At 35.9% G+C, this 288,358-nt stretch overlaps 2 protein-coding genes across 2 annotated transcripts; one reads left to right on the plus strand and one right to left on the minus strand.

Moving 5' to 3' along the window:
* Positions 1–31,258: 31,258 nt before the first annotated feature.
* CHODL (chondrolectin) lies at positions 31,259–53,129 on the plus strand. The gene is made up of 6 exons (XM_058523381.1): positions 31,259–31,740; positions 42,041–42,350; positions 42,489–42,646; positions 46,327–46,413; positions 48,625–48,727; positions 51,700–53,129. Exons 1-6 carry the CDS (start codon positions 31,662–31,664, stop codon positions 51,782–51,784), a joined length of 822 nt encoding a protein of 273 aa, XP_058379364.1. The 5' UTR covers positions 31,259–31,661; the 3' UTR covers positions 51,785–53,129.
* Positions 53,130–55,778: 2,649 nt separating this feature from the next.
* On the minus strand, positions 55,779–196,837 carry TMPRSS15 (transmembrane serine protease 15). Its single transcript, XM_058522952.1, has 25 exons — positions 196,693–196,837; positions 192,273–192,403; positions 191,925–191,992; positions 182,724–182,875; positions 178,472–178,507; positions 171,612–171,743; positions 165,224–165,332; positions 156,285–156,391; positions 150,224–150,364; positions 148,807–148,956; positions 139,184–139,289; positions 138,544–138,691; positions 136,416–136,551; positions 125,745–125,834; positions 122,818–122,943; positions 120,038–120,178; positions 103,654–103,764; positions 102,187–102,319; positions 89,391–89,486; positions 85,058–85,107; positions 84,720–84,894; positions 66,711–66,892; positions 65,336–65,431; positions 61,427–61,566; positions 55,779–56,058 (listed from the first exon to the last, which is right to left on the minus strand). Exons 1-25 carry the CDS (start codon positions 196,835–196,837, stop codon positions 55,903–55,905), a joined length of 3,057 nt encoding a protein of 1,018 aa, XP_058378935.1. The 3' UTR covers positions 55,779–55,902.
* Between the last annotated feature and the right edge of the window lie 91,521 nt (positions 196,838–288,358).

A 288,358-nucleotide genomic window follows, 5' to 3' on the forward strand; every position in this document is an offset into this window, starting at 1 on the left:
GAGTCACCTGGTATGTGGTAATTTGTTATGGCAGCACTAGTAAGCAAATACAGAGCATTTTTAATATCTGATTAATATCTGGTTAATATCTCATTCTCAGTAACACAATGATATAAAGAACCGGCTATCAGTTTAATGAAGCTGGGTTTAGACCTTAACTATAAATGATCTCTTTGTTATTGGCAATCATTCCTTATTTCACTGCTGTAAGCATGTTAATGCCTAAAGATTGCAACGCTTAGATTTAATAAATCGGGAATTGCTAAAACATTCATATAAATTTTTATTTCAATAAACTCATGATACAAAACCATTTACTTGATTTGGAAAAGGTAATAAAAATTTAGCCTTATTACGTTTGAACCCAGTTCCCAGAAGGGTAATTTGCTTATTAATTTGCTGCTAATTTAATAACAGAAATTAGTTGGAAGGCCAGAAGATAAACTGACTTAGTGCACTTCCTCAGCTAAGGAAATGAACAACCAAGCATTTCATAGACACTTATTTTAAAAAGTGTTTTCTTTCCTTGATGCATTAAACTAGGACAGGAACCATTTCTAATACAACAGTGAACAACTGACATAATAAATTGACTTAACTCATATTCTAAAAGCTCTGTCCTTTAAATGCAGAGAATCATTTGGATTTTAGAGATTGTGTCCTGAAAGAGTTTGAATTGTATGTTGTGACTCCTTTCTATATATCAGAGAAAGGTATTTTGATGAAGTTTATATTTCGTAAACAATTTTTATTAAAGTTCATAAAACTGCTATAACAGGTCTTTTAATTGTTAAAAACTTTTTTTTATTCTTCCAGTTTTTTTTTTATTGAGGTAACATTGGTTTATAACATTATATAAATTTCAGGTGGACATCATTATATTTCGATTTCTGTGTGAACTACATCAGGTTCACCACCCAAAGACTAATTAACATCCATCATTGCACACATGTGCCCTGTAACCCCTTTCACCTTGCTCCCTGCCCCCTTCCCCTCTGGTAACCACAAATCTAATTTCTGTAAAAAAAAAGTTACTTTTTTATGCCAATAATTTCTGAGAAAATGGAAAGTTAGATTCCGAATTAGTTTATTTAATACACCTTAGGTTAAAATGATTTACTGATAATGTAGCTGAAAAAATGGAAAGTATGCAACCACATAATTAGTCCTTAATTAAATGCTTCATGTTTCTTAGTAATTTTATATAAATCTTAACACTTTTAACAGAATGGGCTGATGCTAATAGAAAAGTCACTTGGTTTTCAATAAAGTGAGATCAGATTTTCATCTTTGTCTATCTTAGTCCTGGAAGGTATAATATCCCGTGCAATTCAACATGGGGAGTAAATATTCTGCATGCATCTACGTCTACCAAACTTAGCTTGTCATTCAATGCCAGTGATTAACTTGAATTATTTAAAAGGAAAGTTCATCTTGAAAAATCATTGTTAGAGAATGTCATCCAATATAAATCAAAAATCATATTTCAGATGGTAAAGATTAATCCAATCATTAAATGAAACTCTGAGCTTTAAATTCAGTGCATTTCAAATCTGCAAATCAAGTTTCAAAACTATTAAAATTATTTACTTATATTATTATTTAGTGATCTTGGGTTCACAAGAATTTTGTTTTACTTAAATCTGAGAGGATCCTGGCTCAGATATAATTTTTGTGATAATGAGGGAACGAGCTGAGATAGAGGCAAAGATCTTTAAGAGCCATTTGTGTATCTAGTGGCTTTGGAGGGAAATGTCAGCTGAGAGGGCTGATATATCTTTTTTTTTTTTCCAATCAAATTTTGAACAAAGTTCCACAATATTCTTAAGTGATTATCAAAAAATTTACAAGTAAAAATGTACCCATATATAAAAAGTAAGCATACAGTTTGCTTTAAAATTTCAAACACTCTTCCTTCTAAGTTGCATTTAAATTGCCATGGAAAACATCACTATGGATTTAAAATTTCAAGTTTTGTTTTTAGCTACACATTCCATTTTCTTGTTATAAGTGAAATTACAAAGAATTTCATTATATTAATTTGGGGTCTTTAATTATGGCTCCTTAAAACTCTGCCATTCCCCAGTTTAAGCATCTTTTTAAAAATGACTTTCTCTCATCTACCACATATTTAAAAAGGTTTTGATCGCCAAATAAATAGTATTTAGAAAATAATACATAACTAATTTTATATTAATCAGAGGCATGCATTACTGTGCTCTGCTCAGCATTCAATTTAGCCACTAAGTTGATATAATTTCAGTTAAAAGGAAGGCAGTCTAGTATTTAAGACAACCTGGGAAGTTTGATTCACAGCAAAGGTATGACTGATTGATCTTTATGAAATATTAATTTGTGGACCCCATTCTTATCTTTGTAGATTCCCTCATGGAAAGATACTATCTTGAAGACAACCGACACGATTCTTAAAATATATGCCAAAGTAACCTGTCATAATGTCCCGTTATTCAACATCACATTTTTACTCAAAAGCTGCTACGGTATTTGGGAAATGGACTCAAGAAAAAATAATTAGAAGGAAAAGATTAAAGTTTACTATTACACATTTTTAATACTGTTAAAAGTGATAAGTAGGAGAGAAGTCAGTGACTGAAAAAAATCTTTAAAAAATATATCAGCTCACTAAAAAAATTAAAAAACACTTTTTTTGTTTTCTATTAAATTAATTTTTAAAACTTTAGGATAAAAATCTCAAGGCATCTCTGCAGTTTACCAGTTAAGATTCTGTATGCTTAAAAAAGCTATTGTAACTATTGAATGGTAAAGAACTCATAGAAACTGGCATCTTACCAGAAACTCTGAAGACATCATTATGGATGCTTGACTCTAAATCATACCATAGTCCTACAAGATTGTTTTAAAATGATTACTACAGTTATCTGGGGAATAGGTAAATAAATGATAGTAATAGTACTAATAATTCCACAAACATATTGCAACTACATTAAATGTGAGAGTCTGCCATTTTATGATATTTAGTGTATTTTTAATATAAAACATAGGGCAGTTTTCCCATTGCAGTATCTTATTTCCATCTGAGACAATGTACCTGCGAAAACACTCAACACTCCTGAGTGAATTTCAAAATACGAAACACTAGAGTTTGCTCTGCTTTATGTAATTACACAGGTAGCATTTCCTTTTTACAGAATATATACAACTATTAAAATATTTTCCTTCCCCCCTTCACTGATGGGTACAAACAAGCAACTCTTGGAAATTATTTTTCTATAGTCATAATGAGACTGTGACTTCTAGAAAGAAAAAAACCTGGTCACCCATGTTTATACCTTCGCAAAAGATCCTAGAGTAAGATCTCCATTGAGAAAATCGCATTGCTTAATTCCAGGGAGACTTAAATTTTCTAGAAAGGATTTAGTTTACTTAATGTACTTGGGTTTTCTTCATATACTTCCAAAAGAATAATTTCTTCAGGTTACTGGTGATAGGACCAAATAGTAGAAGTAGAGTCCATTAGTATTATTCTGAACTTTCCAGAAGCTCAATAAGCACAAGGGGAGAGGAATAGAATGAAGGATAAGGAAGAAGTTTGCTTCCTCTCTAAGAGTTTCTTAATTGTCCCACATATCTCAGGTGGCGATAATAGTGATACTCTCAGTTTTTGGAATTGTAAGAGTGTATATCTTAGGAGAATAGATTTTCAAAATTACTGAAAGTTAAAAGATTTCATTAATAAAATGTTTATATGCAAACCTCTATATTGGAACATTTTCAAAAATGTAATTCAGATTTTTCTGTTTAATGAACAGATATTTTGAACATTATGCAATGTTTTTCTTCTTTGAAGAATTCAGGGTCATCATCGTCCTTACCTGTTGTATCGTGATGATGTCAGATGCCCATAAGCAACATTAGTTTCTCTTTTTCCCCCACCCTTAGGATTCACGGCTTTTCTAGGAAATGCCTTTCACCTCACCTTCATCACGGACGCTGCCGCACCTCTGCACCCATTTGTAGCCCTCTCTGTTCCTGGTGTCTTCCCTAGTATCGGTGGGTTTCATGAGGAGTTTAGATGTTGATGATTCCCAAATTTATATCTGTACTGCCAACCTTTTTTTGAACTCTAGAATTTTTAAAATCAATGACTACACACACATGTCTAAGAAACATCTCAAATCAAACAGATTCAAAATTTAGCTCCTGATTTCCCTCCCCAAATCACTATTTTCCTGTTGCCTCCATCTCAGTAAAGACCACTCTATTTGTTCAGTTGTTCAGGTTAAAAATATTCACTCCTCTTTCTCACATCTACAGTAGATCCGCTCAGTCCATCCAGTCCCTTAGCTGTACCTTAAAACCACATCTAGAAATTGATCACTTCTCACTGCCTCCATAGCTACCACCTTGGTTCAGCTACCATCATATCTTACCTGGGCTATTGTAAAGGCTCCTAATCCTGAGCTCCTAAACTGAATCTCTGCTTTTGCCCTTGACCCCTTGCAGGCTCATCTCAACACAGTAGTCAGAGTGGCAGAGTTACTCTATCAAAGGTTTACTCCTCCAAGGTTTTCCCATGTCATTCAGAGTAAAAGTTTAAGTCTTTGAAATAGACTTCAAAGTGTACACTATCTGGCCCTTATTACCTCTCTGAACCACCCCCACTAATCTTCTATTGCATTCTGTTCTGATTACACAGTTCTCTTGCTTTGCCTCAAAGACTTTCATCTCCCACCCTTTTTCTTAGCCCTGCCTGATATATTCTTTTTCCAAATATTCACATGGCTTGCTCCCTTGCATCCTAAACACACGCACACCTGCACGCGCATACACACACACACTCCCTAGCCCTATTCTTGCTTTATGTTGTTCCAGAGCACTGGTTCAGTAGCATATGATGTGTTTTAATTATGTCGTTTTCTCATTTTCTGTATCTCTCTACTCTAAGCACTAGGAGGCAGAGATATTGGTCTGCTCTGTTCGGATCGGTACCCCAGTACCTAGGACACTGAATAGCATGTAGGTGATACTCAATAACTATTTATTGAAAGAATAATTTGCTTAAGCTACAGGACAGTAAGTCAAATTAAAAGCAATCAAAGGCAAGCAATGACTCCAAAGGGAAAACGTTAGCATCAGAGTCTAAACAGGTCAGGGGGCGGTTTGGTGGCGTGGCACATGGTCTTGGTGTGCTGCGAGGTAGCCTATTACATTGTGGAAATGCGTGCCTGAGTCCTCCAGGTTTCAAGATAAATAAACACTGATAATACTCACTGCTTTTTAGTAGCCAACTCTGCTGGCCATCACTCTCTGTTGCATTTAATTTTCTTTTTTTGAGGGGGGTCACATCTCTCTACTTTAGTTGACTTTTGCTCTGAGGTTCAGTAACTAATTTTTACTTCTACTTCAGTTGATTTTTGCTCTGTGGCTCAGTAATTAATGATGACAGCAAAAGGCATCACTTATGGGGTCTTTAGATGTGTTCGTTGAATGTCTTCTCACTCTTCATTTAGCAATTTGGTGTTTTTTGGTTTTTATCAACAAAAAATTGACTATGACATGTGTCTCATAGCTATAGGGAAAACTTTAGTTGAATTCCCACCTAATACTTCTGATTTACTGACAACATTTAAGAAATAAAATTATCTACACTTTTGAAAGATTGCCAAAGTTTATTCCTTAAAGAATCTCTAGCAATGTATTGTTCAATACAGTAACCATAACTAGATATCTCTTTATATTTCAATTTAACTTCTTTAAAACTAAATAAAATTAAAAATTCAGTGGCAGCAGCCACATACCAAGTGTGTAATAGTCACTTAAGGTTAGTGGTTCCTATAGTGGACAGCACTGATCTAGAACATTTCAATCGTCACACAAAGTTTTATTGAACATGACTCTCTAGGCTTGTTTTTGCTGGTTGAAATTTATTTGTCTATCATAAGTTCATTCATTTAAAAATATTTATTCCATGATGAATATTTGATAACCTGTTAAGTGTGCCACAGAAGTTTAGAGAACTTAGAATTTGTGTGCAAAAATAAGCCATAATATTATGCAATGAGTTCCATTAGAGGCATATACAGAGTGCTATATGGACATAAAGCAGTAGTTAGTTTTGCTTCAGATGTGGAGCTCATCATGCAGCACACGTTTGGAATCTTTGTGCTGTGCCATAACTGTCAGAAAAGAAACAGTTGAACTCTGGTGTCTTGTAAGTTTATATTTATTGTTGAAAAGCCAATCAATATCAGTCTGAACGTTAACTAATAGCATGGCTTTGCCACTGCCCAAACAATATCGTAGTTAATAGCAATTTTAATGTCTGAAACCACCATAATTGCCCTCAGAAATCAATAGATCAATAAGAGACTCTTTTTCGTTTTAGATACAAGTATTGAACCATACATCACAGTTTGAAAAGGTTGCTTTTGATCATGACAACCCAGACAAATTTAAAATTAGTTTGAAAACTGTGTAGAAATAAGATGATTCTTAGTTTTAACATCTGTAAATTTAGACTTAAAGCAGTGCAAACATGCATTTACAGTTTTGTTATTGAGCCTTTGAATGTTTTCATTGGAAATACAAATGTATTAAACTAAAAGAATTCATAAATAAAGCCACAGCTAAATATCAGTGTTCTAAATAAATTTAAAAGTTATGTAAACTATAGTTAAAATAGTAAATTATCAAAATGTACCGAGATGAATATTTTGGACTTTAATAAAAAATTTGATCAAGAAACAAATTTATAGAAAATTTTCTGCATGTATTCTCTTGAAATGAGAATAGTTTTCATTCATCCCTTTCTTTTATTCTTTATTTATGCATAAGTTATGTGTTAAGATTCTCCTATGACAATAACACACTAAAATATCTGCCTCCAAAGGAAATTGCTAATGATCCTGCAGTGAGATGGGTAAATACCATGCTTATCTTAGCTAGACATACAAACTAAGATAGAAGCAAAAAGCCCAAGAGCATCACGTTATTTGGAGGAAATGATGGCATTATCATTTAAAGAGCAATCACTTATATCGATTGCATTCAGCATTCAGGAAACACTAACAGCGATGCAATGGTTTATTTGTTTTCTAAGTTGTTAGGCCATGTCAAGCAAATTATCTGGATCCAATTTCTGATACATGAAAAATTCTTCTTTTGGCATGTGTTACTGGAATTGTGAGTAATGTTCTGATTGAGGGTACATCTTTTGAGACACTCTTATAATTTAGCCAGCCTCGCTGCTTTAGATTGCTATTTGGACATTTTCAACCTTTAATCTCTGTGTGGCTTGTACCAGTACAGACAACTTATTGTTTCTGAAATGGTTATTGGCATGACTAAAATGCCTATAATTTCTAAAGAGGGAGAAAACAATCTTTTCTGATCCAGAATCCAAACAAAATGTCCCAACGGGACTGATCATTTTGTCCTATTTAGTACATACCAACAAAAACAACAGAATGCTATTATTGTCCAATTCTCCTTTTTGTCTCTGTTAAGACGAATAGGAACACTTCTCTGTAATTGCAACCAACAAGGCTTGGGTATCTTAGTATGGTACCAGTCATTTGGTCGGCTGAACTTAGAAGTAGAGGAAGTTAGTAGGAAGATAGAAGAAATGAAAATGGTGGTGTAGGTTTGGGTGTGAAGGAAGCCCAGCAGGGATTAAGTATAAATTTGAACAAGGGTAGGGTAAACAAGATCAGATGCTAAGAACCCAGAGACATCTGATCTAATATGGATATGCATCTTAAAACCACCTGGCATAGGCCATGGAGATTTCAATTAACACTCTGCCAATATAGGGGTTTTTATCTATAAAATCAAGGTACTGGAATAAGAACTGAGCCCAGCCAATGGGAAATGGGTCTGGTCAAAATAAGTTTATTCATCAATTGTCAGGGTTTAGGCAGAGCAGTGAACTGGATTGAGAAAGTTGGGAGGAGAGAGAAACCCTTGGTAACTGAGTCAGCTAGTCATTCCTTCTCCACTGGGAAGGGTTCAAACCAGAAATTCTAAAATATATGAGGAGCTATGACAAGTCTCTCCTCAAAAATGTCAATGAGTCTACAGTCACTGAAATTAATGTTTTTTCTGTCCATGGAATCTAATAAATTTGCAATGCCAACTTTATCGTCCTCTATTTTCTCCCCATATCCAATTTCCTTAGACTTTCGCTGGCTTGAATTATGACTTGTATTATTACATTAGCCCAACATTCTCCTTTCTTTGCCTCTGAAAGTCTTATTTATCCATTTAGGGAATGTTAAAAGTCACCTCATTTTTAAAGGTCTTTACCAGGTCTGTTCATCATGATCAACCACACTTTCCTCTGAACTTCCTGTACTACCTCTAAGTTGTACTTATTTCATGCTATCGTTCAGTTTGTTTCTATATTTTTCCAATTAGATTGTATGCTTAGGATGGAGAGGAGTAATGTCTTAATTATCTTTCTATCTTCCTAGCACCTAGCAAAGTGGTTTGAATATAGTAAGCATCAATAAATGTCTACTCAATCAAGTTATATGATATTTACGCAAATTCTAAGCCTGACCCAGTGAATCACTTCTTGGTCTCAGATAGGTTACTTGGCCTATCTTTCTCCTAGTTCTTCATTTATAAACTAGGAGGGCAATCTGCTCTCACTGAATTTGTAGGTTAATTTTATAGTTAAGGAATTCATATAAGGAAGAAACAGGAAGGACAGTCATTGACTCCACCCATATTTATTGAACATCTAAGGTTTGCCAAGCACTCTCCTAAATATCTTTAGTTGCTAGAGAAATCTCTGCAGGGCCAGCTCAGGGCAGACTGCATTTGAACTTTGGCCAGTATCACACATGAGACAGCCACCTAATAGCGCCAACTGACAGGATAGACCAACTTCACATCTGCCCCTGCTTTAACTGCATTGTTGGACTGACAGTTTTAAAAAGTAGTATGGAGGGGCTGGCCCCGTGGCGCAAGTGGTTAAGTGCGTGCGCTCCGCTGTGGCGGCCTGGGGTTCTCCGGTTCGGATCCCGGGCATGCACCGATGCACTGCTTGGCAAGCCATGCTATGGCAGCATCCCATATAAAGTGGAGGAAGATGGGCACGGATGTTAGCCCAGGGCCAGTCTTCCTCAGGAAAAAAAAAAAAAAGGAGGATTGGTAGATGTTAGCACAGGGCTGATCTCACACACAAAAAAAAATTAAAAAAAAAAAAGTAGTATGGAAATAGCAAGAATGTAAAATTAGCAACATATGTACAGTAAAAAGTAAAAAGTAGAATCCAAAAGGATAAATGTATTGATATGGATATATTATTAATATTAAATATTAAAGGTATTAATATATTAAACAGGAAAATATAAGCAAAGATCGTCATGATAAAACAACCATGATAAGCCTAAGAAAAATTTAAACATAATTTTGGCAACAAAGGTGCTGTGTTCTGAGGTTGCTGTCTATGATCAGGAGGCATCTTGCTTCATTATTCTCTCCAGGCTTGGGCTCACTCTAGGTAACTCTTGTAGGGAAGAGAGAGCTCAGGCTTATAACCTTTAATTTCCACTAATGCGGGGAAAAAAATTTGTTTTCTCAGAGTCACCTCCATTGAGAATCTCCTTTTCTATTATTCCATAATAATCTTGCTCAGTCTGGGTGGGGCTGACCCTCCTATCTACCACCCCTGCTTTAGGAGATGGGGTAATTGATCTTCACCAGCAGCATGGCAGCGGCAATCAGGATTGCAAGCATTTGTTGTATGTGGAAAGAAATGTCTAAGAATGAGGCCAAGCAGGGCAGAGAGACATACAGAGTGGTATGGTCTTTGTATCTTTTGAATCCCTTCATCTAGCCATGCTCAAATTTAGTTCAATTTCTTGACTTCTCTGTTATGTTGGGCTACTATAGTCTCTTTTGCGTTAAGCTAGTTTGAGATGATATATATATATATGCATGTGTGTATATATGTAATGTATAAAAGTATATGTATGTTTTAGTTATATCTGAAAGAATCCAGGTTAATATGTTCTTTTGAGTCTAATATTTAGCATATTCAGTTTGGCCCCAAGTCATCTGTGATTCAGAAACCAATTTAATTCTTGAATTTGCCATCTGGTTTAGGTTTACTCCTAAAGGTTATACCCATAGATTTAATTGGTTCTGGAATCTTGGAGCTTTTACTATTATCAAACTTTTGTTTATCAGAATCCTCTAGATCAAGACTGAAACAGAACTCAATGAGGCACCCTAGGGACTATCTGAAAGAGAAAAATCCTGAAGAAGCATACATCTGAAAAACCATTTCTAGTCTACATGTATTACCCTTAAGCATCTCTTAAAATCTCAACTAAATTGGTTTCTCTGCATGGCGAAGATGGAGTAGAATTTTCATCTGGGTGAAATTATTGTTAAACTCCATTTAAGCAATTAACAAAGAGATATTTTTAATATTATTCAGCTTGGAAATGGAGTCAAATAATGAATTTTGAATACAATTAGGCAAGATAAAACTTCTAAGAACACCATAAATACAGGGATGTGAAATTCTGTATTAACAATATAAAACTGTTATAATATTTCACTTGAAGAGGAATTAAATAGAAAAAATATTAAAAAGTAAAAACAGCCAATGATTAGAAGGTATGTAACCACTTAAGAGGGAGAAAGTGATCAGAAATTGCAGAGTGCTAATCAGTAAAAGTCATGGAAATTTAGAACCAAAGCTGTTGGTCAGGAAAGCTCAACCTGTATATTTTCTAGACTGTTCTATCTCCAACATCTATAAAATGCTGTCACTGGCACCAGGAGAAAATCCAAGGAATTTTTTAATTCTTCCATCACAAAATTAAGTTAATTCAAATTACATTAAAACACGTTTTTTTTTTAAAGAGGGTCATGTCCACACTGGGATATCACAGCGTTCCCCACCAGAAATACAATTTGTATAAGGGCTTGGGGGCCCTCCAGGAGAAATGGCCAATAAAATTTGAGACTCGCAATTAAACAACCAGAATGCCAAGGTTAATATTCTAGAACAAGGAAAGGTGACAGGAATGTCTCTAACTTCTGAAGAGTAAGCTGCATGTGGTAGGCAGATAGGGTTCACCAGATACTCATGTGTGCCACTAAATTTCTCAGCTTCCTCTGCAGTTGGGACTTACGGGCTGAGGCGGCTCTCAGTAGCTGTGCCTCTTCCATTTCTCTATCAGTTTTCCATGGTGACCACCAATGCCGGATGAAATAACTAGACGACAGATAAAGTCTACTTTACCCGCATCAGATTCTATGGTTATAAAATAAACTTTTGTTGTCTAAAGACACTGAAATACAATATATGTATTATATATATTATTATTATTATAAATATAATTATAGAAATACAGGAAGGCAGAGAATTCTCTTCTCAGATAAGAAAGAATACATCTGTGAGCCTTGTTGGAATAATACCTCAGCAGCAAGGACGATGGAGCTAAAAGAAGCCTATTATTACCAATAGGTTAGTGATAGAGATAGTGTTAGAGAGAAGGCCAATTGCTGGAGGAAAATGGCCTCAATTTTGGGGACCCTCTACACTACCAGCAATGCTGTGTTAGAGGGGATCACAGTGGTATAGCCAAGGAGGAGCCCAACATTGACCATGCTAAATCTCCTCGGAGCTCTGAAATACTGAGTTGGACTCCAGTTCCCTGAGCTCTTGTGCCTGGAGCCCTGTTATATACTGCCTCCTAATTGACTGAGGTGTCTCATATGCTCTGCTACTATTTTGCCAAACTGATTCTAGATTCCTCTGACTTCTTTCAGAGACTCATTCTGAGCTAGTGCTGTACTGGAATCAGACTGACTGGCTTTGAATCCTGCTTCCAACACTTCAAGCCGGATGAACCATCCTAAATTGTTTTTATCACACAGGCCCATTCTACCTTCTTTGCTCATAGAGTTGCCATATGCCACTTACCTCATAGAGTTGCCATAAGGATTAAATAAGATAATCATGTAAAGTGCCAAGAACAGTTGATATCACAGCAAAACACTCAGTAATGCTTAGCTCTCCTCCTTGTTATTATTGCTGGGATGTTCAAAAGACACTGAAAGCTGGTAAGCACTGGAAGCCCTGACGCTAGCCTTGGGCGTCCATTTTGGATCTAATCTCTGGGATTTAAAACCTGAACACAAATCTGTACAGAGTTTATTATTTTCTCTTGGGATTGGGAAGTCGGACTTATGTGCCCTTCTTGAATCTGCCCTACTCTTCAAACCTGCATCTTCCTGTGATTTCAAACATGAACTGTTTTTATAGCACTTGGTGTGAAAGCTAAGAGGGTGGGAGGGTATAGACAGAGAGTGGTGTATTGGAGTTAATATTTTCAGAAGTTTAATAGGTTTTTTACCTTCAGCTTCTTGTAGAGATATTCATTCTCCTGTTGTCAGTCAATAAAATATCTCTGCCTCTTCTTTTCATGAGGGTGGCTTCAAGGGTGCTGGTAAATATTCCATGTCTTTATTAGGATGCTGGTTATTCAGGTGTGTTCGCTTTGTGAAAATGCATCAACTAGACATTTATGATTTGTGCATTTTTCTGTAGTAATACTTCATAAATTTTGTATTTACAAAGGCTTGGATAGAAGCGCATTCCAGCATTCTTTACATCATAAGGCTGAATTTTCTGCTGGATTGGAAAATTTTTACATGCTCACACACATGCTCATTTTATGATTTGTGGTATTGCATAAAATAGTTGTTGTTATTCAAGTAATAATCCTAAGTATGCAATTATTAAGAAGTGGTGTATTTCATTTGAGTTAAACACACATATGTTCACTTAAAATGTAATCATTCTTAAAAAAGTAGCTAAGTTTTTTCTTTACTCCTGCGTGTGTATCTAATATGTTTGGTCTTGTACTTAAGGGCAATTGCTTATCACTTGTAGATGTCACCTTATAGACTCAAATTTGCCCACCAGTGGGAAAAAGTCTGATAAACTGATTATGCAACTTGGTTATGTATTATTATTCTATGTAACATTTAAACTACTTTTCGAGACATACAGACCTGTTTATATTAATATAAGTAAAACATATTTTAGCCATTTAAAAGAAGAATCTCTTATGTAGTTGAATGCAAAATCTTCAAAATGTATTGTGAATCTTTTTAAAAAGATAACATAAAAAACGTTGTAGGGTCCGGCCCGTGGCATAGCGGTTAATTGCGCAGGCTCCACTTTGCTTCAGCGGCAGGGGGTTTGCGGATTTGGATCCCGGGCGCGCACCAACGCAGAGCTTGCCAAGCCATGCTGTGGCGGCATCCCCTATAAAGTGGAGGAAGATGGGCACAGATGTTAGCCCAGGGCCAATCTCCCTTAGCAAAAAGAGGAGGACTGGCATTGGATGTTAGCTCAGGGCTAATCTTCCTCACAAAAAAACAAAACAAACGAACAGAAAAAACATCGTATATGTTATTCTATTATTTGAGAAGAAAATAGTGAGGAAGAAGAGAGACTGAATATTTATTTTTCTTATACGTTTAAAATACACTTGAAAGAACACAAGAGACTAATAAAAATGACTTTTTTTTTTGGTGGGACGGGTGGCGACCAGGAAAATTGGGAACAAAATTGAAACAAGAAGACACTTCATGGTAAATATCTTTATGATTTCAAATTAACGAAAAATATAAATAGGTTGACTACCCAAAATTAAATAAATGGCATACAAGCATACAATAACTCTCCTAAGATATTAATTCTTTAGGTTTTAGGGGCATTTATCCTCAAGACTCATATAAAACACACAGACACACACAGACAATATACTCTACCTGGAGGGATGATACTGTTACCAAAGGCATCCAGCACATTTGGGAGAAAAGACAAGAAGAGAGGGTAAGTAGAAGGAATCTAAAAGAGATGTGAGACAGAAGCCAAGGGTCAACTTTGCTGCCTTGTAAGATATGGCTTTTTAATGACTGTGAGGACTGCCAACTTTGGGGCAAAACTGAGGTACATCATTTTCACAAAGATTCTTCCCCTTCATGCTTGGGAAGATGAATTGCTTATTTCTCCCAGAGTGCCAAAAGATGGATTCATTATTCTAAGTTATAGATGAAATGAGTTGTGATTGAAAGGAAATGTTTTGTATTTTTCATAGTAAATAGAAGATACTCTTCCTGTCTCCTAGCAATACTCATTGAAGTGTTGCTATAATGTCTTTTATTTTTCATATAAATCAAATTTTTTATTATAGTCCTTTGAAATTTCTCATGTTTCCTGTCGTTTATAATAAAACAAATACATGGATTCATATATTTAAAGTAGTTGTTTAAAGTCTATTTTAAAGCAGTAAAACTTTTTTTATTTTTCGGGAGAGAGAAAGAGAAATTATTGTACCATCCCAGGGAAAAAGTTAAACCCTTTTATACTTAAAGCTTCTAAAAAATTCTTAGGTTAACTGGTTTTACTTACCTGCATCTTCCTGCCAAACAGATTTTAAGAAAAATAATTGACCCAATTAATATAAAATTTTCTAATTGTGATGTGTCAAAATAAATAAATTTGCTGTGAAATAAAAATCCTTAACATGAAAATTGTTTATATTTCCTGTCTCTGATATTTACATTTAAAAATATTATTTAAAATTGTTTAAAATTTTACAGCATATTTGTTGTATAGAGTGGTTATTTAACTTTTGTCCTGTCAATGTAATATCATATGAAGAGGGAAAACATGATAATTTAACAAATAAACATAATCACCTCTTCACTTAGTGGAAAGTCGATTTGATTTGGATTTCGAAAATCTAGATTTAAGACTAGACTCTTCCAATTACCAGCTATGTGGGGAATGGGAGGGCAGGGACCTGTTTGTCTCCATGTCTCAGGTGTCTCATGGTTAAATGCAGATGGTGGTGTCTAACACACTGGATGGTTAATCTAATCAAATATGAGATCGTATAAAAACATTTTCTAAATTTTAATGATCTATAAAATGTTATTATTCACATGCTTATAGTAGAGATTAACTGGAAAGTTTGAAAGTCACCACAATGCTTTGCTGGGTAGATATATCTGCAAAACAAAAGATAGTGGAGGACAACATCTAAATAAAAATACTGCTTCTTGATAAAAGCGGATAATATTTTTCCAAAGTTCTAACTTTCTAGAACACCAAGACTTCTGTGTTGAAGTCACTATTATGAGTATTGCTATTATATAACCACTCAAAATAATAAGTTGGCTAGAGTTGGACCATATTAATTTTTCAGTTTTATATCTTTTCATTCGATAGGAACAAACATAGCTCTTCTGTATGGTAGTGCCATTTGTTCAAGATTTTTAAAAACTGTTAGTATTAATCTGATTGACTTTCCTCACGGCTTCTCATATCCCACATCAACATTTCATATTAATAAATAATTTGACGACTGACTCACTGCTGCCAATAGTTTAATTTTTCAAGCTGCTGGGGTCACAAACATAATATGTGGATGGTGCAACATAAGGCTGCACTGTGATAGACAGTTTCATATTTATGGATGTGTACAGTCATTAGGGCACGTCTACATACCAAAAACCTCCCCATGCAAATTGCTTTCCATGCCATGTTTTTTCCTTAATGTACATCTCTAGTGACAAAATGGTGGATGAATAAGCCAACAGATGGTTTTATCTCAATGGCTGCATCAAGGGATGCATCGTTAGTTTCATGTCTGTGCTACACAAGGAATGCTGGCTTTATTGTGGGCATCTGGCTGGCAGCTCCTCGAGGGGTTGTCACACACAATAATCCAAGAATCCCAGCTGTGTTTTCAGTTCCCTAGTGTCTACTCTGACATGAAAAGGTGCTCACAAGCCAACCTAATCCTCTTGTTAATTCTGTGAGCAGCTAGAAGAGGACTCTTAAATCCTAAAACCCTAATATTTACCCTGAATTCCTTCTTTCATTTAAGTTGCTTGATTTGTCAGATTTTTTTCTCTTTAGCTTTGATCAATGAGATTTAGGATTATTGCAAAACAGAAGATGCTTCATTTGAACTAAAAACATTTATATAATGAGATAAAACATTTATGGAGTAATTAAATAATAGGCCCCTACTAGATGCAATCACCAAGGTTTTGTTGTTTTATCTTTTAGCTCACCATATAAAAGTAGTGGCTAATGCACAGTTTTTAGTAATACCTTCCTAATTTACCGGAAAAAGACAAATCTTCTCAGATTAAATGTTTATAAAGTAGGGGGCCGGCCCGGTGGCGCAAGCGGTTGGGTGCGCGCACTCCGCTGCGGCGGCCCGGGGTTCGCTGGTTCGGATCCCGGGCGCACACCGACGCACTGCTTGGCAAGCCATGCTGTGGCGGCGTCCCATATAAAGTGGAGGAAGATGGGCACAGATGTTAGCCCAGGGCCGTCTTCCTCAGCAAAAAAACAGGAGGATTGGCGGATGTTAGCACAGGGCTGATCTCCTCACAAAAAAAAAAAAAAAAAAAAAAAAATGTTTATAAAGTATATTTGGGGAAATAGCAAGGTTGACCTCATGAGCTCGCAATTTATCTATGCATCTCCTGAAGCCCCTCGGATGTCCTGGGGAAGTGGTTGAAACAACAGACACCAACAAAAATATGTCTTTATAACATGATGGAGAAGAACCACAAATAAAACTATATAAATTACACACATAAAATATATGGAAATGGGAGAAAGTAGGGAGAAGGCAAGATCAGGTGAAATATCACTTTTGCTTTCTCATGAGTATAAATTGTTGATTTAACACACATTATTTTGGGATTGTAAATTACAGAGCTTTTTCTGTGATAATGTGACATAACAAACAACCCCAGTACTTCAATGGCTGACATAAGAAAGCATTTATTCCTTACTCACAGGTCTGCAAGATGGCTGAGGCATCTCTTCTCCAGGCTCTGGGTGCCTTTAGGTGTGTTCGCTATACCTGTCATTCTGAGATTCAGGCTGAATGAGCATTAGCTAACTAAGGCATATTCTTCTCATGGCAGAGAGGAATAGATAGGAAGCCAGACCAACACACATAAGCACATTTAAAGCCTCTGTCTGAATAGACTGTATGTCATATTCCATCATATTTCTTTGGTCAAGGCAAACCATATAATCAGGCCAAACATCAATAGGGTGGAAATGTATACTTCTCCAGTGTTGGGATGGGAAAAATGGATATTTGTGGCATAATTGTACAATTTACCCATAATTTGGTCTCTGGATAGCAACTATCAACTTTCCTTTCTTCCACTCAGAAAATATATTCACCCCATGCCAGTGAAGACTCCTTCTTCCTCTCAAAGTTTTATGCCTTTATGGCATCAAACTTGAAGTTCAAAATCTTGTGATAATCATATCTGCCTTTTCCCCGCAACCAACATTCAATGGTGGAATAGGACAAGACATTCTTCATAAGTGTGTAGTTTCCTGGCCACCCACATCTAGCCCCAAAGCCAATGTCATCAATTTTACCTTTACCTGCAGACAACTACCTACTCCTGGTATCAATTTCTGTATTAGTTTGCTTTCATTGTACAAATGGTAGGTTACTATGGATGGAAGCATTCCAGTAACTTACAACAAAACACAATTAATTCCCACAAATGGTCCTCTGGATTGGCTGTGGGGGCACTGCTCTAGACTGTTGCTGAGGATTGGGTTGATGTAATATGTCTGTTATCCTGAGACCCAGGCTATAGGAGCAGTTGCCGCCTGGGAGAGATCTTTCTTTGTGGAGAGATCAAGAGGTCAAGAAAACAAGATAAGGCATCCATGAGCATTTTAAGTTTTTGCTTGGATGTGGCTTATGTCACATCCTCTCACATTCTGTTGGCCAAAGTAAGTCATGTGGCCAAAATCAAAATCAATGTAGTGGGAAATTTTACTCCTCTCATAGAAGGTGTGAGGGGAGAGTAAATATTTGTGAAAGTAGCACAATCTCACTCAAATGGTTTAAGTGGGTTGTAGCTAGATAAAATGCAGTTGTGGACTTGAGGGGTGGGGGGAGGAGTTTCTGAATTTACCCTAGAAAGAAACTATTACCTTCAAAATGTCCTCCTTTGTTTCCTTGGATACCTTTCTCAGTGCCATTCAGGGTCCTCACAGTTCTAGTTCCACACAAAATTTGTCTTGCTAGAAAATTCCTTGTAGAGAAAAGAGTTAGGAAGAAGTAGAACCATACAATATAAATCACTCAAACTGTAGGCCACAGATAGTTATTCTTTTATTACATTGAAAAGGTTATTTTCAATGAGGCAATCATGCATTGTAGAATTACAAAATTAACATTATTATTTCCTTGTTGTGAAATTGCGACCTTTTAAATTAAATAGCTTTACATGTCTGTGATTACTAGAAAAGGAAAAGGGAAATAAAAACTAAACAGAATTTCAAGTATTTAGGCTTTTGATTAGTTGGATTTCAGTAACCATAGAGCTCATTGATGCCATATAATATGGCTTTATAATTTATTATAAAATATTAAAAGACAAAGTAGGGGAAATACTCATAAATGCAAAGAAATTAACATAACAGAAAGTTTCTGTCTAGAATCATTTTATAAATAAAAAGCTTAGTTAAGGAGGGTTGTCTGGACTTAAAAGGTGGGTTAAAATGCCTCTTAATAGCAGCATTATGCATTAAAATACCAATCAAGAATGTAAATTATATGACTCTGAGTCATTGAGTAAGCAGAGTTATAACAATTTTGGCATAATTTTTGCCATTGACCAAAATTATTTTTATGATAATGACTTTTTCAAAAGATGGCTATAAAAGAAGCTGCTAGAAATACAAATGCTTTTTTATTTTATAATTTTTCTTTCACTTACACTTAGAGGATCTTCATTTATTCCTGCACAGGTGTTTCAACCTTTATAATGAGTTTGATTCAATTCAACAAACGTTTATACAGCCCCAACCATGGGCAAGACACCATGCGGATGTGAAGACAAAAATGGCCCTTCAGTTGGTGATATTTCATGCGGGACAATATGTCTGTTGTAGGTTGTCTTTGAAGAGACAACTTTACTCAGTTTTTAAATTTAAAAAAGTACAAATCACTGTTACAATAAAGTAACAGTACTTCTAACAAGGATTTTGACAAAGTAACTGTCAGCTCCCCTCCCTGTCAGACCACTAAAGTGCTCAATATTTTTGGTTCCAACATCATGAAATGACACTGCTTGGAGACTTCCCTGCAGTAGCCTATTTGTTTTATAACCAATTCAGCAGAAATTGTTTCCATGGCAGCCAGCCATTGGGCGTGTGCTAAATCTACGACTTGGCACAGCAGTGCTTCCCTCCATTTGACTTAATTTAAGCACCTTCTCCAGCTCTACCTTCCAGTGAATGCCCAAGGCTTTCCGAAAAGGGTGCTAGAGAGGGCATTGAACCAGCCATTTGAATACCCACGTTGTAGCTCTGGGTGCATGACCATTTGGCTCTGTCTTATGTTATTATTTTTAATCTCTTAAAAAGAGATTTTGAAATATAACTTCTCAAAGTCTCTTTTAGCTTCATTTTGTCCTTTATATATTGCTTCTTTTCTTCAATCTCTACTGGAATGTATGGTAGAAGTCCTCCAGCTTCAGAATGAAAGAAGCCTGGGTGCACGCCCTGCTCGCTGTGGTTTCCCCACCTATAAAACAGGGACAATGATGCCTTCATCTCAGTTATTCAGAAGAGTAAACAAGCTAAAGCCAGTACAGAGCTTAAGGCACTGCTTAGCAGGGAGCAGGTGCCTTCTCTTTTTGGTTCCTGAAGTATCACAATTCCCTGTTCTTTTCCATCTGCACTCACATTTACCCTGTTTGCTTCTTGGGCCTTTACTAAAGGGACTTAACTAGGTTCTGAGGATGGGAGAGACATGAGCCCCACTGGGCTCTACATGGGCTTCTGGTTGGAAAGGCCACAGCTGAGTAATGGGTACGACTGCCTTGGTGACCCTGCATTGTTGTGACAGGAAAAAGCTTATAGTTTTACACAAGAAAATGGTGTGGAAGTCTAGCCACACTATGACACAGCATAATTCTGGCCCACTTTTGCTGAGACACTCGAGAGCTGGTGTATCTGGAAATTTAGCTCTGAGAAAAGCACGGCTGAGGTCAACGTTTAGCAAACTTCCATCAGTCACATGCCGTCTTCAAAAGTTCTGCCCTATTTGTTTACCACCAGTCCTATTATTTACTTAATATTTTTTTCTTTTAAATGACCTAAATTATTCACCATTTTATACAGTCTGGTGCAAGCAGTAATATCTGTAAGATCATGTTTTTTATGTTCTAATTTTGTTGATTTCTTAATACACATAAAAGTAAATATATAACCATTAAAATTTTAAAAGTCTGTATTTCACCTAAAATCATCTCGGCCACCTTTGGGAAGCATTGGCTTAGTTTTGGTTAGAGTTGGTGAATGGGTGTGTGATGGGTTAAGGATTAGGTATGGAGGGTGGGAAAAAAATCTGTGCTGGGAAACAGTGGTTAGTGGAGGCTTCAGACTTTCTGCTTCTGTTGCACAAGAGGGCGTATTCTTGAGAGGTGGTTTGATGTGTGTCAAGAGCACAGATTCTAGAGCTGACTGTCTGAGTTCAAATCCCAGCTGTCATCCTTTAGCCTTGTGTGACCTTGGGCACGTTACTTAGCATCCTTGTGCCTCAGTTTCCTTATCTTTAAAAATGGGGATGACAAGAGTGTCTTAAGACTTTTGTGAGGAAGAAATGAGTTCACATATGTAAACTTTTCAGAACAGTTTCTGGCATGTACTTACTATTAACTGGTTATTATTATTATTCTCCTAAGAAACACAGGACCAAATTAATCTCAGAATCTCCGATAACATTGTCCAATGTGAAGACCTGAGTTTAGCTTTAACAGCCCAGCTAATATTTTACTAAAACACCAAACCAAATATTTTGGATTTTCTTTTCTTTCTTTTTTACTAAGATAATTTGGCCTTAGTTCATAATGGTTAGGCTGCTTCCGGTAAGACTTTATGAATTCCTTTCTGCTTCTCTAAAGTGCCAATGAAAAGATTTCATATTCAAAATTGTATTATTTATTACTTCACACTGTGACTTAAAACAATAAATCTACCAAAGTTTAAAAGTTTAAGTCAATAAAATACTGTCTATATTCCAACCACAACTTTCAAAAAACATAATGCAGAATGCACGCTATTTTAATTCTTTGGTGATATACTGAAGAATGATAGTCCAAATTATATTATTCACACAATGAATCAATAGAAGTTAATTTTTTAAATTCTGGAATAACAAAAGAAATTTACCATGCCCAAGGCTCTTGGTTAATTGCGCAACATTAACATAAGTGCAAATCACACCTTATTTATTTTAAACTTTGAAGACAATAAATAACTACTTTGTGTGAAAATCAACGTGTCCTCCTTCAAATGCCCTACTTTCACCTTGTGATTGTTGTCAGAAGTGGCCTGAGAGTGGAAAGTGGGTATTTGCCAGATTAATGTAGACTATTCTCCATTGAGGGTTGCTTGTTCGGGTAATCACATTCCTAGAAGGATCTCAGGTGACTTCCTTAGGTGTGTAGGAAAAGGAATCAAGAGGGTAGAATATTTTCTTTTCCTTGTTTGGTCATGAGGCCTCAAGACAGCATGGCTGATGGCTAAACAGGGAAGAAACACCTATTTCTGGTGTTACTTCCCGGCTTTTCAACTCCTCCTCACAGCTTTCCTTAAGTACATTTTGAGTGTATGCTAAGGTCTCCACTGGTGGGTAACTCATGACGTAAGTGGTTGTTTGTAACATTTATGCGATATCTGGGATAAGAGAAGGTAATACAACTAAAAGAAGAGGCAGGGAACAACACATCCCTTCATCTTTCATCCCCTCAAGTGTTCCAATACGTCTGACGGTGTATGGGTGCAAAGCGAGTTATCAATGTCTGTCACTGGAAGGCAGGAAGGGTCTGGAACATGACTTCCACTCTGAAGGCTCTTTTATTAAATCAAATAGACAACATTGGTGTTGGGTCGAAAAAAGACATACCAGACGTGGTTCTGTTGCTGGAGGAACTTATGGTCCAGTTGAGCAAGTAGAATATATGCGTGTAAGCAGCTAAGTAATTTGTGAAAATTGATAGTATGAAACGTTCTCCAAGGTAGATTTTATTCAAGGACTAAATGAGTAAGTTTTATTCATTTAAGTAGGGAGAGTGGTCTGAGATGGCTTTTTTTGAGGAAAGAAGAGCCAGTGTTTATGATAAGTATAGTGAAAGAGACAGGTATGAAAAAGAGAGGAAAATTGTAGAAATGTGCAGGAGATGAGAAAACATGAAGACTGTCAGTCACCTTGTTGGTTGTGCTGGCTGATTTATGAAAGCAGGAAGTGGAAATGAATCTAGAAAGATAAACAGGGTCAAATTTTGGAGGGCTTTGAATTATTCTATCAGCCAGAGTGTAATTGAAAGCTTTGAGCAGAAGAATATGTAAAAACCTGTGTATTTTTTTTAATAGGAGCTTTTGGTGGTGGCATTATGCATAAATTTTCCTTCTCATTTTTGTATTAAATTTTTTGAAAGTATATTTATATTAACAGTGGAAGCAAATTAAGAAATTAAAATAATGATTATATGAGAAATCTATATTGCAGACAAAACGACGTGTTGGTGATGTAGAGGATAATTGGATGTACTGGGGTTGGAGGAAGCTAAAACCTAAATCCAGTTAACTCTTTGTATTGACTATAGGCATGTCTGCACTGAAGTTATTCTTGTTATTTTATTGTCTATAAACTTTAAGAGTTATTTTATGTTATAAAAGGGTTAAGAATTAGTAGTCATCAGGAATAATATGATCAAATAATTTTTTTAAAGAACTAGAAAAATCTGTCACACATGCAACCAGCTGAATGTATTCCGCTTATAATAAATTAGGTGTTCTAAACAGGTTTTCCATCAAAACTTATTGAAAATAGCATTTTGTTGCCATGACAACCTAGAACAGCAATTGGAAACTAGTACATTCAAGGTGAGACAGAAAAGACAAATAGTTCATATTTAGCTAGATGGTATTCCTTTTTAATTTTTCCAAATCCAGGGAGGAATTTGAAATTCTCATCGCGTTCAAAAATGAATAGTTTTTTCTCTTAAAATCATGTAGACTTAGAACGTCCAGTTATATTTGCATCATCTGTTGGTGATTAAATAAAATGCGTCAACTCTCCTCCATTTTTTTCTGAATCTCAAAAGCCTTTTTCATCCATTTGAGCTTTGATTGCTTTTGGTGGATTCTGAGTATTTTGACCCTTAGCTCAGGATATTACAGCTATTTATTGATTGAAATTCTGATTTTAAAAGTGTGGTTATGAATCCAAAGGATTCCATAAAATATCTCTAAGCTTTCTTTGGAAGGAAGTATGGTCATTATGGCCACTTGATTTAGGTGTTTTCTATTGCGTTTAGGTTTCACCTCAACATCATACCACACCAAAAATTGCAATTTTGGAACTCACCAAAAAAGCAGGTTGTTTCATAATTCTAAAAGTTTGGAGCAATTTGATAAAAAATTATAAAAATATTTAAAATCCTCATAAATTTTGACATAAATTTCAGATAACCATTTGAACAACAAATGGCATATTTTCTATTTATATATATAAGATACCCTCAATGAAAGTGTGGTTATATTAACATTCAGATACCTAGAATTTTATTCTGTAATTGTTTTTGTTGGTTTTTAAAGACTTTTTCATGAAGTCAACATATACTGAATTCCCAGTGTTAGGCACTGGGGTACAGGATGTTTTATAATGTGGTATCTGCCCTAAAGGAAACCCATGTGTTTACATAAAGAGACATAATGTACCCAACTAACTACCGGGGAAGAAATATAGTGTAATATTAAAAAAAAAAAGTCAAAACAGAAAAATAATTTTTGATGGCAATTAAAAAATAAGCTTCACGTAGTAGGTGGTAGTCAACCACACAGCAAATATCAAGGTGTGTACGGGCACTATCTAAGCAAATAGGGATGTGCGGTCACCGTATTCACGGAAGATGTTCTGAGGGGAGTATATAGCTGTTTGGAGGTAGAAAAACAAAATTTAGAATCTCTCACATCATCATTTAGGAATGCACATCTGAATTTTGGATTCATGTTCACTCTCTCTCACATAAAATACCTACAGCTAAAGTAAGAGTGACTCACGGTTTCTGCATAATAAGAAGGGGATGTTTAAACAATTCATGAATGCAAGGGACGTGAATTACACTTGAAAACCTCCCACTGTGCAGGCCTGACATTCCTCTGCATCAGTAAAGGAAAGGAAGGTTTGGAGGGTTCTTTGCAATTACAGCAGCCTTCTTTCATCTCTGTCACGGGAATAAGTAAGTATGGAGGACAGAAGTCTTTCCCTCATGGGCTGAATGCAGTTAGCAGTGGTCCCTCCCACCCTCACCACACTTATTCATGTGAGCAGAAAAGGAAAAGGGAGAAGTTCCAAAACCTGGCTTCAAGTGAAGGTAAAAAAACTTAATTCAGAGATTCATTCCTTCTTTTATTTACTTGATAAATATTTGTCTGGCACCTACTGGTGGAGAATAAACCAGTTTAGAATTTATAATTTAGTGAGAAGAGACAAACAGTAAACAAGTACAAGTACACCCTCAATTTTAACAAAATAAGTGTAATATGTGCTCACTAAATGTTTGTTGAATGAATGACAGCTACAGTCATAGAAATAAACTGAGAGAGGGATAAGCAGGGGTGGACTTGGATTATGTGATCAGGGAAGGTCTTTCTGCAGATCTAGGCAGAGACAGAAGGACAGTGTCTTCACTTCCTTTGTGATCATCATAAAGAGCTTCTTAGTACCTTGAACTATTCACTTGGGTTAGGGAAAACAATGTCGAGATTGGGAGAAGATCCCAGGGTCCCAGTGACCAATAACATGTTAGAATAAACCATATGGAGTAATGTGTTTAGGGAGGGGTTGATGTAGATGGGTGCAGGGGCTTATAAGGGGGTTAAGATATTGAAGCCTACCTCTGTCCTCTATTTTATTCCCAGTAAGTACTTTTTCAAAAGTCATCAGTTACATGATAATGAACCCCAGTGGAGATGAACTTGAATCCACAATGATTATTCCAGCCCTGTATTAAGAACTTTGTATCTTTTTGTAACTGTTGTATTATTTTACTTCATAAATACTTAAAAATCTAAACCGTTATTCTTGACTTTTTAGTTTTAGATTAAATGACTCCTACCTGTTGGAGAAGACAGGAGGTACTTGACTAATATATTCATGATGATTTCTTGCCTCTCTGACGTTCTTGAAAGCTCTTGAAAATTATGGCTGCCGTATAAAGCTTTGTGTCCATTCTTTGGAGAGAAATAGAGCATCAATTCCTTATGTAACATGGTCAATTTATTTTTTCTGGTATAAGGGATTTTACTATAGAAATGTACTTACTTTTATTATTTTTTCCCCTTTCCATTCAGGTTTTTTTAAGGGAGTTTCTTTGGAATGCAGAATATTTAGACTTTATTGCAGATAAATGATAACTTTTACATATAAAAAAGCATAGTCTAGAGAATAAAGAGACTTTTATGGATACTGATATCTACAAGTTACGTGATGGTGTGTTCCTTACTATTCCCAAAATTTGTATTTTGCTGTGCTGTAGGATACATATATATTTGGCACATGAGCTATTTACCCTTAGAAACAGTGTCTGAGCAAATAGTGAAGTGACAGATGTACCTCCAGAAAGATATTTAAATTGACTTTTGTCCTAATACTTTCTTTTTTCTCCAAATTCCCTCTAACTTTATATGTCATTCCACATAACCCATTTTATTGCTATTATGGCTGTTTTGGCACCATTGTTTTCTAGTCACTTGATACATTTGGAGAAACACTGAATATTTGTGAATACAGTAGAGGCAAGTTTTATGTTCTCTAGGTCTTTAGCTATTTATTTTCTTGACACGTTTTTCTTTTTAGGAAAATGGAGCACTTTTATAGAAAAAAATCTTCGTTCATGTATAGTTTTATGGTCTCTTAGTTGCATTTTCTTTCACTCAACTTGGCACTCAGTTTTATTTTGCTTTGTTTGGATTTTCCATTTATGTGGCATCTGCAATATGTCAATCTGTTACTTAAAGGAATAGAAATTTTTGCAGGTCTCCTATTTTCTGATTAATTTGTAAATCAAATAATAGAGTGATAAATGTGACGTTCATTATAAATCAACATAGTCTTTTTTATAGAAAGAAAGAAAGAAAGAAAGAAAGAAAGAAAGAGAGAAAGGAAAAAAGAGAGGAAGGGAGCAATAGAGGAAGAAAGGAAGGAAAGAAGGAAGAAAAGAGTTAGTTAGACTTTCTTAACTTTAGAAAAATAGAATTGTAGAGCTGAAAACAACTTTAGAAATAATCTAGCTTAGACATTCCAAACTTCTTTGGGTATGAAGCCCTATTTTTAACATACATATTTTTCTAGGACCCCACATAATAACAACTGTTCTTTCAGTAACTATTGATCAAAAATATGTGGAAAAAAGTTTTATGAATTTAGTGACATTTTAAGATTAAACTTGCGTCTATACATATTTGGAAAATTAGTATATGTATGCAGATAACATATGACTCATTCTGGCTGGGGATAATTCTTAGTGCACATAAAAATTAAGATTTGAGAAATTTGTGAAATAACTGAACATTTCTGGGGAAGGATGTTATCCAGTCTGGAAGCAGAGAATTTTTCCAACTCATTCTTTTTATTTGTTAAAAGTGAAAACCAAAAAAGTGAAGAAACCTGCCCAAGATAATATTAACTGAAAATTTAGATTTACATTTCTGCATGCCAAGTAATTTTTCCATATCAAAATACTCGATGAGGAGTTCATCAGTTACATACCTACATAGTTCAGGCTAGACACTTGAAGTTAGGATGACTTTAGCTTATGCCTTTTTCGGTTTAATTATCTCAATTTTGTTTGGATGTACTTATGTGCATTAAAACCAAGCTTAGTAATTAAGCCAAGATTAGAATAAAAAATATTGGTTCATGCTAGATTTATAACAATAGTACCTGATGGCATTGCTTTAAATTAATATGGAAGCACTAAAAGGAAATTTTAATTTACTAAGTTGATATTCAGTTAGACATTCACATAAATTCATGTGATTCTTCAGATCTGATAAGATGTGTTCCCAGTAATTGAGTTCCATAAATATTTTTAACTCATTACCTGAATGGTCAGAGCATGTAACGGACTCAATAGCTCCTAAATTTAAACATTAAATGATAGAAAAGCCTGTTTTTGTAGGATATATAATACTTCATTAAATTTCTAACAGCATTATGAACAATAAAGCTCCCTTGGAGAGCCTTGTGAAGACTCAGACTTCTCCTGGGATGAAGAGGAAGAGTAGACCTGACTCTTGAATGAGGTGGGTCGTGTATTCTACAGCACAGACATGTTTTGAAAACAACGAGTAAATCTCGGGGGAATTTGTTCGACTGCTCGTCCTTGCATTTTGAGCCAGTTACATGCCCACACAGATGCCAAGGTGTCACCTCTGAAGAATTGGGAGGAAATGCCTTGGATTCAATGCTCTCTTCCTGGAAGTGACAACTAATCATTATTCAGAAAAAAGAAACCTACTGTGAATTGGTTATATAGTAACATTTTTATTTTACACTTTTGAATATTTATTTTATGTCCTGACAATATTGTTGATAGTGCTCAGGAGAATCATTAACCATCATTAAATAAAGTGTAATACAATGAATGAATTAGTTAGTATTGGATTCCAATAACATTTAAAATATATTAATATAAAGTTTTAATAACTTAAACACTGTAACAAAACCCCTTTGTAGACCATTGCAATGGACTGAATGTTTGTATCCCCCCAAAATTCATACGTTGAAATCCTAACCCCGAAAGTGATGGCATTGGGGGTGGGGCCGTTGGGAAGTGGTTAAGTCATGAGCGTGGAGCCCTCATGAATGGGACTAGGTTCCTTTATAAGAGGGACCTCAGAGAGCTCTTAATTCTCTTTCCATCATTTGAGGATATAACTGGAAGTCAGCAGTGTGTAACACAGAAGAGGGCCCTCACTGGAACCCAATTATGCTGGTACCCTGATCTCGGACTTCCAGCCTCCAGAACTGTGAGAAATAAATTCCTGTTGTGTATAAGCCACTCAGTCTATGGTACTTTGTCAGAGTATCCCAAACTAAGACAACCATATTCGTCACTTTTTGCTCTGGAACACGTATGAATGAACTCTGTTGTGAGTGAGGCTGAAGCCACTGTATAGAGTTACCCAAATGAGAAGCCACTGAAGACAAATTAGAGCCTGGAATTCAGACTGTCTGTCCTTGAGGCTTATTAATGGACGTAAGAAACAGATGCTCACTGGGAATTGCAGACATTTGATGGTGATGGGTAGAGTGAAGGAGTAAGTTGTATATTTGGGACACACAGATTCCAATAGTGTACTGTTAAGGGCCCTGATGTCACTTTCGAAACTTTGGATTCCAAATATTGTTGCTCAGTTGATGTTTCAGAGCCTATGGAGACTTAGCGATTGACTCATGTCTGAGATTTCTCTGGGATCATTCTTATGGAGATCACCTTTCTATTTTGGGGCTTGAATCAATGTTGAATGAATCAATGTTGTTGCACACTGTTGTTGAATCAATGTTGAACTCCTTAGCCCAATCGGTTTGAAGTTCTCATTTGAATTTTTTTTTTTTTTAAATTGGGCAGAGAGGGCCGGCCCTGTGGCTTAGTGGTTAAGTGCGCATGCTCTGCTGCTGGCGTCCTGGGTTCGGAACCCCTGGCGCCCACCGACGCACCGCTTCTCCGGCCATGCTGAGGCCGCGTCCCACATACAGCAACTAGAAGGATGTGCAGCTATGACATACAACTATGTACTGGGGCTTTGGGGGAAAAAATAAATAAGTAAAAAATAAATAAATAAATAAATTGGGCAGAGAATCTTAACTTGCGATGGACCTCTCTCCTGACTGCCAGTCCCCAGTCACATGGTCTTGTCACATCCTTGGTTTCAGGGAATCTGGAGGCCCAGCTCCACGCATGTGCAAACGTTCCTCCCATAACCGTAGGGTCTCTCGGTTGGCCTTGAGGGAGAACCTATCTCCTGACTGATCCAAAAGCAATTCTTAAACTTCTCATTTTGTTCCATTAATGTGGAACTAGAATATATTTGCTATGAGAAAGTCGTCTCCTATGATACCTTATGCATATCCACAGGGAAAACAAGAAAGTCATTTGTTAAAAAAATTAATGAATGTTGTTTTCTCCTAACTTCCAATAACTTTATAATACTTTTTAAAAATGCAATTTTGTTTAAAATTTTTAATTTATATCTTCTACTATGCTATATGAAAAAGTTATTTAAGAGAGAGATCCCCTGTGCTCTCCAAAGGAAATATCTAGTACCACTCATATTTCACATTTAAGGCTACCCAAAACATGCTCTCTGACTTTAGTGATGATCCATCCAGATGTTTTCTAGCGATGGAGAAACAAAGAAAAAATCTGGCTTTGTCATCCTGTCCCCTTAAAAACATCATATCTAAAGAGAGTCGTTAATAATTTATTGTCCTGATAAGTCAAACAGCTACCATAACAACTGCTGAACAGCCCTGGTTAACCGGTACAGCCACCCTAAACTGATGCAATTCTAGCCTAAAGATAAGAAACTATATTTTAGGAAGTCTGTGCAACCATATTGAGGATACAGTTCTTACTATAGTTTAGTTTTTCTGAAGTACTAAAACCATTTGACTCCCTTTTGCCAATAATAGCTGCAAGACCTTGCTGGCTTTTTAGGCAGCAGAGACATTTGGGACATTTGGGGGTCTATTGATATGTAGAGAGTGATTCCAGTGCTTATGTTGTAATCCACTGGTATTCCTTTCCCAAAGAAGGACGTTTTCATGATAACTCTGGGCCACATGAATATCTGCGAGTAAGATGGCATGAAAGGAGAAAGATGATGAAACTCACAAAATCCATACCCTCTACAAGATTTATTAATTGCCCATGGCCCTGCAATAAATTAGTACTTTTAATGGTTATACAAGGAAAAATTAAGCGATAGACATCATTATAATTATTTTAAAATTCTACTTTCTTGAGTAGGGTGTATTTAAGAATCTATAAGTTCTTTCCAAGTACTAAAATTCCTTATTCTGCAAGACTTGTCCTTACTGTAGCAGGACTGACTTTCTTTTTTCAAGAAAACAGTCCAACATATGTTTAGAATGTACTTGTGGCTTATGAAAACCAAAGACAGGGATGTGTTGTAGGAAAGTGTACTACTGATTAAAACCAAAAGATTTTATTTAACAAATCCTGGTGCATTTAGGGCACCATAATGGCAAAATACCAATTCTACTGAAGCTCATTATGAGAGCATCCCCAGGGTGTCTATCTTAGACTAGATTTAGGTGAAACTCTTACGAACTTCTTTCCAGTACTCCAGGAGACTCTAGCATCCTTACCGTACACTATTTTAATAAAGCCCAGGTAAAGTTATGGAAAAGTGCCTTTGCAGGTTTTAAAATGTTTTACTTCTAATGTAAACCATAGGTCACCAATAGATGATTGCAAAGAAATACATGCATTTATATCCAGAAAATTCCCAAGTATTCAAAATATTTATTTTGTGTTGATGGTTTTTATTTCTGGAGCTGCAAATACTGAGATTGAAATCATTGGAGAAACGGTGCCTCAAATATCCTCTTCAGTTTGCTCCTGTGGCAGTTTAGCTAAACAACCTGCTTGGAAGTAATCTACTTGGAGAACTTAGGTGGGGAAAAACCTGCCACATTGTATAATTCACTGAGCAGGCTTTGGCTCTCACTCCGCCAATCCGTCTTAAATAGTGGCTAGTGCCCTGCATCTAGCAATACATATGATCAAGCAATTTAGTGCAGAAAGAGAAAGGCCCCGCAACTTGGCATCCCCGTGGACATTAATCTTTGAGAAAACCAAATGGATCCAACTTTTGCCCGAGTTTAATAGCAAAGCTGTGACATTTTACACAAATGAGTATCGAGTCTGTTAGCGAATGGAAAGAGGAGACTGGGAGGAGCGCAAAGGAGGAGGTGGGGCTGCTGACTGGACTGTTTTCAAAGTGGCTCCAGCTTTTAGGGGAGGGGCTGGGATGCTCCGCACGGCAGGAGAGACGAAGTAGTTAAAAATTATTACGAGCAAGGGGCCGGAACCTCGCGGTGTGGGCATATAAGAGGCGCCTCCAGCGCAGAACTGCTGCTGCTGCTGCTGTGGGAGCGCGCCTGGGGCGCACGGGCTCAGTCCCTCACTAGCCAGAGGCCGGGGAGAGGAGCAAGGGGGACCAGAGGGGTCCAAACCAGGGCTCCTGCTTCACCTCTGCCACAGACACGGGATCCCCTAACTTCTGTTCCTTCTCCCTAAACGTGCACCCAGCCGCCCCCCGGGTCGTGCGCTCTAGCCCCCATCACCCGCGCGCGGCACGAGCGCGCCCGGCGCCAGATCCAGCCAAAGGGGATGCGTGCAGGGGACCCGGCGGCTGGGCTCGGGCGGCGGGAGTAGGGCCGGCGGGGAGGCTGCGGGGTTAGACCCCGGCTGCGCGGCGGGCAGAGGCCGCCTTCGCTCCACGTAACACCTGCTGCTGCCGCCGCGCCGCGATGAGCCGCGTGGTCTCGCTGCTGCTGGGCGCCGCGCTGCTCTGCGGCCACGGAGCCTTCTGCCGCCGGGTGGTCAGCGGTGAGTCAGGGGGCCACGCGCCGGGCGGACCCGCTCGGGGAGAGGACCGTGGGGCGCGCGGGCGAGGGCGATGCGGGGCAGCCTGTCCCGGGGTGGAGGCTCTCGGGAGAGGTGCAACCCCGTGCCGAGTAGGGGGCCGGGAGGAGGAGGAGGGGGGCGGTGGCGGAATAGATTGTATTCTGCTTTCTCCCCGCCCCCCAAAACACGCACAGAGAAGTTTACATTTTTTGGAAGTGCCTGGTTGAGGAGCTGCAAAGCAAGCGGTACATGATGACCGCTACAGCTTTTTCCAGGAGTAATGCCACTTTCTTTGTAAGAGAGTTGGCCACAGGGCAGGGCTTGGCACCTGCAAAAGGGGTGGAGTACCGCGGAGGGAGAGGGAACCCGGAGACAGAGGTCCGCTGCAGAAATGCCACCCCCTGTTGGCCCGGCTCGACTTCTGTCCCCGCACCGTGTTCACTCGGATGATTTCTGAGAGCAGACCTGTTCGCTGTGGGTCGCTCACTGACCCCTGGGCACGCAGCCTTTGTTCTCGGGAGCGCTGACAAAGAACAGGGACTGGCCGTTGTGCGTAAACCCTTTTCCTTTGCACGCCTCATTCCAAGTTGGGAATTTCTCAGAAAATGAAGTAGATTGTGGTTGAGTTGAGGTGTATGGGGTAATGACTGCAGGTTCGTGCACACAGTAGGTGCAGAATTAGGTCTGTTAAGTGCAAAGGAAATGGATCAGAATTGGCGATCTTCCCAGAGTTCTCTCTGATATTTCTTTTTCTTCGACTTTCACTGTCCTATTGTTCAGCAATTTATATTGCCTTCACCCTCCCTTACTTTTCGGGAAGGTCTGTTCAAAAACATGAACGTTCTCAAAAGCCTAGGTTGAATGAATAGGCCATGAAAATCGAACATAGCTACCCTTATTGAAATCTCTTGCGATGCTCATTCAAGTGATGAAATAAATATTTTTTCGAATGTATGTGGGCACGTGTTTTAAGTGTGAGGAGTTTTTTTAATGTAAAAAGCACGAATTCCTTTTCACATTTTGTGTATCTGTATAACAGGTGTCACTAGAGGTGGAGATAGATGACATGCCAGCAACTTAATCAGTTGTGAAGCCAGACCTTTAGAAACTGGCATGTTAAGCGTAATTGTTACTGATCTTCCCCTCGGCAGTATGTGATGGTCTATATCTTCAGGATATAATTCTTAAATGTCTAATTATCAATCAGTCTCCACTAACTTTTTGGCTCTCTGGAGACACTGGAATTAAATATATTGTGAAATGTCATTTGGAAATGCATATTGCTTACATTTTGGGGGGAGGAAGAAAATCAGGCTGTTTATAAAATGAAAACTTTACAGTATCAAATAAGGATGTTACAGAAGCCAAGACAGATCCCTTTCCTCCCTAACTTGGCTTCAAAGAAAAAATTCACTATGTAGACCCATCGGAATGTGTGAATTGCATATCTGACTACCTTTGTGTTTATCAGAATTATTCTTGCAGGTGAATGAACAGTAGAGACCATGCTTTGAAAATAACGTGGTTTTTAAACAGTAAAAACACTTCATTAACTTAGTGTCTTTCTGGTATATTCTTGTTTATACACCTTAAACTTTGCAAGGGAGAAAAAGGATATCCAAGTTAAAAACATAACAAAAAATTGTTGACGAAAAGTTTATTTTGTGTTCTATTATTGTGCAAATTGCTCCAAACCCTTCTCTGTATTTTCCTATTAAGTATTTATAAGCATCTTGTAGGTGACATCTGGAAAATTTCTAAATAACTGAACATGATCTATTTAATTTAGCATAAATGATGATGTTTACTTGATATTAAAACAAAACTTCGTTATGTTTTTCTTATGAATAATTTAATTGTCTTTGGCCATAAAAATTCACACTGAAATTTAACTGTTATAAACTGATCTGTGATTTTTATCCTTTGAAGGCTAATTTTTTTAAAGATATATTTCAACCACAATGGCATGAGTACACAGCAGTTTAAAGCCTGACATCTTGGAAGCAGTAGGTCTAATGTCTGCCTGGTGGATATTAAGTTTTGAGTCATGCATCAACTTTTCCATACCACTGGGGACTATTTACCAAAATTCTGTACTCAAGTGTCTGTCAACTGAAACAAGCTCTTTGGGGGCCATTATTAGGAACATACTTATGACATATGGAATGCATTTTCTATTTATTAAATATCAATACAACTATTTATAATTTCTATGTATTATATCAAAATAACCACTTAACCCCCCAACAAGACAAGAACTCATAAAATAATTTATAGAAATTCTTTTCATTTTAGTGCATTAAAATATTCAATAAGATACTTTCCAATACTTTTAAATATATCACCCTTTTAAAATTTGAGCGCATAGGTTACAAATGAGGTGAAAATATTTTCACAAGAAATAACATTTCAAACAATTTCATCCTCATAATCTGCCCCATAAGATTTCAGTGCATCTAGCAGTAATAAAAAAGTATTTTTTATAGGTTAGTGGCCATGCTTGTTTTGATACATGAACATGCAAAAAAATACATAACCATGAGGATAATAATAAAAGATATTTGTGAATTTATAATTCTAAGTTGGGAATTACTTTTAGGATCTTAGATCTGTTCTGATTTGCTACTGAACACAGATGTGTAGAGAATGTCTGTGGGGGCTGCAATCATGTAATTTTGCGAAATGGCTGGTATGTAATGACATCCTCTTTAGGACAAAGGTAAGATAATTTTACTTACTGGGATAGGGACACATAGAAGAAAGAAGTGTTCAAAATTCAAGTCTGTAAGATGGGAGGATATGTTTGAAGAGCATGTGAATATTTTTAAACATTCGAGGTGTTTTTAAGTAATGTGTTTCTTTTTTTTACTCTCTTTTTCTTTTTAGTGCACACAGTTGTGATCTCCAATCTTTTTATCTGCGTAGTGGCATTAAATGTATTTCATGGTACCTCCAAATTCTGCAGAACACCTTAATATGTATTAATTTGAGCTTATTAAAATTGGCAAACATTTTATTTAGGAGATTGGGTGATTGACACTTCTCTTTTTATCATGCAGATGCCATAGAATATTGCAAAATCATGGGTGGTGACCAGTAGCCTATAGAATAATATAATGCAAGGGAGATACAAAAAAAACTGCTGAGTGTGTCCCAGCCTGTGGGACTCTTCCATGACATCATCAAAAGCATAAAGTGATGACAGTGCAGTTTTCAAAGATGCAATTACTTTAAGTATCTCTTGGACAAGAAAAGAACAAATTAATCTTTTTACTAGTCATTTAATAAACTACACGTTTATCATAGCCATTATTCCTTAACTGCTGTTTTTCATCATTTCATGGTTTTGTTTTTGTAGCTCCTTTTCCTGAGGATGGCGAAATTTATTACATTAACATGAGAAAAGAGGCAGTATTGTATAAAAGGGTCCAGCGTGGAAATCCAGCTGAGCTGATGTGCTAACAATTTTTGCTTTTTACAACTGCCTTCTATGCATCCATCCACTTCGCATACAGGTGGATGGATGCATACAACTGAGTTTATGATTCTGAGTTGGGAATTACTTTTAAGATCTTAGGCCTGTAGTGGTTTGTTGCTGAACACACATGTTCAACTGTGTTCAGCCTGACAACTTGACTAAAGTTATACTCCTTGTAATTCGAAAAAATTCAGTTTGGGCCTTGTTTGTTTTATTTGGAAAATCAAAGGGCTAGATAAAGAAAATCATTAAGGACATACATGGTCTGAAAATCTGAGATAGCTGTTCTAATATTCATCCCGTGTCTAAATGTCCAATAATGGAAAATCCACAATCTGCTTAAAACAAATTCTCAATGCACAGCTCCTTGCATCTGTTAGCCACCCAGTAATCAATCATGGATCAGTGCTAATGATTATAACATAGAAAACATGAATAATGTACATATTCATCAATCCCTTTATTCATGAAATATTTCACCTTAGAAAAACATTATATTTGAAATATATCAGGAGGCAGCATAGAAATTTGGGTTAATGCATGGACTGTAGAGCCAGCTGTGAATTGGGGGAAATTATTTAACTTTTCTAGGTCCTCCGTCGCCTCAATTTTAAAATGGGATGAGAGCACCTACATCGTGGCATTGTTGGAGGAATAGAGGGGTTTGGACATAGCTGTGAAGGTTGGGTCATGCATAGGGATGCGCGCCAAGAAGCCATGAGAGGGAGCTCAGCGAGACAGCACTGTGCCTGGAGCTGAGGCCACCTGGAGGAAAACACAGCTTTTTCTAGCTGAACAGCCTGTAGCACCACGAGAGATCATCTTTTCCTAATTTATCCAAAGGCATGGATTGTGCTAACAGTGAGGACCTCAATTATTGATAAACATCAGGCTATTATTATTATCATTATTTCTTTAAAACTCCTAACCACTCCCACTTTTTAGGTAAGAACACTGAAGCCAGGAAAGTTTAAGAAATGTCCCCAATGTCGTCACAGTTCAAGTAGTATAGCTCTAGGATTCCAAGCCAGTTCTTATTGACTGAATACTTGAACTCTTAACTCACACAGTTACTTGGTTTACAATTTATTATTTAGATCTTGATTTTAAATATTAGGATTTTTAAAAGATGAATTTCATCCCCTTCTCAGAAAGTTTGTGGTTTTCCCAGCTGGAGAGGCAGGGCTTGCAGCTGCCACCACCTTCCATAAAATGACCCAGGACTACAGTTGTGGTTTTGGTGGTGTTTATCAATGTAGGAAAATGGATTCCAGCATAATCTCAATAGTGCACTATACAATTAATTGCATTATAGAATCCCTGTTGCAAAAATGATGTTTATTATAACAAAAAATTTTTTCTAAAGAAAAATTCTTAAGAAATTGGTATAGTATTGAGAGCAGAGCAGTTTGGATCAATAGCATTCTCTTTCTTTCTAGTGTAGAAGTGTTGGCATTGCTATCAGAGGTCATGTTGCACTGTATGTTGTAGTATCAGCATATTTATCAGTGTGATTTTGAGGGGAGTAAGAAAGAATTATGAAAAACAAATTATTTTGTAGGATTCTTGTAAAACATACAAAGTCCGGTCAATCTGGTTTGGGGAAGATTTATCATGTAGATCCTCTTTTGTACAACTTTCTTTAGCTTTGCAACTAAAGGTAGATCGTAATTGAAAATAGGAATTCATAAAACATCTTCCTTGATTTTATTGACAAATATGATATAAATTCAATACTTATTTTATATTGATAACACATAATTATAGTGTTAGGTATAAGAAAAATGTTATTACTTTCCTAACTAACTGAGGACTCAACCATAAGAAAGTTAATAAATATAACGAGAATAAAACCGAATCATAGATCTTTTCTATTCAGGAGGAAAAAAGTAAGTTGCCATGACTTTATGAGTTTGGCCTTGCATTTACATCATTGCCAAAATCATTTAAAACTCTGCCAGTATTCAGCTCTAAAGGAATTTTCATGACTAAGAGAGAAGACAAAACCATCTCTTCATGGAAATAGTAGCAGGATCTTAGCTGTGACAGTGATAGGAATGTTTATTTTAGTAGGCAGTACTGAGAATTATCTCTAATTGGAAGTTCCTGTGTATGTATGTAGTTCTGTGCGTGTGTGTATGAAACCAATAGGTGTGGAATCCTAGGTGGAATTCTCTCATAAATAAGCCAACAATCAAAGGGTGTTTCTCACTACAGATACTGGGTAACATTTAGTAAATTAACGTTAGACAATGTCAAGGTAGCATTAGTGTAATAAAAAACTGTTATTTGAATATGCATCGGAATGTTTTATGGGAGGTAGAGTAGTAGATGGAAGGTTAGATGTAGTAGATGGGAGTAGCTGTAGTAGATGGAAAATGACAATTCCTACTTTTTGAAATAGTCAGTGGAAGATTTTATCTGAATATAATATTTAAAAGTAAGAGAAAAGGAAATTCTCCATGTGACTTCACAGAAAGAGAAGGGAGGTAATCCTAATGGTTCTTTAGGAAAATTAGCCTTTATGAAAGTGGGAAAAGTTGCTTCCAGAAGATCCGTATTAATGGAACTTTTATGGGAATTAGGGCAACATTTGTTTCCCAGCTGTTGGAGTTCCACTCCTATCACAGCCAAATGTGATCAGCTGAAATGGCGGTGAGCGGTTCAATAGCTTCTTCTTTTGCTGATTTTGCTGCAGCTTGGATCAAATTTGCCCAATAAGGTGGAAATCAGTAGTAAAATAGAGCTGGATGTAAAGAAATTCAGTGTCAGCTTTAAATGATTATATATGTACCATAAAAAATTGTGCAATGTATCTATAATTTCCTGAAACAGCCTTTATGGATCTGAACTGCTGGTGACTTTTCAGTTCAAAATCTGTGGACACAGTTGATATTCAATCAATACACTTTGGACTTAATATCTATCTGTAGTTAGTAATTGCTCACTGTCCTGATCCTCTGACAGTAATCCTGCAGTGCAGCTACCACCCCCTCGCCTGGGACCCCTGGACCACTCCATCATCCACAGCCACAGAGCGTGTCAAGGCTGGCTATTGTCCAGGGTTCGAGCAGTATTAGTTGTTAATTTTTTAAAATATAATCCCTGTCTATGGATTTTTTAAATCATTATTATTATTTCTCTAGAGACTAACATTTATCTACAGATTAGCATTCCTAATACCTACTGGTGGTATTAGGAATTTCCACATGACGCTTAAAGCTCTCTTATGCATTTAATTAGAAGCGCTATCTTAATTTTATAAACAAGTGAATTCTCATCATTGTTTTTGTATCCTCACTATAAATAATAAATCTGTGTTGCATTTATTTTTTAATATATCAGAGGTAATAAGAAGAGACTTTTAGCATGTAAATCATACCTATGCATCTTCTGAATGTGTGCTGGCTTTGTTACACAAATATTTTTTCCTCATTAAAACTTCTGGCTAATCTGTTTTTTTTTTTTTTTCTTTTTCAATTTGGCTTCTTTTTGACATCTTGCAAAACAAATGGACAAATTTAATAGTTCAAAAGTGCTGGAATCAAATCCAAGTCAGAGTTCTTGGAGTGAAAAATTGAACAAGTGGAAAACTCAAGGGAATGCAGTTAAGATATATTTTGAGACTTCGAAATATGTAAAGGATGTAGAAGATGAAAATGGAAACAGAGCTTGCTTTAAAAATGCAGGCATAAAAATCACTAGGCTTAATGGCATTGTTAGACTATTACCAGGAACAACCATTATAAATGATGAAGTCATCACAAACCCTAATAATAAGTTAGGAGAAATTTTTAAAAATAATAATTGTGTTAGAATCAACCATTGGGACTTCCATGATCATCTCTCAAAGATTATTTATTTCAGACTGATTTGTCCTCTTGAAGTCTCTTTAATTCCAGTTGCCTGTGGTCATTCACACTCGTGGTATTTTTCGTTAACAATTAGTTGGGGCAGTCTGTTAATTTGTTCTTATTTTTCAGTGTGTTGTTCCAGGGTCCAGATCACAGTCAATGAGACAGAGAGGACAACTGGCTGACTTGCTTGCGGTGTTGGAACCACTATTATCTTAGTTGGCTGTTCTCAGCTTGTGTCAAGATATTGAATGCCTATCACTCAAACACAGTTGTGAGGTTAATTGCCTTCCACTGATTTCTGCTCCCTCCTGCCTCTGAGTGTCATCATAGGTCATTAATTGCTGATTCTGGGGGAGGATAGATGTGATACCAACGTTGGCTCAGTGTGATGTACTGTAATTAAAGAGTACAAAGCTTGAATGCTTTGTGTTTTAGCCAGTGTTAAGTACAATAACACCCCCAGCCCTCCACTGCTAACAATTTTTCTTGATCGGCTACAAAATTAAATACGTAGTGAAAAAAAACCCTTGAATCCCAACAAGAATAATGTTCATGCAGATGAATGTTAAGAAAGCAGTAAAGCTCTGCCTTAATTTCTTAGCATAAAGTAATTTGACTTAATTCTACATAAGATACTTTGTAGTGTTTTCCAAGGCCAATCTAAACTAAAATCAGAGACAGACAAAGAAAGTAGTGGAGGCTGTGGGCAGCAGGTTGGGGATAAGGAATAGTGACAGAGAGGGATCTGCGGCAGTTTTAAAAGTTGATGGCAGAGATCAGAGGTGGACCAAAGAAGCTAATGAAAAACAGAGATCGTCTCTATAATCTTAGCGTACATGTTTGTTGGTGAAAGGAGGCTGGTATAAACATTAGGACAATAGGAATTCCATTGCTGGTAGAGTTAGCTAAATCCTACACACTGTGGTGTTCCCTGTTTTATATATGGCTTTATTATGGCCTCATCCATATTTGCAGTTATGTCATTAAGTAATTAGGAAAAGCCATTCTGCTTAATATGTAGAGGTATGTGAAATTCAATTTTGAGAGTTTTTTTAATCAAACTTTTGTTGTTTATGTTTTTAAGTCTTCACAGATGTTGTTTGAGCAGAAGTAAATTAGCCATGTCACAACAATGAAGTTTGATAAAAAAGTGGTATTCCATTAGGAAGTCTCAAGAATTATTTTAAGCTTGGTTTGTGGCTCTGGCTAATATCTTGAAACAAATTTATATATATATATAAGGAAATATAAATATGTATGTGACATTTAAAATTGTTTATAGTTATCCCGATAGGTGGTTAGCCTGAGTGCTGTAATATAAAAACCTTTAAAATTCAAGTGTAAATAAAAGTTACATTTTAAATTTCCCTTCCAAATGCTGAATATTCTATTTATTAATTCATAGATTTTGGACATTCTCTTGGCCCCAATCTTTATTCTTAAAGAAATATGCAATAAAACCACCAATAGCTAAGATTAACTGTGAGAAAAGGTAAATTTAAATGAATTTGGATTTAAATTAAATGGAATTTTGAATTAGGGAAGGTTCAAAAGAAATGCAATGTTACTACTTTCAAACTCATAAAGGAATTAATTTCAACTACTCAGAGCATTTTTTAGCTCAAATTTGAAGAAGTCCTTTTTATTTAATATGTATTTAATATGTAAATGGAGACTCTAAAGCTGAAAATTAATTTGTTTTCAAGTCTGCTAAATATTTATCACCTAATCTATTTTTAGCTAATCATTTAACTGTCTTTAAAAGGCAAGTTTAGCCCAATTTCAGCTTACCCTGATCTCTACCCAAATGATCAGAAATTGACAATAATTAACAATTGATGAGGTTTTACCAGCTCCTTTATTTTATGATGTGTTTGTTCCAGCTGTTCCCTAAGCCATTGATTTTTTTTCACATTTAAAATGCATTCCTCTTTTGTTTGTTTGTTTTAAGTACTTGATTCTCTAAGGTCAAATTCGGGAAGTTTTATTTGAAGTTTATGATTCATTTGAGATGTCTGTGTAAAAAGAGAGAAGGCATTGAGAGATTGGAGCTCATACACCGTATGTCCTATAAAACCAGAACATGTTCAGGGAATTGGTAATGAGAATTTTTTTAGAGATTACTCTAGAGTATTCTAGAAGTCTATCCTGTCATTTCTAATACAATATTATATTAATAAATTGTTTATTACTAGAATAACCTTCATTCTGGCCTCTGTTAACTTTCAAAGCAAACTTGCAGTTTGTTCTCAGATATATACAATAAAAGCAGATATTTACACCTTAAATTTGTCACCTATATCTTCTTCATGATACCTTATGTAAATTGATTTTTTTAACTTTACTTGTTTTTAATAAGTAAATTTATGACTACTTCTTCTTATTTCATAATTTTGACCTTTTAGCTCCCTTTACTGTATATATACCTGAAATTTCTTTAGTTACTTTCACTTGCTATGGTAATCAGTTTATAAAATCTAAGCCACAAGAATTATGATTTCCTTTAACAAAAATTTCCTTGAAGTTTATGTTACAGGGCCGGCCCCGTGGCTTAGCAGTTAAGTGTGCACGCTCCGCTGCTGGCGGACCGGGTTCGGATCCCGGGCGCGCACTGACATAGTGCTTCTCCGGCTATGCTGAGGCCGCGTCCACATGCAGCAACTAGAAGGATGTGCAGCTATGACATACAACTATTTACTGGGACTGTGGGGGAAAAAAATAAATAAATATAAATTAAAAAAAAAAGTTTATGTTACAAGTTAGTAGGGAATCAATTTGTTTTCATAAATTGAAAATAATAACCTAGAAAATAAACTTTACACAATGATTCAATGGGAGAAGCATTCTTGGTAGAATGTTTCCTGTTTTGATTGGTTCTTTAATCTTAATTCATAGTAACATTATGAATATAGTTCAAATAATCAATACATGGGCATCTTTTTTTCAGGCCAAAAGGTGTGTTTTGCTGATTTGAAGCATCCCTGCTACAAAATGGCCTACTTCCATGAACTGCCCAGCAGAGTGAGCTTTCAGGAGGCACGCCTGGCTTGTGAGAGCGAGGGGGGAGTCCTTCTCAGCCTTGAGAATGAAACAGAACAGAAGTTAATAGAAAGCATGTTGCAAAACCTGACAAAACCAGGAACAGGGATCTCTGATGGTGATTTCTGGATAGGGCTTTGGAGAAATGGAGAGGGGCAAGCATCCCGTGCCTGCCCGGATCTCTACCAGTGGTCTGATGGAAGCAGTTCCCAGTACCGGTGAGTAGGGATCCTGAGGAGTCGAATGTGCTCTGAGGGACTCAAAAGGGTGAAGGGAGATTTCTGTTACTTGTGGAGGATGTCAGCACAGAATGGGGAAAGTCACTTAGAAGTGTTCCTGTTGCTCCGTATTTGCAGAAACTGGTATACGGATGAACCTTCCTGTGGAAGTGAAAAGTGTGTTGTGATGTATCATCAACCAACGGCCAATCCTGGCCTTGGCGGTCCCTACCTTTACCAGTGGAATGACGACAGGTGCAACATGAAGCACAATTACATCTGCAAGTACGAACCAGGTAGGGAGTATTGTAAGTCGGTCTTGCAGATTTTGTGCGTATTTACTTACATTAAATTTTATCTCTATTTCATTATCTTTGGCTCTTTTTGTTTTTCTGTATGAAAAATGGAATTACTTTGCAGATTGTCAATCACTCAGTGTACTGAAACAGTCTGTGTGCAATAGAGCAAACTGCCCAATGAGTTAAATAGAAGGGAGTAACTAGAAACATCTGGAGAGGTGTCTTTAAGAGAAAATAATTATTTCTAATATTAAGGCCAAATTGTGATTTTGTAAATGGGTTTTATGAAGAACAAAATATCTATTTTAAAATAGTTTAAACATTTAGTATAGTGTGTGTGAAATAGATATAAGTCACCAAAGCACCTATAGATTTATACATGGGATCAATAGTTCTTTAGATGATTATCTGGTGAATTTAAAGGAACACAGCAACATTCTCTGGGACATTAGCTTATCATTTCATGGCAGGATACTTGGCATGTGCCCCTCAGTGGAAGTCAGACTGGTCATAATTCATTGAACCATAGTGAACAAGAATAGAGGCATGTCCCATGTTCTTCCTATGATCCTCATTCTTTGAAATATGTCTCCTTAATTAGCTTTTGTTTGAAGTCTCCAACTTCTTGCCATGCGGCAAATGGGAAGATTGCATTGACCTGAGTTACACCAGTGTGATTTCCTGTTGAAAACAGTAAATTTGAATTACTCTGAATAAGACAACTCAGCTGAATTGACATTTGACCAAAAGAGAGATTAATCAAAACTATGTAAACTCATTTTTTCAGTCATCTAAGAAAGTCAAATTGGATCCTTGGGCTTTGAAATGTTTTTGCTGTTTTTCTCCTCCTCAGTGTTTGGAAGTGTCATTTTAACTCTTCCAAGGGCTGACTGTTTGACCTCGTAACGTGTTCACGCAAGGCAATTATAATCAAGTACTGCTATTTCCATTATTCTCTTGAAATTACATGATGCTTTTTCTCATAAGCTATAAAGCACAAGAGATTATTTGGATTAGATTTACCCTTTTCTTATATTTATCCTGCTCTTGAGTATATTAGCCAAATTTCTATGTCCCTGTTGAGTTTATTCTTTAGACCCCTTGGTTGCTAAATCCATCATTATCCTCCTAGAAGGCTTTGCAAAGCTAAATCTATTATGCACTTATGTTGTCTTTATTTTTTTCTTGGAAAAATAGGAAGTTGAAATTCTCTGATATTTTGAATTTGTGGCACTATGTACTTGAAGTTATTAAGTAAAACAGTATATTATAGAGTATTCTTAATATAATATTGTCTTCTTTCTTTGAGCTTTTAGGTGAACTATTTGACCCTTTGAACATTTATTTTATTTTATTTTGCATTCGTATTTCCCACTGTCAACCCCAGAATCTTCTTTACTTGTTTTGTGTTAGGTGATCTATGTTCATATTACTCATGGAAGAGTGTTTAAGACATAGAAGTATTTTTTTCTTTATCTTCTATATTCTACTGAAGACTTCAAATAATCTATACTTTGTGAATAAGGTGATTTTATGTATTTATTGTTTTTGAAGTGTGTACTCAGTTCTATAGTTGGCCTTATTAATGTGCTTAGATTTTTTATTCTTTATTTTACTTTAAATATTTTCATCTCTCTCCCTTTTTTTTTTTTTGTGAAGAAGACTGGCTCTGAGCTAACATCCATTGCCACTCCTCCTCTTTTTGCTGAGGAAGATTAGCTCTGAGCTAACATCTGTGCCCATCTTCCTCCATTTTGTATGTGGGATGCCGCCACAGCATGGCTTGATGAGTGGTGCGTTGGTCCGTGCCCAGAATCCGAACCTGTGAACCCCGGGCTGCTGAAGTGGAACATGTGAACTTAACCACTGCACCACCGGGCGGGCCCCTAAATATTTTCATCTTTAACTATTTGTTTTCTATTTAGTTAACCTTCCTTGAACTTAGTGTTTTATTTATGAAGGATGTTGGTTTGATTAAATTCCTTGCTTATATAGTCAGTGCATTTTTAGTGGTGAGTGGTGAGCTTTTTAGTGGTGAAGAGGTTTGAGAATTAAGCAGTAGGACTAATTAAAATTTACACATTATAACACTAATTATTTTGAACTTTATTCTCCAACTGCGCCAGAATTACTGTGTGATTTGAACTCAGTCTCCTCTTTCTCCTCCTACACAGCGTGGCTAATGGCTAATGGCTAATGATATCCGAAGCAGTAAGAAATGTACCTAGCTATGCAGAAACTGAATATTCATTTCTGAGTTTTCTCGCTCTCTTCTCCACCATTTTTTGTTACTGTCCTATAAATTGCATATCTATTCTTTGGGTCTGCCAGTGTTATCCAAAGACATTTCTATGGGGATAATTCTGAATCTAATTTTTGCATTTATTAAAATTGCATTTTGTACTCTTATTCTTAGACATTAAAAATACTATGTATGGGATTATGTTTTCTAAAAGTTTGTTACTTAATCAGCAATTACATTAATTTAAAGTTTATTAAGATTATTTAAAAAATAACCAGTTCTACATTGATAAATTGCATGATATCTGTATTATTGTTTAGCAAATACCATTTGAGCAGCTATAGGAATAGAGTGCCTAAGTGCTGTAGAAGAATAAGTGTAGGATAGGACTGTATTGAAACCTAGATAGAGGAAGCTAACAAGTGTCAGGTAAAATATGTATACAAGAATAATAAATATTATTATAGGATGGTGTATGATTAAACTTTCAATGAATAGAGACTGTGTGACCAAATTACAGTAGTAAGCATTACATTGAAATGATTTAGTATTCTAAAACTAATATAAAATGCTGCATGTGTTTTTTCTTTTCCATCAATTGACAAAAATAGAGAATTATATTTTTGGAACAAATGGAAAAAAATTTACCAGGTATTTTCTTACTAATTCAATTTACTTTCACCGAACTATTAATTTAACAAATAGTGCCCTAGAAAAAAAATTAGGTGAGAGAGCAGTACCAGATCATGGTAAGAAATTTCAACATTTTTTAAGTGCATGGCAATTGAAGAGATCCCATCTCATAAAACTAGGAAAAGAAACAGTTTGCAAGCCTTAATTTATTATTATTTTTTAAAGAAGTAGACACTATTGGACAGCAAATCTAAGGATGGCATTGTTTGTATAGGACAGAAATATGCTCTAGAACCTTGTTACTTGAATCATCAATTCCGGATGCAATCCATATACAGTCATCTGCTGATGATCATTGCCAGGGGAAACCTAAATGTTACATGATATGAGTATAGAGGTCATCTTTGCTTGTCTTTGAATTGCAGTTCGTGTCTCACATTCTTATGCTCACTGGTTCTGCTAGCTTTGTGCCTGCTTTGTCATGATAGCCTGTAGCAGGCTGTCATCAACATAGATGCTCTGTTGATTCCTAAATGCAGTTTTGGGTTGCAGGATTCCCCAAGTGGATTCAAGTTGCAAGGATTCACCAAGTGGATCCTTTAATCAAGGATAGTTAAATGTTGACTTTATAGTTTGATAATTTCATGTTAATTTAAAATGAAAAATATAACTTTTAGCTGTAAATTGTTCAGAAATTAAAACTACGATGTTTATATTGTTGTATAATAAACTTTTATTTTCATCTACATTTGCATTTCTCCTGTTTATCGTTACATATGATGCCTGTTCTTATTATTTACAGAGATTAGTCCAACAGCTCCTGTAGAAAAGACATATTTTACAAATCAACCAGGAGACACCCATCAAAATGTGGTTGTTACTGAAGCAGGTAATTAGTTCATGTGTTTTTAACTCCTCCATCAAGAGCAGAAACTATGCTTTTAAACTTTGCTTCAGGGGGCTGGCCCTGTGGCGTAGTAGTTAAGTGCACGTGCTCCGCTGCTGGCAGCCTGGGTTCGGATCCCAGGCGTGCACCGATGCACCGCTCATCAGGCCATGCTGTGGCGGCGTCCCACATAAAGTGGAGGAAGATCAGCATGGATGTTAGCTCAGGGCCAGTCTTCCTCAGCAAAAAAAAAAAAAAAAAGAGGATTGGCATGGATGTTGGCTCAGGGCTGATCTTCCTCACAAAAAAAAAAAAAAAAAACTTTGCTCACATTGGTCCCAACTTTTCTTGTAGCCTGGTGACGTGGTGCCCTAAATATGGGCCTATGGAAATTTACTTTTGAACTGGGTTAGACAAATGATGCTAAGCTAGTATTTGAATAGAAAAACCTATTTTGTTTTCTTCTGATTTTCACTTCAAGTGGATGTGTCTAGTACTAAACCAATTAATCCACATTAAAACTGGGATCCACAAAGAACTTCATCAAAGACATGTAGGTGTTATGATGTAAACTGGCACATTCAGTGGGCTGCAAACAGTGGTGTGCTGGAAAATGTTTGGGGATTGGCTAGGGTGGGGTGGGTATAAAATAAGATGCCCAATTTGTAGCCTTTGCAATTTTCCCTGGTGTAAATACTCCCACCCTGGCCAATTTGAAGCTACAAGTGGCATCCCTGAACAGCAGGTTGAGAAGAATGCATACAATGAGCTCTAAACCCAGCTGCCTCCAGCACACCGCTGTCTCAAAAGACACAAAGTGCCATTCCAATGCAAATTGCATGTTAGTCAGAAGCTGCTCTTAGTATCAGTTAGGGGCTCATTTTAGCATGGCCCTATTCCAATTGGACAGAAATATTTATTTATTCTAGTTGCTTTGTGAAGATTGAGTGAAAGACCCAAAGTCTCAAAATCTTTCCACAGGTGATCCAAAATCCATGAAAGAGTAGGAAACTTTCTCTTTTCCTTTACTATAATATAAAAGGGATCATGATGGCATTTTGCAAAGGAAGAGATATATTTCCTGACTCCTTAAAATGCTTGAAGTCACCTGTTGAAGGCCCGAGAGTGCATGAAAGCACAGCAAATTATCCCCAAAATACAGCAAATTATCCCCAAATACAGCAAATTATCCCCAAAATACAGCAAATTATCCCCAAAATACTCCATCACTCGACTGCAGTTGATGTATCTTATTCTGTTAGCAAAGAAAGTGATGAGCAGTAAACTGGATAGTTTGATTTAAGTCTGGTCCACTTTGACCAGAATTATTTAGAATAACAATGATGACAGCTTTCAATTTGCTAGCTAAAGGCGTAGTTTTTCAATTTCACTTTTCTTGGCTGGCCATGATATTAAACCTTAGCACTTTCCACTTTTCAGGTGCCTGACTTTTGAAACCATTCAGAACGTCTAAACCTAATTAAAGATATCAGTAAATAATTACATCAGGAATATTTCCCTCTTATGACATTGAAAAAATGTTTAATAAAGTCATTTTAAGCTGTGTGGGACTTCAGTGTGGCAGTTTTTTATTTTACCAAGAATACTTAACGTTATCTAGTGTGATGGAACAGGATTAAGAAATGATTCATTTTTGAATTTAATTAAGACCAAGTCATTCTGTCTCTGGAGTCTTGTGTCTCTGGGTTATGATTGTATCATCAGTTAATATTTACATATTTGGGTTTAATCCCAGAGAGTCTTGCATATTATCATGGCACTGAGCTTGTTGGTTAGGATAATTACATATCTAATGAATCAATAATTATTTTAACAATGATTATTATCCTTTAATAATCAGTGCTTGTTTCTCTAAGTAATAACTGAGAAGGATTAATGAAGTTAGACAGCTAAGATTATTAATATGTTGTGAAAACTAGCCCCTAACTGAATTGCAGATTTAATAATAGTTTTGGAAATATGGACATTGAATTGGAGGATGGCAACCAGTGCAGTATGATTTTGTTTTCCATTTTTACTGAATATGAATATATTATTTCATTAGATTATTCAGTATTTTGGGAAGAACCTTGCTTGAAATCTATTTATTGATAATTCTTTTTACCTTAAATTTTTGGAAAATTTGTATTTAACTTTGATGTTAGAATCTTGCCTCAACTGCCTTTTTACACTAAGATTGTTTTACTTTTGTAGGCATAATTCCTAATCTGATTTATGTGGTTATACCAACCATCCCGCTGCTCTTACTGATACTGGTTGCTTTCGGAACCTGCTGTTTCCAGATGCTACATAAAAGGTAAATAATTCATATAGGTAGAGACAACTTGAAACTTTTTAAATAGGTTTTCAGAACTCTTTAAAATATTTTATAAAATTATATTTTTGTAAAATTTTAATAAACATTTAATTTATTAAAAAATTATAAAATTATATTTTTAATTTGCCTTAAGAAAGTTCTGATTTTCATGTCTGTCAGCACAAATCCAGTATATGCAATCTAATGAGATATACCTTGATTATAGGATTCATGCATTACCTCATTTAATCCTCACAAGCCATATGAAGTAGATACCCTTGTGTTTCTGTTTTTCAGTTGAGAAGATGGCGGTTTAGATGGGTTACACAGTTTGCCCTGGGTCTCATAGCTAGTGTGTGTGTGGTGGATCTGAAATTTGAATGCTTATAAGCTTACAACTATGCAACTATACCATCTTGTCTCTTGTTTATTACCTATAAGGATTAATGCTACCCCTTTCAATCTTGACCTCAAGTTGTATGCAAGACTGTTTTTGTAGGTGCACTTTGTAATACCTTTTCAAAATGTCAAGTCATAGGCTTCTGTTTTATTTCAAAAGGACCTTTTAAGTGTAGGAAATAAAGGACAATGGTAAAAATAGGTCACTTTTCAGAAGGCATCTTGAAATAAAATGATATATCTTAACAGTGAGATTCTTAAGAGTATTCTTTTATATCTGTTTACCCATACCCTTGAGTTAGAAGTGAAATTTTTCCATGTGCGTGAATTAAAAAAATTAATATATGAAATATAAATATGTATCAAAGGAAAAAAAGACAGGTTTAAATAGGAGCATGTTTGCTAGAATAAACTAGACAGTTTTAGGTAGACTAAATAGACATCTTTGTCCGAATGTTTCAAATAAAAACTGATCAAGAGAATGCCTCCCTTAGGGAAGGACCTGCAAATAAGTCATTTTTCTCTTTTCACTTTACTTCATCTTCTTCTTTTCCTGAAATAAACCCTAAAGAATCCACTAAATAACAGAAATTCCAGAAAAAAAATTGAATAGATGTAAACTCTAAATGATTCACATAAATTTTTGAAAGGATCCAACCTGTCATTTACTGGCTGTTTAAATAAGACATTTTGAATAATGACAAATAAAGCCTAGATAATTAATACTACATTTTGTGTCCTCTTGGCTTTCCAATATATGTGTGAAACACAGTTAAAATTGTTTTTCAATATTTTGTATAGAATAAAGACAATATTTGATATAAATCTCCCCATAACCCAGCCAAACTGTTAAGGAAGAGCTGTAAATAACAAATCAGCTTGAAAACATGATCTGAAAAATATTATGTAGACATTTGCATTTCTAAACTAAAAGTCATTAAAGTGCCAATAAATGAGTTTTCTCTAAAGTTTGTTTTCCTTTTTCCAAATAGTGTGTTATCATGGAGATCCTATTCATACAAAAGTCTTCCAGGTTTTTACACCTTGAAGATCTGTGGAGTTTTCACCTGTTTGAAATTCTCAGAGTGAGAAAATAAACCTAAATAGAGTACCTCCCAATTCAGAATTAGCTGTAGTGCTTAATTCATTTGTTCTCAGAGCCTCCCCTTTTCCTTTCTTCTGGGAAAGCAAGGAGAAACTTCATCAGACTCAACTCCATTATCATCTGAGTGCCTTGCAGGAAGTTTAAATTCCAATCTGGTACACATGGTGCTTTCTATCCTTCCATCTCATGTTCAAAATAATAACTCTCGTTCCCTTAACTGGTAGTAACTCTTAAATGAAATACTAATGCTACCCAAAAGTGACATTAATAACTTAACCACTTTTTTTTTTTACCATTTAAAAAAATTCCATGTTTTTCATAAACTTGGCTTGACTTCTTTTCCATTCATGTTAGATGGCTTTATAGATAAAGGTGTGTTGATCTTATTTATTTAGATGTAAATCTCCAAAATATACAATTTGGGCATAGTATTTTATTAGTAACAAATTCACAGTTAAATTGAAGTCAATTAAGTAATGTTGTAAAACTGTATTGCTCAGGCTTGTTTAGGAAGAGTTCTTTTCTTTCTTTGATGGAATTCTGCAGTGCCTGGTAGACTGAGAGTGAATGGGGTGGAGTAGAGGGCATGCTTTGGGGATTGGAGGGGCCGCCTGGGGGAGGAAGGAAGGGCAGAACACAATAAACAGGAAGTGGTTAGTGATCCAGCTGAGGGTTCATTCTCAGGAAACCAGACCAAAAGGATCTAGATCTTGATAAGTAGTCTGGTAGATGATGCCTTGGGTACCCTCAGGAACAGGCACTTTTGCAGGAACCCAAGAAGTGGCCATTTTATGGAAGGAGAGTTAGAAGACAGCACAGCCTGAGGCACAGGCTGGAAATATGGGTCCGAATTCTACATCTGACAAGAGTGAAGTTCAGTCTCAGATCTAGAGGAACTCAGATATTCCTACGTTATCAAGGCCTGACTCTGCTTTGAATTACAATGGTTTCAGAGACTGAAGCAAAATTCAACTTTCAGGGATTAAGTGACTTAACTCTAAGACAGGAAAACTGATGGGATGAGGGGCATAGGAAGGTCCTTATACTTAGGATAAATAGCACTGTTTTGATGATTTAGCATCAAATATAGCATATGTGAATGGCAGAATATACAAAAAGAAAAATTTTAAAAATCATTGATCAAAAAACTGTAGGTTTATTGGTGATTCCAATGAAAATTTTTGGTATTGGGTCAGACACATTTGTGTGTGTTTGTGTGTGTGTCTGAATTCTAAACTCTGAAGGGTCAGAGAAAGATCTATGTTATTTTTTTCATTATTTCATGTGAGCTGTTTACCATCTTCACATACTGGAATAATCTAGCATTTTTTGTAGCAAAGAAGAAATATGCTGGTGAGGTAAGAAGGATCCTTTTATAATAAGGGCCTGAAATATCTCCATTTGGACCAAGACATGCCTCTTCTGATAAGTCTCAGACATTAAACTTACTTCTTCTTATGTTTTCCAGTAAAGGAAGAACAAAAACTAGCCCAACCCAGTCCACACTGTGGATTTCAAAAAGCAGCAGAAAAGAAAGTGGCATGGAAGTATAATAATTCATTGACTCGGCTCCAGAAAACAAAATAGAGTTTTATAGTTCTGGATCTGTATGAAGAATGGCATCAGAACATTAGCTTGGAATGGCTTGAAATCTCAAAGGATCTGCAAGATGAACTGTAAGCTCCCCCTTGAGGCAAATATTAAAATAATTTTTATATGTTTATGATTTCATTTACAAAATATGCTGTGCTAATAATGGAGTGAGACATGCTTATTTTGCTAAAGGATGCACCAAAACTTTAAGTAAATGGAATGGACCATACAGATAAAATTGCTATCAACACATCAGAAGTATGGATGTTGGAAGCAGTTATTTTTGTTTCTTTCACCTTTCATAAATTGTAAGCTGGTTAAGGTAATGTAAATTGTATTGAAATTTACAGTGTGCAAAAATATTTTACCTTTACCTAAGTGTTTGATAAAAATGGACTGTTCTAATATTTATTTTTACGGTGTTTCATTTTTCAGTACATGCTGTTTTGATTAAAGAAATGTATCTCTGTTGTCAACTGAATTCACACACATAAATATAAAACCATAGACAAAGTTTCTTTTCTAGAAACTGTCATCTTCTTTCAGTTTCTCTGCTTTTGGTCAGACAATGTTTAGGGAATCTCTTCAGAAATAAGAAGCTATTTCATTAACTGTGGTATAAATCCTCTCAAATATTTTAGAAGCAAGAATTGTCTAATTTCAATTGTGCAAGACATGTGCCTTATGATTATTTTTAGTTTAAAATTCAACAGATTTTGTAATAAAATAACTTTGTTAATAGCTGAGTGTATAAACAATTGGGTGTATAAACAATTATACACTCAATCTAGAACAAAAGAAGTGGCATAGACAATATAAATCATTTGTGTTCACATGTTGCCTATATAACCACAAGTTGCTCTCTGAAGGTTCTGGAATCAATTTGGTCCCTCCTTTGCCCACAAAACAAAGATGGGTGTTTGGAGTCTGGGATGGACCCTGGAGACAGATAGCTGCAAAATTTGTCTAAAGTTTTTCCTGGCTTTATTTAGCCTCTATTAGCATATAAAGGGGTTTTACAGTTGGGATAGATGAGCGGTGACTATCAGTGTGGAGGTGAGCACAGCACACTGGCATTTCAGCAGGGAAAGAAACTATGAATTAGTGTGAAAATGGGTTGGAGGGCATCAATGATCTGTGTTCGTTCTTGAGAGTTTGGCTGGTAGAGTAAACTGGGGCGCCTCTCTGTCTTGTCTCCTAGTTTCTTTAATGCTTGTGGCTCTTTCTCAAGAGACAGTTGTAACTATCTGGTTTTCAAATATCCCTGTGCTCCTTTCAACCAAATAAAAAGTTCTTGTTTCTGAAGAATGATCATTGGCGTTGTCTAAGTCTCTTAAGTAAACAAAATACAGGTAGGTTTACATCAATACATGAAGATGAAAATGAATTACTATTTAAGTGTGGTAAGAATGGAAGTTGTGGTTAGAGAGCATTTTAAAACTCATCTTTTCCCTGTCAATCCTTTTCAGTTAATAAAGTGCTTTCATTAAGACAATTCACAACTAGAGTTTGTTGGCAAAACTAAGAGGCAGGGGCCGGCCCGGTGGCGCAAGCGGTTGGGTGCGCGCGCTCTGCTGCGGCGGCCCGGGGTTCGCTGGTTCGGATCCCGGGCGCGCACCGACGCACTGCTTGGCAAGCCATGTTGTGGCGGCGTCCCATATAAAGTGGAGGAAGATGGGCACAGATGTTAGCCCAGGGCCGTCTTCCTCAGCAAAAAAAGAGGAGGATTGGCGGATGTTAGCTCAGGGCTGATCTCCTCACAAAAAAAAAAAAAAAAACTAAGAGGCAAATAGAAGTTAGTGGGCATTGGCCCCTTTTCAGCTGCTTAGACACTGAGAGAATGGGCAGCTGCATTCTAAGCTTAGATCTGCCCACATTTAGCACCACTTTCTTTTCTTGGCTACCCATCTTTCTGGGCAGAATGAGAGACCAGCTGCTGGGATCTACCTCTTCCCTTGGAACTCCCACCATGCATTTCTTCCTTTGGTCAGGACTTGATAGAAGGAGACTATGCTTTCCCCATCGTCTGTGCCACCCATGACTACAACAGCTGCATGGCAGGAGAGGCAAAGCAATGCGGAAGGGCCTTGGTTTTGCCTTTTATCCTGAGCCAGGCCTGGATAACTCTTCTGGTATCAATTACTCACCCCATAAGTCACTAGGAGTGGGACAATGAACTTTCCTCTTACTAGAAGATGACAGTGAGACTGTTCTAAGCGTTTCTTAAAATTTTAGCTGACGTTCAAAAAACGAAAAGGAATATATGGTGTATCTGTTGCGAGTGTTGTATTTTCAGAACGTACTTCTAATATGTGTTTTGAAATGCAGGTGAATTGTGGAACAATATTCAGGGAATAAAATCAAACAACACACCCTATCCCTGCTGCACCATCCTTCCTAACTATTAGAAATAGGTCATTGGAAAGGTCATAAGAAGAATAGTGTGTTCAGGGACTCCTGATTTTTGTCCTAAGAATAAATCCCATGATTGTTTACTAGGAATTTGTAGTCCTCAACCATGTGGCCACACCTTCTTTATATGACATTGTTGTCCCTTTCTCTGACCCTTCCCCAGAGAAAGAGTCTTTGGTATGACAACACATGATTATTTACTGTCCCCTCCCCAAACTGTCAGGATCACTCCCACCTACATGGTGTTCCTTTCAGGTGTAGCCCAAGTCTCTTTTCTTCCATAAGGCCAATTGACACTGATTGATCCCTTCTTTCAACTCCTTTAAACCTTACTCTCTTCTATTGCTTTGGACCAAATAGACCTGTGCAAGACTATGTATGTGTGTGTGTGTTCGCATTAAGTGGGTGTGAATTTTGTTTTCCTGAATAAATCGATAGATTTTGTGTGGTAAACTCCATTGAAGTTTGCATTTACTCTGGAAATGACCCAAGAGATTAAAGCAGTGAAGCAAATTCATTTATTCCACATTTTTGGCCTTCTAATGGGCAATTCAGCTGTGTCTAAATAAGTTTTGCACATGTTAGAATCATCCACTGTAACACACATAAATCAGAAAAAAGACATTTGTGATGGTTGCATTTCTTTGGTATGTCTTACTATTTTTTTGAAACTTAAAAAGTACTAACTTGAAATCAATGGACAGTATAAGTAATCCAGGTAAAACATGACCCAATAGAAGAATGACCATATCAATTAATTTACCTTTTATTTTGATACAAGGGCCATATATAGATTTGTGCTGGTTTGCTGTCTAATTAGCTTATTTGAGAGGAAAGTGCAATCAATTTAGTCCAGGTCTGTGACATGAACTTACAATACATATTTTTTATGAGTGAGGAAAATATTAAAAATATACTCAAAATGGATTGGAAATGCATTTGGATAGAAAATCAGGAAGACTATTGAGATTCTGTTAATAGCAATCTAAGCTGCAACTTAGATAATTTACAGCAGTTTATTTCAAACAATAACATACTTTGTGCACAACAGTTTATTTCACTTCTTTTCCTAATTTTGCTTAAACGTTCTTAAGTGTGTAGTATATGCTTTAAAATAACATTCCTTTAAATAAGAGATGATAAAAATAATGATAAAGAATACAGGAAATGATGATATCTGTGAAAGAATAGCTGTTCACAACAAAACCAAATGTATTATTATTATTATTTTTTTTTTTGTGAGGAGATCAGCCCTGTGCTAACATCCGCCAATCCTCCTCTTTTTTTGCTGAGGAAGACGGCCCTGGGCTAACATCTGTGCCCATCTTCCTCCATTTTTTTATATGGGACGCCGCCACAGCATGGCTTGCCAAGCAGTGCGTCGGTGCGCGCCCGGGATCCGAACCAGCGAACCCCGGGCCGCCGCAGCGGAGCGCGCGCACTTAACCGCTTGCGCCACCGGGCCGGCCCCCCAAATGTATTATTTTAAAGTTACTTTGTATTGTAAAGATAAATTTTAACTTTTGGCCCTCCCTTCCCAGGATTTCAGTGGCTTAGGTAAGAATAAAGGCTTTTAGTAACTATTTTTTACAAAACTCTCAATTGCCATGTTCTTAGAGTGGAATGGAAAAACTGCCTGATTTTCATGCCTGGTTTAGGAAACACTCTAATACAGAAAACTCTGTATCCATTCTGTGAACCTGGAGACCCGGACATACACCCCTGGGCGATTAGGCCGTGCACATTGGTATCCAAATGACGTCACACCAGCCAGGAACCATCTGCTGTTTTCTTGGCACATTAATGGCCCTCCTGAATCCCCCTAAAGAGTAAATTGCAAAAGAAAATTGTAGATGTGTGGTTAATGGATATAAATATATAAAATTGTTTGTAGCTAATCAATTCAAAAATAAAGATAAAAAATATGATTTAATCTCAAGTCATCTGTATATATTCTCACCATCCCTCTAGGTCAAGAATGAGAACCTTTGCTGCTCAGTAAGGAGGCAGAGAAGCTTTGGAAACTAAAACATAATGTATATGTAATTTTTTTCCAGTTTTATTGAGAAAGAATTGACGTATATCACTATATAAGTTTAAGGTGTACTGCACAATGGTTTGATTTACATATATTGTGAAATAATTGCCATAGTAGGTTCAGCCAACGTCTATCTTCTCATATAGATACAATAAAAAAGAAAGAAGAAAAGAATAAAGGGAAGAGATTTTCCCCTTGTGATGAGAACTCTTAGGATCTACTCTCTTAACAACTTACCTGTATATCATACAGCAGTGTTAGCTATAGCTATAGTCATCATGTTGTACATTACATCCCTAGTACATATTTATCTTATAACTGGAAGTTTGTACCTTTTGACCACCTTCCTGCAGTTCCCCCTCCCCTCACCGCCACCTCTGGTAACTACAAGTCTGATCTCTTTTTCTATGAAATTGTTTTTTTTGTTAGATTCCACATTTAAGTGAGATCATACACTATTTGTCTTTCTCTATCTGACTTATTTCACTTAGCATAATGCCTTCAAGATCCATCCTTGTTCTCACAAATGGTAGGATTTTCTCATTTTTTATGGCCGAATAATATTCCATTGTGTATGTATACCACAACTTCTTTATCCATTCATTCACCAATTGATACTTAGGTTGTTTCTATGTCTTGGCTGTCATAAATAATGCTGCTATGAACATCAGAGTGCAGATATCTTTTTGAGTTAGTGTTTTTGTTACCTTTGGATATATTCCCAGAAGTGGAATAGCTGGATCATATGGTAGTCTATTTTTAATTTTTTTTTTTTTGGTGAGAAAGATTAGCCCTGAGCTAACATCTGTTGCCAATCCTCCTCTTTTTGCTGAGGAAGGTTGGCCCTGGGCTAACATCCATGCCCATCTTCCTGTACCTTATATGTGGGACGCCTGCCACAGCATGGCTTGATGGCTTGATAAGTGGTGCTTAGGTCTGCACCCAGGATCTGAACCCGCAAACCCTGGGCTGCCGAAGTGGAGCACATGAACTTCACGACTACGCCACTGGGCCGGCCCCTATTTTTAATTTTTTAAGGAACCTTCATACTGTTTTCTGGCCAGTCCCAGTGACCTAATGGTTAAGATTTGGCACTCTTACCATTGTGGCCAGGGTTTATTTCCAGGTCAGGGAACCATATCACCTGTCTGTTGGTGGTTTTCGTATTGTGGTGGCTGCATGTTGCTGTGATGCTGTGAAACCTATGCCACAGTTTCCACTCTGCTGTACACAGGGTCACTAGGAGTTGGAATCGACTTGATGGCACTTAACAACAACAAATACTGTTTTCCATAGTGGCTGTTCCAATTTTATATGTAATATTCTATGATGCATTTTTATTACAAGAGTTTTCTCACTTTCAATATGGCATTTTAATGGGTACTAAGAAATTCTCTAAGGCATAACTGTGAACAGCATGCCAACCAAAATATATATTAAAAGCTGATCATTTTTTTGAAGGAGATACATTCTAAGTATCATGAAGGGCTTTGTGGAAAAGACAATTATTCCACATTATGCACTTTAGAAAAACTAAAAACTCACACATAAAGTTGATTTTAGTTCTCTTGGGTAGCATTAACTTTATGGCATTAGACAAATGCAATCAAATTTGAAAAAACTTAACATTTCAGCTGAAATAGGCAAATTTCTGATATAATTTCTAGTGATAGGCACATGTGTTTTCATCTGAGATTTCAATTGATGAAGAAATGCTTTTAATTTTCCTAGCTATTAATTACAGCAGCCTCGTAGAGTTAATCACGCAGATTTTATTTGCACAGGATTATTCCTGTGTAATACAAATGAACATAATGCAAACATATAGCACCAGAATTGACAAATATTTTTCCCATATTGTGCAAAATTTTTAAATTAATCTTTTAAAAATATATTTATGAAGGACTTTAAAGCCTTGTGTACTTTGTTAGAAATCACTGGTATAATAGAATATTTCAACCCAAGCTTGATGTTAGAAATATCCTGAGAGACTTTTTGCCTGATTTTTTATTATCTTTGGGACCTATACTTAAGGAAAAAAAATGTGGCCTATAAAATCACCTTTTCTGTCTTGGGTGCGGAGGAGCATAAATTGCATCGGCAACCACACGTTACCTCTTTTCTAGATGTAACAAATGTATTCAAGCTGTTTGAAAGCAGGGGCTGTGACTTTTATTTCTGCATCCTAAGCCCTTAGTCCATAATATGGGTTCAGAAATATTCATGGAATAGTATCAATCCAAAGTAAGAATAAAGACAGGCTTAAAGATATATGTGACTTATAAATTATTAAAAATAAATCTCAACTGTTTGGATATTTTTAAAAGATATCCTTTAGTTTTCTTCATATTTTCTAAAATAATTTAATTTTTTAATAGACAGTGGAATACAGACATTGATTACATGAACAAGGATTTTAAGTTACCCAGCACATACTGGTCAGGTGCAGTTATTGAAGGATCCACCAGCAGGCTTGATGCCCAACAGCTGAGTGGTCTGTCTGGTTGAGAGATCTAAGTTTGGTTCCATCACTTCCCGTCATCTGACTACACTGAGTTCAGTTCTGTAACTTCTCCTCGTCTTGATTTTCTGATTTGTTCAATGAAGATATTTCCTTCTACCACTATCTCAGAGATGTGTAAGTACTTCAAAAACATGAGTGTTGAGAACATAAAGTATTAAGCTAAAATTTATGTTTCCACTTTGATGCTACATTTGTAAAGAAAAACAAAAATCACTACCTTCTTTGATGAGTATTTGAGTGAAAGAGCTGATGACCATTTTTGTTTGGAGAAGTGGTTCTTAAACTTTAGTATGCATCAGAATCACCAGAGGGCATGCTAAAACACACATTGCTGGGCCCCACACCTTTAGACTTTGGGACTCAGCAGGTCTGTGGTGGGGCCTGAGAATATGCACCTATAACAAGTTCTCAGGTGATGCTGATCTGCTGGATTGGAGGCCATGCTTTGAAAACCACTAGTATAGAATAAGGCTCTGAATGGTTATCAAAATGGGTTTTTGTCATTTACTTAGTTTTAAATAGAGAGGACATTCTACAGCCACTTGTGGTCCCTTAAAATCTGAACAACTGCCTTGCAAATGCAAGCCTTTGGTAAACCAGAAGATATTCAAGAATGTGTGAACAACTAATAAGGCAATTTCTTTGCCACTATAGGGGAAAAAAATAATGTTTCAAAAAACGTATTCAAGTGATGTACCAATAGTAACATGTTCATAATTTTAAATAATGCATTCTTATTTAATCAGCTAATCCTTTTATATAACATAGTATTAAAATTGAACAAAGAAAATCTCTGAAATATTGATTACTCAATCCGATAACATTCTATTACACAAGCTATTGCCTTGTGTGGGAGCTCTCTTACTTGCTAATGAGTAACATACTTAGGCTCTTTAAAAATCAGAGCCAATATAAGATTTCAGAGATCTGGCAGGAATTACTGGCTTAATGTAACCCTAACATCAATAGCATCAGCAGTCGTATTTTCTACCTAGTGCATGAGGTGTCTGCCATGCAACCCCCATTAACTGTAATTGAAGTTGTACAGCTGATTTCCCTCCTGAACAATAATTCTATAAATCTCCCTCTAAGTGGCAATATGTCTTACCTTTAGCACACTTTTCATTTTAAAAGGAAACTATAAGATCCGGAGATAAATTTTAAACAAGAATGAAGCTATCCTATTTGTCTTGAATTTGCAAGTATACATTAAAGCAGAATAAATGGAAAACTAAGCTGAGAGTTTAACATGACTTGAGACATTGACTTAACTAGAGGATATTTATACAGATTCATCTGCTTAAGTGTCTCTTAAGAAAGTCTTGTATCAAGTCAAATTATTATGACAAATGTGTTAACATACATAACAGATTGTTTACACTTTAACAAAGTGAAACCATTTTCCCATGGTATAAATTGCTACTTCCACATTTGTAAATTATTCATTTGCTCAATATTGCTATCAGGTTTAATCCAATCCAGTAGATGTTAATACATTAATATTTTATTAATTTTCTAAAACAGAAAACATGCCAGATAATTTATTTACAGAGTCTTATAATAAAATCTGTTAATATTTTTGAGTGCTCACTTAGTGTCTTACATATGTTACCTCATTTAAACCTCTCAATAAAACCAAAGTGACTTGCCCAAAATCTCACGGATAAGTGTGAAAGCAAGGGTCAAATAAGAGTAGTCTGAGCACAAAATCCAAGTTTTCATGACCACTTCCTGCTGCACCTAAAAATTAATTATAATTCTAAAATCTAGCAGAATTGACTTTTTATTTGTTGAGTGTATGTGGATTTCATGGAGCTAATAGATGGCTACATTATTTCTAGAGGGTGAGATGTTTTTGTCTTCCATGAGGGTAGTTTGTGGGTAAGAGTTTTCTCCGAAGTTTTCTTTTTTGCCCAAGTCAAAAACTATTGATACTTCAAATATATTGCAGGACTGATATTCAGTGAGTTATGTTATTACATCTCTAAAATGAAATGTAAAAAATAATATGAAAATTCTAGTTTAGGAGTTCCAGATCCAGGGTTACATGAGGCTGTCAAGTAAATTCTTTATTTACCTTCCTGCAAGTGGTTGGCTGTAAACTGGCTCTAACCAGGCTATCCAGGTTGGTTTTCATCCAGAAATTATTTCCAGTCACTGGACACCTAGATCATACTCTAAATCACAGTTGAAAATCAGAGGCTGATAGGCCAAGCAGGCACTCAGACCTGTTTTTGTTCATTTGTTTTCATTTTGCGTAGAGTTTTAAAGAATTGGGATTTGAAAATAAATGCTTTTTAGCTAAGGTGTACCCTCTCCAGCTCACCCCCAGGCCCACTCGTGCATATTTTACCTGGCTGTCTCACACATTCACATTTTATGCCTAGTCTCTAAATCATCATCTGATTTATAACTCTTGTTGATAAAAATTAATTTTGTTTCTAATGCTCAGGTCTACCCAGGAGTACTATGTAAATAGGCCACAAACAAAAGTGAAAAGTCACAGTTTCATAAAAGAAGAAATGAAGACCCTGATGATTCCTTTACTCCTGAATCATTGTTAAGCTGTGAAATCATTTTCTAGTAATGCTTTCTGGAAATGTAGGGCGAGCAGTTTTCTATCTTTACCTGACAGGAATCTACTCCTCCTTCGTCATAGCCTGCACAAACCATATTTTCTGTGATGTTATATTCTGGCATCTGTTGTTGGCATTTCTCATTTGATACAAGAGGGACATCAGCTTCTTGCAATATGTCTGCAGTAGAACCTGTTCAAGATGGATAATGCAGCCAGCCAGTCAGAACTGATCAACACACATCGTTGAATGAGCCACCATCAGTCTTATTTACTTCAATAGTTCACTCTCATTATTGAGTACTGTGTGTATTTATAATGGAACGAAATGCTAAACCTTGTACTTTAAAGCACATCATAAAGCCCGTCTGCACATTTTGCCAAATGGATAACAGTAAAGCACTTCTTTAGTTCCCAAGGGCTAGCAGGAATGGTGGATTGGACTTGACAGTCTTTAGGCATTTCAGTAATTTTAAACAGTTACGGTATTGCTCATGGGGGAAAAAAGCCCACCAGCACAAAGAGTTTCATTCATGGAAATTAGCAATTGCTCAGAAATCCAGAAGAGCTTTTCATTTGGCACCTGAAGAGGTGCTCCCTTCTAATAGCACTCAGCTCCTTTGTGACGCTGTGTGAGTGAGCAGGTGCGCGTGGAGCAGCAACAAAGCTCAGATGAACTGGGCCCTGGTCTAAGGGCAATCAGCTTGTCATCCATGTGCAGGTGAAGAGAAAAGAGGCATTTTGTAGCTAAGTGTACTTCCATGCTTTTTACAAAATGACTCATCGACTGGAAGCATGAATCTCTGTTTACTGAAATACTAGTCTCAAGAGGGACGTGAAGCAAACAGGTGTCTAGCACCCCAGAAAAGATACATGATAAGTACTTTCTAATAATTAGCAATTCTATTTGGCTCCTTAAGAGAGGCAGAAAGTTGAGGATAAGTTAGTACATATGACAGCCAGTCTTATTGCAAAAATATATGTGACCTCATTTCCAGCTAAGTTTAATACATGCACTAAAAGATAGGAAGGAAACAAACAAGTGTGTGTGTGTGTGTGTGTGTATAATTTAGGCACAAGCAACATATGCATAACTCAGTGGTGTGTTGGTAAATGTTTGATAACTGGTTTTCAAGAAAAAAAAGCCCCAATGCATATCGTCTGCTGATTTGCCTGGTATAAACACTCCAACCATGGCTGACTTCAAGGTACCAGCGCGACAGTGAACATGGAGTTGGGAGAAGATGTGCACAGCTGGCTATTTCCAGCTGGTGCCAGTGACTCCAGCGGCACATGACTGGATGACTTTCAAAGTTTGACAATGGATTTACTTAAGAAAGCAAATTGGAGTGGTTAAGATGGAGGAAAAAATTCATCTCACTGTCATCCTTCCTATAAAGATCGAGGATGGGCTGGTAGATTTTAGTTTTATAATAAAAATCAAAACCAACTTTGTTGATTGTCAAGGAATAAAAAAAAACTGGTTGGGGGGCCAGCCTGGCAGTGTAGTGGTTAAGTTCGCGTGCTCCACTTCAGCTGCCCAGGATTTGCCGGTTTGGATCCCAGGCATGGACCTACACACTGCTCCTCAAGCCATGCTGTGGTGGCATCCCACGTACAAAATAGAGAAAGATTAGCACAGATGTTAGCTCAGGGACCATCTTCCTCACACACACACACAAAAACTGGTTGGGTGTATGATAAAACTCTTTGGTAAAAGAAAATTTGAGCAGTGGTCTTATATTTAATATTTATTTGTCAACATGAGTTGCCATGAGAATAAGTGAGAATATACATATACACACAGAAAAAATACATAAAAATGTCAGTAAAGTTATTTTAAGTTCACTAATTGTCTTAATTTAACAAACTAATATTACTTCATTTTTCCCCAGTAAACAATATGTTCATGGTTTTCCTAGCTAATTAATTAGTATAATATACTCAAAAGAGAGGAAACTGGAATCTTATGAAATTAGGTAGCTGGAAATCATAAGATAAAATTCATTAAAATTGCTGTCACTCAGGCAATATTTAAACATGATCTGGCTGTTTATTCCTAAATGAAACTGATCTCAGATAACGGTTTTTTTCTTGGCTCCGTATCACTCTTAGAGACCTTTCTTAAGTCAATTAAATGTATATCTTTAGTAACAAAAAGTAAATGTGAGTCAAGTTTACTCAGCTCTTAAAAAAATACCCATTTCCTATGGAATAAAGAGTCTTAAATTTTGTTAGTAGATAATTTGTTTTTGAAGAGTCTACATTGTGGTCATAAATGTCTTCTAGTTTGAAGTCTGATAGAGAAAATATCTATCTAGAAATCATTTTTACTCTTTAGATTTCAAATGTAATAAATCATGACATTTTTCAAGTAGAGAAAACAGAAGGATATACAGTCTTTGACTTCAATACACTTTATGGACAGAGACATGGGGCATTTTCAGCAATATAATGTAATTGCTGTGGAGAATCTTTGTCTGAATCATCAGGCAAGGATTTGACTTAGAACTTCATGCTTTCTTTTATAAGAAGTAAGGATATTTTAGCTGTGAATGCTTTGCTTATGGGACCTGCAACTCTCTGCAATATTTTGTGCCTTTTCATCCTACATAGAATTAGGATTTTTAAATATTGTGGCTGAGATCTGTTGTGACTACAGAGGCCAGGTCTCCCACCAAACTATAGGGCCTTTCCTTTTTGCTTAATTATTAATGAGTGGTCAAACTCTGTTCTAGATGGAGTAACTCATATTAGAAATTCCAGGGTCCAGCCTTGTGGCTTAGTGGTTAAGTTTGGTGCACTCTGCTTGGGCGGCCCAGGTTTGGTTCCCAGGTGCAGACCTACACCACTTGTTGGCGGACATGCTGTGGTGGTGATCCACATACAAAATAGAGGAAGATTGGCACAGATGTTAGCTCAGGGTGAGTCTTCCTCAGCAAAAAAAGGAGGAAAAAAAAATTCAAACTCAATGAGCCTTGTGGTTATATTTAGAGGATATGAAATACTGGAATTCTTTTTTTTCTTAATCATATTTGGTTAGTTTTAATATGCGTCTGTTCTGTGTTTGGAAAACATGTTACATTAAATAATGCTAATGAGTCAATGGTATATCAATTTCTAGTCTTCAATGTAAGATTTGTGCCATAGCTGAGTCTTCTCGTCAGTAGGCAGAATCAGCATGTTGAAATACAAAAGGATTTCCTTCTCCTACAGGGAATGTGAGTGTGAGACCTTTATATGATAAATATAGTTTTATTGATTTGGGAAATATAACAGGTAATAATTTGGCTTTTGATGAGATTTTATTATTTTTTTTTGCTGAGGAAAATTTGCCCTGAGCTAACATCTGTTGCCAATCTTCCTCTTTTTTTTCACTTGAGGAAGATTGTCCCTGAGCTAACATCTGCGCCAATCTTCCTCTATTTTATATGTGGGTGGCCGCCACAGCATGGCTGCTGATGAATGGTGTAGGTCTGTGCCCCAGAACCAAACCTGGGCTGCTGAAGCAGAGCATGCTGAACTTAATGACTAGGTCATGGGGCCAGTCCCATGTTGGTACTTTATTTTGATGAGACTTCATCAATGTGCTTTACAAAAACAAATTTTTCTAACCTTTGATTATATTCACTTTAATAGATGTATCTTTTCTCTTATCAGAGTGTTTATAATACTCAAATTAAATACTGAATTTAGGGGATGCTTGAATTCCCCTTCAGTAAGGATTATTTGTTTTTAATATGCTCTATACAATCTGGAAACATTTTTTAAAACTAGCAAAAAATTTTAAGCTACACAAATATACAACATATGAAGATAAGACTGACAGTGCTTTTAGGAGATAGTGCAAAAACTGTTACAGTATAAGAGTTGCAAAAAACGTTGACAATATTCACAGCATAGTGTAATAACATACTTTGTAGTAGTAAGCATTTTCTTTTTTTCTGAGTCTGATAATTTACCTTGATATGCAACCGTCCCCCAGCCAGCAATAGTACAAACTCTCCCTGGAGGAAAAACTTGATTTTCTTCTGGTAAACAAATAGGTTGTATATAATCTGGAAAACAAAACAAAAACAAGACCAGACACACTTGTGTTTCCAACAAGTTTTAAAAATCAATCGTTTTCAACATTTCATCTAAAAAAACTTGTATTTTTGTTTTATCCTGCCTGAACGTTTTTTAGACATCAATCTTAGGGGAAAGAAGCATTTCAGAGCAGCACTTTGAAGTGGATTAGGTACCACTGGTGGCCTTTTAGGGTCCTCTACATTGTCTCTTAATTACTTTTTTATGATGTTAACAATGTCTTAGTTCTGGAGTTAATCATTTATATTTGATTTTTAAATAGTCATTGTACTTATTAGAAAGTAGCGCCACTTCTGTGAAAATCTTGGTAAAGCTGTTTTTCAGGACCGATTAAGAGAAACTTGGGCAAACGTTCTGAGGTTTTTTTGATTTTCCCCAATTATCTCCACATTAGAAAAGCTTTTAGAGGACTGTTTTACAGGGCACTTATGCGAGCATTAGCACTGGTCACTGACTTTGAATGTCCTTCTCCAACAATTTGCAAGCCACCTCATGTTTACACGAGTACCCACTGCTTGTAAGACCCAGGGCAGACACAAAAATGAAGATGTGGTGCTTACCCTCCAGGACAGGGCTCTATAACTAACCAGTGATCGTCTGCTTTTGAGAGGTGCTGAAACACGTGCAGAGACCAAGCTCCGTGAGTACAGAGACGGCAGCACTTTCTCCTAACTGGGGATTGGCACAGTCTTCAGAGCAAAGGTGGGAGGTGAGCAGAGCCCTTCAGGGCAAAGTTCACTCCCACACATGATTTCTTGCACATTATCTAGGTATTAGGAGCAAGTCTTCCACCTGCCACTTTATCAATATTACTGAATCTCCTTTAAAAAATTCATCCTCTGGATACAAGTTTTACTCACTTTGCTCTTAGCACATAGCTTCTTCTCTCAGTTTGTCCTACTCTGGCCTTTGTGACAGAGAGACTGCTTTTCTTTCACATGAGAAATGGAGAAGGCATGCATTATAATATGACCTATTTTCTCTGGGCTGCTCCTTTGAATTCACTGTTAGAGAAGGCTCCAGAAGTTTTATTCTACTTGTCAACTTTCTAGAAAGTTGAATTTAAACACCTCGAGAAGGTAATTCAATATGTTTCTCTCCATTCTCTAATGCCATTTAAATTATAATGATTTCTATAACAAATTATCCAAATTTATGGACTATTAATGCATTGGTATTGATAATATTTAAAGTAAAAAATCTGAATTAACTTAGGCAGATAAAATGACTGAAAGTGATTTCTTTTACCTGTGTAATTCACTTTAAATTCAAGGTGCATCATGGCGATGTCACTGTCTTTTCTCCGTTTATTGTAATGTGGGTTTATGACAATTTGATCTATCAACCGGGTTACTACATGAGAAGAAGTCAGATTCGATGTCATATGCAGGCCTAGGACTGCTTTCCACTTAGAGGGCTCTAGATTTCTCCTGCAGATTATAATAAAGAAGTATAAGAAACTCTCCAACCACTGCAGTTACTTTCTAGAGATCTTTGTAGTAGATATTTCAGAACTCTGTGTTTCCATCCTAAAATGTTCTTGAATTTCTCCAAAGGATTCTTCCTTAAAAATATTCCATTAATTTTTATTTTTCTGATCAGATCATAGAGGAAGTCTTAATTAGTGCTAATCTCTCTTTATCATTTCTCTTAAATCATCTCTTGATCTCTAGTTCTAGATGGTGGTTCTCAACTTTGGTTTCACATTAGAATTACCTGGAGTGCTTTTGAATAACACTGCTCCCGTCTCTATCTCTGATTTAAAGAGTCTGGGATGGAGCTGGGGAATTTTTCAAAAACATTTTTAAATGAAATCTCCAAGTTCATGCTGATATATGGCCAGGTTTAAGAACCATTGCTTTAGATCACATTCCACTGTGGAGGCTGCATCTTGGTCCAGGGTTTCTTCAGACAAACACAGCAGCTATAGTAGTAATGGGAGGTTCAGGAGTGTTCTCATGTTTAGGGGGGTCACTGAATTCACACAGAGTTAAGGTTAGCGATGAAACCTACTATGATGCTTATAATTTAACATATGAACTTGAATAATTTCCATGTACAGTGAACTTGATTAATTTTCCATATACAATTCTGGCTATTGATAATGTATTGGCAAAAGATAACATTTGTGTTATAGGACAGATCAAATTGGATAGGATATTATAATTTGAAAGTGTGCAGGGACTTCTAACTGTGCTACTCGCCTGCAATATCTTCACTCCAAGAAATTACCAGTGAACAATTGGAATTAAGCTGATTAAGTGATATTCACAATGAAGTCAAAATTTAATAACTTCAATTATAGCAGACTTAGTGATTTAATTCTTAATAGTTGCAAATGCCTAGTTAAACATGATATTTCAAACGTTAAGGTCCAAGTCACCTACAAATGTATAAAGTGCTTGGAGTTATCTCAAGTCCATCTGTCTATCTATTCATCACTTTGTTATATTTCCCAAAGGATCATGTCTGATCATGTAGCGGTCATCAATAAAGCCAAGGAATGCCCAAGCATCTGGTAAGCCTCCACTGATAACCGCACTGCATTAAAATCTGAGGAAACTTCCTTAAGTGCTTTAGAGCAATAGAATGACTCCCATTTATGCAGAACCTACTCTGTGCCAAGTGTAGTGCCAAAACTACTTTGACTGCTTCATCTCGTTTCATCCTTACCACAGTGCCGTGGATTTTACCATTAGAACAAACTGGGTACCGATAGTTTAAATGGTAGGGCAGAGATCTGGATGGGGACTGTCTGACTTTAGAGGCTGCACTTACTTGCACCAGCATACTGGGGTGCCTCCTGTAGCTGTGGCCAGGGTTCTGTGGGAGGGGTTGAGAACATGAGGGGAGAGTTGGGGGGACAGGAGGGAGAGACATGCCCTCCCATTGGGTTATCTGGGCTCAGGTAGCAGAAGATGTCTCTGCTCTTGGTTGTTGGCGGCAGCTCCTTACGGGCCCAGACGCTGGGCCAGGAGGGCATTGTGGTGCTGCTGAGGCCCTGTTTGCTTGTCAAGAGGCCTTCTCACTTTCCCTTCTCCAAGTCAGAGGAATCAGTACTTCGGCCACGCTGGGCACACTGATAATTGCAGGCATTCTGACTGCACCTCACTCCTGCTGTTCCCGGGACTCCCCTGCCCACCTTGGCCTACTCAAGGAGCACAGGTAGAGTGAATCTCTTCCCTGGTGTCCTATCTCTGAACTTCTTTCTCTTTCACATGTTTAAGTGTGTTTCCTAAAGCTCATCTGGTCACGGTTGTCACTTGACTAGCAAGCCTGTTAGGACTGACAGGTAACAGGAAATTAGATGTTTTTAAGAATTGTATGGTTTTTACTCAAGCTTTAATTTATACGTTTACTCAATATTTACAAAAAAATGAATCTTACAGTTGCCACACCATATGTTTCCTATTTTGCATTTAATTATATTTATTTATATATATTATAGTTTGCATTATAATTATAGTATTTATATTACCAATGTATTGTATTAATATTTATATCTGTATCTAAATTATTTGTATAAATAATATTAATGATATAACATTTAAATAATAACTATTAACATTTTTGCTCAGAGTATGAGCCTATTATATAGATTCTCCTTTGAAGTTAATAGAGTACATTTAATTATCAAAAATGATTGGATTATCTCCTTAAATGCCTTCTACATATTTTATCTTCAGAAAAAAATCACATAGAAGTTCAGAGAGACATGAGTAGTTTATTTGCTACAGATTTAAATCAATGATAAAATAATGCAGTTCAGAAAAAAGAGTAAACTCCCAAATTCTTCTCTTTTGTAAGTACTGCACCCTATCCGAGAACTATAAATATAATTACTGATATAAGAGAGCTTGTAGGTAGCACAAAGTTTAGGAGTGACCATTTCCTCTCATTATTTTAAGGTTTTGAGTAGAAAACCAATACATGAACCACAAATTGTGAAGATTAAACATATGTGATTCAAGCTACTGGTCTAATTAAATACAACTTACAGCAATGTTAATCTAACATATTCTTAATGACTTCTAAAATTGTTATTGTGCTACATGGAAAATAGCCTCTTTTTCATGTTTGTATTTCTCCTGCACCCATAAGTAGCACTATAGGAAGGAAATATCCCTCCAGCATGTATCATTTGCATTTCTTTCTCAAGTCCCACTCCGCAAACCATTCTGTGTGTATGGACTTCCCCACAAGCCCAACACCAACACAGACACCATTAGAACAACTACATCCTTCGCTTAGAGGAAAATGACTTGAGAATACAGATGTTATAGCCAATGGTACTTAAATTTTATGAAACACCTAAGGAATGTGCTAAAAATTCAATTCCTAATTTCCACCTCTGGAGTTTCTAGTTTGGAAGTTTAGAGGGGGATCCAAGAATCTGTACTTCATAATCACTGTTGGGATATTGAGCAATATGGAAACCTTCCTAGCTTTTCCATTCACCCAAGGTTGAGAGATGGGAGAAGAAAGCCTTTAGAGAAATCATTGCAGATGAAGAGAGGGGACTTAGTATGTTTTAAAAATTTCTTGTCTCAAAGCATCTACATTCTAGTAAAGCAAGAAAAAGCTATAGGATAGAAGACAGGTGTGGATGGGAAAAGGAGATAACTTTGTTGGATAGGCAAGCTCCAATCCAGCAGAGGTCAAAGGTGGCAGAAATAGGATACCTTTTGGTAGGGAGAATTGGTTGAATTTCTGCTATAGTTCACCTTTGCCTGCCTTGTCGAAGCAAAATGCTTTTCTCAATGGCAAGGGAAGAAAGGCACAGGTTGGGAGGAAACAAAAAGACATGTATTCCTGACTCTGTAACCACAAAGACTAGCATACTTGACACACAGTAGGTGCTCCATAGATTTTTGCACTGGATGAGATGAACTAATACTATGCCTCTCTATACGGTATGTGCTGGTGTGTAAATAACTTCAGTACTCGGAGCATGAGGATGTCCATTCTTAAGTGGGATTTTTATTGTGGTAGAAAGTAAATATGGTAAGATAATTCTGATAGAGTAGCACAATATGCTAAAAGAAGAAAAACCAATGGAATCCATAACTGTAAGTTGAAATATTTATTCTGTTCTACTATAATCAAAGGTGGTATTTTAGTCAAACTTGCCCACTGTCAACCCCAATGTTTTACCCCAGCACAGTGCTTTAGATCTCTATTATTATTCTCCACAGAAGGGAGAAAGGATTCCTAGGGGCATAGACAATTCTGGTTTTTAAGGCAAGTAAAAATTAGGATGTCTCTGAAATATGGTGTCACTGTCAGAAAGTAAGAAAAATTTCAAGAATATCAGGGGTGATTTTAAAAGAACAAAGGAGTCAGATTACATGGGATAACACTGGTCAGTTTTAACAACATGAGCATAATATAATAATCATAATAGTTATTTTAGTTAATAAAGTAAATTGTTAATGAAGGGCCATCAGTCCGTAATAAAACTCAAAAGAGAAAAATTAAAGTGTGTAAAAGGTAATTGTATTGAAAAAGGAGGATGGACAGCAAGGATATGTTCAATTATTATTCCTTTTCATGGGTAATGATAAGAGGTTCATATATGTGGAAATTTTTATTTCATTTATTAAGTAGAAATCTGTTTTTAAAATGTAGGTATGCACTTCTTTGTTTAAGTGTAAGAAAGGGAAGTAAGTACAGGGAACCAGGAGTAAGCCAAATAATCCTCAGCATTATTTGACCTGGTGGATTATTTCTAGAAATTTAAGGAATCATCTTTGAGCACCTTTCTTCACTTGACTTCCAGGACTCTCCATGGTGATTTTCCTTTCATTTCACTCTCTGCTTTTCCTCAGTTTTTTCCCCCCAGCTCTTTTCTTTCTTCTCAAAATCTAAACATTTAGAGTACGCCAGAGTTCTGCCCTCTGCCTTCTTCTCTTCTCCATTTACACTAACTCCACAGATGATCTTATCCAATGCCATGACTTTAAATACCAGCAACATGCTGAAAACTTCCAAATTTTTATTTCAATTCTTAATTTCTCCTCTGAACTCTAGACTCACATGCCCACATGCCAACTGGACGATAAATATCATTTGGATTCTAGCAAGAAGTCCCAAATTTAATAGATAAAAATCAAAATTCTTATTCTCTTTCCAATCCTGTTTCTTCCCATTTTCCTCATCTCAATAAATGATATCAACACTCACCGTGTTGCTCAGACCCAAACCCTTGATTCTTCTCTTTTCGTTACTCCTTATCTGTCTCTGATCATTAGTCAATTCAGATGACTCTAACCATCTGAACTTACTAATGAGATCCAGCCATTTAACCAGCTTCCTCAGCTACAATCCTAGGCCCACTGTTGTCTCTTTCTAACTGGTCCCCTTGATTTCACTTTTGCTCATTCGAACAGTCTTATCTCCACAAAGCAGCCTGATCAGATAATGTCACTCTTCAGCCTCTCAAATGGTCTCACATCCCATTTACCGTGGTCTATTGAGTCCTCAGCAGGGTCTAGGATTTGGTCCTGCCTACATCTCCAATCTCGTTCCTACCCCTCTGCCAACCACTTCCTGGTCAACAGCAAGAGCCAGGCTTCTTGAGATTTCTGTTTTTCTGCCCTAGCCTATAATATAAGCATTATTAGGGCAAGGATTCTGTTGGTCTGCAGAGCACTACCATCCTCAAAACTTAAAACAATGCTTGGCACAGGATAAGTGCTCAGTAAGTATTATTTGACTGAATGAATATATGAAAAACAGGAAGCAATCCAGGAGCCAGAAAGATTGAGCACCATCACTGGTCATGCATAATAGCCTGGTAAAGTGAAGGGAGTTGTGTATCAAGCCACATCAGCTCAAGTGGTGACACAAAGTAACTAAGGAGAAGGAAGGGCCAATAATGTGATTCAAGTTGATGAATTAGTTCTCAAAATAGAGTTAACTGCAGAGATATGATACTGTAACTTCTAGGAAATAAAATTTCTGGGTGGACTAATGATTATAATAAGATATTTGTTAATAAGGAATATGTTATTTAAAATAGTGCAAGTAGAATAATATCAAGAAATAGGGTTACATAACAAGGGCCAAGGGAGATCTAAAGACTATATAACTTTAGGGAGGAGACGCAAGTTTGGAAATTGATAAAAACCTATGCAAAAGGTATAAATATAAAAAGTCCTAGTGATACTATAAGACAATTTTAATTGTCACAAAGATGACTAGTAGCTAAAACTTGAAATACCTTAGAAAAGGAACCAAGATCTATGCTGTAACCAAAAACCGTTAAGTCACTAATCTAATTTTGAACTCTCTACTGGCCTAAGAAAACGCTCCTCTTCTTTTTGATCTACAAAATTGCTATAATCTTGAAAAAATATTGTAGTATTTCTGTAACCTGAAGGAGATAATATATTAATTCTTAATCTAATCTCCTAAAGCCATACGAATAGGTAGATAAATAGATAAAGAAATGATTAACCCATGATGTTTATTTTTTAGAGTAGGTTTAAGTAGAAATAAATTAGTTTTTTAAGTGTTTTATTTGTGTATGTTCTGTGTCCTAGTCATATTTAAAGTGTTTGAGGCATTCAACACAATCCAAATTTTAAATTGAAATTGCAGTATCAATTAATTAAGTAATATTACTTTCTAATCAATACTTAACAGTTTAAAAAATTGGTTTTCAAAGTTTTTTTTATTAGCTATATAAGTTAAATTAATTTAGCACTAAATAAAGTATAAATAGTGGTGTGTATTTCTTGCCATACCCCCAAACACCTCATACCTGAAATCATCTATTTCAAGAATGTTAACACCTGTTTCAAGCAACTGTTTCAATAAAGAATGAAGTGATCCTTATGATGCATTTGGCCTTCTTTGAGGAGCAAACTAAAGAATGGAAGATTGTCAAGAGGCCTCTCTATGGATAATTTCAACATTAATATATGTCTATTCAATAGATATGATCCAGACTGTAAATCTATGTATTACTGCCCACCCAAGAGACTGAATAGTGGTTGCTTCTGGAAGCAGGGATGGTGATTGACTGGAAAGGGGTATGAGAGAACTTTCCAGGTGATGGAAATGTTTCATGTCTTGATAGGAGTATGGGTTGCAGAGACATATGCATTTTCAAAATTCATCAAACTGTACACTTAAGATTATGCATTTTGCTATATGTCAGTAGGAAAAAGATGGAAAACAAATATTAAACTCTGGTTGGTAAGTTTTCTTTACACAGTAGTATAGGTTAACAATTCTCAAACTAATTTTTGTGTTCTAACCTTGAGCAAGTACATAAATATTTTGTGGATAGTAAGAACAAGGTTTCTCATTATTGGAGATGAGTTACAAATATGGAAAGAGAAAAGACTAGAATGTACCCTGTGATATTTTATTTGAGTTGGAGCTTTCATTTTGAGTTCATATTTATAGGTATACAGTTATGTCTATTGAGAGGATCTAAGAACAGGATACACCAGCAGTAGCAAGGTGCACACAAGATCTTGTTTTTTAAATGTAAAAGGAACTAAAATTAGCTAATGGAATTGGGGTTTCTTGTAGAAAGCTTGATTTGAGGACTAGGGCAGGGAAAGTACAAGATAAACCTGGAACTTCTTATTTTGCCAGAAAGTAAAGAAGTTCTCAAAGAATGAAGATATATTGGAGTGATGTCAGCATCATGGTGGAGTGAGTTTTTTCCTTTGTCTCTCCCCTCTAAGTTACAATTAAACAGACATCCATTAACCAACAGAGGATTCCCTACACAGCATAACAGGATGCCTGAGAGATCCATGCAGCTACATATCTGAAGGTGGGTGGACTGGACCCCTGGGAAGCAATAGATCTAGAGAAGCAGCCCCCTCCACCTCCTCAGTGGCAGTGATCCAGTTGCGGATCCTCACACAGTGGCCAGTGAGACTGTGAGTGGAGGTGGGGGCAAGCTGGCCCACCATGTGAATTCTTGTGGAGCAGTAGCCTGGCCTGCAGGAGCACCCACTGTGCCACAGTGGCCCTGCCTATGCAAATGCTCCCCACCAAGGGGTGGCAGCTCAGGCTCTTACCTTGTGTGAAGGTACGCCACCTGCACAAGTACGATCCACCAAGAGGTGGCTACCAAGCCAAAAAGAAGGTGCTCCACTAAGCATCTGTACCTGGCCCACATGAACACAAAGTGGCCCAACTGGCACAATTACAAGCAAACAGGGTGGGAACAGAAAAAACAACCCCTACCCCCTTGCCAGCAGTGGTTGGTGGTATCTGTGACCAGAAACAACAGGAACAACAGCAGAACTGGTGACCCAGTCCCCAGCGGGGGCAACCTCAATACCAGATCCACCAGCAGCAGGGGCTGTATACAAGTCCCCGGGTCCCCAGGCCCCCACCAGTGACAATGACACCTGTGGACCCAGCACCCCTGGCAGTGGTGCAACCAGCACCCCAAGACAACCCAGGAACAGTAGCACAGGTGGTGCATGGTACAGCAGCATCCAAGCACGCAGAGACCCAGTGGAGGAATATGAGACACAGGTGACCAGAACCAAAGTAACCAAAGCTGTACCCAAATAAGAAAAGGTGATTACTACCACAAATGCCCGGGCAGAGGATCAATTCATCAAACACCATGAAGAGCAACAGTAACACTGCAGAACAAAAGGAAAATGACAATTCTGCAGAAACCAAACTTGAGGTCACAGAAGACTACAATCTAAATGACAGAGAATTCAAAATAGTTGTCATAAAGAAACTTAATGAGTTACAAGAAAACTCAGAAAGACAGTTCAATGAGCTCAGGAATAAAATTAATGAACAGAAGAAATATTTCATCAAAGAGACTGAAGCCCTAAAAAAAAAAAAAAAAGAAATTCTAGATATGAAGAACACAATTAATGAGATAAAAAATAATGTGGGAAGCAGAAAAAATAGAGCAAACTTTATGGAGGAGAGAATTAGTAACCTTGAAGATAGAAATCCAGACATGATTCAGGTAGAGGAGGAGAGAGAACTAAGATTTTTAAAAAATGAAGAAATTCTTCAAGAAATGTCTGATTCAATTATAAAAGTAACATAAGAATTACAGGTATCCCAAAGGGAGAATGGAGGGAGAAGGGAGCAAAGAGCTTGTTCAAGGAAATAATAGCTGAGAACTTCCCAAACCTGGGGGAGGAACTGGACATACAAGTACATGAAGCCAACAGAACTCCTAGTTACATCAATTCAAAAAGACTTTCTCCAAGGCATATAATAGTGAAACTATCAAAAGTCAATGACAGTGGCTGGCCCAGTGGTGTAGCAGATAAGTGGGCGTGCTCTTCTTCAGCAGCCCAGGGTTCATGAGTTCAGATCCTGGGTGTGCACCGATGCACCGCTTATCAAGCCATGCTGTGGCAGTGTCCCATATAAAGTAGAGGAAAATGGGCATGGATGTTAGCCCAGGGCCAATCTTCCTCAGCAAAAAGAGGAAGATTGGCATCGGATGTTAGCTCAGGGCTAATCTTCCTCACACACACACACACACAAAAGTCAATGACAAAGAAAAAATGTTATGGGTAGCAAGACAGAAAAGAATAACCTACAAAAGAACCCCCATCAGGCTTCACGCAGATTTCTCAGCAGAAACTTTACAGGCTAGCAGAGAATGGAATGATATATTCAAAATACTGAAAGACAAAAACTATCAGCCAAGAATACTCTATCCATTAAAATTATCCTTCAGATATGAAGGAGAAATAAAAGCTTTCCCAGATAAATAAAAGCTGAGGGAGTTCATTGTCACTAGACTTGCCTTACAAGAAATGATGAAGGGAGTCCTCATACCTAAAACAAAAAGGCAAAGGTTTACAAAGCTTTGAGCATGGAAATAAATAGAATCATAAAATTGCAACTCTCTATCAGAATAGGTTAGCAAATATTTAATTATTACATAAAAGATAAAGGGAAAGAAAGCATCAAAAATAACTATAAACACTTCAATTTAGTCGCAAACACCACACACGAAAAAATAATTTGTGACAACAAAAACACAGAAGGGGAAGAGGAAAAGGATGCAACCTGCTTAGGCTAATGGAGATAAGAGGCTATCAGAAAATGGACTACCTCATCTATGAGATCTTTTATACAAACCTCATGGTAACCACAAAACAAAAAATCAAAGAGGAATCACAAATCATAAATAAAGAGAAAACAGATAAAACCCACAAACTGAAATGGCATTCAGAAATACAAGAGAAAAGAAACACTGGAAATATAGAACAACTGGAAAACAGGAGATAAAATGGCACTATTAAATCCTCATATAACAATAATCACTCTAAATGTAAATGGACTGAATTCACCAATCAAAAGACACAGAGTGGCTAAATGGTTAAAAAACAAGACCCAACAATATCCTCCCTCCAGGACATATCTCAGCTCTAAAGACAAACATAGGCTCCGAGTGAAGGTATGGAAGATGATATTTCAAGCAATTGGCAAACAAAAGAAAGTGGGTGTAGCCATACTTATATCAGAGCAGATTTCAAGACAAAAAAGGTAATGAGAGACAAAGATGTGCATTATATAATGATAAAAGGGACATTCCACCAAGAAGACATAACACTTATTAATATGTAGGCACCTAATACAGGAGCTCCAAAGTATATAAAGCAGCTATTAACAGACTTAAAGGAGGAACCTGGCAGCAGCACAGTAATAGTAGGGGACCTCAACAGCCCACTTACATCAATGGATAGATCTTCCAGACAGAAAGTCAACATGGAAACAGTGGCCTTAAATGAAACACTACACCAGATAGACTATATATATATATATATAATATTTCACTCCAAAACAGCAGAATACACATTCTTCTCAAGTGCATATGGAATGTTCTCAAGGATAGACCATATATTGGGAAACAAGGCAAGCCTCAATAAATTTAAGAACATTGAAATCATATCAAGCATCTTTTCAGACCACAATGTTATGAAACTAGAAATCAACTACAAGAAAAAAGCTAGGAAAGTCACAAATATGTGGAGATTAAACAGTATGCTACTCAACAGCCATTGGATGAATGAAGAAATCAAAGAAGAAATAAAAAATACCTAGAGACAAAGGAAAATGAAAACACAACATACCAACTATTACAGATGCAGCAAAAGTGGTACTAAGAGGGAAATTTATAACAAAACAGGCCTCCCTCAACAAACAAGAAAAATCTCAATTAAGTAATATTAAACTACATCTAAAAGAACTAGAAAAAGAAGAACAGATGAAGCCCAAAGTCAGTAGAAGGAGGGGAATAATAAAAATCAGAGCAGAAACAAGAGAAATAGAGACTAAAAAAACAATAGAAAGGATCAATGAAACCAAGAGCTGGTTCTTTGAGAAGATAAACAAAATTGACAAAGCCTTAGCCAGACCCACTGAGAAAAAAAGGGAGAAGACTCAAATTAAAAAAGTAGAAATGAAAGAGGAGAAATTACAATGGCTACCACAGAAATACAAAGGATTATAAGAGAATACGATGAAAGGCTATATGCCAACAAATTGGATAACTTAGAAGAAATGGATAAATTCTTAGAATGATACAATCTCCTAAAACTGAATCAAGAAGGACTAGAGAATCTGAATAGACCAATCACAAGAAAAGAGATTGAAACAGTAATCAAAAATCTCCCAAAAAACAAAAGTCCAAGATCAGATGATTTCTCTGGTGAATTCTACCAAACATTCAAAGATTTAATACCTATACTTCTCAAACTATTCTGAAAAATTGAAGAGGACAGGACATTTCCTAACTCATTCTATGAGACCAACATTACTCTGATACCAAAACCAGACAATGACAACACAAAGAAGGAAAATTACAGGACAAAATCACTGATAAAAATAGATGCAAAAATATTCAACAATATATTAGCAAACTGAATATAGCAATGTATTAAAAGAATCATACATCATGATCAAGTGGGATTTACTCCAGGAATGCAGGAAGGGTTCAACATCCACAAATCAATCAATGTGATACACCACATTAACAAAATGAGGAATAAAAGTCACATGATCATCTCAATAGATGCAAAGAAAGTATTTGACCATATCCAACATCCATCTATGAAAAAAACTCTCAATGAAGTGGGTGTAGAAGGAAAGTACCTTAACATAAAGGCCATATATGACAAACCCAAAGGTAACATCATACTTAATGGTGAAAAACTGAAAGCCATTCCTCTGAGACCAGGAACAAGACAAGGATGCCCACTCTTGCCATTTCTATTCAACATAGTACTGGAAGTTTGGGCCAGAGCAATTAGGCAAGAAAAAGCAATAAAAAGGATCCAAATTGAAAAGGAAGAAGTAAAGCTCCCATTGTTTTCAGATGACATGATTCTACGTATAGAAAACCCTAACGAATCCACCAGAAAACTATTAGAAATAATCAACAACTACAGCAAAGTTGCAGGGTACAAAATCAACACACAAAAAATCATTTGCATTTCTAAACACTAATAAACTAGCAAAAGGAGAAGTCAAGAATACAATCCCAATTACAATCACAACAAAAAGAATAAATATCTAGGAAGAAATTTAACCAAGGAGGTGAAAGATCTATACACTGAAAAGTATAAGACAACATTGAAAGAAATTGAAGAAATAAAGAAATGGAAAGATATTCCATGTTCATTGATTGGAAGAAGAAACATAGTTAAAATGTCCATATTACCTAATGATATCTACAGATTCAATGCAATCCCAATCAGAATCCCAATGACATTCTTCATAGAAATAGAACAAAGAATTCTAAAACTTAGATGGAACAACAAAAGACTCCAAATAGCCAAAGCAATCTTGAGAAAAAAAAAACAAAGCTGGAGGTATCACACTCCCTGACTTCAAAATATACGACAGAGCTATAGTGATCAAAACAGCATGGAACTGGCAGAAACAAAGACACAAAGATCAATGGAACAGAATTGAAAGCACAGAAATAAAACCACATGTCTGTAGACAGCTAATCTTTGACAAAGGAGCTAAGAACGTACAATGGAGAAAGGAAAGTCTTCAATAAATGGTGTTGGGAAAACTGGACAGCCATGTACAAAAGAATGAAAGTAGACCATTATCTTACACCATACACAAAAATTAACTCAAAAAGGATTACAGGCTTGAATGAAAGACCTGAAAACAAAAAACCCCTAGAAGAAAATATAGGCAGTATACTCTTTGACATTGATCTTAGCAGTATCTTTTCGAATACCATGTCTACTCAGTCAAGGGAAACAAAAGAAATAATAAACAAATGGGACTACATCAGACTAAAAAACTTCTGCAAGGCAAAGGAAACCATGAACAAAACAAAAAGACAACCACCAATGGGAGAAAATGTTTGAAAATCCCATCTGAGAAGGGATTAATTTTCAAAATATATAAAGAATTCATACGTCTCAACAACAAAAAAACAGACAACCTGATCAAAAAATGGGCAGAGGATATGAACAGACATTTTTCTGAAGAAGATATACAGATGGCCAACAGGCACATGAAAAGATGCTCAACATCACTAAGTACTAGGGAAATGCAAATCAAAACTACAAGGAGATACCACCTTACACCTGTCAAAATGGCTATAATTAGCAAGATAAAAAATAACAAATGTTGGAGAGAATGTGGAGAAAAGGGCACCCTCATACACTGCTGGTGGGAACGCAAACTGGTGCAGCCACTATGGAAAACACTATTAAGATTTCTCAAAAAAATTATAAATAGAAATACAATATGATCCAGCTATCCCACTACTGGGTATTTATCCAAAGAACTTGAAACCAACAAGTCAAAGATACTTATGCACCCCTATGTTCATTGCAGCACTATTCACAGTAGCCAAGACATGGAAGCAACCCAAGTGCCCATAGACTGATGAATGGATAAAGAAGATGTGGTATATACATACAATGGAATACTACTCAGCCATAAAAAAAAGGCAAAATCATGCCACGTGCAACAACATGGACAGACCTTGAGTGTACTATGCTAGGTGAAATAAGCCAGGCAGAGAAAGACCATATGATTTCACTCATGTATGGAATATAAACAAACACATGGGTAAGGAGAATGTATTAGTCGTTACCAGAGGGGAAGGGGATTAGGGGGAGAGCAAAAGGGGTAAAAGGGCACATATGTATGGTGGCGGATAAAAACTAGACTATTGGTGGTAAGCACGATACAGACTATAGAGAAACTGATATACAATAATGTACACCTGAAATTACACAATGTTATAAGCTAATGTGATCTCAATAAAATAAATAAAAAAAATAAAGGGGGCTGGCCCGGTGGTGCAAGCCGTTAAGTGCGCGCGCTCCGTTGCAGCGGCCTGGGGTTTGCCAGTTCGGATCCCGGGCGCGCACCAACACACTGCTTGGCAAGCCATGCTGTGGCGGTGTCCCATATAAAGTGGAGGAAGATGAGCATGGATGTTAGCCCAGGGCCAGTCTTCCTCAGCAAAAAAAAGAGGAGGATTGGCAGATGCTAGCACAGGGCTGATCTCCTCACAAATAAAATAAAATAAACAAAAGAAAAATAAATAAAAGAAAAGAAAGTGACAAAAAAAGTCATATATGCCAAATATAAGCCACTCTCAACGTGGCAAAAATATTAAATACTAGCAATCTAAGCCAAAAGTATCCAGCCCCATAAAATAAGACAGTTGCTTAAACATATTGTGTAATTCCATTTAGAAACTGATATGTAATAACATACACCCGAAATTTACACGTTATATGCCAATATGACCTCAATAAAATAATTAAAAAAAGAAAAAGAATGAGGATATATCAAGACTGACAAGGGAGAAAGTTTGAAGGGTTTCCCCAAATATAAGGACTTTCTATAAAATAACTTGCTTGCATTAAAAACATATCAAATGTGCACAGTGATGGATGGTAATTAGTCTTTGGGTGGTGAACGTGATGTAGTCTACGTAGAAATTGAAATATAACAATGTCCACCTAAATTTATACAATGCTATAAACCAATGTTACTGCAATAAAAAATAAAATACAAAGCAAAAAAAAAATATCGAAGACAAGAAAGATAGAAACACTAAGAAAGACAGAAAGATAGAAGGGCTACAGAAAGCCTATCCCAGATTAAAGAAGATGAAAGAGGTGTAGCAACTAAATGCAGTGTGTTACCCTTTATTGGTTCTTGGGTGGCAAACACAAAAACAAACAAAAATGTTATGACGGGCATATTTGGGACAACTGACAAAAATGAATACATACTGTAGATTAGATCATTGTATTGCATTAATGTTAAATATACATGATTTTCTGTGATTATGTGGGAAAATATCCTTGTTCTTAGTAAAAATACAGGGTAAAGAGGTGCAATGTCTCATCTACTATCAAATGATTCAGAAAATAAATATTTCTCCAGATTGGAGAGAATGAAAGAATGTTAAGAAAGATTTCATAGCATAAAATGTAAACAATTGGCGAATCTCAGTGAAACTATACAAGAGCTCTCTGTACTGTTAATTTGCCATTTTTGTGCATGGTAGAAATTGTATCAATATAAAAAGTTTAGAAAATACATGTGCTTAATGTCTCCCAGGCAAGACTTAGAATCTTCTTTCATGGACCTTTCTATGCAGGAATAGCAGTACAATAAAATTTTTATTGCACATTTTATGATTCACAGTATGCAAAAGTATCACAGCATCTTAATTTGGTCCCAACAATCACTGTAACAGGAAGATATCCTTATGGACACCTTACAGATGAGGATACTGAAACCCAGAGATGTTAAGTCACATGTGGTCAGTAGCATAGGTAGGATCAAAATCCTGTCCTCTGGTTCAAAGTCAAACTTGCCTTTAAACCACAGCAAAGTCAGCCCATACTTTCCAAATCTCTCCTTTAAGGTTGGAAAAGAAGACAAGTCAGTGTCAAACAGAACAGGCTCAGGGAAACTGAGTGACATCCAGGAACACTGAGGCTGAGGGATGGGAATGAGAGTGTGGACAATGAGAGTGTCTAAGAATGCAGACAGAGAAGAGCTGTCCAGTTAAACCATTTAACCACCTGCAGGTTAAAACACCTGGAACAGATTTCCATCAAGGACAAGACATTTGTGTAGTATGATTTCAATAAGTTGCTTGATCTGGGTTTTTCTTTTTATTAGGAAATTTCACTGCACAAGTAGGGTTTTAAAAAGACAAATAACAGGCAGTATTAGCATACAGGTAAAACATTTTTTTGATGAAACTTTCCAAAATAATATTAAAAACATTCTCGCTTGGTTAGAGACATGAAGTAGAAAGCAAGAAAACTCTTGGCAACTGGAGAAAGAAGAAATAATACCACTGAGTGGCTAAGGGGAGTTAAATGCAAGCTTGATGAGGATAAGTTTGAATTCATCACAGTTCTATCACAGCTTACATTTGTTTGGTTGTGTTCAAATTGAAACTGTGTGAAAAGACATTTTATGTCCTATATGACTGAACATGTGTTTATATTAGATGAAAGTGCTTTTCTATTTCCTTCGTATATTTGTGGTTTGAAAAGATGTGATATTGGTATTGTTGACCTACAATAAGCATATCGGTAAGGTAGATAATTGAAAGATGTCGCTAATATTATTGCAAGCCTGGTTGACATTTAGAAAGCATATGTTCTGCAAGAACATCAAACAGATGAATTTACCAAATCTGAGGTTAATACAGGAGATTGCTAACTTACTAAGACCTACCTATTTGCAACAGAAAATGCTGAATCTTTAACTAGAGATACCTTTTACTTGTAACACAGTTAGGATATAGGTTACCCATCTGTGACATGCCCAAGGCATAGAGTATGTATAGGTAAAGATTAAAGTCATGTTTAGCAGGGGATGGGAAAATTGACTGGCACAGACGTTTGTTATCATAGGGTTGAAAATAGATTAAAATATAATTATTAAGAGGCAGCAAAATCAAGAAGGTGCTTTAGATATGGGAAAGGCTGCAGTTTAGTCATATACAGGGTGTAACGCATAGCAATCAGAGAGTTTTAGATGTAGATGGGGCAGTACGTTGAGTAGTCCTTTTGGAACCCAGGTAATTGGCTAAACTGGGATCTGGCTGAGGGTCCTTAGTTCCAGGTTCCTAGGATTATGAGTTTGAGTTTACCCTCCTTCTGGTGTGATAGGTATATAGGCGTAGGCTCAATCCTCTCATACTCATTCTCCCTGGCCCTCTCTATCTCCCAGACAACTTTTACAACCTTCTGTGTCTGCCAATTTGTCTCCATCTATGCAAGAACTTTCAACGTCTGTGTTGGTGGGGAGTTAGTCTTTTAATCGGATTAACTGTGGCAATATCGTCCATTCTTAAGCATACATGATTCTTTCCTTAGAGATTCTGAACGAGGGCTACTGAGAGGCTCATTCTAATCCTCACAGGTAAGGTCATTCTCTAGAGGCCTCTTCTACTTAGGGGCAGGAAATCGCCCTAGGTCAGGGTTTATGAATCTTCTAAGAGGAAGCTACCTTTTTTTCAGACCGAATTCAGAAGTGTTGGAATGGGACTACCTAAAGAGGAGACTTGTTTCAGGCAGAAGCAGAGAATTAACATGTTCTCGGGACCAGCAGCATTTATTTTCTCCCTGCCCCCTCCACTCACTCTTTTTTCTTGGGGCACTGTTTTAGGAAAGGTTGCTTCTAGAGGGAGAAGATAAATCCTAGAACATAACATGTATTTTATCATATTATATTACAAAAAAATATATATAGTTGATGTTAGTTCTAAGTTTTAATGATGGTTAGCATCAAGATAGATCTGACTTGAGAACTAAGTAAACATTTTTATCCTAATTCACAACAAAGTGCTTACACATGAATTTCTAAGAGCACAATTTTTTATTTGTACCTTGAGGGCTACCTATACAGGCGCTTTTGATATTGACAATATGCTGACAATAAATATTGTCCTAATTGATTGATAACCAGCACAATTTATACATTAAATACTAATTTTACACCTTAAGAAATGCTTACCTTGTGAATAGGTAAAAATTCCAATTTTTATGTATGTAGGAAACATAATACTTGATGTAAGTATCTAAAGAGGAATGATTTTTAATTGAACTTTATTTTTATATATGATTTTAATGGGAAAACATTGGAAAGTTTATAATGTCATAAACACCAGGAACATTTCCCGGATGGGATGGTTTTGTGAGGCTGAGTGAAATGGGATGCATAGTGTCTGCTATGGTCATCTCATTTGGGACGGGACACTGACGTCACACTCACCCATACACGCAGTGGGCGGCAGACACCAGCCAGTCGCTGCCAACAAGAGAAGCGCCACAGAGCAGCTGGTTGTTGTAATACAGAGCAACGACCCAGGGCCAGGCTCCTTCTTTGGTATTGTTTCCTCCTACAATCCTTGGGCTGAATTCTTGCGCCACCAGTTTTTTCCCACATGCTATTAAGATAATTGAAGAAACAGCATCCATTTTATTTTCTTGGATTTCCTCTGATCATGAATATTGAGTGGGTCGCTACAGAATAACTTCAGGTGATATACCAACACATTCAGAATTTTAAACTGAAGGCTTAAAGGAGAACAGGACAAAATATTTACTTACATTTTGGGTTACATTGTAATAGAACCAGTGAGTCCTCTAAGCACTGTTGACTGTAACAAAAGAACAATTATATTTCAAAAATTGTGCACCTAACATTGTAAAGCAAAACAGTGTACATTACCCTATTTTTTTACTTTTTTAGTAAAATGGACTTTAACATATATGAAATGCAGGAAGGCTGAAATGCACAGCCGAAAATCCTCAGTTTAAAGCAAATAGAGCTGAGTTCGAATCTTTAACTTGACCACTTACTCTTCAGGTGATTTTGGGTAAGTTGCTCAACATCCCTGAGACTCAGTTTGTCATCCACAAAATGAAGGCAATAGTATGTACTTTATTGGAATTTTGTGACAGAAAAGAAATATTTGCAATGGAATTATTATTGTGTATTACACACAATGAACACTTGATAAATGATAGCTATTGTTAGTTTGCTTGAACCAACCTTGGATTTTATCATTCTATAACATAGACTATGCCTCAGTATAGCTAATCAGACAGCTATTCAGAGCCCAACACTGTGTGTGAGGCTATGCACTTCATTCAAGGAATTCAATCACAGGTCCTGCTTTCAAGGGAGGCAGACAAATAAACAGGCAAATATAAAATAAAGCGTAGGCATAAATAATTTGAAATCTCACTATCTGTTTAAATATTTGGATACCAACTTTCTTCAAAGCCAAGAATTCTATTTTAAACAAAGAAAATTTGTTTTAAAATGTATTATACTCACCAACCACTAGAGATCAGTATAATACAAGGAATTAAAGTACCTCCCCACACTATTTCCTGACACAGCTGCTGCAGATATTGGTCCCACTAAAACCCCACAGACACACACACACAATTTTAATGATTTCTATTTATATATTTAACTACATCTATTGTGCCTGTTGTTTAGGTGCTTGAAATTTTAGGGAAAAACAAACCAAAACCACAAAACAAGACCCAAGATCCATATGAGATCATAAGTACAATCAAAGCAATTCAACGTTTCTAGAACATACGTGATAAGGTTTATTTGAAGTCACAAGCCTTCATGTTTTCTGATTGACATATACCGTAGAATAGAAGATAATTCCAATCGAAATATAAGGAAATAATATACTTTATTAATAAGCAGTGCACATGGAGGTTTATCTGTCTAGATATAGGTATATCAATATGTATTCATAATTCCCCAAAGAAGCTGCCTCAATTAACTCCCCTTCTGTTATCCGCTCATGGTTAGGCGAGAAGTAGTTTCTAGGATGCCTCTCAGCATACGGTCAAGTTCCATCCAAACACTTTCCACATCTACAATACTCACCAATGAAAATCTATATTCAAAGTCATTTTTAGAAATATTCATCATTCTTAGAAATTAAACAATGCTTAATACTCTGTGGTATGTATAAAACTGATGAATTTCTTTTTTGCAAGCACAGAGAAGTTTCTGGTTAACTTAATAGGTAACCAGAAAATTAAACTGAGCTTAGCACTTCATTCTCCATGCATTTTGGTTAATCAAAATTTTCATATACAAACACCCACATGCAGTGTCTCAGTACAGACCAGTAAGTTGCTTAATTCCTCGTCAGAATGAGCAGTGAATTCATACTTTGTCCAGGTGTATTTGGAGAAATTGGAGAGAAACAATTTGTCTTGGCCTTTGGTCCTGGAGGCAGAGCTAGGTTAGCTGTCTGCAAGGGAAGAAAGTCAATGCCCTGATCCTGTGTCTGTCTTTCTTGCAGCCCAGTGGGGCAATCCTGTGATACAAATGGATGGATTTATATCTATTGTATTGACAAAATGAACTCATTTCTCTCCCAATATATGCCCAACAACATAGCCTTTTATCTTGTTGGAAAGGCTATGCTTTTTCTTTCTTTTTCCTTTCCAGAATTGATATTTAAAATGAGCTGTTGCCTTGGGGAATTTAGAAGACAGCACAGAAGAGTGGAAAAGTAGAGGGCTTTGCAGTCAGATTGACTTGAGTTGCAATCTCCATGTTGCCTACAGGCTTCGTGAACTTGTCTGAGTCACTTATCAGCACCAGGCTTTTGTTTTCTCCTCCTCATAGTGGAGCAATACTACCTAAGTCATAGAGCTTTTGCATGGACTGGAAACAACCTCGGTAAAATTCCTACCATGGTGTCTGTCACAGGATAGACAGTCAATAAAGTGTTTGATAAGCACTTGTAACCTGTGTCCAGCACCATGCTTAGAACACATTGTCTATCAATATATATTAAGTCAAATTTCCCTTTACATCTAGGACTACTACTGAAGTGGTCTGAAGCCTCGGAAGAAAGAGAAGCCCAGTACTGGCAGCTGTATGAATTGTGCGTTTCCAGTTATACCAGGTCAGATTGCTGGTATCTTTTTTTAAAAATTTTTTATTTATTGCAGTAACTTTGGTTTATAACATTGTATAAATTTCAGGTGTACATCATTATACTTCTATTTCTGCATAGATTACATTATGTTCACCACCCAAATACTAATTGCAACCCATCACCACACACATGTGCCGAATTATCCCTTTCGCCCTCCCCCCTCCCCCTTCCCCTCTGGTTACCACCAATCCAATCTCTGTCCCTATGTGTTTGTTTATTGTTGTTATTATCTACTACTTAATGAGGGAAATCATACGGTATTTGACCTTCTCCCTCTGACTTATTTCGCTTTGCATAATACCCGAAATGTGTTGAGTGGCCTTTTCTCAGTGGTGGGAAATAGTAGTCTGAGTCATGCATATGCCTCATAATGGGGGGAAAAAATGGGTTGTAGGTCGGTAGATTTTCATAGTTGGAAGAATTATCTTTCTTGATATCATCTTTCTTTCCTTATGTTTTTATTACAACCCTAGTGCAAGGTGTTTTCAAAAGCATCAGCTTTCATGGGACAATAAATGTAATCATCTCTGCAATAAATTAGCAAAATAAATAAATGTATATATGTCTGATTTTCTGCTAACCCAGTATAATGTGGCTAATCAAGGGAGAGATTAAGAATATCCTGGCTTATTGATGTGATCAAAGTTTCAAGTATCTATGTGTATAAATGGTGTCTCTTTCAAATAACATGAACATACATACAATAGGGACATCAATGTAAGATAATACTGGCCCTTTGTTAATAAGCATGGAATAACCTAGTTCTACTCTGAAACATGCATGTAACTAAGATGAAAAGTTTTTATATTTTCTCCTTTCTTTTTTCTTACTCACTTTTAAATGTCTATAAGATATAAATAAAAGACATTCTCAATATACAAACTGCTCAAGATCTATAATAGTAAGGCAAATTTAGACAGGCGTTATAGAAAGGAAACCTAGAAAGTCTGCTTTCTCATTTGTAGATGCTTTGCTTCACCCCTGATGAGACTAATAATATCAGTTAAGGCCCAGCAAACATTTCACATAAAAAATTCAACCGGGAAGTTCATTGGTACTAAAAATACTCCTTTATCAATTTGTTTTACTGCTTGAGTTGATAGAAATGGTAACTTTTCATGAATAGCTGAATAATTATACAGCTTCATTTTTCACCATTAAATATGTTAAACAAAAAACTACAAGCGAATGCATGAGCAATAACATCTTAAATTCTTGTCTATAGGGTGGCTTCTTCTCCAAGTTACTTTCGTCCCACCCACAGCCGACCTTTAATGGAACTGTAAAATTCAGAAACCAATTTCAACAAAAATTATCATTAATGCCCAAAAAGAAGAAATAACATAATCTAAGCTAAAACAGATCTTTGATTGCAGGAAGGATGCTGCTTTTCAAAACATCAGTAAAAGCTGTAAAAGTGAACCTAATTTTAAAGAGCAAAAGAGAATATGTAGGCACAACCGGAAGTCTGGACTCCTTCACTTAACATGCATGTTCTATTCGCTAAAGCAGAGAAAAGAATACCATGACTTTCCCCCTTTGTCTTCTCTTTTGATGATAGCTAATTTGTGTTGCTCTCTTTAGTCTGATCAACATCGGACCTACTTATCCCAACTCTCACAATTTCTTTCTATGGGATTTACTTGTTTATAAATCTGAGGGTAAGGATAAAAAAAGGATATGGAAGTAGAACTTATTGAATCTCTATCAGCGTGCTAAACAATTACACATACAATATCTCATTTGACCATCTTACCATACACATGAGGGGTAGGCAATGTTATTGGATAGGATCAATTAGATATTGTTTGAGATTACTTGAAGAATAAAAAAATTAAATAACTTTCAAGATTATATGGCTAGTCTGTGGTGGCCTTGAAATCTGGACTGCCTTCAAAATCTATCTTCTCTCCAGTCCGTGTACAACTAGTCCAAGAACAGATTTTGGGACTCACCTTGGTGTTAGTATTAAGCTGCCATTAGGTGCTGTGTTTAATTTGACAAATGGTCCACCATCAGTAGAGAAGATTGGCACTGATGAGTTTGCATTCCTAGGGAAAGACACATACAGACAAAACAAAAATACAAAGAAAAATCAATAAACTAAACTTCTAGTTATTTAATGCTGTGGACATTGAGAGAAATGATAGAATTCCATAGAAAGAGATTAATATTTTAATACAAAACTTCAGGTTTGTTGCTATCTAAAAGATGGTTCAAATCAGTAGAAGAATTACCCGTAATGACATGAAACGTAATTTTAATTTTTGCACAATACCTCTAGTTCTTATTAGCATGTTCATATATTACTTAACAAAGTTGAAATCAGTGCATATATCACTTGGGTGTCTGATTTTTTCATTTGACTTTTCTATGTTGTCCAATAGTTTCCATAATGATCAATTTTAATGACAACCTCACAGAATTGCTGTACTGTAATTTATTAAAGTTTTTTCCTGTTCAGTGAAATTCATCTTTTAAAAAATGCATGTTGCCTAAGAACAACCCAGAAAAAGATCTTCAGGATTTACCTTTCAAACTATTGTTTTGTTCTTGATATTTCACCCAACTCAAAGCCTAACTAGCCCTGATTTAAAGGCAAATGCTACGTGATTGCTCTGAATGAGGGTGTATGCGGCCTGGACCTGTAAGTGTCAACGTGTGAGCCAGAATGGGATGGAAAAAGAGACAATTCCATGTGACAGAAGACATTACATCCCTAGTCTTTCTTTTCCCTGAAAACCGGTTATATCTCTGCTCTCAACTGTGAGCCTCAATTGAGGATTTCTCTTAATTATCCTGATTCTCTTCCCAGGGCTTAGTTGGAAACTTTTAGTGTCTCACTTCCTAATATTGTTTCCTGTCTTTTATTTATTCCAGATTTTAATCTTCATATAAAAATATGCCTTTAGGCTGGAAACATCCTGATTCCTGCTGTCTTCTACTGGTTACAGGGAGATGATGCGGTTCCTACCTTTTGGAGAAGCATGATGGACCTACCAATGGGTAGGTCCTCTTCAAAAGGTGCCTCTTCAAAAGAAGGCCTAATAAGTCCTTCCCTAGACTAGCCAACACTGTTCCTTTTCTGTGTATAGCAAATTTCCAAGGAATATTCACAGCTGTTATGATCGATATGAGGAAAAAAAATTAGGTAGAGGGTGTTTCCTCTCTCTCTCAGGTGAGACAACATCTTAAAGAAACTCAGAGAGTGTTTGTCTGGTATTTTTCATCCACTGAACAGAGGGCTGGAACAATGGAGCCTGTATTAAATGTCCCCAGAAATTAGCATCTTGCGCTTTTATTTTATAAACAGATAAATCTAACTCAAGCACACAAATCAATGACCATTCCTTTTATAAAACCTAAAGTGGATTTATCAAAAGGAAGATTAGCGATGTTAGCTGTTATTGTTAAGGATTAAGATATTCTCTCCCTGTGAGCAGAAGAATCATCTTATTTAAGTATTCCTATAGAATATGTCCGTTATAGCTCAGAAAACAAAACAAGCGTAAAGACCTCAAGGGGCAGCAGAGGGTGTAGAAGGGCAGGAATGCTCTAGGTCAGGAAGAACTTCACCACTGCAGAAACATTGTATTTAAGGACTCACACATTTAAGAGAAGACGGAATATGGATCAAAACAGATCTTACAGGATTTTGAATTTTACCGTTAGTGTAGCTTCTGGTAGAATTCATCCTACCGATCTTGGCTTTTAAGAATATCAAGGAATACCGATCTAATTTGAAGAGACTCTAGTTGTGTTTACTTTGCCTGCAGACTCCAGAAACATCATTGGAATTGGTTGACCAGTGCACATCTTCGCTGTGAGGGTAAAGTTGTTAGGTCCTAGTTACTCTCCAATCTCCTTGTTAGACGTCTCTCTTCTTTCATTGCTTTTGATCATGTTCTCAGTATCCTTGTTCTGCTGAACGCCTACACGTGTTGGACATTCTGTTAGGTAGTTTTCTACGTTCCTGACTCTCCAAGACCAAGGACTTTCCAAGTGTGTTCTCCAGACAAGCAGCATTAGTCTTACTGGAGAATGTATTAGAAAAGTAAATTGCCCAGCCCCATTCCAGACCCACCAAATGAGAAACTCTGGGGATGGAGTCCAGCAATCTGTCATTTAACGAATCCTCCAGGTGATTCTCATGCTGCTGGTCAGGGAACAACTGTCATAGCCAAATATAGTCTCTATTTCTTCCTTTTTTTTTTTTTTCTGTGAGGAAGATTAGCCCTGAGCTAACATCCACTGCCAATCCTCCTCTTTTTTCTGAGGAACACTGGCCGTGGGCTAACATCCATGCCCATCTTCCTCCACTTTATATGGGAGGCCACCACAGCATGGCTTGACAAGCGGTGCGTCAGTGCACACCCGGGATCCGAACCAGCGAACCCTGCGCCGCCCCAGCGGAGCGCACGCACTTAACTGCCTGCGCTACCCGGCCGGCCCCTAGTCTCTATTTCTTTACTTGTTCAGGGATCTGCTTTTAGGCTTCCAAAGTGACTTTTAGTTACCTGATAAGGAATCTGTTTTAAGGCACTGATAAAGTTAATTTTTACATCAGGATCCACAAAATCGAGGCCGTCCCAGTGGCCGGCCCATGTCAGCCCACCCTTACAGTAAAGCCTCACTGTCAAGGAAACCTAACATACACCAATCACAATCCTCCAACTCAGCTTTAGCTATCTCACCTTACCCTGGAAACAGCACCTGCTGGCCTTATAAGGAAATCTCTGACCTGGCCAATCACGCCTCATTTCTGTGTTGCCTATTCTAACACTCTATAAAACCTACTCTTGCCCCAAATCCCTCAGGAACAGTGCTCCACTGCTTGCGAGGTACTGTATTCCCCCAATCCATGGATTGTCTTCCCTTGAATAAAGGACATCAAATTCGTTACTAAATTGTTTTAGTTTTGTCATTTAACATAACATGTCATAACTACATGGGGGAACATCTTGAAAGGTAATTCATTAAAAATATATCTCAGAGATGTGGATTTAAGCCTCTTCCATTATCTCTAACTGTTTTTATTCTACCACTTGGCTATCTCTTTAAGACAGACCCTGAACAAATGCATTCATTTCTCTGGAAATTCAAAACAAAATCTGGACAAAATTAAATTGAAAAAAAATTAAAAAGTTATAAATCAGTTTTTAATCTAGTATCTGTTTATTACATACCTACCACTGGAATTGCATGATATTGGGATTGGCAGTGAAATTTTTAGCATAAGCCTATTCTAGAAGAAAGAAAGACTAGAGGCAAAACTTTAAGACTAAAGAATATTTAGGAAATGCTAATTATTCTACCCTGGTTTTCTCAAAAGTGGTGATTTCATTATTACCTGGCTGAGGAAACTAGAGATTATGTATGCAGGTGGGAAAAAAGACACACATATATCTTATATTCTGAGATTGTCTTCTCTACATTTTTAGTCTCAAAATTTACATGAGAAAACAGACAGCGGTTAATGGTGTAGATATGTTGTTTTGGGTTACTCAGAATAACTAGATAAAATATTCTTTCGGAAAAAATTTATCGAGTAACCACCTAATGCATTAAATTTTTGTAGTAAATATTGACATCAGCAAGCTAAGAGTGGTATATAGAGGCTATCAGTGTATACAAACGTTTCCGGGTGTCAGTGCTGGACCTTAGAATTTGGAATTTAATTTGCGACTGACTACCTGCGTTTCAAATCCTGCCAAGTTGAACTTATCCTTTTTCGGACTGAACACAATTTATTCCAGTTTCTAGTCACAGTAAACAGAATACAAGTGGCATAAGAAGTTTACAATGAATTATTTCTTAAGAAATGATAGAGACAATAAAAATATATTCAAAATATTCTTTGCAACATAAAAGGTTAGCAACCATGTGTTGTCACCATTTATTTTTGAAAAGCAGTATCTCAGAACAATTGAAAAAGTGAATTGTTAAGAGAGAATACATTACATTAAGTTCTTCAAATAAAGCATGCAAGTGAGTTTCTCTCTGCCTCAGTTTCCTTTTCTTGCAAAGAAACTAGTTGTTAATTTTTAGAGAGGCACTCTGTGAAGATCACAACTAGAGTTTGCATTTTTTTAAATCCTGAAAATGTTCCAGCTCTGCAGATTTAGATAATTCGCTCACACATTTGCATAGTTGTTGGAAATCAGTAGAGGTTTGGTATCACATAGAAACGCCTATACCACATTACCTTGTTGACATCCTAATGCCTTCTGACTACCTATTTCTAAACTTTCATTGCCATTTTTATGTTATGCTCCCTCAAAAGCTGGCACAATTTCTCACATAGAACAAGGTTTCTCCCTGACTTTAGGGAAACCTTATTCTATTTGAGAAAAGAAGGGTATAGATGCAACCCAACCATTATTATTTTTTGGGTCATATATGGAGTATAAAAATATTATCAGATGAATTCTAGAGAGAGAAAGAAGGCTCTCTCAAGGCGTCTTGCACAGTATTAAAACCTCTGTGTCTTTTCTCAGGCCCTGCCTAGGTTTCCTCTCTTTTGTCTCACTCCTCAGACTGTATTTGCTGTGATAAGAATTCCTCCCTGAAGCAGGAGCTTAGCTAGGGATGTTTTAAGCTTTTGGGCACACTAAAGCTAAAAAGAATAATAAAGAATGTTGCGATTACTGCAGCCAGGCACTGTAGCTCATTTCACACCCCAAGAGGTTTAAGTAGTGAATTGAGCCAGGTGGGATTAGCTGAAAAGGGTTTTGGAGAAGGACGGACCTTCCTTTTTATATTGAGGAGAAAGAAGGAGATGGCTTTGGCAGGGCAGAAGGTGGGGGAAAGCATTTTAATAGGCAGAGGAATGGAGAAGGAAAGGGATTTGAGGCAAAGGATGGCAAAGCATCCCACTAGGAGAGTCAGGGCACGTGGGCAGTTAGGGTAACACCATGACTGAACTGGACCCATTTCAACTGCAATTGCTTATTCATTCACCACATTTATAGCAACACACCTGGCACTCACCCAGCACTGATAGCTCTTAGCAAACAGGTGAGCTTAATTAATTTTATATTTTCTGACCCCAACTCATAAAATTTTGTGAAAAGAAGAACACAGAAGAAAAGAAAAAATAGAATAGAAAAAATTATCTTCACCTAATCAATTTCCTTCTTTATGCGAGCTTCTGTATGAAGAACAAGGGAGAAATTGATGGGTCAGTCTGATAGCTGCTCCCTATTATCTTACAGATGTAATGGTATTGGGAAGGAACAAACTCCTGGTATCTCCTACCAAAAATATGGCTGAGAGAAGTGATACTTAGGGGAGATTGTCAGAGACAGGATGGCCATGGGCAACATCTTGGACAACATGGTCTTAATCCCTTGTTGTGTATTCTTGACTCATTTATAACATAATTTTCTCAGCTGCCATTGAATTTTATTTATTTTTGAATAAGAGGCACATGACATACACCTCCAGATTTACTATGAAGTTCTCTCAGTGCACACATTTTTTTCAATCCATTATTACTTTATAAGGACATGTGCAAAATTTCCTTTAGAATTTAGTGTCAGAAGAAATCTGTTTTTCCTATGGAACCTGCGGCATTTATCTTATCTCATAATTAAAGTTATGTGATTTTTAGTGTTTTCCTCTTTGCATGGGTTTCCAGGAATCTCAGACACAAATATTAGTAATTATGCTGACCTTGTATGTTTTATGGATATGGCTTTTTGTTTATTTGGACCTTATTTTCATCTACTAGTCTATTAATCTTCCTGTATATACTCTTTGTTATAATTCATCTTGGTTTCTTTTGAAAATATATGGGTATAAAGAAAAGAAGAGAGAATGGAAAGAAATAAGGGAGAAAAGAACAAAGGGAACAAGGAAGTGAGGAAGGAAGCAAAAAATAAAAAGGAAAGAAAATAAGAAAAGGAGGACGAGGAAGGAAAAATTAAAGGAAGGGAGGAAGAAGGTATATTATTGTATTAGATTTTATTAATTTTATTCAAAATTGCCCTTGGCCTTATAGAATATTATCAAATAATATTTTTTATAGGTTGAGCAGTTAGAAATACTTTTTAGAAGGGAAATAGAATGAACAAGAAAATTTTTGTTATTCATCTCATGGGGCGAAAGTTTCCTCCTGTCCTTACCTGTTTTCATTTTAGAATATAATCCATTTCCATTTTAGCATAAAAGCTCCCTCCCCAAATAACAGGGTCTCAGGAAATGATAAAGGATATTGGCTTGGGGGAAAAACATGATCTCTTGTTGTTTTATTGTAAGACTAAATAGCTATATGTTGCAGAAAATTATTGGCAGGTGATTCACAATTGTACCAAAACATAAAAAAGCTTTTTTTATCTTTTGTGTGTATAATTATGTTCTCAGTACATTCCTTGTCACATAAATCTCTCTGGGGTTACAAAATACCCATTAGACTGTAAGTCATAATAAGAGTTAAAAACAATGAGAATTCTCTCTACATTGTATCAATATAAATAAGTGACATTTCACATAAAAGAGTCCCTTAATTCTCAATAATACGTTTTCCAATACTTAGTGGGAGAAATCAGAAATGAATTTTTCTAAGCAAGAAATAACACCAACCTGTGGTTGATGAAAACCTAGCCACGGATTTTTTTTTTTTTTTTTTTTTTTACCCTTTTAACGGTGCCCTTCTTATAGCAGTCTTTCAAAACTCTCTACTTTTGTTTTCATCTATTGGGGGAAAAAAGTTTTCCGTGGAAGTTAAAATAAGCTACCGTCAGAATGACAAGGTAAGGAATCCCCCAGATTGTCAGAGGTGATCCTCAATAGGGAATGTAAACCTGGTTGCAGGAGAAAAAAAAATCTTTTACATTTTGTTGTGTTTCACTTTGTTTTTTTGTTTTTAATACCAGGTGAAATCAAATTGCCACACTTTGGAGATGTTTTGCACAAGTTCTATGTTTTCTACCGAAACAAGTACACAAAGGTTCGCGGGGTCCTTGGACATGAGAGGATGACTCTATCAGAATCACCTGAGGCTCTTAAGACCCCCCCAGACCTCGGGGCCTCACAGTAGCCAAGGTCTAGCCTGGGGTCCAGGGAGCTCCTAGGAGTCCTTGATGACATGTAGGGGTTTGTAGTTGGATGAGAAATAATTACAACTTTATTTTTACTAACATCTAATTAAAATTCAGTCTTTCCTTCCAAAACAAATGTAGGTGACTAGCCACAATATTATTAGCAGCCACTATAAATTTTGTCACCAAAACAAATACAGATGTCTTCATATCACATTGCAATTGTTGCATACATCTAAAAATATCATTTATGCTCATCTTTGATATTACTGTAACCATTAGAACCACCAGTATATGGCCCGGCCCCGTGGCTTAGCGGTTAAGTGAGCGCACTCCGCTGCTGGAGGCCCGGGGTTTGGATCCCGGGCGCGCACCGATGCACTGCTTCTCTGGCCATGCTGAGGCCGGGTCCCACATACAGCAACTAGAAGGATGTGCAAATACGACATACAACTATCTACTGGGGCTTTGGGGGCAAAATAAATAAATAAAATTATTAAAAAAAAAAAAAGAACCACCAGTATATCTTGTTACCTTAATAAAGAAATATACATTATCATATTTTTAATATTTTGATAATTATTTTTCAATGTAATTGATTTCCTTTGTAATTATGTGTATGTTTTTTTAGGCGCTTAGAAATATGAACCTGAAAGAGATTGGTAAATTTCACCAGCCTGCCAAAAGTGTCCATGACACACCAAAGAAGGTGGGGAATGCCTGCCCTACACAGTGGTTCTCAAACTTTAGCATGCATCGGAATCACCTGAAGGGCTTACTTAAACACAGATCACCGGGCCCTGTTCTAGAGTTTCTGATGAGTATTTCTGAGGTGGGGTTCCAGAATTTGAATTTCTTCTTCTTTTTTTTTTTTGGTGAGGAAGATTGGCCCTGAGCTAACATCTGTGCCAATCTTCCTCTATTTTGTATACAAGATGCTGCCACAGCATGGCTTGACGAGTGGTGTGTATGTCTCCACCAGGGATCTGAACCCACGAACCCTGGGCTGCCAAAGCGGAGCACGAGAACTTAACCACTACGCCACCACCAGGCTGGCCCCTAGAATTTGCACTTCTATGTATGCATCCCAGATGTTGCAGTTGCTGTTAGCTTGGTCCTAAAATCACGCGCTGGGAGCCACTGACCTAGACCACCTTGAATCCAAATGTCTGAGACCAAGACGAGCTGATTCTAATGTATAACCAGGTTTCAGAACTGCTGATCCAGTTCTTGGATTACATGTTAGTGGTACACGTACTTTCACTTCCTTGCCCATAGCAGACATAATTACCTAACTACTGTGTTTTCCCCAACCCTGTTAGATAATAAACCTATTCAAGACTAATCTTAGAAAGTTATACAATTACTGTAGTTTGCTATTAATTATTTTCTCTTTACCAATTTTTAATTGATGCATTTCTAATTTTAAAATGGGAAAAAACAGAGTTATAATTTGTAATTCAGGCAAATGATGAGCTTTTAAGCTTGGTCCATTAACCGAGTAAAATAAACTTTTTTTCACCGTCTTGCCACAGCTCCCCACCCCATCCATCCCACCCCAGGAACATACAGAAGAATAAAACACAAATTTCCTTTAGTGCTGAACTTGCAAATTAAAAATAACAGAAAACATTATTTATTTTTGTGTAAATTTAGCTAATAAAAATAAATAATTTAAAGTTGAAGGTAGTAGTAATATTTTTTCTACTGATACCCATATCTTATCTTCATTGTTGTTTGTGTTAAGGCTTTTCTCATATAGTGGAAGATTTGGGGACACTGACAGAAAATATGGACAAGAACAGGAACCCTATTTGTCCACCAATTTCTTAAACATGAAACACAGTTTCCATTTTCAGTTTTCCAGGACCCAGTGCTAAATTGTGGATGCAAATTTGTTGTGGTGCTAACATAAGAAACTAAATCATTACGCTCTTTTATTTGGAGGCTTACTAAAAAAACATTTTACCTCTTACCCTGCAACATTTTCAAAACACCGTTGAAATGGAGGAACACTGAAGTAATTCCATTTCTTATTTTGGGTTTGAGAAGGAGAGGCTGAATCTGCTGTTTCTGATATTTGAACTGAAGGTATCTTGCACAGGACTATTCCAGGATTTAAAAATTAACACCAACTCCTCATAGGCTGCCTAATAGGGATCCATATAACTACCTCTATTTTTAAGGCATTATTATTTCCTAAATTCTATAAAGCTATACAGAGATGATGACTTCTAGTTTTTAACGGCTTAGTAAGGTGAATTGACTGCATAGTTCATTTAGTGGGTTAGTAACATGGTAGTGCGTTTTCCTAGGAAATATCATTTTAAAAATCACTGCTCTAAGTTTCTTTAACACTTATTCTTGCATCACTGTAATATGTTTTCTTTCATACTTTGATCAGAGACATGAAAATGTTATTCAAAGTACTTTTTACTTATGCATGCTATAAATGGCAGGGAATGAAAATGTTTCATTTAAAAAAGGGAAGGTTGATGAAATCTGCCTCACATGATTTACCTGAATCTGTGGGGAATTGCATTTTGTACCCGATCTGCATAAATAAGCTTGAGAGTCCACAGTGCCTTTCTAATAAATTGACTCCTAAATTACTTTCCACTGTACCCAACACATCATTTTAAACGAGCTAAGCTTTCTTTCAGTTACCATGCACTAGTCTAGACAAATTCTCATTAAGGCTGTAACTTTCTTTCAATTACTAGAGCACTATGGAGACTATTTAATAAGTGAAGGCCCAAAGATTCAAGTCTTTGCAGAGATTACCTTACTCATTTCTGAAAACGGCGAGTGCTTGACCTTCATCAAAAATATCGTGTCTAAGGCAGTAGGATGTACTACTTGCTTTACACACTGAAATATCTAGTTCTTTGGCCCTGTCTCCAGCTAGAAGGACTATGATTCACAGGAAATTGGGTCAGTGAACTAAGGAGTAAAGTCTGGCTGGGGAAAAAGCATGTAAATAGTACACAGTTGTGTGGAATTGTCGGTCATCCACTCAGCTCAGGCCATTTCTAGAAAACCTTCCCTGACATGCCCAAATTGAATAGGTTCTCCTGTAGCACACTGTATTTATCACAATATATTTTAATTATCTATTTATGCAACCCTTTCCACCACATAAGCATTTAAAGCAAAAACCACGTCTTATTCATCCGTGGAACAGACACAGCATCATTGTTAATGCTTAGATTTCTGATCCGGGAGTAATCGAATAATATAGTTATATTAGCAACCGTTAAAAAGTAATGAAGATATATGTTTCCTTTCCAATACATTTTCTTACACAATTTTAGAAATCTGCATTATGCTATCACCCAATATATTTCATTTAAATTCATTAAAAATCTTCTGTCAAAGAAGATGTTGATCTTTTCGATCTCTGTAAATCATTCATCTTAACCCCATAAATCCCCAGGAAATAATTTAGTTATGATTCACAAACCACAGTGGAAAGACTCCTATGTTTATAAACATATAGTGATGCTTAGAAAGGGGGTGAATTGGAGCTCAAGCTCTTGTGCAGTGAAAGCCCAATCATCCAGGGCCTTCTGATCCATCAACCGTGGAAACAGGGTGAAGTCACCAATCTCTTTAGCCTAATCTTCACAAACTAAATTCCTGAGTGTGTAGAACAGCCGCTCAGCATTACTGGCAACTTTAGTAGTAGAAGCAGATGACTTCCTAGGGCCTCACCTGTATAAACTCACTATTGAACTAAAATCAATATTAAAGTAGGTACCTGGGATCAATGCCACTTACCCAGTGCTTTACTTGAAGTGAGAATAAATAAACAACTGCCAATTTCAGTGTTTTGTCGGCTCTTCATCAAAAAACATTATTCCCCGCACAACCCACCCTCTGCCAAGAGTTTATGTCTGAAAGCCCCTCATGTTGAAAGGGTTTTGTTAGAATACTAGCTATAATGTATAATAAAAAAGATAATATATAGAAAGTGCAGGAAGTTTGTGACTAAAACACATAAACCAAATTGATGATTATTTACATAATGGATGATAAATCTCACTTCTTCCCTTTGCTCTTGATAGGAATTGTCTTCCTGATGAGGCTGATATCACTTAGATGCATCTTGGACCTGGGGAGTTCCTATTCTAAATGAACAGCATTTTAGGAGGTAAGGGGATTTGAAAGCTCTCAATCTGATTACAGTGGGGCATTTCCAACACTCTGACTGGGACCTCAACACATTTCCCTGTGGTAAAATATCTATACGAGGCAGTTAGGTACTATCTTGGGATTAGTATACAATGTAACTCTCCCCAGTCTACCAAAAATTAAACAGCCATTATGGGCCACACTGAAGATCTAACCACTGCACTAATGTTATTTCTAGCAGAAAATATGTTTTGGGTTAAAAAAAAACACACTTTGAAATAAATTTTGAAAATCTGTGCATAGCATGAGGACTCTGTTATATGAACTATTAATCAATTAGAAAGAAGAGCCCCTTATAAGGAAAGCAATCAATTACATTTGATTTTGATGAACTAGGAATGGTTGAGATAATTGCCAATGCTGAGGATACGTGTGGGTGTGGACTTAAATTATTTTCCTTTGTAACTTTATACAATTTTTTTAGAATAAATTCTAAAATCATTCTCCAGTTCAAGATAGAAAGAAAATGATGTTTATAATTGGGCAACCTTTGTCATACATTTAGATAGCTAGATATATCTATATTTATATGTACATATATATTTATATATAATGAATAATTTATTGTTTCAACAAATGTTTATTTAGCACCTATATTTTGAGACAGGGATACATCTAGATGTTAGCAATGCAATAATGGATAAAATAGACATGGTTCTTACATTTATAAACTTCATAGTTGAATATAACAAGCCAAACTGGTAAATAATATGGTGCTAAAAGTGATAAAATAGCCATATGTGACCCAATATGGTTAAAGCTCTCAAATCATTACAACCAAAGGATCAGAATAGTGACTTAGAGTTGATCAACTTACAACCTAAAGGAAGTAAATTGTTACTACCTATTAGCCTCCATTTTTCACCTCATTACTCTTGAGACTGATGGGAAGGTGAAAATGAATATGGTGCACTTATATATTTGATGTAATATATTATGACATTAGACTGGGTGGTATAATAATTTTTGTTGAGTAATTAATATGGAATTATCACTTGCATTGTCCTTCTTGGGAAAGTCTTGAAATTTTGCATGTCTTTTCTCACAACAATTAAACAGCTACAAATTTCCAAAAGAACTATTGTGAACACGTCAAAGATATAGCAAAAGCATGTTCTCTGCAGTGCCCTTGTGATTAGTTATGCATATTATGATACAGCAGAAAGTGGAATATTTCATTTTTTTAAAAAATGATAATCTATAGAAAATATTTAATGAGATGAGAACTGCTCATGTATAAGTAGACTACAAACCAAAGCATAATATGATATTTTGTATGATTTTGTAATATAATATTTCTATATACTCATATTTATATAATATTTATAAAAAGGGTATTAACAGTGGCTGTTTTTTGAGAATGAGGTTAATCAATATTTTCATTTTCTTCCTTTTGCTCATGTGTATTTTCTAAATTCATAACTTCCATACATTTTAAATTTCTTAATAAACCCAATTTGATACCAATGAAAAAGCTTGAGAATCTCTTAAAAGAGAGATGAGTAGAATTACTCACCCTAATCCCAGCAGCTGACAAACATCATTTGAAATCTGGGTGGTCCAGTTCTCAGCACAGGCTACATGCCACACGCTCTGGATTCTGAACTGCACCAAACCAGTGTTGCTCACTGTGCCATTGACAAGACGCACTAAAGAGATTAGATCACACAGGGTCATTTTGACCTAAGTTGATAAAAGTAAATGATGGACTCTAAACTAAATGTGCAATGTTCTTAACATTTAGAGTTTTGAGATTGATTGTAATTTTTCTTAAGAGTGTGTTGAAAGGGCTGAGTTGAAAAATACAAATTGGGTAGAGTTAATTTTGTTCTTTCGTATAACTATAAAAATGGAAAAGGCAGAGATATGCAAGTCCATTGCATATCAATACAGCGAATAAACAGAAAATAAACATATTTATGAAGAGGGTATCTTATAAAATTAGTCTCAAAGAAGAAAAATTCAAGTTCAAGAACAACTTTAGACATTTTTTTTCCTACTTCTTTCTCCAGAAACTATTTTCTTTGCACTTGTTCTTCTACGTTTGGTGTTCATCACCTTCCTCACCACTCTCAACCATTTTGGATAGAGTCTTCAAGCTATTAGTGGCTAGGTAGGAATTGGGCCAAGCTAAGCTGGTTTGTCAAACAGATAAAACATCAGCAACGGCAGTTTTACCTGAAAACACTATACTATAACTCTATAAATTAATATTATTGCTTATACTTTTTTCCTATTATGAGAAGAATAAGAGCATTGACTTTAGAATTAAACTTAGGTTTAGAATGCAGCTCCCGCCCTTACTAGGTGTGTGGTCTTTGGCAGCCACTTAACTTCTCCAAATCTCAGTTTTCTCATGGCTAAAATGCAGCTAATTCTTATGTAAAAGTTTTTTTATAGCACTTAGTTACAGAGCATGGCACATAATAAGTAGCATTAAATATTTGCTTAGTAATAAAAATAATACATAATAGAAGTAGCCATTACTCATAATGTTATAGAGATCTGGAAGTGAGACTGGACTGAAGACTCAACAAGGCAGGAGGAGGAGTAGATACTGAAGAATCAAGAGTGCAAAGGACCAAGTCTAAGAAAGTCAGTTATAAATAAGCATGAGAGTGCCTCCCTGTGTAGATGATGTACTGAGTATAATAGTCAATTAGAGCAGTGCTAGAGTGCCTGGTGTTGCCTATTGTCTCTCTGTGGTATTGTATGCTTTCTACCTGAATATGGGTTGTCTTAGGCTTAAAATTACTAAAGATAGTCAAATTTAAACAAACAAACAAACAAAACCAGGGACTTGCATGTTCACTTTTCTCCTAACCAGAATGGAGACAGAGGTGCTGAAATCACTGGGAGATGTTCATACCCAAAAGCACCAAAACATGTCCTAATAAATACATTCATAATCTTCCTCTCATATTTGTAGAATCTAAATGTGGAGGCTAAAGTGATAAAGTATTTTCCTAAAAATAAAACATACCACAATATGCTTCATCTGAGCCATCTTTACAGTGTGGAAGACCGTCACAGAGATTCACCAGTGGAACACACTCTCCATCCTTACACTGAAAATTGTCTTCTTCGCAGGGTTCTGTGGGGAAAGAATATTTATTGTAAAGGATAAAGAAATGCCACATAGATAATTCTGGAGTACCCATCCCATTTCTGCCCTTTAAACATCAGTTCTTTGCCACAGTGCATGGTTGCATTAGCTTTGATATTGAATAAGACTATACACTTAGTTGCTCAGAGTACCTCCACAATAGTAGTGTCAAAGCCAGAGAAAGGCCTTGAAAAGAGTGTGGATAAAACTTTAGGCATCTCCTTTGCAGCAGAGTGTGGGGAAGTTCCAAGAGATGGCTGAACTATTTAGCATACACCCCTCCCTCACAATCTCTGTTAGTCTCTCTTCAGCAAACTCTTCCACCCAAATGAACATACAAGCAACAATCATTGGAAAGTTACACAAGCATAGAAAGATCTCTTGGTTTCACCTTCCAAATGATACTTGCTAACTTCAATTATACAGAAATGTAGAATTTGCCTTTTAGTGGGACCAAAGTTGGAGTAGGCTGGAAATAGTAAGCTTAGTTAAAACATGGTCAGGTGGGAAAAAGTAGTCATAAAGAAATGGAAACTCTGCAATAGCAGTAATTTGAAAGGAAGTTGGGGATGGAGCTCCAAACATATAAAGCAAGGTTGGAGTGATGGAACATGACTGGCACATGAAGAAACAGAGAGAAAATGAACAGGCTGGACAAGGAAGGAACTGAGTAGATCTATAGGCAGCTGGTGGTTCCCAGAGTTTGAGTTGTGCAAAAAGAGGCCTACTGGAAATATTCATTGTTTGAAGGGAGTGGGTGCTGCTATTTCCTGGAACTGTTTGTTTGGTCTTAAAGGGTTTTTCCCTGGGAGAACCCTCATCTCACAGGGAGAGAGGGGTTTGCTTCCCTCAAGGTGTTTTCTAATTATGGCTTTGGAGGGATAACTACATGTTGGGATCACTGTTGAGGGCCACATGGGATTTGGATCCCCTGAGAAGGGAGATGTGGTTGGATATAAAGAGGTTTAATGTCTTTTCCTCTGTGTGGCACATGGACAACCAAAATGGGGAAGCAAAAGCTTACTTGATAAAAATAAGGAACAGGGAAATCTGTATTTTGAAAGCTATTAGCAAACATTAATTCTATACTACTACATTGTTTTCAAGGAGACACAATCCAAATTAAAATGGTTTCAGAACTAAATGATACTAATCTCCATAGGGACTTCCTCAATTTATGATGACCAAATGTAATGGCACTTGAAAAGAATCATTCCTGTGGTTTTAGAATCTAGGTTGTAGCCCCAAATCAGAGAGCATTGATAAATACTGTTACACCCTAAAGAGAGATACTAAATATAGCCATACTACACTTACTAAAACATAACAAAACTGGTCCAGCAACTATCGATACCCATCACCTATCTCCAGCTACTAAAAAAAAAAAAAAGGAGATTAGAGTTTTCTGTAGAAAATACTTCATAGAGTGCTTGAGGAGGAACGTTGTCATGTGACAGAGGGAAAGATGATGCCATCTTGCACACGAAGTAAGTGATGCCCCCAGACAACCAAGTCATATTGGGTTGCCTTAAAAGAGGCAGGCCAGCATCTTTCTCCCCAGCTGAAAGTTTATTACACTGCAGAATCACAAGGGCTGCTGCTTCCACAAGACTGATTCAGAGGCTTTCAGATTTTTATTTCAACTATGAGTATAGTAAGAAATAGATTTTAAACCATACTCTGGGACACATACTAATGTATATGTGTGTGTGTGTTTGTGTAACTAAATTAAATACCCTTATTCTGTTCTATTTTATTCTATTCTATTCCATCCATTCCATTTCATAACAGGGAATGCTGTTCAAAATGAAATAAATTGATTTCATGGCCCACTTTTTGAAAAATACAAGACAAAAACTGACATATAGTGAAAAATTTCATGGGAGATAGTGACTTCAGTTTCCTAAAGTTTGTGAGCACATAGCTGATTGGTGTTCACTTCCTATGTAATGAGTCCAGAAATCAGAAAGTTGGCTGAAACTTTCCTTGATGGTAGTTAGGTTTAGAAGAGAGGGTGGCAGTGGAAACAATCTGCATTTTATTCGTGTGTGGGGCAGGGCATGAATTTCCTTTTGGCCATGCGGACACTGGGAAACATAATGGAGTGGTGGCTGCCTGACAGGACAAGCAGGCTCCAGCACAAAGAAGGGGAGGGATAGAGCCTCGGAGTTGGGGATTAGGAGCTGAGCGGGGTTATAAGAGATCATCTAGGAAGAGTACTACCCATGCCTACAGTGCAGTAGTCCTGGGAAAGCGGAGAGAGGAACACTCCAAAGAACTCACAACTCTTCTACAAAAAAGCTAGCATTTGGTCAGGAGCCACTGTTAGCCAAAAGAAAACTACAGTGGTGATAGATTTTTTTCCTGTCTTCCTCTCCTCTGACACTGGAGCTATGGGAAGATGGAAGGGAAAGAGCATGCAAAATTAGTCAAAGACAATATTTCTACCTTTCTCTACCTTAAGTTATTGGGCCAAGGTTTGTATTACAGTTCAGAGATAAAAGAAACTTCAAATTAAATGACATTAAAGTTTTGATATTGTATTTGACAGTACATTTTAACATCTAAAAGTGAATCTTGGAAAGAGTTTGGATGATGGTGGTGTAAGAAGATCCTGAGCTCACCTCCTCCCACAGACACAACAAATCTACAATTACATGTGGAATAATTTCCTCTGAAGGAGATCTGAAAATTGGATGAAAAGAGCCTCCACAACAAGGGACATCATTGAGAGAGATGGAAGAGGTAGAGACACAGTCCCGCTGCGGAAAAAACCACACCCTAGCTGCCACTTTTCAAGGTCAGGAGTAATCTTTAAGATGTAGAGCTTTTCCTGGAAGAGCGAGAGATTCCAACTCCACATTAGGTAGCCAGCCCTTAGATCCAGCACAGGAAGGAGAAGACCTCAAAATATCACTTTGAAAACCAACAGGGAATATTCACAGGAAAACCACAGAACTACAGGGAAAAGAAAACTCACTCTTAAATGATCATGCACAGACTCGCTCGACCCAGAAACCAGTGCAAAAACACCAGACAGAAAAGCACATAGTCCATAGGTAAAGGAGACCAACTTACTAAGCTCAGAGTGCCTCCGGGACAGCCAGGAGGCAACTGGGATTCCTCACAGGGACTGAGACAGTGCAGCAGCCATTTTTGTGACTTCATTCAACCGTGCAGACACAGGTGCTGGCAGGTGCCATTTTGGAGTCCCCCCTCTAGCCTGTTAACTGGGGCCCTGCCCTGTCCACCAGTGTGCCTGCAGCAGTTGCATGCTGCCAGGCCACACAACCAGCCACACCAGGGGGTCTACCCCACCCACCAATGTAACCACAACAGTTGTGCACCACTGGACCTTGCAGTCACCCACACCAAAGGCCTTCCCTGCCCATCACCACACCTGCAGTGGTCCTGCACCACCTGGCCTCACAGCTAGCTGGTCTAGGAGCCAGACCTGCCTACCACCACACCTGTAGCAGTCACGACCTCACCACGACAGAAGGGCACACACAGCCCATACAGGGCACACCCCTGGAACACCTATGGTGACCAGAGGGGAGCACACTGCTGGGCCTCACAGGACATCTCTTATATAAGCCTACTTTTCCAATATTGAGAGATATAGCTGATCTACCTAATACATAGAAATAAACACAAGAATTAGGCAAAAATGAGGAGATAAAGCAATACGGTCCAAATGAAAGAACAAGACAAATCCTCAGAAAAAGAGCTAAACAAAACAGAGATAAGAAATATACCTGATAAAGAGTTCAAAGTAATGGTCATAAGGATGCTTACCAAACTCAGGAGAAGAATGGATGAACACAGTGAGAACTTCAACAAAGAGTTAGAAAATATAAAAAAGAACCAATCAGAGCTGAAGAATACAATAATTAAAATGAAAAACTTACTAGAGTGAATCAACAGCAGATTAGATAATACAGAAGAATAGATCAGTGATCTGGATGACAGAGTAGAGGAAATCTCCCAAACTGAACAGAAAAAGGAAGAAAGAATTTTGAAAAATGAGGATAGTTTAAGGGACATCTGGGACAACATCAAGCAATCTAACATTTGCATATAGGGGTCACAGAAGGAGGAGAGAGAGAGAAAGGGGCAGAGAACTTATTTCAAGGAATAATAGCTGAAAACTTCCCTAACTTGGGGAAGGAAACAAATATCCAGGTCCAGGAAGCACAGAGAGTCCCAAACGAGATGACTCCAAAGAGGTCCACACCAAGACATATGATAATTAAAATGTCAAAAATTAAAGAGAGAATCTTAAAAGCAGCAAGAGAAAAGCAACAAATTATGTACAAGGGAAGTCCCATAAGACTATCAGCTGACTTCTCAGCAGACACCTTACAGGCAAGAAGGAAGTGGCATGATATACTCAAAGTGCTGAAAGAAAAAACCTACAACCAAGAATAACTGTAACCAGCAAGGTTATCATTCCGAATGGAAGGAAAGATAGTTTTCCAAACAACTAAAAACTAAAGGAGTTCATAACTAGTAAACTGGCCTTATGATAAATGTTAAAGGGACTTCTTTAAGTGGAAAAGCAAAGCAACAAAGAGAAATAAGAAAATTATGAAAGAAAAAATCTCACTGATAAAGGCAAGCATAGTAAAGGTAGTGGATCAACCACTTATAAAGCAGGTGTGAAGTTTAAAAGATAAAAGTAGTAAAATCATTTATATCTATAATAAGTTAAGGGATACACAAAATTAAAGAGGTAAAATATGAGGTGAAAACATATAATTTTTGGTGGGGGTACTAAAAATGTAGGGCTTCTGGTATGCATTTGAACTTAAGAGACCATCAACTTAAAATAGACTGCTATGTACATAGGATATTGTATATTAACCTTATGGTAACCACAAATCATAAACCTATGATAGATACACAATAAATAAAGAGAAAGGAACTCAAATATAACCCTAAAGATAGTCATCAAATCACAAGGGAAGAGAGCAAGTGAAGAAGAAAGGAACAGAGAAGAACTAAAAAAATCTGGAAAACAATTAACAAAGTTGCAAAAAGTACATACCTATCAATAATTACTTTAAATGTAAATGGACTAAATGCTCCAATCAAAAGATATAAGGTGGCCAAATGGATAAAAAACAAGAGACATATATATATGCTGCCTACAAGAGACATGCTTCAGATCTAAAGAAACTCACAGACTGAAAATGAAGAGATGGAAAAAGATATTCCATGCAAATGGAAATGAAAAGAACGCTGGGATAGCAATATTTATATCAGACAAAATAGACTTTAAAATAAAAACTGTAACACAAAGAAGGGCATTATATAATGATTAATGGAACAATCCAACAAGAGGATATAATACTTGTAAATATCTATGTGCCCAACATAGGAGCATGTTAATGCAAATATTAACAGACATAAAGGGAGAAATTGACAGTAACACAATAATAGTAGGGGACTTTAACACCCCACTTACATCAATGAATAGATCATCCAGACAAAATATCAATAATGAAACATTGACCTTAAATGACACATTAGACCAGGTGAACTTAACTGATACATATAGAACGTTCCATCTAAAAACAGCAGAATATACATTCTTTTCATATGCACATGGAACATTCTCCAGGATAGATCAGATGTTAGGGCACAAGGAAAGCCTCAATAAATTTAAGAAGACTGAAATCATATCAAGCAAAGATGCTTGATATGATTTCAGTCTTCTTAAATTTATTGCATCTTTGCTGACCACAACGGTATGAAACTAGAAATCAACTACAAGAAGAAAACTGAAAAAACACACACATGGAAGCTAAACACCATGCTACTAAACAACCAATGGGTCAACAAAGAAGTCAAAGAAGAAATCAAAGACAACTTGAGACAAATGAAAATGAAAACACATAGTCCAAAATCTAGGGAACACAGCAAAAGCAGTTCTAAGAGGAAAGTTTATAGCAATATAGGCCTATCTGAGGAAACAAGAAAAATCTCAAATAAACAATCTAACTGTACACCAAAAGGAACTAGAAAAAGAAGAACAAACAAAACCCAAAGTTAGTAGAAGGAAGAAAATAATAAAGATCAGCATGGAAATAAATGAAATAGAGACTAAAATACAATAGAAAAGATCAATGAAATTAAGACCTAGTTCTTTGAAAAGATAAACAAAATTGATAAACCTTTAGCCTGACTCATCAAGAAAAAAGGAGAGAGGGTCCAAAAGAATAAAATCAGAAGTGAAAGAGGAGAAGTTATAACTGACACCACAGAAATACAAAAGATCATCAGAGAATACTACAAACAATTATATGCCAACAAATTGGACAACCTAGAATAAATGGATAAATTCTTAGAAGCATACAATCTTCCTAGACTGAATCAGGAAGAAACAGAAAATATGAACAGACTGATTACTAGTAATGAAATTGAACCAGTAATCAAAAAACTCCCAGCAAACAAAAGTTGAGCCCTCACAGGTGAATTCTACAAAACATTTAAAAAAGAGTTGATACTTATCCTCAAACTATTCCAAAAAATTGAAGAGAAAGGATTGCTCCCAAACTCCTTCTATGAGGCCAGCATTACCTTGATACCAAAACCAGTCAAGACATTCAAAAAAAAAAAAAAATTACAGGCCAATGAACATAGATGTGATGTTCCCTGATGAACATAGATGTGAAAATCCTCAACAAAATATTAATAAACTGAATTCAACAACACATTAAAAGGATCATACACCATGTTCAAGTGGGATTTATTCCAGGGATACAGAGATGGTTCAATATCTGCAAATCAATCAACACGATACATACACCACATTAACAAAACAAAGGACAAAAATTATATGATCATCTCAATAGATGCAGAAAAAACATTTGACAAAATTCAACATCATTTATAATAAAAACCCTCAACAAAGTGGGTATAGAGGGAATATACCTCAACATAATAATGGCAATATACGACAAACTCATTGCTAACGATATATATAATATCCTCAATGGTGAAAAGCTGAAAGCTTTTCCTGTAAGATAAGGAACAAGACAAGAATGTCCAATCTTGACCCTCTTATTCAACATAGTGTGGGAAATCTTAGCTACAGCAATCAGACAAGAAAAAAGAAATAAAAGGCATTCAACTGGAAAAGAAGTAAAACTGTTACTATTTGCAGATGACATGACACTAGATATAGAAAACCCTGAAGACTCCACCAAAAAATTATTGGAACTAATAAATGATTTCAGTAAAGTTTACAAAGAAAATATACAGAAATCAGTTGCTTTTCTATACACTAAGAACAAACTATCAGAAAGAGAAATTAAGAAACAATCTCATTTACAATTACATCAAAAAACAATAAAATACCTAGGTAAAAATTTAATCAAGGAGGTGAAAGACCTGTAAACAGAAAACTATAAGACATTGATGAAACAAATTGAAGGCAACATAAATAAATGGAAAGATATACCATTCTCATGGTTTGGAAGAATTAATATAGTTAAAATGTCCATATAACCCATAGCCATCTGCAGATTCAATGCAATCTCTATTAAAATAGCAATGGTATTTTTCACAGAACTAGAACAAATAATCCTAAAATTTGTATGGAATCACAAAACACCTAAATAGCCAAAACAATCTTGAGAAAGAAGAACAAAGCTGGAGGTATCATGCTCCCTGGTTTCATATAGTAGTCAAAATAGTATGGTACTGGCACAAAAACACACACATAGATCAATGGAATGCAATAGAGAGCCCAGAAATAAACCCATGCCTATATGCTCAATCTAAGACAAAGGAGGCAAGCATATACAATGGGGAAAAGACAGTCTCTTCAATAAATAATGTTGGGAAAAGTGGACAGATACATGCAAAAGAATGAAACTAGACCACTTTCTTACACCATATTCAAAAATAAACTCAAAATGGAATGAAGACTTAAATATAAGACCTGAAACCATAAAACACCTAGAAGAAAACATAGGTAGTAAATTCTTTGACATTGGTCTTAGCAATATTTTTTTGGATATGTCTCCTCAGGCAAGGGCAACAAAAGCAAAAATAAACAAATGGGACTACATCAAACTAAAAAGCTTTTGTACAGTGAAGAAAACCATCAACAAAACAAAAAGGCAACCTACTAAATGGGAAAGTATATTTCAAATGATATATCCAATAAGCGGTTAATATCCAAAATGTATAAAGAACTCACACTACTCAATATCAAAAAAAAAAAAAAATCTAACTAAAAAATGGGCAGAGGATCCAAATAGACATTTTTCAAAAGAAGACATACAGATGGCCAACAGACACATGAAAAGATGCTCAATGTCACTAATCATTAGGAAAATACAAATCAAAACCACAATGAGATATCACCCTACACCTGTCAGAATGGCTATTATCTGAAAGACAACAGATAAGAAGTGTTAGCTAGGATGTGGAGAAAAGGGAACCTTCATGCACTGTTGGTGGGAATGTAAATTGGTGCGGCTACTATGGAAAACAGTATGGAGGTTCCTCAAAAAATCAAAAATAGAACTACCACATGATCCAGCAATCTAGCAATTCCACTTCTGGGTATTTATCCAAAGAAAACAAAAACATTAATTCAAAAAGATATATACACCTGTATGTTCATTGTAGCATTATTTACAATAGCCAAGATATGGAAGCAACCTAAATACCCATTGGTAGGTGAACGAATAAAAAAGATGTGGTGTGTATATACATATATACACACAATGGAATATTAGTCAGCCATAAAGAAGAGTAGAATTCTGTCGTTTATGACAACATGGACGGATCTAGAGGGTATTATGCTAAGTGAAATAAGTCAGAGAGAGAAAGAATACCATGTGATTTCACTTATATGTGGAAACTGAAAAAACCAAACAAATGAATAAACAAAACAAAACAGAAACAGACTCATAGATACAGAGAACAAATTGGTGGTTGTCAGAGGAGGTGGGGTGGGGGAAAGGGTGAAATAGGTGAAGGGTATTAAGAGGTACAAACTTCCCATCATAAAATAAATAAGCCATGAACATGTAATGTACAGCACATGGAACATAGTCAACAATATTTTAATAACTTTGTATGGTGACAGATGGTTACCAGTCTTATCAGAACAGTCAGTTCATAACGTATATAAATGTCAAATCATTATGTTGTACACCTGAAACTAATACAATATTGTATGTCAACTATATTTCAATTTAAAAAATATATATTTTCTAAACAAACTAAATAAATAATTAAATAAAATAAACAAAAGTGAGTCTTAATTACCCAGTTAAGAAAATATCTGAAATAACCATAAAAGTGAAGAGATCTGCCTGAAATATACAGGGGCAAAAAGAGAGATTTGAAATAAAGTAGATGGAGGAAAGTAAAGCTTTTCCTGCTGACACGCTCATTGAGTCCATTCTTTAAACTGAATACACACTTTAGTAGCTGCAATATCCATAATGCCTTGTTTCTTCATCTTTATATGCCTAGGGCTTGACAAAATGCCTGGCACAAAGTAGGAAATCAGTAGATATTTGTTAAACGTTAAGTGAATTAATTTATGTTAAATGAGTGATATGCCTCAAAAATTAGTATGAACCTTAGTAATAGAGTTGACACAATATAAAGCAATGCTTAAAAGTATGATTTCAAAAATTACATTTTTAAATTAGGCAATTGATTGGCTGATGGTAACTCCATTGATTTGAAAAATAGAAATTAATTGTATGAACTATGAAGACAAAATTTACTTACTTGAATTTGAGTGTTGGTTAAAATGTAGGATCTGGAATCATACGACTTTAGTTTGATCTGCAATTTAGCCACTTTCTTTTTTATTATTTTTGAACTTGGACAAATAAATTAACCTTTCTGAGACTCAGGTTCCTCTACTGACAAATGGGAATAAATACTACTTATGTCTTAGGTGTATTGTGAGAGTTAGTTAAAGAAAATGAAATGTGTTTAGTATACCAATATGAATACATTGAATGCTCAATAAATAATATTCTTAACAGAAAAAATAATAACATTTAAAAATTATCTTTTTCACTGATATCTTTAAGTTAATGTTCTTACTTTCATGTGCTGGGTGTGCTCCTTTCCCCTCCAGACAATCATGTAAACAACAAGAAATCATACCTAACCCTTTCCTCTGGGCATCTTACAACAATAACTGGAGCTATTTGTATAATTTATTTTAAACTTTGAAAAATTCTGTATTTTTTCAACCCAAATCTAAATTACCTTAATAAAAAAATATTGTAAGGAAGACATGGCTGGGCTGGTTGTGTCTACAAATCATTACCCCATGGGAGAAGTAGGTTACATATATCAAATATAATACTATTAGAGAGGTTCTTGTAAATGTAATTATCAATTTGTTTCACAAACACATGTTTTTTAACCAGATTAGTGAGATGACAAATGGGCGAAGACAACTACATATTCTACAGGCAGACATTAATATTTTAATTGACTTTATCTTTTATCTTACTAGTATTAATTTTCCTTTAGAAAATAGGAAGGCTTAAAACTAGATATACATGTGTTTGTATTTATATATTCTATTTTAAATCTATAGTTTAATATATATTACATTTATTTAAAAAATTGACAGCACTAATTACATATCCATGATCAAATTCTTAATATACTTATAGCATATTATCCACCACTAGTTATTTTTAAATTATCTCATTACTTTGTTTTCATTGCTTGTTAAAATCTTGTAAAAATGATTTTTCAATGCCAATAATTTAATCATAGATAAATTTATTGATAATTTTACTCTGCTACTAGTGTAGCCAGGCTATATTTAATTGGAAAAGCCCATATTTGTGAATGGAAACAAATTTAAATACCTAAATAAAAATATGAATGAAAATGTGTAAATATCTGAAAATTGTAATTCATTTTTGTGCTCTAGCTAAAGCTTTAGGGTTATGCTCTATGAATCCGGAAAAATTAACTTGCGTCTGTAAGATGAATGCACTGGATGAAAAAAGGCTGAATGGGCAAAACAATCTCTTGCTGTACTAAATAGAAATGATCAATTCAGAGGAGGAGTGTAAATAAACTCTCTGAAAATTTTCCTGGGGCCTGCCTCGAACCCTCGCTACTTGCGGCCCGGGTTTGGATCCCAGGCATGCACTAACACACTGCTTGTCCAGCCATGCTGAGGCCGCATCCCACATACAGCAATGAGAAGGATGTGCAACCATGGCATACAACTATCTACTGGGGCTTTGGGGGAAAAAAAAAAAAAGGAGGAGGGTTAGCAATAGATGTTAGCTCAGGGCCGGTCTTCCTCAGCAAAAAGAGGAGGATTGGCATGGATGTTAGCTCAGGGCTGATCTTCCTCAAAAGAAAAAAAATTTTTTTCCTTACATGCATGAACTGGATTCTGATTCTTTGCAACATATAGCAGTTCAGTTTCACTAAGGAGTCTTTAATCCAAAAGTTTAACTCTCTGTGGCCTCTGAAATCTTATTTCTGATCATTTTATGCCCATGGTGAGAGAAGAAAAAAGAAATATTGCTAAGAATTGGATTTCCCATCTCCTTTTTATGAAGTCTCCAGTAGCCCTGCCTCATTTAGTCAACATATGCTGGGTTTTAAACGGAACTGAATTGATCTCTAAGGCACATGCCACACAATCTGGGGAGGGCTCTAAACCCCTAAATGGAATCAGCTGCCACTGCCACCATTGCCTGATAAGCACTACTGAATTCCAAATTAAGACTCTGAGTATCAGAGAAGAGCAATGAAGGGACATTTATAGAAGACTGATCTCAATAAATCTATATTTCATATACTTTAGCTTAATGCAAATGGAAATGTTAAAAATAGGATAAAGAAAGGAGATACAAAAATATGTTATACAATTATTTTATATTTCAGTTGAATGATTTGGAAGGTGTCCCTAAAATATCTCAGAATATAATGAAGCACATAAATGCTGAAAATCTGTGATATCCCTTTTATATTTTTTCCCAAAATGATCACCAAAGCTGAGCAACAATATAAACAGATATTTGGGCTCCATCTCTCGTTCCATTACCAGCTTGATTATCTTCCACTGCCAATTCCCTGCTTCTGTAATTGCTTTTCATTTTTTTGGTGTAAAAATCTCTCTGGGAGAAGATTGTGCTGATGACGACTCAATCACTCCATTTTCTACTCCCCAGCAGCATCTGTCCCATGTCCAGGAGGAATGTGAAACTACATTCCAGCATATTCACCACACAGTGACAGTCATGGAAGACTCCATTCTAGCTTCAATCAAGGGAGTTTTCTCTAAACGATTTATTTCCTAAATAACATAATAATAGTCACTGAGATCTAGCAAAAGGGCAAACAAATATATCAACCCCTATACCATAAGTCTGGTATCTATTTTGTGGAAACAATAGATTATGCTATTTTGGCTTTTTTTTTTTAATTTTTTTTTTATAATTTTATTTATTTATTTATTTTTCCCCCAAAGCCCCAGTAGACAGTTGTATGTCATAGTTGCACATCCTTCTAGTTGCTGTACGTGGGACGTGGCCTCAGCATGGCTTGAAAAGCGGTGTGTCGGTGCGCGCCCGGGATCCGAACCCGGGCTGCCAGCAGCGGAGCGCGCACACTTAACCGCTAAGCCATGGGGCCGGCCCAATGCTCTTTTGGCTTTTATCTTGAATAGAAACTGCTTGTAATATTTTTCAAAATCCTTGATGTTGTATTATCTCATTGTAAGAATCTAATAAACACCAATAGCTGTAGTATTTTTGATGGAAGAGATTTGTTGCTGTCTTCCTTTTCACAACCTGTTCTCTTTCCTCCCTGCTCATTTACAATTTAAAACATGGGTTTAAAGACCTACTATTTCTCTAAAAGTTTGTTTCAACATGCTTTCTTTTTTGCAGATGGTGGAATAACCATAATTATTTCAATTGTTTGGATTTATGAATAAGTTCACTCTCTTATTGATTAGAGCTATTAAATTTTTGTCTCATTAGTTGAGTTAGTTTTACTATTCATCTTCATTTTTTGAAAAACATAATATTTCTTTCAAAAGTTCTTTCCATGACATCATTCTTGGAAAAAAGTTAGGAGGCCGTCCCTCCAGTAGACAGGGTATTAGGTATTTGCTTGTTCTTATTTAGGTTTGCAGAACTGAGCACTTAATTCTATTGCATTTAAATATGGATGATATTGATGCCCATATGCCTTTTATTGAGTAGTTTCTCTTCAAAAACTTAAAAATATCACCTCACTGTTTTTAAGTATTCATCATGAAGTGAGTAAAATATAAAGCAGATTTGATTTTTAATACCTTTGAAAAATGATTATATTTACTCTGCTTAGGAATTTGCTGGAAAATTTTCCTCTTGAAATTTAAAAATTTAAACAGAAAAATGATATAACACTGGTTCCTGCTTATTGATTTTTTATAGAAAACAGTAATATTTCATGATTTTTATGTCACTTTAATCAGATCCAGAAAGTATATAATTTTTTTCCCCCATCATTCCTTTCACTATTTGTTTTGATTAGTTTTCCTTTGGGAATGTCTATTATTTTCAAATTGTGGCTTGGTGTTTTTTCCTGCATGCCCATTACAGATGCTCACATTTTTCCATCACTTTATTGTTTTTGCATTCTTAATCACGCTTTTGTGCAGCAATTTTTGTGGAAATGTGAATAATTTGGTGCCAGAGGTTTTTTTTTTTTTTTGATGAGGAAGATTAGCCCTGAGCTAACATCTGTTGCCAATCCTCCTCTTTTTTGCTGAGGAAGATTGGTTCTGAGCTAACAACCACACCTATCTTCCTCTATTTTATGTGGGATGCCTGCCACAGCATGGCTTGATAAGCAGTGTGTAAGTCCGTGCCTGGGATCCAAACCTGCAAACCCTGGGCCACCGAAGTGGAGTGCGAGAACTTAACCACTATGCCACCAGGCTGGCCCTTTGGTACCAGAGTTTTTGAATAGGTGTGCAATTGACCAAAAACACTGTGTAGCTCACTCCATTAACAAACACCTCTAATCAAATCAGAAAGAATAATCTGGTTGTGGTAGAGATTCAACAAGATACTCCTCTGCCCAAAGATGATCACGGTTTTCCAAACTCCTTGAGGGGCAACTAAGCTGTAATATCATTTTTGGGGGGCAGGTTTTCAGCAAGCTATCAGGAGCTAAAAATTATATATTATTAATTTTTGTAATAATAATAATTAATACATAATTATTTACTTATATTACATTTAAAGTTATAATAATTATATAATATATAACAATACAATATAATAATAATTAAAATTAATAAAAATTAATAATTTTTAAAGAAAAAATCAAGTCATAATTTTAGGTATAAAAATAATGGTGACCATGTTCTGTGTTTTACTATTATCCACATTCTTTATTATATTGTTTACTTTCTATGTAACTATAAGACCCAATTAGCTTGCTTTTATGAAGCAATACACATCCAAAAAGTCTGTTTTATCTTAAAAGTACTAAACATTAACTACCAAAATTTCCTCATCTATGCCCATTATCCATCTACACTCTAAAAGTGTCATCATAAAACCAAATGATTAATGTAAGTTAAATCAAATGTTGAATTCAAATAATAGGTACACCACAAAGAGAAAGAAACTGAAATAGTAGATAAAATATTGGCAGACAAACACGGTCATCATAGTAAAACCAGCAGCAACATAATTATCAAGCCACAGAATCAGAGTGACTCAATTCAAAGTGGTAGTCTCAAAATTGTCTTGATTAATATTTTCCATATCAGTGATTTAAATCTCTTCTAAGTTAGTTTCTGATTATATATATACAGTAAATACATATAAAATCATACCCATATATATTTATACACATATATTTACATAAATATAAAATATCTATCGATATTTTCCTTTTTTTACTTTGGAAAATAATTGTAAATAAATATAATTTTAAAATGAATAATTACAATTTATAAATTAAAAATAATTATAAATCACGTCATCTTCTACATTTTGCTCTTTTTCATGCACTCTAATTTAAGACAAATTCCAATTTTCTGTAGATGTCTAGCTGCTTCTAAAACCAGTTGCAAAATCCAAAAGGGCAGTTAGTTGATTGAGCTACCACTCACTCCCAGCCAGCTTGGATACTAACAGTTGTTGTGACTTATTTTCAGCGCCAGAGAGTAGACAAGATACAGATTAACCTCTACGTTTGCCGTGAAGCTGACAGCATACAATTCTCTTGGATGGGGTCAAAGATCAAGGTGAATTATGAGTGGAGAAACAGATATTTGCACAGACGAGTCTGGGATTAGATAATAGGCCAGATGAGGATCAATGCTCCAACTCGACCTCTTTCCAGACATTCTAGTTAAAGACAAAACAACCCCAATCTCCTGTGGAAGAGAAAGATCGATGAAGGAAGTAACATGCATGTGGTCTTCCTGACATGTTTGCAGTTAGAGAGAACCACAGACTTGTGGGGCAACAGTATAAGAAAAATCATAGTCCATGGGAGCAGCAAGCTCTAAAATATTCTCTGTAGACTCTTGAATACAAACAGTTATATCATAACCTTTATATATGAATATAAAGATATAGATACACCCATGATAAGCAGGCAATTTTAACAAAAAAAAGAATTTTTAAAAAATTGTTTAAAATTAAAAAAATAGTAATTTTGCTTTTCTGTGCTGATTATCTTACAGATATAATAAAAAGTATAGGGTAAGAAGGTTGTGCATGACAGCAAATAGCAGCATCAAATTCCTTCACTCTTCACGCAGTGGCTTTACCCCTGCTGTCTCTAAGAAGTTAATGATGTTAATTTTTTAATTGGATGTTGTTGGCATCCAAACAGCTCACTTGTCTGCCTCCCTGCTGTTCTCGGAAAATGCTCTTGGCAGAGGGAACATGACAGACAGTCCTCCTTCCTCACAGTGCCAAGTACCATACTTTTAACGTTTAAAATGGCCCTCATTCGTGAACAAAACTCATAACTTTTTACACACCAAACAAGCGCAAGTAGATCTGCTGAAAAACATTGTGGATTCCTGCTTTGAACTGACTCAGGCAGTGGTCATACAGACGTGAAGGAAGAAAATCTTTGTTAAGTTGAGGAAGAATAACTGTCTTAGAATGCAAACATTGAAATCGTATTTAGGCCTTGAAATAATATACACGTTCATCTTTTTTCATTTTGCTGCAAAAGTTACGATGCGACATGTAATCTCTAGTGTACTTACCTGGAATCCCCAAGTGATAGCCAGTAGTGAAGTTCGCTCTAAATCCCTGTTTTGTCAACAGTTCGTCAGTGATGAAAAGCACGGTCATTTTGTTGGTGGTTGAGAAGACGTCGTTCACTGGACCAGGCCCTGTGTACACAGCTGCTCCAAAGGAAAACGAGATGATCAGTGAGATGATCCTTTGAATCTAGAAGGAAATACACCCTTTTTCTCAGTTCCATCTTCTAGAGGTATACAACATGCAGCACGGCTTGCTCTTGAAACAGCCACACGTATATAAATGTGTATATTCTTCTACATTTTGGACACTGCTTCTAGGAAAACCAACTTCTTTCTTGAGCTTTTCCAGTATTCCCAGTATTTCTTCCAGCTTTTCCAGTATTTCCAGTATCTGAGGTTTCTGTAGCTCTATAATTTAAGGATGAATTACCCATAATACTATCCGGCGTAATACCCCTACTATTCAAAGCTCAGGTTGTCTCAGAAAAATGATTATTTGGCTGCTTTTAAAGACCTTTATAAAACAGCAGCGACTATAGTCTCCTTTAGTAAATTTTTGTCCAAATTTATTTGTTATTTTTTGAATGTTGAATCATTAACCTAATCTGAAGGATGGATTAATTAGAGACAGATAATATAAACCCAAATGGTGGTTTTCAAATATTTTTGCACTAATTGCTGGGCTTTGAGGGTTTCAAAAACAATGAAGTACTCTTTACTAAAGAATAAAGAAGCTAATTAAAAATACATTCATCTGGCCCTGAGGCATAGTGGTTAAGTTCGGTGTGTTCTGCTTCGGTGGCCCGGGTTCAGGGGGATTTCGAGCCTGGGTGCAGACCTACACCACTCATCAGCCATGCTGAAGCAGCGACCCACATATAAAAGTAGAGGAAGACTGGCACAGACATTAGCTCAGGGCTAATCTTCCTCAAGCAAAACAATGAGGAAGGTTGGCAACAGATGTTAGCTCAGGGTGAATCTTCCTCAGCAAAAAATAAATAAATAAAAATACATTCATCTTATTAAATATTTTATATATTGGAATCCCTGAAAGCAATTCTGTTTTAAAAGAGCGTCTTGCCTACAAATTTGAAAATTATGATTCTGAGATCCTTTAGGGATTCTTATTTACTTTTCAGTGATTGAGGTAAATACTAAGAGGTAGAATGATGAAAATGGAATTTTCTTAGACCATGAGAACATTGAAGTTGTTATTAGAAGGACAATGTAACCTGAAAACGGCAGAACTGCTCAAAATGTGTTTATAACTGTGTATAGGAAAATCAAATTTGAAGTTCCTCAGTTTTCGCCAGCACTAGTCTCCCAGCCTCACCAAGACTTGCACCATTTATTTGTTCTGTGTGTGGCTCTCAAAATACTCTCCTAGGAAGCTTGCACTCTAGATCTTTGCGGGATTTTGCTGAAGAACCCCATATAAGGGGTGAGGGATTAGCATGGCTCGGGAACCCTCTCCACCACCCTGCCCCTCATTGCTGTAGAAAGTGCCCTCTGGAGGTCTTCATCCATTGGTGGCAGCCTTCATGTGATTGCATCCTGATTGCATAGCTATCTGGCCAGATTTCATAGGAAATGATTAACATGAGTCCAAAGTACAGTAAGATAAAACCCTTTTACTTGTTAAGTGTGTTGTTTCATGCATTCCAGTTGACCCTTTACTCATTTTCATAATTTAATGTATGACTTATCAAAACACACTTCTTTCTTAAAATTGGTAGTAGTTAACTAAGATATTAGCTATTATCTTTGACTGATTGATTTTTATGTTAACGTGTATTTTATGATCTATGTACAAGAAGATCTAGAATAGTACACTTTTTCCCCAAGTTTATTAAAAATTAATGATCAATAGATAACAGGGAAAAATCAACGTTGGTCAATTTTTTTTTTTTTGTGAGGAGATCAGCCCTGAGCTAACATTCACCAATCCTCCTCTTTTTTTGCTGAGGAAGACTGGCCCTGGGCTAACATCTGTGCCCATCTTCCTCCACTTTATATGGGACGCCACCACAGCATGGTTTGCCAAGTAGTGCATCAGTGTGTGCCCGAGATCCGAACTGGCGAACCCCAGGCCGCCGCAGCGGAGCACGTGCACCCAACCGCTTGCACCACTGGGCTGGCCCCAACATTGGTCAATTTTTGAATCATTCTCAGTTACTTATAAAAGAAGTAGCTAGTACTAGAGACACAGACAATCAAAGTAATAACGACATGATGTAGTCTACACAGAAACTGAAATATAATGATGTACACCTGAAATTTATATAATGTTATAAACTAATGTTACCTCAATAAAAAATTTAAAAAAATAATGAAATATAAAATAAAAATTATTTTAAAATTTTGTATAACAAACACAATTTATTTTTTTAGTTTGAAGTGAAATAAAATCAGATTTAATAGTTATCTTTGGATGTCTGGTGTACACACAATGCATAGAAAACTTCATAATGGGTGTCCTTAGCTCTTAGTCTCCAAGGTGTAATGCTTATTGTAGTGAATTAATATTAGCTGATAGGAACTGCTGACTCAAAAACATTAATCTTGGTTTGCCAAGAATGCTCAAGAAGAAACTTATTCCATCATCTTTGCAAACACTCCCCATATTAAAAATGCCATGTACAATTTGACATGCTACTCTACTGTTGTGTTTTCATTTTGCTAGTTATAAAATAGTGATTACATTTACCAAGAAATGCTCTCTCCATCAGTCCAATGTCTTGAGCTATTCAACCTTCACAATATTTAAATTGCAGACTTACCTAAGAACAAGGAATCATCTCCTTCACCATCTCTCATTTCAACTACATCTGCAATATTTTCCAAGTCAAATTCTTGAAAATGGAGTTGTATATTCTTTCCATCTTGTGCATTTAAAATCCAAACACCTTAAAAGTAATAAAAAACAAAGCTTAATTTAGAACACACTTCTTTTGATTTCTATTAAAAGCTTCATGCTCTTGAGAATTTCAAATCACGTTCAAAGATTTTTTTCCATTTTATAACAACCAATATTCCAAGCTATTTTTTCATGTGTGTATGAGGAAATATATTGATCTAGTCAGGAATATTTATAGTAAAATTTCAACTAAATTTGAAATAACTTATTATAATCAAATTTGTTTTATTTTATATGAAATGGAATATTTCAATCAAAGCTTGCAAACAGCCTCTTACTCCTACAATCCAAAACTGATGAATATCTAAAGATAATGACATTCTAATTCCATTTATTTTATTTTCCATGATTAAATTTGGAGTAAAATGAGGTGATTAAAATGCAATTTGTGGGGCACATAAAATTTAACATTTCTTTATGTAATATTTGCCTTTATTTATATATGTTGTATGCTGGCAGTTCATCTTGGAAAAAAAGCAAAACAAAACAAAATTACCAGCCTTGTTATCAATAAACATTCCTTGTTCTTTATTAATTCCTTAAACAATTAAGTCTTCAGATTCTGTTCTGGGCCCTTTCCTCATTCTGTATTAGTATTCTCACTCACTCTTAGGGAAGATCATTTCATCAATATAGTAATGACTTCTAAGTATTTTCTGCATTTTTTTTGAGAAGTAGACGAATTCATCCAATGATTTACTGTCTAAGGATATATATATCTCAAACTCAACGTGTAATAAAGGGAACACAGAATTGTCTCTTTCCCAAACTCGTTCCTTGTCTTATTCTTCCTATTTCAGTAAATGGCACCACTAATCATCCACTCACAGTTGTCTACACCAGAAACCTCAGCATCATTCTTGACCTCCTCTCCTACAATGTCCAATCAATCACCAGAGCCTGTCAATACCACCTCCTGTATCCCTTGAAATCCATTTACTTGTCAGTCTCTATTGCCACTATCTGAGTTCAATTCACTGTTATTTCTCATCTCCTAATCGGTGACGCAGATGGCTCTCCTCCCTTACCATCTATCTCTGATCCTACAGCCAGATGGATCCATCTAAAATGAAAGCTTGATTTTTTTTTTTTGAGGAAGACTGGCCCTGAGCTAATGTCTGTTGCCAATCTTCCTCCTTTTTTTCTCCCCAAGGCCCCAGTAGATAGTTGTATGTCATAGTTGTACATCCTTCTAGTTGCCTATGTGAGACAATGCCTTAGCATGGCTTGATGAGCGGTGAGTATGTCCCAGGATCTGAACCGCCAAACATTGGGTTGCAAAGCGGAGCGCGTGACCTGAACGGCTACACCACCAGGCCGGCCCCTAAAAGCTTAATTTTATCACTGCTTTCCTATAAACCATTCCAAGTCTCCCCAGTGCTCTCAGAATAAAATCCAAACTGCTCAACGTCTTGTGAAATTCCTTCATGCCCGCAATTTCATTTGTTATCAATTACTTAATTTTACTTAGAGATTCAAGAAAAAGTCAAAATCTTCTATCTCGGAATTTTCATGTGTTAAATATCCCTCATGTCCCTCCACAGCATCCTGCCTTTGCCCTTATAACAGTACCTTGGATATTTTTTAATGCCCAACAACTTATCTGAATCCCCATCTAGACTGCGATGTTTGTTTTTTCTTTACTTACTCAGTGCCTAACAAGTAAAGTGCTCAAGAAATATTTGCTGAATAAATCAATAAATTTAAAAAATTTCTCCAAATCGTTCTTTCAGTGTTGCACTTATTTGCGTATTTTTTTGGTCATTACTTTGTTCAAATGATATATTTAAAAGATGTCTTCAATGTGAAGTAGAGATGATAATCTCTGGTTCCCCACACAAGTCAAATTAGATTAATGGCTGTTTATTTTTTTGCATCAGATATCTCCCTATAATAGTAACTCTATTCTCCTATGAAAGTGATACTTACTTATCTCTGGATCATTTGAAGGAAGAAAAGTTGACATTTTCTAACAACACATTTTTTCACTGTCATTAGGGCATTTCTTTCACTGGTAGCATTCTCCATTTAAATTGGTGGTGCTAATCAGGTGCAGCCATGGGAGGAACATGTCTGTTTCCCAGATCTACTAAGGTGGAATCTTTGTAGGATGGGTGGGGGATCTGCATCTGTAACACAATCTCTTTGCAGCTCTAATGAGTTTCTCTAGTTAGGAATACATTGGCTTTGTGCAATTGTAGCAAACTCGTCTTATCTTTACCCTTAGATCTTTTAATTATCTTCCTTATTTCATCTTTTATACTGAGAATCTAATCACATTACTCTAGAGGCCTGCTTTACTGACACTAGTCTATATTTACAAAAGCTGTAGATGTCACAATTGGCTCTTTACTTTTTGTACTTTCCACTGACTTTATTCAATGGAATTGCAAACTTGTTATATGCACTATAGACATAATATGCATAATCAAGGGGAGTGATTAAGAGAGCAGTATCTGGAGTAAGGCTGACTCTTTCACTTACTGGCTTTATTCAACTTTTTAATTTGGGAATTATAATAATAGCACTGGCTTCAAATAATTTTTGTAAGAATTGACTGAAATAATATATATTAAGCCCTAGCACAGTGCCTGGCATGAAATAAATGCCTAAAAAAAGTTAGTAATTATTACTGTTATTCTTGGTGTTATCATTATATTAAGCAATCTCATAGATGTGGTTGGTGTATCCAGGTTTGGCAAATTTATTATTCACTTTGCTGTGTCAAGGGGGGAATCTAACCTTGATATATACATTTGTTTCTCCCAGCCTAGACAAGAAATGACTTACAGGAAGCCTGATTAGGGTAGTTGTTTGGAAAGTTCGGAGAAGTGAATGTAGTATTTGGCTCCCACAGTTCAAAAGGTCCTCCACAGTCCGCTGAAAAGGAAAGCAATGAAAACTCATTAGTAACATAATGTTTATTTCAGAGAGATAATACCATATGCCAGCAAGTTTCCAATTATATTTCTTGGAATACTTGTTTCGACAGATAAATTTTAGAGTTTGTGTAAGAGAAAACATTGCAACTTAAGTGAGACAAAAATACAGGTAAACAGGTCTCTTTACTGAAGAACTTCTCAAAATCTTAGATATTCTTACGTTCTTTGTGAATCTCCAAGAAGGCATAATAGTGCGCAGCATTTCCCCAAATTATTTTGGCAAGGAAATATTTTTGCTGAGCATCTTTTGAAAATAGACTTCATGAAATAAAGTATCAACTCCTTGCTGTAGGAAAAAAAGGATCTTTATAATAGAACAAATTTTACATCTGCCACTCTCTTATGAGAAGGGCTAGTAAATCACTATATCTGCCATTTCTGTTTTTTTCCCTTCTTTTTTTACTGGTTTATTTCCAGTAGAGAGAAAGCTTCACCATCTTGTATATTGAGGCATTTGACTGTCAGGAAAGGGAGGCAAATTGAAACTCCACTTGCTAAATAATTGCTCTAGACTGATCTGTTACCCAGCATTGTCCGGGAGTCAAGTTGGGCCTGAGCTTAGCGCAAATTTATTAGAAAAAAAGAGCATAGATCTTCCAGTTAAGGGTATGATACTTTAAGTAGGTAGATTAACCTCACAAAATTCTTAACTTACTTTATAGTTATGGTCTTACTTATTAGAAGAAAATTCTCAAGTAACATAAAAATTTATCAACTACTTTAAGTATCCCAATTCTATCTTATTTTTATTATTATGTTACATTTAAGATTAAAAGAGTAAAAGTAACCTAATTTGAAGAATATGGAAAACTGGGATACGTATATATTGTTCCTATTATTAAAAGTAGATGATACTGAGGTTATTTAATCCTAATAAGATAGAATTCAGATTATAGGAGAGTTAATTAAATGTCTCTACACCTGCAGCTGTGCCTTCAATCATACCCTCTTCTTTGATCCTGCTTTAAATGTCATCTGCCTTATTTACGTAGATCCTTTGAAATTCATGTGCATCTTCCAAATTTGTATGTAATAAGCCTCTTAGATTTGGGTTCATGATGTATATGATGGGACAGAGAGGCAGTTGCTGCGGCTCAATAGTGGTATCATTACCAACCTATCCTGTTCTGTAAGGGGGTAGGGCCTGGTCTACCTTATATGCCCTCCTGGGCCAGGCTTGTCCATACCCAGATGAGCTTAGCAAGAATAATAAAACCTCTTACAAACCCTTATCATTTGCAAAGTGTTTCCATGTACATTGTCATATTTGGGGAAAGAACATGGTGTAAAAAAAAAAAGATGTGTTGGAGCTGGGGGATTAAAATTGTTGCTCTGAGTTAGATATTTGTTTTTCTGAGACTTGATTTTCTCATATACAAAATAGATACATATGGGAGATTTTCAGAGTGGTTGTAAAAATCAGACATAATTTTTGAAAAGTGCCTGCACAGTACCCGGCATACTCAGTAATGGTTTTCAGTGCATACTTGTCGATTAGGTAATTACTATTATTATTTCAGTTTTAAATGAACAATCTGAGCATTGAAAGTATTCATGTGTAATGCTGTACACATCCACTAGTGTTAGAGTCGAGACTTCAACTCAGTGAATTTCAAACTCATCCCACAGTAGGTTGCTGTCTCCTATTGAGTTGATTAAACACTGAATCATTTCCACAATCTGCTCCAAGCCACAGGCAGGGTTGAGACCGCGTCTCAATAAGGGGCACTGGATGGGCTTGTGGAATATATTTAATAGGTATAGACAAGAAGGAAGGCAGAGGGGAACATGGACGAAAGTATTAAGTAAAGTCAACGATAGATAGATCTAGAAGGAAGAAAGCACAGGGTGCTGAAGAAGGTGTTTGAACTAAAGAAAGAGCGATAATGAGGAATAAGGGCAGGTTCTCCGCTGGCGAGGGTGAGGGAAAGGCTGAAGGAACTGTACGCTGCCACAGCAGCTCTTCCTGTGAGGCCAATACTCTCCTTGATTATGTGACTAATTGTCTTGTAAAGATTTTTGAAGAAGGATCTACTACAAACCCTCAACTCCCACATACATCAACTCATTTAATTTTAATAATTCTACGTGCCGTGAAATGCTTCCTTCAATCCTTGAGGAAACTAATGGGGAGGGGAAAGTGTAACTGCAGGGGCAGAAATCACTCTGCTGATTGAAGACTGGGGCCAACCAGCTCTTCCTATCCCACAAATTTAGCCGTGACCGGTGTGGCTAGTAGGGTTTTTTTCTTTTTGTTTTTGTTATTGATTTTTAACCATCATTCCCATTTTCTCTTCAAGGAATAGGAAAATTTCAAAGTTGAATACTCCTAATATAGTAAATAGCTGCCATTTTGGAGAAGATTGAATTTTCACATAACCGAACACTTAGCAGTACATTATAAGTAGATGAGCAGCTAGGACTTTAATAAACACACAACCAGAACTAAAATATTGTTAACTATAACTGCTAAGCCTGTCAAGACAGAGAGTTTACTTAGCATTTCCTCACTAAACAGAAGTCTTGGAAAATTCATTCTTTTAAAATACTTAAGAAGTACTTTTTGAAATGCATTTCAAATATAATTTTTTTTTAGTTTTTTTTATTGAGGTCTTAATAGTTTATAACATTGTGAAATTTTGGTTGTATATTATTGTTTGTCAATCACCATATACACGTCTCCCTTCACCCCTTGTGCCCATCCCCCACCCCCTTGCCCCTGGTAACCACTATACAGTTTTGTCTGTCCATGTGTTGGTTTATAGTCCACATACGAGTGAGATCGTACAGTGTTTGTCTTTCTCTTGCTGGCTTATTTCACTTAAAATAATACCCTCCAGGCCCATCCACGTTGTTGCAAATGGGACGATTTTGTCTTTTTTTATGGCTGAGTAGTATTCCATTGTGTATATATGCCGCATCTTCTTGATCCAATCATCAGTCAAGGGACACTTGGGTTGCTTCCACTTCTTGGCTATAGTGAATAACGCTGCAATGAACACAGGGGTGCATAAGCCTCTTTGGATTGTTAATTTCAGGTTCATTGGATAAATTCCCAGTAGTGGGATAGCTGGATCATAGGGTATTTCTATTTTTAATTTTTTGAGGAATCTCCATACCATTTTCCATAGAGGCTGCACCAGTTTGCATTCCCACCAGCTGTGTATGAGGGTTCCCGTTTTTCCATATCCTATCCAACATTTGTTGTTTTTTGTCTTGGTGATTCTATCCATTCTAACAGGCATGAGGTGATATCTTAGTGTTGTTTTGATTTGTATTTCCCTGATCATTAGTGATATTGAACATCTTTGCATATGCCTATTGGCCACGTGTATATCTTCTGATGGAACAGACAGAAATGTCTGTTCATTTCCTCTGCCCATTTTTTGATTGGGTTGTTTGTTTTTTTGTTGTTCAGTTGTGTGAGTTCTTTATATATTATGGAGATTGACCCCTTGTTGGATATATGTTTTGCAAATATTTTCTCCCAGCTGGTAGGTTGTCTATTCATTTTGATCCTGGTTTCATTTGTCTCGTAGAAGCTCTTTAATCTGATGAAGTCCCACTTGCTTATTTTCCTTTTAGTTTCCCTAGTCCGAGTAGACATGGAATCTGAAAATATTCCTTTAGGACCAATGTCGAATAGTGTATTGCCTATATTTTCTTCTATGAGTTTTATAGTTTCAGGTCTCACCTTCAGGTCTTTCATCCATTTTGAGTTAATTTTTGTGAATGGCGATAGCAGATGGTCTGCTTTCATTCTTTTGCATGTGGCTGTCCAGTTTTCCCAACACCATTTATTGAAGAGACTTTCCTTTCTCCATTGCATGTTCTTAGCTCCTTTGTCGAAGATGAGCTGTCCGTATACGTGTGGTTTTATTTCTGGGCTTTCAATTTTGTTCCATTGATCGGTGTGTCTGTTTTTGTACCAGTATCATGCTGTTTTGCTGACTATTGCTTTGTAGTATGTTTTGAAGTCAGGGATTGTGATGCCTCCAGCTTTGTTCTTGTTTCTTTGGATTGCTTTAGCTATTTGGGGTCTTTTGTTGCCCCATATGAATTTTAGTATTCTTTGTTCTATTTCCGTGAAAAACGTCATTGGGATTCTGATTGGGATTGTGTTGAATCTGTAGATTGCTTTAGGTAATATACACATTTTAACTATGTTTATTCTTCCAATCCATGTGCATGGGATATCTTTCCATTTCTTTACGTCATCATCAATTTCTTTCAATAAGGTCTTGTAGTTTTCATTGTATAGGTCTTTCACCTCCTTAGTAAGGTTTATTCCTAGACATTTTATTCTTTTTGATGCAAGTGTAAACGGTATTATCTTTTTGAGTTCTCTTTCTGTTAGTTCATTATTAGCATACAGTAATGCAACTGATTTTTGTAGGTTGATTTTGTACCCTGAGACTTTGCTGTAGTTGTTGATTATTTCTAATAGTTTTCCAATGGATTCTTTAGGGTTTTCTATATAGAAAATCATGTCATCTGCAAATAGGGAGAGTTTCACTTCTTCATTGCCTATTTGGATTCCTTTTATTCCTTTTTCTTGCCTAATTGCTCTGGCCAAAACCTCCAGTACTATGTTGAATAAGAGTGGTGAGAGTGGGCACCCTTGTCTTGTTCCTGTTCTCAGAGGAATGGCTTTTAGACTTTCCTCGTTGAGTATGATGTTGACAGTGGGTTTGTCATAAATAGCCTTTATTATGTTGAGGTACTTTCCTTGTATACCATTTTGTTGAGAGCTTTTATGGATGTTGGATCTTGTCAAATTTATTTTATTTCTATACATCTATTGAGATGATCATGTGGTTTTTACTCCTCGTTTTGTTGATGTGGTATATCACGTTGATTGATTTGCAGGTGTTGAACCATACCTCTGTCCTTGGTATAAATCCCACTTGATCGTGGTGTATGATCTTTTTAATGTATTGCTGTATTCAGTTTGCCAATATTTTGTTGGGGATTTTTGCATCTATGTTTATCAGTGATATTGGCCTGTAATTTTACTTCTTTGTATTGTCTTTGTCTGGCTTTGGTATCAGGGTGATGTTGGCCTTGTAGAATGTGTTAGGAAATGTTCCATCTTCCTCTATTTTTTGGAATAGTTTGAGAAGGATGGGTATTAAATCTTCTTTGAATGTTTGGTAAAATTCTCTGGAGAAGCCATCTGGTCCTGGACTTTTATTTTTTGGGAGATCTTTGATTACTATTTCAATGTCTTTACTTGTGATTGGTCTATTCAGATTCTCCATTTCTTCTTGGTTCAGTTTTAGGAAGTTGTATGAGTCTAAGAATTTATCCATTTCTTCTAGATTGTCCAATTTGTTGGCGTATAGTTTTTCATAGTATTCTCTTACAATCCTTTGTATTTCCATGGTATCCATTGTAATTTCTCCTCTTTCATTTCTAATTTTATTTATTTGAGGCTTTTCTCTTTTTTTCTTAGTGAGTCTCAAATATAATTTTATATCAAATAACTGACCAGTAAGATATCTCTGATCTTCAGCCTGATAAGATGTATCAGTTACTCTCTGTATATAAATGACTGTAAGGAATTGCGGAAGCACTTTAAGCCGTTCTAAATAGGCTGACACAATTTATTTTAATGGTGGTGTTGCTATAGTGGAGATGTAGCACGTGCTTCTTTTTCTTTTTTTTTTTCTTTTGGTGGGGAAGTTTGGCCCTGAGCTAACATCTGTGCCCATTTTTCTCTATTTTATACATGGGATGCTGCCACAGCATGGCTTGATGAGTAGTGCGTAGGTCCATGCTCAGGATCTGAAACTGTGAACCCCGGGCTGCCAAAGCGGAGCATGCGAACTTAACCACTACACACCCGGCAGGCCCCACATGTGCTTCTCGATAGAGGAGCCAAAGACTCATGAAATGTAATTCTGGATATCACAGTCATGCTGTGTCATTAGATAAACCATCCCCATCCAGAGAACAAGAGTTAAACACTGTTTGGTACAGGGAACTCCATTCACTTACAGTTGTTAAACTCTTTCATTTTTCTTTTTCTTGGAAATGCTCTCTCAAAGTTTTGTATTCTGGTTAATTTCCTACTATGCCAATAGGGATTTTCACTACATACACTATGTAAATTACATGCAGTATTTTGCAAAGTGGTTGTCAGGGACAGATATTTTCCTTGAGGCATAGTTTTTTTGTGAGGAAGATTAGCCCTGGGCTAACATCCACTGCCAATCCCACTCTTTTTGCTGAGGAAGATTGGCCCTGAGCTAACATTTGTGCCCATCATCCTCTACTTTATATGGGATGCCGCCACAGCATCGCTTGACAAGTGGTACGTAGGTCCGTGCCTGGGATCTGGGCCTGTGAACCCTGGGCTGCCAAAGCAGAGTGCGCGAACTTAACCATCACGCCACTGACCCGGACCCAAGGCATGTCATTTTTAATCCATGCTTAAGCCTCTGACATCCATGAGATATGTGTCAGTGTGGAGGCATTTACTGCGGGGTGGAAAGGAGGAGAATCCAGCTTTCATTTACCATAAGGGGGCTTGAATTAGAGATATATTTGGTAAAATAAGAAATAATGGTATGATAAAAACAAGTTTTTGATTGGTACTTTTATGTGAGGGAAATAATAGATGCAACTTGAGAAATAATATCTCACGTTAATGTTTGAATATGTTACAAATGGCTAATTGTTAAAATCAGCAATTATTTTTTATTATCATAGTAATACATAGTCCTACAGTATTACAGATAACATTTTAAAAATTTAGGTTGTAATATAAAATGAAATCTCCCATGAAAATTTTGTGTTCAGTTTATGAAAATTTATATTTCCATTAACAGGTTATAGTGACCAACCATAATGTTAATATTTTTATTAAATTTGTGACAATGAAGTTCAAATTTTTATTCATTGTGATCTAAATTTTATTTGTAATTAATAGCAATCTAGCCAATGATAACTCTAATAAATGGGCTATTAGTTTTAAAGGTAAAAAAAAAAGGAAAGCAAAATAGAATAGCAAAAAACACATTGATACAGGAGCATAAGAGTGCAGTTAATGTGGAGTTTGCTAAGCGTTTGAATATCAAGTCATACCAATGATATAAGAGGCAAGCAGCTCTGCTGGAATATGGCCATCAATTACAAGAGAGGTAGATAGGTACTAATTCATTTCTACATGAAGAACTAAAGTTAGATTATTTAGCTCTAAGTATAATGTCATGCTATGAAACTTTCCAAATTAACTTTTATTTTGTCGTTGGAAATGGAAAACGGCTTAATAAGGGCCAAATAGAGCAAAACTGTGGAAATAAGATGACTATTAAAATAGCTAAAACTATAGCTTGTCCTTTTTTTCTTAACTAGTTTTAACAGCCACAGAAATAAGTCCGGGGTCTGAAATGTGAATTTCTTTTTTGTATATACCTATCTTATTTAGCGGATATCTAGTTATGAATCATTTTAATTGTGTTGCAAATTGGCTTGATATTTGTGTAATGGAATGTTTCCTTTTTTAAAGTGTTCCCAATACAATCCCTGTATTTAAATTATTTGCCCCAGTGTCACAGGGCAACAATCATAGAGGTGATGCAGCAGCAAGTGATGTAAGTCACAAAATAGAAGAGTCCCTGCAGCTATGAAACCTGAGCTTACATTTCCCCAGACTAGGCACAGCATGGATCCCTAGACACGGGGGAGGAAACTGACCTTTGCTAGTCAGTTGCTTGTCTAGAATCATTTTCTTGTTTAAATGCTCGATAAGAGCCCAAGAAAGGCTATCAGCCAGCCAGTCAGCCATGGTTTCCTTTTATTTCTGCTTAAACAAATCAGTGATCTGGAACCAGAAAAACTCTGCTCAAATAAGAATTTCACTGAACCAATTGCAAATGGTATTAGAATGAAATTGTTCAGAAAGCATTGATGCTAATTAACATTTTCTGCTGTGCTAAATATTGCCCTGAAATGAACCATGTGGAAACTGGAACAAATATACTCTGGGCAAATTCTAAAGTTTATATTTTAAATCAGATAGGTTATTCTAGTGTTATAATTTCTCTATTATTAAAATACGTGGGGAGATCATGCTTCCTTGACATAGAGGGATTATCTTTTTCTCTTTCTGACTGGAATAGATATGAGGACTGCATGGATTTTACAGATAAAGTTTTAATATGGGAAATCATATTTAAACTTTTATTTGTATGTATGATATTATGTACAAAAGTTACCTCAAATTTTCTATTTTAGATAATGATAAGATTTTGCTACTTTTAAAATATCAAGCCTATGAAACTAGGTTACTTCCACCTAGGAAATTTTTCTTCTTGACCACTTATTGATGAATAGAGTAATATGCTGGCAGAAAGAGTTATGAAGAAAATCTATTGTTTTAAATGATTGCAATATCAAAATAGCAAGATGTTGTTAATAATTAATTGGAATTATTTATCAAACTAGCAGTGATTTTAATTATTATAATGTGGGGTTTTCTTTTGCATAAAAATGTGCTATATGATAGACAGATAGGGTGTGGGGCACCTACACAAAATGAAGTGAGACAATTATTTTTAAACAATGCCACAAAGCCCAAATTACTGCATTCATGTTGGTATTTTCTCCACCCCCATCCCCAACATCATTTTCAAACTTTAGTTCTGGTATCATAATTTTGTTTGGTAAAAATATTAGTGTCACCAAAAGAAAAATACAACCAAAGTAAAAAAAGAGAGGGACAGAGGCTTAGTTCATATCTAATAATGTCCATCAATCACCCATTTATGTGATATTAAGGATGAGTCAGACGCTGGCAAAGCAAAGGTGAATTAGACCCAGAGTTTGATGTCAAGAAACTCACTTCTTGCCACAATTTTGTGGCCAACGTTTTCACATGAGAATGTATGGTACTTTCCTGCTTTTGTTTCAATATTCCGAGCATCATTCTATCTCTTAGTCTTAACGCTTCCTTAAAGCCTCTCCAGTTCACACTCTTTTCTGCCAAGTCCTCTGTCGCTTACTTCTCTCATTTATTATTTTTAGGGACACAAAATTATATATTGTTTTTAATATTTATTTATATGGATTATATTTATTTGTTTTTTCCATGTATCAATGGTATCATTTCTTATGCAGTGCTTCGTACATACTAGATGTCTATAAAATTTGAATGAATGTTTGAAATATCGAAGAATTTGTGTATAACCCATATAAGCATCTAAACATGTTAATACACAAGATGGCAATTATAAAATTGTATAAGCCTTTTGGAGGGCTGTAAGTGCACATTCCATATGGTATCATGGGACCAATATGACAATATAATTCTATCCTCATCTTAATGGCAGCTTATTTGTTATATGTTCTCAAACACCAGTCATTTATCTTAAGAGCTTCTGAGTTGTTAAAGCCATTCATCTGAAAAGTCTGCTTATTTTTTTTTTAACTTAAAGACTAGAAGCAGGAAAATATATAGTTCTAGAAGTAAAACCAAATTTGATTTGCTGATGTGAATATGGGAAAAGTTTTAAGTGTGCTTGGAAGGAAATGGGAAATTGAAAAAGTCCTGTGTTTGTGGGCTCTGATTGATGACAGAACAAAAACATCCATGAGATTGGACACAAGCAAAGCCGTAGAGCTAGATCAGCTTCCAACCCTCACAATCCAAAGAAAAAAGAGATCTTTTTGCATCAAAACTACAACGCAGTGAAAACATCTCAATAGAGGGACAACAGGAGTTCGATATCATTTATCATTATATGTTTTTTTTTTTCTGTCAAATCTCACAGTCTGAAAGTGTTATGACGTGATTATCTCCTTTGACATGGATAAAATGAAGAGTAATGTCCCCTTTGCCTCTGAAATGTGGTGTTTCCAATTTACTTAAGAGCACAAGTAGATACAGGCTCCATTTTACTCTTTTGAGTTAATAGATCCCATAGGACACCAGAAAGCCTGGTCACTGCTCAACTGCAACACATCAGTGGCTCCGTGAAGCGAGCACACTGCAAGGCCTCACAAAGGCACTATTTCAGGACAAAAATCTTTCCTGTGATCCAGGTCTGTATAGTCAAAGTCCAGGCCCAATCATTATTATTAAATTATTCTGGAAATGGGTTTGGTGGGCTTCAGGCTTAGCCAAACTCCTCTTGAGATCTTACATCACTCCTGAAGAAGGCTATGAGATTCTTAAGGCTTCTTCCCAAAAGACTATAGGCCATGCCACATGGCCAATACAATATTAGTTTGTATTCTAGTGAAAACAAAATGGAAATCAGCACCTGCATTATTTTTAAAAATAACAAGGTACTAAAACTATCATATATATGATGCATAATACAGTACTGAGTGATTTTCACTGTGCATTCACGTATAACATAATATTTTGCTGGCTTCGATTTTACTTATATTTTAAAGTCCTTGATTTTCAGTGAAAAAATAATATTAGGACGAAATAAAAAATAAGCCAAATAAAAACCTAGCTGATAATATTAATGACTTAATTAGGGAAAATCATATTAAGGTTACTTACTAGGAAGTTCTGATGTAGGAGTTGGGATCAAAGTTGGTTCTGGATAAAAACTCACATTGCAAATTCCAGACGTTAGGCTAATGTCATCCAATGCAATATCGCTCAGGTACGGGTTCTTAAAACCATTAAAAGCAAGCTGTAATTCAGAGAGGCATATGAAATAACTCTACTCTAATCTTCTCTAACTTGATTTTTCCTATTGTGGCCCAATAGTCCCTGGAGAACCAATACTGCCATCTCCAAATATAAGATGACAAGTTAATGCCTAGGGAAACATTGATGGATCATGCTTTTCAAGGTCCTTCTGCTGAGCCCAACTCTCTTATTATATGCTCATACTAGTCTAAATTTTCATTAGTGTCTTCCTTCTGATTTAGGCAATATTGTCACAGTTTCTCTCTGTCTCTTGCTACTGTCATACTCCATTGTACTCTGGCATGCATACACACCATCCGGCAGGGGAGAGCAACCTTCCAACAATATTAGAAATCCAGGTAGCTGTCTGCCTTCTTAGAGCATACAAGCCCTGAAGAGAAGACACATTGATTAGATAATTGAAATGGGAGAAGAAGAGGACAAGAGAAAATATGAGTATGATATGATCATTCAGGACCAGCTGGTACTGCAAACAGTTCACCCAGAGAGCTGGTATGGGATATTGTGTGAGGGTGATGCCCAGAGGACATGGACCCAGACTTGGGAGAAAGGTCCCGTGGTCAGATGAAACCTTAGGTTCTTAGGGACAGTGGGTATTTTTAGCTGGACTTTCTTGGATCCTCTCCTATATAGGAGAGGAAAGACATATACTGAATATTTGCTTTACACTAACTGCAATGCTAGGCACATTGTACACATTATCTCATTTAATTTCTCCAGCACTATTGTACAGTCATCCATTCACTCGTTTGTTCATTCATTCCACCTACTTCACATTAGGCACTATTCCAAGTCAAGATTATTTTCTCCCTTTCACATATGCCCAAGCTGAATTTCAATGAGACTAGAGTCACTTGTTCAAGATTTCACAACAAACTGGCAAAGCCAAGTGCAAATATTTGTAGAACTCGATGCTCTCATTCTGCCTGATGAGCTAACTTTGAAAAAGTGGATCCAGCTTTATCACTTTAAAAAGAATATTCAGTGAGTTGAGCCAGATTTGGCCACTGCAATACTTATTTCTCAGCTTTTGCCATCTCTGTTCCCTTAATGTTCCATTTTCCTTTACCTTTCCCTGAATTATCAGAAAAGAAAGATGGAGAAGAAAACGTCACAGAATTGAAGGATAGTATCAGAAGAAAAATAAGGGAAAAAGGAAAGGGAAGAAAGAAAGAAAGATGGGAGAAATGCAGATGAAGGCTGTTGATTACTGCCTGCTTTGTACCAAGTCATGGGGAAGAACTGAAGCCTTCATGATGACAGTGTGTGTCCAAACACACATCTGAAAGTTATACTCTCTAGTCTGAAATTACCCAATTAAAACATTGTTAATTTGGTCAAACTATGAGCCTACATTATCCCATATTTCAATTGCAAACACCCTTAGGAAGAGAACACATTAGGCTGTTATCTAAAAAATTAATTCACCCTAATGTGAAATAAATGATCAGAGACTTCCCAATGATACAGCTTATAGAATTTGTTTCCAAAGGAAATATATGGAGATTAAGTTAGAGTGGGGCAGGGTGGATGGACACTGGTGGGCATGGGCCTTCTAACAGGAGCAGATGAATCCCTAGAAAAATGCGGGGCTGATCTAGGTGGTGTTTGTAAAAAGTCAGAAGTCCTAGTTAGGCAGGGGACATAGGAAGACATGGCGGCTTGTGCTAGAAATTTGCCGAAGAAATCTGAAATAGTCTACAAGGGTTCTGCGGATTTTATGGCTCATTATGAGTGTGCTTTCATGTAGTAAATTGTTACTCAGTAAGTGATTTTTAATAAGTCAATGAATAAATGAAAATAAAGGCACTCAAAGACAAAAGAATAAAGGAGAGGGATTAGGAAAGTAGAAAAAGTGACATGGCTATATCCAGAAAATTAATGTTTTTCACCATATCATCATAAACTATAACTGTATCACCATTTTTAGAATACAAATATGTGACTATAAATCATAAACTATTTTGCCAACCTTAAATTCCACGGTTTCATTTAATGTTACTTGTCCGTAATTCCAACTTTCTCCATAATTTCCTTCCCTTTGGAAAATTATCTTCTCCGTTTGGTCATTGCTGATATTAATGCTTAATTTATAGACATTATCACCATACATGTAATACCTAGTTTGGAAACAAGCAAAAATGATTGGATTCCTGCAACGTTAGAATAAATGCATTTTAGAGTTTTTCTAAATCCTTTACTGTCTTTGAGATACCCCCTTTTCCCTTGCATGAGGGAGTTGCTGGAGAAGGGGTGGGCAGTCTCCCAGCATTTTACTACAGTCATGCACCACATAACTATGTTTTGGTCAATGATAGACTGCATATATGACGGTGGACCCATTAGATCAGTACCTTATAGCCTAGGTCTCTAGTAGGCTATGCCATCTAGGTTTGTGTAAGTACACTCTGTGATGTTTACACGATGATGAAATGGTCTAATGATACATTCCTTGGAACGTGTGTCCCTGTCTTAAGTGACACATGACTGTACTTTATCAATGGGAAAAGTAATGGCGAATGCATTAAAACTTGGGACAACATCTTAGTGAAATCTGAGTCTGGCCATGTCAGAAAGGCAATGGTACTCATTAAGCAATATATTTAACATACCAGAAACTAAGGCAGACTGGTTCTAAAGGGGGGTCTAAAGGGAGACTTAAAAGTCCTACTCTTTCTTGTCTCCCTCCTGGTCCAGTTGGGGTGGAAATGTAAAATCCTGTAAAAACAACAGAAAAGTTTTTACTTCACTTAAGTGTTAACATTTTCATTGTGTGGTATATATCATTCATAAGCAGAAAAGAACAACTTTAAGATGAAGATATAAGGAAACATATTTAGGTAGAGTGAAAAGGACACGAAACAGGAACTCAGAAGGCAACATCTCTACTATAACAAATTGTTTTTTAGCAAAATTACTTCTCAACTCTGGACCTCCCAATTTACAAAACAAGAGCCTTGAACTGGAGTACTACTAAGGATATATCAAACTCTGACTTACTATGAGTTCACATGATTGTTTCATCATATTGTCATGTCCAAATACCACCATAATTCCCATTTACTAGATGTTTTGATTAATTCACTTCTTTAGAGACAATCAGTCCATGAGGATATTTAGATGTACTGGTGGGCTAACTCATGATATATGCAAGTATTTAAATACAGATTTGAAGACAAAGAGTTTCAAAGACGGTAAGTTTTTAATCCATGACTGTACTACATTCTCTAAATAGTTTCCAGATTTTTTACCATTGTGGTTTCATCTTCCATATTCCTTTGAATGACAACTAATCATATCACAGAGGAGCAAACAGCATGCAAATCTACATAAAAGCTTTCTAAATAGCCCAAGCCACTGCACAAAATGCTCTCTGGTCTGGAATTCATTATTCTGACCAAAGATTTGAGTCATTTGAAGTGTGGGAAGAGTTACTGGGGTGAGAACATCTTGAACATTTTCTTAGGGGAATTTAAATTTTTGTATTCTAGTTTTTAGCTCATATATTATGACAAAAAACAGGAATCATGTAACAAAATATGATATGAAGCAAGTGAAATATTGGGTAAATCTAATTTTATTGGAATGTAATTCTTTATGAAATGCTAAAATTTAGTGTTTATTTAAAATCAAGCATCTTCTCTTTTGTGCTTTCCAACAGAATTTTTTATAGGCAACGTTGCATATAAAATTCAAACTCATTCATTTATAACCCACAGAGTAAGGACAAGACATGAATAAAAATGCTTTTAGAAATGCCAATAGATATATCAATGCATATTTAAGTCATTGAAGCAAAAATTATTCAGAATAAAAGAGTATTTTTTCAAGGGGAAATCACAAATATCTTAATAAATGTAGTATATGAAATTTCGTTGGGTTTAGATTATAAAATGTAAAATATAAATGAATTATGTTAATATTTTATATTATTAACACATTACTTATATTTTATATAATGCTGTAATATTTCATGAGTACTTATTTTAGCTGTATAGTTAGTGATCAATTATTCAACCTAATAAAGAAAAAGTAGCATTGATACAGAGGAGACACAGAATGATACAGATCCACTCTCTAAACACCCAAATCTAAATTCCTTTTGAGTTGACCTTACTTTTAGTTGCTTAGAATATAGTTGGAAAGAAAATAATTAAAATATCTCTGAATGCCGTGAATAAGTACTGAAACGACTTGGCTATTCAGAAATATTACTCGTTAGCTGCAATTATAGAAGATAAACACACACTGTGCTCCCATTTATGTTTGGCCACATTCATAGTCACTTTATTATAATTTGAAATATTTTGAACCTATTGTTTACTAATTAAGCAGTAATATATTTAGGATTTTCAGTCTGTTCAAGATATCATGACACTGAGTTTTGTATCATTGTCCAGATAAAACTTAATTATGTGGACTGTAGTACCTTATGAATTTTGCATAAATAAATTTTAAAAACACAATATAGTAAATATCATATAGAATTGCATATTTTGGAATATAGTAAAATAATATATTAAATTAATATTTCTGTGATTCCAGCTAAATTCTTTAGTTATACAATTAGAAGATGAAGGAAATTCTTTATAAAATTATGAATTTTAAAAGTAAAGAATTGTAGTTTACATAAAAATTTACTTAGTTCAGGGGCCGGCCTGGTGGCGTAGTGGTTAAGTTCTTGTGCTCTGCTTCGGCGGCCTGGGATTTGCTGGTTTGGATCCTGGGCACGGACCTGCATACCACCTATCAAGCCATGCTGAGGCAGCATCCCACACAGAGCAACTAGAAGGATGTACAACTATGACATACAACTATCTACTGGGGCTTTGGGGAGAAAAAGGGAAAACAGGAGAAAGATTGGCAACAGGTGTTAGTTCAGGGCCACTCTTCCTCAAAAAAAAATAATAATAAAAAAAATTTACTTAGTTCAACTATTCAGTTGTCCTTAAATTTCATCTACAACGTTTGCCTAAAGGGGTCCCTTGACCTCTGTTTAACACATGTCAGATGCAGCAGGAATCATTGCATTCCAAGGCAGCCCATTTCATTTCAACGTGATTAAAAAATTCTTTAATTTTTTTTAAGAAGAAGTTATTGTACACTTATTGTTTCTAATTTTGCCTCCTGGGTCCATTAAGGATAAGATGAATTTATGTCAGCTCTGCAAATTTTTAAAGGCCACTATTATGCCTCTCTTAATTCTTCTCAGGATTACCCATCCCTTTTGCCTTCAATAATTTTAATATGGCGCAATATCAATTTGCTTCTCCATTTGATAAGCTCTCAATTAGTTGTACATCCAGTTGGTTCCACTCAAAGTATGGCGACCAGAAGTCCACACAGTATTTCTATTGGAGTGTCTCACCAGGTGGAGGAATAGGAACATCATAACACTTGAGACTATGACTTAAGTCAGACCATGATTGTCACTATCTATTTCCACTATTTATTTCCAAGTGTGTCTTTGCCCCTAGTTCTCTAACTCTCTATGAGAATTTTTCATCACCTACATGATTGTTTAATAATGCTTCCTTCTCTGCAACCTAATTGGTCCCTTATTCAACATCTTTTTTGTTGTCAGTGCTGTCAAGTCAATTCCGACTCCTAGTGACCCTGCCCAGCCTTTTTGTACCATTCTCTCACCTTCCAGCGCTATATCAAACAATGCTCCCCTGCTTTTCATAGGGTTTTCATGGATAATTTTTTTGTAAGTGAGTGGCCAGATCCTTTTTCCTCATCTGCCTTAGTCTAGAAGCTCCACTGAAACCTGTCCACCATGGGTGACCCTGCTGGTATTTGAAACACTGGTAGCGCAGCTTTCAGCATCACAGCAACATGCAGCCGCCACAGTATGACAACCGACAGATGGGTGGTGTGATTCTCTGACCAGGAAATGAACCCAGGCCTCAGTGGCCAGAGTGCCAAATCTTAACTACTAGACCACCAGGGCTGGCTTCAACATCTTTTACCATCTCTTTATTTCCTACTAAACCAAGTACAAATTCACTCGGATGTTTGAGGCCTCTGTACTATGACTTCAATATCATTTTCTAGCTATAGTTCTCATAATTCATCTATTCACGTGCAGCACTTCTACAAAATTAGGTTATTTTAATTTTTCAACATCCAGAAATTTTATAACTTTTGGGTCTTTTTTTTCCTATTTTCTTATCTTTCCACTTTCCCTTCCAATTGTACCTGTCAAAATCCTGCAAATTCTTTGAGGTCATTTAATTCAAATTGCCATCTCCTCCAGAAAGCCTCTCTTGGTCTTCCCAATTAGATATGACCACTCCTTCTTTTGACTTCTCAGCTGCACATGTACTTCTCTGACGTCACTTATACATTCTGTTGTGTATTATGTTTATGTTCATATGCAACTTCTTAAACTTTCTAGAACTTACTTTGGGAAAAAGAAAGACACTTGGTATATTTTTGAATTCTCTATATGGATTAGCTGAATGTTGCTTAATAAATTCATGTTGCACTAATTTGGCTTGCTATTTCATTTTTAAATTTATTAAAGTACTACACAAAAGGAATGTTTAAATAGATATTTTCCACAACCATACGGGAATTTATATGGTCAAATGATAATTTCTTTTAAAATTCTTCAACTTTCTTGAAATGTTTTTGAGAGCTCCTGGAATTGACCTCAGAGTCATCTTAAAACCCAGAAAACTGAACACGTTTTGTTAATTTGAGCACACAGTGAACCTCTTTATTGAGCCATTAGGTTTTTCTTGCAACTACCTTCCATCCCTTCTTTCTGCTTGCTTCTCCATGAACTGAACCTAACCTCCCCCCACCCAACAACTGAATTAAAGAGAAAAGTTGCTGGACATGTGCTGATGCTAATGTGGATACAACAGCAGCTGGAGAGACGGTAGAATTTCTGGAAACTCGAAGATCCCTCGCAAGAAGAAACCAGACTGATTTAAATCACTTTGTTAGCTGTGAATGTATATGTAAAATCAACTGAACCTAATAGATGAATATTGAAAATTTTAAATTGGAGAATGGTCCAAATTTAATCAGATTCTACCAACATTAGAAAGTAAAATTATTTTCTAAAATTCAACATCACGGGAAACATAAGGAAGTAAAGATGATATTACTTTGAAAGCACTAATGTTATACTTATTTTATAAAAAGTTTATATGCTAAATGAAAAGCAGGTGTCTAAAAGACTTAAAATACTTTAAAAAATTGAGCAATCTAACTATTTTCCTCCCTACCATACTGCTTAGAACAATACCACAGCCAGTTTGTGTCTGTTGAATACTTTTGTGGCATGAAAAGAAAACCAGTTATAATACCTAACATTTACATAGCACTTTTCATGTGCCAGACATTTTCTTTTGTTTTTAAACATAATAATCAATTTAGCATTCATAACATGCCTCTAAAGTCGGTCAATTATCATCAACTCCACTTTCCAGACCAGGGAAGTGAAGCAGAGAGAGAGGATGGATAACTTGCCAAAATGGCAGAGCTGAGATTTAAACCTAGCTAAGACCTCAGGGTCTCTATTTTAATGATCTTTGCTACTACTCTGTGCTAACCCCCAAGCATTAGAAACAATGATGATTTCATTGAGAAAGGCCAGCCAAGAAACACTTTCTTTGGTCTGTCTAGTCATTTTGTGATCCCTACATTTTTGAAGTTTTCATATGTTACTAACCTCATTTTCCCTGAATGTTCAGAACAAATGAGCCACTTCTGAGCACCCCAAGATGCTGCCCAGCATCAGCGTCCTCATCTCCACCAATTCATTTTGCTTCTAAGGGGTACCAGAAACTGCTTCAACAGGAGAGAGCTCTTCAGAAGAACTCAAAAAGTGAAGGGGCTTAGCTGTTCTTCCCTAAAGCAATGTTAATTCAAAGTTTATCTGTTTCATTTAGACTTTCCTGTCATTTAAATTGAAGGCAAAGAACAAAAACACCCTGCAAGGATAAGAGGAACAGCAGGAGAGATTTAATTCTCTTCCATTTTGGAGGTAGGATGGTCTGACAAATAAAAAAGCAGGTTGGAAGAAAAATGCCCCTCAGGGGGGAAGGACTGGTAGATTATGAAATCGCTGGGATGAGAGCTGGAGAGGACCTATTAAGCCCTATCATCCATTCTCATTACACCGCTGCCTCTGGTGGGCTCTGAACTGCTCTGACTCGTCTCATTTTAAATAACTCCTGCTACACGACTTTCTCCCGAGACTCCATTTCTGAGCCAACTGTTTCAAACCTCTACCTGACATTCCACCTGTTTCACTTTGGTCAGTTTCATGTTATTTCTTTAGTTATTTTAGCTGTTGGCAAGCTGAAACCATTTTTCTCCTGTAATGTACTTATACTCTTCAAATATCAGTGGAATTATTTTATCTCTTATTATGATGACATAAAAGTAGAAAAATCATAATTTGAACATCAAATATCTCAATTACTTAAAAGGTATCTGTCATAGTCAATGGATATAAATGCTTTCTGCCCTTCCTCTAACTACTCTTGTCCAAGTGTGGTAGAGACTTTTTTTTTAAATTTCAGTAAAGGAAGAAAGTGGTCAAATTATTTGACTGTTTTAGGCCAGGCTTCTTTAGAGGGTTGGGGTGATTATCACTTAGGGGTTAGTCTGCAGCTGTGCGGATTACAAATTTATCCATAGAGGATCAGGCCCTGAGAAATAACTTATTCAAAGAAGAATAATTATGTATGAGACTGTGCATGTCATAATTTTCAATACTAAACACGTTTGGTCTAATGAGATCTGCCATCTACGCAGAGTACATTTTTGGTCCATACGTCCACACTGGTCACTAATTTAGCAGGATCCTGTTAAGCTTACTTTCAGGTTACATGCAGAATCTGACCTTTGCACCACTTCTGTTCCCACTGACCTGCGAGTCCCCTATCTCTTCTCTGGGTTGGGTGATAGCATTACATTGGTCTTCCCTGGCAACACTCTTGCTCTTCCAAAAACTATTCAACCCGTCAGTGTGAATCCTATCACTCCTATGCTCAAGAACCTCCAACAGCTCTTCATTTCACTGAGAAAAAAGCAAAAGCCATAGAAGACCCATTATTACCTGGACACTACTCGCGCTATTTACTCCACGCCAGCCACCCTGGCCTCCTGGGTTTTCTTCAAGCTTACTCCCTTTAAAGCCTCTTCTCTGCTTGTTCCCTCTGTCTAGAATAATCTATATGTCTAATTCTTTCAATTCCTTAAAGTTTTTTTTTTTTTAAAGATTTTATTTATTTATTTTTTCCCCCCAAAGCCCCAGTAGATAGTTGTATGTCATAGCTGCACATCCTTCTAGTTGCTGTATGTGGGACGAGGCCTCAGCATGGCGGGAGAAGCGGTGCGTCGGTGCGCGCCCGGGATCCGAACCCGGGCCGCCAGCAGCGGAGCGCGCGCATCCAACCGCCAAGCCACGGGGCCGGCCCAATTCCTTAAAGTTTTGATTCTAATGTCACTTTTTCAATGAATCCTAACCTGATCACTCTATTTTAATTTACAACAGCACCTCAACAACCGCCTTCCCATTGCCTTCACCAAGCTCTGTATTTTCCCAGAGGACTCATGCACATTTAACATACCCCCAAAATGTCGTTACTTGTCATGCATATTGCTTATTTTTTGCTAGAATATGTGTTCCACAAGAGCAGAAAATCTGGTTTATTTTGTTCACAGATACATTCTGAGTGCCTTGACGAGGGCTTGGAGCTCAAAAAATACTTCTTTAATAAGAGTGAAAGAGTAACTTGAATGGGGCTTTTATTGATGACTGTGGAAATAGATTAAAAGCAGACTTTTTTTTTTTTTTTTTGCTGAGGAAGATTCATGCTGAGCTAACATCTGTTGCCAACCTTCCTCTTTTTGTATGTGAGCTGCTGTGACAACATGGCTACGGACAAACAAGTGGTGTAGGTCTACGCCCAGAAACCGAACCCTGGCTGCTGAAGCAAAGAACACAGAACTTAACCACTAGGCCACTGGGGCTGGCCCAAAAGTAGTCACTTTTTGTCAAGAAGTATTTTGATCAAGTTGAAGTAGTGTGAACTATATCATTGTCTAAAGAACAAGGGTTAGTGAGGTACTTTTCTACTCTGAAAAAATTAACTCTTGAATTTCCTCTTATTAGATGTCATTCACGATTGACATTAAATCAGCCATTTACTTTTCAGGTTATAAAAATGAGAATATTGATTTTTGTAATAGAAGTGGCCATTAATAATAAATTACAATGCATATGTGCCCAGATTATTTTTATGTTATAAGCAATTTCATTCAGTCAATAACTCACTCATTCAGAAATGGCTTATTGAGTCAAAGTTGTAGACATTCATTCATATTTTTTTTTTTTTTTTTTTTTTTTTGTGAGGAGATCAACTCTGTGCTAGCATCTCCCAATCCTCCTCGTTTTTTGCCGAGGAAGACTGGCCCTGGGCTAACATCCATGCCCATTTTCCTCCACTTTATATGGGACGCCGCCACAGCATGGCTTGACAAGCAGTGTGTGGGTGCGCGCCCAGGATCCCAACTGGCGAACCCTGGGCCGCCCCAGCTGAGCGCGTGCACTTAACCGCTTGCGCCACCGGGCCGGCCCCTCATTCATATTTTTAAAAGTAATTTTACATGTTAATTAGATTCAGGCACTGAGACTGCACTAAGAATTTAAAGATGAAAAAGATAACGTTCTTGTTCCTGAAGAGAACAATGTGGTAAAAAGAAACGAATAAGTAAGCAAATATAATGCCACATGATAGGAAAAACAAAAGAGGTGCTTATAATGTTTAATGGAAAGGAAAACAACTTGGAGGTTTCGGACAGACTTCCTAGAAGTGGTGAAATATGATCTGTGTCCTCAATGCCCAGAATCATGCCTGGTAAGAGGAAGATTTTAATATGTGCTTTTTGAATTGAATCATATTCTCATCAGTAACCTATCGACAAGTCACATCATAGGATAGATTTTGTCTAAGAAAATGATCTAAAAGCCCAAATTTCTGCCTTTTTTGCAATTTTCCTTGCTTTGAAGATCCACATCACTTCTAAATTTGTAGCTCTCTATTGGGTGATTACATTTGGTTTTATGATACATGCTCCAAAGTTTTCATGGGTGGTCTTCCCACTATGAGCTCCTTATCTTCTGAACCCATTCCCCATGATTTCTGGTCTTCTCAGTCAAATATTCTTGTCTCCAATGTTAATGTTTCCATCTGAAATCCAACTCTAATATCCCATTCACATGAAAAACGTACATCTAAATCACAACACTTCTCTTCGGACCATGATTTAGAATCAGCTCTTCCATAGTCCATCTGCTGTGGACTGAATGGTTGTGTCCTTCCCATATTTATATATTGAAACTCTAATCCCCAATGTGATGGTATCTGGGGTTGAGGCCTTTGGGAGGTAATTAAGTCAGGAGAGTGGAGCCCTCATGATGGGATTATTGGAAACGACAGGGAGAAAGCTTTCTTTCTTTCTCTGTCTCTCCCTCCCTCACACCCCTGCTATGTGAAGATACAGTGAGAAGAGAGCTGTCTGCAAACCAGGAGGAGAGTTCTCACCAGAACCCAATATTCTGGCACCCTGACCTGGGATTTCCAGCCTTCAGAACTGTTAGAGATTAATGTTAGTTGTTTAAGTCATCCAATCTATTGTATTCTATTATAGTAGCACAAAAGGACTAAGACAGCTTCTCAGAAGTAAACGTGTCTCTATTTCAAGATGACATAACCTTGTATATTGAAAATTTTAAGTAATTCTTTAAAAGTATTAGAGCTAATAAACAAGTTCAACAGGTCCATAGGGTGCAAAATCCATATACAAAAATTGATTGTATTTTTATACACTAGCAAAGAGCGATCAGTAACTGAAATTAAGGTAAAGTAGACCAAAGTTCAGAAAAGTTAATTACCTCACACAAGTCCGCTTAGTTAATAATAAGTGCCAGATCTAGGGTGACAACCCAAGTCTCCTTGTCTCTAATGGCCTCTGAGTACTTTTCAACATCTTGTGCATATGTAGGGTAAAAGAATACATATATTTTTAAACACTTGCTTTTACTGGCCTATTTGATGGCCATCTTCATTTAAATGCATTTATTAGTCCACGATTTTAAAAAAAGAAAATCTGAAAAGACTGCCTTGCATTTAATACTCCTCACTTTAAACTGCAGAACAACATGCATCACTTTCCTTTTGGTTTATGAATTAAATATGATTTATACCTGAAACATTGCCAAAAGTGTGGTCAAAATCCGGTCCAGTGAAAGGAGGAAAGGTGCTTCCCTGAACCCTTTCCCATTCGTTATCATCATTTAGATCCTGGACCCAGAAACAAAAACCATCTTCAAAATTACAGTTAATTTTTTCATAATCTGTGAATTAAAAAACAAAAGAAAATATTTCAAATTTAGTCCACAATGTGACTAAATTGTAATAGATTGAATTGAAAATAAAACATATAATTAAGTGTCATAAACATCTTTCTTTCTTTTTTTTTTAATTTTTTATAATTTTTTGTTCATTGCAGTAACATTGGTTTATAACAATGTATAAATTTCAGGTGTACATCATTATACTTCTATTTCTGCATAGATTACATCATGCTCACCACCCAAATACTAATTACAACCCATCACCACACACATGTGCCAAATTATCCCTTTCGCCCTCCTCCCTCCCCCCTTCCCCTCTAGTAACCACCAATCCAATCTCTGTCTCTATGTGTTTGTTTATTGTTGTTATTATCTACTCCTCACTGCTGGGTATTTATCCAAAGAACTTGAAAACACCAATGCGTAAAGATACATGCACCCCTGTGTTCCTTGCAGCGTTATTCACAATAGCCAAGACTTGGAAGCAACCTCAGTGAGTGCCCATCAAGGGACGAATGGATAAAGAAGATGTGGTATATATACACAATGGAATACTACTCAGCCATAAGAAACGATGAAATACAGCCATTTGCAACAACGTGGATGGACATTGAGGGTATTATGCAAAGTGGAATAAGTCAGAGGGAGAAGGTCAGATACTGTATGATTTCCTTCATTAAGTAGTAGATAATAACAACATCTTTCTTTTTTATTCATCTTAACTCTGCTTCATTCCATTTAGTTAAAAAAAAACTGTTTTGTTGCCAACTGTGTTAATGTGCTGTCTTTCTTATACCCCATTAGAGTTTCAAGAAAGATAAGCCTCTCGTGCTTTAATTTTTACATCTTATCTTCATATATTTACCTACATAAACTTTGTCCCATATTTTGCTTTCCCCCTATTGTTAACTTTGATATTCAGGTCAAAATTAAGTTAATGTGAAACATTCACAGAATTAGTTTTATCCTAATTTTTTTTTTTTACTTTAAATAGCTAAGTATATAAAAATTTAACTTTTATATTGATTTATATTTTTTCTGAAATTGGATATTTGATTCTTTTGAAGGACGTGAACTATTTTCTAATTTCTCATTTCTTTCCCAGTGTCAAGCAGAGAGAGGTAAACATAAGAGATACTCATTACAGATTTTGCGTAATAAAACAGATTACAATCTTCTTCTAAAATTTTAGGTTCTGCTACTCAAAATTCCATTACAATATTAAAGCATCTGAAGATTCAAAGGCTAAAGAATAAACAATACTTACTGTTAAGCTCTGTGCTGTTAAATGCAATGTATGTTGCATTAAAACCAATATAATCATTTTCATCAGATTCTATAAGAAAGGTGGCAGTAACTTGGTTGGAAAAAATCCTAATTATGCCAGGATCGGTTTCCCAGACAGAAGCTACAAAAGAAAATGAATGACTATTATATGTACGTATCTATTTATCCATTTATCGATCAATCAATCCATCCATCCATCTATTGATCTATTGACTGATGTATCAATCAACCCATCTGATATCACTAAGTTAACTAAAAACATTAGTTCTGTGATTATTGTAATTTAATTTAAATACTCTTCTGTTAAGCATGAGAAAATTTCAAATTATTATATATATTTACAGCTTGAAAAATATTATTATTTTATTTTGATTACTAGCTGATTATACTATATACACATATAAAAAGAAAAGATGCATTTCTTCACTAAAAATGTTCTTCTAAGAAACACGCAGGTTAGGCAGTTATAAAATTAAAAATTAGTTTGACTTTACCAGGTATTTACCATGCCACACTACTAGGGACTAAACTCAGTCACAATAATAGAAACAAGAATATTTCTTTGGCTCCCTACCCACATAACTGTAGGACCTCAAAATAATATTAGGCGACCTAAGGATTGTTTCTACAGAATTTTATATTGATTGTATCACTTTTCCGTCTTGACTCTAAGCTACATAGGGGATATCTTTCCAGATATTTGATTCTCAAGGGTTAGTGTAGTGCTTAGGATACAAAAAGCACTCATATGATGATTTATAAAAATCATTGTTTTATGACATTGGCTTTTATAAAACCTTATAATTTAGCAAATACATTCTCAAATTGGGTGATGTTGCCTCCAAGGGTGTAAAAATTGGTTCTCAGGGGCAAAAAAAAATCTTAATCTTTAAATGTATAAAGCCCAGATATGCATACTGTACATACAGATATACAGAATATCTGAAATATTAAAATTTCATGAGGAGGCAATTAGGAAAAAAAAAGTCGAAAAAGGTTCCTTGGTGGGAGTGATAATGGAAAAAAAGAGTAAGAAACAATGGTTTGCATTTTGACAATTTGAAGTGGGCATCAGATTCAGGTTTATGAAAAGCACCACATTGCAGGTGGGAGACAAAGCACCTCGGTTATTTATTGAGGTCTAAAGAAAGGTACTTTTATGAATTATTGAAAATTTCATGCTTATCATGTAGAAACTAGCAAAAAAAAACGTGATCCATGCATGACAATTTCAATAGACTCTAAAAGAAAGAACATCATGAGCAAGCATTGATGCACATCTTGTTCTTTTCCTCAAAAACACTGTCTGTCACTCCTTCAGTATTTTCTCACTAAAAACTACGTTGGTTATTTAGACTCCTTCCACCACCATATGTAATTGTGTAACCAAATGATTCTCATATTGTAAATCTTTGTAGTACACAAGTGTCTAGGTGCTTAAAGGATGTCAATATTTTAGAAACTTTGCTTCAAACCTATCTATCTCTCTCCCTCTTGCTTGTTTTCCAATAGCAATGGAATTTTTTTGGACAATGGTTTCTAGTTGGATCTGAATGTGGCTACTGGTTTAGTGGAACCTTTGATGGTTGTACTGTGTTGGATTTCCACCTTGTCTAATGTTATTGCACTAGTCTAGATAGTCCAAGGGTTTACGTCCTGAAGTCCATTAACATGCTTCAGCGATACATGCAAACTTCTGGAAATGGTGTAGAATATTTTTGTCTGTATAGACTTTGTAAAACTTTCATCACATTCTTAAAGTTCCTTGACTAGAGAGTCTCAGAACCACAGATCCAGTGGAAGGCATGCATCTCACGCATCCAGGAAGGTAGTAGAGGGGAGTGCTTAAGAGCAGAGGCTCCAGAGTCAGCATGAGATTTAGTCCTGATTCTGTGTCTTTCTAGACTTCTCTGAGCCTCAGTTTCTTCTGCTGTAATATAGTAACACTTTCCATAAAGATTTGTAATAAGGAGTAAACAAGTAATTTTCACGTGATACAGTGACTGGTGCATAGTGAAAGCTGAATGAATGCTATCTATTGTTTCTCCATCTCCCCAAGTGGGATGTAAGCCCTGAAAATGTAGAGATTATTCTTAACACTTTCTGTGCCTCTGCCATTCTGCCAGAACATGAGAAACTTTTAATCAATATTTTGGTGCATGAATTAAGATGTGAGTAAATAGAGTAATAGAGTTTGCCTACATAAAAGAGTCAGGGCTGGAGTTGAAAAAAAAATTACGTAATAATTTTTAAAGGCTGGATTTTTCTATAACTGATATAAATTTTTAGACAATTCCTTGAGAAAAATCCAATGTCTTCTACTAAAAAAACAATACTTCTATGGATATTAATTTACATAAACTTGCCAAACAGTCACACTTAAATGTGAATTAACTCATCATTTGTCTTCTAACAGCAAAGGCTCTGGTGAACAGGTTTTGTGAATTAGGAAGCAGGAAGCGTGATTACGATGCAGGGTATTGGGAAGGAGTGGGGAGGACAATGGACGGAGATGACAGCCTTTCTACAGAGTATGCTTCAGCAGATCTAGCTCAAAACTATTTATTTTATCTAATTTATAAGAGAAGAATTTCTGCCATTAGAGTGTCATCTTTGTGTTATAAAGAATTTCTAATATCTTTAACACATTTTATTGAGTGCTTACTATGAATTTGGTATGGTGCTAAGTGCTGATGATATGGAGAAGAAATAACCAGATTCCCCTATTAAAAAGAAAAGCCTTTGGAATTAATCCATATGGAAGAAATGCCGTGGAGGTATTGAGGAGGTATATGAGGAAGTAATTCTTAATTATTCCAGGCACTACGATTGGAGGATTTTCGAGAGCGTGTGGGAAGGCCAACACTTTAAGGCAGTGCTTGTTAAACTTTTCCATATAATGTAACCCTAGCAATAGAAGTGAGTGAATGGGTACTTTTAAATGTGCACAAAAGTGTTCTAATAAAAGCACAAAGTTTATCAAAATGCTTTAGCTTGAATAATATTTGCACATGTTATTTAGTTCCATATCCACAATATGATTATTTTTGTAGTAGGGGAGGCTGACAATTCAGGAGGATCCACTATGCTTATTACATATCTGGCTATACCTGGGCACACTTTGGTGTGCTTCCATTTTAAAAGCATGTCCTTAAACTGTTAAGCTACTATATTAGGGATGTGTTGTTAGCATTCCTACAGAATGACACAACAACTACACATTCAGAAACACATTTTCTGGGCTTGACAATTTGAAATCAGTTTCAGTGTGCTCACCCAGGCTATTTTTGTAGTCTTTCTTTGAGGATGCATAAAAATATCTGTATTTTTCTGAACAAAAAATCAAATAAGCATGCTTACTATCTTCTACCACTTCCATAGGAAGTGATTACTATTAATAATTGTAACTGATAATTATTACCATCACTGAATTGAATACTGTACTTTTATCACTGCATCTTAAAGAAAACATTTTTGAACTGACTCTCCTGTCAATCTATTCTGATTTACTTCAATTTCCATAATTATTTGGAGAAGACCCTTTTGCTCACTATGTCATCTTTCTTTATGTAATGTCCACCTTCCTCTGACACTTTTCACCAGTTAGAGAACTTTTACATCATGACTGTATATAAAAATGACTAAAAAATGCCTTTAGAATTTGTTTATACTGACTTACTCCTAATCAAGTATAAAAGAACTATTTTGTGGTACTGGATACTTTTATTTTCTTATAGTTTCTCTAGATAACGTTATTTTTCCTAATTTAATTAAAATATTGATATATTTTCAATGTGACAAAGATTGTAACAGTATTTGAGATATATATTTTGAATTGGAATGTAACGAAAGTAAATCTTGTATGCATCTTTCACATAAAGAAACTTGCTAGAATATTTAGAAAAAGATGGGATTGTCAATCAAGAATGAAAGTACTGACATTTTTTTCCAAAACAAAACAACTTTAGAGTTATGAGAAATGCGATTTATCTACATTCATTACATACTATAATAACATGATATATAAACCTGTTAGTTTAAATTTAAATCAACAAATACTGAGTTTTTAAAATATACCAGACGTTGTGCTAGATGCTAGGACAAGATGTTATTGGTTTTCTTAAAAAAAAGGTATTATTTTTACTTTTAAAATGTAATTTCAACAGCCAATGTCATTTCTCATATTTTTTCAAGTTAAAATTAAAATATTTACTTTCCAAAAATTTAAAATGGATATATATTTCAAAAAGACCTTAAAAATTAAACTACCTTTTTGTTGTAATTTAAATACACTTTCATGGATTTTTTTCTATTTGGATATCTAGTTTCTTTATTGCATTTTTATGATAATTTGTGCATTATTCACATTACTATGCCTAATGATTCTAAGATTTATTTGTGCATTACTGATAATCTAACCATGTGAAAATAAAGTTTAGGCAAATCAAGATACCTGAACAGAAAGGAACATGAGAGTAACTTACACCTATCACTTTCAGGAAGTTAACCTCTAAGAATTTAGTTTTCATCACCTGTAAAGTAGAGACTATAATAGCACCTACATAATATGGTTTTGGGGAGCATTTGTTGAGTTAACTTAAAGTGCTGAGAAAACTACTTTGCACACTGCAAGTGATGAATGCTAAAGTTTATTATTAATATCGCATTAGCCCCTGGAGAAATTCATGTAAACTGGCTTATTTGTCCACCTATGTGAATATTTTTGTTGACATAATTTTAAAGAACTGGATTTATCAACTACAGAAATAAGTAGATTTTTAAATGGTTGGCCCATTTATTTAAGCCTAATGTGACTTACCATGAGTTCATCTGTTTTATGTAAACTTATTATTATATTTGTACTCGGGGCTTTTAAAGCAAAATGAATAAATGCATTGCGTTTGAAGTCAGAGATTTTGGGTCTGATTTTTGCCTCCAACACTAAGTAGCCTTGTGCACTTGGTCATTGAACTTAGACCTCATTTTCTTCTTCTGTAATGCATACTTGGCAGGTTTCTTGAAAACACGAAATAAGTATAGCCACATAAAGCACTCAGTATAGTGTCACATCAATAGCACCCAATAAAAGGTACATATAATCATATGCTTAAATAATTCTCAAATCAATAAATCAATCAAAACATTTATTGGATAGGATCCACTTTTCATTACTCGCAAGTACAATTTGAAGCCAAAATTATTAAAATAAATGCAATTTTTATATAAACTTTAATAGCAGATGTCACTTGAAACCTCATCTTAGCTCTACACTTGATTCTTCCTCCAAAATGAGAGGGAAAGTAGTTATTCCCTCAACTCCATTTCCATATTCTCTTTTTCATCCTTATTTTATTTCCTCCTGGAATTTCACTCCTCCTTTTGTTGGCTACCATGAATAGATCTATACATTTTGGGACCAGATGGAATAAAATGGGGTGGGCTCATGTATATTATTAATACATTCCTCCTGCCCCCTTCTCAACTTTCATCAGTGTCCATGTACATAGAGACAAATAGTTATGTAATAATACCACCCACATCTGCCATTAGTGTGCCTACATCCTGTGCTACTCATTGTTTTACCCACTTTATTAGCAATAGCCCTGCAAGTGAGTGAGGAACAGAGTGCATATTGAAAACAGCAAAAGAGATTCTATGAGTTTATAACCTACACAGCATCAGGGAAAAATCGAACAATAGTTTTTAGTATTTGTCTGAATTTTGCTTAATGGAGAATAGCATTTAAACAAAGCGTAGTAACCAAAGATATAATTACTTTTTTTTGGAAAATTCCATATGATTTTAAAAAACGTCAATTAGAAGAGGATCATGGGAAATAGGAACTATTTTATCACTAAGAATATTGATTACATAGAGCATTAAATTATTAATTTTGATAATGAGGACCAGCTCCGCTTTTTCCTTTCAGTAACTTAAAATGCAAGTCCAATATTTGGTCCAAATCAAAGTGAAAACGCTGCTCCAAAAGTTTCCCATATATTTTCATTTCGATAATGAATTATATATTTGTTTTAACTTACCTCTTAAAATCTTGCTTGAACCCACACCTTCATAAATATTTAATACATCTGTGTAATATGTATTAAAAGAATCGAAGCTCAGTTGAACGGAAAGCCCTTGGTTTACACTAAAGTAAAAGCAAAAAATAGATCACACTCTTAACAGCTGTCACAACTCTTAATGCATTCTAGAGTTTCAATGCATTTTTCCAATTGCAGTAAAAAAAAAACACATAACATGAGTCAATACTCAACAAAATTTTAAGTGTATATGACAACAGTATCGATAAGTATAAGCACAATGTTGTAGGGCAGATCTCTAGAACTTTTTCAACTTGCATAATTGAAACTCTATGCCCGTTGAACAGTAACTCCCCATTTCACCCTCTCCCAGCCCCTGGCAACCACCATTCTACTTTCTATCTCTATGAGATTGAATACTTTAGATGCGTCATATAAGTGGAATCAAGCAGTATTTGTCCTGTGACTGGCTTATTTCACTTAGCATAATGTCCTCAAGGTTCATCAATGTTGTCACATATGACAGGATTTCCTTCTTTTAATGGCTGAATAATATTCCATTGTATGTATATACCACATTTTCTTTCTTTGTTTATCTGTCAATGACATTTAGGTTGTTTCTATCTCTTGTCTATTGTGAATAATGCTTCAATGAACATGGGAGTGCAAATATCTCTTACGGATCCTGATTTAAATTCTTCTGGATAAATATCCAGAAATGAGATTGTTAGATCACATGGCAGTTCTATTTTTAATTTTTTGAGGACACTCTGTCCTGTTTTCCATAGTGACTACATCATTTTACATTCCCACCAATAGTGTGCCAGGGTTCCAATTTCTCTACATCCTCACCAATATTTATAATTTTTTTTGGTTTTCTGATAATGGCCATTGTGATTTTAACTTTCGTTTCCCTGATGATTAGTGATGTTGAGCACCTTTTTATATGCTTGTTGGCCATTTGTGTGCCTTCTTTGGAGAAATATTTGTGTCCTTTGCCCATTTTTTAATGTTATGTGTCTTTTTGCTATGGAATTGTAGGAGTTCCTTATATATTTTGGATATTAACCCTTTATCAGATATATGGTTTGCAAATATTTTCTTCCTTTCATAGGTTACTTTATGCTCTGTTGATTTTTTCCTTTGCTATATAGAAGTTGGTAATATGATGTAATGCCACTTGTCTATTTTTGCTTTTTTGCCTGTGCTTTTAGTATCATATCCAAGAAATCATTGTGAAGATCAGCGTTATGAAGATTTCCTCTTACATTTTCTTCTAGAAGTTTTGTAGTTTCAGGTCTTATGTTTAAGTCTTTAATCCATTTTGAGTTGATTTTTGTGTATGGTGTAAGATAAGGGTCCTATTTTATTCTTCTGCATGTGGATATCCAGTTTTCCCAACATCATTTGTTGAAGAGACTATTGTTTTTCTGTTGTGTAGTCTTGGCACTCTTGTCAAAGATCATTTGACCACATATGTGTGGGTTTATTTCTGTGCTCCTATTCTATTCCATTGGTCTATATGTTTTTGTGCCCGTACCATAGTCTTTTGATTACTGTAATTGTGTAATGTATTTTGAAATCAAGAAGTGTGATCCTCTAGCTTCATCTTCTCTCTCAAGATTGTTTTGGATATTTGGGGTCCTTTGTGCTTCCTTATGAATTTTAGAATTCTTTTTTTTCTATTTTTGTAAAACAATGCCATTGGGATTTTAATAGGGATTGCATTAAATCTGTAGATCATTTTTGGTAGTATAGACACTATTATATTACATTATTATATTTTAACAATATTAAGTCTTCCAATATATGAACACGGGATGTCTTTCCTTTTATTTGTGTCTTCTTTAAGTTCTTTCAGCAACATTTTGTAGTTTTCAGTGTACAAGTCTTTTGCCTCCTTGGTTAAGTTTATTCCTAAGTACTTTATTCTTTTTGGTGCTATTGTAAATAGGATTGTTTTCTTAATTTCCTTTTTGGATTGTTTGTTGTCAGTGTGTAGAAACACAACTAGGTTTTGTATGTTGATTTTGTATCCTGCAACTTTGCTGAATTCTTATATTAGTTCTAGTATTTTTTTGTGGAATTTTATCATTTTCTACATATAAGATCAAGTCATCTGTGAACAGAAAATTTTACTTCTTCTTTTCTTATTTGGATGCCTTGTATTTATTTTTCTTACCTAATTGCTCTGGCTAGTACTTCAAGTGCTATATTCAGTCAAAGTGGTGAGAGTGGGCATCCTTGTCTTGTTCCTGGTCTTATAGAAAAGCTGTCAGTTTTTCATCAAGTGTGATGTTAACTCTGGGCTTTTCTTTCCTGGCTTTATTGTGTTTAGGTATGTTTCCTCTATTCTTCATTTATTGCTTTTTTTAAATCATAAAATAGTGTTGAATTTTGTCAAAAAATGTTTTCTGCATCTATTAAGAGGATCATGTGATTTTTATCCTTCATTCTGTTAATGCGGTGTATCAAATTGATTGATTTTTATGTTGAACTATCCTTATATCCCAGGGATAAATCTTGGTGATGTGATGGTGTGTGACCCTTTTATTTTTTTTTTTTTTATTTTTTTTTTTTTTTGTGTGTGTGAGGAGATCAGCCCTGAGCTAACATCCGCCAATCCTCCTCCTTTTTTTTTTTTTTTTTTTTTTTTGCTGAGGAAGACGGCCCTGGGCTAACATCGGTGCCCATCTTCCTCCACTTTATATGGGACGCCGCCACAGCATGGCCTACCAAGCAGTGCGTCGGTGCGCGCCCGGGATCCGAACCAGCGAACCCCGGGCCGCCGCAGCGGAGCGCGCGCACTTAACTGCTTGCGCCACCGGGCCGGCCCCAGGTGTGTGACCCTTTTAATGTGCTGTTAATTTGGTTTGCTAGTATTTTGCTTGAGGATTTGTGCATCTGTATTCATCAGGGAGCTTGGCCTTTTGTCTTCTTTTCTTATGGTGACTTTATCTGGCTTTGGTATCAGGGTAATTCTGGCCTCATAAAGTGTTCTTTTTTTTCAATTTTTGGAAAAGTTTGGGAATAATTGGTATTAATTCTTCTGTAAATATTTGATAGATTTCACTAGTAAAACCAGCTGATTATGCGGCTTTCTTTGTTGGGATTTTTTTGGTAATTGATTCAATCTCCTTACTAGTAATTGGTCTGTTCAGATTTTGTATTTCTTCATGATTCAGTCTAGATAGGTTGTATGTTTCTAGGAACTTATCTACTTCTTCTAGGTTATCCAATTTGTTAGTGTATAGTTATTCATAGTAGTCTGTTATGATCCTTTTTATTTCTGTGGCATCAGTTGTAATGCATCCTCTTTCATTTCTGATTTTCTTTATTTGACTATTCTCTCTCTCTCTCTTTTTTTTTGTGGCTAAGGAAGATTTGACCTGAGATAACATCTGCTGTCAGTCTTCTTTTTATATGTGAGCTACCACCACAGCATGGCCATTGACAAGTGTTGTAGGTCTGCGCGTGGGAACCTAACTTGGACCACTGACGTGGAGCACATCAAACTTAACCATTAGGCCACCAGGGCTGGCCTCTCTCTTGTTTTTTTTAATCTATCTAAATGTTTGTCATTTTTGTTGACATTTTCAAAAAAAACAACTTTTAGTTTCATTAATTTTTTCTTTTGTTTTTTTTATTTCCTATTTTATTTATTTTTGCTCTAATATTAATTATCTCTTCCTTCTCTTAACTTTGGGCTTAGTTTGTTCTTTTTCTAGTTCCTTGAGGTGTAAAGTTACACTGTTCATTTGAGATCTTTGCTCTTTTTTATTGTAGGCATTTATTGTTATAAACCTTCTACTTAGTATTGCTTTTCCCACATCTCATAAGTTTTAGTATGTTGTGTTTTGTTTTCATTTGTCTCAAGATATTTTCTAATTTCCTTTTTGATTTCTTCTAAGACCCATTGATTGTTCAAGGACAGTGAAAGGCTTGCAGGCTGCTTTTCCAGTAGTTCCTACTTTCTTGCGCCCTCTGGTGTCTGTATGTGGCATTTAAATTCTCTGTTTCAATGGCAGCAAGCTACCCCATTCTCCCTTCTTCTCTGCAGCCACAAGGCCTTGAGAGTGTGCTGGCTAATCAGCTCCTTGAGTTATGGGAGACAGATACCAGTCCGTGGGACAGCCCTTGGAATAGCTGGAACATTGGAAGCATACTGCACTTCTCTCCCTCCATCCTGAGGGAGAAGACTTGAATTGTGCACTCTATCTCAATCATGCCAAGCCATACTGGCCACAGCAAGCCGCCCTGCTCCTCTTTGTTCTCAGCACCCCTCAGGCATCCAAACTATGCTGGTTCCATCAGTGCGAGACAGAAGCTAGTCCCTCAGGCAGCGCTTGGAAAAGCTGCAACACTGGATGCATGCTGCACTCATCCCTTTCCCTCCAAAGGAGAAGCAGTGAGCCAAGACCAGACATTTTCCTGGTGCTGAGTTGTGCTGGCTTGGGGAGGAGCTCACAGGAATAAAGTGAACTTGATCTTCTTCCCATTTCAATGCACCTGTTCTTGGCTTTGTGCTCACCTGCGGTACTGCAACTTCCTAACAGGATTCTGGATTTCTCATGAAGGTATTATCATTGTTAAATCTGTGTTTCTGTGGGGGGGGAGGAAAGTTTCCTGTTGTGCCATATTTCTCTTGAATGTATTTTAATAGATATTTCAAACTGGTTTTCAGATAAAGTTAGGCTCAACGATTATGCTTAAATTATACTGTGAAAATAGCAATTTATTTGCAGTATAACAAAACGGAAAGAATATGTACATAATACTATCAAAAGTCAATTTTTTTAGTTGGATAATTTAATTTTTTTTGGAAGTAAGACCAAAAAATCACCTAGGAAACATGCCTGGTGTGGCAATATATGAATATTTCCTCATTGGAAACAGTTTTAAAACTAATTACTTATAATTTACATTATATTCACTTACTGTATTTAGGTATTTACTTTAAAAAAATCTCAATAAGCATTTACTTTTAAAACAAGCAAGATTAGATAAAGACACTTTTTAAAGTATCTGAATTTTGATCAGGTGCCCCCACCTTTATGTAGAGAGGAAACACCATGTTATCCATACCATTGCAATTGTTAGTTACATACCTAATTGTCTGGCCTACCAGAATTTGTATGACTTAAAGATGAGATTAATTTATTCACCTATGCATTCTCAATACTTTGTAGAAACTAGTACATGCTTTTTGATGGAAAACAAAATTAGCCTATGTAGCTGCCATTGTAAGAGAACAGAAGGAAAAGTGTGTGACAGGTTCATTAGAAAGTTTTAATTTGATATTTAAACACAGGATTTTCATTTTCAGATAAATTTTGGGAAAAGATGTCTAGGGCAACTTCTATCTACAACTTCATTGTCCCATTGAAGTGGTAGGATCAGAAATGTTAATAATTTCTGAGTGTTTTGGAGGGACCATGTTCCCCTGAACTCTTCAGAAGGGAAGAGGGCTGAAAGATAAAGCAGAGGCATGGGTGATAATGTCTAAGTTGGCTGAGGACTGAAGAGGCTGATAGTAGTGAGAGATCTAGTCTCCAAAGCCAAGCTGGGGATTGAGAAGTGACCTGGCCTCAGAGGCTGGCCATGGAGGATGATGGGTGACAAGGCCTTCTGGCCAAGGGTGTGGCAAACTTGGATTTTCGGTAAGTTATCAGTAGTACCTTGGCCAATCTGGAAGTTGAGGACGTTCATTGCAAGTGTAATTAATTTTGGAACTCTAAAGATCATGGTTGGGAAATCTTCACTTGTGGCAAGAGCTCAGTTTTGGCAAACACTGTACTAGTATCCTGGTCAGGGCTGGAATTTAGTCTCCAAGGAGTGGAGTTGACGACATTGAAATGGCAGCTACTAGCAGGGTAGGATTAAAAGACATCACAGACTCAATGTGTTGGACTCGATCAGTGATTGGTTCCAGGGAGGTAAGGTCAGAAGAGGGGTGGTTGTTTTTAAAGAAATATTGACATATGGACCTCCACCCTGAATATCAGATTCAGCAATTCTGGAGTGGATTCTAGGATGTATATTTTTAAATACTTCAAGAGTGATTGTGATGTGCTCTCAGGGTTGAGGGCCACTGGAGAAAGATAGGTAAATGCAAGAAATGCTACGCTCATGAGCTACTCTCAGATGTATTTGGTAACCACAGGAGGTTGGTAGGGGTAAAAGGAGATTAATGTGAGGGAGCAGCAGATCTTCCCAACCCAGACTGAGAAAAGGAGAGCGAGGCAGCTATTTATATAAGTAAGTTCCACTTATATATGGTAGTGGCAGCCATTTACGTAAATTTCACCTCTGTTAGGTCAGTTCAAGGACGGGGGTAGTGAGCCTGTTGGTGAGACCATTAGGGAATCCAGCATCAAAGCTGAAGACAGAGGAAGAAGAAATGAAGCAGTCTTCGGGGATGATTTCTGTTCTTTTAATTAAAGTTTTGGTATCTCCAGGCAAGACTATAGTGAGTTCTTCTTCATGCAATGTTGTTTTCAAGGTATGAAGCCAAGGGATGCAAGAGAGGCTCCCTAGGGTCCTTTGTGTTAAGGAGTTTTTTACTTTTTCAAAAAGATAATTGCAGGAAGAAGAGACAAACAAGTGCATACTGTTGTCTACTTTCTTCTGATTCACAAAAGCTGACTCACTTGCAATGAAAACACAGGAATTTATAAAGTAAGATTAATTATAGGATATAATATCTGATGTTTTTATAGTATTAGACATCATTGTTACCTTCTGGTTTTTTGAAGGGAAAAGGTATGTTTCCAAATGTAGAAGCCAGATTTGAACTCACCCAGACTGTCACCATTACTGACAGTCTTAATATATGACATTCTGCTAAATGTAGTCCTAATATAATTCCAAGGCTGGGCTGGTCTAGCCCAAAATATAGTTTAATTGCATCTTAAACATTTCTTCACTATTTAATTGGCCTTCTAAGCTTGTAGGAAATGTCATGGTCTTTCTCCCCACTTTGATCACCATTAGGAAAAATAAGCTATCAGGTACAATGAATCTCTAATGCAGTACTCAGTTTTGAGAAGACAAAATACTTAGATTATTTATATGATTAATAAAATCATAATTTCATTGTGAAATATAGTATTTGTTTAGGGCAATATTTTAGATTCTTTTGGTTTTAAAAATAATCCCTGCACTAATGGTGGATTTCTCAAAATAGTTTTAAAAATTAAGTAATGGAAAATGAAGTAAAAAGAACAGAACTATATAAATCCTTAATTAACATAGTATGATTATTACAGAAATGATATTACTATTATAACAAAAGTTTATTGTGTTCTGCTTACAAGGCCTCCCTGTAAATTCCATCTAGCTTTATTAAGAAGTGGATTTAACAATTAAATTATTTTTAATTGGTATTAATAAAATTCCAAAGATTGCATGAAGAAATCACTTAGGATTCATGTTCTTTCCATTTTCAGGGGAAATAATTTAAGATTTCTCTAAGACTTTCTGCTGACATTTTAAGTAAGGCATAGACTATTTTTCATTTTGTTTATGAACAATGCTAATAGCCATTTATAGATGCTTCTTTTTAAATCTGATGTGATTATATTGAAAATAATATCCTTTAAACTGGTTAATTTTTTACTTGGCAGGTAAGCTGCCATTTTTGACACAAAATCTTATCTTTGGCACACGTAACACGTTATCTAGAGCAGGAGAAGAGAGGAAATTATGCTCCTAGTCATCACATAACTTACATGGGGCTGAGTCCAAGATAGAAATTATTTAAAGAGAACAAGATGTTTTTCTTTCCCTGAATAATGTCAAGTAAAAGTGTCTAGAACAATCTTCCCTTCTTACCCCATCTCATCTCTAGGCTACGGCTACACAGGAAAACAACCCTTGTGAATCGTTACGGGGCCATTTCCTACCATTTGTCTGGCAAGAACCTGAGGCTCTGCCTTTCAACCTTCTTTAATCAGCTGTTGCACTGATTCCACTGGTTTTCTTGTGAGTCATCACAATGATTAAAACTATTATACAGTAGGTCGGACTGGGAAACCATAATCCCATCCAGCTGTTAAGACAACTGAACTGACTAAAATGTCATTTCTCCAAGAGAATTCCATAGAACATTTACACTGACTACTTTATGGGGGAAAATGTTTAGTGGCTTAATAGGAGATATATTTTGAGGGGAGATTTACATTGCATGTTAACTTATTTAAGGCTATGAGAAGCCCTGTACTTTTTTTCTTTTTAAGTTGTAATGAGTTTATTTCAGTATTCCTTATATTTATTTGAGTAAAAATTATTTTTCCCTTGAAATATCTGGGAAGAACAACAGATACCACTCCTCTATGAAAAATACTTAAATAAACATTAAGACAGATCAGCCATCAGAAGTTTGATTATTTTGATCATCATAAGGATGGAATTGGTCAATTGAATTAAGAGCTTGGGGGTCAAATATAGTAACTAATTCCAGTGTTATTCAAGATATAGCAAAAAGGATATATATAGAGGGTGTTCCCAGCTCTCAATCTGCCATGACTAAATCACACCATAGAAGATTTTCACACAGATGTTGGCATAATGAGAAAGGAACCGTTCTGTAGCCTGGATGAAGGTGACACGAAATACCACTTCTTGCGATACACAGACACACATGTGTGTTGTTCACCTTGGCAGCACTTGATTTGTGCCAACTATAGAAAAAAAACTTGCTACAGAGCCCGTTAGACGGCCCATTTATTAGACAGTATTGCTCATAGGACAGAATATCTTTGCAAAAGATTAAGAATGAGAGAGAAACTACTTGAACAAGTTATCAGTTGAAGGCTTTGCTTCATAGCTAACGAAATTGATTGCTAAAAAAATAAATACACTACTCAAGGTGGTAAGACTTATTGCATCACAGAAAGACTTTATGACTTAAGAACAGGAAATTGAAGATGGCATATTACCTTATAATCCACTGGCAAACAACACTCGATGTAGAAGACTTTGGATAATTGGCAGCCTGGAAGGACCCAGAAGATCCAGTCAACAAAAATCTCCCATCACAAGCTGTGGCTGTGAAAAAATGGCAATTAATGTTAGACAAAAACAGTTTCGAAGGTTAATCAAATGAAATGGGATTCAAATTGGCTAATAAACACTTTATAGAACCCTCATGACTGAATCTGTATGAGACTAGTTTACAAAACCGAAATGATCAAATGGGAGCAGATTAGATGTCATGTTTAAAATCTATTAACTATTTTCAAATACTCTTGAACAGCCCATCACTGAGTTCTTTAGAAAATCATTCCATTTCTAAACACTCACACTGAAGCTATATTTTTAGTATAATCTTTCATATTTGTAAGGAAACAAAATATCTAAATTATAAACTTCCAATTTAGACAAATAAATACTAATTTTTTATCTCATTTTCCCCACTAAATTGGAGGTAGGGTGAATTTCAAATATGTGCACTAAATGCTATGTTCTCCTGAAATTGATTAGACTATGGCCAGAAAATGGTATGTAGGGTGCCAGAGGCCTATTGAGAATTTCATCCATCCAATCTATTGCACTCTTTGTTTATTTTTTCTTTTTTTATTTATTTATTTTTTTGTGAGGAAGATCGGCCCTGAGCTAACAGCCATGCTAATCCTCCTCTTTCTGCTGAGGAAGACCAGCTCTGAGCTAACATCTATTGCCAATCCTCCTCCCTTTGTTTTTTCCCCCAAAGCCCCAGTAAATAGTTGTATGTTATAGTTGCACATCCTTCTAGTTGCTGTATGTGGGACACGGCCTCAGCATGGCTGGACAAGCGGTGCGTTGGTGCGTGCCCGGGATCTGAACCCAGGCCGCCAGTAGCGGAGCACGCGCACTTAACTACTAAGCCACGGGGGCGGCCCTGCACTCATTTTTTAAACCTCATTACTCTTGCTCCTTTTGTATGACTTGCTATCTAGCTCAATATTTTCATTCAATATTCCTGAATATGTCTTTTGCTTTCCATAATTACTCATCTTCCTCTTTTAATTCTTATATCATATTTATTTCATATACTTCTCTTTAATGTCATGCATTGTTAATTGTCTTTAAGTTATATCTGAATCGTTTCTAATTAGATTAAAATCTTACTGAAAGCACGAACCAGGAACTATGCCTTATAGCTTTTTGTCTTCCTGTTACACTTGCTATGTATAGTATGTGTTAAAAAAAATAAAGCCCATTTGATTTTTACAATCTTTAGCTTTTCTTAGATTATTTTCTATACACTCAGTTACTTAGTTCTGTTGATACCATATTCTAAAATAATAACTCCTATAATGTGTCTTTTTCATCCTGGTAGGTTGTTAATTCCTCATACGGCAGAAGCATTGATGGAGGGTAGAGAAATCAAAGAAATTTATAAAAATTAGATTACTGCTCTTGGAATCTGAGTGCTAGAATAAGCTAATCCTAAATTGATGGATGGAAAAGCCCATTGTAATACTACACAGCAATTCTATCAAGTTACAAAATTGAACAGCACACAGAAATCTTGATAAAAATCTCATGTTTTTGGTTGACTTTTTGCAATTTTTGGTATTTGTTTTTAAAAGCATAAAAATTACTTTGGTAAATAAATTTTAAGATTCAAAGTCTGTTGAAGAACAATGACCCAGGAATTAATTGCGTTGGATTATAACTTGATAGCCTGATTCCCAGCAGTAGACATAAAAACAACACAAAACAAAACAGAAAACTGAAAACAGAAAAGATAATAACCCAAGATGCAAGGATTAAACTCTGAACAATGTGTCACAGACTTCAGGAAAGGAAATAGAGAAAATCGTGGCTTGTCGAGAGACACTGAATCTCCTTACGTACAATACTGGAGCAAACAAAGACAGTTAAGGCTCGTTGGTATGATTTGAAGATAAATGGTAAAATGTGACATTTTAATGCAGAGCTAAATAGTTTTCTAGATAGAAAAGACAATCTCCTTCACCCTCCACTCTGCCCAACACAAACTCTGCCAAAGATATAGGACAATTAATCCCTTAGCTTCAATGATCATAAAAGTAAGAATAGTATCAGTTTGTAGTTTAGGTGATATACAGAGTCTTTTAATCACAGTCTATCAAGAAATGTATAGATTCCAAGATTATAGGCAGCATAAGAAAGTCTGCTGCCATTGAAGGTAGTTTATGTTTAGGGGAAAGAAGATCAGATGCATTCAGGATGACCATAGGCAACAGTTTCTTTTAATGAAGTATAGCAATCAATCTTACCAGACCTAAAATATAACTGTTAGCATTGACGGAGTGTTTACTATAGGCCAGCCATTGTTCTAAAGTCATTACATAATGTATTCATGTAATCTTAAAACAACCTTATGAAGTTACAAGTGGGGAAACTGAGGCACAGAGGGGTTAAGTAACTAGCATAAGTTTTCCCAGCTTATTGACTTTGGTGACAATTCAAAGTCAGGCAGTCTTCCTCCAGAGCATCCTGTGTTCTGCTGCCTAACACCACAATATATAGAGTTATCACGATGACGTTGCCCACTGTTTGAGCTGAAAAGCGGAGAAGGAGATTGTAATTGAAACAAGAAACAGGAAATATAAAAAGAAGAATTTCAGCATTCTTAAAATTAGAATATAGATCACGTTTGCAATAGCATTCCACAACAAATAGGAGGAAGCAAAAAAAGATACAGTGAAAAAGAGAACAAAACAAGACCGGTTTAAGAATTTGTAAAGCCTATTTGCAAAGCTGTTCACATTTTAGTAATTCTTCACATCTGTTCATTACATATTTGGGGGAAAAGGTATCAACTGCTTTGTGCTGCGTGACAGGATTCATAATTTTCCAAACAGCTGAGTTATGTCCCTGGTGGCAGAGACTGTTGTATGTCTGCCACATTCTTTTTCAGTCTCTTTCCAGGCACCTGAGTAGACTGCACTCCCCAAATTGGGGCCATGTGACTGAGTCTGGTCAATAAAGTCTTGTGGAAGTGATTGTGTTTATTTCCAGATGCAATTTCTAAAAAGATCTTCTGTAGCATTCTTTCCTTGTCTGTCAGCAGGTTGCAAAGAATCCAGTGGAGGACTCTGGGGAAAGGTGCTTGAGGGGAAGTAGCCAGTATCCCAAATGCCTACAGAGAGCACAGCTCCTTGTCATCTTTCTTGGACAGTGACATAAATAAACTGTTATTGTATTAGATTACTAAGGTTATTTACCATAGTATTTAGCCTGTCCTAAAGAATATATTCAATTTGCCTGTCCAGTTTTCTATGAAGTTGCTGAGTTTTAGTGGGAATGGATAATCTACAGATCAAGCTCTACTCTAAAGGACCTTTGGTGAATTCCTGCATGCAAGTGAAGATTAAGAAGAATACCCTGAAGACATTTAAAATAAAAATACAACTTATAAAAGGAAACTTTAGAATGCTAAAGTATTATTATTTCAAGACATAAGCTTGTTCTAGGGGCTTTCTCATGCATTTTTTCATTTAATTTCAGGATGTTTCCGGAGAACCTAATTTTACATAAGACGATAAAGCAGGATAGACTTTCAGAAAAACAGATATAACCCAGCAATGGATGAGTAGGATTACTGGGTGCTCAGGATTATAAACTTTTAGACTGTACAGTGCTTTCCAGTGCAGCATCAGACGAAAGTCTGAGTGGGAGAGAAATGAGCCTGTCAGATAATAACAGCCTTTCTATTGCCCTATCCAAAATGTTGCCTGTAGTGGGATAGGATTCCTAGGGGTATGTTCTGAGGACCCGCTGAGAGCTCCCTCTGCTGGTTCTATTTACTAGCTGTGTGTTCACTCAGGGCATTGAATTCTCAGGATACATACATCAAACATGATCTGTGCCCATCTACCCAGGTCTGTTGTGCACATACACATGAGGCATGCAAGCAATCTATGGAGACACCTGCCAACTTCCAAATAGGCCTGAACATTGCCCTAAAGGTGTGAGTCAGCATCTTTTTTTCTCATAGGTCAGCTAAAAAGTGAACTTTCCTGCTGATGCAATTCTGATCAGAAGAGAAAAACAATTTCAAGAAATTTTGGTTCAGCTATAGTCAGCTGTAAGTTGTGCCAACCTAAATAAGTGAAGATTAAAAAAGGAAGCTCTGTGAGGAAGTCAACATTAATATGACTCTATTAATAACACAAACTAGAATTAGAGCTCACAGCTGGAGGGAAAAAGAGAGAGAGAGCGCCAAGGTCAATTTCATATAGAGAGAATTCTCTTAAATTAATTTTTCTGTGAATACAGATTGATGGACAAGGGCTTTCACGTAGAAATTATGCTATTAGAAATTCGGGTTGGGGTTAAGTGTACTAGGCTTTTGGGCTCCTCATTATTAATGATTAAATGATGGATAAAGATAGAGTAGTTGATTGATTTGTCTACTTCCTTATTCCACAAAGCCTTTAAATTTATTTTCCAAAATAGACACAGTGTTAACTTTAAAATACAAATAACGAAGAGAGTCAAGAAAAATGGAAAATGAGGATCGAGAGACTTAAGAAAGTTAGTGATATGTTGATACTAAGGTTAAATTAACACAAAACCTCCATCATATTGAAAAGTAATAATGCGGTTTTAAATAAATCTTTAAGGCAGAGTTAGAGAATTAATGCACTTCTACTACTGAGGCTCAGGTCATGAGTTTAGAATGGCTCAGAAAAATAGTTCATGGCCTTATAACTTATTTTAGGACAAGTGGTTACACTTACTTGATACTTCTATGGTTATTTTTTGATACGCACGTCTATGGTTATTAATTTATCACGAAAATTATTAAATCCATGACAATAAAGACCAAATAGTAGGTATGGTGCATTTTCTGATTATTCAACTCATCTTACATATTTCCCCCATTTAAGGCTTTTGATGATCACTATATAGGGTAAAGTTTTTGTCTAACTTTGACGTACATTATTATTTTTGAAATATAAATCAACATCACCTTTATTGCCTCATGATGGCACACTTGTTTCATATCCTCCCTGAAAACGTTTTGGAAACTGACTGAAAACCATAGCAAAAAATGAATGTTGCTTTCTTCTCCTTTGAGTAACTTAGTTATATAAAATAGATTAAAAAATATTCTGCAGCCTATACTTTATTCCAATATGCTCTGAGTGCACTTCAAAGTATGTAGTTAAACTTTGAAGGTTTGAATTTTATCCAAGAACGTTTGAATTGGGATTGCTTAATAGGAGCCTCTTTAGTCACGTTGCCTTTTTTTGGATTGGTAGTGGGAAACAGACCAACTGCCTGTCTTTTAAAGTAGGTACTGAGTGGATAGGCAATTTTTTAAACTTTGGTTCTTATTGGAGCATTCATTTTCAATTAACGTCAAGCAAGAAGGGCAAAGTGTAACAAATAATAGAAGAACGAAGTGTAGCAAATCATAACTACAGCCTTTACACATTTCAGGATCAAATTGTGCCCGTGGTCAATTTCAAAATTGATCATAAACCACATCAAAAAATTGTTCAATTCATGCTTTCTGTTTAATTTTTCAAGAACAAATTATAGGTTAGAATTATTCAAATGGTTCTTCACATTGCTTATCAGTGTATATTTACACATAATTATGTAGTAATCTTTCATATATATGTTACCCAGTTGTAAAATGAAGAAATAAGCCAAAGAATGAATATATTTAAATCAGTTAGAGCCATGCTTGGAATATAGTAAGTACTACTTAAGTGTTAACTAATAATAATAAAGTCATTATTAACATAAAAACGATGCTAAAATTTACAAATAAAACATGGATGTTTTATTCATCAGACATTAAGATCTTATTCATAACTGGTTTCCATTATTCACAGAACTATAACTCAAGTACACTTCTTATCTATTTGTTGTTTCTATGCCAAAAGGCAAATAAAAGCAACAAACAAAATTAAGGAGTGGTAATCACTGAGTTAGGAATCATTAAAATGGCAAAAATATATGACTGATAATGACAAGATGGTGAAAAAACATGAAAAAGTGTGCAAATTCATAGTAGTTTCAAGTAGTTTAATAAGAGATGAAAAATAATGCCACTCTCTTCCCCTATTCATGACAGATATTGCTAATCACAGTATCCTTTCCATAGTCATCAAGTGGAATTCTGCTCAATTAATGTTTACTATTGTGTGATAAAGTTTAGGAAACTATTAATATAATTATTTTTAAAATTTTGTATTAAATTATAATCATGGCTGTTTGGATATCTCATTCTCTAGCACTTTCTGGTGTCTGAGGAGTTAGTGTTCGTATGTGTGTGTACACAGGGAGGAAAGATGAAAAGTAAAGAGGGGAGAGAGAGTGAGAGGAGACATTACTTACCACAGGTTTTATTGTCTTCATCAGAACCATCTGGACAGTTCAATTCTCCATCACAGAACAAATCAGTTGCTATACACGTTAGAGCATCAGCGCAAAGCTTTGAACCAGACGGGCACTCTACTGAGACATTTCCTTTTGAAAAAAAGATTGAATTCATAAGTTCCTGCATAGTAGATTTAATTTCCCACCAATGAGATATGCACAATGCTTGGATATTATGTATTTTTTTGTCATATAGTTCTTACTTATAATATATATTTCAATTTCCAATAGAAATAGTTATTTCATTTGATGAATCAATCACTTGTAAAAATTTAGAATTTGAAATTTCAAAAAAGAAGATATATATTTCTTCATAGATGTTAAATAGGAATGTTTACTTGTTTATTTTAACCTTAATAAATCAATACTACAGTTTGGACATTTACCTCCTAATGTTGACACCTCCTGGGTGGTTGTATGTGTCATGTGAAGCAATACATTGGGATGTTTATTCCATTATCTGCAGTATCTAGTAGCCACTTCATTAACTTATAAACATATTATTTGAAAATATAGTGGCTGAAGTCAAGGTTTGCATTCTGCAGAGCAAAACTGGTTAACGAAAGCCATTTTATAGTAAGGCAAAACACTTAAAATTCTCAGCACATTGCTGTAATGAGCAATGGAGAAACCCAATGGCTATTTCCATTTCCCTTCAATATCTCTTTGCTTCTCCGGTCAGAGGTTCTTAGCGGGAAAGATGTAGACACGCCCCTAAAGGGTTCTGTGCCACACTCTAGCCAGGATCTGATCAGTTTGCACCACTCAGCCTGTGCAGTCCTTCACCTGCCCTTCTTCCACATATCTAAGTATAGAGACGCACCAAGAAACACATTTTACTTCTAGAAAATAACTCAGAAATTTTAGGTGCAATTCTAAAAATAAGACATTCTTAGATGCCCACTAGATAAAGACATATGTTTTTATCTTTCAAATATTTTTATTTGAATATTTTTGTCAATGATTAGAATAACAATGATGGTTTAAAGTTTTTGAAAAATCTTTAAGCTCAGTAGCTCTTTTTTTGTTATTGTTCTTAATCTTAAAATCAGCACTGCGCTGCCATCTGCTGGGTTTTAAAAATATATTTGATTCTGAAATTTCTCCCTCTGCTTCATGAAATTAATTGGGAAAATAAAAGTGTTTGTATCAATGACTCTACTAAGGTGATAATTAGGAAAATTTATGGATAAGGTTGCTGGGTAACATACACAAATACGTTAGACTTTTGTAATTGGCTCTGACTACAATGGATATAAACCACTGGGAAATTCATGGCTCACCTAACATCTAAAATAGGACAACATAAAGATCAAAGCCATTCCCAAATGACAGAACGCCTCCATCCAAGAGAATAAAAAAAGAACGATAAAAATGGTATTGAATAAACCCAAATGCATATTAAAATTGTTGATGTATATAAGATACTCATCAAAAGAGTCCTTAATCACCGAGTCCCTAATCCATGAAAGGCATAGTGATATTCCATAAATGCTTGATAAATAAAAAAATGAAAAAAAGCATTATTCTAGAAACTCTTTGTCTATTTAACTGTAGTTCATAGAATTCTAAGTATTCAGCATTTGAAAGAATAGATTTGGGGACACGGCTCAGAAGATGTATAATTTTGGTGCTCCTGATGTTTCCCATGGGAACTTAACTTCCTGATGCTTCACATCTCTGTCTGTTGCCTATTGAACTCTATGGTTTGAACCTCAAAACCACACTGGCAAGTGATACCACTTGGGATCTTTTAATCTCTTTAATGATCATTCAGTCACTCCACAAGCATTTATTGTCTCCTTATTTGTGTCAGGATATTTAAGGGATGGAGATACACAGATGAGTAAGGCGGAGCCTCTATTCTTGTGGAGCTAGGAGCTTGGAGTTTAGTGAGAGACTGTTTCACTAATTATTTTTTAAAAAGAGGTATGAGAAAGTGCTATGGGAACACCAAGGATTAGGCAGTTCATTTTTTTCTGAGGCAGGAGTTGAAAACATCTTCACATAAACTAGATTTTGAAGGATGCCTAAAAATGCACCAGGAAGAGGGGTATATGGAGTGTACACATTGTAATGTGACAAGAGCACACCTGTATATGGAAAACAAATGAGTCTAACTTATCTAGATAGTAGGATATTTGAGGAAACTATGGCAGGAAGGGAGTTTGGTGCCAAATTCTGGGGGACTTTTTCTCCTCTGTAAAATGTTAGAAATATTGTTTTTACAGGCAATTGCACTGAAAATTTTTACATATATGTGTGATATGACCAGTCCATGTTTCACGACAATTCTGGGACCATGTGGAGAATCACATGGAGAGAGGAGACCAATTGAGAAGCTGTTTCAATGATCAAGGTGAAAGTTGATGAGGGTTGGAACTCTTGCACTAGCAGAAGAGATGAGACATGGACTCAATTGCTATTTTACAAGTAGAATTAGTGAGCTTTAGTGATCAAAATTGCTCCTGATCAAAGAGAGGTGGAGAAGGGGAGCTAAGAATGATACCTACACTTTCGGGGTGGCCAGTTGAATTACTAGTGGTCATTAGTCACAATAGTGATTACAAGAGGAACAGCTGGTGGGATTAGAAAATGACTCTAGTTTGAAGTATCTTGATTTACATGGGGAAATATTAGGTGCTATAGTTTAAGTTGTACTCTCTCTCTCTCCAGATTCTGTTTCATAAACACTCTTCAGCTGTTTTGGTCCATGAAGAAAGAGAAATTCCTCAAATTAAAACCAATATGGAAAACATAAATATAATTGTTACATAAAGGTAGTGCATTTTAGGATTTTATCAGATTGTATTTTTACCTAGTGTTCTGTCTCCCTCTCATTTCCTTACATACACAAAAATGATGACAATTTCCAACGAAACCATTCATTTAAACATTAACCGTTACAGAAATTAGCCAGATACGAGTTTTTAAAATGACTTTTCATTCTTAAAACTAGAGTTCTTCGACTTGTGGACTAATTTGTTTTCTGTTTTATTCCTTAATTTTTGCTCTGGTATTTCTCCTTTTCTAAGAAGTCTGTACTGTACTTCTCAATAGGGAAATTTTAGGGAGGGAGTTAAGAAATTCTATTTAAATAAATGTACACAAAGAGAATAATAATTGGCTCTGTTTACTAGAAGCTGATCAACTGAATATTTGTTACTGTTATCTTGCATGGGAAAAAGACCTGCACATGTTTTTATATGTATATGGTATTCTATCTTTAGGATATTAATTTTTTGCATATTATGAAAGCCTACCAGTAATTAGTACTACTTGGAATTCTGCAAATGGAAGGTTTCAGTTGTCCATTTATATTCGTATCATGAAGGATTTAGTATAAACTCAAATGTGATTACTTCAGAGTGATCCAAAGTGTAACAATTTCTAGTGATTTGGGGTGAGGAACCTCCTGTGCCTACTTTGTGCTAGGCATTGTGGAGGATAAAAAGACTGAAATCTATTTTTCTTTTTTCTTCCAAATCAGTTACAAGAAGTGTCACATACAAGATAATAATTTGAAAATAATATTTTGGAAATATTAGATTTTTATTTTCCATATTATTTAAATGTGAGTGATAATGCTTGGTGGCCAATGCTGTTTGAGACAAATTAAGCCCAAAATCCTTACAGCTTACTTAGTAGTGAGGCAGAATCTGAATCCATGAATGCCTGCCTTTAGAGACCAAGTTCATTTCACTACACTATTGGAAAACTAGATATCACCTTAAGAAATTCTCATCTACTTTGATAGAACAAATTTAATCTTTTTGGCACGACCATGGATGGTCAATCCAAATGAAATTACAGTGGAAATGTACTTTAATAGTTCTGATATCATGTGTGTAGGAATGGCTTAAATTAGAGGAGAGCACTTAGCAGTATATACATGTTGTTCTCTCAAAGACAGAGACAGAAAAATCCTTAACATCACAATATATTTTGTTTTGGATAAAGTCCTGTGTCTTAGCCTGGGGCAATTCAATGGAGAAGCGTAATTCTACCTTGGCTTCTCTTGACCCAATTTTATGTTCTTCATTAAATTAGCCAATTCTTTCTCTTCAATCCCCAAACCCCTCCACATAGTGGAATTGTAGTAATATTGCATTTTGTATGAGACTGAGAAAGCCCATGATAGTGAAACTTTTGTTTTTCTGTAGTCATTGCCTACACCGTAAGCAACAAAGGACTCAAAGAAGCAGTATTCTAGAAACCCTTCAAGCACGTGAGCAATTGCCCAAAACAGCCCCTCTAGGCACTCTGTAGCGGCCAAGAAATCAATCAGCATAATGCAACCTTAGTTCCCATCTCTCTCCTCTAGTGTTCCAAATGGATTAGTAAAACTTTACGGTAATTGGCAACAAAGGTGGTTGAACAATAGAACACAATCCTCATGAACTTTGTACCGGCTATCATACAAAAATTCTCTTTGGCAGAATTTATAATAGTACTAATGTCAGGTATATGATGCGTGCATTTGTTGATTTTTCTCAAACTCTGTCTCCCAGGCGTGTAAAAATGAGAATAAACTTAACATCCCTGAAAGGCATATTCATAATAAATTACTGCTTGGGAACTGCAGTTTTCAAGTTTAATTGCCTCGTTCCTCTCCATAAATCTATAGTATCTTGCTGTATGAGACGGAAAAATAGGAAGGATGACTGGGGACTCATGCAGTGCATGGATCCAGTGAGAGAGGGAATATAATATTTTGCCACTTACTTGTCTTATCATAATTCTTTGAGGATTGACTAAGGTTGATGGATTAAGGTTCTTCAGTACAGTCTCCAACAACAGGACAACTTCAGAAGTGGAGTTTTTTGGTCAAATAAATGATCAGATTAAATTGAGCATTACCAAGAACAATCTTCCTATTTTAACCTTAGTGTAATTTTTGAAAAATGTTTTTAAAAAAATTATCCAACAACTTTTTTTTTCCTAAGTCAGAAGGGGAAAGGGGGAAGGGACTGAACATTGGTTGTGTTCCTCCTTTGCGCCAGTCTTGAACTGAGGCATTACAGTGGTTATCTGTGTTATATCTCTTTTAATTCTCATGACTACTCTCTAAGATACGTATTTTAATCTTTATCTTTCAGACAATAAACATAAAGTTTGAAAGCCTAGGTAGCTTGCCAAGCACTACACATAGAGTCGTGGGTGGAATTAGTTAATGGTGGGTTCAGTCATGCCTTTGCAATGACTGAGAATTGTATGTTACGTTTTGGTCTTCATTTTGAATCTCAAAATGCTCACACAAAGTGTGAAAGATGCGGCTAAATGTATACCGATCTCATTCCTATAATTTACATGTAGCAAGATTTCTGCTCTACTCCCCAGCAGAGATAAGTATGGGTAGAGTATTACTCCATGCTTTCTGTCCTCTCATTCACCATCTCCTTTGGACAAAGGAAACTCAGCGTATGGTTCAGCCACTTCTGTTTGTTTTTGACAGGTTTGTCTTCAGGATAGTAAAGGGAAAAAACTTGTTTTAAGTCCAAGGATTCTTGCTTTAATGCTGATTTTTTTCCCCCTAAATTATTCCACATTTTTCTCTTAGGACATTTTATACACCTAAGAGGTCCCCAATAACTGTGGGTTATAGGAATCACTCAATGAATCAATAAATAGACAGACAAACAGAAAACAAGGCACTAATTTGATATTTGTTGCTGACTTTCAAAGTTTTAGAAATAAATTTCTCAAAATATATTAAAACTACTTTTACAGTTTATTTTTAGATTAAAGGGTTAGCCACTATCAATCTTAGAAGCATTTTTTGAGAGTGTGTTGAAAGGTGATTTTAGATGCTGTAAATAGTTTTCCACGTTGGAGAAGGGACTATGGGCTGAACATCAGTTTCATTTTTCAGTATGCTGTGCTGCTATATGAATATATCCATATAAAACTCCAGGTAGGCTTATCCTACCATAATAGACCTCTATGGGTTTTAGAGGTGTGATGGCTTGTTTCACAAAGCATTTTGATTAACGATTCATACATCACTTTGCTTTTCAAACATTACACCAACTATTTTCTCCAAGAATTATGAAGTCTTACCCAGAAGGGAATTTATAGTTTCACAAATGTTTTTTCGTTGTATGGATAGAACATTTGATATAAATTCTAATAACACAAATATGGCAGTACTATTTTAGGAGCTGAAGTTCTATACAATATGGCCTTTTTGAGCTCACTTGAAGAGATAAGGGATACACTCGGGCCATTCAACAGGAAGGTTACGTTACAACCAGAGAAGGCACTTCAGTTGACCAGTAGATAGACGAAAGCACAGTAGACAACTACTAACAGAGAAATTGATACATCAAAGATACATACCAGGGGTTGGCACAAAGTAGGCACTTAATGAAAAATTATTAAATGAATGAATTCAAGGCTACTTTGGTACAGTACTGGGATGGCAACATGTACTGTGTTAAGAGGAGAGAGCAAGCATGTCTAACTTTAGGCAGAGAGAATAATCAAAGAGGAAAATCCCTCTCATCTGATGAAACCTGCATCCTTTCTGGAAAACATTTTGATCCCACTGGTGGCATTCTTAGCAATAGGTAATAATCACGGTTCTAATAGACAGAGGACTGGAGTGAGGTCAGATAATCCAGGCATTAGCGTCAAATATATTGTTCACTTTTGGTGAAATCTTAGGTTAAAATTGCAAACTTTTATACTCCAGTTATCTTATCTAGAAAATAGTAATAATATTAGCTGCTGTGTTATCAGATAATTTTCAGAAGCCTAAAACGAAACATAAGTGAAAACTTTTTAAAAATGATACAAATAATATTATTAAAACTGACCTGAATTTGCCAGAGGGCTGCTGGTTGTTAGCTTGTCTGTAAAAATAAATGACATTAAGATCATTATTACATTTTTAAACTGATTATTAGGAATTTATTGTATATTCTTTCTGTTTAATATTTTACCTGAGAGTTTTTTTTAAGTTACTGTGAATTATTGGTATCTATTAACTTAAGAATATGTCATTTGTGTCTGATCCAAAAATAAATCTTTTATGTTTTTATTGATTTCCAGAATTGTAGAGCAGAGTTTTTAGATTTTTGTCATCGTTTATTTTTTTAGGTAAAGAAGATGATGTTTTTCAATGATCAATAACTAAACATAAGGATTCATTAATTTCCTAATGGCTGTAGACTTAAATGTTCTAGGTTAATTTGATGTTATTTGAAATAGAAGCTTGGGACACACTTAGACTATGGGCTTTGGACTCCAAAGGAGTTGCTTTTAGTTCCTGAGTTTGCCACTCAATACATGTGTGAGTTGGGGCACATTGCTTATTACTTATTTCTTTTTAAGTGGAAAAAAATTCTCTCTCTGCAATGTCATTCTGAGAGTTAAATGAGGTGATGTTTGAAAAATGTACTACTTGGCCCAAGTAGATACTTTAAAAAAAATAGATCTTTCAAATATTATAAAAATGGTGATGATTATAATATCAAAAGTAATATCTTTATTGTGTTATAACAATTTACACTTAAAAATAGTTTATATATAAATTTTATATTTGGGATGACTTCTGAAATATTCAGAAAAGTTTTATTATTCGCAATTTATGGGAAGCAGATTTTCAGAGGCGTAAAGAGAGGTGCCCAGTGATTCTGGTAGTTGGAGAAAATGATTAATGTTAAGATTTTCTGATTTCAGTTTAAATGATTTTTTTACAACAGAATAATTTTACATTTTAAGATGATTCAGGTTAATTCTGAAAGTATTGATAACTTCCTAAAGCAAACTCTTTTGATAGTGGTGTGATCCTGATAAGACAAAGTGAATTTCTAAATCTTATGAGCAGTAATGACCAACTGTAGTTAGAAAGATGGGGTGAAGAAAATGCTGGAATAGAGCAAAGTTAACAATAAGACTTAGATTCTCCTTTCCAAAAAGTGCAATACATTCTGAAAATTATCACTTGATTATCTTTTAAACTTTCTTTCTCTCATTCCTAGTGGCCTTATAAATGTCATAACTTCATCTCCAAGGCTGCAAGATCAGAGCTATATTTTGGGATCTCATACGCACAGACACACACACATGCACGCACCATACATGTATACATATGTATATAGAATTCAAAATATGAAAGGAACTTTGAAATTGGAAATGTATGTCCTTGGCATCTGTAACTAGGCATTGTGAACTCTGCAATATTATGAACTACATTATCCCTAACCAAATGTATGCTTCTTACATTTTAAAATGAAGACTAAATGTTTCTGAAAGAGCTATCAGAAAAAATGAATTCTTCCCTAACATCATGGAGTTTGATGATCACCAAGTTATAGTTTTAAAAATGACTTGAGTACTGACCTGAAGTTGTTGCAGGGCTTACTGTAGAGAAATTCTCTGAAGATGCTGGAATAAAGTAAAGTTGATTTGAAGCTTGGGCTTGCAATATAAATATATTACAAAACAATGAGTGCAGTTTAAATATTCACTCAAAGGGCATCTGATCCTTTAGACTTCCCATGGTATCCTATCTCATGCTGAATGTTCCTATTATTATTTGATTATGATACATTTGATGAATTTCTAGAATCTGTATATTCTCCCTGTAAAATTTACCTATACAAAAAGTTTGCTTTATTTTACCTTTGTAAGAAAGATATTTATTCATCATAGTTATATAGAATAATTTCTATTTAAGGCCATAATATAACATTACACACCAGATCTTATCAGACCTAGAACCAATAGTTTGCACTGAAGTATATGGAAGGTGTCAAAATAATCTTGCACATAATAATATCTACTGGGAACTATGTATTGTTTAAATATAAAGTGCTTTTCACATAAAAGATAAAAACTAACTATTTTCTTCAACATTTAACATGTTTAATAGTTTTAAAAATATAATGACTCAACTATGCAAGAAATAAAGTAAACCAAAGAATATCTTATGAAAAAACCTCACCTAATGAATTTGTTTTTATTCAAAACTGTATTCATGGTAAGTGGGCTAAGAGGTAGATTTTCTTCTAGTAACTAGGTTATTTCAGTATTTCTTCATTTCTGCATTGTTTTGTTCCTACAAGATCTATAGCAGTTTCATAAATAATATATGGTCAATTACTAATGAAGAAGATAACAAAATAAGGTTTATAAGACTTTTTCATAAAGAAAATAGTATTTTAATTTTTATTATGTTTGATTTGACAGTGTAGTATATAAAAATCCAAGGTATTTATGAAATACTTAACCAATTATAAAATGTAATAAATTTGAAAATTCACATGATACAAGTGAATGTTAAACTTAAATACCTAAAATTAAGCTCCATATCATGTTTGTAAATGTGTTTTAACACAGTTCAACAAATTAAATGTAGCTTCAACTTATGGAGCATATTCTTGAGTCGATGTTGTGATAGAGTTTATTGCATTAATGATGCTTATTCTAAGTGAACACAAAGGATATGGTATTGTTGAATAAATAAATATTTTTTAAACCCACAAGTTCTTCTCTGCAAAATAGCCCAATTTTAGGGAGTCGTGAAAATAAGTTTCAGCACATCTGTCAGTTCATTTGCCATAACAGATCTTCAGAAACTGATGCATATAAAGAGAGCAAGAAGTCAAATTTCTGGAAGAAAATTGACTATTGAAAAAACTCAATCAACATTATTCAAAGATAAAACCCTTGGAAACAAACTCTATTATAATGGTTAAGAGCACAGACATCAGAGTCAGACCACCTGGGTCAGAACCCTTGACCCAATTCTAAATAGCTTTGTGATTTAAGGCAATTTACCAATATAATCTGTGTGTTCGTCTTCTCATCGTAAAACGGGGGTAGTAAAGACACTGTGTAATAAGGTTGATTTGAGGAGTAAATGTGTTGATAGGTAAAGCATCTATTCTAGCTAATACTAGTTAGTAGTAGCTTTCAGCTCTTCTGAATCATACAAAGATCCAAAACAGAGTCTCTGCTCAGCAGCTGTGCCAGAGGGGACCCAACCATCAGTAGAGGGGGCACCAAGAATATTAGCTGTCTTCTCACTAAACTGGTGTGGTGGGGTAGAGCAGGAGACTTAACGAAAGAGAAACTATGCTTGATGAACCAATGCTGTAAAGAAAAGCAACTAGAGGTCCACAATTTCATAGTTACTATTACAAAATCAAAAAACAAAACAAGACACTTCCACATGTTTTTATGTATTTGATTTAGAGGGAAACCAATACTGGCTGATCTCATTCTGTAAAAAAGCTATTTGAACTGGGATTAGGCTATTTGGAGTTTGCCTTCATTCCACTTGATGATATTTATATGTTGATTAGCTTTCCAACATCCAAAATTTCTAAATTCCAAAACATAACTGGCCCCAAGGTTTACACATAAGGGATTGTGGACCTGGATGGGCCTGGAAAATTATTATTGTTCTCAACCAAAATAAGCAGACACAGTGTAAATGTTTGTTGAATTGAATTGAATGGGGGATAATTAGAATGGAAAATTTAGAATAATCTAAGCATTGATAGACATATTGTTCCGCTATTATTTTTGAGGCCGGATATCTCTTTCCCTTTTGATTTAGTCTTACCTTAAAATTATTTATCATTCTAAGAATAAAGTTTTACTTTTTATAAGTAAGTAATCAGGATGAATTAAACTCAATGACTCTTTTCTTTTCTTCCTCTCCTTTTAATTTCTCAGTTAGAGACTGGATGTGCCACTTTAATCTAATAATGTCTGTGACCCTATCAGAGAGAAATGAGTGTCACTTTCTGATGGAGCGTTCCTGAAAAGTCAAGGTATGCTTGACTGATGCCGAGAACAAGAAAAGACCCACAAACATTTATGCCTGCCAGTATTTTCAGAACTTTTTTGATATTTGATATTTTACAAAATTTTTCTCACCATTTTTCTTCAAATATGATTTCTCAGTATTTCACATTTTTCATGTAAATGTGTTACCTCAGGCAATAAGACATGTTCCTAAAGTCAAGAGCAATCCCACTACTTTCCTGGTGTATAGGTAGAATTTTAATTTCATAGTTTAACGATTCAAAGAAATCAAATAATGTTCACAGATACCTGTGATCTCGATGCTGTTCAAATCAATATGGAAAGTGACTAGTTGGCTGGATTTATTTGCTTCAATGCCTTGAATCAGTTCTTCTTTTATATTTTCATCTGACACCCACTGGGCAAAGAAAAGGTCAAATATGACTATAATGCTGCCATTTCTGCAAAGCAAAAGATAAAAGAAGAAAAAATTAGTCTTGTTCAAATGATTGGTGCTCAATTCATGCAAGATATCTTTAAAATTCTCTACAGTTATTACCTTGTTAATCCTCATTACACCTGTACAAGGTAGGTTATGTCAAACCTTATCTCTATTTTACAAGTGGAAGAAAAAGGAAAGACTAAATGTTTTTCCAAGAACACAAAGACAGACCCAGAATTGGAATCTGAGTTTTCTGAGCTCCACATTAGCACACTAATCCCCAGGCCGGGCTGTTTCCCAGAGTCACTTGTGTCAAATTAAACATAATCACATGGTATCATGACATTTATTCTTATTTTACCATATGAAGGAACGAAGAGTGTGGATTTGTAATTTTTCACAGATGATTTCTAAGTGCGAAGAAGTCTAAGGTAGTTTCACTGATTTCAAAGAAAATTTTTCTGTGTAGTTTGTGAAAGCCTGATTGTAAGCTTATAGCAACCAATCTATACCTACTTTTTCTTCTCTATTCTTCATATGGAATATTAAAATGTGTCTTGATTTCAACGGATAGAAAGAAGACAAGCATACCTGAGACTATTGGAGACTCAGGGAGTATTCAGGCAGATGGTCAAGAGTTGGGATAACTTTGCCTACATCATCCCCAACCACAGCATTAGAGTTCAATGATATGGCCTGAATCATCTTTGCTTTTATTTATCCCCTGCTCTGAAACATGCATTTTGAAAGTTTTCTTCATTGATAGTTTGTTTACGGTTTAAAGAAACATAAAAATGAATAAATTTTTGGCCCAATAGGGATACTTGAGAGATTTTTGCTCTCCTGCCTACATTTCTACTTGTCTCATGCTATCCTTTTAGGATGCAACCATTTAGGAGAAAAACTCTAGCTCTGATGTTCATTTTGTGTCCCTCAGTAAGATGGGGGTACTCAGAGTACACTTGGATCCTTAAGGGGCAGACTAGGGAGAATCAAATTTTGCATTGTGTGCTTGCTGGTTCTGAAATTTGGGCAGTTACACTCATATCCTCATGATATCTATAAGTTAATGAGCTTCTTGAAGGGCTTCATCAACTCCAAAAGCGTTCTTTATTTTTCTGTCCATATAACTATCTTTATAGAACCTAGAATAAATGTTCTTTTTTTGCTCCATGACTATATACAGTATCAGAATGTTCCTGAAAGAGCATAGCAAGTCAGTATCTCCTCTAGGTAGGATATTCCTTCTTAATGTCTGTGACATTACTCAGGTTCACAGTTTAGCAGAAGTGATTCCTTTCTATGTAGCTGATTTTTCATTTTTTAAATGAACAAGATACTCTCATGTAATAATTTCACACTTCCGCTCTATTAAATAAATTATTTTAAAATGTTAGAATATTTAGCTTTTCAATCATTTGCTTAAATCATAGTAACCAGGGCCCGGCCCTGTGGCATAATGGTTAGCTTCGCGCACTCCACCTCAATGGCCTGGCGTTCACAGGTTTGGATCCCAGGGGCAGACCTAAGCGCTACTCATCAAACCATGCTGTGACAGGCATCCCACATATAAAGTAGAGGAAGATGGGCACAGATGTTGGCCCAGGGCCAATCTTCCTCAGTGAAAAGAGGAGGATTGGCAATGGATGTTAGCTCAGGGCTAATCTTCCTCACCAAAAAAAAAAAAAAAAACATAGTAACCAAATCTTGTAAACGAGAAGGGTCCTCAGTAGCTATTTAGTTCAGGGTAACCGTACATGACTTATGTGCTGTCTTTGATAAGGATACATTTGTCACAGACAGTGTTTTTATCTACTCTCCCACATTTGTTAATTTTTCTGTGCTGGCTGATCCCTAATTTTATTTGAGAGTAACTCTCCATTTCCTCAGGAAAAGTGATGGCTTCTCCAGCCATTCCTCATGTCAATGCTGGTTTTATTCATGGGCATATATGACCAGGCACTGGTCAGTGGAATCTGAGGGGACACTGTTGGGAAACTTCTGGATAACTTTTCCATATCTAACAAAAGAAAGGCTTATAGTAGACTAGTGTTCTTCTTTGTTCAACATTATTATGTCTACACGTGATTGCTGGGACTGCCACATCCATCTTGGGGCCATGAGACAAGCTATGGTTGACAAGCTAAGGTTAGCATAGTGAAATTAATTAACCACCAAATTAATCTCTGCTGAAACCTCCAGATTTCGTGTAATGCCAGATGATAAACACACATTGTTGAAGGCACTTTTAGTCATATGTTCTGTTCATGGCAATTTAAAACATCCTAACTGTCATATAACTCTCAGGCCTCATCCCATATTAATTCAAACAGAAGCTCCAGAAAAGGGAGATTACTCTATTTTTGCCCCTGACGTTGGCCAACATTGTCATTTTAGTAATAAGAAGATTGAGGCTCAGAGTAATGTAGGTAACTTTGCCTTGAGTCATACAGCTCATTCGTGACAGAGAGAGGAATGAAACCCAGAGGCTCTGTCTCCCAGATGTGTTTTTATATAGTTCCCGTCCCCATACTCCCGTCAATACCATTATGAACTCTGTCAACAGGAAAGATAACACTACACTAGATGCAGGCCTGGGTTTTTATTATCTTGCGTTGTTACCGTAACTTTATATTCAAACAGATGGGGAAAATAGCTAGCTGGATTTTTGGGGGAAAGGGAAAATATTTTATTCTCTCCATGCTTTCAAGAGATAGAATGTTCCCTCTTCTTCTTCTTCCTCATCCTCTTCTTCCTTTCCCCCTTTTCTTCCTTCCTTCCTTCCTCCCTCCCTCCCTCCCTTCCTTCTTTTCTTTCTTTCTTCCCCTTCCTCTTCTTTTTTCTTCTTCTAATTTTGTTTCCTTAACCACCCTCATCCTCAAAATAGTTAAAGTGACAGGATTAAATATGGTTAAAGTGAGAGTGAATAATATCCATTAATTTCTGTCTTCAATCCCACTCTTCACCTTATCATTAGTTGCATACCAAACAGTTTTAATTCTGACTAAATCTGTGTTTTCTCTTTATGTAATTTCCACAGACAGTTTAAATCGACTGAACACTTGCTTTTGTTTTATTTGAGTTAGGGAGTAGAAGAGGTAGGGTATTTTTGGTAGAGAAAGCACAAATCTGGAATTTTCCTTCACTGAGTTGAAAGTTACTGGATTAGTTCATCTTCAGGCAGAAAACAACTTTGTAGGAAAGATGTGATCTTGGTTGTGAATTATACATTACATTTAATAATTTATACTTTGCAAGGACAGGAGTTAACATATCCTATATCCACATACAGTGGTATTTTTTTAAAATTTGTTTTCTTATTCACTATAAATGTTGAGATAAGAGAGAAATATAGTAGAAATCAGGAAATTCATAATAAGCTTTTGTGTTTCACCTAATAAGAAAGCTGAAGCTGTTATTTTAGCGTTTAGTAATGATCTCTATCACAGCTGTGAGATTGGTTTTATTTATTAAGGTAAATGAGAATTCTTATTTCAGGAAAAAAAAGAAAGAAAGAAACAATGGCCATTTTCATTTCAAAGTACTTGTTCCAGTGGAATATCTGAGTCTTTTTTTTAAGCAGATAAATCCTATCATTGTACAGAGAGCCTGTGTGTAATAAATCAAAATGCTTCTTATCTCTTATTTTCCTTAATGATATTAATAACCTCTAGAGTTGCTGAGTAAACAAGTCTTTCCTAACTTTGTGACTCATCTGTGCTCAAAGGGCAAAATAAGCTACATGTTGCCACAAAGGGTAAATAGCACTCTATTAGAAGAATCAACTGCTAAATGCTCTGAGTCAAAACATTTTCCACAAAGCAAACTAACAAAGTGTTTCCAGAGAGCAAACCATTTGCTTGTCTTTCAGGGTAGCTACACACACACACACACACACACACACATGCGTGATTTAGTGGGGGGCAAGGGGCAGAAGTTGACATTAAATAATATTTGTAAAAAGAAGAGATAGGTTAATGATTAAGTTTAGTGCTATAATTTGACCATATACACAAGTATGTGGTATGAGTTTAATTAAAATCAATAACAAAAAAGAAAACAGGTATTTTAAAGGATTTTTGGATATATTTTTCACAGTTTGTGTGGATATTGTTATTTAGGTGAGCACTCAGTTACTTCTGTCTTCTGATTTTATCAACTGGAGTTTAAATTAAAATAATTTATAAAACTAATTGGGTGTATGCCACTTTTTCCTACAAATGGGGTAGGTCTTTTTATATGTGGTTATTTAAAGTAAACCTAAATGTTTGTTTGTTATTCTCTTTCCTGCTTCTAAATTCCTTTTACTATCCTTCTCTTCTCAGTCTCCCAAAATACCCACGTGTAATTTATGGTACAGTCGTTTTCATGAAATTCCTTTGCATTGCATCTTTCAAAAACTCACTTCCGATTTAAAGGTAGTTCAGCTACAGCTAAGTGAAAGTATCTTTACACTGATGAAGTATATTATTTGAGAGTCATTATAAAATATGTATCAAGGTTTAGGCACTATGTTGGTCTCGTAAGTAGCTATAAAGGAGGGAAAAGAAAGAATTCTTCAGCTCAAATAATTTACAATTTCATAATGATTTTACCATCCACAGAAATAAAATATTACTCATTAAATATCAAAGAATATGCTGGGGTTTTGATAACCCACCAGGCCTATATGTAAAAGTCTATATTCAGCAAATTTTCCCAATCTAGTAAAAATTAAATTATCCAACATGTTGTAAACATGTGAACAGAAGGGTCCCTTTAGCAAAACTATCCTGATAAACTCTGCAATGGATACTGTGCTTTGTCTGATTTCACTGGGCAGCGCCCATTGAAGGAGAGGCAGCTACCTGGGATAGTTCTCCTTAGGAATGCTGAAAACTTTGAGAAATAAATCTGAATTGATGCTTTAATGCAGATCTCTAATGCAATTTCCTCTATGAAATTGGAAAAAAGAAATTGGTTCCACTCACTCCAAAGAAGATAAATAGCTGAAAGTGGGAAAAAAAAAAAAAATATGTTGCATGCATGGTTTTACCCTCGCAAAATAAATAATGAATAATATTTTAAAAATTGCACTTTGAAAAAGACCAAAAGAATTAACCTTTCTTGAGAGTCCATGTCTCCTCCTAGTCCTGATGTTGGGCCAATGAAAGATGCTATCAGAGATAATAAGCCCTGGAAAACAGGAGTAGAAGCCTCTGTATTGTAGATAGCGATGAAGACAGTAGGTGGGAGTAGGGCTGGCTGGCTAGTGGGACTAAGATGTCACGAATATGCAGTGGAATAAGGAATGATAAATATGGATAGATAAATAGGTGAAAAAGAAAGAAAGAAAAATTGTAAACTTTTTTTTGGTATAAAAAGATGACTTTTTGTGCTTTTCTTCATTGTGCCTTCCACTGACAGGATTAGTTTTGTTCCAGCAGGAGATGGCAATGGCGCCTCTGGTGTAGTGGCTCCATGCGAGAGTCCCAACGGGAATGGCAAGGCACTACATTTCTTTCTGCCCATGAAATAATCCGCATTTGACCTGTCATTGTTTTTCTGAGCGTGCTCTCTGCCTTCGACTTAACCTTCCTACCTCTATTTGGTCACTAAGAACTAAGGACTCTTTTACTAATATCAAGACTCTTATGAAGACCGTATACCAAATCGCTAGGCTCTCTGGTTCCATGGTTCCTGATCTAAGATAGAAGATGAGCCTTTCTATGAAGTCAGGCTTACTGTGTTTCTCCAATGACCTAGAGTCCGCTATAGCCCCCATTTGACAGAGGGTAAATGTCAGACTCCAAGGCGTATATCCAGCACCCTCCTGATGTTTCAGTTCTTCTTAATGGACCCTCAACCCCAGCCAGATCACATGCTCAACATCCTACACTAATTCTTCTTTCTGTACCAGAAATGGCTTCCCTTTTCATCTCTACCCATGCTTCTCAGACTATGTCCCACATCTTTTCCCAAACCTTCCAGAACCCACTCTTCCAAGCAGAGAGGCTCTTTAACACATTAACACACCTGTGCTTCCAGAGAACTATTTTAGAATTATTGTATTACAATTCTATTCTAACAGAAAGTTAAAGCCATAGTAAAATGTGCTTATTTTTATATCTGTATGACAGGGGTTAAAGGAAAATGTGCCAACACCTAACATGCCACTCAATATATCAACAACAGATGTTAAATAGGTGGTTCATTCATTTGCTAGGACTTTATAGAGCACGTACTCTGAGCCAGGCATTAACTAGGTTCTGAAAATACAGATATCAGAGACACATTCTCTGCCCCGGGGGAGCTCATAGTCTAGTAAGAAGATAGGCAAATTGACAATTCGTTAGAGTATGAGGATTAGGTTGTCACTTTATACATAGGAACAGGGTGCTAAGGAAGCAGGCGGGGGACCTTCTTAACCCAGGCTAGAATATCAGTTGAGCATCCCCAGAGGAGGTGACATGGACTGATTCTTAGTGGCTTATAAGGATGGATGCAATATATATATATATATATTTATAGTAAGGGAGAAATGGAAGTCCAAGCAGTGAAAAAGTACACAAAAGAGAGAAACCGGATGCTTTTGAGGACGTACAGGTAATATGGTAGGGCTGGTGCAGAAGCCTATGGGGAGGAAGGAAGGAAAAACAGAAAAAGGCCAGAGTGAGTTTCTGAGACAGAATCCCAGAGAATGCCTACATTTAGGGTGATAACACTAGAAACAGTCTTCAGGTACTTGAAAGACTGAGATATGAAGATAGAGACACACTTATTCTGTAAAACGTTAATAACTACAATCAGGATTAGTGGATGAAAGCCAAAGAAATAAAGACTAGGTTGAGAATAAAAAACAATTTTCTAGCAACTGAAGCTATAAAGAAATAAACCAAACACAGTAACAACAATGATTATTCAATAGACAGTTTGCAATATGGATCCCCAATTTTTATCAGATATCTTTATATGAGGGAATCCATTTTAAGAAGCATAAATCTCTTTTGCTGGAAGAGAATGAACTTCCTTATGAGGCTGTGGGCATTCCAGCCCAAAGCAGGGAAGCAAAGGTTAGACTTCATCATTTAAAATCTTTCTCTCTCCTGCATTCCTATCAGACAAACGGTGTATACAACTTGCCATGTACTGCCTAGTACATTAGCTAGTACATGATAAATGATGTACATGTATTAAATGATAAATGAACAAAAGTAAAATTAATGAGTATTCACATTGTATAGGTAGTGACTTTGCATTGTCATGAAAACATACAGAGAGGCCATTGCTCTCTGCTCTGGAGCTCACGTATTGTGCTTTCATTTGAAGCTGTGGGCTCGGAGCTTTCTCATTGTCCATCCTCCCAACTGTGATAACTACCTTCAATTGCAGGGCACCAGCAGCCTAAAAACTAACACTTAATTACCTCCATGGTAAAAAGAAATATGGCAAGTTGGACATATGTAACTAAGGAAGATTGCCATCAGTCCCATTTACTCAGCTGTTTACCTGGCATGAGTCAGGCTGCCCCAGGCTTACCATGGCTTTCATTGTTTAGTCTTCCTCCTGTCCGGGTTTGTTGTTTCCCATTTTGTTTCTATAGAAAAGAGAAGTTTCCTTTTCTCTGTTTTATCTTGAGTCCACCCATTTATTTTAGGATAAAAAGCATCCCCACCATCCCTATGACGAGTTGCTGTCCTCCTCGGGTTCTGCTACTATAACATCCTGATATGAAGGAGGACATGTGCTAAAGCAGAAGAAAAACAAAATGGGGCCAGATACCTTCCCCAACACTTACTGGTTGTGTGATTTGAGGCAAGCGTCAAATATCTCCAAGCGTCAGTGTCATATTTATAAATCAGAATAATTGTATTTCCTTCACAGTCATTTCTGATGAATTAGTAATACCTTTTACCTAAATCACAAAATGCTTAGCCGAAAACAGATGCTTAACCAGTGTGTTTCTTTCAGTTTGCTAGCTTTTGTCATAGGATCTGTATTTTCCCCAAGCTTCCAGGATATTGTCCTTACGCCGCTGTTTTCTTATTCTGAGGTATTTTGAAGGCTTTACTCCCTTCTCTTTTTCAGATATAACAGGTCTTGATTGCTCTCGTTTTTTCCTACTTTTCTATTTTTTTAATGGAATTCCCTCTGTGCCTTTTTCCCTTTTAACTTAGTTTTATAGATTCTAACTGGCATGACTATTTCCTGCTGATTCATACCCTTATTCCAAAGGTCTTATGGTAGTTTGCAGTCAAGAAAACTCCTGATTCAAGTATCAGTAGTGAAGTTACATCATTATCCTATTGATCTAAGATTCATTCATTTATTGAGCTCTTACTTAGCTCCAGGTACAGTCTTATGCCCTCTGAGTAAAAAGGTGAAAAAGTCCTCTCACTCGGGACTTACAGTGTCAATGAAATATAATGAGCAAGCTTCTGCCACATGTTCATAGCAAACCAAACGCTATCTGCATCTGCATACATACAGCCTCAGCCCCTTCCATGTGTCTCTGCAAGATTTTACACCCAGGAGAGAGAAACATGTTAACATAAGATCAATTATCCAGAGTTATTATTACTTGCTACTAATACAAAAGTCTATGATGTGCCACTTTTCTCAATCCTCAAAAAAATGTTGAAAATTTAAAATATTCCCTCGTCTCCTAAAAGTAGTGACACTATTTTACAAACATTGGCAAAAAAAAAGATCACTATTTTGTGATTCTGTGCTCTCTTTCCTTTTTTTTTTTTTTTTTTTTTGAGGAGCATCAGCCCTGAGCTAACATCCGTGCTAATCCTCCTCTTTTTGCTGAGGAAGATCGGCTCTGAGCTAACATCTATTGCCAATCTTTCTCTTTTTTTTTTCCCCCAAAGCCCCAGTAGATAGTTGTATGTCATAGTTGCATATCCTTCTAGTTGCTGTATGTGGGACACCGCCTCAGCATGGCCGGACAAGCGGTGCGTTGGTGCGCGCCCGGGATCCGAACCCTGGCCACCAGTAGAGGAGCGCGTGCACTTAACCGCTAAGCCACCGGGCCAGCCCTGTGCTCTCTTTCTATCAATAGAAAAATTTTGAGTCGTACTCACTCAAATTGTAAAACTTGTGAGTTTTTATATTCATTTTGCAGATTACTTGATTGAAAGATCTCATCTATCTGAAAAAAGAAAAGGTTACAAAAAGCATATTCAATTTAAGATTTAAACATTTGTTAAAAATTTTAAACAAAGTAATCTTCATGTTCTGCTTAGAACTGGATTAGGGGCAATTTCTTTCTCTGTGGTGATGAGGATCATACTTTTAAGCATTCTGGGCCTATTACATTTATCTACCAATTTTTTCCAAGTTGGAAAATGGGATCTATGCATCTTTTGGTAAGTAGTTAGTGAAACTATGTTATGCAATTTTAAGCCAGCTGAAGAGAGATAGTCTCCTACCATTTGCTGAAGGTCAAAAGCAAGAACTTTGAAATCCGCTGAGAGGCTGTCTTGCAAATTAACATTATATGTAGCTCCGGAAGTTATTTTCAATGTCCCTCTGGCTTCATGATTATTTCCAGATACTGCATCTAGATGAATTAATAAGAAATAAAACACTAAAAATGTGAATTATGAAAAGAGAATATGCATATTCCAGTACAGGGGAACAAAATTTGCAACCCCAAAATGTGTCTCTTTGGCATGAGGATTATTTTAGGCCAATTATTTTTAAGAAACATAAAGACTCAAGAAATTTTGCTCTTTATCTCCCCCTTAACTACCTAAAAGAATTTAGACAGAGGGGCTAGTTCAGGGAGAGCACTGACGCCAGAGATATCTACAAAGACTATGGGCTAGGTGTGGTGAGGAGAGCTCATCAGGCCTGGAGATCAAAGTCCTCTCTGTGTCCCATTGTCTCCCCATGGCATGACAAACATTTGTTTACCAAACATTTGCTTTTCCTGTCTTCCTGTAAATTGTTTTCCTCCCCTTTGAAGTTCCAGAACCTACTCCCTTCTCCTTAGGTCAGGATGCCATATAAACCTCAATTGCCTGACTGTTGGGGAACCTCGTATCCTTGGGGGTTCCTGTACATATGTAAATTAAATTTGATTTTTTCCTGTTAATCTGTCTCACGTCAATTTAATTCTTAGACCAGCCAGAAGAAGTAAGAAAAGGGGGAGGAAAAATTTCTCCCCAACACTGGTTAAGACACAGAAGTAAAGTTCTTGCTTCATGTGTTGGCACCGTCATTCTTGCTTTTTCTTTGTAGTCTTTATGTTTCATAATCAGCTCCTTTTTTTTTTTTTTTTAGCTATCTGGTTGTTTTAAAAGATTAAAAAATAAACTTCTCTGGGCCGGCCCCCTGGCTTAGCAGTTAAGTGTGCGCGCTCCGCCACTGGCGGCCCGGGTGCGGATCCCAGGTGCACACCGATGCACCGCTTGTCCGGCCATGCTGAGGCAGTGTTCCCCATACAGCAACTAGAAGGATGTGCAACTATGACATACAACTATCTACTGGGGCTTTGGGGAGAAAAAGGTGGAAAAAAAAAAAGGAGGAGGTTTGACAACAGATGTTAGCTCAGTACTGGTCTTCTTCAGCAAAAAGAGGAGGATTGGCATGGATGTTAGCTCAGGGCTGATCTTCCTCACAAAATAAATAAATAAATAAACTTCTCTATTCTATTAATTTTGTTGTCTTTTCTTTGAAGTATAACCCACAGTCCAAGCATCCAAGTTTTTTTTACTGTTGAGATTCCTGTTGGAAGATACAGGGATGATCAACTTCCTCCAATTATGGGAACTGATTCAGGGAAACATGGTGAGAAATGGACCATTAAAAGTTTTGTAGTTGCTTTCAGATACTTCTCCAATACCTAGCATCCAGGGACACTGCTGGTTTTCTACATGTGGATTGCTGTGAAGATTTCAATGTGTGTGTTACTTTGAAACTTGGTTTTGAAGCTACTTCTTTCAGTCTAATAATTATAAAATTGGCATGAATGACCTTTTGGCATTAGATGGTGATTGTCATTGTTGGAGAAGTTATTGAGAATGCTGCAGAAAATACATTATCTCAATATGAAAACATGTAAGGGACAAGCTAATAAATTGAATATAAACATGGGTAATAAAATGTGCATTAAGTCCTGCACAATCCCTTTATCAGAATCTTTTCTTTGATATATATTTATATTTAAAATGAAATGCTTCAACTGAAACTCACATAGTGATGAAATCATTAGTAAATGTAATAATAATGATACATAATTCTCACATTTACCTAGTATGAGAAGATGTTATTTCTTCTTTACCCAGATGGGAAAATTGGGGCTTAGGTTCACTGAGAAAGTTTCCCAAGATGACAAAGGTCATAAGTGACAGATCTGGAATTTGGACATAGGATTGACTGACTTTAGAACCCATTATCTGTCATATATTAATACCAAGCTTCCCAGTCTAGAAGGAACATTAGAAATAATATTTTAAATAATAAATTTGCATTTAGACTAAACAGTTATCATTGCATAATTGATGTAACATATTATTGTTTATACTGTTTTATTTATTTTATAAATACTCAAAATTACATTTAGATTTGCATGTTTAAATGTGAAAGACAAGGAAAGACTGAGGAACTGTCTTGGATCAGAGGAGTCTAAGGACACATGATAACTAAGTCTTGTGCTGGAGTCTTTGTTGGATCCTGAACAGGTAAAGGACATTAGTGGAAAAACTGGCGGAATTTGCATAGAGTGTGGGGTTCACTTATTAATATTGTACCAAAGTTAATTCCTTGGTTGTGACAATTGTACAATGGATATACAAGATACTAACATTAGGGGAAGCTGAGTGAAGGTTATATAAGAACCCAACAATTTTTGCAGCTTTTTTGTAAGTCTAGAATATTTTCCAATAAAAAGTAAAACAATGTGAATTAGAAGTAGTATGTCTTATGTCCTCCGGTGTTCTACTATAGATTTAACTGAAATCCCTTTTTATATTCAATTGTTCACTATTAAATCATATTAATATTTATAAATATTTATTTTCTATTTTACTTGTAAGATAACTAACTTTTGTATCTTTATTGAGTATCAGAGGTTCCACTGGATTTCCAAGTGATTATACATCCTTGAGGTTATTCACAACATTTAAATAAGACCAAAGCTGCCACTTTTCTAAAAGTCTATGTGAACCTCTATAATTTATTTAGTTCTTCATATAATCATATAAAATATCACAAGTCTCCTTTCTCTTTAAAATATATTCCTTGTATATGGTTATGATAGTTAAATAAACCAGGGATTATATTGGAATTATTTTATAAAACTATAAATCATATTTATTACATTCTAATTTAACTTTTTTTCTTACTAGAGGAAAACAGCTAACTCAAAGGCTGAGAATTTTCTTGGTAAAACCAAAATCAATCACATTAACAGGTTTTGTGTTTTCAGAGAGAGTTAATATGTGCATATATAATTGATCACTTAAAAAATTTGAAAATTTTCTCAGAAAAAAACAAACTCAATACTCAAGTTATTGCTATGCTGCCAATTTTATAAAAAATCATCCTATAAACGAATACATGGTAAATAAAAGCACAAATTCTACAGTTGGATTGTCTAGTTTGGAATCTTCTGCTATCTCACAATGATGCAAATTTAGACAAGTTACCTAAATTCTCTGCTTTGATTCTTCACCTATAGAATGAGGGTAATAATAACAACTAACTCGTAGGTTTGTTGTAACAATAGAATACATTTGAAGATCTTTGAAAATCTGTTGGTACAGATAATTTAACTCTAAAACTCTAAATTTAACTCTAAATAAATTTAACTCATTTTTTTCTATTTATCACAAGTCGCTACTCAGGAAGCTTGAGATCTTTGTAAGTCTAGATTTACATCCAAATACTCTTATATTGTGGCAATTAAAATTATTGGCTTAATAAGAGAATAAAGATATCATTCTCAAGAAATAAGCAATATTTTTTCTTTAACTTTGCCTACTTACAGACTTGTGTCATCAACAACATTTTTTTTTTTAAGAAGATCAGCCCTGAGCTAACATCCATGCTAATCCTCCTCTTTTTGCTGATGAAGACCAGCTCTGAGCTAACATCTATTGCCAGTCCTCCTCCTTTTTTTCCCCCCAAATCCCCAGTAGATAGTTGTACGTTACAGTTGCACATCCTTCTAGTTGCTGTATGTGGGACGCGGCCACAGCGTCGCTGGAGAAGCAGTGCGTCGGTGCATGCCCGGGATCCGAACCCGGGCTGCCAGTAGCGGAGCGCATGCACTTAACCACTAAGCCACAAGGCTGGCCCTCAGCAACATTTTAATATGGTTATGATTTAAATTCTATCAGAACAAACCCAGAGGCTATGAAATCTACTTTGTTATATGTTGCAACTGAGAAATTTAACAATTTATTTTTTCTTTTTTGGTGAGGCAGATTGTTCCTGAGCTAACATCTGTGCCAATCTTCATCTATTTTGTACGTGAGGCGCCACCACAGCATGGCTTGATGAGCAGTGTGTAGGTCCATGCCCAGGATCTGTACCTGTGAGCCCAGGGCTGCTGAAGCAGAGTGCATGAACTTAACCACTACGTCACCATGCTGGCCCCTACTTACCATTTTTCATTTAAAAAAGCTTAGTCTCATGCTTGAATTCTGGATTAAATTTCAAATTATATACCAATTAACTTTTCAGATATTCCAGGAAGTGAACTACGACGAAGCATCTGAATGCAACATAAATATCTTGGCATGAAAGCACAGCAATGAATAAAACACTCTGGCAGGATAACTGAGATTCAAGTGTGTACATTGCTCCAAGAGCACCTTCGGGAGGCAAGTCCGCTTGACTTACCTTCTTCTGAACTGTTGATTGCCAGCCAGGATATTGCAATTAATCCAGCACAGACGACCACCAGAATGGCAAAGAGAACTGCAAACATGACTTCATAGGTACTGCAAGAATGGTGTCTTGAAGGTACACTTCTTTTTGACACCATTTTTGGCTTTTGAAGGTATGCTAATCTAAGAACTGTGAAAGAATATAGAAATTTGCACCAACAGGAGAGAAAAATCTCTCAAGTTTTCCAAGATTTATAAAGTGACAATGTAGGTCTACCCTAGTCTTCCTAGTCCGTGTAAATGAGTGGTGTGTGTCCTTTTGGCAACATCATGTCTTTATACATTAAGTAGCTTTAAAAGGGCAGTTAATCTTTAAGAAGATATTAATGAGTAAAGGAGATGCCTACAGTTGTAAATGTTAATCATCGGAACAGGCCATTTGTTGAAGTGAATGAAATTAAATGCATGTCGTAAACAGAAATGACACTATCATTTAAAAAACTATCAGGAAAAATATGAAATTCATAGTTAGATAAATTAGTCATCAGGCACATGCACTTGATATTTGTAAAGAGTTCCTAACAGAGCAACCTTCTACCCTCTGACTCAGGTCATTATTAAGGCGTTTTTCCTGTTCTATGTAGATGTAGACATTCTAAAAATATCTTTTATGCACTGGTATAAATAAAGCCTCACATATATATTAATATGTACATCTCCCTTTCTCTCCCTCCCCCCCTCTAGTTTTTTACATTGAAACAATCAAAAGTCCACTTAAACAAAAGTCATATGGCTTCTCGTTAAGGCCTTGTGCAGTTATCAGTGCATGGGAGTAGTGGCCTGGGAGGATAAAGCATTTGTTTCTATTTTAAGGAAGTGTTCTGGGTGGGGAAGAAGTTGCTTACTTGCCCTGGACTTTATCTTTTTCAACATGCTCATTATAACAAGAGAACAGGTTAAGATAACCACTCTCAGACCTGTAGACCTATGCTTTATGGGAAAATCAAGACAGTTCTCTGATAATTAAAATACAGGTTACCACCAGAACTTCCACATCTTGAATAATAATGAGTCTAGAATTAAAAATTAATGAATAAAACCAATCTGAAGTAAACCAGTTTGCCTCTGGTTCTGGCAGGTAAAACTAGCCAGAGATAAGGAACTTCTAGAGCAGCAGCCTTTAATGCACTGAAATTGTGGCATATTGTATATTAGCTAACATAAGTAATAGCCACTTTTCATTCTTCTAATTTACCCATGAAAGAAGAGAACTGCATGTTGCACTCTGAAACACTTGCTGATAAAAAGTAAAATATAAGTAAATAAATGTATGTCATGGAATATATTTATATTTTTTATTTAACAGAATTAATACTAATTGTCTTGTTAAACACTTTAAAATATACATGAAATGAGGGATACCACTGATGGAATTGGGAGAGGTTCATTTTACTTATATTCTAGGAGACGATTCTAATAATAGGCTAGACCTTCTGATAAAATGGGAGCCTGGAGAGTGACCCTGGAATTGGGGAGCTAAGAAGATGGAAGTACAATTACTATTTTCTTTATTATAGCTGATGCAGGTGCAATTGCTTTTCAGAAAATCAAGTAGAACTTTGTTACATTTCTTTTAACTTTATTTACGGGGAAGAAGAAGGTAGCAAAATGAGTTTGCACACTCTGCTCCAAGCACAGAGTAATAATATATTAAATATATGATCGAAAGCCGAGTTATATGCTTAGGTTCAGAAATGAAATCAGCATTCATATTCTACATTCTACTCAAATTATATGTTTTACATATATAATTACATTAATATGTTCAAATAAATGAGTGGAAGAATAGCTTTCTTTTAAAAAGGCAAAAATTTATGAAGGGCAGACTGAAATTAAAAAAAAATGTTAATGTGGAAAAGAACGAATCATATGTCTTGAAATTTAAAAAAGCTACTAAAATAAAATGGAACTTGCCCTTTCAGATAACAAAACTCATTACAGAGTTATAATAATAAAAAATGTGCTATTTTGGTCAGGAGTAGAAAAATATCTCTGTGGCATAGAATAAAGTGTCCACAAACAACTTGATTCACATATGGAAACTTCATATATCGAAAAGACAGTGTTTCTAATAATAGATGAGGAAAGGATAACTATTCGATAAATGATGCTGGCTCAGTTGATTACTCATCTCAGGGTAAATAAAATTAAATCCTTATCTTACGTTATAAAGAAAAACAAATTCCAGGTGGATTAAATACACATAAAAAGTACAGAAAAAAATTTGAAGAAAATGTAGAAAAATGTCTTTCTGATGATAGGGTACTGAAGAAGTTCTTTAGAAAGAATTAACAAATAAAAAGACAAACCAGGAAGGAGAACGTTGATAAATTTAGCCAATAACGCTAACTTTTAAAAAGCAGGTGATTGAAGACCCAATGATATTAATTTTCATCTTTATTCAATAATCACTAAATTTTAAGAAAATTTATGCATAGAACTTTCTACTTTGAGAAATGCAGAAGTTACAGAAAAGCTCTCAAGTAAAGTCACTGGGTGTCCATAAGAGAGTAAAACATTTATTTAAAACATATACTTAAGATATATGACCATATGAGCTAAAATGATCTAGATGAAGTAGAAACAAATAAATATAACATATTTGAGGTGGTGAATGAAGAGAATACATAGCTCTGGGTAGGTAAGCATCACTAATACTCTTAGTGAAACTTTCAGTGAGGAAATAAAAATCGTGACCATTTCAGTGATGGGAATGACACATTCTGGTTAGGTGAATAATGAAGTAGGAAGAGACTCGAGGATAGCGAGAGATGGAGTAGGCAGAGCCAATGCTGAACTGTTGGAGACTCCTAAGGGAGGGTTATAATTATTTTAGCCTAGAATGAATGAAAGGAGAATAGGACAGCTAAGAAAATGAAGAGTCTGATAAAAGCCTTGTTAATGTTATTGAAACAAAAGGACCAGAGTGTTAATAATCTTAGTGCATATCATAATCTATTTCTTTGCTCAACAAATATGTGCTTTTATACTCTGACCGTACTAGGTAGCAGTAGTAATTGCAGAAAGTTTCTAAAGATTAAGGCCATGAGCATTTATAGAAAACTTCTTTCACTATTCCACACAGTGTGAGAACCCCCCGACAGCATTCACATTTAAATAAGTTCTTGTGACTGGGTTATCAGGCAAATTTCTTGAATAAGTCTCAATTGAAAAAAAAAAAAAAACTAATATAAAGCAGGAAAATCTGTATTACTCATCAAGAATACTTTTGGAGATTCTACAGATGATTTTTCTTTCTGAAAATGTGGGCAAATGCCCCAGTGTAATGTCAATTAACACTTCTCTTACTCCTGTGATTCATCATCCAATGATGACAGAAGCTTATGAAATACACATTTGCTTGCCTTCAAGGCTGGTATATTTCTCTCCTTTGACTTTCCATATAATTTTAACATATTATTCTAATATCTAGTTAGGAAGCCTCTTTATATTTTAGGTATTGCAGGAGGACAGTAATCTTTATACAAATTGAGGACTATTTGATAAACATTTTATTGGGAAAAAAAGAGGAGAGTAGGCCATTAAATATTATTAAATATGTTTAGCAGTGAAGATGCTTAAGTATTAAAATCCCAGAGATTTGCTTACTGGATATTGCTCTTTATTGTTTGGCCATTTGAAGAAAAATTTGGCTGGATGTAAAAATTTGGTGTCATATTGTCTTTCCCCCAGAAGCTTGGAGATTTTCCTCTGCTATTCTCTGGCATTGAGTGTTAAACTTGTCCTCTTTTATGACTGTTCCATTCATCTTTTGATTGCGCGTTTATCATCATCAACCAGTTGGGGTTTTTTAATGTTTTTAGAAGGACTGTTGTTTTTAGAAGGACTGATGGATTCTGTATTCCCTGAGTTCATTCATATATGAGAAATCTTCCTTTTTCTTTTATACTTGAATGATACTTTGCTAGGGATTAAATGTATGGGTAAATGACAAGTTTATTTTTTTCTTGGAATTCTGAAGATATTTTTCTAATATTGTTTTTCTGACACAGAACATAATCATGAAAATGTCTAAAGCTAATCATGTATTTTGCTTTTGTATGTGACGTGTTTTATACCTGACTGTATGCCTGGAGAATTCTTTTTTCATACTTGAGATTCAATAGAGAATAAATTGGCATTGATTATCCTGGACTGAGTTTTCTTGGAATATGGTGTACTTTTTTCAGTTTCCCCTTCATCTAAAAAATAACATTCCTTTACTAAAGTTTTAAATTGTGTTGTTGTTTAATTTACTAGATATCTTACCGGAGTTGGGGTCTAATTTTCTTTAGGTTGGATTCTCAGTCATTTCTTTATGTCTATATTTTTCTCCTAATTGTTACAATATCTCTAACTCCCTCATACACTTTAATTATATGCAATGTTCAACTGCATTTTCTGTTCTCTGCTGCTTCTAATTTATTGATTGCATGTATAATTGTTACTGAACCAAGTGGACATGCCTCCTCATGAGTGAAGGGGAGAGAGACTATCCTCTACCCACTCTGGGTCCTTTCTGGCTGAGCTACAAATTAAATTGACTTGAGACCAAATAGCAGGAGAAAATCAAACAAAGCTTTGTAACATGTATACATGGGAGAAACCAGGGAAACTCCGTTTCTTGACAAATGGCAGAGGTTTTAGCCTTAAATAGCATATTCAGGTAGAGAAAAGAGGACGTTGGGCATGGGGGAGTCAGCTATGGGAGATGACCAGAAAGCACAGTAATCAAGAGTATACAGATTTAAGTCCTCACCTTCCACGCTGATAAAAGTTTCTAGAGATAAGGTCACACCCCCTTCTTCCTGGTACAGAGAGGGAGACACCTTTACAAATGGAGATTTCCTGTATAAATGTAAATGTTTGGCCTTAGCAATGACTCTCCCAGTCTATTGATAAAATAACCAAGGTAAAAAGACATATTTTGAGGTGGCCAATTTTGATCTCCCACAAGAGCTAAATAAGACTCTACACCAGTGAAAGTTGTCTCACAAAGTAAAATGTATTTGTAGCAAACAGGAGGCCATGAGGAATCATTTCCAAAGTCATGGCACCCCAGAACCAAGGGAAACTTTTATTTCACTTGGCGAATGAATATTGAAAAGGGAGAGGTGGATGTTCTCTTGCACAGGCTCAGTAGGAGAACATGCTTCCACATACTGAGACCTAAGCTCCTCGTGGAGAAGTCTTTGCATTAAAGATAAGGCGAAGGTCATGGGCATAGCTCTTGTGGTGAGGCTTGGTCAGTTTCACGATGGCTGGTGGTTACATCTCCCTTGAGTTTCTCACTTGGTCAGGTTCAGGATGGTTGATAGCTACATCTCCTTAACATACAAAAGGAAAAGAAACAACTTGGAAAAACAGTTAATTGCTTCCAAACCCACCTTCGAGTTTCTCGAGGTAACATAATGCTATTGATTATCACCTAGTTGGTGACATAATGCTATAGATTCAGGTTGCAATTGGTTTTCTTAATTATATTTCAATATAAAGATTCTGTGTTTTATTATCCTTTTATTGAGTTCTTTTTGTCTTTAACTCATTTTCTTAATTAACTTATTTTACAATAAATAGTACAGTAGAAAATTTTCCTTTGGTTGAATTTGCTTCTGGAATCACTTTTTTGGCAGTATTTTATACACTATTCTCTTCCTTTCTCCCTTCTTTCTTTCCTTCCTTTCTACCTTCTGAGATATATTTACATGGCTGCCATGCTATTTCTTTTTATCTGGTTCATGCTTCTCTTAGATAGTCCTGCTTTGGCTCTTTCCCATGGTTTTCCCATAGAGTAAGTGAATTCTCTTTGCATTTGTATGAGCTACATTTTGAGGAATGCATACTATATGCTTTTTCTTTTCTGTAAAATGAAGGGTTGAGGGAAGTTACCGAGGGAGGAGGATAAATTCATGTAAGGCTATATACAGCCTTTGTATGATGGCTCATATTCCTTTCTCACTTCTGTAATTTTGTTAAACACCTGTACCTTGTACTAATGTTGGGTTTATTCTCTTTGTGAATGTGCATGGTATGCCACTGGGTTACATACTATTCCCTACAAGTTGATGAGCAGCATTGAGAAATCACAAATCTTTTGGTTTCCTTTCATCTCCACTGAGATCCTTAGCAGTCACTCGTCATTAGGGGTTGCTAGTCCTGAGATATTTTTCTCTTCCTTTTTCCCATGCTGCCTGCTCACAATTTGACATGCTTTTCTACAAATTGCAAGGTATTAGTGAAAATTAGAAATTTTGGGGGTTCTTTTTAGAATACTGATGAGGAGGAGAGGGTTTTTAGGTGAATGATAGAAAAGAGCCATGTTGAGCCTATTAATATTCTTGTTATTGGACAAAGTTTATGCCATGAACTTTGCTTTTGTTATTGTTTTGTTTTGTTGTTGTTGTTGTTGTTGTTGCTGGTGAGTTTTTGACTAGCTTATAGCTAGTTTATAACCCATTTAGTTAGATTCTAGAGAAGGATGTTTCAAGTTTCAACTTCAATTCAGATTTTACGCAAAAGTCCATCCAATGTAATTTCTGACCTAAAAATTATATCAATTTTATTCAGCTGAAACTGTTAGCGAACCAAGTGGGCTCGCCTTCTGGTGATCTAAATAAGACTCTACACCAGTGGAAGTTGTCTCACAAAGTAAAGTATATTTGCAGCAAATAGGAGGCCACGAGGAATCATTTCCAAAGTTATGGCATCCCAGAACAAAGGGAAACTTTTATTTCAGTTGGGAAATGAATATTGAAAAGGGAGAGGTGGATATTCTCTTGCACAGGCTCATTTGGAGAACATGCTTCCACATACTAAGGCCTAAGCTCCTTCTGGAGAGATATTTGCATTAAAAATAAGGCAAAGGTCATGGGCATAGCTCTTGTGGTGAGGCTTGGTCAGTTTCACGATGGCTGGTGGTTACATCTCCCTTGAGTTTCTCACTTGGTCAGTTTCATGATGGTTGGTAGCTACATCTCCTCAACATACAGAAGGAAAAGAAACAACTTGGAAAAACAGTTAATTGCTTCCAAACTCACCTTTGAGTTTCTCAAGGCACCTAGTCGGTGACAAAACTATCCCTAAAAATTAATTTAGATGTCTTATCAGAGCTTCCTGGCTCTGAAAACATCTGAGTAGACAATATTACTTAGTTCATTTATATACAACATTTTCAGCCGAATACTATTTTACAGAGGGATACACGACAACTGAAAATGAACAGATTTAATCCTTTCAATTAATAGCAGTCTCTTGCATTGTTTAATAGTCCCACCAAACAGGAGTTGGATTCCTCTGTTACTTTTAAGTTTATAGTAAAGAAAGCCCTCAAAGATGTTACATACCGGAATAGTCAGTTTAAAATTCCAAAACTGCACTCCTTGAATTGCTGAAGAATGTATTTGCCATTCCAAAAAGGTGGGGTGATGTGGAAAAGCATTAGGCATGTACACAGTAGACCCATCTTTACATAGAGACATTGACCTTATCATGCAACCTTGGGCATTTCACTGAAATTCTTTTTAAGCTTCAGTTTCTCATCTGGAGAACAAAGTTATTGATCTTAAAATCACTTTCATTTCTAAAATTTCATGACTTTATTATATTTATGGTCCTTTCCAAAGGAAAATACATATATGATTTATGTCTCTTCACATTCAAAAGCCTTTGGTTCCCAGATATCTTTCAGATATTCACCTAAAAATCACCTATGAGAGACAATGTCTTTTGAAACATTTTCTTAAGATCTTTTCCTTCATATCTCCCTCTGACCTTTCATTCTCATTGTAGCTTCTTTTTATCCTTCTCTTATCTGACTACAGTGAAACCATATTTACTTTCCCTTTGCTAAATGCAAATTCTGCTTCCTGGCTCGTCATCCTTTGTTCCTGCTCCACGTGCAGCTTCTCACCCTGCCGTATGAAAGTCACTCTCACCAAGCATATCTCCCTAATCTACTTTTGTCTGTAAAGTGGATTATGAAACTTTTGAATAAAAGGTATTATACCAGAACATGCTGAACTGCATAGCACTTAACTGTTCCAAAGGAGAGAACTCTATTCATGGCAGTATTCAAAAATAGACCTGTATTTCAGGAGAGAAAAATGAACTAGGCTGGGAGAGAGAGGTTTTTCCTAGTAGGGGTTACCACACTTTTTATAGCATCGTAGTTGGTTAGGAGGGAGCTCTGAAAAAAATATCAGCATGTTCTTCCCTCTCAGCTGCTAGTTTAGGTCATTTTCAAAGAAACCCCCTATGTATCCAGAATCCTGACCAATTCACAGCCCCATGACTTTATATTGTTGTGCCAGCCACATCTGCAGCCCAAGCGAGATTTATCTTCTCACCATGTTACTTTTTAACTTTAATCATCTTAGTGCCTGGAGGTCAAAATAATTTTTGATATTGAAAGAGAGTCAGCGCACTTGTCAAATTTTCTCTGCACTCTTTTATGTAATTGCTCTGCTATCATCCCCAAAGTGTTATATCAAGCTTTATTTTTTCATAGAATAAGTTTTCCACATCAACTTGGTAAGTTTTCACTGTCTTGTCATTAAAACAGTTCCAGAAAGCTCATTTTCTTTTCTTTCCTTCTAAAAGAACAAAAATAAAACCTAACTAAGAGACCATCTAGTTTAGAAAGCTATAAAGTTTCCTGGCCTAGCAAATTCCCTCGAAATTTCCAAGTAAAATTTTGTCCTTCATTTTTAGGACTATGTCTTTTTAGATACCATCCAAATAAATCTATTGGGTAATATTTTTTACTAAGGAAATGCATAGCTTCTTTATATGAATATTATTTGCTTCTCATTTATTACTTAGAGTGTCAGTTCCTACGTGAAAGAGGCCAGGTAGGTAGTGTGCTTTTGCTTCAATAATGTTGTACCGTACACAGAATTATGTGTTTAATGAATGTTTCTAGTAATACTGCTGCTGCTGCTAAGAGTTGGTACTGTTAATATTAAAAATAAAACAATTCACAGTAACCAGGAATGCAGCTTTATTGTTAAGTCATCATTTAAGGACGGTAGAGTCAATGATAGAGTTTGGTGAGGTTGGTTAGATACAGGAATTAGAAAGGATAACAACATGTTAAGTTAAATTCCTTATGTTAGATCCTTGGAGAGGTTGTGTAACAATAAGAGAAATATTATATAAACATAATTGTGGTGGAGGTTATTCTCCCTTTCCTCCGTTTAGTGATGGAACTTCCTGAGTGTCACCTGTGAGCCACCAGCGACAGCCCCCAGTTTTCAGTTTTCTTTCAGTTGAGATGTGGCCATACGACCACAATCAGGACCATGGGATGTGAAAGAAAATATGTGCAACGTCTGGATCATCTCCGTAAGGAATCTTGCTGGAATTTTCTTCTTTCCTCCTAAAGACTATAAAATAAGGGAAAAGTAGCAGTCTTAAAAGCTCTTGTTGGGAATGGCAAAGCTGAGCCATGTGAGCTGGGTCTTCATATCTGCACTATTATGTGAGAGAGAAATAAACATCTGCTTTATTTAATCAACTTATTAGTTCTTTACTTCGCTTTTACAGTAAAACTGACACTATGACTTTTTCTATTTTGTATGTGGGACACTGCCACAGCATGGCTTAATGAGTGGCTTGTAGGTCCGCACTCAGGATCAGAACCCATGAACCTCAGCCTGCAAAATGGAGCATGTGAACTTAACCACTATGCCATTGTGTGGCTGACACAATGTTATAAAGTCATAGAGTTGTGAATTGGTTAGGATTCTGGATACATAAGGGGTTTCTTTGAAAATGACCTAAACTAGCAGCTGACAGGGAAGAACATGTTGATATTTTTTCAAAGCTCCTTACTAACCAACTAAGACTTTTAATGAGGAACTTAAATATAATTCATGATGCACTTTAAAAAATTTTTTAAATAATTTCTTTAGAAAGTGCTTGCTTGCTTGTTTGAAAAGAGCAATTCTTTAATTATAGTGTTTTAGTAACATTTTTCTTTTCCACGAGTAATTACTCCAGTGTAGGAATATATTAGTTCTGAACTTAATAGACTGTCACCAAAATGTTAATTAAAAATCAGGTCAATTTGGTTTTTTATTCATTTCTTTTAAAATTTTCCTAATTCTTATAATTTTAAAGTATTTCTATACCATTTAACCTTTAATTTTCCAGAATATTCTAGATTAAAATTCAGATCATCCTAAATATGTTTTGGACAGTGGAAATGTGTGGACTTACTAGTAACATAGGTGTTTGCTCGGAGAGCCCAAAGTGCCAACTCCCTTGTGCGCAATGGTCTCTTAAGGACATTGGTTCCCTGTGATTTATCTATATCATAAACAAAGTGGAGATGATATTGTTTCATTTGTGAAGTTCTAATATTTATTCAAAATGTGAAATGCTTTAATAAATTCACAAACTATTTGCAGCATATTCTAAAATTAGTTTTCCTGTTGCTTGTTTTTGAGTTTAAAACATCCACCTGGTTTTGACTTTCTTTATCTCTTGCTATTGGATGTGATAAACTTGTTCATTCAAGAATATACACGTCATGTCCTGCTAACACCTTAGATGTGTTAATCTACTGCAGACACATTTTCTATGATCTTTATTTTGTTTTAATGAGGTAGTAAGACATTAGTTCTGAAGACAAAGCCTATCTACTCATAACAGATTGATTTGAAATAAACTATGCTGAATCAGATTGATTTGAAATAAACCATGCTGAATCATCTATTGCTATAAAAGTAACGGTAAAATGGTCATATCAATTTACATTTTGATTAATTACAAGATTAATATTTATGTGTGAGGTAGCAACTTTGAGTGAATATAGAACAAACTGTAATAGAAAAAAAAATCACATTCATTGTAACATGTCAGCCAAGTTTTACATAAAAGTTCTCATAAAACAGTTTTAAGATTTTGGACATGTAAGCTTAATCATCATCTATTTGACACTTTTGCTTTGTGTGTGTGTGTGTGTGTGTGTGTGTGTGTGTGAAGAGGATTATTCCTGAGCTAACATCTGTGCCAATCTTCCTCCATTTTGTATGTGGGATGCTGCCATAGCATGGCTTGATGAGCAGTGTGTAGGTCCGCGTCCGGGATTTGAACACACGAACCCCAGGCCACTGAAGGAGAGCATGTGAACTTAACCACTACACCTTTGGGTTGGCCCCAACACTTCTGCTTTTAAGTTTTCTTTTACTCTTTTTCATCAAAAACATGTTATTAGAAATTCAATCAAAAAGTCTCTACTTTGTGAGGGTAAGAAAGCAATAATAAACCATTCCAGCATTTTACATAATCCTACTGTCTCCCTTATATAAAAAGTTCTACCAGAACAAATAAGCAGATGTGATCACAGCCAGACTGAGATTTCTGGAGATAAAGAATAAACAGAGATGTAGAGAGATCCCAAACTGCAGTTAAGTAAGTAAAATGTACAATTAAAGCATGCAATTAAAATAGCTAATGCATTTCCTTTCAATAGTAGGAGACTACAAAGAAAAAGCTATTTTTTGAAACGTTTTAAGATTCCTACTACCTAAGCTAGTATCTATCCTGAACAAGGTTTGGTATGTTCACAATTTAATTAAATTCAAGTTCAATAACCCTGTGATAAAAATAGAGTCTAAACCTCTCAGATGTCTATATCCTCTAGATGTTTCTGATTTAGAAAATAAAATGAACTCTTGGGTGAAATGATCCAAATAGATTGTCAGGAACTAATCTTGCTCAATGTGAATTGATCCATATTGGAAAAATAATTAGGAAAATGCTATCATGAGCAGCTGTATAGGTCAGTCAGAACTGCAGCCTACACACATACAAACACACACTCACACATATGGCCACACACACAAGCACATACACACACGCCTACACATACACAGAATTACATGCACAGTCATACACAGACAACACACATATATTCACACACACACATACACACATAACCGGAATATAATTGCCAAAAATGCTATATCCATTTCACAAGGAATTTGTCAGAAAAAATTTAAGGATCCTACCTTCCCTTAGCAGAGTTGCTGGGAGAAGTTGAGCTTGCCTAGCAATTTAAGAAAAACAGTCACTTTGCCTCCTGGTCTCTTTCTTTGGCTACAAGGTAACTAAATACATTCCTGATTTGTTCTCTCAGTCATGACCAATTAACAAAAGAATGATACCTTCTCTCCGTCTCTCTCAAACACACTCTCCCCTCTGGTTTTGTTTCATCCGCTAATTTCTTTAACACTTGTTACTAGCTGGCAGACAATATCCAAAATAAAGAATCCAAAAGACACCCTGCTTCTGTGGATTATGCACGAGGGAGTTAAGTTCCTTATTCTGAAAAGTGTCCTGTGGTCTTTTCTGCATCTCTTATTTTTATCTGCTACCTCAGAGGCCAACTGGAATGAGAATGTCATTCTGCAGTGAGGGCTTTAGAACTCTAATGATTTTGTAGTTGCATACGGAGAAGTGACAGTGGTCACATTGTTACCTGCTGGGTGGATCCGTTTCCAGGTTCTTGGTTCGAAGTGACAAAAGAATTTGTGTCTAAACACACAACGAAGAGTTTAAAGCAAGAAGGGATTTATTTGCAAAGCGAAAGTACACTCCAAGAGAGCGAGCAGGCATGCTCTAGGGGAGTGACTGCGCCGAGGTTTGGGTGGTGGTTGTGGATTATATAGGTTTGTTCATTTGTGAGGAGGGGGAAAAGAACCAGGCTTGAAGGGATTCTACCCATCAGCTTGTTGTCTCCTCCTCCACATCGAGAGGGGGAGTTTTTCTCCTCAGATGGTCCTTGGTGGAACTGTCATGTCTTCTATCCCTTGCAAGGGGGGGTTAAAAATGCAATGTAAATTTATGATGATTTCAGTATAACGAGGGTGATGTCAGGGCACAGCAGGTGGAAGCTAGCTATGTGCATGTCGGGCTGCAAAACAGGACGTTGTGGGTGTTGAGGGGGGGCCCCTCCGGGGAGGCTTCTTCCTTTGTGGTATGTCAGCTTTTCTCTCTTCCCCTGCTCATGGCTGACTCACTACCTGCCTATAACAACATCTTTGTGAGAGTGGAATTATCCACCCGTATACATCAGCTAACTGGGCTACAACCTTAAGCTTGAGTCAACCTTTCTGAGCTTGTGGGTTGCTATATATGTGGCCTCTTGCTGATATGGGGCAAGGCACCCCTCCAACCATCTCTCACCCCCACACTCTTGTCCATTCATCTCTTGGATATGATCTATACATCATTTTGCTCCATAATCTACTGATTATAAAATGATGTAGCTGCTACTTAAAGCTGTATTCTTAGTTCATAGAAGAGAATACTCTCATTTAAGTACTTCAAAATAACCTCGACTTGGAGCCGGCCTGGTGGCATAGCTGTTAAATTCACATGCTCCCCTTCAGCAGCCCGGGGTTCGCTGGTTCAGATCCCGGCCGGGGACTTACATGCCACTTACCAAATCTGTGCTGTGGCGGTGTCCCATATAAAGTAGAGGAAGATGTTAGGCCAGGGCCAGTCTTCCTCAGCAAAAAGAGGAGGATTGGCAACAGATGTTAGCTCAGGGCTATTCTTCCTCAGAAAACAATAAGTAAATAAGTAACCTTGACCAATCTCTGCCAGCAAACATTGTTGAAACTGTAACTACCAGGGAAGTAAAATGGGATGACTATGGCCAATTTATTGAGCGTATGCTAAAAGTGCTAGATCTATGCAAAAGCAACAGAATTCACACCATTTGTAATTGTAGAAGATTCTATCACTGAAAAAACATGATTTACAATACCCTGGTAGAAAAATATCCTTCTCTCCTTCATTGACATCAAGCTTGGCCATGACCCTTGCAGTGTTCCTCCCTGTAGGTGCAAAATACGTCCTGCTATGTTATGTAATATTCTTGACTAATGAAATATGAGTAAAAGCAAATAATTTTTTTTCCTCTACAATGAGAAAAGCAATCTCCCAGAGTCACAAAATGAAGATGATGTGAAGCAGAGTCAGAGCTGATTGACAACGAGTATGCAACATGGGCAAGAAATGGATGTTCATTGTTGTGTGCCACTGAGACCCAAGAGTCATTTTCCAATGCAGCACAACCTAGCCTATCCTGACTGATATAGTAATATTGGAGGTATGTATATGTAAAATGGGGGACTCTTCTTACCTCAACACCAGACTATAAGTCAAAAATCTAAAGTTCTCTTCTTGATTTTGTGAATAATGTTACCTTAAACAACTTACTGAGTTCTTTAAGTGTCAATCTCTGCATTTATACAATGAATGGGTTTGGATAAGACAATGTCAGCCATCTTTAACATCGCTGAGTCTATGATTAGAGTAACCCCAAACAGCATCGTTAATGTCACCATTTGTCTAATTTCAGGATGCTACACAGGATATATAGACTGGGTGGCTAACAAAAAACAGAAATTTATTTCTCATGGTTGTGGAGTCTGAAGTCCAAGATCAGGGTGTCAGTACGATCAAGTTATGGTGAGAGCCCTCTCCCTGGTTGCAGATGGCCATTTTCTCCTTGTACTCTCACATGGCAGAGGAGGCAAGAAAGCTCTGCGGGGTCTCTTTTCTAAGAGCACGAATCCCCCTCATGAGGGCTTTGCCTTGTGCCCTAATCATCTCTCAAAGGCCCCACCTCCTCATACCATCACATCACAGGGTTAGGATTTCAACACATGAATTTTGGAGGGACACAAGCATTCAGTCCTTAGCACCATTACCTAGCTTTGCTGGAATCTCTTTCTCTTCTTTATTTCTTTATTAGGTAGCTGGAGGTACTTTGTGGTTGGATAGAATACAAATTCAATTGAATTTGCTATTTCTATGTGGTTAAAAAATATCATCCTGGGGCAGGCCCAGTGCTGTAGTGGTTAAGTTCGTGTGTTCCTCTTGGGCAGCCTGAGGTTCGTGGGTTTGGATCTCAGGCACGGACCTACACACAGATCATCAAGCCGTGCTGTGGCAGCATCCCATATACAAAGTGGAGGAAGATTGGCACGGATGTTAGCTCAGGGCCAATCTTCCTTACCAAAAAAAAAAAAAAAAAGATCTTCAACATTTGAAAGGTATAATAAAAATTCACAGGTTGTGGTGGGGGTCAAATCAATCACTAGCAGTACTTTGCATGTAGTAAAACCTATGTATTAGCTAAAATAATTAGCAATTTGATTTAGTGATATTGTATTCTTAATGACATCATGCTGGATGAAGATGTGTAACGTATAACAAGCACACTTGATCTTGCTGCTGTAACAAGTTAGCTTTTGATCTTTGACTTCCTGGTAAGTACAAATAGCATGGCCAGGCTTGGGCAGTGAGAAAGGTACTGCCAGTGGGATTCACCATGTTGCTGTCACTCTGGGTCTTAGTCACATTAGCGACATCACTGCAATGAGTCCCAGCAATATGTAATCAAAGAGTTTCCTGGTGCATGACTTTCTTCCTCTAAGCCCCAAGAAGGGATCTAGAGAGGATTTGAAGAGGTTATGTCTTTCCCATTCAAAGTTTGGCCTCTGAACATCATCCGGAAGCTTGTTAGAAATGCAGAATCGCTCCAGAATTATTTACGGAGAATCTCCATTTCATAAGATCCCTAGGTGACCTCTACGCACATTAAAGTTCTAAAAGCACAGAATTTTCAAAAGGTAAGCTTAGAGAGACACCCAGAAATTATTTTTTGTAACTGTTATTTTAAATATCTGACTTGGGAACACTACACCATTAAACGCTATACCACTAATACTGGGAAACACTACATACTAATAAATGCTAATATTGGGAATATTAACACTAATATTAATACTAACAAATACTAATCTTGGGGAAACAGCAATAATATGGATTACTGTGACCTGCAATGATAGAAAAAATATGCACTATATTAAACACTTCAAATGGGCTCTCGGTCTTTGCATGGAAGAATCTGGAATCTGATGTTTTAAGACCTTGGTCGCAGTTTTCAGTGCTTTCTCTCCTGATTGTAAGAGGAAGGCACTTTGCAGGGGTTGAGTCCTACCTCCTTAGTTCAAATCTTGACCTCTTGTCACTAACTGTAAACTGTGAATAGTTTTTACTTAATTTTCCTAAATGTCAATTTCCTCATCAATATAATGGGAATAATAATTGCCTAACTGTTAAAAGACAGCCTCAAAAATGTCCTTCTTTGAGACTAGATATTCTTATCCCTGGTCAGGTAACAATTTTTCCTTTCTTAGTGTTCACTAATAAAATTATACATAGTGGTCTTAATTTAGGCATGCCAGAGGTCGGTATGTTTTTTGTAAGATAACTACACAGTTTTATTAAAGAAAAGTAGATAGCGTGCAATTTCCACGCCTTTGTTTAGAAATCGTACTTTCAGTCTATTGAATGCGCTTCTCCTTAATCTGTTTATAGAATGGTTTGTTCCTTTGTTTAAGCTCTGAGTAGGATTTTTCGGATATAAAATTTTGCCCAGGAAGATAATGGATTAAGTCCCATGGAGACTGTAAGTAGATGTTATCATCTGCTTTAAATTCAACCTTCACGGCCCTAAGAAAAATTATTGTTGACACATGCCTTTGGTCATGTCCACTGAAAATTGCAATGCCAGATTTGGGCAAAAGAATTCTCAGACGATTGGTGTTTTTGTCTTCAGACAGAGGGCTGAAAGCAACGTATTTTCCCTAATAGAAAATAAAAAGAAGGTGAAACCTTTGGTGTCGTGATATTTTGTCATACTATGATTTTTAAAAATCACAGTGTACTCTAATTCAGAGAAGAAGCATGTAATTTGGGAGCAGAACCCAAGACATCATTTCATGAGATTATTTTGAAAATAGGATAAAATGAGGCAAAACATGTAAGATAATTACTTACATTTAATGGTCATTTACTATACCATGTGTAATTCTAGGAATTTGAAATTTTTTACTTATTTAATTTTCACAATGACCCTATGGGTTAGGTGCTACTCTTATTCCCATTTTAGAGATGTGGAAACTGAGGCACAGAACATTTAAGTAACTAGCCTAAGGTTTCTGAGTTAATAAGAGCCAGTTTCAGATAATAAATTCGGGTAGTCTAGATCTGAACACTAAACTCAGTGGTTTTGTAGGTGTCAATTTAACTAAACTCTAGCTTTATTTTTCAAATGCCCTTCCCTGTGTGGTTCTGGGCTGGGCTGGCCACAAGAAAAATTCATGAGATTTCGAAGGTTGATGTGTTAACTAGTAAGCTAGGATGTTGAGGCTGGGGCTCCGGGCATCACTGGAGGTCTCACGGTGTTGCTGATCTGCTAGCTCATCTCATTGGCAAGAGGCTGCAGCCAGCACAGTGTTCCTTCAAGTTCTTTAAATTGTGGGCTAGGCTCATATGCTGTGCAAAGATGAAGGGCCCCAGCATCCTCTGCAGGTCACCCAAGGCAGGTCACTTAAGGCTACATGTAGGGTTAGAAACAATAAGAAAAGCAGCAAATAACAGATATGGATTCCTGTGGGTTTAAGTTTGTTCTCACTGGTTCTTATTTGTTTTTGATTTCTCTGATTTTAGCTACAAATTTTATTCACAATTGTCTGCTCTACTGATCTACAGCGATGGCCTGTTCACTCCCAAATGCAGAGGCAACGGTCTTCTACAGACCTCATCAACTCTTATCCACGATTTCTAGTTAATAGTGACTTTTCTCTGATTGTCCAGCCACACCCTTCCTGATCTTTCCTTTTGTGGGATCTCTCATAACTGTGGAGACTCTAATCCCTAAAATAAATTCCTTATTCCATGTTGCTCAGTGGCTGTACTTCCCTAATAGAACCTTCGCTGATAAATATCTCTATAAAACAAAGATATTGATTTTCTATAAAATAAAATCTTTCCTGTTATGAACAGATTATCATTCAAGGTGTCTATCACAATGCCAGGGACAGTATAATCACTTAGTGATGTTCGTTATCATCCTCATCTTCATCTTCATTCTCTTCCTCCTTGAAAAATTCATCGCAGTGTTATCATAGAGCAAAACAAAAAGTTAAAACTAACCTCTTTAGTTAAAGAAGAAATAGTTTCAGCCTGGCATCAAAATAGTTTGCCTAAATATTTTAATGGAAAGAGAATTCCTTCACAAGTTCTCAAATGGAAAGCCATTATATTTTCACCTCTAAAGCAAGTATTTTCAGTGTTATTTATCAATAAGTTCATAGTGTTATCTGATGCCCTGTATTTATTCTTTACACTTCCATTTACTTCAGCAATAATTTCCAAACATTGCCACCACCACTAACTAGAGAAAATATTCTATTTTTCAACTACTTCATACTCCTTTTTGCTCCTTTAAAATAATGAACAACTTGCTTAAATTCTAGGCCCCAGACTCATCCCAATTGTCAAATAAAGCTCTAAGTCCAGCCAAACATTGTGGAGAACCTATACAGCAATTCCTTTATGCAACACTCCTGCCTTGACATTTCAGTGAGTCTATTCACATGTAGTAATTTCCCAGTGCCAGTTACAGTCAGAAAAAGTGATTCACTGTGGCATTCTTGCAAAATATGACAGATGGGCTCATTAGTCTTTTGATTCATAAAACCCATGATGTTGTTTTGCTTAAAATAAGAAGCAAAAAATAAGCAAATCCCTGATAGGTTTAATTCAGAGTCAGAGCTAAGTAATGCCAACTCCGCAGATTCATGTAAAGAACTGACAAAAAGAGCAGTGGAGGAGAAAAGAACCATGCAAATGAATGCATTATGCTTTGTGAAAAGTTATAAGCTATAAACTCATGGTTAGAAAAGAGCCAAGGATCCAGCAGCTAGACAAGGAAGTAGAGAAAAACAACAGTGACTATTAAGTTACATTCCATTTACAGTTTCTTGATATAAATACAGCAGTAGAAAGAATGAAGAAATTAAAGAAATGAGCCTTAATAGAATGTAAAAATGTAAGACGTCAAAGAATTTAAGGGAAAAGAAATCCCTCTCAATGGATGACTAATATCATGCAGAATAGTATATTCACAAAGAAGCCAAAATTAGAGGAAGACATCTTGGAATGTCAACACTAAAATCTCTTCAAGGAAACTCTAGTAGAGTAGCTACATGCTGGCAGAAAAGTATTCTTATTGAAATTTTCTTTAATATTGATTGATCATCCATGTTTGGTTGCAATCAGCAAATCTGCCTGCTAGAAGGACTCCACAGTCAAATCTGAATTTAAAATTATGGATAGTAGGTTTTCAAATCTTATCTACTGTCTTGCCTTTGAACTTGCAGCTTAAAGAAAGGCTGCATAGATTGCAATATTTCTTACACTCTTTAAAAATAATTTAAAAATCAAGAGATTAATAAAAAGAAGAAGTCTCATAATGTAAATTTTCATTGAGCAAAAAGCTTTTGTCAGTAAACTAAAACATCTCTGTTGCTGGAGAACAAATGGTTCTTTTGATTTCTTATGGGTTGTGTCTGTTTCTGTCATTGTCTTCCATGATACGTTAATCATAAGTTATTTCTTAATCTTTAACAGCTACTTATGTAGTTACATAAATAAATTTAAAAATTTAAATATATACGCAGATAAGAACTACTCAGGGCCGGCCCCATGGCTTAGCGAGTGAGTGCTCGCGCTCCGCTACTGGCGGCCCGGGGTTCAGATCCTGGGCGCGCACTGTTGCACCGCTTCTCCAGCCATGCTGAGGCCGCGTCCCACATACAGCAACTAGAAGGATGCGCAACTACGACATACAACTATCTACTGGGGCTTTGGGGAAAAAAAGAAGGAGGATTGGCAATCGATGTTAGCCCAGAGCCAGTCTTCCTCGGCGAAAAGAGGAGGATTAGCATGGATGTTAGCTCAGGACTCATCTTCCTCACAAAAAAAAAAAAAAAAAGAACTTCTCAAAGTTTCAAATGTTGTGATATTATCTTAATGGAAAAGTGTTTTGCCTTATTCCACATTCAGGAAAAAAAGGTTTAAAAATATCTTCCAAATATACTTGTGCACGTTTCTCTTGGCTATTTTGATGATTCAGCTGCATCAGTATTCTGAGCTTCAAGCAGGCTTGGTGTTAAAAGTCTTTAATAACCTGAATGAAACATAACAAGAATACATTATTTGGTGGGAAAAGAGAAGACATTAATATTTATTTTTGGCTCTATATCAGGCTCTATGCTATGAATGTAACAAATGTAAACAAAATATCCCTTTTTATTCATATATTTATTCCCTTCCCAAATATTTGCAACAAATCCTTTTTACTCTGTGTATCTTTTTCTGTAATGATGTCTTTGTTTTCCTGTCCAACTTCAAGGATACACAATTACTTTATTTTACAAGCTCTTATTTAGCAACTATATATACATACATACAGATGTATATATAAATACACACACATATAAATATGTGACAGTTACTATAAGTTGTTACGTTTTACAGATATTACCTCATTTGATCCTCATATATATTCTATGAGGTAGGAATTAATATCCTCTTTTTATGGAAGAGGATAGCAAGGAATAGAGAAGTTAATTAACTTGCCCAGTGTCGCTTAGCAAGTATGGGAGATTCAGAATTCAAACTCAGGAAGATGATGGGGCTACAGAGTGGTGCTCTCATATGCGATGTTGTGATGTGTAGAGCAAGAAGTTCCAGGAAGAGTTGAACTCAATGACTTCTGCTTTCTGATTAGAAAACTTTCTATTTCTTGGTTTTATTAGAATATCCTTTCAGATAAATTGGTAATCTCAATAAAATGTGTTCCATTATTAAGGTCTGTTGAACTCAGCTTATATTGTTTCCTCGCTTACCAAAGATTTCTGTCATTATAAAATCGTACATTTTCATTGACAAAATTTGAAAAATAGGGGCCAGCCCTGTGGCGTAGCAGTGAAGTGCGTGCACTCGGCTGCTGGCAGCCTGGGTTTGGATCCCGGGTGCGCACTGAGACGCCGCTTGTCAGGCCATGCTGTGGCGGTGTCCCATATAAAGCGGAGGAAGATGGGCACAGATGTTAGCCCAGGGCCAGTCTTCCTCAGCAAAAAGAGGAGGATTGGCATGGATGTTAGCTCAGGGCTGATCTTCCTCACAAAAAAAAAAAAAAAAAGAAAAATAGAGAGAAAGATGTGTTGTCAAATGGTTTAGCAGTTAATACACTAACGGTAATATATTTTGGTTCTTCCTAGCTTATCCACATGTCATAATGAGTGCTTTTTACCATAGGTATTAAGAAGAACGACTTTTTTTAAACTGAATGTTATGAAACAAAAAAGACAAAAAATAAAAATAAAAGAAATTCCCTCCCCATTCCTACCCTCCACCATGCCTGCATGAGAGTAATTAACCCCTTTTGGAGTTTGTGTTTGTGATAAAATATGATGTTATTGGAACCCCTCTCATTGTAACTTAGTTTTGCTGGTTGGTTAGCTGGTTCTTACTGAGGAAGTGATTGGCTATAATCAGCAACTTAACAGGTAAGTTGGACATGGCAGTGGCCCTCTGAGAATGGATTCAACTCTCTGCCTACCTCTTGCTCATTTGTGTTTGTCAGTGGCAGACAGTGTTAGCTGCATAACCAAAAATCTGTCCCTCTGCTTTGCTAACAGAACCCCAATTTTGATCAGTGTGTCAATGTGCACAGCCCTCGACACAGAATCGCAATTAGTCTAACCCTGTAAGCCAGTAAGGACAAACCTATTTTCTACTTTCCCCACCTCGCTTGCTATTATATTTAAGAGAATAAAATCAATATGCTAAAGATGGGGAAAGAAAATCTTTACTTATTCACATCTTTAAGCAGCTGTTCTGATGCAAGCACACCCTCCTTTCAGACTCTGCCACATGAATAAAAAGTTATTTGTTTTAGTCACAGCTGGTAGAGGACGTTAGTTGCAGCCAAAATCATTTATTGCTAGTTCACCATCAGAAGTAGAGCTGCTCAGAAGGGCTCCATTTCCCCAGAGGCTGTCCCATCGAAGAGAGGAAATTTTCACCCTTTGGCTTGTCTCCTCCAAAGATGCTGTCATAGATGTGGGGTTCTAACTGCTCTTGATCTAAAAGTTTTGCCTCATATAGGAGCAGATTTTGGCAACAGTCAGGACCAAAGCACTACTCGGCACACACTTGCTACTACCATAGAACTTTTATTACATCCTCTCCTCCCAGGTCCTTAAAATGCAAAACAGTTTCACCAAAACATGTCTGGGGGGCCAGCCCTGGTGGTCTAGTGGTTAAGTTCAGCACACTTCGGCAGCCCGGGTTCAGTTCCTGGGCACAGACCTACACTGCTCTGTTAGCTGCCATGCTGTGCTGGTGGCCCACATACTAAAAAATAGAGGAAGATAGGCATGCATGTTAGTTCAGGGCGAATCTTCCTCAGCAAAAAAAAAAAAAAAGGAAAAGAAAAAGAAAATGTGTCTGGGGATTTATTTATATTTTGTCATAGAGCTTGCTTGGAAAGTGTGCTTACTCAAATCTTTCTTCAAATCAGGAAAATGCTCTTTGTTATTTATTTGATTATTCTCTTTTCTTCATCTACATAATTCTTTTTAGAATTCCCCATTCAGGGCTGGCCCCGTGGCTTAGTGGTTAAGTGCGTGCGCTCTGCTGCTGGCGGCCGGGGTTGGGAACCCCGGGCGCGCACAGACGCACCACTTCTCTGGCCATGCTGAGGCCGCATCCCACATACAGCAACTGGAAGGATGTGCAGCTATGACATACAACTATCTACTGGGGCTTTGGGGGGGAAATAAATGAATAAATAAAATCTTAAAAAAAAAAAGTAACTGAAAATTTAGAATTCCCAGTTCGCATATAGGAAAACTCCTGAATTTTATTATCCACGTTTCTTAAATTTTAATTTATTTTCCTATGTATAGTCTTCAATACTGAATAAATATTCATATAAGCTTTTTCCTCTGAATTCTCAATCTCTTCAGATGATCTTCTCTGTCTTTGATTTATATTTCTTTGGTATTCAGTATACTTCTTTGAATTTTTCCATTTGGTACTCATGTTGTTCATCTGAAAACGATTTTTAATTGTCTCAAAATTTTCTCTTTGATTTAATCCAATTGAAAATAATAATGACATAATTCTCCGGAAAGAAAGATTTTCTGTTGGATCTATGACATTTCCTCTGGTCAAATGCCTTTTGCAACAATAACTTAAGGAATATTTACAGGATCAAAATGAACTGTGGGAAAAACTGCAGAATATATTCTATGCCAATTCAGTGCCTGACCTGTGTTATCAAAATTCTTACTGAGAAATCTGCAAGCAGTGAGCAACCAGTACGTGGCGAGGTGCAGCCACGCTGGAGAATAGCACCGGAAAGCCCAAGGAAGCCATGTGACTAGCAACGTATAAAGACTGAAGGGATTCCAGATCTGACAACCTTGCTGTGCTCAGGTGATGCCCACCCAGTCAAACCTTTCTCTTATGAACACACTCATGTGCCGGATGCAGAGTGACTTAGAAACATTGCATTCTGCGTCCGAGAGTCACACGACTTCCGCTAGCTGTCACTGTACATGCCACGTGGCCTGTCTTGTATCCTTTCTTAAAGATAAGTCAACTTGGTACTGGATGACATTTATTGTGTCTCATGAGTCTGGTCAATATAATTCCAAGACCACTGTTTCTGATTGTGGAGAGTGGATATTTCATTCTTTTTATCTATTTAAAATATTTTCTCTTGTATCTTATTGTGGGAAATGTGTATTGATTCCTCAGCTCTGATAATCTTTTGTTTTGCCTTTGAATGATTGACATGCCCCCTATTAAGGTCCTATTTAGATGAACCAAGTTTCCAAGTCTAGTTTTGGTAAGTTGAGATCACTCGTATGGCACTTGTGACTCCACACAGTTTTCTTCCTAAAATCGTCAAATATACTTTGCTATCATTGAACACTTTGGTATCTCTCACATTCATTAAGAATTTTAAAAAGAGATTTTTTTTGCTCAAATCATTTTTTAATTTGGATATAGTTTTAGTTCGCCCAAGCATGAAACCAAGTAATATGTATGTGTATATGTATGTATTTTCAGCTCACAAATCATCTTGTTATGTTTATTATGACTGATTGATATGCCTTAGTGCCCATCAACTGTACACAGCCCTAGTGTCAGTCTTTATGAAAGCTGAAGTTCTTAGAAAATTTTAAAAAATAGGACAATAATATATGGGCTCGCAAGTTAAGCCACTTGTTAAATGTGTATCCATCCTAGTGAATATTATCATATGCCACAATTAGTGACTTTATTTTTTTTCTATTTGCTTGAATGAGGTTCCATACTATTCTGATATTGATAATTTAAATAGTTTCCCTCAGAGGAGGGGCGGGTGTGTGTTCAAAACATTTAGTTCCTCAAAAAATTAAAAATAGAAATACCGTATGACCCAGCTATCCCATTACTGGGTATTTATCCAAAGTACTTGAAATCAACAATCCAAAGAGGCTTATGCACCCCTATGTTCATGGCAGCATTATTCACTATAGCCAAGAAGTGGAAGCAACCCAAGTGTCCGTCGACTGATGATTGGACAAAGATGCTGTGGTATATATATGCAATGGAATACTACTCAGCCATAAAAAAGACAAAATCGTCCCATTCGCAGCAACATGGATGGACCTTGAGGGTATTATGTTAAACAAAATAAGCCAGACAGAGAAAGATAAACACCATATGATTTCACTCATATGTGGAAGATAAACTAACACATGGGCAGAGAGAACAGTTTGGTGGTTACCAGGGGGAAGGGGGTTGGGGGTGGGGACAAGGGGTGAAGGGGCGCGTTTATATGGTGACTGAAAAATAATAATGAACAATTGAAATTTCACAATGTTATAAACTATTATGACCTCAATAAAAAAAATACAAAATTTAGTTCCAGATAAAACAGAAAACAAAATTCTTTTTTTCCTTTGGGTATTTTTATGTGGCTTGATCATGGGTCTAGTTACAATTTGGGAAGCAGGAAATATGCTGGTGAAAACCTGGAAGGAAGACTCAATCCTAAGTGGATAGATTTATTCTTCATCTCTGCTCTGGTGCTCAATCACACTTGGGCATTTTTTGACTTGTCCAACTGGTGCGTTGTTATTAGGAGCCATCTCTGGGCAGTATCCTCACTCCACTTATGCCATATCACATGAAAGATGGTCACAATTGTCACAATCTGCTGCACTCTGTGCTGGTAAGATAACAGAATTATTGGACTGTCAAAATGAGCCTCACACACATTTGTGGTCTTACTTAGTTTCAAGGGTTCCTAATAGTTTTAAGGATACAAATAATCACAAGGCACAGGTAATGCAAGGGGAGGTCCTGGACCACCAGTGTATCTCCTACCGTCCTTTCTTGCTGAATCAGGATGCACTCCAGTCCTTGTTAGTATATGAAATCTCTAATAATGTGTGCAGCTGCATTACTTATACAAAGGAGACTTCTTTTGGTCTTGAAACATCTCCATTTTATTGTCATAAGTTATATAACTTATGTGACAGTTTCCAGGCAATTGTGAACCATATGTTCACAGATACCAGGTTTGTTTACCATATATAGTACTACAACAGATCCATCCATCTAAAAGCAATCCACAGGATGGGAATCTCCAGTAGCAAGGTCATTTGTTGATTTGTTGTTAACATGTTTGCAAGATAATTGTTCAAGTGGCTTCTTTTCTTTGCTGAGGAAACTCTGGAAAGAGACACAAAGGATTGCATACCTGCTGCAGTCTACAAAATAGAAATCTGTGCTCCACCTGGGCTGCAAATGCCCCAAGAGCTGGCCTAGACTAGGGTCTTATTGCTTTATCCTGGCATGTTTTAGATTACGATAGAGATCCTGTGTACTTACTTCCCAGATAGGCTTTTCCTTTGCACATGCTGAATTTCAGTCAGGTTGACATATTCCTCAATATATTGGTCTTATATTGACAATATTATGTAAAAAAATTTTTATGGTTCTCTCCCTTGATTACATCCTTTTCAAGTTAAAGTTTCAGAATTTTCCTCATTTCTTTATTTTCTTTGTCAATATTCAAGACAATATTCAAGAAGAATAGTTCAACACATTGACTCAAGCCACCATCCTGAATGGCAATTAAAATTTTGTTTTTAATTATTGTGTACATCTTCGCTTATTTTCTTTAATAAGAAAAATTTCCAAAATATACTTAAGTGTTCACCCTATGAGGCAACCTAAACCATTGTTGGATAAATTGAATAATTTATTTAAAAATTAATTCCTCATATATATTAAATAGTTCTTACTACAATTTCCATATATTTTGTAAGTTCTTCCCTTTTGGAGAACATAGGACTTATCTACATGAATAACAATACCTGTTGGATGCCTACAATGTTTCCAGAGATGATTTTCCGAACATTTGATAAACATGCTTTCCAGTTATTCCTTGGCACTTCCAAAAGATTGGATTTCTACAACACGAAAGTAACCCAGATTTCTACTATTTAAAGTGTGTTAATGACTTCACTTTGCTTTTAGGAAAATAAGTAAAAAATAAATTTGGAATATGATTCAAAGAATTTTAAAGTGTTCTTATATTTATCTTAAGCTTCAGCTCCTGCCACTTACCTGAAAACTTTGATTCTGAATAATTTGTAGTTTCCTGAATACATTTTCCTTTGTCATGACCTCGATCCTTAGTATAAAGTATCATCTTAGTCTAGAGCTATCTTCTCCTCTACTCATCTTTCCTAACTGGGGCCCTTCTATTTATTCTTTAAGACATATTCCAAGAGTTGTTCTCCTCCGATGAGACTTGTTTGAACTCTTTTATTAGTTGGAAACACTATGCATTCAGCAATCGTCTAATCTAATTATCTAATATTTAATAACATCATAAAAATGATGTAAGCTTAGTTTTGTGTCATGTAATGGGATAAATTGTGTCACCCTCAAAAAGATATGAAGTCCTAACCTCTAGAGCCTCATAATATGACTAGAATATTGAAAATAGGATCATTGCAGAGGTAATTACATTCATGCACTGCATAATGATGTTTCAGTCAACAACAGGCTGCATATACATTGGTGGTCCCATAAGATTAGTACTATACAGTCTAGAAGTGTAGTAGATTACACCAGCTAGGTTTGTGTAAGTACATTCTATGATGTTCACACAGTGAGGAAATCACCTAACAATGCATTTCTCAGAACATATCCCCATCTTTGAGCAATGTGTGACTGTAGTGAAATTAAGATGAGATTGTACTGGAGGAGGCTGGGCCTCTAATCCAATACGACTGGTATCCTTGTAAGAAAGATGGCCATATGAATACACCAGAACACAGGGACAATGTGATGTGAAGACAAAGAGATTGGAGTTATGCTGTCATAAACCAAGGAACTTTTGGGTCTACCAGAAGCTGGAAGAGGCAAGGAAGGATCCTCCCCAGGGGCTTCGGAGAGATCACAGCCTGGATGACACTTTGACTTTGAACTTCTAGGCTCCAGAACAGGGAGGGAATAAATTTCTGTTGTTTTAAGCCACCTGGTTTGTGGTACTTGTTATGGAAGCCCTAGGAAACTGGTATATATCATGAGATCTTAGATGTTGTGGGAAATAGTCAAATTCTCTTTTATAGTTTTATACTCATCAATCATAAAATATTTTTTTTCTCTCAGAAAAAAGTAAGGAGTAATTATTTATGGCTGTTAACTGTTTTTATCAAGTCAATCACTCAAAGAATTCTGTGCACCTTTCTCAGAAAGATGAAGTTCTTATTAGGGCAAGGAACATGTAAAACTTAACCTGGTGAAAAATCTCAGTTCAGCCAGTGTACAAATTTACTCTTTTAATGTGAATATTAAATAACAGCAAGTGTCCTGCTCACTAGACCTGCCGTCAATGGGGCAATGGAGTCATTAATAAAGGAGAAGGAGAAACTCTTTTGATTAATGTTCTGGAATTTTTGTCTCATTATTTATCTAAAAAATAACAAAGTTTAGGCTTATTCAAAAAAAAAGATAGTCACCTCAGATTTTGGTAAGGGCCAAATGTATTTAGATGTACCTGCTAGTCATTGGTGTAAATTTTAAATATTTTCATGAAACTTATGATTAATAATTCATTCTTGAGTTTTGTAGAAATTTTGTAATTAACTTTTCTCTCATTTTGAAAACTTGAAAAACATCTGTCTACCATTTTATTCCACTTTCCTGAGATAAAATCCAAAAATTACTATTATTAAAGGGAAGGTAAACATAGTTACTTATTCTTCTTCAGATTGTCCCTTATACCAGCAAATGGTAAAATAAAACACATACACAAAAGTGGTTAAACAACAATCAAATGTTGTTTCACATTTGGATGGTGCTTTGTGCTGTCTTTCTCGAGGATCTTCATTTCACCTCATATGTAACTGCCAACAATATAAACCACACCTGGTTCTGAGTCACAGTAGGGACATCAACAGAAATAACAAATCACATTCTGATTATATGCAAAATATATATGACTGCATGGATACACGTATTTACTTATTGTGGGAATTTGAGTGGTATGATGTGGTATCGAAGATTGACACACTGTGTGCATTGGTCTAGGAAATAAATCTAAAGAAGAAAACCTCTGTGTCAGGCATGGTTGCACATCAACTTATGTTTCTTTTTGCAGCCACGATTTAACAGAAGTTGAAATTTCACTATGAGGCGAACACTGAATAGATTTAATTAATGACTTCAAGTAATAGTAAAAGAATGCTTTAATGTGGAATGTTGTAGAACATTCATTTGTTCTTTCTTAAAGTCACGAAGTCCCTTTATCCATATGGTTTTCTATGAAATCTTTTAATTAATCTGTGCTCTACATTCTTTCTCATAAATCTTCTTTCTTATGGTTAAACAATGTTGAAAACAATCTGCTCTAAAAGTCAATTCTCCCTTTATATCTAATTCCAGATAAAATCTCCAATGTTATCCTCAGGAATTACTACTGGCCATTGGAGGTTTACACATATTCATCTTTGTATTTGCTTTTATGAATTTACCCATGGCAAATGGCCTTTTTTGTTATAATGCTTTGCATTTAAATAGTTCATTACATTTAAAAATTTCAATTAATTCTGCTAATATTTCCATGAAAAAGGAAGCAATAAATTCTGTGACCATATTATTGATGGAGAAACTGTAGTTCAGAAAGTTTAAAAGATGTACCCACAGATAGTCAACAAGGGAACAGTTTAGTTGATGAGAACAAGATGAGATAACCTATTTTTCAGAAGTCTTCATTCTTTCCTTGAAGCAGTCTTTTCTCACTACGTATAATGAAGTTTTGGAAGATTTTCAGATAAAAATAATGAATGAGTTTTTTACTTTAATATAAAACATTTAAGTATTAAAATCATCGGTGTATAAAATATATAACCTAGAACTTTCACACCTACTGCATTATTTTTCCAATTCACATAGCATTCATCATCTTTTCTTAGAGAAATAAGTTTTGAAAGGAGAGGAGTAATTTCTAGACACTAGAAATTATAAAAGCATCATGATCAAAATGGCAGCAATCGATAACAGAAAGGCAGGTCAAGGAGAGGTATATATTAAATCGGGTTTATGGATGGACGGGAAGAGACTAGTTAAGATTTAGAGGCAGCAAATTATAACATGAGGAGAGACTGGATATTGTCTTTAAATCTTCTATTAAAGTGTAAAATATTCTGAGTAGATAGCGGTATAACTCAGTTGAGAGAGGTCTAGAAATCACTTGAGGACAGAGTAGAGGTCTGAGATAATGACTTAAAGGACATAGAATGTCTTCAGGTGGGATAGTTGTGAAGGGGGCGGGGTTAGTTGTGATGTCCTGTAACTAGGGAACACCATAGGGTCACTGAATTCCTAGAGAAAATTGTAGATAAATCTGACCTATGTGGGAGTTTACTTAGACAAAACCATAGTGATGCATCTTTCCATAAGGGTCAATATGAAGAGTCTATGTAACCTGAAAGGAGAGAGCATTGAGATCATGAATGTTGGGACCTCCATTTCCTTGCCAATTTCATAGATCTGGTGTATATCACAATCCTGGACATACGTAATGAATTGGGATAAATTGTAGAATCATGTGACTTACATTTCATATGTATTATCCAATGTCATAATTAGTCCCCATTTTTAAATTTGAAATTAAATTTTAAATTTGAAATATTAAAAGCACCTCAATTTTTTTTAACAATTAGAAAGCATTCATGTATTTTGAATAACTGTGTAAAAACTTCAAATAATGATTTGTTAAATTCTTGTCATGACCTATTCATATAAATGTTAGGTGGGCATTCATTGCAGTATCTTTTCTTACATTCTTCAAAGATCTGATTGGAAAGGAAATCAGTATAATATAGTGATTGCTAATAATACAGTTTTTTTTTCCTGCTTAAAATATAATTACATCAATGTTGCAAAATGATCGGTGCACTGCCTAAAAGCAATAGTTAAGATGAACTACAGTTGAACGTTTAGGAAATTCTTGCAGAAAAGTAGGATTATAAAAGTTGTCGACTTTAGGATACATTAATTTTATTAAATCTCCTCTAGGGTGCATAGTTCTTCTTTAGTTTAACAGAATCTTCTATTTATTTTATCCTCCTCTTCCTGCATTCTTACTTCACTATAATTGTCTCTTCTGTTATTAAAATTCCTCTCTCTCCAATGATACAGCTTAAATTTTAATATCAATGAACTGTTCTTTCTTAGTTATCTTGAGTATTATTTTGATTAATTTCACTAAAACACATTATTCTCATATCTTCTCTGTTCCCTCCTACTTTGCTCCTATTAACTCTTGGCATGGATGCACTTGATGTATTTGCTAGCAGATTATCTACCATAAGTAATAAAACATTCTGGCACCACATGACTATTTATGTGAACCGAACAAATACTGTCTGTGCTTTTTTCTCCTTGCATACATTTTTCATTCACTCTTGCACACTTTTACTCCAAATGGGAATTAAACTATAGAATAGTTATTTATATTTTTAAATAAATTACTCAAAGTAATGAATGCTAGGTTTTCTTCAATGACACACAACTTCCCTAGAAGTTGTTTGGAGAGAAAACTCACTTCTGTCACACAAGACCAAAGCACCACTACCTAGAAAAATCACATTTCTTATTAGAATGAGTTTGGGACAGCCTATATGACTCTCTTGGTCATTCAGCTAGTTGATCAAGAGTTAAAAATATTACTGCTTATTTTTCTATCCAGGTAATTAATGGTAATTCCTCCCAAACTAAAATGAAACTATTTATTACAAAGTTTATCTTATCTATTTCATTTTGCGGTTCATATAATTAGTGTTCTGAATGAATAAAACAAGTGCAAAAATAGAATGTATTTTAGCATGTTTCTGAGTTATAAATTCTACTGAGCCTAAAAAATCAACTCTGGAGATGATCGGGTTAGTCACTACAAGGTATTATGAAAAAGTTATTGAACAGGTTAAGAAAAACAGATGACTACATGTACATTGATAAGAATTAAGTTCAAAGTTGGTATCCTTGTGGATTTCTCCCCCAGACTATACATGGATATTTTGTTTGTGTATGTTTACAAATTACAAATAAAGTGGAGAGCTAACTGCAATTAAATAAGTGTAAAGAAACAAGAAATGAGAAAACATAACAGGAGAAGAGACAAAAAGAAGAAATAAAGCTAGATGGAAAAAAAAAAGAAAAAAAATGCAGGGCTGGATATAAGGAACCAACCACCAATTTTCTAAAATAAAGTTTGGAGGCTTCTGTCAGAAATGGGGGAAGATTCTTGATTTGTCCCCTGAGGCCCCTTCTCCCTTGACTAATTTCTCCTTAATGTTAATTGCCACTCTTACCATCAAACCTGGTCTCACTAAGGGAAGCTGCCTTTTCTTTAACACTATATTCTACAACTTCAGGCTAGAACATTTAAATAACAGTTAATGGCCACTAACAGCAGGTTAACACAAAATTACAAAAGAGAATTATCTGGTTTAAAGAAAACTAACTGCTATAGACTGAATGTTTGTGTCCTTCCCAAATTCATATGTTGAAACCTATTCCCTAATATGATGGTATTTGGAGGTGGGGCCTTTGGAAGGTGATTAGGTCATGACGACGGAGCCCTTATAGATGAGATGAGTTCTCCAATGAACCGGACACCTGAGAGTTCCCTCACTCCTTCTGCCATGTGAGGACACAGGCAGAAGACCACAATCTCTGAACCAGGAAGGAGCTCTCATCAGACACTGAATCTACAGGTTTCTTGATCTTGGACTTTCCAGCCTCTAGAACTGTGAGAAATAAATTTCCGCTGTTTATAATCCACCCAGGCTATGGTTATTTTGTTATAGCATCCTGAACCATCTAAGACATTTAAGCTTATAGTCCAATAAAAGAATGTCTTCATGCCCAGGCTCTGGTCTGCCTAGATAGGGCAGAAATTATCGTTAATCGGTACCATCTGGGCACAATCAGAATCATCTTTGATGTTCAAACTTATTATCCAGAGAAACTGTCCGTGATTGGCCTTCCAAATTTGGTTGTCTTACTAGAAGACCTGCCTCATCGTCACACAATGTCTAACATACAATTAACCCAATCACTTTTAGGGAAAGTTACAGATAACCTTAGATTTGTGGCCTTCTCTAATGATCATTTTAACATGCTATAGTGAATCAAACATTCACATAGAAAAGATGTAAATATCTAATGTTGTGGGAAAGGGAATCATCCTTTTGTTATAGAGTGCTAGAGATGCCATCCATGGCCCTGTGAAATTTTTTATTGGGATTCTTAGTTGTATAAGTAAATGCAACTTTGGGAATTATTGGATAAATTAAAAAGAAAACTAGAAACATCGTTGCTTGGGAAAGCTGGCAGTTCAAATTACTGTATTTTTACCTTTAAAAATATGAGAATTTATATTTTCCCTCTCTAGCTTTAATTCTAAAGACATCAAGAGTGACACTTTTGATATAGGTCTACAGGGGATTTCTGCTCTGTTGTTCAAAGCACTTAACTACATTTTTTAAAATGCCAAACTCTTTCACATTTGTAATTCATAAATCCTAGAACTATGTATAGGAGTAACTATCTTCGTGGTGGAACAGGTGAAGCGAAAGGAGAGAGGAGAGAAACTAGGAAGTTTGGTTTGATTTAACATAAATGCATGGAGTGTCTAGAGTAGCAAATATTTTTGCTTTTATTTATCATTGATTATGGAGAAAATGATTCATTTACACACTGATTTATTCTGTTATAGATTATTTCATTTCACGTATTTCCTGAGTTTGCCTACTATGTATGTTTTAGGGGCTGAGAACACAAACACGGTCCTATTTGAAAAGCATATAGTGTTTTTCAAATTTCATGTGTTTGAGAATCATCTAGATATTTCATTAAAATTAGATTTTTTTTTTTAACAATGTAAATTTCCAGACCCACCACCAGGGATTCTGATTTAGTTCACCCTGGGTGATCCAGGAAGGTACCTTTTAATACAGTTTCCTAACGTGGTCCACAGGCATCTGGTTCTCTGATCATACTTTGAGAACACTGGCCTTTGCTTCAGAAAAATGGATTATGACATTGTGTCTAGTTGATCTTAGAGACCAATACACTTTACTATAGGATGGTCACTACAAATGGTGACTCTGGAGCCAAATTTCCTCATTACATAGCCCAGTTTACTTAACACAAGATCTGGGAACTTGGTCAAGTTAAGTAACTTTTCTGCCACATTTTCACCATCTTCAAAGCACCTTCCTTACAGAGCTCTTCGATGATTAAATGAGGCTACAGATGCAACACTCTAAGAAGATATATACCACATTTTGAGGAATCAGTAAGGTTTGGTTATCTCTTTTTGTTTGGTTAAATTTTCGAAAATATCAAAATTCTATGCATAGAATGTGATCAAACTTGAATTTATTAGTATATGATTTATAATGGCAACAGTGTTATTACATGATACACTTATTTAATTTTAAATATCATATTATGCTGGGGTCCCATTTTAATATTCAGAGGTCCAGAACCCATTATATTTGCACTTGTTTCACAATTTTTATTTATATGCATCAAAGACCACTGTTTTGAGCTATTTTGTATTGTTTCTGCTGTTAGGCTTAGTAAGCCAAAAAAAAAAATTAACTACCACATATTAACATAAATAGGACATTTCTATCAATGATTTGAAAGTTGCCCAATATTTTAAAATATATTCCAGCATGTCTTATTATTTTTTTGAAACAAAACTAGCTCTCAAAATATATCTGATAATTATGCTGTTCATATAGGTGAGCTATATGAACCAAGTTGGTAAAGCAGAAATAGATGTTTGACTAATCAGAATATATAAACATAATTTGCTTTTCTGACCTAAAGGCCACACCCAAGAAGAGCTGCTGCTCTTTTTTTTGTGCTCTCTTTTTTTTTTCTTGGTGAGAAGACTGGCCTTGAGCTAACATCTATTGCGAATCTTCCTCTTTTTGCTTGAGGAAGATTGTTGCTGACCTAACATCTGTGCCAGTCTTCCTCTATTTTGTATGTGGGATGCTGCCAGAGTATGGCTTGACAAGCGGCGTGTAGGTCCGAGCCCGGGATCTGAACCCGTGAACCCTGGGTCCCCAAAGCCAAGCAAGGGAACTTAACCACTACGCCACCAGGCTGGCCCCAAGCTGTTGCTCTTTTGTTCCTTCACTTGGGAAAAGGAAAGAAGGAGGTTAATATTTACCAATGAATTGTGACCTTATTCCAGGAGCTTCTGAAAATATAGTTTTATATGAAACATAGAATTTATATATAAAATACAAGATTTAATAGTTCACCAAAAATAACCTTCCACGTACTCAATTATATTTAATGCATATAGTAATGTTGGGAGACGGGGATCGTTAATCCATTTCATAGATGGGAAGTAGCTCAGAGTTGGGGTCACTTATCAGAGCACTACATGCACACATGCATTCTCACTTTGGGACCACTGCAAGTTCTGCCAACATTCTCCTTTTCCCTTGTGTAAAGAAGAATTAACATTCTTGACTTCAATTCCTGACATCACCACTTACTGAGTATGTGTCTTGGGTCAAATTATTGAACTTTTATGTACTTCAGTTTCCTTCTTTATAGACGAGGATACTCTTTGAACCTCCTTCAACAGGTGTTTGTAGCTGTAATTGAGTTAATTTATGTAAAGTGTTTAGAAAAGTCCCTGGCACACGATTATCACTCAATACCTACCGCTTATTGTCATTTCCTTTTTGAAACCAAACATTCAAAATTGTGACTAGCTTAGCAATGAGAAATGTTCAGCCCTTCACTGAAATCCTTGAATGACTCAGATAATTATGCTGTTTTACATAGGCTCTAATGGCAAATGTCTTCTGTCTGAGGTGACCCAGGAAACTCACCAATCTTCTCAAAAACAAAAACACGTACTAATACAAAACACAAATCCACACAAAATGGAAGAATAACACTTCAATTAGAAAATACAAAAGAAAATATATATATCACTCGTAAGATTCAGCCCAGTTTTTCCTTAAAGCATTTACTCTTCAAGTTTCCATCACTCGCATTTCACTTAAGTCTTTCATTTTCAACTTGTGGAAGTAATCGATCGATTGAAAATTCCAAGGGAATAAACAGCCACAAAATATAGCTCATTCAATACACATTTTTGCATTCTTTTATATACAATGCACAGTAGTTTTCAGGTTAACGAAAATCATCTTAACTTCATATTTTTGTTACTTGTATGAATTATCATTTCAAATTAAATAGAATGCACATGCCATTATTTCACGTTTTTCTAACATATATATTTCATCTGGAGTTGCGTAATGGAAGGATCTATTTTCTTCTGAAATCTTCTGTCACAGTTTGAAAGGATCAATGACTATTCCCTGTGATTCAGTTTCACGCGGATATTTCCTGTGAGCCCTTAAAACTTAGAATCTCAATGCGTTTTCATCTGCTTAAGAATTTTAAATCTTCTTATTTCATCCTGTAACTATGCCATCTCTTGACAATGGTTTCACTAAAAGATTTTCAAAAGCTGAGTCCTGGGAGTAGAGACAAGTTTCAACTTTGAATGCTGTTTTATGATCAATTGGAGTCCTTAATCTTCTTCTTCCTTTACTCCGCTGTGCCCTGGTAAATAGCTGTCAGCAAGGGAAGAAGTTCAATACCTTTGGGCCATGACCCACTTAAATGCTCCTTCTGCTGGGGAAGAAATCCATGGCAGCCTTAAATGTCAGCATTCTCCTGGCATCCCCTGGTGTCAGCCTCAGGGGTTTGATTGCCGTGTGTATATATAAATTCCTGCCTTTTCAAATAAAATACTGGAAGTTATTACACCTGTCAGGTGAAGCAGAGGTAAATACGAACCTGGAATATAAAGATTCAGTCTATGTATACACTATAAACAATAACAAAGCCAGGGAGACATTCTAATATTTGGACCTGGATGATAAATTCCATAGTTCTGTGTGATACTCATTACAAATTGGCTGATTATTTTTATCCTACTTATTTCAAGATAATCCACAATTAATCACTGGCACAATGTTACATTGCAACGCTCCATCAAATTTATGCAAAAGATTGACCCACTTTTTTTTAACACTGAAGTCTTCTTTTTCACTTCAGATATAACGATTTTGTTAGAAATTTTGTTATAATGCAGTTCTTCAATTCCCTGGGAGTTTGGATCTGTAAAAAGGTATTTCTTAATAAAATGCCCATTATGAACATGAAAAGGGTAAGATGAAATAATGTGCCAAACACTACTGTCAGTTTACCAGTTGTTATGGAATTATTTTAACTGAAAGCAGTTCACACACACACAAAAAAACCCTACTGAATTAAATGTCTATTTTTAGTTTAGTGAATTGGTCACAGATTTCTCCGCCGCATCTCTTTTATAAGATGATAAGCTGTGACAAAACTGCAAATGTATATATATTTTTAAAGTTCCCAAAAACGAAAGCCAATATTCTTCTTAAGAGGGATAAATCTTAGATTCCCAATGTGCAACATTGAGGTCTTCAAGCTACCTTGGGATAGCATTATATAGGAGTCCCATATGCTTACCTGAGCTCTGGTTTGTTTGTCTTTCAACGATTTTCTGCAATTACAAAAAATAGAGCAAAGCATGTGCTTCTTTGGACAGCTAACATGTTTTACTAGTAATTAAATTCACTTTTGCTTTCCTCTTCCACTCTGTATTCTATACTTCCCTGGTGGGAGAGGTTCAGTTTTTATATGGCAATTCAAGATGAAAACTGAATAATAGGCTATAAGTTTTGGCTCAGGTGAGTTTAGGGCCAATCATTAGTGTCAATCCAACGTCAAGGTTCACACCCATGGCATGCACAAAGCTATTTTTTTCCTAGTTGTAATTTTATTTTCTCATTGTGATTTCCCAATTTATGCAGCTCAATTAAAAAAAGATTTTTTATGATTTTATTTGAGACCAAAAGCTACCACTGAAATTTCTGGAAGCCAGTGCAGGATCCAGTGGCTACCTCCTACTTTTGGCTCTTGGAGAGAGATCAGCTAACAATAGATGAGCTAATATTAATGTGATGGAACCTCCAAGTACATAGAGGTTGAATGGGTTAGCAACATAGTTAAGCCTTACCCCAGACATGGGGATTCTTTGAGTCTACAATTTCTTAAGCATGGTTTGTTGAAATTAGCCCACATAAGCATGAGGAGTAGAAATAACTTTTTTCAAGTTATACTCTATTTACAACTCAAGGTGCACACACACACAGATACACACACACAAATACGCACAGAAAGCACATATAATGTAACTTTAAGATATTATAGGATATTTTGATATTGAGTACTGCATTATTGAATAGAAATATAGATAAAGGTGAACTAATTGATGACGACTTCAATACAAAGTCGATACTATAAGCTGATAGAAAGAATTTTTATACTTATCTTTAGTTTCTTGAAAGCTAGTTATCAAAGGTAGAGATGTGAATATTGGAAATCTAATATTGAAATATTTGAGGTCTTTTATTCTACAATGGAGACAATACCATATAGAGGACTAAATTTAATTTACAAAGTTCTAAAGGGAATACTGATACTTGTAATATAAACTCTAATTTGAAATCTAGGTGTTATGAAAATTGTTTTCTAGAAAAAGCAGTTAGATGTTGAATGCACTGTTTTTTTCCTTTTGTTAATGTGATACTTTGGTATCTTGATGCAATCTTTCCTTCCATCGGAATTCCAAGTAAGTGAATTCTTCAACTAGGATAAAATATTTTCTTTTGCCCCCATAGCCATTTTAATATGAAAATACATAGCTCTTCTAGAGGCATGTGAGATTAATTGAACGTTTTCATAAAGCTCTGTTATTGTCAATGGGATCAGGTAATTGTAGTCCCTCATGAAAAGCTAGATTCTAGGTATTTTCTCATTAATATTTGAGTTACATGAAAAATATATCTGCTGTTAGGAAATGTCTGGACTGGTCAAGTCATGATCTCTACTTGCAAGAAATATCAGAACTTCAGTTTCTAAATCCCTATTAAGCTCCCTAGATCTTAGAATTATTCATTTTTCAAAACTCACTTTTGAACATTTGCTCTTTGCATGGGAAATCTGTTCATCCTTTAGTCCTGTGCTCATGGAGAGAAAATCACCTTAAATTCCTCAGCAAGAGACTCTGGCTTTATGTCAGATATCAACGGTGAAAATCAGTGAGTTTAGGCGAAAGAAGTATAGTTATTTAACTCCATAAAACATTTTAGAAGAGAAGGGATAACAAATAATTGTTACAAATTTTAACAACTGAGAGGGTGAAACCAAGCCCCAAAGAGAGTAAGAGTAAAATGTCTCTTTTCGCAGAGTATTGAATAACAATCTAAAAATTTGATTTGGTTTTCTCAGAAGAATTCAGTTCTGGCTACTTGTCGATTACTAAAATGAATAAACCAATCCTTTTGCAAATTACTTAAAGTAAAATGAATTCCTTGAGTAAAATTCAATGAATATAATTAACACGGGAAGTAAATCCTTTAATTAGAAAAGTCTAATAATTATTTTTTTTCTAAGAAATGAATTACTCTAATTACTTTTTGAACAGATAATACAGAATTATTTAATACATAATTTTAAGAAGGCCAAAGGGGGAATTTGACTAGTCAATAAAATATTTACAGGGCATTCAGGGATTAATTTTCTCCTCCAGGAGAGTCCTTAGAAATTCAGCATTAATTTCCAAATTACAAAATAGAATGATTGTCCAATGTCAAAGTTTCATTGAACAACTACTTAGGCAAATTTATTTTTATCTTAGAAATTATTAGGCAAATTGGTTCTTAAATTTACAATTAAAATGATGTTACAATTCACTTCAATTAAACATAAACATACATAAAGTCCACTTATTTTGCTCGTTACATTTCTCAGTGTTTAGGACATTTAAACTAAACTACTTTATGATTTAAAAGGAATTTAGTAATGGAGCTAAAGAGTTTCCTAAATTCTAATATGATACTCAAATCACTAAATTAAGATAATCTTTTCAGAAATGGCATGGGGAAATAGTACAAATGTTTAGCAAGATTCTTACTACAGAGTCCATTAGATTTGTTAATTACAGTTGAATATTCATTAATTTAAATAATCAATAAATAATTTTATACATAAGTAGTGCTACTGCTGCTTATGAGAATAATCAAAGTTTATACTTTGAATAAATATATTACCCTTGACACAGACACTTTAAAATGAATAGAGACTTTTTCCAGAGACTTATATTTTTCTCTTTAAAAAAGATGTGAGTAATTATCTCAAAAGATAGGTAACACTCTTCAATGTAAGGTACTGTTCCACGTAATAAGACGTGTACATAGCCTGAATTAGGCAGTCAATATCCAAATTCAAATTTTCTATATTGTAGCCAATCATATTTAGGCAATACTGGATTGTGGTTAAGAAAATAGGCTCTAATCAGACAGGCTTGTACTTGAATTTATTCTGTGTCCCTTACTTTGTGACCTTCAGTACAGCACTTGACCGGTCTAAGCCTCATTTTCCTCACTGTGAAATAGAGAAATTGTAGTTATTTCATTAGATTGTTGAAAGAATTGAGAAAATTATATGTAACTTGCTAAGCAGGGTGTTTATACTAAGTGCCCCATCTGTGTGGTCTGTTATTACAATAATTTTTCATACAAGGTTACACATGAAGAAGGAAAGTGAACCTGGGGATAGTGTTGGCCTTAGAATCCTTGAGGTTTTTCCTGTTTAATTAAGACAGAAAGAATATTGGAGACACATATGTTTCTCCCTTATCCCAACTCACTTGGGAGAAATAAAATTTTGCCCCAGAGCACGCACATGCAAGTAACTTCTTATGTCTCTGCTTAATTTGGAGTGGGTGCTGATGTGTGGTTGTCATTAAGAACCCTAGGTGGTATAGCTATGTACAGGAGGTTGCTTAACTTTCTCTGTGTGATTATCTTGCCCTGGAAGCTTAGCAATGCAAAACAACATTGTTTTATTTGCGAAAGTAACCATCTTATACTACTCATTAATAATGCAAGAGTTTAAAATCCTGAAGCACAAAACTGTGTTTCAGCAAGGGATTTAAAAGTTGCGCTAATTTTTATTTAATTTAATTTTAATTTTCAATTTCTTAATAGGCTCTCATTTCTAATAAGAAGTGCTTGATTGTAAACAGACACGATTCAGCCTTCTACTTCCGGCGGAGACAGATCATTGAGGAAGCAAGTGACCACTTCTAATGCCAGTGGCTTAAAAGCACTAAAAGATGACTGAATCCTTATCAACGGATGCGACCATAATTGATATAACCTATTCTTTTTTTTAACATTTTGTGGCCTGAGCGTTTGGATAAACTGTGAACAACCAACTTAGTTTCGAGGCCCAGAAATCATTAAGCTTGATTCTAAAGAAGTGACCACCATCTCTTTTCTTTGTTGGTAATATCCTTCATGAAGAGGGATTTTATCCAGACTTGGAGAGGATCCTGCATGGTGACTGAGGCCGGGAGTTTAATGGAAGCATAGTTGGTGCAGCTACCTCATTCTTTGCCCATTAATCAGACACAAATAAGCCTATTTCTTAATAGCCTTGTATTAAAGTGGTTCAGTTAGAATGACAGGATAAGGAGAGCTGTGATTAACCTGTTCCCCTTCTATTATTTTGTCACTTAGCTAACTTAGACACTATCTGGAAATGGCTATTGGAATCTTGTGCATAAGAAAAAAAACAGAATTGGGGAATTAGAGTGCTTGGGCATTCTCTGGCATATTAGAGAGCAGTACCTTTGGGAAGAAATGACAGTCTGCTTTTAGCATCCATGTTCGGGGGGGTAGTGTTGGTCGCTTGACTATGTAATATTGACTGCACACTGTGCCAGAACTGTGTTAGAACTTTGCAATTTCAAGATGAAAATCTCAATGATTCTTAAATAGATTAAATTGGTTATGGTTGCTGAATCTCTTTTAATAAAATCAGAGTAGATCTCAGAGAAGTTGGGGTTGTTTTTACAAAGTGGTTGGACAAAATATCTCCATTCATGAAATTTCTGACATGTGACAGCAGTTTAACCAGTGAGAAATGAACATGTCTCTAAGAATAGGAAGGCTCAGAATTAACATCTTACTGCAAAAGGTATGCATTTCATAGAAGAAGGGATTAAGGGTGAGCTCTGAATGTTGGGTCTATAATATCTACAGAAGAGACTCAATCTTACCAGACCAATAGCTTTTTTTCCCAAAATAAAATTCATAGTTGAGGAACAAATGTAGGCTGATACTGGTGCCAAAAATACCATGAACAGTATTTCTTTTGATCGTGGAGCTTTCTGAAGTGGAAAACATATCCTATAAAGGTTGTACCATTTATAATTTCACGAAATCAAATTCATCATTTTTTTCTTTTGTTGTTGTTGAATCTTTGTCCTATTTCTTTGTCTAACCCAGATAGTCAGGATGTTCTCCTCTGTTTTCTTCTAGTACCATTTTAGTTTACCATCAACATTTAGGTCAATCACATGTCTTCAATTATGGTTTTTTATGTGTGTATCATGTGAGATATATAGTGTATATGAGGTCAGGTTCACTCTTTTTTTATTCCCTAATGAATTTATGAATTTATTATTCCCTAATATCCAATTTTCCCTAATGAATTTGGTACATTTTAAAATATCAATTGATCTCATAAGTATGCATCTGTTTCTGGACTCTCCAACCTGTTCCAGTTATATATATGCCCATCCTTAAGCTAATATCTCATCTCTTGATTACTGCAGCTTTAAAGCAAATACATATGTCAAATAGTGTAAATCCTGGAAATGTGTTGTTCTATTTTCAGTATTTTTGGTCTTTTTAATTGCCACATAGGGAGCCAGCCCTGTGGCTTAGTGGTTAAGTTCAGCTCACTCCACTTCGGCAGCCCGGGTTCATGGGTTCAGATCCCAGGCGCGGACCTACACCACTCCTCAGCCATGCTGTGGTGGTGAGCCACATACAAAATAGAGGAAGATTATCACAGAAGTTAGCTCAGGGCTAATCTTCCTAAAGCAATAAAAGAGGAAGATTGGCAACAGATATTAGCTTAGGGAGAATCTTCCTCAGCAAAAAAAAAAAAAAAAAATTCTACGAAAATTTTACAATCAGCTTGCCAATTTCTATTAAAAAAAAACTAGGCTGGAATTTTGATGAGGGTTGTTTTGAATATATCAATCAATCTGGGGAAAATTAACATCTTAAAAATATTGATTCTTCTCATCTATGAACATGGTATTTCTCCATTTATTTATGTTGTCATAAACTAGCTCAGAAATGTTTTGTAGTTTTCAGTGTAGAGATCTTGCACATAGTTAGTTAAATTGATTTCTAAGAATTTTGTTTGATGTTATTTATACATGGATTTTTAGAAGTTTCATAATTTATTGATAGCATATAGGAATATAATTGATTTTTGTATTTTGACATTTTATTCTGTGACTCTTAAAAAATTCACTTATTATTGCTATTGTTTCTTGATAGAGTCCTCTCTTTTTCTGTGTGTGGGAGATTAGCCCTGAGCTAACATCCATTGCCAATCCTCCTCTTTTTGCTGAGGAAGATTGGCCCTGGGCTAACATCCGTGCCCATCTTCCTCTACCTTATACGGGACATTGCTACAGCATGGCTTGAAAAGTAGTGCATCAGTCCGTGCTGGGGATCAGAACCTGCGAATCCCAGGTGGCTGTAGTGCAGTGCACGAACTTAACTGCTATGCCACTTGGCCGGCCCGTAGATTCCTCTTTTTTATGTAGACAATCACGTTGTCTGGGATAGAGAAAATTTTGCTACTTTTTGATATTTATGGCTTATATTTCTTTTGCGTGCCTCATTGCATTGGCTTTGACCTCCAGCACAATGTTGAAAAGAAGTTGTCAGAGAAGATATCCTTGCTTTGTTCTCAATCATAGTGAGAATGTGTTCAATACTTCACCATTAAATATGGTGTTAACAGTAGATTTTTCATAGATACCATTTATCGAATTGAGTTAGCTAAGAATTTTTATCATAAATTGTTGAAATTCGTCACTTTTTTTCCTTCATCTATTGAGAACATATAACAATTTTTACTTTGTTCAGATGGTAAATTCAACAGTTCTTTGAATAAGCTCCTTTAATAGCACTTATAACATTTTACTTAAATTATTCAACTATTTATTTACATTGTATATTAATCAGAGTTCTCCAGAAAAATAGAAAAATAGAATATGTGTGTGCATTTATATGTAGAAAAGATTTATTTTAAGAAATTTGCTCATACAATTATAGAGGCTAGCAAGTCCAAAATCTACAGGGTGGGCCACTAGGCTGGAAACCCAAGAAAGACCTGATGTTGCAGTTCAAATCTGAAGGCCATTTGCTGCGGAATTTCCTCTTGCTCAAGAGGGGTCATGTTTTTGCTCTGTTTAGGCCTTCAACTGATTAAATGAGGCCCACCCATATTATGGAGAACAATCTGCTTTACTCAAAATCTACTGATTTAAATGTTAATCTCATCCAAAAACACCCTCACAGAAACATCCAGAACAATGTTTGACCACATATCTGGGCACAATGGCTCAGCCATGTTGACACATAAAAGTAACTATTGCACACTGCTATTGTTATTTTCTTCATTGGATTATGTGCTCCTCAAGAATATTGATATATGTTATGCATCTTGTATCATTAATAATAGCTAGAAATTAAGAAAACTAAAATCGCCATATGCTCCCTTTTTCCAGGAAGGAGAAAATAACATTCCATTAAAGCAGTTTCCATTCTCAGAAAGAATGCATATTTTCTGTTTTAAGCTAAATTTTATGAAATAGGTTATGAAATAAAATTTGTCTCATGATTTTTAGTTTCTTTTTTCACAATAATCTTCCATTCAGACATTCCTCCTTTTCTTTCAACTATTTACTATGCAATTTTGGTCTTAAATTAAAGAGGATTTATTTTCAGTGCCCTTTTAAAGTTACCAATTATCTTGGGACACTGGGGTTGTCTGGAATTCACTTCCATGTGTTATAAAATAGGCATAGGCTTCCTTTCTGGGGAGAGGAGTTTCTTTCTTTGTCTTTGTTTATTAAAATTATTTACAAAAATTTTATAAATCTCATATGCAAAAGTGCCTTGACCAGCATATATTAAATTTTTAAAAGTTAAGGTTTTTTTTACCTAATGTGAGAGTCATTATATCTTATTCTCTTTTGTTGATAATTCTGATATGACTTTAATCTACTCTTTCTAACGCAATTTTAAACATTCAAGTAATGGGGAAAGAGTCACAATTGAGATCATTGTATGGCATTGATAATACAAAGAAAATACATTTCCATCCTGAAGAGAGACAAAATTGCTAGCACTCAGGGTCACAGAATACTGTAGTTAATTGAGCTTTTGAGAAATTAAATCTTGAAATAAGATTAAAAATTGCATTCAACTATCATTTATGACTATGTACAATAGCAATACAAAACACAATGTGGTAAACTATGATAAATTATAATAATTTGTTTCTACAAACCCTGGCTATCCGCCAGAGAGTGTGATATAGTCTCATAACTACTGCTTGGAATTGCTGTTTTTTCCGCGACATCCTTAATGCAGGTCTCTCACCTGAGGGGGCTATATTGTACCTAGAAGAGAAGCCATTTAGTGAGAAAAATCACTATTAGACACAATTGAGTAACTATTGTGTTTGTAAATGGCCATATATGAGGAAAGAACACCATAGTCTTTGATTATACTCTCACAGATTATTAAAATAAAATAAAATAAAAATTTTGAAATGTTTAGGCAGAACCTATTTAAAACCTATTAAAACCTATTTAAAAATTCCCTTTTAAGATGTTGAAAATTTGAATTTGAAGGCAAATAAAAGTGAGAAGTGAAAGCAAGAAAAACAGTTGATCTGTAGAAATGACTGTCAGTTAAAAAAGAATGCTTGCCTAAATAGCATGGTTTGTAGGGCACTGAGAAAAATCTCAGATTAAAGAAAAACAAGGCCCTACTTAACTATCATGGAGCTACAATGTGAGGACAAAACTGAATCCTCATAAACCTTGATGAAGCCAATATTGAGATGGAAATACCACATAGAGTAGTTCACCATTGATTCTTTTAATACAAAATAATTAATATATCAGGGTATTTAAAAAAATCTTTTTTATTTAGAAAATGTTTTAGAGGAGAGAGGAAAAGAGGAGAAACAGAGTAGAGGTTTTGGACCTGAGAAACACAGGTTTAATCAGTGAGGGAGAAGTCGTGTGTGTCTGTATGAAGATGAAGGTGGGGGTCAACCAGGAGGGGAAGCCAGAGACTTAAGACTTGTGTTGCAAGGATGAAAATATAATGAAGATATTATTTCACAATATTGCCTTGTGGATGCTGCCAGTAAATGAAGCTGAGAAGATAATGGAGCAAAAAGAAAAGGAAAATTATGGTTGGATAATCCAATAAAAAATAAAAGTATTTCATAAGTCAGAATTTTTGTAGTTTTAGTTATTTTAAGACAGGACGGAGAGAGGAGAGAGAGAGAAAGAGAGAGAGAGTGGGCAGATGATGGGGAAGGATAAAAAGAGAAAAAGAACTTCATGAGAGTTCCACCAGAAAGTTCAGGCATATTGTGCAAATTATAAGAGACCATATTCACACAAACATAAAAGAATTACAGAGTATACACTTCATAAATTCAAACAAATTCTACAAATTTCTATTTTCAGAGTTGTTACAACATTGAGATCTTGTTTTCATTTTTAACTCTTTGGAGATTTAGAAAGCTTGTATGAACAAATGACATTCTCTATTCCAACCCATTCATTTACAGAAAAGGGACAAAGAGGCTCTGAAGGTGGGTGATTGAGCCTCAGAGCCATAGCTTTTTCCTCTGTGCTCTTACCAGGGCATCACACTGGCAAAATAAACAATGGCTTTATCCATTCATTCATCAATGGATGCTTATGTTGTTTCCATATATGGACTATTGCCAATAATGCTACAATGACCAAGGGTATGCAGATATATCTTTGTGATACTGATTTCATTTCCTTTGGATATATACCCAGAAGTGGAATTGCTGAATTGCTGGATCACATGGTAGTTCTGTTTTCAATTTCTTTTTTTTTTTTGGTGAAGAAGATTAGCCCTGAGCTAACATCTGTCGCCAATCCTCCTCTTTTTGCTGAGGAAGACTGGCCCTGGGCTAACATCTGTGCCCATCTTCCTCCACTTTATATGGGACGCTGCCACAGCATGGCTTGACAAGTGGTGTGTTGGTGCACACCCGGGATCCAAACTCTGGCCGCTGCACCAGAGTGAGCACACTTAACCGTTATGCCACTGGGCCAGCCCCTATTTCTAATTTTTTAAGAACCCTCCATACTGTTTTCCATAATGGCTGTACCAATTTATATTCCCATCAAGACTGTATAAGAATTATCTGTTCTCCACACCCTTGCCCACCCTTATTATCTTTGGCTTCTTGATACTAGCCATCCTAATAGGTGTAAGGCAATAGCCCATTGTGGTTTTGATTTGCATTTCCTTGATGATTAGTAATGTTGAGCACCTTTTCATATACCTGTTGGCCATTTTGTGGTATACATATACAGTGGAATATTATTCAACCATAAAGAAGAAAGAAATTCTGCCAATTTTGACAACATATATGAACCTAGAGGACATTGTGCTAACTGAAATAAGCCAGACACAGAAGGACAAATATTGTATGATCTCACTCACATATGGAGTGTAAAAAAGTGTAACTCATAGAACCAGAGAATAGAATGGTGGTTGCCAAGTGTTGGGGGGGTGGGGGCAATGAGGAGATGTTGGTCAAAGGTACAAACTTTCAGTTGTAAGATGAATAAGTTCTGGGGATCTATTGTACAGCATGGAAATTATAGTTAATAATACTGTGTTGTATACTCAAAATGTGCTAAGAGAGTAGATCTTAAGTATTCTCACCACAGAGAGAGTTAACTTTGTGACGTAATGAACATGTTAATTAACTCGATTGTGGGAATCATTTCACAATGTACGTGTATATTCAATCATCACATTGTACGCCTTTAAAAATACAAAATCATCATGTTGTACAACCTAAATACAGTTTTTATTTGCCAATCATACATCAATAAAGCCAGAAAAAATAAACAATTGCCTCATTTTTGTTATGGGGACATGCCAGTCAACGCAGATATATAATTGATACGAAATTGCTAGTTAATGAAGAAGATATTTCTCTTCTTCATTCATTGGCTGCAATGTCTCTTACTGGCTTAGCCTTCCGAAACCTCTCTGGAACTTTTAATTTTTGGTGCATATATGGGACAGAACAAGCCAGGAAAACAGCTAGTCATAACAAAAAGGTGATCAAAGAGTTTTGCCTATTTTTTATCTGCTTCATCAACTATTTCTAAGAACTTTTTCATTATATACATTTGTAAGTCTTATATTTGATTTATAAATTGAGAAATGAGGAAAAGCTTGAAAAACACAAGAACTGCTTCAAAAGAGAGTAACTGTTTCCTTCACCCACACTCAATGTTTCATTTTATTTCATTTAACAATAAATGAGCAACTGTGCTTCATATGTGTACTTAGGGCCTTTTAATTTACCCTCTATGAGACCTTCGGGTGGTACCATATGTAATTCTACCTTTCACAGACCGAGCTGTGCCCTGTTAAGTTTCAATAAATGTGTGCTGGTAATAACTTTCAGTTTGGAAATGCAAAATAAAATATGGAGTATTCAGGCATGGTCTTGGGTTACGACTGCCTCTGAATTAAAAAGAAATCATTCTGGTGCTAATAAAATTTGCATATGTATAAAATAGAAAATCACATGCTTTAACACAAATGCCAGAGCAAAAAGCAATTGCAGTTGGCTGTTGAAAGTCTTGGCTCTCACGTCCACCTGGCTAATGAACACAGCCCTAACTAGAGCTGCCCTTCTAGCAGTTTCCTTTCATTTGTTGACTCCGGTTTGGAGGCAGGAGGAGGGCATGGATGATTATAGAATTCCTTTGGATGTAAAAAAATGTTTGTAATAAAAGAAGGAGGTCACTTCCTACTTAAGCGTTTCGATGCCTAAATTTAGGCTTCAGATTTTGGAAGGTTATGGTTTATACTTTCTTATCTAAATTTAATCGTACAATTTGATACCTTAAATTCTAGAATTTCCCTGGAATTCAGTTTGTCATGCTTGGCCCTGAGGCAGCGTTTTTATCATAAAAGAAGAATCAGTTGGATAAATTGTTAATATTTGCTATTTGTTAGGAGATAAAAACATTATATTCTGTATTTAGCTTTTCAAACATTTTTGAGGAAATTTTAGAACCCGTACAGTAAATCACCACCTAATTCCACCTGGATCTATGTTTTCTTGCTCCTCACATAAACTATCGTTATAATATTCTTTACAATAGTTAAAACCTCAGTTTAAGGCAGGGAGGAAGTGTGTAGTGCAAGAGCCACATATTATAATACATTTGGTGGAGACAGTGTTATTAATGGGCAAAATTAATTTGGGAAGCCTCCTATAAACTCTGTTCTGCAATTCTGTGGGAAAGACAACACAAGCATGCAATAAAATTTTAAGTAATTAGTTTTATTTTTGTTAGTCATGAGGATACCTCAGACTCATTGCTGTACACTATCTCTGTAAATGCAATATAGTCCTGTGTCTTTATTAAAGTTAAAGATAACTTTATTTTCTTCATGTTACAAATAAGTAAAATGATTTTGAATTTTCTCAATTACCATGAAAGCTAATATAAAAATAGAATCATTGTGGGGCCGGCTCAGTGGTGTAGTGGTTAAGTTTGCACGTTCCGCTTCAGCGGCTCGGGTTTGCTGGTTTGGATCCTGGATGTGGACCTACTCACTGCTCATCAAGTCATGCTGAGGCGGCGTCCTGCATAGAAGAACTAGAAGGACCTACAACCAGGATATACAGCTATGTACTGGGGCTTTGGGGAGAAAAAAGAGGAAGATTGACAACAGGTGTTAGCTCAGGGCCAATCTTGCTAAAAAAGAAAAAAAAAAAAAGAATCATTGTTAGCTCTTAGTAGATTTGATAAATTGTCCTAAATATAGTTTACTTTTTTATTTGCTTGGGTCTAAAACAAAGGAAGGGTAGCTGGGTGCTTTAGTAAAATTTCAGATGAACAAATTTACTAGTTCTGGAGCAAGGGAAGATTACTTGGGGAATATCCTTTGTCCTCTCCCAAACAAAGAGATATTAAAGCATCCATATTAGGTGATCTCCGTTCTCCCATCTTCCTCTAACTTTTCTTTGGGATTCCAAGTCATCCTTAACTATTTTTTTCTTACATACCATTACAGATCCCAGTACTTGGCCTCATATGTTCCCTACCAATATACAAAAGAAAATTTAGGATACTATTATATGAGCATCCTTGTTCTTGTAAAATTTTAAGAATATTGTAGAAAGTGGCTAAGAACTACAAATTTCAATATTACCAGGTGACGTTCCTAAGCCTAAACTACACTGACCTATATCTCTCTGTGATACTCTGGAAAGTGATCAACGTGTACAAAACAAGCAGTACAAGAATAGCTTAATAATTTTAAATTCATTTATAATGCAAATTTATGTTGACAAGGTTTACCCGTAGATTCCACATGCATCTCACTTGAGTTGCACATCTTTCTTTTTCTTTCCCTTTTTTTTTTGATACAGTTACCAGTAGTGATAAATTTTATTGTATGTTGTCATTAGGAAGAAAAGAAAGGAAATATGAAAGAACGGGAGATACAAAGGGTAAATAATCTTATCTTGAATGTTCAACATTGCAAAAAGTGAAGCCAGAGGTTCTCAAAATGCAGTATCAAAAACTTGAAATATATAAGACAAGGCTTTTCCACTAATAGACGTTTTAGTACTAAGTATCCACAGGATGCTTTTCTGGGAAATCAATCTTTGTATCTTTAAAAAGGCTGGTCTGGAAGTGGGAAAGTCACAAAGTCTGTAAAAATTAGGATCATTGCTTTCACGACTTCTTAAGTCTCTCTTACCTGTGGATGACTGATAAATGAAAGAAGGCCTCCAAACACCATATTCTATAGTGGAACAAACTACAGAGTAAACAAACAGAGGTGGAACCCATTTTTTCTCGCTGTCAAGAGCAGAAATGTTGGGTTTCAATAGTCTAAAGTTCAGTAGAACAGTATCCAGGTTGCAAGTCATCTCCTAAAAGAAATTAGGCTGTTTTTGATACCAAAAAAAAAAAAAAACCATGTAGTATTCTCTTCGTGGGTTTGCAATCTCACGTCTATGAGTTAGTTACACATTTTTTTTCTATTCTATAGTATCTGTGTTGCTATTATATTAGATAAATCTTTCCACTTAATCACCACCTTCTTGGTTATTTTAGCTGTTGTATTTTTTTTAACACTTTGTATAACCAAATAAAAGTGAATGGTTGAAATCTCTGTTTGTCTCCGGAATTCCTGCAGTGATTGTAGTTTGCTCAGACTTCAGATTTTGAAAGAAAAACAGCATAATATGTTTTCATAATTCTTGAGGGCCAAGTAATGTCTTCTCAAGCTAGAAAACATATTGTGCAGAAAGAAGCATACACCAATGAATAAGCTTATGGGATAGACACAGTGCCTTAAACATGTCCTACAAATAATGCATATTTTTGAAAACTTAATGATAATCTTTATTGAGACTCGTGCAACCAAACTTAGTCACTCAAATAGCAAAGTCACTTGGAGGGTGAAATGTCTGCATGTCCGTACGTCAGGGATATCGGTGTAAAGACGTCTGCCCCAGTAGATGTTTGCTGTCTCTCTCTGCAAGGCAGAAGCCAACTTGGCCACATGTGAAAAAAACAGATGGGAGAATTAAATCCATCTAGTAACATAGGGGGGTCAACAAGCAGCACAATCACTGTGGTCAGCCTGGTGGGGTGACAGCCAAGATCAAGCCAGTATGAGCATTGTTCTATTGTGTAACAGTGGGCTGAAGAAAACTGAGGAAACGGGAGGTAAAGCAAAAATCCTGGGGAGAGACAGTATCATGCATCCTTTTTGAGGACTACGTTATTTCAGTCCAAAGTTGCTTTGAGAGTGGGTATCATTCAACAGAGAAATAGCAATCAAGACAGAAAGGTTAGATCAGCTAAATATTAAGAAATTATTGTTGCATGAGCAACATTTACCCATTTATGAGTGATTACCTGCAATTTTATTTTCCTATCACTAATCGAATATTTTCTCTCAAGGAAAAGAGAGGCTGGAAGTAGAAGTAATGAATGAGTGTCATAGTTTGTATATCACATCCTAACAGAAACTAGCCCGAAACTAAAGAAATGAGTTATGTTCCAGAGATGCACTTATTCCTTTTAGTATTTGGGGCTCAACTCAGAGAGTGAATTATTTGAGTGATATTCCTAATAATACAGGACACAAGGTAATAGGAAAAACTTAAAACCAAAAGAATGATACATATGTAATCATTTAATTATCTAGGTTTGCATTAGCGTCATGACTTTCAAGTAACATAGCTCAAAATATTTTCGCAAAGCACCACGATAAAGTGTTAGATGAATCTAAATCTAAGGCACAAGCACAAAGAAAACAAGAAATGAGATCAATAAGAAAGCACTTCATGACAGGAAGTAGGAATTAGGAAGAAGAAATATGCCCAGGGATGCAACAGGAATAATAGACACAGTTTCAAGTACAGTAACTCCACAGGGAAAGAAAAAGAAATTGTGTAAATGGTGAGATCAAGAAATGGGGACCCAGCCTAGTTGTTAAAGTTCAGCGTGCTCTGCTTTGGAAGCCCGGGTTCGGTTCCTGGGCGCAGAACCACACCACTCATCTGTCAGTAGCCATGCTGTGGCATCAGCTCACGTAGAAGGACTTACAACTAGAATATACAACTATGTACTGGGGCTTTGGGGAGAAAAAAGAAAGAAAGAGGAAAGATTGGCAACAGGTGTTAGCTCAGAGCGAGTCTTTCCCAGCAAAAAAAAAGGGATATGTAGGGTTCAAGATAGTTTAAAAAAAAAAAAGGGAATGTGTGAGGTTGGGGTAATAAGAAAAACTGCACTGTAATTATTTTAGAGTATGAGTGACTTCACTGAAAATGTGAATTCTAGGTAGTCATTTCAATAAGAAGGCACAATGATAGCGTATAAGATTGGTAAGACTCCTTTAATGAGACGTGATTACAGTGACAAATACTAAGAGATGGATGTTGTATCCAAATAAAATTCTATTACAGTCACTTTTAAGGGCAAGATAAGGAATTTGTTTAAGCTGTAGTTGTAGCCCAATTTTTGAAGTCCCAAGGGAGAGAGGTAATAAATGAGTTGAATGGAATAATAAAGCACTCTTATCTAAAGCTGAGTTTCTGGTACAGCATAAAAATCAAAAGCTCTTTAAGCAGGGGTGGATTTATCAAAGTACGACTTTCTCTTTGCCTTTGAGTAGCTCTCTGTGTAAAAGACAAGGGAGGTCATTGACCAGGGGGGATAAAAGTATATTTTATTTTAAAATTCAGTTCAAGTTGATTAGTAGAACGTTATTGTATAGAATGTACATTTTGTGATTAAGACCCTTAAATTTGTCCTTACATTTATTGATAAAGTCTGCAGGCTGTATCCATAACCATGACCAAGGCCAGTCAGCTGTATTGATTATAATCAGGACCAGCGCACTAGACAGATTGAAATAGGAGCTCATAACTACATGAAGGAGCAAGCAACAGGCCCAGCTTTGCCCTTTCATAAACAGTCTTGTATTTTTTTCACTACTTTTTTTTTATTGCATTTGTTTTAGATGGATGTGTGTGTGTTTGTGTGTGTGCGCGCACGCGCATGTGTTTTAATGCCTCTCCAGGCTAAATATTTTGAATAAATCAATCTTTATCTAGGAGAGATTCTCAGAACAGCTCTAGGGGACTGCACTAGACAACGACTCTTTCTAATAAAGAAAATAAAATTGGTTGTACAACTTATTATACTACCCATTCACATCTTAAGTATATCTGTTCCTAATTTTTCTTCTCCATCTTAGTGCCTCCATATTATAATTATTGAGTAAGGCAATTTTTTATAAATTACACAACCTCCTTGTTAATGAATTTTTTTTTCATTAATGAACAGGAAAGTGGATTTTATTGATATTATTCACTATCTACTTTTTTTGGACTCTTCCAAGTAGGTTGCTATCAAGGATTTGTGCTATTTTGGTCAAAGTATCATTGGTATGTGATTGAGTCTATTTGTACAGATAGGTGGGATTAAGCAAATAGATGGTATTAAACAGAGGCCATAAGCCAGAGACCATAAGTTATTCAATGTGGTCAGGGACCTTTTACTTTCAAAGGAGTAGTTCTGACTCCACTGTAGCCCTATGTATAATATGAAATATATAAGATGTCATGTATATCCACATATATCGTATATATCCATATATAGAGAGAAAGATGGATATCCATGTTATATATATATCATCTCTTTGTCTATCTGTCTATCTATCTATCAGCTATCCATATATTTATAGAGATACATGGAAAAGTAGGTAGGCAGAGATATAAATAAAGATAGACATTTTTACTATGTCTATATATGGTTTTGATGTGTGATATGTGAACTGGCTATCAGGATTGACAAATTGAATTTTGCAAAGAAGCCAGGAAGAGCTAAATAGTCAAGCTCTGAGAAGACAGGAATGAGGGAAGTTCCAAAGGCATCAAAAACAAGTTTTCATGGACTCTTTATAGTGTCAATAAAAGATGTGATTGGGTTCTAGCACTCTTAGAATCCATAGTTCTACACACCAATTTCCTACTTCATCTGAGAGGGGGTCAGATTAGCATAATCTAATTCAAGCTACACAAACGTATCTTAATCTTTTGTGGTAGGGGAGCAAATGTCATGGAGCCCAGACAACGTGGGCACAAGCGCTCACTCTCAGAGAATTGGAATAGCGATGAATTTAGCAGCCTCTCCAGAGACACCTGTGCAAATAAGATGAGACCACGCAATTACCTTGTCTAGGAAGATGTGAGACAATAATACAAAGTGTGTCTCCATGTGAGTACTCCCTCTCATACTGACCCTCGTAATTGTAACATTATTTCTAAGAAAGCTGGAACCTAAATGTGCTGTTGTGCTCTGTTTTCCGGTAGAGGCTATAAATTATTACGGACTCATGGAATAATCCCATCAAAAGATTAGTAGATTTTTTTATTTGATTTCAGTCATGTATAATTGCAAATTCCAAATTATCATTTCTATTCAGACAACTGTTAAAAGCTTCCAAAATTGAAATAAAGGTGGAGATAAAAAAAACTCTGTCTTTAGAATGTTTGATGTTGTGAAAGAAAAAGGAACTGAAAACGGTGAGTTGGGGTCAATATTTTCTTCCACTTAAAATATAATTTTCCTCTCAATCATTTCAAAATGAGAGGGCAAAGGAGGATTTCAATCCCCAAAAATGCTGATTTTTCTTCTGTTAATTTTGAATAAATGATAGATCATTTTGAATAACGATAACAGGTTGTAAGGCTGAAAATTGCCAACTATCAGTCACTCCTAGCAAGTGCTATAATTTTAGAGACGAAGCCCATGTAATGCAAACAAGGGAGCAATTACTTTGACATACAGCTTTAGTAGTTTGAACTTTTTTCTTTTTTTTTTTAAAGACCATTTTGGACTTTGCACAGTTTTTATTTTCTCATGTAAAATTATGATCCTTATCTACATCTATTAAATGTAAGATTTAATTTTATTGACAGAAATGTAGAAATGCTACATTAATTGTCAAGGGCTTGATGATGCAGAATACGGTAAGTTAAGTATTAATGAGGATTGTATTTTACTGTGTTCCAAGAAAGCCAAAGAAATGTTTGATGTAATATGTGCAATTCTGAATTAGAGGAACATCCACTCAGCATTAAGAAATTATATATGAAAAAAGAAATTATATGCCATAAAACAATTTTATCTGAATTATATTTCTTAGTATTCTTCTCTGTTAAATCACTGACTGAGGGCCTTAGAACATTCTGAGAAATGATGTCCTTCTAAGTAAAATTTATAAATATTCCTTGACAAAAAAAGATACATTTACTCCATATTTTTAGCACGTATTATTTTATGACTTTAAACTGCAGCCCTAGATTGTTCCCCTTATTAAACTAGTTTTAGATATGTGCTAGAAAAATATATTTCAAATCTTTGAGGAAGAGAAGTACTTCCCAAAAGGAAAAATGAACTATAATATCAAAAAGAGACAAATAAATTTTGCAATCTATTTGTTTAACTAACGGGAGAGACAGAAAAAAAATTATATGAAAACTTTTTTCATGCTCACAATAAACCAAATTATTTTATGCTGAAGCCAAACTACTGCTGTCATTTATCATTAAATCAGTGGATATTTTTGAGCATCTATTGTGTTCAAGAAACTGCTCTGTGCTGTGGGTTTATAGGAGCTAAAGCAAAACATAGCTGCACTAAAATAAGAATGCTTTCTATGTCGGTTACAGTAAACCATTTACAAGCATTTCAAAGCAGAACATTTAGCTAAAAGTAACAGAGTGCCTGACTAATAGTTAGATAATAATAATGACATTGGTTTGCTTGTCCTATCAAGAACTCTGAAAGACGTCAGTCTCAGGGCTGGTCAGGGCATTGGTAATTCTCTTAGCTTTTCCTTTTGATTCCCATGTGGGTGTGACAACTCCAAGCATCAGATTCTCTCATCACAATGCCCAACACCGGATGAAAAAGACTAGAGACAGGGGGCTCTATTACTCTGTATCTTTCTTAAAACAGTGAAAAATGTTTCTAGAAAGTCCCTAATTGAGTCACTAAAAGTAATGAGGGCCAAAGTATATATTATATGCTTAGACCAGTGGTTCTCAAAGTGTCATCTATGGGAAGTTGTTAGAAATCCAAATTTTCAGGTCCCAAACTGATTTAGAAACTCTGGCGGTGGAGCCTGCAGAAGAACAACCTTTTCAGAAAATTTTGATATACTCTTATGTCTGAGAATCACTGACTTAGACCAATCCTGATTCACTCTCAGAGGCTGGATATGAGTTAGACTGAGGTTTCTAATCATACATCTCAGAATTCTCACTGAACTCTCGGCTGTTCTACATTTTTCCTGTGATTTGACTTAACAATTAGAAGTCTGAAAAGGCCATCTAGTGATACAAAATGCATAAATATGATGGAGTCCATTATCATAGATATAATTTATCCTTTAGGGCTTTTGGTTATAAGTAACAAACATGAAAATTAGACTAGCATGATCAGAAAAGGAGAAGAAAAGTGATTCATGTAATTCAGGTCATGTAGGGTCTGATGAAGCCCAAGTTATAGAGTTGTAGCTAGTCTCTCTTGATCTGTTATTTTCCATGGTAACTTTTATCACAACATTTGGTTTCTAGGAGTTCCAAGACCTGATTTATTAAAGTGTAAATCTAGAGAAAATACAAGGTTTACTTTTCTTTCCCTGACAGTATGATTAAAATCATGTACTGTATGTGGGTCACTTGTCTTCCATGAGTTAATTACCTTACCAAGGTAATGTTCTAGACTGCTTAGCTCAAGTCTAACTTACATGCCCATTCCAAGATTTGGGAATGGCTATAGACTCCAGTCGCATTCTTAAGAATGGGGAAGATGTGGTTACCACCCACAGTTGGAGAGGGGTCCTTTGGAGAGGGGTCCTTTTTCCAGGACAACAGTGAATGGATTGGAGTGGCAAAAGCAAATAATGTCTGCTCGAATCTCTAAAGTAATCCATGAGAAATAGAATTCATAAGGATAAATATCTGATCCTATACTTGGGTCCATAAGTACAGCTGTCTCTATAGAAGATGTTAAAATATCTTAATTATGATTGTGGAAAGGCTAATGATTTTTTCTCTGGAGTAAATTCAATATACATTAGCCATGTGATGCAGTAGCTAGAAAAGCTAATGCAGTCTTTGGAAATATGTAAAAAATATGAGTGTTACTGAGTTATATCATTTCTAACACTTACCTTTCAAATGAATTATTTTCATCCCTCCATCTACACTGCCCCTACCCAATTTCATTATCTCTCATCTGGGCTATGTTATGCTTCCCCTGCATTAAGTTTAATCCTTCTCTATTCTATCCTCTAGGCTATCTCATTTTTTTTTTAAATAGCCTTTTATTTTGAAATAATTTATATTTATAGAAAAATGACTAGAGTAAAACAGAGAATTCTGTGTACCCCTCAATTAGTTTCCTCCAATATCATCATCCTATGTGACCATGGTACATTTGTCAAAACTAAGAAATCAACACTGGTACATTACCCTATCTAAACTCTAGACTTTATGTGGCTTTCACCACTTTTTCCACAAATCTCCTCTCTCTGTTTCAGAATCCACTCAGGATACCACATGGTGTCTAGTCGTCATGTCTCTCCAGCTCCTCTGATCTGTGAGAATTTCTCAGTCTTTCCTTGTTTCCTTGTCAGATTTGAGGAATATTTGTATAGAATATCCTCCGATTTGGATTTGTCTGATGTTTTCCTCATGATTAGACTGAGGTTATAGTCTTTTGGAAAGAATACCACAGAGATGAAGTGACCTCATTTCATAGTATCAGGGGAATACATGATTTTGGCATAAAATTGCTGGTGATGTTAATCTTCATCATTTGGTTAATAGTTTTTGTCAGATTTCTTTACTGTAAAATTACTATTTTTCCCTTTCAATACTCCCTTCTTTGAAAGTATAGATACCTATATATCTCTAACTCTATATCTCTATATCTACATCTGTGTCTACATTTATATCTATATCTGTATATAGATATCAACTTCAATCTTATCTTATGATTTGTCTCTGTAAAATGCTTTCATATATGAATGGCCCCTAAATCTGAAGTTTTTATATGATTGAATCACACATACACATGTGTATATACATACATACATTTCATACACAAAAACGCATACGCTGATTGTTAACGTCAGATGTGGTCTATTCAGAATTCACTAGCTCTTAGGAAATGATAGTTTTGTAGTCAAGTCAAAATTTTCTCTCAGGGAAGATATCTCTGTGAAAGATTGTCAAGCAGCTGTTGATTAAAATTTGTCTACTATCCAACTGGGCAGCATATTCCATGAGATAGTTTTGAGTCACAAATACATTTATGCTAATTTTCTCTTAAGGTCAATTTTTTTGCCTTTGAGGACTAAAAGAACATTTTAAAACCTATCTAAAATGAGAGTCTTTTAAATACTGGAAGGCTTCTGTTGTGGGCTAAATTGTGTCTCCTCAAAATTCATGTTGAAGTCCTAACCTCCATTACCTCAGAATGTGACTGTATTTGGAGATATGGTTTTTAAAGGGATGATTAAATTAAAATGAGGTCTTTAGAGTGGCCCTAATCCAATATGACTGGAAATTTGAACACACAGGAGACAACAGACACATGCATGCACAAAGAGATGACCATGTGAAGACATAGGGAGAGAACCCTCCACAAACCAAGAAAAGAGACCTCAGTCAAACCTTCTGACACCTTGATCTCTGACTTCTACCCTCCAGACCTATGGGATAATAAATTTCTGTTGTTTAAGCCACCTAGTTTGTGGTGTTTTATTATGGCAGCCCTGGCAAACACATATGGCTTCAATTAGATTTTCCAGATGATCTCACATTAAATTTCTCCAATTCTTTCAACTATCTGTCATAATGATACAGTGGCCAACCATCCCAGGCTGTGAGAAACTATGCTGGTTTTAGCACTGAAATTCCCACATCCCGGGAAACCTCTCAGTCTAGTTCATCTGTGGGTGTTTACATACCTTGCTGACTCTTTTTTGAGTGGTGCTCTACGTCGATAACTGCCCTCTTCCACTTAGTCTCCAGAGGTTTTAGTAGGCTTTCCATAATCTACCCAGGCCAGGTTGTGTGAGATTATGTCATGTCAGCTACACACGTACAAAATTTTGAAGTTATATATGACACATTCTTAATTTAAACTTGGATGGAATTCTACCAAAACTTACAAGTTTAGTTTACACATAAAGACAAAATGAGTGGATGTCATCAATGGACGGACTTTGAGTTGTTTTGCCAGATGATGCAGGGTCATCTAATACGCTCTTATCTTGCCTCCCTTGTGACCAGCCATATTTATTTGTCAGAAAAAAAATGACTAGCCTGCATCTGAGAGGGCAATAGGTAGCTACTGAGTCTAGAAAATTTATGTGACTCAAATAGGATTTAAATTCATGACTCTGCTTCATTATTACTGAACTCAAAGCAAATGAACAAGATAAAGGATATTAACTTTTGCCTCATCTTCATGTGCCCTTGTTATATCACTAAGCGTCAGTGGAGGTTACCTATCCAGTCATTATTCTTAAAATGACTGACACTTATCAAGAAGATAGCATAATGAAAGAACAAAAGGAAACATAACTTGTTCTGATTAACATTTGAGTCATCAATAGTTCCATTAATCCTATTAATGGAACTCAATCAAGTCTGATTATTACGGTCTTGGAATCAAACTTGAAACTAGAGATTTATAACGAGAGAAAGCATAGAGTGATACCAAGCAATGGGCTCACTCTGCTCACCACGATCTGAGCCAATTAATCACAACCAGTTAGAGATCCAGAAATGAAGTTGAGTTTCATTAGATTAGCTGGCAAATCAGGAGACAGGTGACTAATGTCTCAAAGACCCATCTTCAAAGATTACAGAATCTTGAGGCAGTTATATAGGGAAAATGGACAGTGAGGAGGGGGTCCAGAGATGTTGATCTCAAGGCATGATGGGCTCCAGGCATCACATTGTTCCATTCTTCTGTCAGCTGTGATGGATACCTTGTAGGTGTGTTCTCTGCCTGTGGTTAGCCTGTTCCTGGAGAGAAACTCATAGAACAAAGTTTTTAATTTATCAAGCTATGGGGAGTACATACGTAAGCGGAGGCCATAAATCAGGAGAGCATGTGAATTTTTTAGAGTACTGCGGAGCAGCGAGTAGTCACACAGAGAAGGGGCTGGGGTCATTTAGGTAACAAGATGGTCTCACTCATGCTCACTTACAGGAGTAATGATTGATAAAGTGAATCCTGGGGTCAGCTTACCAGGATATGAATCCTGGCTCTACGATTTGATAATTGTGGCCTCTTGGAAGGTTACTGAACCTGTCTGAGACTTTGTTTTCTTATCTATAAAGTACTATTGCTAATAGTTCCTCCCTCACTCGATCACTAGTCACTTGACTTTAGTCTGTTTTCTTGACTTTTCTGAGCTTCCTTTTGCTCATTTGCAAAATACTGGCTTTGATCACATCAATTAACTCTTATGAGAATAAAATAAAACAATGTATATGAAGTTCCCAACCAATTATATTATTATTATTCACTAGGTATATAGATGTTATGTATAATATGTTTTTATAATAAATCAAAGAATAAAGATATGATTTATTACGCTACATATAATTTTCATTTGTAGAATAATCTATGTTGCTTACTGATGTTTTATTTTGCTGATGCATGCTCGAAGTCAGGGTTGGGAGCGTTGCCTGATAAACTTTGTACGCAAATTATCAATCTGTCAAAAGCAAAAACTAAAGAAGATAGATTAGAAAATAAATATTTCTTATCTTGAGGTGAAACAAAAAGCAAGTCTTAATCATCGATATTTTTCCAGCCCCATATACAGTTCTATTGGTAAAGTTTTGTCTTTGTTCTCTCTTAATTATTTTTCACTCTTTTCTCCTATTTTAGCTTAAAACAAACTTCCCTGAACTTTGTATAGCAATAACAGACAGGCAAAACAATACAAACATCATTTAATCAAGGGTCTATTTCAAGGCTTTATAACCACAGGGCGGATTTGGTTTCAGTAGGAATTAATCTTAATTTATCTAATCAAATGCAGTGGAGAAAAAAAAAACATGAAAGCAACCTCTGAGAAAATATTCGTTTTATAAATTAAGGTACACACATTTTTCTTCAGATATAATTGAATACTGATAATTTTTGTGTTATACAATTAATTATTTTTTTTAGTTTGCTTTGCTTTGGAAATTATGTGTTGATGTAATTTTATCTGTGATCTCTATGATTTCAGTTATTTTCTATATATAACATTCTAATTATTCTAAATGTGTTTAAGCTAAAATGATATCATTTCACTTTATTCACTTTTCTTATTTATATTAATGAATTTGAATCATAATATAAGTAACTGGTAAACTGAGCTTAATTAATAGCTATCCAATTTGAACATCGATTCTGATGATACCCCTGCAAGGTAGGTTGCAGAAGATATATATTTAAATCAATATTTTTACGCAGCTAAAAATAGTATTTCTCAAAAAGTTTTCAAATAAGCATATATTCTTAAAAATATTGTCTTTCTCCTAATTTTATACTCCTTCCATTCTTTTTTGTAATTGCTCTTTTGGTTGGAGTGTGTATAAGGGAAATGATATAATTTCAAACTCTGAGGAAAATATTTTCTGTGAAGATTTTTTTAAAGTTCAGAGTGAAGATTGTTAAAACTTTCTGTGCCTCAATGTATTTCTTTTTCATTTCTCCCACCATTGCTATGAAGTCCAAATGCTAAATAAACAAGTACATAAGTAAGCATTTCCAAACCCATTTTAATATCAAAAGTTGTTGGAAATCTGGTCTGGAATTTTATGAATTATATTTGTTTTTTTCCAAGGTTAAACACTTACACCTTTATTCTAATTTGACGTTTCAAGCTGCAATATTTTTCTTGGAGGTCATTCTTTCCTAAATTCAACTTAAATACCTTCTTTTTCCTTTTTATTTTATTTTATACAAATGCCTTCAATATACTAATATGTATCCATTTCTTACCGAAAATCAGACAAATTGGATTTTCTAAAACCTCTTGTTTGTTTTTTTCATACTTTTAGATTATCTCTAAAGTCTCAGGCCCCAAATAGCAAAGTTTATTCTTTCCAAACAGCTATGATTAATACTATTAGCATCTATATCACCCAGAATCTCCAATTTTACCTCATTAAAATGGTTATGTAAAATTTTGACATTCCCTAACAAATTTCATATTTTACTTGTAACATTTAAATTCCTTTGTAATTCTTAAAAAGAATTTCTTTCTGTATATTTTTCTTTAACTCCTTTAATTTTGATAAAAGTACACTAGAGTTCAGGCAAAATGTGATTTTCAAGCAGGGAAAAGGCACAGGTAGTCTTTACTTGCCATTGCTATTTACTACCTTTCCAGGCAGCAGTTAGGTTCTCTGTACCTTGGGCTATTTCTCAACTAAAGTAGATTGTACTCTGATGTTTAGCAGCTGCTTGTGATTCAGCCTTTTGGTTCTAACATTAGACATTTAGCTTTAACATTTGCTATTTTTGAGACCCAGGGCAAGTCTTTAAAGGTTCTTTATGTAATTTTTCCCTTCTAGTTGTATTTATATAGCACAACATTTTTTGTTGGCAAATCCATCAAAATTATTAGAAAGTTGCAAATACAAACCTTCTTTAAAGATTTGTGTCTTTTATTTGTGTAATACGTGTGGTGTTATTTATATACATATACGTAATTAATATAGTAGAACAATACCTGGGTATTATTTCAGCCTTTTCCCTCAAAGTAGCTGTGATCATTGAAAACCCAATGCACTTTTCTAGACCTTGTTTTTTTTTTTTTTTAATGCAGTATGATCTTCACACAGAAAAATGCACAAATCGTCATGTATACCTTGGTGAATTTTCACATGATGACCCGTGTAACCAGAATCCAATAGAAAAATGTTACCAGCATCTCAGAAGTCCCCCTGTGTTCACATCCAGTAACTGACCCTCAGGGATAAACAGTATTTTGACATCTAACCCCAGAGATGAATTAATCTTGTTAACTAATTCTTCATTATGAACTTTGTATGATTGGAACCATAGTGTATACAATTTTTTGCTTTCTCTCATTTTTCTTTCTTTTCTCAAAAAGTTATCATTGTAATATTTATCCATACTGTTGCATATAGATGTAGTTTATTCATTCTCATTCTATGTATATTCCATTGTGTGACTATACACAGTGCATTTATCTATTCTTCCAAGGGCTGTGCTATCTAGTGAACCAAGAAATCTTTGCCTAAAATAAAGATCAAATTGTCAAATTAGTTGTAATATAATTTTTTTTATCTTAGTACCAAATTACTAATAATTCAGAAGATACAGGCAGTATCAAAGGACATGGCTACTCTTTGGAGAGGTCTAAAATCATCAATACTACTCCCCAATGCCCTTTATCTCTTGCATTCGGACAGGTTCTGGTTTGGATTTAACATGAGAGGTTTAAGTAATGCCTTCACTAGTACATCTGTTTATGGCATAGTTGCAAGGGGATTTGATCAGCCTCTTTCTTTCTTTCTCAAGTATCTCCAGTAAAGGAAGAAAATAGCTTACACACCTGCTTCTAATCTTAACTCTATCCTTCTCACTCAGAAAGATGTATTTATTTACTTATCTATTGCTTGATTAATTAATTAATTCATATACTATTTGTATTTAGATATGTAAACTGTCTGGTATATTTTATATATAACATGACACAAGGAGCAAGATATAATGTTTTTCAATTGGATTTCCACTTGACTCAGCACCATTCATTGAAAAGAATTACCTTTCTCCACTCCATTGCAGGTCCTGTGCCATAAATAAGGTGATCACGTATGTGTTGTTGTGTTTCTGTGCTCTATATTCTGCTCCCATTATCTATTTTCTACCATAATTATCTAGCACCCTCACCACACAGTCTTAATTACTATAGGTTTATAAAATATGTGCAAGTGTACGTTTCTATTTTTGTTTTAATTCTTTAAAATTGTCTTAATTATTCTTAGCCCTTTGCATTAATTTATACGTTTTAGAATCAGATTGTCATTTCTCCTAAATAAGAGAATTTTTTAATTGGAGTTGCATATCAGATTGGGAAGAATTGACACATTTACGGTATCGATTGTTCCAATACATTGAGTTACTTAGGTCTTCTTTATCTTGTTATTTTTTTATGCTTTAATATAGAGATCTTTCACGTATTTTGTTAAAACTATTTATAATTTGCTTGTATGTTGTTGCTGTTATAAATAGTGTCTTTTAAAATTTCACTTTCCGTGTACTTGTAGCTAGTAAACAAAGTCAATACAATTGTTTTTTTATATTGACTTGTACCCAGCTGATTTGCTAAATTACCGGATTTTCTATGCACAGAACCATTTCATCTACGAATAATCACAGTTTTATTTCCTCCTTATTTCAAGCTTTATGTAACTTTTCTTTCCTTATTATACTGGCTAGAATCTTCAGTATACTATAAAATAGAAGGAATGATAGTGACTATTCTTTTTTCATTTTTTTAGTGGGAAAAAATCCTTAACATTTAACATTAACTATAATGTTAGCTATAGGTCTTTTATGGATACTATTTATCAAGTTAAAGAAATTCCACACTATTTTAACTTTGCTGAGTGATTTTTTTTGTTTTAAATCATGAATAAGTACAGAATTTTGTCAAATGATGTTTCAGCACCTACTAAAATAATCATATAGTTATTCTCTTTTATTCTATTAACATGATGAATAACTTTAATTGATTTATGATTATTAACTTCCCTTGAATTCCTGGAACAAATCATACTTCCTCATAATTTACTGTCATCTTTTGTAAATATCATTATGCTATATTTGATAATATTTTGTTTAGAACTTATGTTTTTAAGTCTGTAGTCCTCCTATTCTGTCACATCTTTTTCAGATATTGATCTCAAGATCATGGTAGTCACATAACTTTTCAGAACTCTGGAGGTTCTTTCAAAAACACTTGGAAAGTCAGTATATTTGTGTTATTTCCTCTTTAAATATTTTAAAGATATCCTCAGGGAAGCCATCTGATTGTAGGGTTGGACCAATGTTTTTAAACTACTGCCTGTAGTACCATAAAATGTTGCAAGATAACATAAGAGCTCTATTTTGTCCAGGAAAAGCATTAAAATGGATTGTCTTATTTCATCTATACAGAAATTCCATGAGGCATTACCAATATTTTAAAAATCAGGAAATTGAAGTTTGAGGAGGACGAGAAATTTGCCCAAAGTTACAGAGGTAGTTAGTAAAAGAACACATTCTTATGCTCACTGCCTCTTTATCTGTCAAATGAAGAAGCTAAACTTTTATATATGTCCTGAGGCATAATTTGTGGATAGACACACATATGCAGTTTTCTTGCTCTCTAGAAACAAAGAAAATGCAAGAAAGTCGCCAGTCCCCTTTACTGAACTTGAGTTTACACTGCACTTCTCTCCCTCAACTCATCCCACCATTGCTAACATCCTTCCCAATCATACCTATTATGCCCACTGGAAACACATTTCCTCAGAGATAGAAAAGCAAAACAAAAGTCGACATAAAAACAAAACACCTTTATTCCTTCAGCATTTTCACAGAGCACTGTCTGAATCCTCACCTCTTAATTGAAACCCAATTGTCTCCTGAGAATACTATTTCCCCCTGAAACCTTTCTATTGTGGCTGCTCATTTTCCTGTCCCATCTTCAATGAAGGAACCATCTCAGGGTCTAGGTTCTTCTTCTCATCTCCCATTTTTACTTTCAAACCACCTCTTTACAACATCTTGCACAAAAATTTTCTCTTTGAGGCTCATGCTGTATACTTATACCACCCTCTGCTGGTGCTCATTGTCATAATGTATTTGTCATTTCTTCAAAGGGATCAAAAGCTGTCACACTTGGATAACAGTCTTCTGCTTCTTCTCTTTCTTCTTTCCTAATTCATGTTGCATTACTTCAACATGCATAAGTAAGACCTATTCTCACAACTCTGAAATCATCAACTTTCATTTCAGTTTCACTTTCCTTCTAAAATGGTCTCGGCTTGAGCCCGTGTTGCTTTAACTAAGGCTCTTACATTCTTATCTCAAATTTCAACATCTTGCTCTCTGAATACTATATCCCACCTTTGCAGTTATCATTTCCCTCCTTAATCCAGTGTAGATTTCCTTTGACAACAGTGTGACCTTCAGTGTCAAGACACATCAACCACTTTTGTTAGAGCATCTGTATCCTTTGACCTCCACCACACGAGAAAAGCAGAGCCCTGAGTTTTTGTTACTACAGATTGATTGACTTTTCTACAACTGCACCTGAATGGTCACCATACAACAAAACATTGAAGAGCTCTTGGCACTGGCGCCACTCTACATTAATCTTCTTCAGTTTTCTCAGTACTTCTTGAAGGGATTTGCTCCTTGGTGAACTTTCTTTCCTATTTTCCCACTGGCTATTTTAAGTCTTCACAGTCTTTTCAAAGGTTGTATTCCATGATGTTTCATCTCTCATCCTTAGCTGATATTCTTGCCCAACTACTTCACTTAGAATAAAACAATATGAGGTAAAAAAAAAAATCTATCCATTTTTATATTAAAATATGAAGACCCCCATCTGTAGCCACAATTTCCTTTATAGTCATTCTTCCACTGTTATTGGTAAAAATGTCTTTCCACTTATGTACCTGAGAATTTCCCTCCTATTCCTTTCCCCTTCTTCCTTAAGGGATATTTCCATCAATTATCCCATTCCTTTATTATTTATTCAACATATATTTATCCAATCCTTACTGTGTATTAACACTAGAGTAGATGTTTTGGATAAATTCACGAACAAGATAGACAAAGGAATCTACTCTCTTGGTGGATATGTTATAATGGGAGGGAGGAGACAAATAATATACGATAAATAAGTAGAGTTAAAATATTTTAATCTAGTAAGTTAGAAAAAAAGGAAGAGTAGATCAATGTAAAGGAGATCAGGAGTATTCATGGAGAAATTAACAGTTTACAGTACTAAATAGAGTATTATGATTGGCTATAATTTTTTCTCGGTCCCCAGGTAAGGTATTTCAGTTTCTTTATTAATAAAATGATATAGTTGTTTAATAAACAGATTTTCTTCAGGCTTTAAAATTTTGTGAGTCCATATAATTCATAAGTAATTATCGTAATAAAAATATACAAGAGCATTATTATTACTATTATCATCTTTTTGCTGAGGAAGATTTGCCCTGAACTAACATCCACTGCCAATCTTCCTCTTTTTATATGTGAGCCGCTGACACAGCATGGCCACTGAGAGATGAGGGGTGCAGGTCCATGCCTGGGAACCAAACCCAGGCCACTGAAGCAGAGCATGCCAAACTTAACCACTAGGCCACCAGGGCTGGCCCAGAAAAGCACTGTTTTTTATTTCTAGGACCATTATTCAATTCTTAACACCACCATAATGTTTATCAGTCATGGCATTTCTTATTTCACAAATAATTTCCAGTACAGAAATAAATATTTAACAGGAGATTTCTAAAAGTAAAACAAGCTTCTAAGATTAAAACTCAGGGGAGACACAATTAAGGACCTGATAATTAGTCTAGCTCTCCAGAGTTGTACGCCTTTCGTTCTTACTGTTTACTCTCATGCTGAAAGTTTAATCATTATTATACTCTGTGTCTAGAAACGTCTTAAATATCAAATAATTCATCTTATAAAGTAGAAATGCCTTTTATTTTTCTCCTCTTCCCATATCTCAGCATCTTAACTGCCGTGACTCATGAGCTGAGTCCATTTTATTTTACTTTATTTACATATTTTTTGATCTGCTTGCAGTAGTGCTGATGTGTCACAGAACTGTGACTACAACTTCAACTGTAGTTGATGGGAACAAATTCTTCTGGGATGTGTTAATATAGCTTTAGGTGGGGAGGCACAGTGAATGGAAAGTAAGTGGGTTCAGGAGCTCTAGAGACATTGATGTAGCTGGAGGCAGGAGGTAGGCAGCCACTAATAACTACAGCTAAACAGGGGAAAGAAAGCATCACTAGGTTTGTCTCACTAATCATTACATATCATATGCACTTGGCAGTATGATCAAATGTTGCTTTCCCAAACCAATTAGCCTTCACTGTGGGGCTAACTAGTGCATACGTAGCTGCTAGTTACAATGATCACTAGGCCTTTGATTTTAAGCACCCACGTTAAAGATATAGATTTTCTCTGGAGTTCTGAAGACGAAATATTTTTTTTCTGTCTTGAATATTTTTTCCAAAGACCAAAGTTCTATGTAATTTGAAGTTGCAAGACTACTCCTTTACATTTTTTATTTAGCCCTCTAAACTTGGAGCCATAGAGTTTTAGTTCTGGTTAAAATATTTAAGTTTGCTGATTAGGAGCTTGCTCTAGAGAGAATGAGTTACTTACTCAACATCCAAAAACTGCTTATGGGCAGCATTTGGATAAAAACAAATTATAAAGTTCATCATGGTCAGATTTACCAGCAATTCAGTAAAATGTATTGAGTGTTAACCATCACGTTAGGGAGTGAAAATACAAAGACACATTTAATTAACATTTAGAAATACAGAGACACAAATTATTTCAAGGTATATATTGTTTACCAGTGACATAAAGAAAGTGGGAGCGAAAAGGAGGAAATTGTTAATTTTGATGAGAGAGCTGGAGGACAATGAGGTATCTACAATCAGTAGCAGGCATTGTGGGAAGAAAAGCAGGAGGCCTGCTGCAAAGTCTTTGCAGGATGTGGGAATGATGTAGAAGTCACTGACCCACATATGCCTATTCTCTTATAACTTTTGTGATATGTGTTGATACCTCGAATTTCACAAATATGTAAAGGGGCAATTTTCCTACCTGGAATTTGCATTGGCCTCATAGCATAGTGAGGAGAAGCCAGATAAACTTAGCTTCTATGTGGAATCTTTAGATATTAGGTACATCTTATTTTCATACCTCCAGAAATAAATATGTTCTATACTCTTGCCATTGCAAAGTTCACTTTACTAAATAACAAGAACGAAGGGCATACTGTTTGACTCATGGCTTTCCACTCTTGGCTTTTCAATGAATCGATGACTCCCATGACCCATATAGTCTTGGTTTTGATACTAAGGTGGCACCTATCACTGCTACTACATAGATGATTATATAGAAAGGCCCTTGTATTTTCAAATCTTTAGTAATAATTTCTTAAAAAGACATGTTTCTTTGTAAATAGAGAATCAGGCATGAAGTCAATTCACATGTCCAGTTGGGAAGAATTTAATGACCCCACCACCATATGGCATCTTCCTGGTGAGCCACAAGTCACATGAAGCATAAAAATCACTGCACCACCGTGCCTGCTGTGGATTGCAGCCTCCTGGGGAAATACTCGGGGAGCATTCAGTATTTATTCAATAATGTCGATTTTCAGCAGGCGTTGTGATGAATATGAATGTACTAGAAATGTCTGGATCTGTGTATAAATCAAATATAAACCAAACATTAACTGCCTCCCAAGAGGAAACGCTTTGATTTCTTTTTTACTTGTTTTTTCTTTCTGCCTGGTCATTTGTTGAGGCATCAAACTGGTTTATGCTGGAGTGCCATTCTCCTGGGATGAAGGGAAAGTTCAGGAAACATGTATAGATAAAATAAAAATAAAAGTATCTTAAACCTGTTAGTTTTTATAAGGGCTACATAAAGTTTACTATCTTCAAAAGAATCTTTAAAACTGAGGAAAGATGGTTTTATCTGAAGGACTTATAATTATGCATAGCCAGGCAGTCATGAAGCCACACTAAGCATTTCTCACATCCTGTCAAATCTGTTCTTTTCAGAATAATTGTAACGTAAAACATTATGTCTAATAGAAATGTCACAGCATCATCAAATCTTAGGTAAAATAAACATCTCAGAGCTTAGAGAATAACATTCTCTTTACTCCCTGTTTCGAAAAAAAATATGGAAGTAAGTTGGGCATAAGAATAGAGAGAAAGAGGAAATAGAAACAGCTAAGAATGCTGTAGAGTTATTCTTCTGTCGTGAACATAGTAGAACCAGAATTTCTATGAGCTGCTTATTGGTGCACAATGGGTTCATTAAGTGCTATGATCAGGTTTTAAAACAATCTGTCTGTACCACATGATATTTGAAAATATGATAAAACTCCTTTAGACCATAAGTCCTCAGGGAGAAATGATTTCTTTCAAAAGAATAATAATACGAAAACTACCTAGGGATACATTTCTCTGGCCACAACTGACAAACTATAGTTTTAAGAGATCAATTTTTGGCTTGTGCTTATATCTGTCCCTTTAGACATGTCAAGTTTTATAGGAAGAGAATAGTTATAAATGTTCTCTTTTTCTCAACTGATCAAAAAAAAAGACAGTTAATGTAAAAGAGTTAATGTGTGGTGTGAAATTTGAGTAAGAAACCCATGCCTAGATTTAAAAGTTTTATGAATACAGACTTGGTTTTCTCATGTGTAAAATAAATGATTGCGTTAAATAACCTTTTAATTTAATTTAATAACAAGAATTTAATTCTTGTTAATTTATGATTAATAATATTGACTTAAGAATTGTCACCTTTTTTTCTTTGGCAAGGCAACGCCTTGTATATAGTAGGTATAAAAAACACTCCATGAATGAGACAACAGGATGCTCTTCTTAAATATCTATGGTTTCTTATATACTTGTTAAGAAGTATCAATACATATTCTATTTATTTCCTTTAGTTATTCCTTTAGTTAACATTTTTATATGCCCCAAGTGCTCACATGCCTTATGTTGAGTTAAGAAAGGCAAATCATGTATGGACATAGTACATATCTCTACTTCTCTATTAATTAGATGGGATCCTATGCTTTCTAATAATGGTAATTTTCCTTTATTATTCTTCTCAAGAGAGATGCTACATTCAATAGAAGACATCAGGCAAGAAGAAGTTAAATTCCTTTTGAGATTTATTTTTCTATCTGTTGTAGGTTGAGTGGTGGTCCTCCAAATATTTCTACCTGGAGCTTGTAAATGTGACCTTCTTGAGGAAAAAGGTCTTTGCAAATGTAATTCAGTTAAGGATCTTGAGATGAGAATATCTTGGATTAATCAGGGTGGACCCTCAATCCAAAGAGAAGAGAAGGGAAGGAAACAAGACACAGAGTACAAGGTCATGTAAAAATGGAGGCAGAGATTGGAGTGATGCACCCAAGGAATGTCTGCAGCCATCAGAAGCTGGAAGAGGCAAGGAAGGTTCTCCCCAGAGCCCCCGAGGGAGTAAGGCCCTGTTGACATCTTGATTTCAGACTTCTGGTCACCAGAACTGCCCTAGGAAACTAATACACTATCACTGCCATTAACTTTAAAAAACCCAGGACTAATACGTGGAGGGGTGAATCATTTAGGAACTATATGGCACACTCTAGTTGGGTATTCAAGACAATGTAACAAAGTGACTACTTACAAAGGTAAAATCAGGGTGTAGGGAAGCTACAGGTGGTAGTTTGATGAGGGTGCTTGTATTAGTCTGCTAGGGCTACCATAACAAAATACCACAGACTGGGTAGTTTAAACAACAGAAACTTATTTTCTCATAGTTCTGGGGGCTGGAAGTCCAAGACCAAGGTGCTGATAGGATTGGTTTCTAGATGCCTCTCTCCTTGGCTTGCAGATGGCTGCTTTCTCACTGCATCTTTCACACTGTGTCTCACAGGCCTTTCCTCTGTGCCCATGCATGCGTGGTGTCTGTCCTAATCTCCTTTTCTTATAGATCCAGCAGTCACATTGGATTAGGGCTGACTCTAACAGCCTTGCTTTTAACTTAATCACCTCTTTAAAGGCCTTATCTGAAAATACAGTCACATTCTAAGGTACTGGGGGTTAGAGTTTCAACATGTGAATTTTGGGGGACCACAATACAGTCCATCACAGTGCCCATAACAGGGCTAGACCTGAAGAGATTAGGAGAAGAAGCAGAGTTATAGTAACCCAGAGACAGAGAAGGCTGTGTGGAGAGGGTTAACCTCAGGAGCTGTGAGTGTTAGTGGAGAAATACAGCGGAGGCCCAGGGGAAGGGAGGCTGGGCAGTGAGTTCTTCCTGCCCTTTCTTCAGCTTCTGCAAGCCACAGGAAGGCAAGAAAGACCACTTCTGTAGTCCACATATGTCAGCCTTCCACGTACAGAGCAAGGCTGAGAAGGGTGGAGAGAGGATCTGAAGAGGCAAATGGAAGATACCCAGCACAACGGAAACAAAAATTATTTCATGGAAGTCACTTGTAGCCAATGCTGCAGTTGAACGCATTAGCACAATAGGCCCAGAATAATTAAATATTTCTTAACAACTCTTTTATTATAATTAAGGAGTTAATGAATGTATTTATAATATATTCTCGAATTTATAGGCATACTCTGGAAGTTTTATAAATCTTACGTCTTATGGAATTACTTTTCATATTTTAGATTAAAGTGTATGTGTACATGTGTTTATAAACACCGTGTATTTTAAAACACGACACAAGTTGATGGATATGCTAAGATTTAAATGCTGAATGCTTAGCAGGGTTCTACTCCTGGTATTCAAAATGCCCTTGAACATATTTTAAACTTTCTATATTCTAGTTGTCTTATTTGTTACGTGGAAAGATTATTGATATCTTGGAACATGATGAAATTATTATAGGATATTATTTTAATAAAACAAGTGCTGGAGAAATGCTTTTTGCGACTGTAGCACATTTATTAGTCTATCTTCACCATCCAGCACTAAATAATATTTGACAAATATTTATTTAACTGAATTAAACTACAAATAGACATAGGCTCATTTTCCTAGGTATGTAAATAAGCCACGAGAAAAGAATTACTGCTTGAACATCTTTATGTATTCCGGGCAATTTAGGAATAAGGGGTGGTAAGTATTTGGACGTATTACCAGATTGTTCCTTTTCCTTATGGGCCCTTTAGCCATTTTATATTAAAATTTTTCATAGATAAAATAAGTGAAATTTTCTTTTTTACAAACTGCCTCAAAGTTTCATAAGTATGTTGAATTTATAGTCATATTTCTCAAAAAAGAGTGAAGCTGGTTTGGCTGGAAATTTGTCAGAAATATTCTAGAGATTTAATTTCTACCTTAGAAAAACTGTTAAATCCTTGAAAATAATTAAATTGATGGTTGTATATGTTTTGATATATTTTTTCAGAAAGATTGACAATTGTGAAAAAAATTACACCCAATTATAATTTGTGGCAAACTTCACTAGAAATCATTTATGAAAAATTAGTCAACAAAGCAGTTGAAATTACTTCAGGAAATAAAAATGTAGGCAGTTTTGGAAAAGAAACTCGCCATTAGAGGGCACTGCTGCTCCGTATCAAACCAACCTGTAGCCATAATCAATACCGAAGATTTAAAACTAGGGGTTCAACGTGGTAAATCTGGATTGTGATATGAGATGCTCTAAAAGAAGAAAAATAAATTTGTTACAGTTAATATTATTTATCAGACAATTTGAACGCTCCAAACACTTAAATTGGCACTTCCATCAAACTCATTTTACTAGTCTTTGATGTACATTTAGGAAGAAAAATACACACAAAGAAAAAGATATTTATGGAACTTCACAGTAGCTTTGCTTAGATAAATCCTGTTATATGCTCATTGTAAAGATTTCTGCTCCTCATAATGTAAGATAATAACGGTAATAACTTAGCTGCATAGACTTGGTTTCCTCTGAGGGGCTATGGTGTCTTTATACATACAGAGTATATATTCATAACAGTATATATTTATGTTTACACCCCAAATTAGAAAGGAAAGACAGGCAATGTAATCACCAATTTAGAAGGAAAGAAATTGAGGTTCAGAATGTCATTGCTTGGCAGTCACAGAGGAGTGAGAGAGTGAACATGCATGTGTATGTGCATACACAGGGGCAAAAATGGGGATAAAGAAACATTTTTTCCATAAAATCGAAAGAAAGAAATATCCATAATTAAATAATGAGTTATGTACACACAGATAACATACAAATTTTGGAAAGAGAAATGAAAGTTAATTATTATATTTCATTAATAAGTATTATGATCATCAATAAAAAACTTACTGTGCTTACTATGAACTAAAAAATGACTGGCTAATATAGAAATATAAGACATATTCTCTGAAGTTTAATTGAAATAGAGTTGAGGAGACACAATGGACATGTCAAAATAGCACACATTGTAAAGTTTTATGTGAAAAATATGCAGTATTGTATATACAGAATTTAGGAGATCGTTGTGGTTTGGAGTAAACTAAAGTACTCAAAGAGGGGTGAAATTTGAACTTGTTCTTGAAATTGAGAACAATATTGGATAGGTGATGAGGATGTCACAGCGTGGAAAAAGACTCAGAGATCTGGATGTTCCCGACATATACCGATGCCAGTCAATAAAAATTCTGTCTGTTTTGGTGAGTTGGGGTAGGAGGGGTAGTTGGAGGAGTTTAGAAAGATAGATTAGGGACATACTGTTGGTGATTTTGAATTCCAGGCTGAGATGCTTTGCTTTGATCCAAAGTATTTAAATCAGATGCGTGGCATGATCAAAGCAGTATTTAGAAAAATTCGTTTGCACGATAGGTTCGTGTGAGGAGAAACTTTAGTGAGAGAAAATCTTTGAGGAATCTGTTTTAGAGAACAAACTTGAGATGGTAGGAGCCTTAATTAGGATAGTGGTGATGGACATAGAAAAGAAAGAACTAAAATAGAAGTCATTTTGAAATAGGAAACTGTATTGACTTCGGTTGATTAAATGTGGAGGTCTCAGAAGAGAGAGAAGATGAGAAGCAGTCATGAGAATTTAAGCTCAGAGGACGTGAACAAAAGGAAGAGGAAGAGGATTTGTACTGAGGAGAAAAGATAGAAAAATCTGTTTGGTTTTAGATATGTTAAAGTGTGTTTCTTTGACAGTATAATGATCCTCCTCAGAGTTGCAGGGCAGAGCTGCAGAAAGGAGGTAGATTGTCAGTTTAGATTCAACAGTTACATTTAAAAATGCTAACTTAATCAGAAGGAGGGGATAATTTTCTGAGTGAAAGGGAAAAAGGGAAAGAGGGATTAAAGGTTAAAATGTGGGTTAATCCCAATTTAATAGTTAGAGAAAGAATAGTCACCATTGAAATATCCAAAACGACTATCCTAGATGTGCACAGGAGAGGAGAGATAAATTACTCAGAGCCAGAGAATGAAAGATTCTCTGAAGTAAAACTCTAAAAATAGGTCAAGAGGGATGGGGATAATATCATGGAGTTAAGTAACTAAGCCCAGGTCAATTCCATATGGAAAAGTGTCATTTCATCAAAGTGTTGGAGACAGAAGAAAGATGTTGATGGATTTTGAATGAAGAGGAGGGAAAAGAGAAGCTGGAGTAAATTATTGTTTGAGAATACAGGCAGTGAAATGAAATCAAATAAAAATCAGGATTAAGGATTAGGTTTAAAATTGTGTTATAATATTAGGAAGTATTATGTTACTTAGGAAAAATTGTGTTGCAATGTTTAGGAAAGCATACTGCATGCTTTTGGCCAAAAGAAAAAGAAAGAAGAAAGAGAAATGAAAGATCCAAAATCAAGAGAGAGTAATTGAAGGACAAAGTGTGAGAGGAGATAGAAAGAAGGGATTGAGGATCCAGGCTGAAGCAATAGCCTTGGAAAGCTGTGACAATACAACTCTTGATATGCCCGAAGAGAGATGTTAGACTACGGGTTTAGATGGGGGATATTCTTAACTATCTCAAATCTATTTTGAAATTATAGCTGGGACAAGTCAATCAATAAAAACCAAATCACTGCAGTCATCTTTGTGTTGTAGGAGATGAGATAATGCTAAAAAAAAAAAAAAAAAAAAAAAAAGAAAAAAGAAACAAAAGAAACACAGGGGGTCACAGAAGGTAACTTTGCATGCCTCTCAATTTTCTTGATATTCAGTACTGAATAAAAATCCTAACTCTAATATGTGACTCACAGTTTGCGTTAAACTGTTCTGTTGATGTGCCTATTTAAATCAAATAAATGAAAAGCACACAGATCCTTCTTGTAATCCTTGCAATTACTAGAGTTTGGTGACCACTGTTGTAAACCTACTTGCTTTTGTCACTTTAGCCTTATGGGCTTCTGATTTTAAAAAGACATTTCCATCTTTGAAAGCCAGATATTAAAAGTCTGAAATATTCTGTAATTCACAAACCACAAAGCAGCAAGTCTGCTGGTTGTATCTTATCATGTCTGGGTAAAGAACAGTTGGTGAGACTTCCTGCCTGTCAAATTTTCTCCTTCTTGTGCTGATCTGGACGTAGACCCTCTGACCTTGCTTTGCTCTTTGCTTCCTTTGAATTTTCTGATTTCTGACTACCTGCTCAACTTTTCACTCCTCCAGCATCTTTTCTAGAAACTCCTTAGCTGTGTACTTTGATCCCTCAACTGCCTGTCTAGCTGATTGACTACCATGCTCTGACCTCCCGTCCCTGAGTTGTTGATCAAATATTGCTTAGTTGAGCGCTAAATTGCCTCGTCCAGCCTGGTGTAGGGTATGTTGACGTGTATAGACTGCCTACCTGAACTCCTGTACCCTGTTTTCATCTCCAAGCCCTGTTTGGCCTTTCCTAATCTTGACTCATCATCCTCCTTCAGAAAAATGCTTTCTCCAAGTCCTAGCAGAACAGCAATTAAAGATGGTGCCAAGGTTTTTAATCCTGGGTGATGGGAACAATTATGATGGTGTTAAACGGGTAAGAAACAGTGAAAGAGATGATGAGCTTGGCTGTGGGCCTATTTTATTTAAGGTTATAGTAGATGTATTATATTATCCAATTTATATTGGATGTTCACAAGATTTAAAGTATATTTGCTACTACTTCACCATCAGGGAGAAAAATCACCACCTAATCTTATTATAATGTATTAACTATTATCCAGGTCTAGATACACTGGAGTTCTATTTTATATTTTTTTAGGTTCTTGTTGTGGACTGCTATAATGAATTTTTTTCTAGGAGTTAAAGCTATGTAACCTTCTTAAGACAGAACCATTTTAGACTGAATTATGGTTGAAAAAAATCCTAATTGCATCTACCACACACTTGTAATATCTTACCAATATGAATTCAATAACAGAAAAAGTACCACCAATGTTTGTTTTCTGAAAGATTTATTGTGACGTGATATTTAAAAGAGTGGTAGTTATTATTTGTGTCTAAATTCTCCATGAATTTTGTTCCTAAACTTTTCCCATGACTCATCATTTATAGGAAATGAAAATATGTAAGGTGCATCAGAAGAGATGTAGCAGGTTTCTCAAGGTTTGTGGTGCTCTGCTGAGGAAGTTCATCCATCCCAAGTCCTATTAGTCATCCTGAGAGCTTAGGGTGTCATACTGTCTGCTAAATTTTAACCGATTACCATACTGGATGGGAAGGTCTGTTTGGGAATCCATCCAGTCAATCACCCTGGAAATGTGGGAATTATCCTTTAACTCTCCTCCTCTCTGACTCTCACCTATAACCAAAACACCTCGAAACATTTTGAGTCTCCTCCTTTCTTTCGATACCTCTATTTCTTGTCCTAGCTCAGGTAACATCATATTTTTCTAGAACTCTTGCCATATTTTTCTAAATTGGTCTTCCCGACTCTAGGATTTCTCCCCTTCTTTGACGTTGGTTGCATTGCCCCTCTGCATGGAATGTCCTTTCAACAACCATAGCAGGACTAAAGATTCCAGTTTATGAAACTCAGCTCAGGGGTCACCTCAAGGTGATTTTCTCGATACTCCAGATTTCCGCATTAACTTGGTGCTGCAAACAGGCTGGGTGCTTCTTCCCTGTTTCTATAAAATCCTGTACAAATTTCTCCTTCTGCATGTAAAACATAGTGTCATAACTGTGCTTCTGAACCTATTTCTCCCATTAAACTCAGAGATCATTGAAGACAAAGAACATACATTATTGTTTCTCCAGAACTCACTTTAATGTTTAATAGATAGTAGGCACTCAATAAATGCTTGTTAAATAAACAAATAAATATATAGATCTATCTTTGTACTTTGTTTACTTTCCACAGGCAAGAGCTCTTACTTTTGTGTTACCTTTGACACAGCAACATGTGGCAAATACCAATGACTATATCGACACACTATATATTTTTTCATCTTTCAAGGAAAGATGTGAGAAAGGCTTATAAAGTATATTTCTTCCCAATAGTTGGATTTTACCTTCTGACAAAATTTTAGAAACTCAATAAGATTTTACTGTAAAAAAAGGGGTGGTGGGAAGCTTAGCAAAATTTTAGTGTAGATACTTTGGGGAATTTTACACATTTCCAAAGTCTAGACAAGAAGAGCTCATTTTAGGTTAAATAGTGTTACAATGAACACTGTGCAGGACATTAATTGTCTCCCTGAATATTGATGATTAATATAATATATTATAATGTAATATAATTAATATGATATGATTAACATAATACATTGAGAACCCCTCTTCGGGGGGTTTCTTTCGGTGAGGAGATATCTATGAAGAGCTAGGTGTAGGGTGGGGAAGAGGTTGATTGACCGCCTCTGGATCTCATACTACCATTTGCTATTCTGGGAATTCAAGAGTAAAAATAATTGAGGAGGTGGGCAGACAGGATTATTTCAACTCAGTTTAACATTTGAGACATATTATTTGCTTGTTGCTATAATTGCACTTTTTAATTGCTTCATAATGTTTCATGCACCTGTCAGCTCATTGGAGCTGTGAATTCCTGCTCTCTAATTCTGTATCTTATTCACATTTATATATCAAGCACATAGCACGGTTTATGTCAGAGTAGGAGCTCAACATCTATTTTTTAAGTGGTTGAATGAATACATTTTTTGATCAACAATGTGTTAAGTCACTATTAAAATAAATATTGCAAGGCATGCAGGTATGAGAAAGACACATTTCCTTTATCAGTCCAATAGGGGAGGGGATGAAGAGGGGACGAGTGGGATGGGTATTACATGAAGAAAAACTTGATAAATGTTATGGGAAAAATACATAAATTGTACAATAGCTATGTTTGTGCAAATGGTCATATTTGCAGCTTAGACTCCCTATTCATCCTGACAGGGAAAGCCAAAATTAATACAGAATGGGCTCTGTCAGGAAACCACAGCACTCTGGACCCTAGATTCTGGCTTCATCATTAGGTTCCAAAAATATTTTGACATGTTGGATCTATAAGGTGAATCTAATGAGGCAAAATTTAATAGTGATAAATGGAAAACCCTATGTAACTAAGAGCAAAATCAAAGAATAGGTAAAAAAGTCTCAGATTTTTTTAAAAACTCTAAGTCCAATACAAATCAACAGTGGATTTCTTCCAAAAATGTCATAGATATCAAATCTCATTGACGGCATAGTGTCTATAATAAGACAAATAATTCCCTCTCTACTCTATGTACGTTGAAATTCACCAAATGCATTAACATTTTATTGATTCATTATTTGCTTAACTTATATCCTGCCTAATTTCCAAAATGATTTGAGACAACCACCTTAGTTGTTTTTTTATATAAAGATTCCAGACAAAGTGGAGTACAGAAAAACTAGAGAACATCCGAAATGATGAGTGGAGTCCAAGCTGTGCAACATTAGCAATAAGTAAAGAACTGGTAATATATTTATTTATTCGCTGAAAAGAATTCACTAAGCAAGTACTTGTTGAATACCTACTATGTCCTAGGTACTCTATTAGGTCCTGGGGATTCAATGATGAAAGGGGAAACAAACAAGGAAAAATCTTCCTGCATGTTTATGAAGCTTATGATCTAAATGAGGAGACTCAATCAAACGATCTCAGAAATAAATGTGTGTTTGTAACCATGGTAAGTCCTGAGAAAGACAAGCTCGTTGTGCTCTGAAGGCATAACTAATGGAAGTGTTAGATTTGGTTAAGGTGGTCAGTGTAGGCTCCCCTAAGAAAGTGAAAATTGAGTTGAGATCTTATTGATAAATAACATATTAATACACGTGTATTCCTTATTCCATTGTTGGTGGATGTGGAAATCAGCGTAATCCTTTAAGATTTAAGATACTTGAACTAATTCTGGAGTAACGATCCAAATGTAAAATGTGAAAACTCTTTGACCCAGTGTTTTGGACTACCTGCTTAGGTCTCCCCAAAATTTATTAGTTGAAAACTTAATACCAAATACCACTGTCAGATGGTATTCGGAGAGGGGCCTCTGGGAGGTAATTAGGTCATGAGAGTGGAGCCCTCATGATGGGATTAGAGCCCTTATAAGAAGAGATTCAAGAGAGTTTGCTTCCTTTCTTTCTCTCTGAGCCACGTGAGGCCAGCAAGAAAGCAGAGAGCCAGGACAGAGACAGCAGAGAGCTGTCCCCACAGTGCACTCATGTTCTCATGCTATTTTGACTTTCTACAAGTCTTTCAGTATGCAAGGACTAAACATTATAGAAACATGAGCATTTATGGAAACATCTGATCTTTTCTCTTTAGCATTTAAAGATATCTATCTTAAGTAATTTAGAGTAATGATTTTATTGCATCATTCTCTGAGAAATGTAATTTTTTGAAGGAAGTCCCTTGTAACACAGAAAAAAAGCAAAAAAAAATTTTTCAGTTTTTAATGATTGGTTTATTTATTTTCTCCAGCCCCAATTTTACTACTTTCCTTTAATCCCCATGTTTTCATCTCAGCTACTTTATATTTAGTAACAGGTTTACTCAAAGGACAAACGCAAGTCAACTTGTATCATATTACTAATATAATATGGCTGTTTACCCAGTAACGATTTTATATGCTTTTCCAAATACATGTCAGTTTAACTTAGATTTTTGGAAAACTAAAGCAAATTTTAAGTGATAAAATAATGTGTGCTATAGCCCAGATACACAAAATTTTTAAAAAGTGAAAATTAAGTTTATTTATCTACAAGCTTGAGAAAGAAGAGGATCAAGAAATTCGAGAGCCCAAAATTGAAAAGCCTTAAGAAGCCATTCGGATGACTCAAATTGCTGAACTGGGATGGGTATCGGACAACAGCGGGTGATGGAGATTTTGTTGACTTAGAGAGTAAAGTTTCAGTCTAGACAGGTAGCTGGTCCTCATCTCCAGACAAATTCACTACTGCTATTCCTTCTTGAGTTATTTCAAAAGTAGCTGGGAACCAGGCCTTTATATGAAGTTTCTCAATTTTTAAGACTGTTTGGTTTGCTGAATCATATAGCACACAAATGGATCTGCAGACTAGATAGAGAGAAAGAAAGCAGGCCACCGGGGATCCTAGTAAACTCCAGGGGGAAGGGAAGCCATCCAGTCACGAGCCTGACCATGCTAAACAGCTTGAAAGACTGCAGATATCATTTTCACAACTATTGGCAATTTTTGATCATTGGGGATTTTTTCACTACCATGTAGTGAATTATGTTGCTGACTCCTCAGAAAGATGAGAGGATATCAAAAATCCAGTACTATCCTTAGTTCTTGGAAACTTAGCTGCCTTTGAATATAGCCACTTCCAGGAAAAAATAAATTAATAAATAAACTGAAAGAGTTTTCTATAGATAGAGCTGTTTACTGTATGTTATTATTCCTAATGCAGTATCACTCTTGATTTTCTTTCTTTTTTGATCTCATTTAGATCTCACTTATCAAGCTTTCCTTTGGCTCTTATTTCTCCAGACACTAACAGTGGATCAAGCGTTATTATTGACATGTTTATCTTTACTTCAATTTCAGTGTAGAAACTAACAAATATATATATTATCATATAGTATATATGTTTTATATATATCCTATTATATGTGTATAACAGCAGAAGTATACTCTTAAAAAAATTCCATAGGCATTTCTTCCTTGGAGTATGGTATAATTAACCAATTCAACTCTCTCCTACATTTCTGAGAATAACAGATACATGGAGCAGATAGTCTTATGGAGAAATTTACCTAATGGCAAACATCTAGTCAGTGTTAGTATGGAAGTTAAAATTTCCTGTGGAACCATACATCTGTGCATTTCCTGTGACCTCCTCCTCTTGGCAGAGCAATCCGAGAAGACTCTTGAGTGGTCTTCTCCAGAAAGACTTGACTGAAGAACATAATTTCTGATTCATTTATAATACACATTAGAAACACATTATTTGGGGCTGGCCCGGTGGTGCAAGTGGTTAAGTGCACAGGTTCCGCTGTGGTGGCCTGGGGTTCGCCGGTTCGGATCCCGGGCGTGTAGCGACGTACCGCTTGGCAAGCCATGCTGTGGCGGCGTCCCATATAAAGTGGAGGAAGATGAGCATGGATGTTAGCCCAGGGCCAGTCTTCCTCATCAAAAAGAGGAGGATTGGCAAATGTTAGCTCAGGGCTGATCTTCCTCACAAAAAAAAAAAAAAAAGAAAGAAACACATTATTTGTTTGTTTACTTACTTTGCTTTTGAGAAGTTGGGCCAATAGGCTCGTGGTCAATTCCCTCCAAGATTATACACTGTTGGATGGGAATATAACTATATAGAAGAAAAGGATTCAGATAAGAAGGAGGGAAAAAGTACCCCAAAGGGGGCAGAATTAAATTTCTGTCTGGAAAAGTAAGCATCTTTGACAAAGAAATGGAGAAATGACTGATGTGCAGAGAAAATATGATATATGTTGATTACTGTCTATTGAATAATGTATGACAAATATCTATACAATAGTTCTCATGGAGGTCAAAATTCCCCCCTTTCTCTAAAATTCCTTTTATGTGTATCCTTTATCTTATCCACTAAGAAGAAGGATCAAGGAGTTCTTACATGGTCTTCCTCAGGGTGATGGTTAATTTTATGTTTCAAATTAACTGTGCCACAGGGTGCCCAGATTATATATTATTTCTGGGTGTATCTGTGAAAGCATTTCCAGATGAGATTAGCATTTGAACTGGTGAACTCAGTAAAGTAGATTGCCCTCCCCATTGTGGGTGGGCATCATCCAATCCACTGAGGACGTGAATAGAACAAAAGGCAGAGGAGGGAGGAATTTGTCCCTTTGCTTTCTGCCTGCCTGCACGAACTGGGATGTTGATCTTCCAGTGCCCTTGGACTGGGATTTACACCATTTCCCCACCTCATTATCAGGATTTAGGATTTGGACTGGAACCACACCACTGGCTACATCGTGGGACTCGTCAGCCTACATAATCTCCTAAGCCAATTCTTCATAATAAATCTTTCTATATATGTATACTAATGGTTCTGTTTCTCTTGAGAAACCCGACTAATACACTCAGAAGGAACCTTACTTCCGGACATTAGCTTTAATTCTTTTTGAAGCCATCGGTGATTCTGCCATCTTGTGTGCCTCACTGGACATCTTTACATCTTCTTTTAAGGAGAACATGTAATTTCTTCTTTCAGTGCTACACCGGCATTTAGAAAAAACATGAAGTTTGGAAGGGGGAAAAGTAAGGATGGCACTTGTTGGAACATTTTCTTTTTTCTCTCCACAGATGACTTTTTTTCTTTTCTATCCATGCAATCACTTTTGTTATTTTTTAGGGATTCTCATTCCATTCACCTTTCAACCTGTCTTTCAGATACATTCCCATGTCTGCTTCTACCTCCTTTAGCTACAGTCTCTAGCTGTGCTGTCATAAGGATTACTGTCAGCTGTATTAGGAATAAATATACTTTTCTTATTTTAATTTTCCTATAACAGCTTTCTGAACTGAAAAATTCTGTATGCAAGTGTGCATGTGCACACACACACACACACACACACACACACAGACACGCACATAACCCCCACATTTTCTCTCACACTCCTTTTATGATCTTATGCCATAAAATATGGTCTGCTGCCTCCTTCAAGGTTTCCTTAAGAAGTGAAATGCTTCTGGAAGACTAAATGATCTAAATCTCACCATCATTTTCTCCTAACTAAATAGGATAAGCCCCAGGTAACTAGATTACTTATTATTCTGTAAGAGACAGTAAGTCCAGTCAGATGCACCGTACCAGATGTGTAAATGAGGGTACAATTCAAGTGATACCCATTGTCTCACCTTCTGTAAATTTAGTCAACAGCTTTACTTTTTTTCTTGTACAATGCTGTCTCTATTTCATCTTTAATAAGAACTCAATTGCCCTTTACTTAGTTATTTTGAAATATACCTCAAAATGGAATAGAACAATCCCCAAAATACGAAGCCAGAAGCATACTATTACTCATCAATTTACCCCAGTCTCAGCAGAATGTATCTAATTGTTCCTCAGAATCAGGCCTTCTTAGCCTAACGTACAGTGTCTCTGCCTCACAGTAATGACCTTGGCATGCAACTCTGTGAATTGAGGACACCTGCCATTAACACTCTCATGGCAGTGGCCAATTAATGAGTATTACCAGAACAAAAATTTCTTTAACCAGTGATGTCAAACATATGTTTTTATGTTTCTAGTAGCTTCTGTTAAAATTCTTCATTGTCAATTGCAGATCAGGAGCAAGGAAACACAGGCCTCTGGAAAGGGTACTCTGCGTGAAATCTGCAATTAGGAACCAGCACAGCTGACAAAACGAGGAGTCCCGGGGCACATGCAGAGAGCGTGGCAGGGAGAAGCTGCCACTGGAAAAGTTAGAAAGCAAACACTTAGCTGACACTGCAGTACCAGCGAATATACGTGGATTTTTTTCCCTTAACTATCCATCCTTTATTGTAACTATCAAATTAGCAAGTGTATTAGAGAGAGCGCCATTTTTGTTCCTGGGAAGGGCCAATAATTTCTTCCCCTCTCACTCATATTCCTGGCTGACAGTTCCCTAGGGGGGCAGCAGAAGTAAATTTAGGCCTGCCCCGATGGAGGCGAGTCGGTTCATTAGCAGCTGCCATCACAGCGCTTTACCTTCAGCTCACAGATGGAGACAAGGGCTCTTTGAAGGCAATTCTAAGGCAGCTCTTCATAGAGCAGGATGAGTGGGGATCCTGTAAAGTGTTGTTTCCCTGGAAACCAAGTGCAACAAATACCCTGTTGTCATCAGTTCAGGATATGTATAGTTCACCCATAAATGCCGGGTTTGTGGAGAAATTTGCACAGTGGATGCTGTGTTATAGACACACGGAAGCGAGAGGTCTTTAGGACTGTCAGTCAGATCCTTTCTGGAGTCATGGACCCCCTTTGAAACCATAACATGTTAAAAGGTCTCAAATAAATTACTTCTATATGACATATGTGTGATACAGAGTTCCTGTGTGAAATGCAGTATTCCCTCATGTAATTTAGAAAGGGGTATCAATTTTAATTGAATTAGATCTTGCTTTAACATACAGGCTTATCTTGTTCATTTAAATCCCCTATTTCTTATTTGTGGGAACACCAGTAGTGGAGTTTTATCCTATTTCTCAAGTAACAATATCATCTCAATTTCATTCATACTCATTAGATTCAAAATACATCTGAAAAATGAGGTATTATTTTCCACAATGCTTTTCATTTAAGCCTATGAACCAAAAAAAAAAAAAAAAAATGTACCAAGTGTTAAGAGGTGTTTGACTTGTAATTATGTGTGATTCAACCTTCTGGATATCTTAACCTTAGATTATGATGTAAAAAATAGGTTTAAAGAGTTAATAGTCTGTAATTCTGGATTCTGGCTATCTAATCAGAAAGTACATTCAATCAAATTAAGATACCAGGAAACAAATTCCTCAGAAGGAATTCAAAGGATGATTGTTCTAGTAGAAAAGTTCATTAAAAAAAAGTTGCCTAGCGCCAGCCCCATGGCTTAGCGGTTAAGTGTGTGTGCTCCGCTACTGGCAGCCCAGGTTCGGATCCCGGGCGCGCACCGATGCACCGCTTCTCCGGCCATGCTGAGGCCGCGTCCCACATACAGCAACTAGAAGGATGTGCAACTATGACATACAACTATCTACTGAGGCTTTGGGGGGGGGGAATAAAGGAGGAAGATTGGCAATAGATGTTAGCTCAGAGCCGGTCTTCCTCAGCAAAAAGAGGAGGATTAGCATGGATGTTAGCTCAGGGCTGATCTTCCTCACAAAAAAAAAAAAAAAAAGTTGCCTGCACATAATATAGATTAGAGACTTTTTTAACAATAGCCATTGAAATGGATCTCTAAGTGTCATTACAGCATAAACACTGAGCCAGAAACTGGCTTAACGTGGCAGCTTAGCTCTTAATTGCATGACATGTTTTTAACTAATAATTCAGTGTTGCTAAGTTTACAGTTTGATATTTATGGAAAATGGCACTGACACCATAGGCAAGCAGTCTTTACACTGTTCGTACAGTTGTTACTGATCTTTTCCATAATTCCTACTTGAATTTTCACTCATTTTGAATGAGATTCTTCATTAAAATGTCCTAAAACTATCAGGTGGAGGTAGGTGTTACCCTGATGGTACACGTAGAGAAATGGAGGTATTAAGAACCTCAGTTATTTGTCTGAGTTCACATGATGAGTTATTAATAGGGCCATGTCTTCAGATTTTCCCTCTTACTGTTTAATCACCAGTTTATGATGGGCTACAATTGAACTCTACCTAATTAGTTGGTATAATCATAATGGTTGATTAGTTAATACAGACACATGTACTTACTTAACTGCAATTTGATCTACTTAGGCTTGAAATACGGTTTTGCACTGTCTAGACTGTCAGAAGAATGACACTCTTCCTTTTTTATCTCTTGCATATTAGATCTCCCCTTGACTCTGGCATCACTGGATCATGGCAGTGTCTGGCCTATGGCTTCTATACGCAAGTAAACTCAAGTCTTCATTTTTCGGCCGTTAGTCACATAGTTCTAAACATATTACAAATAATGCTGAAGTTGAATGTTTTTTACTCCACTGTGTGTTACTAATGGGATTTTACCAAAGAGCATGACCTCTAATCATATTAATATTTAATCAAGCAATAAACATGCCTTGCTGTGAAGCTCAAAGCTCTCTGGTGATGATTTTTCTATTAAATTGACAAAGATTTCTTTTGCTTTATCTCATTATTGTAAAATTGGGATAAATGTCTGAGTGTTCAATTCCCAGTAAGTACCTTAAAGGGTTTAACTTTTCTCCCTAAATAAGTGAAGTATCCTAAATTGGACTTTAATCTATTTTCCCAAAGCTTGGTTTCTTTAGAAATAACTTCAAAAAACATGGACCTATTTGATAAAGGGTTTTGAAATAAGCAGATGAAGAGAAGGTAGTCATTTGTTAAATTTAAGTGCTTGCCTTATAAAATATTGAGAAATTAAAAAAAAATGAGCATGCCAAGAAAAGTAATGATGATTTACATAATATTAGGAAAATCGGCCCAAAGTGAAAACAGTGTACTTAGATTATACCTATTTATCCTATCGAGGAAGATGAGACAGGGACAAAGTTACACAGCCACTGTACTGTTTCCTCCTCCTAGGGACACAGGAAAACATTTACCAGATCACCACCACCATCCTCTAGCCCTTGCCTGCAGTCATAATGGAGTGCTACTGGCTGAGTTTTGGTCAATGGTTTGTGAGCAGAGATGATGTAAGCCGCCTCCAGCCCTTGTTCTTAAAAATCATCCTGCGATATCCTCCAGGCTTCTCATCCACATCTTCAGTAACCTTGAAAGCCACTTGTTCTGGATCGTGTAGCTGCAAGACCAAAGAAGCCTGGCCCCCTATAGCTTATAAATGTGCTGTCTCCTATTAAAAATACTTAGGGGACACAGGTAACCTCCTCAAATTTCTTAAAATTAATTTATAGATTGATTCTGGCAGTCATTGTGAAATCAACTAAAACACTGAATTCTAAAGTTGTCTTTTTGAAGATGTTCTAAATGGTATACGAGTCATGGCAGAGCTCAGTTCATTGACCAGCCTTATTTTTGTCTTTGACTTTGTCCTTCTCATAATTAGAAAATTGAATTTATGGCAAACTAAATATTCTTCAATATTAAATAAACTTGTGTGTGTGTGTGTGTGTGTGTGTGTTTTACCAAAGTGGGGATTTATTGCCCATCTCACTCCAGGCCTCTGAGTGGCATTTGTGGCTTTAGTTGTGAAAGGATCAGCCTTGGGCAAAGACTCAGGGAGCAACCTGGGCCTGCAGGAGCCTCAGCACTGCTGGTCCTCAGGCTTGATCAGACGAAGGACTATGCAGGAGTAGAGCTCCACTGAGCTGTCTCATGTTCAACATGGCATGGCAACCCAGCACTTGTGTTGCTAGGCTTCCGTTCCTTTAAATTTAAAGGACTATGGTTGTTACTGTTCAGCCTCTGTTCTTAAAACAACAATATATTCTAAGTGGTAATTTTGAAATAGCCATTTTGATCAAAATGTTAGGCTCTCTTTGTTTGGGGTTGCCAAATATTTCTCTCAGCTCACTTTCTCCAGTACTGACTCTAAGGAACTAACAGAGCAATAACCATTTGTTCAAAAGGAATTCCCATCTGATGTGGACGTTGTTTATTCCTTCTATTTATTCCAGCGGTGTCCAATGATTGTTTTTCTATCCATGGCAAATTATTAGTTTACAAAATGAGTGGATATGTGTATAGTTGGATATTTGCTCTCTCTTGGTTCAGTTTTATCCCACAATATTCCCTTGTAAGAGTCAAGAGGAAGTCTCTCTATTTTATGAGGAATCTAGGCCGGGGCCTTGGAATGACTGGTCTGGAAAAGTATAAATGTTGCAGTAGATTTATTAAGTACTAGTCCCAGATAAATGCTGTGGAGTACAAGAATAATTGCCAACATTTGCACTCTTAACTCAATTTCCTACAGAAAGAGCAGCTGAAAAAAAACTATTAAAAATCCATTACCTGTTGTTTAAGAAGCAAAATAACATTTTTCAGGAGCTCCTTGTCAAGGAATTGGATGCAGCAGGATGATGCACAGTGAGAGTGAGGGTTAGGCTGGCATTGACATTTTCTTTCCTAACTTAAATGATTAAACCTTCACTAAATTAGATCAAGGAATTTAATTTCTTTTCAAGCCTTTATGAATTTTCTCTAATACAGAAATGATTCGAGACAGAACACTCAAGAAAATTAAACAGAGACAACAATAAAAAAAGTCTGCATTGCACCCTGTGGAGGGCACTCACGGACCATCAAACACACAGATTTTCTTAGACAAATCTCTCAACACAATTTTCAAGGCAAATTCAGATTTGTTTGCTATATATTCACAGTGTATCCATGAGACAAGACTTGAATATTAGAGCTAAGCCTAAAATGGAAGCAACAACTTTTTATTAAGTTCACTTTTACGTACTTAGAATCTAGTCACGGTATTAGTTACTAGGTAAGTTCAGTACATATACTAATTTCTATCTATATCTAACATGGGCTGAACTAAACCTACAAGGGGGAAAATCAATAATGAAACTGCCCCATTTTAACAGGCATCATATTGCACATGACAGAGACCAGAGGGGCTTAAAGAAATGTAGTATCTTTCAGAGCAGCCAAAGATGGGCTGTGCCTGGAATGAACAAGGTCGGAAAGCTGCCACGTCTTTCCGTCTAAGGCAAGGGCAGAAAGATCATCTGTCCGTGAAATGGGAGGGAGTGGGGCTCACAGGTCAGCATGATCATTGTGAGCCAGATCTAGACCCTTTTATGACCTAAATAGCAGAGATGCCAAGAGTAGCTTCTGGGGAGGTTTTAGATCTTCCCTCCACAGAAAAATAAGACTCTCTTAGCCTTAAGGTCAAACACTCGGTTGCTGTCTGAATGTTGTTTCCAGCTATTTAAATAAATGCACAATCTAAATTTAAAAATTCAAGTGAGTGCTAGTAACAACAATCTGACACTCAACAAATTGAGTGCTTTCAAGCTCTACCCCATTTCCAAAAAAACTGCCCACATTTAAATTCCTGCTTGAAGCAACCTCCACACCTTAGGTATAATATAATGAGCAAAGGGAAGATATCTACTTTCTTCAGAAAAGAAACAAAAATAGAGCAGACAAAGGGTCTTGTCCCTTTAGGTCATGACTCTAAAGACACAGAAAAATACATCACTGAGATACAGTGTATAAGCACATACACACATACACATACATGTACAAAATTAGGAAGGATTTTATCTGTGAGGTTTGAGAGGGAGATGGTGTATCTGGGAGGAGAGAGAATCATGAGGGAGGAAAGTAACATTTGTAGAAGTATTTTTAGCATTATCTGGAAAATTAGTGAAAATGACATATTTACTCACTGAAATGCCACCAATTTGATAAAATAAGGAAAAAGAAAACTGAGAAGTATCCAATGCCTAGAATATTCTGTACAAAAGCTTGAAAATTTCAGTAACAATAAGGTTCTCTTCAGTTAGACTCATAGATGTTATTGTAATTTGCTGGGTGCTGTAACTTAAAAAAATATTAAGCAGGTTGTTTCCATAATTTCATTTTCCACATTCTCCTAGTTCTAAAAATTAACCAATTTGTTTTTTCTTAAAAAAATTGTAAACAAAAACGTTTTTAGGGCTTCTATCAAACTAGCAGAGTCAAACTAGCAGAGTCTAAAGCTGACTGTTGTGACAACTGGAACTGTTCAAAGTGAAATAAATGGCTATTCCCTTGTAGCTATTTGTTATATCTGAGTGATTTATTTTATTATTTTTTTCTTTTTGTGAGGAAGATTAGCCCTGAGATAACGTGTTGCCAATCCTCCTCTTTTTGCTGAGGAAGATTGGCCCTGAGCTAACATCCATGCCCATCTTCTTCTACTTTATATATGGGATGCCGCCACAGCAAGGCTTGATAAGCAGTGTGTAGGTCCGAGCCTGGGATCTGAACCTGTGAACCCCAGGCCCCCAAAACAGAGGGTGTGAACTTAAACCACTACATCACTGGACCAGCCCCTGAGTGATATATCTTAGTATCGCAAACATAGATAGTATATAATCTATATATGTAAGAAGAACATGCAAATCAATAAAATAATGTACAGCCTAAATTGTTATTTAATAAAAAATAATTGGTAATAGTAATTTAAAAATGAATGGTAAAGCCTCATCACTCTCAGAAGTGATGCTAAAAAATTTGAAAATCAAGACTTCAAAGACAAGCGGTAAATAATTGATCAAGTATTACTTTTCATAAAATTTTTGGTGAGAGGATTAAACTGATGTGCACTAAATTTCTTGGCTGCATAAACTGAGTCATTATAAAAATAGCCAAAATAAGGTTTTGTTGTGAG

This window comes from Diceros bicornis, chromosome 27 (genome assembly GCF_020826845.1).
Source record: "Diceros bicornis minor isolate mBicDic1 chromosome 27, mDicBic1.mat.cur, whole genome shotgun sequence".
NCBI lineage: Eukaryota > Metazoa > Chordata > Mammalia > Perissodactyla > Rhinocerotidae > Diceros > Diceros bicornis.

Excerpts from the sequence above, each read along its gene's own strand:
- CHODL (XM_058523381.1), top strand. The coding sequence starts at position 31,662 with ATGAGCCGCGTGGTCTCGCTGCTGCTGGGCGCCGCGCTGCTCTGCGGC. Across the intron at positions 31,741-42,040 it reads CTGCCGCCGGGTGGTCAGCG|GCCAAAAGGTGTGTTTTGCT; the intron begins GTGAGTCAGGGG and ends TCTTTTTTTCAG. Across the intron at positions 48,728-51,699 it reads TTCCAGATGCTACATAAAAG|TAAAGGAAGAACAAAAACTA; the intron begins GTAAATAATTCA and ends TATGTTTTCCAG.
- TMPRSS15 (XM_058522952.1), bottom strand. The coding sequence starts at position 196,837 with ATGGTGTCAAAAAGAAGTGTACCTTCAAGACACCATTCTTGCAGTACC. Across the intron at positions 138,692-139,183 it reads CCAGTCTGCCTTAGTTTCTG|GTATTACATGTATGGTGATA; the intron begins GTATGTTAAATA and ends TTTCCAAACTAG. Across the intron at positions 122,944-125,744 it reads CTACCCTAATCAGGCTTCCT|GTGTTTGGATTTTAAATGCA; the intron begins GTAAGTCATTTC and ends ATTACTTTTAAG.